This window comes from Euleptes europaea, chromosome 6 (assembly GCF_029931775.1).
Source record: "Euleptes europaea isolate rEulEur1 chromosome 6, rEulEur1.hap1, whole genome shotgun sequence".
Taxonomy (NCBI): Eukaryota; Metazoa; Chordata; class Lepidosauria; order Squamata; family Sphaerodactylidae; genus Euleptes; species Euleptes europaea.
The window spans coordinates 75,112,877-75,401,234 of record NC_079317.1 but is presented as its reverse complement, the minus strand read 5'-3'; the positions used below and the strand labels follow the sequence as shown (position 1 = coordinate 75,401,234).

Here is a 288,358-nt window from a genome sequence, read left to right as displayed (position 1 = left end):
TGCCTAGTAAACGTCGGGATGTGACGTCACCCCATGGGTCAGGAATGACCCGGTGCTTGCACAGGGGACCTTTACCTTTTTAATGGCCCTGTGTGTCTTGAGGTGTGCATTGAGGGAGGCCCAGATATGTGAGACTTGTGGTAGGGTGTGCTGGAGATCTCTCGCTAGTGTGATGTGGTGGTTAAAGGAGGACTCCAATCTAGAGAACCGGGTTTGATTCCCCGCTCCTCCACATGAGTGGCAGAGACTAATTTGGTGAACCAGGTTGGTTTCACCACTTCTGCACATGAAGCCAGCTGGGTGATCTTGGGCTAGTCACAGCTCTCTTAGAGCTCTCTCAGCTCCACCTACCTCACAGGGTGTCGTGAGGAGGGGAAAGGAAGGTGATTGTAAGCCGGTTTAATTCTTCCTTAAGTGGTAGAGAAAGTCGGCATATAAAAACCAACTCTTCTTCTTCTTCTTCTTCTTCTTCTTCTTCTTCTTCTTCTTCTTCTTCTTCTTCTTCTTCTTCTATTACAATTGATCTCTAGCTGATAGAGATCAGTTCCCCTGGAGAAAATGGCCACTTTGGCAATTGGACTCTATGGCATTGAAGTCCCTCCCCTCTCCAAACCCCTCCCTCAGGCTCCACCCCTAAAATCTCCAGGTATTTCCTAACCCGGAGCTGACAACCCTATTAGAGTCCCATGGGTCCCCAAGTGGGAAATCAACAAGATAGTACACACACTCACACACACACACACACACATGCTGACACTACCCCCAGACCAACAGACGTGTGTAGTCCTGAAGCCTAAGCTATTCAAAAAGTAAAAGCCACACTGCTGTGCCCACTGGAAATCATGTACACGATGGCGGAGCCCCAAGATATGAGACCTGTGTGGTTTTGCAGCCTAACCTATTCAGGCTACCTTTCTGTGCCTGCAAAGTGACCTGTGTGGTCCTGAAGCCTACGTCATTTGTCAAACTGGAAGCCACACAGTAGTCAGCTTCCAAAGCCCCTCCAGCCCAGGAATGCCCCCTTGAACAACAGTGTCGCTGTGCCAGGTTTTTCCTGGCTCAGCATCACTGTTTTCTATGGGGAGCAAAGCCCCATTTTCTTTTAAAGTCTTTGAAAAAGGCTTTTTAAAGTCTTGCAGCAGCTGACTAACCTCTTTGCAGGCACCACAGTGGCGCCTTGGCTATGTTGTCCCCAGCTGCCATTAGGCTCAGGAATGAGCTTCTAGTCCAAATCTTCCAACAGTATGTGATTCTGCTTTGTTTCCTACTTTTGCGTTCTACTCACCTAGGATTATCAGCACATCTTGTGTAGGTATGTGATCAATTTCTTCCTGGACACCTGCATAAAAGCTTACAATTTCTTCCTTATCAGTATCTATAGTGGGGCATAAACTTGAATGGTGGTTATGTTGATAGGGTTTCTATGAAGTCTGATTGATATTATTTGGTCAGACTTTGCATTATAACCCCTGAAGGCTTGTGCTACATCTCACCTTACTATTAGAGCAAGTTAATTTCTTCTGTTTGTCATTTCCAGAGTAAAACACTTTTGTAATTTTCTGACTGAAAATGTCCTAATCTAATCCGCTTTAGTTAAATTAACAATACAGATATATTCTCTCTTCTGTTGAAGCAGATATCCCTTCCACATTTTATTCTCTTGATAAGAACTCTTAATTGACATGGAAAACTACAAAAAAAAAAAAACTTCTGGCAATTAGCTTTGTTGTAGCCTGCTCAACCTGGTGTTTGAGAATAAAGCTCTTTGTATATGGGGCGTAAAGTTAATGTTCTCTCACAAATCCCAGTTGGGGTTTGAAACAAAGACCTCTTTGATGTAATGGTATAGCATTACCACTGTTACGTGTATCTATTTGCTTTTAACAATCCTTTGCAGATTTAGTATTAACAATGAAAAAGAAAACACTTTAAATGCAGATCTATTCCATTCTTAGTTTATCTGCCAGTATATCTAAAAACTGAAGTGCATCCTGGACAGGGGAAAGAAAAACACCATGAAATTCAACCTCCAAACAAAAGTTTAAAGGCTGCCTTGAGATGTCACATGTAAATATGGTTAAATAGAAATGTGCACAGACCTGTCTTTTTCTGGGTTCACACATGTTTGTCTTTCTCCTTCTTACTCTCCCTCTCTTCACATGAAGAGAACCATGGTTAAAAATTAATGCAAGTTTACTGGTGTTTGTTTCCGCACTCTGGACTAACTAGGATACGAAGCATGGATTAGAGTGTAGAGAAACCTGGCTCATGGCCTAGAACTCCGCTCAATAAATCTGAAGCTTTTCTTAAGCCTTTGGAGTAAAAGGGCAATTTGGATGGTCTGTTCCAGGAGAAAGAGAAATCCAAATGGTTTCATGACAGCCCTTAATGTTCTGTGGACATGCTTGGAAGTCATACAGATATTGGGGTCTTCTGAAAATGTCACTAGCCCAGTGTGCTAGTGACAGACCACTGGAAAACCTACTGTCCTGCAGTGCTGGCAGCAAAAAAAGAAAAGATTCTCTGCCTCCATTGTTATTGTAAAGAGCTGTCCAACAATGCTAGTTTAGACTTGTAAGAAGCCTATTACATTTTGGGCCCCAGGAGCAAATAGCAGAATATTCTGTGTCTCTTGGCAACCAGTCTATTAAGCACTTTGTGGCTAAAATTGCTTTCGTCCGATTTGGTTTAGACTCCATATTAGCAACAATCTTACTGATTGTTGCGGAAGTATCTACTTGTCCAGTTCATATGGATATATTTCAGTTAATTCAACTGCAGGATGTGGATTCTCGGAGTTCTGAGGCTACCCACTGGATCCGTGCCCCTCATGGCTTGTGAGATCTATTGGCAGGGGCTGATGACTGCAACTCACTATCAGTGGTTCATTACAAGAAGGTTTAGTAATGCTAGTGTAGAGGGAGGCTATATTTAGATAAATAAGCCATTTTTATACAGCAGGAATCTGAATAACCATAGATTGTTATCTGGTCACTTTTCAGGGAAGAAAGTTCCTGGGGACAGTGGCAGCTGAACAATTCCAGGCATTCCTGAATAAAACTGAGTAGACGGATCCTTTTCAGCTGGGATTCAGGCTTAGCTAAGGCACAAAAACTTCCTTGGTTCCCCTCCTGTTATATGATCCATGTGAGTCATCTGACAGAGGCAGTGTTTACCTGCTGTCCCTCCTGAACTTTTCAGTGGCCTTCAAAATCCATCCTTCTGGGCCACTTTACAGGTCTAGTTAGTGTTGCCAGGTCCCTCTTCGCCACCGGTGGGAGGTTTTTGGGGTAGAGCCTGAGGAGGGTGGGGTCTGGGGAGGGGAGGGACTTCAATGCCATAGAGTCCAATTGCCAAAGCAGCCATTTTCTCCAGGTGAACTGACCTCTATCAGCTGGAGATCAGCTGTAATAGCAGAAGATTTCCAGCTAGTACCCAGAATTTGGCAGCCCTAGGGATAGTCTTGAGATGGTCCTGGTTTTCTGGATTCCTTCCTTCCTGGAAGATATGTACCAGAAGGTGGTTCATGGGGACTACTATGTGGATCCATGGCCATTAGTTAAGGGGTGCCAAACGTTGATCTTGTATCCAGTGCTCTTTGAAATCTTCCTGAAGCTTCTGGGAGAGATCATCCAAAGATCTGAAGTAAGTTGTCATAAATATCCTGATGTCATACAATTCTCCTGTCCCTAAAGAGCCAGGGCTGTATAGAAATGCTAACCCTATGTCTGGATTAATTGAAGGACCAATTATTGATAAAGTGAAACTTAATCTAAGCAAGCAGAAGTGGTATGGGTGGGGATAATGGCTGATACAAAAGATGAAGTTCAACCAGTTCTGAATGAGGATGCACTCCCATGGGAAACTGGATGTGGAGCTTGGGAGTACTTTTGGTCTCCTCATTGTCTGTGGACAAACAAGTGTTAGAAATCACCTGGAATGCCTTTTTCCAACTGAGATGTTTTCATCAGCTGTGCCCATTACTGGAAAAAGCTGACCTTTCCACAGTTTCACATGCCTTAGTAACACCTAGGCTTAACTGCTCACACTCTACATGGGGCTGCCCTTGAAGATAATATGGAAACTATAGTTTGTACACAATGTGGCAGCTAGAATCCTTATTGGATGAGCCACTGTGATCATATTAAGCCATTCATCTACATTGTCATCTACTTGTGCCATGTGCATTGTCCTCCAGTTGTTTCCAGGCCCAATCCAAGGTGTGTGTATGTGTGTGTGTGCACACATGATGTCAAGTCATAGCTAATTTATAGCAAACTTGTAGGGTTTTCAAGACAAGAGACGTTCAGAGGTGGTTTTCCATTTCCTGCCACTGCGTGGGCTGAGAAGGTTCTGAGAGAACTACGACTGGTCCAAGGTCACTCTGCAGGCTTCATATGGAGGAGTGGGGAACTGAACCCAGTTCTCCAGATTAGAGACTGCTGCTCTTAACCACCACACTACACTGTCTCTCTAATCCAAGAAACTCTTTCTGAATCGTAGAGCTCTAAATGTTTTGGTCTTTGACAACATAAAGCCCATCTTCACTTGTATTTTCTAGCCTTGAGATCCCACACTTAGGACCTTTCTTAAGGAATCAGCCTTAACCTGAATTTAGTTGTCTGGGACTACAGTTGCCAACCTCCAGGTGGTAGCTGGAGATCTACCTATCCAACCCCAGCAGTTGAGAAGGAATACATTCTTAATGGCCCTCTATTATGGTTGCAAACCTCCAGGTAATAGCTGGAGATCGCTATTACAGCTGATCTCCAGCCAATAGAGATCAGCTGATAGAGATCAGTTCCCCTGGAGAAAATGGCCACTTTGGCAATTGGACTCTATGGCATTGAAGTCCCTCCCCTCCCCAAACCCCGCCCTCCTCAGGCTCCACCCCAAAAACCTCATGCCAGTGGCAAAAAGGGACCTGGCTACCCTCTAAACTGATGTAAAGATGCACCTGTTCCAGAAATCGTTGTGTTTAGACCAGGGGTCGGCAAACTCATTAGTCAAAAGAGCCAAATATCAACAGTACAATGATTGAGATTTCTTTTGAGAGCCAAATTTCTTAAACTTAAACTATATAGGTAGGTACACTGTTTATTAACTTAAACTTTAATTAAAGTTTTAAGTCTTAATTAAACTATAGGTACACTGAATAAAACTTGATATCATACTTAATAGTGATCTTATTTATTGATAAAAATTAAATTGTAAGTCCCTGCCATTTCCCCCTCCCCATCCGGAGTCCTTGTCTGGAGGCCTGGTCTACCGCCATAAAAGCCTATTGGTAGACCTGGCCTCCGGCTGAGTCCCATTGGGAGGCCAGGTCTACCCATTGGCTTTCTTGGCAGTAGACCTGGCCTCCGGAGGCCCATAGAAGCCAATTGGTAGACCTGGCCTCTGAAGGGGGACTTTTTCCCCTTCTCGGAGTCCAGGTCTACCGCCAAGAAAGCCAGTGGTTGACATGGCCTCCCAATGGGACTCAGCCGGAGGCCAGGTCTACCAAAGGAAGCCTGCCCCGCCTAACAGCTGATAGGCGGGCAGGGAGGCCAGGAACTGCCGAGCCGCCCGCCCAGCAATCGCACGGCTAGAGGGGAGGGCAAGCTTTAGCCTCCCAACCATTGAGGACAAGGGAAAGGGGGACCGGCCATTCTCCATGGTGGGGGGTGGGGAGAGACAGCGTGCCCGCTCTCTCTCTCAGGCGTGCCGGCTCCGCAGCCCGGCTGCAGGTGCAAGCAGGCACAAGAGCAGGGGCTCCGTTCGGAGAGCCGCACTCAACGGGCCAAAGAGCCGCATGCGGCTCTGGAGCCGCAGTTTTGAGACCCCTGGTTTAGACTGACGTATTGCTATGGTGGGCTATATCGTATATTGGCACTGCTAGGAAAAAGAGGATTCCCTTTTATATATCATGAATTAATTTCAAGGAGTCTGGTTTTATGGTTTTTTGGACTGCATTATAAACAAACTTGGGGGCTATATGATCAAATGGCAGTAAAGAAAATCTACTATACAAATCTACTAAAATAAATATATTTATTTAGAGAGGAAGAGCTAAAGTCTTGCCAGAGGAAAGTTTCATAGACTGAAGGAATGATTTACACTTTGGAGAATGGAGGATTACAAGTCCCTAATTCCAGATTATCTATGGGGCTTCCTTTGTACATCACAGACAACCAAATGTTTAGTCATTTTGTGTAAGAAGGGGAGGAGGAAGAGAAAAGTATGTGTGTGAATCCAGGGACATGCCAGGTTCCAGCACATTATCCTAAAATATGGCTACTTGTAAAGTCTGAATGCAGCCGAACAGTTCTTGAAGTTTATCTTCATTTTATAATCCAGAATCCATCACAATTTAAATATCTCATTGCTGAAACAAATAAAATGCAGGCACAAATTCAAAATTCACTATGTTTTCTTTAGACACGAGAAGCATGTGTATTGGATTCAATGGCTCTAGATGATGGAAAACTCATTTTCCGTCTCAAGACCCAACACAAACTTGAAATGGCAATAACTGGCCCACTCCCTTGGAATAAGTGACTGCATTTCTTTCTGAAAACGAGCAATCCTAAACAGAATTATAGCCAGCTAAATCTTCAGCTAACCTAGAAGGATGTAACTCTGTTTAGGATTGCCCTGTTAATGGTGTTTTTTGTGCAGGGATTTTAATAGTTTATTGTTAATTATGCTTATGGTGGTCTGTGTTTTTATTATGTTTCACTTTGAAAGTAACACAGAAATCTTCTAAAATGAATATCTTAGTAGGCCCTCAGTCCCTGGTCTCATCGATGGATTGCTCCATGGCCTCTGTTTAATTATTTAATTTGCTGACCCAGCTAAATGTAGCATGTTAGTGTGTTAAAGTAATGTTTAACCTTAATTTAAAAAAAAAACCACACAACAACCGTCAGATACAAGGGTGTGAACTGTTGAATCTTTCCTGCTTCTAGCAGTGATTTCGTGAAAGGCTTGATCGTGTCCTTGAGTTACATACTGCTAGAATGAGAATAGTTTGGAAAATACCAGCTCATTTCTTTAAGACATTTTGACAGCACTGGCATTCATTTTTCTTTGTCTCAGCCCCATCCAGCACCCCCTAAATCTGAATTATCTGTTAAATCTCAGTTTGTGTTCTGGCTTTTAGAAGTAAGCCTTGCCAAAATCATGGCGACATATTAGTTGTTTTTAAACGAGCGAAAGAGTAACTACTGGGAAACTACTACTTAGCACAATGACCAGCTTCATACCTCCAGATGTGAAAAATTTTGTCGCCTGGGACTATGTTGTTTTTGGAGCACTCTTTGTCATTTCCTCGGGCATAGGAGTCTTCTTTGCAATTAAAGAGAGGAAAAAAGTGAGCTCCAGAGATTTTTTAGTTGGTGGCAAGCAGATGACTTGTGTACCAGTGGCCCTGTCCCTCACGGCTAGTTTCATGTCAGCAGTGACTGTGCTGGGAACTCCAGCTGAGGTATATCGCTATGGGGCAGCCTTCATCATATTCTTCATTGCATATACATTTGTCATCATTTTCACTTCGGAACTTTTCCTACCTGTATTCTACAGATCTGGGATCACAAGCACTTATGAGGTAACCTTTATTTTTTATATAATTCAATAACTTGTATAGACACGGTATTTTGTCATCCTAAAACATCTGGGCAGCAGTTACATTTGTTTTTATTTTAAGTCTTTTGGAGTGTTAAGTTCAACCAGATCTCATCTCTTCCTATTTAACTAGATATATATTGGGTACTCTTAAAGTATACCTTTTTGTTGGTAAAACATAAAATGATCGGTGGTGGCAAATTTATTGTGTGCTGCAAGAATCTGTACAGCAGTGGGATGGATAAATTATCATACACCATCCATTAATGGATGTCTTCAAAAAGGACAAAAAGCAAGTATGATGGAACTGGCAGGACTTAAGAATGGATATCAACAAGAACACATATTTGCACAAAACTGTGTCTTCTTTATTTCATATTGGGTTGAGAAGAGTAATGATTCTGTGCAACTGTTTTTATTACTTTCTTTATATGAACCTTCCATATGTTTAAATTGTTTAAATTTATATAAACAAACAACAATTATTAAAGTAGAAAAAAGATTGTTCACATTTTCAGGGTTTATTGAGTGCCATAATTTAAATGACAATATCGGTCTGTCTGTCTGTCTGTTGATCATGAGATAAGTGGAGCATTTTAACTGATTTATACTGATTATTTCTTATATGCATCAATTTACCTATATTCTATGTGTTGCAAAATTTGTCTGTTTTTACCCTGAGCTTTCAGGATACTAAAGAAAACAAATAAAATCAATTCATATCTCTGTCAATTAAAAATATAAATCACAACTCAAAAATAATAAGTGTATGGCCATTTATGCTTGGTAATTAGCAGCGTGCTCCAGGCTGAATTGCCCCGCATATTTTTTTTTTAGTTTTTCACTGTGAACCATCATTCAGGAAGTGACTGCAAAGCTGGTGCATACCTGCTTCACATTACTTAAGAGCCCTTTAACACGACCTTTTTTATTTGCTCTGCCGCCACGAAGAATCCCCTCAAGGAAACATGCAAAATCGCAGCTGCATGTTAGCTATGCAACCTGCGATTGCTGATGGCTATGCAAACAAGGAGCAGGTGAGGGGTGGGTGGAATTTCTCCTTTTGCATTGGGACAGTGAATAGTAATTTTAAAGGTCACATTTTTAAAAAGTGCTTTGAGTGAGCTTCAAAGTTGAACCTGCACAAATGGCCTATGTGTCTGTATCACCAGCACCAGCATCATCGTAGCAATCGTTACCTTCAAGAAACAGGCTCACCAGGAATCATTGGACAGGGAAAACAATTTTAAAATCCCACCCACCGCTCAAGAATCTTACCCTCCAAGATTCCATTCTCTCAAAAGACTGAGCAGGCTAATTTCTTCTTTAACGGATTTTCTTCTCATTTTGCGATAACTGACTCTCAGCTCTCAACATTCTCGCCCCTCTGGAGCATTTTCAGCTCTCATCAGGCCAGTTTTATGGTTTTCTTTAGTTAATTTATAAAATCATATCTTCCTACATACCTAGGGACTCCTTGTCCTGACCTGGATAGCCCAGGCTAGCCTGATCTTGTCAGATCTCAGAAGCTACACAGGGTTAGTCCTGGCTAGTACTTGGAGGCAAGACCACCAAGGAATACCAGGATCACCATGCAGAGAAAGGCAACGGCAAACCACCCCTGTTAGTCTTTTGCCTCAAAAACTCTACTGGGTTGCCATGTTGGCTGCAATAGATGGCTCTTTATACCCAGGGACTCCTCCACTTATATAGAGGCTCTTACATAGTCTATGGATAGCTTGCTTTTACTGCTTTCATCCAGTTTACTATTGGATGTAGAGATACACCTATAATGTGAACAAGTACTATTAGCCATATTGTAAAGAATATAGGCTGAGAGACAGTGGCTTGCCACCACTTGTTGTCTTAACTGAACTGGAAATTGAATCAGGAATGCCCAGCTCATGGTCTTAGCCCTTATGCTGTTAACACGTCTGAGTACCCGAGCTTTGGGCCTAATTACTTGCTAAACTGTATCAGGCTGTTTCCAGGTCTGCTCTGGTTCTGTTACATAGATTTGTGGTAGAAGTCCCTGGGTAAAACTAAGATTCAGAGGAATGGAGGGTCTATTTCTGATCATGACCTCTGTACACAGGGAAGGGGACTGAACCCTCCCAAAATGCTATTTCCCTGCCATGAAATGACCACAGGCAGCCACTATTTCCCCATCTGGGGAAATTTATATGTAGCCAATAGGGCAAATATCAGCTCCCTGGGGCTGTTTCAGATTGGGAAAATGAAATGGGTGAAGGCTTAAGATCCCTCTTCCCACACTCAATGATCCCACTCCAAAGCAGGCCCCTGCATGCCAGGGAGTCTAAATTTTACCTAGGAAGACACAGTACACATTGACAGAACCCATGTGGACCTGGGGACAGAGCCGGGGACAACGTATCATGTTGCTGGACCTACAGTAGGACTAAAGGCCAGTGTACCTGATTGGGGCTGCTTCCACACATCCTTAGGTATTGTTACAGCATTTTGGGCTGGGAAAACAGCACAGGCTGCCCCATGGTTCTGATATGAATTGACCCCGCTCAGAACTTCTGAATTGAGTTCCCACAGGGAACTCTCAGCTGTCTTATGGAGGCAAGTCCCTATGGTGATCATGTGGTAGATTTAATGCATAGTTTGGACATGAGTTGAATGATGATGTGCAAAACTGCAGGTTCTGCTTGTAATGAATGAAACAACACAAACAGACTTGCCAGTATGGGCACATGAAAGTTTGGATACCAGAAGGGAAATTGTGTGTCTTGACCCTTACTCCTATATAGTGAGCTGTCAAATACTTGTGCAATGTGTCTTGATCTTTACTGGATTCCCCTTGCCCCAGCAGTCCTGTTTGGCACCTGGAAAGATTATGACTAGAGCCAGAGTATCTGAGTGGACAATACCCCCATGGGTTGGAAGGAAGAGAGGTGGGGGGTAATTCCTTCCTTCCTTCCTTCCTTCCTTCCTTCCTTCCTTCCTTCCTTCCTTCCTTCCTTCCTTCCTTCCTTCCTTCCTTCCTTCCTTCCTTCCTTCCTTCCTTCTATTGTTTTTTTGTCCATGTGGTATCAGGATCTAAGCATTATTTTCTCTACTGGGGAAAATAAAAACTGGCATCGATCAATATCTTCCAATGGTGATTGGTTGGATTCAACACTGTGCATAAGGGATCTTATGGATAACAGCTTATTGGTTCTTCCTGTACTTTGCAGCATTTATGTTTGGAATGCTGTTTCTGAAGATTTTTTGGCAACAGCAGTTTTTTAGGATTCTTGATTCAGCTAAAATGGCAGCCAGCAGTAATTATTGGGAACATAGTACACAACCTTAGTAACTGGGATGCAATCAAGGAATATATAGTTTTTGAACAATAGATCCCCCTTCCTACCACACAAAGTTAATGCAAGTTTCTGTTAACTGTTGTGCCATATCTATCAGGAACTATTGCTGAAACTAAATTCAGGATGCAGTAAAAGCCCAACTATCTAATAAATGAAATGAGGAAAACTGTATGCCCTGAAATTTGAAAATGCATTGTTCCATTTGCCAAGCTAGGCACACCTGACCTGAAAAGTTTCATCATAAGGCATGGACAAATTCAGATTGAGAATTTGTTTGTAATGAGAAACAGAAGATAAGCATTCTGAAATAACCAAGGGTCATAGAAAGATAACAGGGCAATATTCTCTTTTATCTTTTCAATGCCTGAGACTGAAGTTCCCTTGAAGGTACTTCAAGAAGCCTTGCCCGGATAAGTAACTGGCTATAAAATGGCAAGTGTTAAAGAAATACCACACATTCCTTTACATTTCTTTACTAGCATTTCAAGTGGCATTACCTCTTACTATTAAAAGTTTCATTTATTAGCATTACCTTCAGGGGTAAGGTAAGAACATAGATGAGATAATTGATGGGGGGTAGGGTCTATGGGCAACTAGTTAAGGTATGACTACACGGAGGCTATTGTACTTTGGTCACATTATGAGAAGACAAGAGTCACTAGAAAAGACAATCATGCTAGGAAAAGTTGAAGGCAGCAGGAAAAGAGGAAGACCCAACATGAGATTGACTCTCTAAAGGAAGCCACGGCCCTCAGTTTGCAAGACCTGAGCAAAGCTGTTAATGACAGGATGTTAATTTATGGGGCCACCATAAGTCAGAAATGACTTGACGGCACTTAACACACATACATCTTATACTCTCCCTCTTTGAAGGAGGATCAAAGCAGTGCATGACACATGAACACATGAAGCTGCCTTATACTGAATCACACCCTTGGTCCATCTAAGTCAGTATTGTCTACTCAGACTGGCAGTAGCTCTCTAGGGTCTCAGGCAGAAGTCTTTCACACCACAATGGGTATCAATTGTGGGTGGAAAAGTATCAGCTGGATATTAGGATTTTTTTTTTTCTAACAGTAAGAGTTGTTTGACAGTGGAATCAGCTACCTAGGGAGGTGGTCATCTCCCTCTCACTGGCAGTCTTTAAGCAGAAGCTGGACACTTGTCAGGGATGCTCTAGGCTGATCTTGCATTAAGCAGGGTGTTGTATTAGATGGCCTGTATGGCCCCTTCCAACTCTATGATTCTACTTCAGAGTGCGATTTTCCAGCCAAAAATACCCCCACCCCAATCTTCATCCTAGTGGAGAAGGTACCCACAGGAAGATGATTGTGTGTGTGTGTGGGGGGGTAAATTTTGGGCTGCTACATAGGTGGGCTGGGAAATATATACTCCACTGGAAGCAGTCCTTGTGCCTATGGAGAACTGAGCATCCAAGCCACTGAATACACCTCAACTTACTCCTGAGTAAACAAGCATAGGAACAAACTGTTTATCATGGGAAGCTTCTCCTGAGATAGCTAACATAATGCCTGCACAGTGATCTTACTCCAAGGAGAAACAACGTTACCCCGTCTTTTTTCTTTTGAGGACCAAAAGCAGTCTGGGGAGAGGGGTCAGTTTTGTTAGGTCAAACTACATGGGAAGAAAAGGGTAACCCTCCCTTTGTCCCACATGGCCCAAGTGCAGATCAACCTCTAACGTAGTTGTTTTAGGACTTTAAAAAACACTAGGAGGATCCAATCACAGATGCCCCAGCATCATCTTGTTTGACCTGTACACTCTCTGAAAGAAAGAATCCTCCCTGTACTCTCTTCTACTTTCTAGACTATTGTCTCAAACTGTTTTATGCTGTTTTACAAACTCTAAAAAACAAGTATTTCTGAATCATGCAATTTCCATTTGTGCTAGCCATAGTGTAAAGGCAATTTCTCAGATACTACTGTGCCTACTTATTGAATAAGATGGAATGTGACTACCAAGATGATTTAACAGATTTTTTTTTCATTTACTGTTCATCCTTTACTACAGTATTTGGAGTTAAGATTTAACAAGCCTGTTCGCGTTGCCGCTACAATGATTTACATCGTGCAAACGGTAAGGCATGTTCTACATTCTAAGTGTGACAGACATCCTGACTTCTAAGTACTCTCGATTGTTTTGTAGGAGCTCCGGTGTAGCTTCTGTTCAACGGTCTTCCCCATTGTCTTCTATTAAACACTTTTCTGTTAGCAAGAGAAAATGCTCATATGTGCACAAAAGTCTTTTCATCTCATAAAAGAGAATGGGAAGGCTCTGTGGGTTCAGAGTTCTGGATTCTTATTTGGAAATCAATGCATTGTTTCCACATGAATTGATTACATATACCCCTGCAGTTGCCTGTGTTTTATTTGCTGCAGTGAAAACATGCATGGAAGACCTATTTGGAGAATTCATAATACATCATAATGTTATGATACATCATAGGTTCAGGCTCTTCCTTTCTTTATAGTTGCTGTGGAATTGGGTTCCTGGTGGTTCAGTTCAGTTACCTGAGCTATTAGAACCCACACATCTCCTGTGCATATTCTCCTTCTTAGGTTAGAGTGTTCAAAGCATGTTTTAGATTTCAGCTCCTTCCCAGGGGCAAAGGAGCTGTGAGGCCCTAGCCTTGAGACAGCCGCCAAAGGTGAAGCTTTCCAGCCTTAAGGCTGCTCTATGAATCATACAGCTCCTTTGTCTTGGGGACCTAGGAAGTTTTGACTAGATACATCAGAAATCTGTCTCAAAAGGCTTGAAGAATATCCACAGTAGTGAAAGGGACAGCTGAGTTATGGGGCTTGACAGACTAACGGTTATATAGTTTTAAATTTTTATTCTGGGAGAAACTAGTAGAATTTGTCTCAGCAAGCAATACCTGACATCATTTGCACATAAAATACTATTAAAATGACAGGCTCCCTTCTTCATAGAATTGCATGGCAACTTCTGGCACTGTTTCTCTTCATGACAACAGTAGCCACTTCCTGGAGAGAATCCAAGAGCGAGCTTGACAAATCAGATAAGTCACAAATTGCGACTTATTCCATCCAAATGCCAGCATGAAAAGAAGACTGTTGTTGCTTGAGGTTGTTTGGGAAGTGGTGCAAAGTTAATTGGCTTTTCTTAGTGGGTAATCTGATATATATCCCCTTAGAGGGAACTGTTTGTTTCCCAAAAGGATTCCACCCTCCAAATGAATTCCATGCTTTTAAATAGCAGCAGCATTAGCAATAGACTGGTATTTACCCTGGAAACTGCTTGATTTGCAAAGTTCTTAGCCGTTCCAGAAAGAATTTGGTAAAACTGGAGAACATAATTCAGTGGTAGCTGACTAGGTTTTTCTAGGCAACACTGTCTGAATTACTTTACGCTATTTCTTTTCCCCGATTGACATTAAAATAACAAAAGCAAGTTCTGCATTCCTCCAACATTTCATTAATACCAAGATGTATGAAAGCATTTACTTGAAATGTGTTTTACATTCTTAAATTAAAATTTGGAAGATGGTCCAAATGGTCAACAATGGTTAAGGAGTAATATGAGAGCTAGATTAACTATTATGCTAACTATTAGTGCAGTCCTAAAGAGTAATACCTGCTGAAATCCAATGGAATCAATGGGATTAGAAGAGTATAACTCTGTTTGGGATTATACCCTATGATACCAAATAGAACACTGTCCCCCCAAATTAGAAAATGAGTTATTATTATGGATTCTTCTAGTATGTGGACTAGATTATTCCTATCTTGTGAAACCTTAAAAATATCGGGCACTTTCAATATAATAGTTGTTGCATGTTAAGACAACAGAGGCCATTTCCTAGTTGGAGGGAAGTTTTGATTGCTGGTAGTCTACCCCATATAGAAGGTTTGGGGCACATGGTGATCTGGGGTGATAAGAGTTTGGTAAGGTGTCTATGTGTATGCATGCCTAAATACATCTCCTCATTAGTGTGGGGGGCCTTCTTCTGTGTGTGAATATGGCACAAGAGAATGCATAATTTATACAGGGCATAAAGTTCACTTTTTTTGCCGTCAAGTCACAGCTGATTTATGGCAACCCCATTGGTTTCAAGGCAAGAGGCATTCAGAGGTGGTTTGCCATTGCCTGCCTCTGCGTTGCAACTCTGGTATTCTTTGGAAGTCTCCCATCCAAATGCTAGTGAAGATTTGAACTTGAGTTTCCCAGGTCCTAGTCTGATACCTTAACCACCACACCATTCTGTTAACCCTAGGATCCCTTGATCTTTGAGTGGGTGTTAACATATTTTTAGTTGAGTTTTCAAGCTTGTTCTTCTTTCTTCTCTGCTGCAGATTCTTTACACTGGAGTGGTAGTCTATGCGCCAGCTTTAGCTCTAAATCAAGGTGAGTTTCTAGTCCAACAAACACAACTTCACCAAGTATCCTTGTCAAAACAGAAGGAAAAAATGAGAAACCTGAAAACCTAATACTCTGGAAAGCATTTTACCTTCTCCTGCTACCATTTGGCAGTCCTCCATTTTCTTCTTTACAGGATTCTGTTCTTTATTTGCTCCATTGTCCTTTGCTAAAAAGTAACCATAGGAGATGTGTGAAGCAGTTACTCAAGGTCTTGGCATAGTGTTTAGTACAGGGTAATGATCCCAGACTGGATTATGTACTTTGACACTTTTGTTCTTCTTGCTTATGTTGTAATACCATATGTAATGTGAACAGGGATAAGACTGAGGTTCCTAGAATTTAAAAAAAAAATATTTCTGTTAACCTATTTCTGTTAACCTATATAAAACCTGCAAAGGTTTTATATCTATTGCAGTATAATGTTGTGTAATATCCCAACTGAGTCAGGTTTAACTTTATTCACCCCACTGAAGGATCATTTGCAAAAAGTGGTATTTTTTTATCTGGGAAACAATAATAGTGATATTGTCGAAGGCTTTCACGGTCAGAGTTCATTGGTTCTTGTAGGTTATCCGGGCTGTGTAACCGTGGTCTTGGTATTTTCTTTCCTGACGTTTCGCCACAGCTGCTGGCGAAACGTCAGGAAAGAGAATCCCAAGACTGTGGTTACACAGCCCGGATAACCTACAAGAACCAATAATAGGGATCCTCTGTTATTCTAAGAATTCTTATCCTATGGAAATCAGGGACTGGATCCACACTTGTATGGAGGTTTTCAGGGGGCTACCTTCTGGCAGCAGCTCCCAAGTGGCCCTATGAAAAGGCTTCCTTAGGATTGTGGGACAACCAGTACATGAATTATGAAGGGTGCAACTGGAAGTAGGGGTCTCATTTGCCTGCTAATGGCGGGAGACAACCAGATAATTGTAGCCCTTGCCCACCAATGTTCAGCTGATCAACAAGTGGAAACTGGGACCAAAGGAGAGTGCATGATCATCCTGGGGAGTAAAAAGAAAAAGAAGTCCTTGTTTACTTACAGGAAGTTCATACCGTAGAGTTTCTAATGATTCCTAAAGCCATCTGGAAGTGATAAGGGTAGCTGAAGCAATTGTCAGAAATGCTATGATAAACTTACCATATGTTTCTGGTGATTGCTAGAGATTCTCTCCAGGATCAGAGAAGCATGCCTAGCAAAGTATTAGGTACTTTGGAACACAGGCAGGATAATGCTGCTGCAGTCATCTTGTCTGTCGGCTTCCTAGAGGCACCTGGTTGGCCACTGGGTGAACAGACTGCTGGACTTGATGGACCTTGGTCTGGTCCAGCAGGGCCTTTCTTATGTTTTGACCCTTGTCATTTTGGGGTAGCTCTAGGAATCTTTAGAAACCCTGTGATTAGAATTTTCAGTAAGTAGCTTAGACATTTAAATTCCCTCCCTGGGATTCTGCCCCCTCGAACCCTGACACTGGTTGCCTGGCGACCCTAACTGGAAGGAAGGGCTAGCTTGACTCATTTTGCTGTGCTGACTGAGTAGAGTGCAGCGTAGGAGGGAGAAACACAAGTGGGAAGGCCACACCTGTTCCCATGTCTCAAAGGAATAAGCAGGAAGGGAGCCTGCATTCTCTCCTGTCTGTGTCACCTGGTCCCAAAGAGCTGTGTCTTCAGCTCATTACAGCTAGCAGGTGATGACAGGCACCAGGCATGCCAGTTGTCTCTTCCCCTGTGGCAGTCCTGCTAATTTGTCACTCCAAACAACTGCTTGGGGCTCTTGAGTAGTGAACCCACCCTGCTGGAAGGGACCCTAGAAGAGTCTAGGGTTGCCAGGTCCCTCTTTGCCACTGGCAGGTGATTTTTGGGGTGGAGCCTGAGTAGAGAGGGGTTTGGGGAAAGGAGGGACTTCAGTGCCATAGAGTCCAATTGCCATAGTGGCCATTTTCTCAGCTGGAGAACAGTTGTAATAGCCGGAGATCTCCAGCTAGTACCTGGAGGTTGGCAACTCTAGTTGAGTCACATGTACTTTACAGTAAGTATCGGAACTTTATCAAATCCTGACTTTAAATGTAATTCTATTAAATGGCTCTTAAAATTCCCACAGTCCTTTCAAAAGGTCAGAACATTCTGACATAGCAGTAAAAGGTCTATCAAATGTCTGTAACTAATGACTGCATTTCATTTTGATTTCTAACATTTACCAGTACATACAGATATTTAATGACTCAGGTTGCAGAGAGTCCGAGACTTTCTGTGAAATATTACTTTCAAGTGCTTTGAACAATGATCAGATTTCTTCTTCATGTCCTCTGTTTACTGGTAAAGGTCAACATTCATCATTGCAAGTTGGGAAATCTATATACGTCTCATGACACATTATTTAATATTAGCGCTAAACCTGAATAATTTCCAGATGCTTCAGTTAATGGCCCATCCCCCCTCTTTTAGATGGAAGCTAGGAAATAACATGTGGTCAACTCTTGCCCCAGTACCCCAAATAAAGACTTGAGACAACTTCCTGGGTTTAACTAGTTTATTTAAATCAGCTGATCTATGTCACTTGAACACAAGAACACATGAAGCTGCCTAATACTGAAACAGACCCTTGGTCCATCAGAGTCAGTATTGTCTACTCAGACCGGCAGCGGCTCTCCAGGGTCTCAGGCTGAGGTCTTTCACATCTCCTACTTGCCTTGTCCCTTTAACTGGAAATGCCAGGAATTGAACCTGGGACCTTCTGCAGGCCAAGCAGATGCTCTACCACTGAGCCACAGTCCCTCCCCATCATCAATTAAATCATCATCAATTAAATTACGCTAATACTTTAGAAGAGCCCCGTGGTGCAGAGGGGTAAGCTGCAGTACTGCAGTCCAAGCTCTGCTCACGACCTGAGTTCGATCCCGACGGGAGTCGGTTTCAGGTAGCCGGCTCGAGGTTGACTCAGCCTTCCATCCTTCCAAAGTCAGTAAAATGTGTACCTAGCTTGCTGGGGGTAAAGGGAAGATGACTGGGGAAGGTACTGGCAAACCACCCTGTAAACAAAGTCTGCCTAGTAAACGTCGGGATGTGAAGTCACCCCATGGGTCAGGAATGACCCGGTGCTTGCACAGGGGACCTTTACCTTTTAAAAAATATTTTAATTGAGGATGGGCTATGCCAGGCAGCCTATCCAATGGCTGCCTTTTTTTGGCAAATCCACCCTGGCTCTAAACTTGGCCAGCGGCTAGCACCAGCTTTGTTTATCCTGGCCTGCACTTAAAGTGCAGCCCCCTACTCTAATGTGTCGGAATGCTGCTACCAGGTCCAAAGAGATGTTGCTCAGCACCAAAGGGTGCTTTTTCACAAGCCTTCATCCCACTGGAAAGCCAGTAATGGTCTGAGCTGGTCACATCCTCTGTCATGCCTGATTTCTCAAGGTGCTCACAGCTTATCCTTGCCTAACCTAAGCAACCCACCCTATCCCTGCTCAACTAGTTATGGCCTAAACAGTCAGAGACCAAGCCTAATCACCATCTTTATTACTTGTACGTTATCATTATAATTACCTAAACTTCACGAAGCAGGAGAAAAAAGGGATCTGCCCATTTTGCCAGTCAGGGAAAAGTCTAAAAAACTCCTGCTTGGCCCCAATTGGTGTCCGGATGATCCCATGATATCCTAGGCCGGGTGGGTGAGTTGGCAGCAGGAGGGGGGCATCTACTCATTTTTTTACAAAATCTCACTGAGCACATCTGAAGTACCTCCTTGGATTCTGGCCATAATGATAAATTATTTTCAGGATGCTTAATGGAAACATTATTTTTCATATATTGTCTTCAGATATAACCAGTAATGATTTGCAGGGTGCTGGCAAAATAAAGCCAAGTCCTCAATAAAAGGGAAACTTTATCCACTAGGCTAACCGAATTTCTATTAAGAAATAATGGAAGATGATAAGTAAAAGTAATGTCTTTCCCTATCCTGTTAGAAACAGTCTGTTTTAGAGATATGTTTTAGAGACTGCAGCAGCTCTAGAAGAACTGCACCTAATTTGATTTTCTTTGGCTTTGCAGTGACTGGATTTGATCTTTGGGGCTCTGTTTTTGCAACAGGAATTGTTTGTACGTTCTACTGTACCCTGGTACGTACTTGGCATAGAGTCAAACTATGAATGTGAATAATTCAGCTCAGCAAGTTCTTACAAAAAGTACATGCTCATTACAATTACAGGTTATATTAATGAACACATATGATTCAAAGTCACAAGGCAGTTCTGTACTTACATTTGCTGAAAAGAAATATCTTTATTCTTGTGCCATAATTTGTTTTGAAATATTCAAAGGAAGGAACAAGGCAAGAGCCAAAACGCTTCAGTTTAGATAATCAAGTGATGATTTTCAATACATTTTAAAACCTGTCAGTAGAAGACTACCTGTTATCTTGAATGGTCCACCTTTCCTTTAATCTGAAACGCAGAAATACAAATACTATCAGAAGCAAATGAGAATTTGGAATGTAGAATACATACGTGGCTTCATTTTTGAGTGACATACAATGATGTATGGGCCTAAGTACTATTCAGTGTTTTTATAAATGATCTGGATGAGGGGATGGAGGGACTACTTGTTAAATTTACAGATGATAACAAATTGGGAAAAGTGGTGAACACGCCAGAAGATAGAGAAATATTTCAACAAGATCTGAGCATACTGGAAAAGTGGGCAAATATGAACAAGATACAACTCAACAAGGATAAATGCAGAGTTCTACATCTGGATAACAAAAATGAGAAGCCCGCATACTGGATGGGGGTGTGTGTGAACAAGATCTTTGGGTATGGGTGCACTGTAAGCTCAATATGAGCAGCGAGTGTGATGCAGTGGCAAAAAAGGCTAATGTGGTCTTGGGGTGTATCATCAGAGGCATAACATCCAAATCACAAGATGTTATAGCCCAGCTGTAGACTGCATTGGTCAGGCTGCCCCTGGAGTACTGTGTGTGGTTCTGGGGCCTCACTTCAAGAAGCATGTGAACAGAATGGAGTGGGTATAGAGGAGAGTGATGAGGATGATCAGGGGCCTGGAGACCAAGCCCTTCGAGGAAAGGCTAAGGGACTTGGAAATGTTCAGTCAGGAGAAGAAGAGATTGAGGGGGGACATGATTGCTCACCTAGGTATTTGAGAGGCTGTCAGAGGAGGCAAGGGAGCTCTTCCTGTTGGCAGCAGAGAATAGGAGTCACAATAATGGGTTTAAATTATGGGCGGAAAGGAACCAGCTGGATAGTAGGATGTTTTTTTTTTTTTTACAGTAAGAGTAGTTCAGCAGTGGAATAGGCTGCCTAGGGAGGTGGTGAGCTCCCCCTCACTGGCAGTCTTCAAACAGCAGCTGGACAATAACTTGTCAGGGATGCTTTAGGCTGATCCTGCACTGAGCTGGACGAGATGGCATATATGGCCCCTTCTAACTCTATAATTCTTTGATTCAGTGTTGGATTCTAAATCTCCTTCTGATAGATTTCCACTTATTATTGTTCCCAGTGAGGTTTTCTCTTTGACCTTTTCTCTTTCCACTTATTATTGTTCCCAGTGAGGTTTTCTCTTTGACCTTTTCTTTTTGCTGGTTCATGAACATGGCATCTATGTACATACCAGGTGCATGTGTGTAGGCCCCATCTCCACAAACAACACAGTGCTCCCCAGCAGCATTCCCAAGCATGAGGAGGAAGCCTAAGCGTGTATGCTTTGTATGAGTGTAATGGCTATGCTCAGGAGCTGGTGATAACCAGTAGGTGGGAGTAGTGCCACAGTGCTCACCCATATAATGGACTGGCTATCTGAAAGTGCCACACAGACATCTAAATGATATATGCACAAGGGTTGCCAGCTCCAGGGTGGGAAATACTTGGATATTTTGGGGGTGGAGCCTGGGGAGGGCAGGGTTTGGGGAAGAGAGGGACTTTAATGGGGTATAATGCCATAGAGTCCACCTTCCGAAGTGGCCATTTTTTCCAGGGGACCTTCTCTCTGTCGCCTGGAGATCACTTGTAATAGCAGGAGATCTCCAGCTACCACGTGGAGGTTGGTAATCAAAATCGGGCTACAAGTACAAAATAGGAGAATGAGGAATCAAAAGTCTGCACTTGTTTGAAGCTCAATAAAGCACATCCAAAGCAATATGCAAGCAATTGTATTCTGAGGAAGAGCCTCACCTCAACAATATCCCACGGATATAAATACAGAGCAAGGACTTGTTAATATACAATAAGAATACATAAAGGTAAGTGTATATACAAGAAAAAATCAGGTGCACAAAAGTTAACAATCCAGAATGGTAATGTCCAAATAAAGCACGGAACAGATTTCAATCGCAATGGGCTTCCGGTAAAATCCCCATTTCAGAGCTTTCATCAAGCTTCAGGAAGTACCACGTGCAAATATCACCAAGTTTGGGAAGAGACGTCTATTCTGCCATTCTGTCTAAGAGGCAGAACTGTCACACACGGGTTTTATCCATTCCGGTCTCGTGATCTGATCTTCCACATAGCCTTTCTGTTGGTCAAAAAGGAATTCATCCTCTTTTTTTGCACAATTAAAAAGCTGTCTGGATCCAACCCTTTATTTGGAAGGGGAAGGTATTGAGGGAAAAGGAATGTGTTTCAGTTGCCAGGGAAACCGGAGTAATGCACCCTTGACACAGTCCAGCATCGTGTAGGCCCAGTTTACACATGCAGGGGACTGCAGTGGTAGAATGCTGAGGTCACAGAAGGGGCTGCAGCAGTTCAAACTGTACAAGGAGGATCATGAAGGATCACACTTTGAAATGCTCCCTGTTTTAAAGTTCCCTGCAAACAGAAAACTAGAACAGCACGTAATACATCACAGTACAATATGTTCCTCTCCTGTGTTGCTGGAAAGTGCTGTCAAGTCACAGCCGACATATGGCAACTCAGTAGGGTTTTCATGGCAAGGGAGGTTCAGAGGTGGCTTGCCATTGCCTGCCTCTGCGTAGCAACCCTGGACTTCCTTGGTGGTCTCCCAACCAAGTATTAACCAGGGCTAACGCTGCTTAGCTTCCAAGATCAGGCTAGCCTGGGCTATGAAGGTCAGAGCTGAGGAAAGTAAGAATTAAGTTTGCTACAGGAAGTTCAAATTGGTGCCAAATTTTATTAAGAATTGGTTTAGAGAAGAACTGGTTTAGAGGAGACCCTGCTTAGCTTCCATGATCTGATAAGATTGGTCTAGCCTGGACCATCCAGGTCAGGATTTTCTTTCTTTCTTTCTTTCTTTCTTTCTTTCTTTCTTTCTTTCTTTCTTTCTTTCTTTCTTTCTTTCTTTCTTTCTTTCTTTCTTTCTTTCTTTCTTTCTTTCTTTCTTTCTTTCTTTCTTTCTTTCTTTCTTCCTTCCTTCCTTCCTTCCTTCCTTCCTTCCTTCCTTCCTTCCTTCTTTCCTTCCTTCCTTCCTTCCTTCCTTCCTTCCTTCCTTCCTTCCTTCCTTCCTTCCTTCCTTCCTTCCTTCCTTCCTTCCTTCCTTCCTGGAATTTGTTATGCAAAGGAAGGGCGAAAATGCACTGTCGCTTTATCCTCCTTTAATCCCTGTTTCAGCCGGATTCAGCCAGGATCGAACATATGCGTTTCACCTAATGTGCATTCGATCCTGGCTAGGGATTAAAGGAGGATAAAGCAACCATGCGTTTTTGCCCGAAGATTCATAGCTGGAATCTACTACCTACAGTCTGAATTGATGCATTCTATTTTTATCACTTCAGCATTCCATCAGCTCATTCTCCAGCATGTGTAAACCAGACCTGAGTTCACTAGTCAGGGCAGAATGTGGAGGGGGATGGGCATTCATCTGTACATCTAATACACATGTCATTGTAAGTAATGCAGTGCCAAGGGACTATGTGCATTGACGTGTGGATCTTGTTCTTTATATTCAGTGATGTTCTATAGGATGTGGATGGGGGGGTTAGTTTGGAATTTCCTGCATTGTGCAGGGGGTTGGACTAGATGACCCTGGTGGTCCCTTCTAACTCTATGATTCTATGAATATGCATTTGAATTTGAAACTCTGCCTATATTTTACAGCAACTAATCATGTGTAACTATGGGTACTGATGCTGGAACGGGCCAAAGGTCTTGCTGCACAGCATTAGCGACAGTGAAAACTGCCAAGCTACCTTGACAAGGCAAGGAATGTCAGCACAGTTGCTTTGCTATCAGTTCTTCCCTTAAAGCAGCATCAGGTTGTTGAGAACCAGTGTGGTATAGTGGTTAAGTGCGGGGGAATCTAATCTGGAGAATTGGGTTGGATTCCCTGCTCCTTCACATGAAGCCTGCTGGGTGACCTTGGGCTAGTCACAGCTCTCTGAACTCTCTCAGCCCCACCTACCTCACAAGGTATTTATTGTGGGAGAGGAAGGGAAGGCGATTGTAAGCCTGTTTAATTGAGACTCCTTAAAGGTAGCGAAAATCAGGGTATAAAAACCAATTCTTCTTCTTCTGCTGCTGCTTCTGCTTCTTCTGCTTCTTCTTCTGCTGCTTCTGCTGCTTCTGCTTCTTCTGCTTCTTCTGCTTCTCCTTCTCCTTGGAATAGGGTTTTTGAACACAATGGAAATTATGTGAAAAAGCGGAACAGTGTATTTTTTGCAGATTTTTTCATATTCTCAAATGGAAACTTTCACACTGAAAATCGAATCTCATGAAAGTTCATCCCAGCACCAGTTGTACACTTCTGTGTATAGATATGCATATCATATATAACATAGTAAGGTTTTTCTGATGGGTTAAATTCTAATGGCGATCAAAATGAAGGCCCATATATATGTTCTGTTTGTTTTAGGGAGGATTAAAAGCTGTGGTCTGGACTGATGCCTTTCAACTGGTCGTCATGCTGATTGGCTTCTTAACCGTTTTGATTCAAGGAACTCTCCAGAATGGGGGCCCTAAAAAGATCTGGGAGGTTGCTAAGAACGGATCACGCCTCACTGTATTTGAGTAAGCGGAATGGCTCCTGATGCTTGAATTGAGGATCATGTTCACTGATTTTTGGAATTAGATGGCTCTGTTTTTAATCACGAGAATTTAATATAAGACAGAACGGGCAGGATCACTCCCCCCCACACACACATATGCTACTTTGGCTAAACCCTTCTGAATGTATCTGTTGCTTCCAGGTGCCACAGAGGGATTTGGGCTTAGCTTGCCATGGCTAAAAATGTGTCTCCTGCCCTCAGTTCTGAATTTTGATGCCATAACTACTAAGAATCCTCCAGGACAGTAGATCCAACAACCATGAATTGTATTCTAGGGTTGATGCCTTCATTTTCTCCTTCTGGGCAACTTGGAAGCCGCTAGCCAGGTAGTGTTAGAAACAGGATGCTGGACTAGATGAGCCCTGGGTCACCTCCACTGGGATTCTTTTGTTTTTATGGTTTTGGCTATTCTTTCAGTCACAATATACGCTGCCCAACCTTCCACATGCTTACTTGGAACCAGGTTTCACTGAGTTTAATGAGACTTTCATCTGAAGGAAATATGCTTAGGACTGGAGCTATAAGGTAATAGAGGCGAACTATAATACAAACAGGCTAGATTATTTATGGGCTGCTGCTGATGTTTCTTTATTGCTCATTGTACTATGTCGATTAATTCTTATGTAACGGTCAACACAGTTACAGTGGAATGTGTTATTGAATCCCTTCATTAATCCAGGTACTAGCCACTGGTTTCATTTGTAAAGTGAACCCGTTGGCCTTTCTTACAAGCAGGTGTATGCATATACATGCAAGTGAACATGCTTTCACTGTAATGTGAACAGGGCTAGTGGAAAAACAATTCAGTACTCTCTTCTTAGGTCGTAATTTGAGTTATCTATCTATGAGTATTATATTTAAATTATATGTGTGAGTGTAAAGTGCCCTCAAGTCGCAGCCGACTTATGGCGACCCCTTTTGGGGTTTTCATGGCAAGAGACTAACAGAGGTGGTTTGCCAGAGCCTTCCTCTGCACAGCAACCCTGGTATTCCTTGGTGGTCTCCCATCCAAATACTAACCAGGGCTGACCCTGCTTAGCCTCCGAGATCTGACGAGATCAGGCTAGCCTGGGCCATCCAGGTCAGGGCATTTAAATTATATAAGGAATGAAATAAGTTCATGTTTGGCTTTTTTAAAAACTAAAATCCAAGGAAGGTTGGATCAGTTGGTGTTGTGTATCCTGAGGCTGTAATCCTACATATACAAAGAGACTTTTAAAGCATTACCAAAATCAATAGGTTTGAAGTGGCTAGTTGAACTATGTACAGAATTGCAGCCTAAGCAAGTAAAGGTAGAGAAAAACAAACCAGAACTTAACTGTGATGTTTCATGGTTCTGCAGCTTTGATTTTGATCCCCTGAGAAGACACACCTTTTGGACAATTGCAGTAGGAGGTACATTTACCTGGTTAGGCATCTATGGAGTAAACCAGTCCACAATACAAAGATGCATTTCCTGCAAGTCAGAAAAGCAAGCCAAACTGTAAGTAATCAATAAATTTATTCTATATTGGCACCTAAGTAAGCAGATAAATTAAAAAAAAAATGGTGTCATCTGTTCTTGTTTGTACGGTATTGGTAATTTCAGCGGCTGAAGATCCATATAGATAACACAGTATTTACACATTAGGTAATCACTATAAGGTGAGAATTGTGAAATAAAAAAACCACATATATCATAGTGCAAGATGTCTCCTTCTAACTAACTTAAAATAGCCTGTGATCCTCAAATAGTTTTTTATTTCAAATATTACATCCAAACTAGTACTATGGATTAGATCAAAAAGTTGTGAGTAGAGCTCTGCTCACATAATGTATATTTCCTGCCTATCCCTGTCTTCTCCAGCTGCTTGTGTTATCCAAGGTCAGGAGACCCCTGGGAGCCATGGGGAGGTACAGTATAGGGAGATACAGCTTCAGTGGGAAATCAGCAGAAACTGCAGATAGTCTCTTGCATGAGCAGAAGTTACTTCCTCTTGCACAAGGGCCCTTTTGTATCCAACCCCATTGCTCTGAATAAAGTGATCTGATGACAGCAATACATAGACTTGGATTCCATGGGGTCATACTGTCAATGCTTCAGCAGCAACTGTGATGGAATGCCTCTTTTGTCTGCAGAGGAGGGAAGGACAGCTTTTGCTGATCCCCTTCTCCTACTGCAGACTTCCAGTTTGCCCCCTCTTTGAGTGCACTGACTTCCAAAGCAGAATTTGTGGTGGGGAAAGAGAAAGCTGCAGTAGAGGAGGGAGGTGGGGAGTTTGCTTTCCTCTCGCAGAGCTCTGCTCCTGCTACTTAGGATCCAAACCATAGTGCAAACAACAGACAGCCTAACGGACATGGTAGAAAATCCTGATTGTGTTGTGTCTCCCTGACACACAGGCTTTTTATGCATGGCTGTTTCCGTCGTGGTCACCCCTCCGATGACTTGGGGGTCTTTGCTTTGATTATGCATGCCGTTTCTGACTGTCAGAGGTTGCCTTGCTCTCTCCACTCATTTCCATGCCTTTTGCCCACATTTTCAGGGACCTGTTTTATCACAAATTTGAAAACACGGGCAAAACGTGGGGAAACACAGGGGGAGAGCGAGGCGACCTCTGACAGTCAGAAATGGAAAGCATAATCAAAACAAAGACCCCAAGTCATCGGAGGGGTGACCCCGAGGGAGACAGCCATGCATAAAAGGCCACGGGCACCAATGTTTAGGCATTTGCATCTGCTGGTTATACTGTATGTGTTCCCTTTGGAAAACATCAGTATTAACACCCATGGACTTGTGAGAAACATAATTTTGGCAAGAAGTGAGGAGACATTCTTTGATAATGATCTTTAGCAGCTGTTTTGATGCAACCTGAAATTAGCTGTTTTGATGCAACCTGAAATTTGGTGCAACCTGAAATGCAAGAATGTGTTGCTGCATTATTCCTGAATAGCACTGTTTTCTCTTTCTCTTTCTAGTGCTCTATATCTTAATTTAGTAGGATTGTGGGTCATCCTGGTATGTGCAGTCTTTTCTGGTCTGGTGATGTTTTCCCACTTTAGAAACTGTGATCCTTGGACTGCTGGTTTTATTTCAGCACCCGATCAGGTAGATAAACAGATAACATGCAAACAGAAAGCAATTGTATTGTTTGAACAATGCCACAATTCAGTGACATTGGTTAGGAAAGAGTGTATGTGTCTCATTAAAAGATTTCTCATATGCAGATGCAGCATCCAGAGAGTCCAGATGTGCTTGGCTATTCCCAAACATATTAATAGAGGTCTGAGGTCACATTCACATTTATCAGCAGAAATGTATCTACTGATAACTGAATACTGGGTGGACAAAGGTGTGGAATGCAGAATGTGAGTGGCAAATCAGCCAGCTCTCCTGCCATTTCTGGGTACAAGAACCAGTGCCATAGGAAAGCAGCACTGAATCAGTCCAGTTGTAGACAAATATGACATCCATTAATCTATTCTTGACCTTTGAAAAAATGGAAAGCAGGACCAGCGCTATTTCCCTCTGTTCCATTTTAAAGCTAAGGCACTAATGATTCTCAGTTCCTCTGTTTTCCTCTTCTGATCCAGGACTTCATTGGGCAACTCTGGGTCAGCCACAACTATATCACATTGTCATTCAGATACAGTGATCTCTCATTGCCACAGCCAGTTCCTGAGTGTGGTAAAGCAGGGTACTTTCCAAAGACCCCTATAAAGAAAAGACCCTACAATCTCCATAGCACCATCATTCATAGAATAGAACAGGGGTGGGGAACCTTTTTCCTGCCAAGGGCCATTTGCACATTTATAACATAATTTGGGGGCCATACCAGGTGTAGATCTCCTGGTGGGGGGGGGGGGAGAAGCTAGGGTTGCCAAGTCTCCGGCCACCCCAGGGGAGGCCACGCAGAGAAGGCCTGGAGGGCGCCCCCGCTCCTCCCCCACTCCCAGGCGGGAGGGCAGCCAGCGGTGGGCCCAAGCAAACGAGGCGCCGGGGGGCGCAGCCCGCAGTCGATCAGCAAGGAAAACAGAGAAAGAGGAAAAGGGAGAGAGGGAGAAAGAAATGGAAAGAGGGGGAGAAAGAAAAGGACGGAGGGAGACAGACAAAGAAAGAGACAGAAAGAGAGGGAGAGAGAAAAGCCTTCCACACACACACACACACCGGCCCCACGCAACCTGGCCCCAGGCTCTATGTCCTCCCACCCCCAGAGTCCACAAAAGGCCCCCCAAAGCCCGATCGGCTCCTGCGCGCATGCTCTCCGCCGGGAGCCGCAGGCCTCTTTCCCCCTCTCCCTCTCGCTGCTCAACAGCTGACAGGCAGCAAGAGGGGCTTACAGTGTGCCCCGGCATTCCTGCACGCTGCAGCTATAGGGGGCAGCCTTGGGGGAAATGTCCCTCCCCCTCCTCTCGCCGACCAACAGCCATCAGTCGGCGAGAGGAGGTCCAAAGGGCTCCGCAGCGCCCCTGCAAGCCGTGGCCCCAGGAACACCCTCAGGGAGGGCCACCCTGTGCCGCGCCTCCGTGGCGAGGCCCCAGAGCTCCCGAGGGCCACAAAAAATGTCCCCGGGGCCACATACGGCCCCGGGCCTGAGGTTCCCCACCCCTGGAATAGAATAATAGAATCATAAAGTTGGAAGGGATCACCAGGGTCATCTAGCCCAACCCCCTGCACCATGCAGGAAATTCCAGACTACCACCTCCCCCACACCCCCAGTGACCCATACTCTATGCCCAGAAAATTGCCAAGGTGCCCTCCCTCTCAGGATCTGCCTAAGGTCATAGAATCAGCATTGCTGACAGATGGCCATCTAGCCTCTTATAAACCTCCAGGGAAGGAGAGCTTACCACCTCCTGAGGAAGCCTGTTCCACTGAGGAGCTGCTCTAACTGTTAGAAACTTTGTGTGAAACACCCAAGTAGAAGAGGCAGCATAAGATAATTCTCAGTATACAGGCCCACTTCTCCCAAGCTGTGGTCTACTGAGGGTATTCTGCCTAAGGGCCCTCAAAATCCTGGAACCAATATTGGCTCTGTTTAAAGGATCTATTTGAGGGTCTTAGTTTGAGGAATGCCACAGAAGTGTCCTCCTTTAAACATGGGAATTAACTGAACAGAATCAGGCAGGCTCTCCCTTGTGTGCCTTGGTCAACTTATTACTTCAGATTAATGAGGACCCGCTCATACGTGCCTATTGAAGTACCACTGGCTGAGGCAACTGTCTTCATCTTTCTTCCTTTCTTCCACAGCTGATGCCATATTTTGTCATGATCGTCTTTTCCTCAGCCCCTGGACTTCCGGGATTATTTGTTGCATGTGCATTCAGTGGAACACTCAGGTCTGTGCATAATTAGGTTGGCTCTAGCCTCCTCTGCTAAGCTGGCTTTACTGGAGGAAAACCAAACAGAACATCACAGGATAACTGAATGCTGATGGGATTGCTGCTTTTGAAAAACGCTGCATCATTTATTTCCCCTTTATCCCTGCAACGAAATGCTGCAGTGCTTTGTCTTTCTGTATTCATTCCAGCAACAACACTGTGGTGGGCTCTGTAAGATAGATGTTCCTATATCTTCCTACACCAATTAGGGAACAAAACCCAGTATAATCGATGGAATTAAAATGCCATGCAAAAACCAATTGTCATTTAAACCCCCCCCCTAATGTCAGGAAATGTAAAAAGACACTAAAGAGTTAGGCAAATGATGTGGTTTCCCAGAGATAGGCAACTGTGTTGTTTTCTTTTATTCCTGTCTGTCACATCCGACATATGCTTATGGAGCATAACAATTGAAAAAGGATTGCTAGAGAAAAAGATAGATGAGTGAAACAGGCTGGCAGGGTATAGGAGATGCTGCAGACAGATTCTAATTCCGATAAAATGACTTTCCCCCTTGATGTATTTATTTTAAAATATGTAGGGGACCACACTCACAGCAGAGGTTCTCAAGAGGTGCATTCAATCAAAACGAATCACAATAAAATCAAATAAAACCAGTCCAGTGAACAAAGCACTGTGAAATGAAGGCTCAAATTAGCAGCAGAAAGTATCTTGAAACAGTAAAAAGGTCACCAGCTGTTGAAAGTTCACTATGAATCTCCATTTTAAGCAGGAGAAAAAGTTGTAAAATTATAACAAATTAGTCGTTAAAAACAAGCAAGCCTACCACTGCCACCATCACAAACCACAGCTAACTGTGAAGGTCCCTTTGGGGGTGGAGCCTGAGGAGGGCGGGGTTTGGAAAGGGGAGGGACTTCAATGCCATAGAGTCCAATTGCCAAAGCCGCCATTTTCTCCAGGGGAACTCTATCAGCTGGGGATTAGTTGAAATAGCAGGAGATCTCCAGCTAGTACGTGGAGGTTAAAATTAAAAGGAAAAGCACAAGAACAAACAAGCCCACAATAAGGCAAATAAATATTAATGCTAGATGATGCTGTTAGAAAAATATATTAAGAGGAAAAACCTCACAAAGACAACCTCAGTTGAAAGAGAAATCAGACCAACAGATCCGGCGTAAGCAAGGTACAAAACAAAAACAAAAACGCACAAGGCGTTATAACAATGAAGAGCAAGGCGCAAAGCGCTCAAAGTCATAAAAGTCCATACATAGAAATTATTACAATAAAGCAACAGAGAATAAATTACGCGCAATGGGCTTCTGGTAAATTCCCATTTCATGAAGAATTTTTTCAAGCTTCTAGTCCTTCCATATGCCTGAAGATTCATTCATAGGTTAAAGGAGTGTACCTTCCTAGTATGTACGGACAACTGAATAAGACGTCTAAATTTAGAAAGTGCGGCGTGGCATTTTAAGACTTGTTGTACGTGGAGGCTGGCAACCCTAAGTGGGACTGAAATCACCTACCCGGCTCATGAATGCATTTCCAACAACTGACTCTGAAAGCCGTATGAGATGAGTTTCAAATATCCTGCTGAACACTCACTAAAACTATTATTCATCTAGGCTCAGCCCTCTTTTGGGATTATGTGAGTTAGCTTTGCAATGGTTGATATTTGACCTAGCATTTTCTTGTATTAATGAAACTGATTTGGGGAGTTAGAATGACCAACGAGATATTCTTACACTGATTGTGTTTATTTTTACAGTACAGTGGCGGCAAGCATAAATGCTCTGGCAACTGTAACATTTGAAGATTTTATCAAGAACTGTTTACCAAATCTCTCTGAAAGAATGAACACTTGGGTCAGCAAAGGTTTATGTAGGTACAGTAGATGGATTCGATTCTTCTTCATTGTAAAGCCCCAAAATGAAATCCACTGGCAGAGTGGTATTTCCATTGAAGCCAACTGAAATCAGTTTGGTACAAATTATGCATGTCTTCTTGAATTTAATGGTAACAGATGTCACACATTGAACACTGTGCAGTTGACTGTAAATTTGTGTGTCTTGGCCACTGTTGTGTACAGCCTCCCAAACTATTGTGTACAAAGATTTAAGTGGCGATTTGGCAATATTTAAGCTACTGTTTAGCTGGCTTTATTAACCTTGGTTTTGAAGCAGTAAGTCCTATTAGTGTACCCATGCACCCAGTTTGCCTAATTATTCAGAGGAATAAAAGTAACTTAATTATGTAAGAACTTATGGGTCAGACCACTAGTCCATCTAGTCCAGCATCCTGTATCACACAGAGGCCAACCTGTTATTCTGGAGGGTCAACAATAGGGCATAGAGGCCAAGGCTGTTGCCAAGTGTTGCCTCCTGGCACTGGCCATCAGAGCTTTAGTGCCTTTGAACAGGGAGATTCCCTTAGTGACATTGGCTTGTAACCACTGATGAACCCAACCCCTGTGAACTGAGCTTATCCCTCTTTAAAGCAATTTATGCTTGTGGCCATCACTACATCTTCTAGCAATGAATTCCACATTTTAATCAACTATTGGAGCAAAGAAGTATCGCCTTTTGTCCGTCTTGAATCTATTGTCAATAACGTCATTGGGTTCCCCTGAATTTTAGCATTTTGGAAGAGGGGGAAAAAGTTCTCTATTCACTGTCTTTGCCCGATGCATACTTTTATAAACCTCTATTACAGGAGTGTCAAACATAAGGCCTGCAGGCTGGATCTGGCCCACGAGCCAGCTGAGGCAGTCACTCCTTCAGTCCTGATCTGGGCTGGCGAGGCATTTATGTATTCGGCCCTCGTAGAAACTTCGGCCCAGCTCTATCTTGTTCCCCCTCAGTCATCTTTTTTCTAAACCGAATGGCCTCTGGATATTTGTAGAAGTGGCTATTAATAGTTAATAACTCTTTTTCAGGTATAGTATTTGGTATAGTATGCACATCAATGGCTGTAGCAGCATCGCTTATGGGTGGCGTTGTACAGGTAACTACACATTTGAAGCTCTTTGGTATGATCCAGAAGGTCTGTGTATGTAAAGGTGTGACACTTTTTTAATGAGTAAGAAGTCTTCCACATGGGTACTGGGGAAGTCCCTTGCATCTGCCAAGTTTCTCTAGTCACAGGAGAGATTAGGAAGCCACTGCTCACAGAGATAAACCCTTGGGCTTGCTTGCAAAGTGATATTTCTGTTATGATTCTTTAACTGTTTTCCCCATAAAAAATGTGCTGTTCTTTATTTAATAAGAAAATATACAGCAAGGGGCATTATTATAAAATCAATTCAATTAAGCCATCTTGCTTACCTTTTCCTTATGTGCAGTATATGTGAACAAAATGGGAACCTTAGAGATATGAACCAATAGGCTATCCTAGTGTTGTACTAGCAGCCAGGAGAGACCCAGGTTTGAATCCACACTCTGCACGGAAGTTTGCTGGGTGACCTTAGGCCTGTCACATACTCTCAGCCTAACCTACATGTCAGGGTTGTCGTGAGGACAAAATGGAGGAGAGGAGAAAGATGTAAGCAGCTTTGAGTCTCAGTTGGGAAGAAAGGCATTGTAAAGTAAATAAAGAAATACCTCAAGCCAGGGATCTTCATGGGAAGCACTACCAATAGTGCTTGCTCAGATCTTCCTGTTTATTCTACCAAGCAGGTTTTTGCATCTGAGATCTCAAGATAACAGTGAGCACCATTCACAGGGATCTCCTTCCTGTCATACTAAAACAGCATTATCTTGCATACACAGGGAAATGTAAAAGGGTGGTGTAGTGGGTAAGAGTAGTGGTTAAGAACAGTGGTTTGGAGCGGTGGACTCTGATCTGGAGAACCAGGTTTGATTCCCCACTCCTCCACATGAGCAGTGGACACTAATCTGATGAGCTGGATTTGTTTCCCCACTCCTACACATGAAGCCAGCTGGGTGACCTTGGGCAAGTCACATTCTCTCAGCCCCACCTACCTCACAGGGTGTCTGTTGTGGGGAGGGGAAGGGAAGGTGATTGTAAGCCGGTTTGAGTCTCCCTTAAGTGGTAGAGAAAGTCGGCATATAAAAACCAACTCTTCTTCTTCTTCTGTATATGTTTGTGTGCATATAAGAGTATATTCATTATATGTGGAAATAAGCATAAGTTAAATCATGGAATGTATACACACATAAATTCTTTTTGCTTTACCACATAGTTGGCTGAAAACCCTTTGACGATTTTGTGAAACAAAACCTTCACAAATTGTAATTAGGATGTATTCCAAGGTTATTCTCATGATAGTACAATATCCCTTCAAAAATTTAGTGTTGGTGGAGGAAGTTAGTGTGCTTCAGAATACCTAGGTCCTGTTTCAAACATGCAAAGCCTACCTAAAGACATTCTTTGACAGGAGGTGGGATGATTCCTTTGAGCTAATCCTCCCCACACACTTTGTGTAAATTTAGTAACTCAGACCAGTGGTGCAGAATGTTATTAGGTCATCTTTCTCTGAAAAATGGGAGGGGTCATATCTCTCCCATGCTGCCCTGACTTCCTTGGCATTTTTGGAAGAAAAAAAACCACATGGATTTTTTTAAATTCCCCTGGTAGATTCTGTTGTTTGTGGGGAGAGGGAATGCTGTGTTCATAAAATCTAAAGCTTTATTATAGTTTTATGCCTCTGGTACTTCTTTTCTTTTTACAGAAAGAAATTGTAAGTGGTATAACCAGGGAGGAATTTCATCACAAAACATTGGTGAATGGTTTAGATTCATTAGGGACCAGTCACACCATTTGACCACATTTGTGAACAAAAAGTGTGTTTAATTGTTCAAGTCTACCAGAAAGATTTCTTGGCATGACTTAACCTTTAGAAAAACAAAGCAGTGTTTCTAAATGCTAATTTGTTTTACTTACAGGGAAAAGTTAAGAACTCCCTGCATCTTTTGAGATGCACTAACTTCAAAATGGAATGCACTTTGTAATCAGTTCAGAAATTATATACAAAGAAGAAATAGGAACCTTGTGTTCTCTGAGATAAGAAACTGGAAGAGCCATTAGAGGAAGAGACAGTGGAGACAATGGATGATGATGATTAGTTATCTAAAGCATCTCCTATGTTTCATTTTAATAGGCCTCACTTAGCATTCATGGAATGTGTGGGGGACCAATGCTGGGACTATTTACACTGGGAATCGTTTTTCCTTGCACCAACTGGAAGGTTAGTAATAACTGTCAAGTCTTTGTAACAGTTCATGTATAATACTCACTAATTATCATCATCTTTACAAAATACAGCATCCCATCTATTGTGTTAGATTGTTGGGTAGCTTATGATAATCAGGCCATCTTTTAATTACTCCATAAATACATAGGGCTGGGTCAACTAAACAGAATGTGTTTGTAGAACAAATTTCTCTCTGGTTCTGTATGCAGCCGAAGCACTCCCTGAAAAGCAGTTCCTGAAGGCTAGCATACACTGATGAACATATTGGTATGCACCACAGGGGTCTGTGGCAAGAAGAATGAATCTACAGAATATCCCCCTGCACACGCTGTTGTGCAAACTTTTCCTCCATTCATGGAAGTGTGTGTATAACAGTGCATTCCTAAGGAGAGCTACTCCAGTCTAAGCCCATTGAAATAAATGGGCTTAGACTGGAGTAACTCTCCTTAGGAATGCACTGTAGCAGAGAAAGTAGTTGGTTTCAATCAACTACACTTCTGCATCACAACTCAGTCCTCTTGAGGGTCCCTCAACCCTCAGCCGAAATTTTGGGACAAGTGCAAGGGTGCAGAGAGAAGATAGAAGGAGAGATCCTTTGCCTGAAGTCACTCCATTCATGGCTCAATGGATCCAACCCATAATCTCAGTTAACAGGCCATTGGTGAACCTTCTCACTATTCTGACAGGGGTTATGTTTGGTTAAGGGAAAGGGCATATCACAGGTGCTATAGGAATATCTCTGAAAATGCCTCCTAGGGGTGAGCAATCCTTCTGTCCCACCCAGCCTGCAGATTGGAAAGTACTTATCATGTGTCACTCCTATTGCATTGTGTGTTACTATACCATTTCCTCAACAGCATATAGGATTGTGGAGTAATGACAGGGAAATTCACGACTTGTGATGTTTTCGAAAAGGATGGTGATGGAAGTTAATACCCCCATCAGGTCACAAGCATTCCGTTTCTTTATGACCCATTCCAAAATCATTTAACATTTTGGCATAGTTTTAAACTAAACTAAACCCAGCTGCCCTGTATGTTAACCTCAGCACCCCTTTACACTTATCAATCCCATGCTTTGTTGAAGTGCATACATTTTTTATTTTTCTAAGTTACTTTTTGATTTCAGGGTGCTCTTGGAGGTCTCCTGACTGGAATCACTTTGGCATTTTGGGTTGGCATTGGGGCTTTTGTTTACCCCGCTCCATCATCAAAGGCCCTTCCATTGTACCTCTCGACATCCAAGTGCGCTGTCAATAATACAGGGATGGTAGCTACAGCAACTCCTACACTACCACCTTTCAGGTACCATTATTTTCCCCGCACCTTTATAAGGTATGGCATTTTAGCATAGCTATTTTCAGTTATCATTCAATTATTCTCTTACGGTTTGCCCCATCTTTGATAAGATGATGTTCAATGTCCCATAGGTAAAGGTAAAGATCCCCTGTGCAAGCACCGGGTCATTCCTGACCCATGGGGTGACGTCACTTCCCCATGTTTTCTAGGCAGACTTTGTTTACAGGGTGGTTTGCCAGTGCCTTCTCCAGTCTTCTTCCCTTTACCCCCAGCAAGCTGGGTACTCATTTTACCAACCTCGGAAGGATGGAAGGCTGAGTCAACCTTGAGCTGGCTACCTGAAACCAACTCATGTCAGGATCGAATTCAGGTTGTGAGCAGAGCTTGGACTGCAGCACTTCAGCTTACCATTCTGCGCCACGGGGCTCCTTATATGTTCCGTACCATATCAAAAACAATCAAAGCTTCAGTTGGGGGATATTAAATGTGGTATATGAACCAGCTCTTCTTTAAAGATGTTATGCATATATAATCATAAATAATTGACTTTTTACCTCATTGTTTTGTCATCCTAGGCCTCAGTTGGCAGATTCTTGGTATTCTTTGTCATACCTTTATTTCAGTGCTGTTGGGTGTCTTGGATGCGTTATTACAGGGCTTCTGATAAGTTCTATAACAGGTTTGTTGTGTTTGTGCTCCTGAGCACTGCCTGGAACCACATTTTTTAAATAGATGTCTCCTCTGTTATAAAAATCTATAAAAGGTACTTGGAAGAAGTAGGATGATTGATTTAACAGGCATCTCTTTGGCACAGTTTCCTATGCCATGAAGTAAAAAAGGCATTGGTGTGAAGTGAGTATCTACTATCTACTATAGTATCTACTATAGGGCAGGGCACCCAGATCATCCCCACCCCAATTTAAGACTAACAGTGCAGTCCTAAGGAGGGTTACTCCACTCTGAACTCATTCATTTTAGTGGGTTTAGCTTGGAAGAAAGCATAGTGACCATAGGCTAGTAAAGATCTTCACTTTGAGAGAAGAAATCCACGTCAGATCTGCTAGAAGTTATGCATGTCTGAGATTCGCTTGTGCTACTTACTGTATCTTTGTTGGAGTGCTGCCAAAAACACAGGATTTAAATAACTTTATACCAGTGACTCATTTGGGGGAAAAGCCACAACCATTGCAGAGTAACCAGTTGCCTGTGATGAAAATCCCTATGGGGTCCGACTTGTAGGACTGGAGCTAAGGACCCTTGGGTCAGACTTAGACTGTGCCTTTTGAGAAACTGTGGTCCTCTTGCCAGATTTATTACATGTGATGTTAAATGAAAACTTTTTAACAATACATATAAGTTGTTGTATATTCTTGATTCACTATCCTAGAAGTTTCCCGTTGACTCTTATCTTATTCTATCTAGGGCCCAATAAAGGAGAAGATATTAAAGCCCTTTTAATTCGCCCGGTCTGTAATATATTTTGCTTTTGGTCTCATAAATGGAAAACGTTGTGCTGGTGCGGAGTGGATCATGATAAAAAAATGCTTCAAGTAAGATTATTTTAATGTATTACTTCTCCAAACTGTAGCATCAGAGGGGGAGGGGATGTGATTCTGTGGTAGAAGAGCTGATTGGTATGCTGAAGCTCCCAGATCAATCCCTGGCATCTCTGGCAAGTGACGGAGTAGGTGATGTGAAAGTCCCCTACTTGATACCCGGAAGAACATCTTCCAGACAGTGAGGACCAATGGTATAAGACAGAGTTATGTGTTCATGGGAGGTATGTGATTGGATTCAGGATGTATGTAAAAGTAGTAGGCTCCCAATTCTAAATGGTGACTCTGTTGGCAGTAACCCTTTCCTTCTGCAACAACTATCACCATCAGAAGATATTCCCAATGGCACCTCATTGCTGAATTTGGTTAATACAAAATTAATAAACAGTTCCAGGAACCCATGCTGTATGCCTATTAAAAAGAACAATGCAGATTGTTCATAATTCTCTGAGACCACCAACTTTGACCTTTGTAACCATAAACATGAGGATCCATTCAGAAATCCTACTTCTAGTAATACAAATGACATGCAGTTTTTCGAGGCATCTAAGTTACTGAAAGGAAGTGTGCCAAGAATACTGAGGATTACCACGTATTCCAAAGGGGGGGGGAGATTTTCAGCATGGTTCATGCTGAGCCAAAATAAGAGCTATAACTACAAGTTATCCATCCTCCACAGAAAACAATTCTAAGCAAGTCAACTCAGAATATAATTGCCATTTTATTCAGTGGGGATTGCTCCTAGGAAACTGCTCTTAGGATTGCAACCACAGTGTGGTTGCATAGTTTTAAATGAGTTCTCAGAATTCACTTTTTCTTTTCTATGTGAAAAGAAGTATGGGTTAGGCTCAGACAGACCTTTCTTGTCTCATCCTCTTCAGTCTGACTTTCTGAATCAGCTTCTTGTGCTGCGTTTTCCCCAGGCTTCATCTTGTTATGCTGGCGTATGAATAAGAGACTGAAGTCTAGAACAGGTTTCTATGTATTCCATTGTGTGTAAAGGGCACAGGGTTGTTGACACCTTTACTTTTAGGGGAACAGTCTGAAGTATAATCTACAAGTTGAAATTCCCACAAGAAGCTCCTTTTCACCTGTAATAAGTGTTTTTCCTATTTTCTGTCAACCTTGGTGACAGGATAGCTCAGAGCTGTTTTTTTTTAATTAACCTAATATGAAGGGCAGTAATGGGAAGCCTTTTTGTATATGGTAATGAATACTAGAGAACATTGATAATATATCCCATAAATGAAGATACAGTACATCAATGTGTGTGTTGAATGGATTAGTTATTTACAGTTAAATGCAATGTATTAATTTTAATATCATTAGTGTGTTTAGTTTTTTTAGTTCCTTAAGAAGCTACCCAGTGGGTTCATCAATGTTTGAGCAAAACCACTATGAGTCAAAGTTTGGAATTATACTATAAACATACTTCGCTTGACCTTGCCTACAGAAAAGATGTGATATGAGATGTGGTTCATCAACACCATTCCACTATGCTGTTCAGAGTCCTGTTTCAGATAATGATGTGCAACACCTAGAAGGTTTCCTCACCAGGCACTTAAATTGGTCATCTCACAGTGTCTGATTTGGTTAGCTCCCCCACAGATACCTTGGGTTGCTTGCCAATCTGATTAGATTGACACACCTGATCTTTACCATTTCTGTCTACCCTGCCCAACTAAACAAAACAGGCCTATTTATCTGTAAAAGAAACCCTTTCTCAGCAGTGGGGAGTTGGTGAAAAGAAAAGAACTTCTCCTAGCCTATCTGAGAAGATCCCATAAATTCCTGCTCAGCCATGAAGCAGCCATCTCCATATGAATGCAGGGCAGGCAAGTCAGTTTCAGCCATCACATGGCTGGCTCTGACGCATGGGAAGGCTCTTTAATGTTTATTTCCACCCCTTCTTTGGTGACTTCACAGCACAGCAAGAGGACTGGCCAATCATTGGTGTTTTGTATTTTAAAAACATGGCACCAGCAATTTAATGGACCCTGACTGAGAGTGGAATCCTCTGGTGTGGTGAATGAATAAATGGATGGTCCCATAAGTATTTAATGCAATAAAATTAAGCAGTATTTACACACAATGATGTGAACCAGTTCTCTGGTGTAAGAATAAGAGTCCCTTGGCCTGAACAGTCAAGCATGTAGAGAAAAGAGGAGAGACGGAAGAGAAAGGTTACATCATTTCAAACTTTGCTCCATGACAAGCATCAATAGGAATCAGCCTTTTCTTTTTTATATATTATTCCTCAGGAGATGTCAACAAAAGATCTCCACAAATATGATGCAAAGAAGGCAGAAGAAGATGATGTACTCAAGAATGGACTGGATAAAGACATACAGAACTGTTTCCCTGGCTATAATCCAGATGAAAAATCATACACTAACACAAGCATAGAGACAGAATCTTACTTTTAGCCTTCCTGCATGGAAGAAAATACATCCAGCTAAACCAGCAAACCACATAGCACTGGCCAACTTTTAGAAAAACAGTTTGGTGACATTTATTTATAACTTAAGAAGGAACATTCATTTTTACTGACTGAACTAATTTCATAATAAGAAGATAATTATTTCTGTGGTGCTGAATTTAGTAGAAAGCTGCATCCAAAGGGAGGTTCTTCTTATCCTCTAAGAATTCACTTGCCAGGCTTTGCACCTTCTTAGTACATTCTTTCTCAAACTTGGCTTGGTACAATCATCCCAGAAAGAATGGAGTCTATGCATGCTGGGACACCACCTGGGTGGCAAGGTATACATTTTAGAAGGTCCTGCTCATATTGATGCCTGTTGCTTTCTGACAACCCCTTGTGGTTGCCAATTTCTCCAACTGTACCACTGAAGAGCTTTTTGAGGGCTTTAAAAATTGGTAATTGCTCTTGTACTATAGCACAGTAATATTATCGTGTATTCTAATAGCGGAGTTGACAAATCTTTGGATACTTAAATCCACTGACTGAAACTGTGAACAGGCAAGAAAGATAGTTCTTTCCACAAACCTGAAAACGGCTCCAGGTTTGCAGAAAATCTGAAATCTAGAAAACATTTTAAACAAGCAGTTTAAAAAAGCCAAAAAGGATAAAAGGAGGGCTTGTAGCTTTAAGCAACAGATTCCCTCCATAGTGGTTGCTAGGCAACCACAGCATCCAAGCTTGGTTCTGCCAGTAAAAGGCAGGGGGAGAGGGCAGTGCCCTTTCCAGGCCTATTTTGGCCTTTGAGAGGGGACTCACTGGGGCTAGGCCTGACAAGGGCTGCCAGCTCCAGGTTGGAAGATTCCTGGAGATTTTGTGGGAAGTTTGTGGAGGGCAGGGTTTGGGGTGGGAAGAGGCCCTATCAGCTAATAATGCCATAGACTCCAGCCTCTGCTAGGGGTGTGCACCAATTTATTTTGGTATTTTTAAAATTCAGGTTTAATGGACCTGAATTTTTTTGGAACATCCCAAAAGAGCTGAACCATCATACTGATATGAGTTCCCCCCAGCTTTTTCGGATATCTGAATATTTTTGGGTCAATTCTAGTCAATGGGGAATCTTTGTGGGGCTCTAGGGTTGTGTGTTTTGTTTTTTGTTTTTTTAAAGGTAGAGGCACCAAATTTGTAGCATAGCTGCTGGTGAGTCTTCTTGCCAGAACCTCTGAGTATGGTACATTTTGGGGCAGAGGTGTCAATTTTATTGCCTTCCCAAATGGAGGAAAAATTGGGGGTTCTTGCAAGGAGGGTCACCAGTACTACCTTAAAAAATAGCCCCCTCAGAGGCTGGGGGGGGGGCAGAGATTTGCCATAGGCTTCATTGAGGCATTTTGCCTCCATAGAAGCCTGTGGGGAATCCCAAGAAGCTGAAAAAAGCTGAAAATTTCCAGACTTTTTCCAGACAGGCTCCACTCCCAAATCTCCAGGAACTTCCCAACCTGGAGCTGGCAATCCCTGTAGTTGGAAGATCCATTGTCATTCCAAGAGAACTGCTGCTACCACTGCTGCTGCTGTGTGTGTGTATGGGGGGAAGCAGATGGGTGGCTGGGAGGATGACTGGGGGCAGAAACAGAAAGAGTGATGGGGTAGAGGCAGAGAGAGAAAGTGACAGGCATGGAGGAGTAAGAAAAGGGGTGGCAGGAGGAAGAAAGTGTGAAAGAGAAGTAGGGGGAGAGGGTAGGAAGCAAAGGTTGGGGGAATGGGATAGCTGCTCATGGGTCTCTACTTGTTACTATCTATTGATATAGAAATCTATTATATTATTTTTCCATGATCTTCTAGTTCCTCTGAATTTCCAACTTATTTCCAGGAGTCCCAGGAAGGCGGGCGGTAGGTTGTCAAGCCCCTCTGCGCAGGCAGCGCAGAGGGGTTTAAAGACCCCCGCCCCTCTGCTGCTGCCCCAAACCCCGAATTTATTAGCGAACTCCCCGAACTCGCTGAATTCGGCTCCCTGTTTTCCTGCCTTTTTTGAGTTCGGTTTGTCCTGAACTAAAAAATGCCGAATCAGGGGAAATTGGGCTGTTTTTCGGTTACCTATGGGTAACATCCAAATGGCATCTGTGCCTTTGGTAATTGTGGTGTTATGATGGAGGCAATGCAGAAATCATAATAAACCATGTCTAGAGTCCCGTGGCACAGAGTGGTAAGCTGCAGTACTGCAGTCCAAGCTCTGCTCACGACCTGAGTTCGATCCCAACGGAAGTTGGTTTCAGGTAGCCGGCTCAAGGTTGACTCAGCCTTCCATCCTTCCAAGGTTGGTAAAATGAGGACCCAACTTGCTGGGGGTAAAGGGAAGATGACTGGGGAAGGCACTGGCAAACCACCCCGCAAACAAAGTCTGCCTAGGAAACGTCGGGATGTGACGTCACCCCATGGGTCAGGAATGACCTGGTGCTTGCATAGGGGACCTTTACCTTTTACCTTAGAGCAGACATATTGATAGCATCAGGATCATCACAATACTGCTTTTGACAATGATGTCACAGAGACTTCCAGAAATACAGATCAAAGAAGCCAACTAAGGCATTTAATATTATGCAAGCAATGAAAACTATAAATAGTGTTATCCTAAGCAGAGTTCTAAGGTTATAAGCTTCAATAAATTTAGAAGGGTGTAACTCTGCTCAGGATGGCAATAAAAGTCACTGCTGCAGGGAAAATGTTTTTATGAAATGTCCTAAACATACAAGTTATTTATGTTCTAGTCCCACTGACTTCAGTAGGACATAATTCTCTTGGGATGCAAACTAAATTCTTCCCTTGGTTCTGTGTTGCTAAACACATATTTCTAGTTGCATTACTAATTATCATTATCTGTCCTTTTCTATGGTCTCATTGATAGTGCTGCCATTTGTTTCAGTAAACATGCCGGAATCCTAATGGATACTGCTTGTATAGGTAGCTGTTTTGACTCTAACATAGGTAAAGCTTATTGGTTTTATACGTCTATGTGTTCAAATAAATTTGCTAAGCACATTAATTTTTTAACAAATTCAGGTTCTTATTATTCTAAAAGCTTGTGGACAGGGATGGGTAGGGGGAGAGCTAGGGTACTTCCATCTCTGTACATTCAAACTTTTCCATTTTGCCAATGTCATCTGATATAACTCACACTTGCTTGGACAGAATGCTATTCATTTGTGTGAGTTAAGTGCTGTCAAGTCACTTTCAACTCATGGCAACCCTATGCATTAATGTCTTCCAAAATGTCCTATCGTTAACAGCCCTGCTCTGATCTTGCAAACTGAGGGCTGTGGCTTCCTTTATAGAGTCAATCCATCTCATGTTGGGTCTTCCTCTTTTCCTGCTGCCTTCATTTTTTCCCTCAGTATTATTGTCTTTTCCAGTGACTTTTCTCTTCTCATAATGTCACCAAAGTACGATAGCCTCAGTTTAGTCAGGGACTTGTCATTTTAGCTTCTAGGGAAAGTTCAGGCTTGATTTGAACTAGAACTCACTTGTTTGTCTTTCAGGCTGTCCACATATCTGTAAAACTCTCCTCCAACACTATATTTCAAAGGAATCAACTTTCTTCCTGTCAGCTGGAGTATTTAAATAGAAATGTATAATTTACAGTGCATTAGGGCAAGATCTAGTAGAAGACTGTGCTATGTAAAGAAATAATTATAAATGCTTCTTGTGTGTACAGTTTGCAAATCTGAATGCATGAGAATACATTATTGCCTAGTGTTTTTCAATTTCAAATTATTCTGATGTATCGTTCAAAATTAATTAGCCATTTAACCAATGGTGAAGCTGCAGAAGGGCCATGCTAGGAAATGCGGCAGCTGTGTTCTAGAGGCTTTGTGGGCCTAGCCCACTCCTCAGAGAAGAGGAGGAACAGTGGACAAAGACTGCTGGGGGAAAGTTGGAGGGATGAGGAGGCTGGTGATGGCATTGGCTTCCAGGGACCAGAACACAACAGACAAAAGACCTTGAGACCTCATGAGAAGTGATAGCGGGGAGGGTCCACCAGGGAAGATCATTGCCTCCGAGGCCCTTCATTGGCTTGATTTCTGCCCCTGGGCAAAGGGCATTGGGGGCATCTGGGGTGGCCCGCCCCCAGACATATCTTTATTAGGCTGGCCCAGAGGAAGCCAGAGAGGAAGGGCCAGGTTGTGCCCTTGCAGTAAAAGGGGGTTTCAGGTGAGCTGAACCCTTATCTGAGGCTCCATCTCTTGCTAAAGAAAAGGGGTGCACTCCCCCTGGACTTTGAGCCTCCAGGAGGCAGAGTCTGACACATATTTGATAGGGTACAGATGATAAACATTGTTTTTAAGCAACTGGTAGTTGTTAATGAAATTCTTTGATATGTTATTCATGAAATAAACTGAATATTTCTAAAGATGCACAAACGAGGTATCTGTGTTAGGGCTGCTGTGTTAAAAATAAACCCAGAAAAACAAAAGTGCCCCAATCCAGCTGGGGGCTCAATGTACGATGTCCTTAGATGGATGAAGGCTTGATCATGCAAATGGGCGTTTCAGCATGGTTCCCCTTCCCAATCCAGCTTCTAGGTCTTCTTTTAAAAAAGAGCTGAAATCTTTCAAGCAGGGAGAGAGTGGCTAGATGTTGTCTCCCTTCCTTTTCCAGACTGATAGCTGATCCATTTGGTGTCAGCTTTTTAAAAGGGGCTACATATGTAACTCTCTACAAGTAAAAGACCACATCTGATGTCATAGATACCATATGCAACAGCAGTGATGAGGGAGAAAGATGAAAATCAGAAGTGTATATAAAGCATAAATATACTGTGACTAAGTAGTAGTATTTAATAGGAAAATATCCCAATGTGTCAACACATAGCCTACCTGTACAAATGTTTGGTCTGCACATGTGCATACATCATAGACTTACAGGGAAAGATTTGTTTTGAGCAATTCCTCAATCTGGTATGCCATTTTGCATCTATTTGACATTGACTTTATTGAACTGCAATTTGAAGATTTCAAGGATTTCTCATTAATATCAGTATGAGTTAATATCAATCATTTTAATGATATAGTCAGTAGTAACTGGTGAAAGAACTGTTTGGTATAGATCTTTATCTGGAAACCTGCTGCCTATTGTACCTATGAATAAGTGAATGTGTTCAACACGTTCTTTATTACCCATGGTCACAAACTGGTTATTAGTTATACCTGATATGCACTCTTGGTCTTCTAACATATCCTGTGAACATATGGAGCGACTTTAGTACAAGATCTTTGGTCTAATTCTGTTTATTCTGACTGGTAGCAGATGTAAGATGTTTCAAGTAGATGGGCTTCATATCTCTGCAAACCAAGCTCTTTTTCACCTTTTTGGCCCTGGCTCCGGCCTGGTGGAATGTTCTGCTTGGTAGTATCATCGTCGCTGGCCTCCCTACCCCTTTTCCTTGCATGTTGAATTCTGCATGGCCTGTCTGTTTGTCTCAGTCTACTCGATGGAAATTGGGCACCATCTCTGGATGTTAAGGATGTTAAATTACAAAGTTTTATCGTTAATTGTTCATTGATTTCAATGTTACTTGTGTATGGTTTAAATGATGTTACCTGCCTTAAGCCTGGCCTTGGCTGGGTAGGGCAAGTTAGAAATCGAAAAATAAAAAAAAATTAAATAAAGATGCACCAGGTAGACCTTTTACACACAAAGGATGTATTCTGAGCTTTGATCCCTTTGGCATGGCTTGAACCCTCTGCCTTTTATAGGTTGTTTCCACCTTTTGATTCATTCGCTTTCAGGAGTTGATTTTCTAGAGAGGCTTATGCAAGAGGACCCTTTGCATGTTGTATTTCTTTGACAGATTCCTTCACCCTCCACCCTGCTGGTCTTACACACTAGGTACCTGTTGACAATGTGATGAAACATAAGAATGGTAAGTGGTAAACAAATGTTTATTTCTGGTGCAAGGGTTTCTTTTGTTTGCATCAAGACACCAGGTTGATTTAATAATAGTTAAGACATTCTGGACTAGTAACTGACTGTAGGAATCGGAAAGCCAGACTGCAGCTGCTCATGCCACCTATTTCGAAAGTACATGCATAGACCAAGTTATTGTAGACTAGATCAAGGATGATCTAAAGCATTTTTTTTTTTTTGCAGAGATGCTAGTTCTGAAGTTCTGTGGAAAGTCCACAAATGCAGCTTGCATGCACATATCACAAATATTGGTAATTTGTTTTTGGATACACACACACACAGAGAGAGAGAGAGAGGGGGGGGGAGGGAGGGAGGGAGAGAGAGAGGGAGAGGGAGAGGGAGAGAGGGAGAGAGGGAGAGAGAGAGAGAGAGAGAGAGAGAGATATTTAACCAGCATTCATCTTATACATATTTCCTGAGAACAGAGTATACCATATATCTTTGTAAGATAATTTGTATTCAATGCAACCACAGCAAACCAAATCCTAGCAGAAGATTTCTCCTAGCTAAAGCAAATGGCTGTTTTACAGCAACATTGAGACACCACTGAGCTTTTTTTAAAAACAAACAAACAAAGGGCCACAAGAAAGCATTTTTTTTTTTGAAAAAGCTTGTGTGCTTCCCAAGTCTGGAAAAAAAAATAATTTAAGAGAAGGCTGCAGTATCAAAGTCACTAGACTCTTCAGTTTCTCAGTGGGTGTAGCTAGAAGCAAGTCTGTGGCGTTGGATTCAAACTAACTTTGTATATCTTCAAAGTAGTTTATAATTTGGCAAATTACAAGGATTTGTTTTCCTTTCCTTTTGCTTTAATAACAAATCTGAATGTTTCTAGGTCTGGATCAAACTGTGGCAGACAGGAGAAAACACAAGTAGCAAAATAGTTTAACATTCCAATTGGTGCGTGAACTACACACTTCTAAAGCTTGGAGCCAGCCAAGGTAATCAGATAAAACTTAACAATAGCAAACCAAAGGTAATAAATAAATAAATCCATGCTTCATAACTAGGGTTGCCAACCTCCAGGTGGTGGGTGGAGATCTTCTGGTATTAAAACCGATCTCCAGGTGGCAGAGATCAGTTCTCCTGGGGAAATTGGCTGCTTTGGCAATTGGACTCTATGGCATTGAAGTCCCTCTCCTCCCTAACCCTACCCTCCTCAGGCTCCACCCCCAAATCTCCAGGTATTTCCCAACCCTGAGCTGACAACCCTATTCATAATGCACAAATAAGGTGTATGCTTTAATGCCCTCCCCAATAGGCTCACTGATGTCCCCATCCAGCTTCTGTAGAAGTAGGCTTTTTCATTCACTTCAATGGAGAGCATCAGCATCAACAGTTACATGGGAAAAACTTCTTCTGCATTGAAATATACAGGAAAGGCTATATAGGTGGAGAGATCTGTGTGAACACACCCAGCTACTGCATTATCGGGCTATCCATATATAGAAAGGGAATTATTAGAAACTAGGCAGTCATCATATAAAATGTTAACTATATGAGAGAAATACAGTAAGAAAACCAGTAGAGTCAGAACATCATAATTAGGGCATTCGTGGTCTGAACTGATGGAAAGTGATTCCTGGGAAACATAATAATATTGTATCTATAATCGAATGATTCTGTCATCTCAAGGCTCATGCAAAAAAATACAACTTCGATATGATTACTGTGCTTTGCTATATAATTCTGCGAATCTTGGAAAGTGAAAACACAAGGTTTGCATTTACTTTGGTTAATATCAATAAGAAAGATTTCTACACCTGAAAACGTACAAAAGCAAAATTGGGATCTTTTGGTCCCCTAATGTACAAGTGAACCCAGCACACTTGTTTGAGTTTAGTGCTTCATTTCTTCCACATTTTGGAGTATTCATAACAAAGAATTGTCGTTAGTAATATCATCACAAAATCGTGAAGGTTGCCATTCTCTTTTGCAGGGATTTGAGAATCAAAGTTCAAGTTGCTACAAGAACATGTACTGAAGAGATTTTAAAAGGCCTGGATGTGGAGAATAATCAAACACTATTTGTACACCTATCACCATGCTCTGATTTCATAGAAAAGAATGGTTTTGCAGCCCCATTTCACAATTCTCAAGCAAGCGAGTTACACTTTATATACTGCATAAACAGGCTCTTGCATAGAGCAAGTAACAAAATTGACTTCTTAGAGTGACATTATTTGCAAAGCAATAAAACATGAAGTTGATTTTTTTTTTGCTGGAATATTTAATATCCAGATAGCTCAATATTGACAAAATTCTGCATGCTAAATTAGAGCATGGATAGGACTGTTCGCTTTAGAGGTATGAGGAAAGGGCCTTTGTTTGCACGCTGAATATCAATCACTGGAAAAGCCAGGTTGTTCTTCTGAAGAGAGCTGCATCAAGAGCAGTGCAATGGTAAAAGCCAGCATCCAGAGGACTACTGACAGAAAGAAAAACAAAGTTATCTGCTTGTGCAGTTCTGTGTGAAGGACTTAAGATGTGCGCACATTTAATTATTGTGACAAAAGGCTTCTGCATGCAGATGATGAACTCTGGACGCCATGTGATTTTCCTTATGCATCACACAAGGTTCGTGTATAAGGGTGGGGGGAAAGCTCTTCTGCATGCAGAAGCCAGTTTCCAGATGTGGAAGATCTCTGGAGCCCTCCTTTAAGTAGAATTGCTTTTTCTGTGAATTTCGAGAAACATATATGTATATACACATTTTCTTTTAAAGACAAACAAGAAGTGATGTGCAAACATCAAACTGCATAGTTAATACCAAATAGGCTGACGTCCCTTTTAAAGGGCAGAGCCACATCCACAATCTCAGCAAGAGACTAGGACAAACCTGACAAAACGGGAAGCCTGCAGGACTGTTAGCGCATCAATTTACGGCCACAAAGGTAGCAATTCATCTCGCTTGATATTTTCCATCAGCTACACAAATTCATTTGAGCAATTAAAAGCTGAAGAAGTAGTGGATAAACACACCATTAAAAAAAGAATCATGCCCTTATTATGAATGTTTTATAAGGGATTGATTTTGTTTTCTGTTTTGCTATAGATGCCTCACACAAGGTCTTGGTATCTTATTATACTTTTGCTGAGTTAATCCACTTCTTCCACTGAGCCAGCATTCAGTCCTCATCAATCCATCTTCAGCATAGCCATTTGACATCTCTGTGGATTAACATGACTTTTTCCAGTTCACAGCAAAGCTGGATAATTTATTTCCCAGTAGCAGCATATTTACAAGGCTTAAATCCTTTGACTCAATGCCGGATTCCCATCTTCACCCTGTACTCAGAGGCGCCAATTCTGATGTGAAAGTTGTCACTGCTGTTCTGTATCAACTAAGGCCATTCGTGGTGATACTGTTTGCCATTCTTTTTCCGTTCTCTCTGCAAATGCTCTAATTCGGCCTCGTACATCATTTCCTGAACTAAATATTTCTCCCTCCTCATTCTGTCACATAAATCTTTGGGCATGTCTGGGATTAAGTAGGCAATGAAAGACTTTATTCCAAAAACAAGATGCTGAAAAAAAAGAGAAAACAAGAATAATTTTATGTGCATCCATTAACCTGAAGCTACTTAGATTGCCACACTATGATGTTTAAAAAATCATTCACTGACTATTTAGGACCTTTTTTTGACCAAGTAACTGACAAACTAAGCAAGGAAGTATCTAAAAATGGTAAAGACATACTACTTTAGCCACACACAGACAGAAAAACACAACTGTGAAAAGTCAAAAGAATTCTGATTCTCTTCATCTCTTCCAAAAATATTGATAAATTAATGCTTTTATATTTGTCACCAGTTACCCCTGACAACAGAAAGAAGCACACAGATGCTAGCCATGGGCCCAATCAAGGAAGGAAAGGCCTTTGTTGAAGGAAATCAAAGCTTTCTCTCAGCCATATCATGGCCCTGAGGCTCATTTTGGGGCCAGAACTCAACAGAACTCTGAATCCATGGGAAGCAGCGCAGCGCCAATGGCATTGGAAAGAACTCAACTGAATCTTTCCCTTCCAGCCAAGCCAAGTCTCCACTACTTTACTCAGGGCCAGGCTTAGCTGGACACTTAACCCTTTCCATCACTAGTGAAAGAATTCTGTCACCAACGACAGAATTCTACATCCTCCTGTCAGTCATTTCCTGGAGCCAGTTCACTGGAGTATACCCAACCAAATGCCACTAATATTAATGATTATCTCTGTGTGTTCCGAACATGGACTCTTGATTATATGCAATATATAGTGACACTTGTGTAAATGAGGACAGGAGACTCTAAAAAAAATATGATGCCATGAGGGAGACTGCTATTGGTGGCTGTTGTCCAAATCAAGTTGTGTGCATGTCCCAAGAAAACTTTATATTCTGTTGAGATAAACAGTTCCCTGCTGACCACTTAACACAGGCATTGCAGGAGGAGGTGATTATTTGTGGGTGTTACTGTATATTTTAAATTTGAATTTGTAAGCCACGTTAAGACATGGGGAAAGGTGGCATATACCTATTTTAATTAATAAACAAATTAACTCACCTCGAATACTATAATGAAGGCCAGTCGAGCTGCTAGGACATGCCAGAACTGCAAGGTAAACTCATAAGGAGTTGAACTCCAGGGAGGTGCTCTGTAATCTCTATACCTATAATAATGATAATAAACAGGAAAAGAGTCATTTGAGAAAAGCTTGGCTTGGAATCCTGTTTGGTCTTTTTGAAGAAAATAGAAGCTTGTGTATGGAAACCCATCAAAATGTGTGAAATATTTTTGGTGATCGAGGCACAGAATCCACGTACAATTTTAATTTCATCTTAGAATGCTTAGGGTTATAAGAAAACACCATAGTAAATATTCATGATGTTCAAGTGGGAATGAGCAATAAATAAAGCAGAAATCAACCACACTTGGTTTCAGACCCATATACAGTGTTCGGCCCATAGGAGCCCTGGTGGCGTTGTTTATGATCAGTGGGTTCTTCTATGTGCGTACATGGCATGGAAGAGATCGAATCTGTGATGAGCACTGGAACCTGTCCTGCAGTTTCTTTGAGGCTGTGCAATGACTTCACTGAGAAGGACTGGAGTGTTTTCTGTTCAGCAGTCTTTCAGAGGATTAGCAAAGCTCACCTTCCTCAAGAGGCTTTCAGCCACTGAGCCTCTAATGAGGATTTTAATTCTGTTGTGATTTGTTTATTTTTTTCTCCTATTCTGTTCATCTTTGATGATTACATTTTCTTGTATTTTAATAGGTTTAATTACTACTGGCATTGCCGCAAGTAAATTAAGTTTAGCGAGCGTATGCTGTTATTCTGAGATAGAAATTGATATGAATCTAACAACCTATCTTCAGGGTTAGAGGCAAGTAATTGACTATATGCTTCTTACTTCCTCCTATTTAGATGGCATAACCTACTTTCAAATTGGTGAGATTCTAGAAAGTGATCATCTGCCTCTTTTTATTTGTATCATAGCTTTTTCTCCTCCATTGTCAACTTTCCCATTTCCTATTTTCTCTCTTTCTTCAACACTTTCTCCTAAACTCAAGCCACTGTGGTGGAACCAAAATGTGGTCTCCGGGGTTCTATTCTGTCTCAACGCCCCATCTACTGGGGCCCTGAAAAATAAGATAGTTTCATCTACTGATCCCAGAGATTGCCATGATCTGTTTTTTCACCTGATATATGTACTACAATATAATTGCACGGTACCTTCGGTCTATCCTAATTTTATTTAATCTTCTCCAAAAAAAGATGGTTTGGCACAGAGTGATGCCAGTTGAAAAATTGGAGGTCAATGGCCTATCGCCATTTTAAGTTTTCCTACTCTAGCCTTTCCCTTGTCTGTTACATAAAGGCTAAAGGAACTGACTCAAATCCTTGAAACAATCTTACAAATTAGTAACCTGGCCAAATTGCAGGGAGCCTCAGCAAATAGAGATAACAAATCATGTTGGCAGGTAGTTTCCAGTGGCCTTAAAAATGCCCAAGCACCAAATTCTCAAATGTCCCCTATTGTTTGTGAGAGACATTTTAACAACTTATTTAATGATCCCATGGTCAATCTCCCTGTGTTAACCTGGTCTCAAATAAACAAATTGATGAAATAAAAATAACATATACAATATGAAGAAATCTAAACATGAGTGTATTCATTGCTGGAGGAAGGCATTTTCAACATCCCATTCCACAGATTTGAAATAGGGTAGCCTATTAGTCTTTGACAGAAAAAACAAAAAAAAGGTCTTGAGACACCTTAAAAATAAAAGATTTGCTGTAGCATACACTTTTGTGGGCAAGAGCCCATTAGATTTGATAAATAATGCTATCCATTGTATTGATCAAAACAATCTGAATGTAACTCAAGCAGCCAGCAATTTTTCATTAAGTAAGTGCCTACCTGCAATATCCTGAATATCCCAAGCCAAGCTCACTCAGATCAAATATTGATAAACTACTGTTGACATATCCCTTCAAACATCTAAAAAGATAAAGTCCAGTAAATATTCTCTGTTGAAGAATGAATTTGTCATAAGTAGTGCATGCAAAGCATATAAAATATGTATGTCATTCATGCTTCTTGCCATAACCGATGCATTATTTTTATGGCATGCCTGTCATATTTTTAGTGGATGATGAAGGCAAAATATTCTTTACTCTGCAAGTAGGATAACAGAATTTATGCTGCAAAAATACACAAAGCCTTGGATGTTTAAAATGAAATTTATGCTTTGGAAAAGAGTATACATGTAAACTTAACTCTAAAAAGTCCAAGCCATAGCTAAGTGCATTACTGAGCAAAGAAGTGCCTTCCTAGTTATGGCACCAAAACATTGGAACTCTGTCCTCATGGAGCTTCATCTGTCTCCCACTATTGTTGCCTTCTGACAATAGGTGAAAACTTTTTTGTTCTGTTTTGTATACCCTCAATAACTGTTACAGGCCTTCTCCATGGTTTTTATTGTTATGACTGTTTAATTATTACATACATAATTTATTTTATATGCTTTAAATGTGGAAATGTTTTAACATTTGATGTTTGCCACCTTGGAGACACTATTTGGGTGGAAAAGCATCATAGAAATGATTTAATAAAAAATTAAATTAAATAATAAATTAAAAATATATTCATTGTTGGCACTGAATTGCCAAATATGTGAATGATGAATGATGAATGGTCAAGTATCTTTTTTTCAAATTGAATAATTATTTCAAATAATGATGGAATAATGGTACTTTGACTGACCCAACTTTAGAGATCTTCACGTTGCCCCAACTTTAGATAGCTCTTCTGGGCTAGTCACATGCTGCTAAACATGAGGACCTCACTACGCTGACAACATGGATAATTTGTTAGGATAAGATGGAAGATAATAACTGGAAGACACTCCCTCCATCTACCAAACAGGTGATCAGTGTTGTGTTGTCTGGCTTCTCCAGCAAAGAGAATCACATACACACTCCCAGATCAATTTGCCTCCGCTGTGACTTGATTTTAATGGTTTTATAATGTCATTTTAGGAGCCCTGAGGCACAGAGAGGTAAGCTGCAGTACTGCAGTCCAAGCAACTTATTTAATGATCCCACGACTTGAGTTTGATCCCAATGGATGTTGGTTTCAGGTAGCCGGCTCAAGGTTGACTCAGCCTTCCATCCTTCCGAGGTTGGTAAAATGAGGACCCAGCTTGCTGGGGGTAAAGGGAAGATGATTGGGGAAGGCACTGGCAAACCACCCTGCAAACAAAGTCTGCCTAGTAAACATTGGGATGTGACGTCACCCCATGGGTCAGGAATGACCCGGTGCTTGCACAGGAGACCTTAACCTTTTTTATTTTTTATAATGTCCTTTTATATCGTATGTGTAAAATAGTTAGCTGCCTTGGTGGCCCTTGCAAAGGCAGAAAGATGAGATATACATTTCGTAAATAAATAAATTGTATTAATGACATTGCTGGGTAGCCATATTTATTGACTATGTGATGGTATGGCATCATCACATTCACAATACAACCCCTGGCTGAATCAGGTCATAGTTGGAGGATTACGAAGAGGTAGTTAAAGGGGGGGAGGGGAATGGCACCAGAGCAGCAATCTAGAGTGTTGAAAATACCAGTGAACAGATGTAAAAAAAACCCCAACCCCCCCCGTAAATATAAAGGATGGCTTTGCTCAAAAATGTTATTTTCAGAATCTGCCGTACAGCACAGGTTGGCATCATTGAAGAAAGAAGAACATAGAAGGGATGTTTTATGTGGTACGCTTTATATTTTTTAAAGTGGTCCTACTTTTATGTAACTTAAGTTAGTCAGTGAAGAGCACCTTTTAAAATCATGGAACAATCTGCTTCCATTGATAGGTTAGCTGTTGAGAGGGTGGGAATGCAAGGGAAATTCATTCTCGTTCAGCACTGAGGCAAAACACTGATCAAACATGGAGCATTTTTAACAGCAGCATTCAGCAAAATAATGACTGCTTTCTTTTAATTCATCCTATTGTGACAACAACTCAGGGGATATTATTGAATGAAAAGGGAATGATTGTCTATGAAAAAGCTTATGGCCAGGAAAAACTATGGATGAAATCGAAAAGCGTAAAGCTTCCTGCATGTTAAAAAGTAGCCCTCTCATACCCACCTATTAAATGTGTAACTGTAAAGCCAAGGAATAAGAAAACATACTGTTAATTGACATCTGAGGAGCTGTAATATTAAAATAACAAAGCCTCCAGGGAAAACATTAATATGACTTTACCTAACAGTCAAATGTAAAAAACAGGTTTATTTAAATAACATGCATTTAAATTTTGGGTAGTCAGCTTAAAAATAATTGTTTCAGATTGTAGGCAACAATGAATGAATGCAATAACTTTCAGTTATAACATAAAGGGCCCACTCTACTAAAGCCCTGAGTGGAATAAGAGCTCATCTATCACAATAGGGTCCTACGTATTGGTCACAACATTTTATAGTATGAAATATAACATTATGCTCAGGTCCACAAATGATCTAGAGCTTCATACATTAACTGTCAGAACTTCCCATGTTTCACACATGCTTTTCTTGTGCAAGGAAATAAAAAAGGCTTCCAAAAAGTTTATTGATAGCCTTTGAAAAATCATTAGAGGAAGAGAGTTCCATAGTTCAAGAACAACCGATAGTTACCCCTGGAGGTGTCCTTCTCTGGCCCAGTCAGACAGAAAGACATTATTGGTTGATCTGATGTTGTGAATGGAACTACATTTTCCAGAAAAGCGATACCATTGGGCATCACTGCAGGGGTGAGGAAATAATGTACTGATGATAGTACAACACACAAGAACTAGATACGGGAGGGAGGGCATGACATAAATCTTCGGTTTTCAGAATCAGATCCATATTTTTAATATGCAGTTCAGCTGTATACAAAGTCACTGATAGGAAGCATTCTTCCAATAATGTTTCATTTTTCTAGTTTTTTCACTGCTTGGGGCATGCTAAGGGCCAAAGCAGAGATGATGCTGATACAGCTGATACAGCATCTTTTCTGTATATTTTTAAAGCGAAGCTATGAGAGCTATGAGGAAAAGGCATTTAACTTTTCTATTGTAGCCAGCTGTGCCAATTGAAATGGTCTCACCTGAACTGTTATTAGGCTTGGTGGGGGGAGAAGGAAGGGATCATGACAGCATGTGTTCATTTCATTTTTAGGGCTAACAACAACCTCATCAGGAGAGATCAGGAGAGGAAGGATTCTCCTCTCCTTATGCCAACCTCCAGGTGGTGGCTAGAGATCTCTTGGGATTACAACTGATCTCCAGGTGACAGAAATCAGTTCCCCTCGAGAAAATGACAGCTTTGGATGGTGGACTCTGTGGCGTTATCTTTGATTGAAGTCCCTCCCCTACCCAAACCCCACCTTCCTCAGGCTCCACCCCCAAAATCTCCAGGTATTTCCCAACCCAGAGCTGGCAACCCTACCTAAGTACTTTGTACTCCCTATGTACTTCCTATCTACTGGATTCCCACACAGTTGCTATTGCACTTCTAGAAAATACTGGGAAATTTATTAATGGATTTCTCAGTGTCATGTATGTTTTGGTACTAAGATACAGATATTTGCAAACTTTCAAACTGTGCCATTCAATTTCAGCATGCGACAAAAAAACACAGTCAAAAACTCTAAACTGGGGGAGAGACCGAAAAGGGCACCATCATTTCATTTTAGTACAGATTAGATAGCAGACCACATTTTGGAGCATATTTTGCTTGGCCTCGTAGTATTTTTTGAGCCAATGAAACAATAATAAAAATGTGCAAAACATATAAAATATCTACCAAAACACAACAGTTCCAGCATCAGCTAAAAATACATTTGGAAGATGGAGTAATTACTTTTCCTGTCTGTATCCTTGATCAACACAAGGGCCGTATTTGTATGCATAAACAAATCGTGGGATATAGTCAGAAGTAATGGCGATAACAAAAGCATTGGTGATTACAGCAAGGACTCCTATTCCCTCGAGGATTCCATACCAGATTCCTAGGAGAAAACAATAATAATAAATTGAAACATGACAATGAATAAAAACCTGTTCTTTTTACACAGTTTTCTGTCCACATCCAAATAAGCTTTTGATTCTATTACAAGACAGAATTAAAAATGCTGCTTCCCGGCAGTACAGCCATTTTTGCCCTTCAGTTGAATTGCCTAGAAAACAAATACCTTCTAATTTTAGATTTTCCATTCTCAAAATTCCTCCCCCTTCCTCACATTGCATTTGTCTCTATTTTAAATTACTGTACATGTGTGAAAACAACAAATAATGCCCCTTAAAAGGGTTCTGGTGCTATGCCTTTTCAGATGGAAGTGGGAATGGGGCTGAATCAGAACTGTTTTTACACAGGTGCAAGTCATGATATAAGGCAAAGCGTCTGCCAGTTTCTCCCTCCTTTGCAGGGTCTTATGTTTTACCTCATACCCTCCTTCAGGTCCATTGTCCCCTGCAGGTTGCTTTTGGAGGAGCACAACGAGTTGCAGTAAGAGGAGGAAACATTTTACTCTGTAACAGCTGCTGCCCTCATGATGCTACAGATCCAAGCCAGTGATTTTGGCAGTGTGTTGTACGTGTGCTGCTGACTTTTAAGATGGGCAGCCCAATCCTGTGTGTGTGGGGGGTAGATACGTGATGGCCGAGGATGGCACAGCCACGTTGCCTCTTCAAAGGCTTCCCGGCTGGAAAAATATATGTAATAAATGAGATAAAATACAAAACCCCACAAAACTCCTCCATGGAGTTTCATGGGGCTACACCAGCTACTTTGCTGGCATAGCAATGCTGCAGCATAGAAGGGCATTCCTGGGCCAAAGGGGCTTGGAAGCTGCCTAAAGGCAGCTCTGCCCTGGGAACGTCCCGGGAATCCCCCCCTGGATGCCAGCGTGGGGAGTTTTGCTGGGACTACACCCTGGGGAGGCAGCGCTGGCGGCCAAGGCCCGCGCTGCTGCATTGCTCTCTGGGGCCGGTGTAAGTGCCCCTGTGCCAGCCACTTATGATGGCACAAACTGGCACGGATGCTGGTGTCAGGTCACACCAGCTCCTATGGTGCTTTGCCCCCCCCCCCCTTAGGATTGCACGGTTAATTGTAATTGGAAATGCTTGGGACTATTATGGAATAAGTAAATTAATGATCACACTCCAGAAGTTTAAAAAAATGACCAGACTTTATGATTTTATGCTATGAAATAATTTTTCTACGCATCGCCATTTTACATGTTGCAGCCTACAAAAATAAAATGGTCGCTTTACATCACCATTCATTTTTTCTAGTATTATTCTTTTCAAAAAGTATCAACATGTTTAATGAACCCCAAATAAACAGTGTGTAACATGCTGTTGCCTCAAGTACATTTACTTGAAAGTGAATTTTGTTGAAATCAATAGAGCTTATGCCCTGGTGTATTTAGGAATGCAGTGCCATGCACTCAAGTTAATAAATATAAGGTTCTTCCTTCAAAGGACAGACTAAATCTGTATTACTTACCTAAGCCAGCTGTAAATGGATTTAACTACTCTGGTTTCAACTAATGACATAAGAATTGCATCAAGAATATCTTAGACACAGTGTCCTAACTTCTCATGGACTTACAGTTCAAAGATCTTCTGACATTTTAAACGTTTCTACATTTTGTTACACTTGCAGAAAGCAATGGTTTTCAGGCATCACAACCTGTACATGCATCGACTTCCTTTTTTAATAAATGTTTATAAAATAAATAGTTATAAAAACCCAATGGATTACATTCTGTGATGTATATCTATCCTTCAACATGAAGTTAAAAAAAGCACTTCTGAACAACTCTAATGTTTGCCACCATTACTTGGTAAAAAGAGCAGCCAAAGTGAACAAGTTTTGTCTCACCTATATCTGTCGCTCTCGCAGGCATTGGCCGCCTCCACTGCGTAACAAACTTATAAGCATCAAGTCTAATTTCTATAATGTTGTTAAGCAATGCCAGAAGAGGTGCCAGTGGAAAAGCAGCTACAAAGATGGTAGTAAAGCCAAACTGTAAAACTAGAAAAAAGGGCATATAGTTAGATAAGGGCACCCCCCCCCCCTCAAGTCTGTAAGAAAAACAAGGCAACTCAGTGGCAGTAAACGCAACTATATCAGCTTCTATTAGAAAATCAAAGGCCAGCTCCTCGGGCATGCTCACCCATCTCTAAGTACTCATCCATCAGACCATGGAGATTCATTGGCTGTAGATTCCAATCTTTTTCCCACTGAGGTAGAGAAAATTTGTGCTCCAATAACTGCCCTCCCTTCTTGATCTTGCGTCGGGACCACCAGTTTTGTAGCAACCTATATCAGACAGCCGAAACATGAAATCTACGGCATCGCTTGCAGTAATTCCACAACTTACTGGGCTCTTTATTCAGCCCTTGGCTTTTTTTTTTTCCATTCCTTGTGAGAATAGGCCTCTAACAGCCCATTCCTGAGCTGAGGCGTAAGGGGACGGCGGGGAAGAGGCACAGTGGCGCCTCTTCCTAAGCCGTTTCCCCGACGCTGTTAAACAACAACAACAACAAAAGCCATTTCGTGGCTTTTTTTTTGTTTAACTGGGGCTTTTGCCCCATTGAAAACAGTGAGGCTGCTCCTGCTAAATAGCAGGCGCAGCAACGCTGTTCCGGCCGCCAGCGCAAGTGGCCGAAAGTGGGTAGGAAGCCGACTAAGCGGCGGCTCCTCCCCCCGGCCAATCCCTGGAACGCCCCCCTGTGCCGATGCAGCCTCTCCACACCGTTAATGGTGCCACGGAGAGGCCACGCCGGCGGAGGGGGAAGGCACAGTCCCGCGGCGCTCGGCCACTGGTGGGACTGGCCTCGCCGCCGGAATGAATGAGTGTAATCGTGTGATTACACGCATTTACGCCGGCGGCGAGGTCACGCCCCCTCCTATCGACTTTCGGCCCTATTCTCAGGAATGGGCTGTATAGGTAGGAAATCCTTGCCAGTGCTATATAAGCCCAATATTTTTTTTGACCATTTTGATAGCCCTTCCAATTACACCATTAGTTTTTTAAGGTGGCATACTACTTTATTTTCAGCTATAGAAATGGAAATGGTACTATGTTTCTTTGGTACCAATGGTACTGACTGTGCACTATAGTGTACAAAATCAAGGTGTAATGGCTCCTGAGGAAAAGGATCTCCATCAAGCCTCATACGGATCTCCTCCAATAACTGCATGTATTTAGGGTTGCCAACCTCCAGGTACAGGTTGGAGATCTCCTGCTATTACAACTGATCTCCATCCGATAGAGCTCAGTTCCCCTGGAGAAAATGGCCACTTTGGTAACTGGACTCCATGGCATTGAAGTCCCTCCCCTCCTCAAACCTCCGCCCTCCTCAGGCTCCACCCCAAAAATCTCCAGGTATTTCCCAACCCGGAACTGGCAACCCTACATGTATTTCTGAGGGCTGCACACACAGGAAAGGATAGGGGATTCCTTTTGTTTGGGCAGCTAAGGTGATTTTAATATTATTCTGTTCCCAGCAGGATAAATCATCAAGCCAGCAATTTGATGTGCCTACAGTTCTAACCACAATGACATGATATTTTTTAGAAAAAGCAGATAATGTTTTGTACTTACGGATAGCCGAGTTCCATGAAGTTGTTCCACATTTGCTTTAAAACCATGATAACACCCATTTGCAGGCAGAGGTCTATCAAGCAGCCACTAGGATGACACTAAAGGGAGAGGCATTACTATGTACACATTTGCAAAGCAACTTTTATCTTTAAGCTGTTTAATTCCTAGCATTTCAAGATTGTTCTAAAGGGGGAAAACATTGAGATTTACTAGCTGCTTGTTTTTATGTCATGTCAACTATTTTAACTGTTCTTAAAAACACACACACATGAAGTTGACTATCCAAGGAACAGAATTATTTGACAGTTGGAAGCACATATCATTACAAAACTGAATGTAGAAAACACATTGGCGGGACAAGTATGGTTGTTTACCTCTTCCAGTCTCCATCTATTAAAAAGTTTGTTGTACTTTCCAGGGCGTCCAGCAAATCTGGGAAGATGAGATTTTTGTTTGTCACTTGAATTTGGAATACATGGATGGCAACATTTAACAACAAGAGGAGGACCCATGAAGAATCACTGATAAGGAGAAATCTTTTGTCCATTCTTGCTGGAGAGTACAGCACCCCCTTGTATCACCACCAGGTCCAGTTCCCATATCACCTCCTTGTCAGTGTTGCTGGCATCACCATCTGCTTGGCACTGACACAATTTTTGAGTGACATTTTGGGCCTTATGGCAAACCAAATCAGTGCTTAAACTCCCATACATTGTGTTTTCACAACATGTGCATGTCACTATTCACTTTTTGATTATTATTTTTATGGAAGTGCGATTTTTCTGCAAAAAAGGGTTTTTTGAAAAGCCTCAGTGAGAGTGCTGGCTAGCCCTCTTGCTCAGATTTGGCCACCCTGCATGGGATCAGGGCTAGTATTTTATAATTAACAATAGCGAGTAAACCTTTTTTACTGTGAATTGTTTGAACACTTCCACTGGATAGAAACTGTTTACTTTTCAAAAGGCACTTCCTGTTACCAGTGGTTTTTGAGTTATTTTGATGCTTTTATCATCTTTTTGTTCTCCTTACATCTTCTGAATGCTACTTTATTCTTTGCTTTCACTGTCCCTGACCTCATTTACCCTCACTGCTGTTTAATCTGACTGGTTGTGACAACCAACCCACATTCTTTCTCAATGAAGTAACAATGCTACATGTGAAGACTTCACATAAAGCCATTCAATAAATTGTTTAGGTCTCCATAACTAATTCAATTAAATAATAGTGAGGTCAAATGAGTCAGACCACCCCCCCAGCAAAAAGAACCAGCAACTGGAATGGGGAGAGGCAATAACAAAATCCAGATAGTCATTAAGATCTTTTTTGGTAATGTGTTCAGCTACATAAAATATGCTAATTTTGATGTGTATAAATCAGAGAATATTCAGAACAACCTTAGTTAAGTAGAGAAGGCAAACATTCCAGTTAAGATTCCTGTGAATTGTTCGATATGAACACAATCAAGAATTTTGATACAAACACAATTGAGAATCTCCATGTTCACTTCAACGAAGAAGACAGTTCTGCACACACAAACAGATGCCTGTCTTGAGCTCCTCCCTTCCTTGATGGGGGAGTCTGTGCAATTGGAAAGCTTCATGTGTGCATCAGATTCCCTAAATTTTCATCCAATTACTGATTTGGAGCAAAGTCTTTTAATTAAAACAGAGCAAGAAGGATAAGGACCTAACTGCACATTACATTTTCACTACAAGGCATCCACATGTTTACTGCAGAGGTGTGTTTTGAAGTTCTATGTTTCACAGGTGCATGTGAACCCGAATCGGATCAGGATCATTGTGTGTGTGAATGCATACACACAGAGAGAAAGATAGAGAGTCAGATGATATTTGCCCCACTGTGTATTGATTAGCTACATGTTACATTTCCGCAGAGGGGCAAATAACACACCTCCAAGGCACACTGTGGTGTCAGCTTGAATTGTGCCCACAAACACCTGGGAAGTATGGATCTTCAGAACAAATGCAGGGACATTCTCTGGGAAATTGTGACATGTATTTACTTTGAAGAAATGTGAATGAGAAAAAATGGAAACATAGCCACTGGCCTCTGACACGGATAGGTGGATAGATCAGGTGCCTCTAAAAATGGAAACACACTACTTTCCAGCATCTTTCATATACTGGGCCTCTTCAAACCAGAGACAAGACGGGCATTCTGAGACCTCATAACTCACCCATGAGACTTTCCCCTCACCCAATGTCTCCGTGCAAGTTCCCTGTGCAAAGGAGCTGCACATACTTAGTTTGCATAGCAGCACAAGATCTGCCAGCACAAGATCTGCTATAGGTTTCTGGCATGACATTAAACATGCACAGCTGCTTTGCACAAGTTGTAGTCCAGTTTAAATGAGACCCTGAAACCACACACAGTTCCACAAGGACTCTGTGTATGATGTGCCACATTGAAATGGGGCCAACAGTGGGCAGTCAAACACATACCTAACTCTCTCTGGATTATGCCTTAGTATCCAGGCTGCATTTAAAGCCACAAACATCTTCAGCTATCAAGAAACCACTGTAATATGTCCATGATGGTTCATGTTTTTTTGTTATTTATTTTCTGGGAGTTAAAATTAACTTCAAATTAACTTACCTTCCAAGAAAAAAAGCAATGTAGAAGATAGAACTGTTTAAGTTGACAAATTGGAAGAGAAACATTTTCAAGGCAAAACTGTTTTCCCACTCTGAATCTGTCCTAGGATGTTCTATAAGAATGAAAGAGGACACATTACTCATTGGCAAGAAAATTCATATTTTCTGATCTAGATTCCCTGCTCTGGATTGGCAGATGACTTTCATTGAGACAGTGTGCTGCATATCACTCTGCATGTGAAAGACAAGCAGGCACTACTCAAGTTGCATCCATAAAAAATCATCATAAATGAATGGCCAGAAAGGTTACTTGCCTGCTTTGATTTATAATCTGACATATTCACATGTGCTGAGAACAAGTAAAAAAACCCAACCCTCCCAGTAGATTAAGAAATGACCATCCCTTTCAACCTATTTGCCATGGGTACCAGGCTTAGACAAAAAGAATTTGCCCTCAAATAAAGTCTGCATTCACTACACTTATCATTATAGGGGAAAGGTTAAAGGAAGTCATTATATGGAGGGAAATAATTTAATTAGAGCTGCGGTGCTGGAGAAAAGAGGGTTAACCCTTTCCTCATTAACTTGAACTAATTTACCCCCTTGAAGCTACTATTTGCCTCAAGAGGAAAAATATCAAATTACAATTATGGATACTCTTGGAAAAACAGCAAAATAAGATTGTTTGTCCCCTCATCTGGTTTCACCTTCAGTAATAAAACGTTACATTTTTGACATTATGATAATGTTTTTGTGTTAAGTACTTTGTCAGATCCTTCCCTAACCACAGAGAAATGAATCATCATAGCAATATTCAATGTATCAACACAACTACCTACCTAAATCTGTTAAGAGATAGGCAACTTTTTCATATACCTAAAACAGAGTTGAGAAAAACTTTAGAAAACAAATCATATGATTTCAAAAAGGAATATCTTAAACCAGCTATGAAACTGAAAAAAAATGTAGCAAAATATTACCTTCCCTAACATGCTTGGGTTCCAGGACTTACCCTGGAGCCCGCTTTGGAGGCCTGGGCAGGGGGGAAGGAGGTGGGGGTTGGGGGCAATGTTTTCCCAGTGAGGCTGGGCGCGGCCATGCAGTTTGGCCCGCCGATCAGCTGTTTGACCGACCACGTGGGATATTTTACAATGGCCCAGCCGGTAGGCTTGAATAAGCCTATCGGCAGGCCTGGTGGGGGGAGGGGGTGTTCTGCTAGGGAGCAGACAGCAAGGGAGTTTTTCACTCCAGTCCACTCTCCTAGCATATTAGTAGGGCTGCCTCACCTCTCTCCCTCATTTCCCCTTTTCAGCTTTGCCCACCCTCCCTCCCCTTTGTCAGATTGTTATTGCTAGGATAACTAGTTTATTGTTAATGTTAGTTGTTTATTTATGTTAAGCGGTGTTAGCATGGAACTGGTTCAGTTTTGAGAAAGGTGGCCTTTCTCCTTATCAGGGATCCCAATAAGGGATTTTGGGGAAGGCTAGGGTGGGACATGCCCAGCTCAGGGGCTGTCCAGATGCCTCCTTCCAAGTGGTAGGGGAACAACCTAGTGGCTCACGCCCAGGTAGATCCCAGGACTACCATCCCATGCATCTCCCAGTGGGCTCGCTGCATTGGGGCTGGTCAATGACCCTGAACCAGTTACCATGCTACGCCAATGCATCTTCAGCCTTTGCCAACAAACATTGGCTATTTCATCCAATGTTTGCCTGATGACCAATTATTATGTTGCATCAATGGTTGGGGTTATACTGCCTCCTCTCATGCCCATATTTGGCCCTGGGCCAGCAACCAGGGGCTAAAAAAATGCATCTTTGTTTCAACTACTCTTTACCAGTAGTGTTGAAATATAACATCCGGATCCATCTTTATGTCAGGTAGAGGGGAAAGTGTCCCATTAAACAATGGTGTGTGCTGGAAGGGATGGTGTAGACTTAGATTTCTATGAGAAATAACCTCACAGTTACATGCTTTTTACTATCTACCTTAGATTTCTCTCCTTACAGGCATGTCAGATGAAATTTGATGCCACATCTTTATTTTTTTCTTTGGCAGTGGCCACTCAATAAATGTTAGAAACACTGCCCCCCACAAACTAAACTTAAGTGGACTGGATCCAAATTTAGCCAGTGGAGCACTGCTGACAGAATGGAACTTTCCTGCCTTTGTGCCCTGCTACAGTCCTCTATTTCCCTCAACTGCTGCTTATGGAGGGCATAATGATAAAGTACCCCAATTTATTGTATCCCAAATACTGTGTATCCAACTGAGATATGCCTCTAAATAAAATCATACAATGTGACTATGAGTGCTCCTTATATAATTCAAGATACTTATAATTATACCATGTGACTCGTTTATACTAGAAAGAGGCCACTAGACAGGAATTTCCAGTTTTATTTGTGTACTGGGAGGCAAAGAAAGATGGTAGAGAAATTAAACACTCCACCCACATTCTAAACATGAACTTCAGCCCTAGGGCATGGTCAGATTTAAAACTGAGACTCATTTCCTGGAGTTATCTCCACATTTGTAAGTCTTGCTTTTCTCACAAACGTGTCAGAGCTTGCCATGTTACAAATATGGGACTTCAAATAACATCATCTTATATTCTAATAGTGAAGTCAGCCAAATCTTTGGATACTTAAATACTAGGGTTGCCAACCTCCAGGTACTAGCTGGAGATCTCCCACTATTACAGCTGGTCTCCAGCCAATAGAGATCAGTTCATCTGGAGAAAAATGGCTGCTTTGGCAATTGGACTCTATGGCATTGAAGTCCCTCCCCACCCCAAGCCCCGCCTTTTACCAGCCAATTACCCTGACTCAACTAGGCCTACCTGCTTGCTACTGTTCAATAGCAGCCACCCTATGAAAGCCAGTGTGGTATAGCAGTTAGAGCTTCAGAGTAGGGTCTGGGAGACCCAGGTTCAAACTCCCATGTTGATATGGAAGCTCACTAGGTGATTTTGGACCAGTCAAATAGTTTCAGCCTAACCTACCTCAAAGGGTTGTTGTGTGGATAAAAAGGAGGGGAGGAGAATAATATAAGCTGGTTTGGTCCCCATTCTGGAGAAAGGCTGGGTATAAATGAAGTAACTAAATATTAAATTTAGCTGAAGATGGGAGGCAGATGAAAGGTAAGTTGGTGAATGGCTGAGAAGGAGAGAATGAAGCAGGGAAAGGGAAGAGGATATGGAGGTCACCAGGAGGGGGGGAAGAGGAAATATTGTGTGGCTGGGAATAGAGGGGAAATTGAGGTGCCCCCTTACAAGTACTTGAGGGTTCCCTACCGTGCAAGTGGGCCTGGCTCAGTGGCCAGCAACACACAACTAGGCTACACTTTTCCAGGGTAGAGGTTGCTGGGGTGTGAGGGGGAAAGCTTAAGACAGAGGGGCAGATAAAGGTAGGTTTGCTGTTGGGTGGGAAGGAGACAGAGTTGCCAACTCAGGTTAGAAAATTCATAGAGATTTGGGGTGTAGAACCTGGGCAGGGTCGATTTTGAAGAGGGGAGGGACCTCAAAGGGGTATAATGCCATGGATTCCACTCTCCAAAGCAGTTATTTCCTCCAGGGGATCTAAGGTTTCCAACCTCCAGGTGGGGGCTGGAGATCACCTGGCACTACAACTGTTTTCCAGATGACAGAGAGCAGTTCCCCTGGAGAAAATGGCTCTTTTGGAGGGTGGACTCTATGGCATTATACACTGCTGAGGTTGATGTCATCCTAAAACCTCGCCCTCCAAAGTCTCCACCCCCAAACCTCCAGGAATTTCCCAACCTGGAGCTGGCAATTCTAGAAGGACAGAAGAAAGCAGGAAAAAGGGATAGACTGAGGGCTTTCAGGAAAGGGAAAGAGGAAATAGTGGGGGAGGGAAAAATGAGATGCCTTCCACACATCCTTGCGGGTTCCTGCTTGTTATAAATGACTAAACAAATGTTCCAAAAATCTATTTATCAGAGCACTAAGTACTCGTTGCCACTGATAAGCATAATGATGCAGAGTGCTAGGGCATATGAGGTTTGCCTTGTGTGGTAGATAAAATCTGTTAGGAAGATATTTAGCACAAAACGTTTTACAAAATTAAGAATCAGCTGCAGCAATAGAGATTGTAGAGCTATACTGCAAAGTCTGGAAACTTTGGCTTAGTGCTGATTCTCAAATAATAAAATATGTTTTTAAATATGTTGTGTACCACCCTGAGCCTGGCTTTGCTGAGGAGGGTGGGATATAAGTATAATAAAATAAAATAAATAAAAGAGAGACTAAGATGGCCAAAAGGTTAAGAGATAATCTAGCTGCATCAGTCACTTTTCTTTTGGTGTGCCCTGCAGCCTACATGTGGAATTCTCACCTGCCTACCTCTTACCCAACTGGAACCTGCCTTACTTTCATAAAACTAGGCGTGCATGGACGGAACTGGGTGCAAAGAACAAATGGATTATCCCACGTAGATGACACTATAACATAAATGGTCTCTGCAATTATGTAAGCAATTTGATATCACTGAATGTTTTTTCCTCCACTGAATTTTATTTCTCCATAAAAATGTACTCCTGAGACATGTATTAAAATGGCTACTGGTTTGACGAACAAAAAATGGTACAGATTAAAGGTGGGCGTTTGACAAGTAACTAATCAAAAAACGAGCCGAGCATGTCTTGTCTGATCACCTTGGAAGGGCAAACTAATTTGAATGGACCTGAACCGGCTAGGCTAATTCTGGCTGTTTTTCTGGTGCCACTATGATGTCTGCAGCTGCTTTTTGCTTTCCGTTTCCATTTCCAATGCTGTCTTTAAGTTTCTGTTTCCCTGAGGTGCAAAAGGTAGGAACGGGGGAGAATCACTCGGCAAATAATTGCCTAGGAACACCATCCAATCAGAACTCTTCGTCCTTCCCACCAAACGTTATCAGCCCATTAGCTCTGATTAACATTTCTGTACACAGCATTTCCAACCAGTCACATTTTGGGAAGACTCTCTTTTCATATAACCAAGGGTGTTAGCCTGAGTCATCCAACTTATTGGGCGATGGTACTACCAGGCATATGCTTTGCATACTCATGGGACTTGTTCGTGCTGATTGTTATGGATTTAGCATTGAAAAGATCTTTCCATTTTCCAGACCCAAATTAATTTCTAATGCTGCAGTATAAGTGAATTAAACTGACCAGTGGGATTCTCGGCATTAAAGCCAGGGATCCATTTGCCTTGGCCCCATGAGTTTAAATGAGGCATGAGTAGAATTGCCAACCTCCAGGTACTAGCTGGAGATCTCCCGCGATTACAATTGATCTCCAGCTCATAGAGATCAGTTTGCCTGGAGAAAATGGCCACTTTGGCAATTGGACTCTATGGCAATGAAGTCTCTCCCCTCCCCAAACCCCTCCCCAATCCATGCCCTCCTCAGGCTCCGCCCCCAAAACCTCCCGCTGGTGGCGAAGAAGGACCTGGCAACCCTAGGCATGAGGCTCATTGGGCAACTTATGTGGGATAGCCAATTGGGAGGCTCAGCTTGCAACCGTATACTTTCTACCCCCCCCCCCCCCGCCAAGGTTTTGCTGCTGGCTGCTGGTACACTAGAATAAATTCAACTGCACTTAGCTTAGATCACACCAATTCTAGGTAAACCAATTCTACATTTTAATAATAGATATGCTTGGACCATTCTTTGCAAATCAGTGAAAATCAAGAACTTACAACATTAAGTGACATGATGATCATAAAGTTGATACACACTCCAGTGCCTGATGTTGCAAACTGCCAGTACTTTTTGATAAAATACCACTGGAAAGAGGCAAACTGTTCCATAGCCACCAAGCGGTACACTACAACGGCAAATACTGCTGTGAGTACTAATGATATCTGTAGACAGAGAAAATTGAAAGCACTTATTAAGAATGGACACTTTGCAAATAAACTACATCTGAAAGAAGTTCATGAAAGTACACCTGAAAGATCTTTTAAACTTATCTCATTTAATGGTGAGCCCTGTGGTGCAAAATGGTAAGCTGCAGTACTGCAGTCAAAGCTCTGCTCATGACCTGAGTTTGATCCTAACGGAAGTCAGTTTCAGGTAGCCAGCTCAAGGTTGACTCAGCCTTCTATCCTTCCGAGGTTGGTAAAATGAGTACCCAGCTCACTGGGGGTAAAGGGAAGATGACTGGGGAAGGCACCGGCAAACCACCCTGTAAACATAGTCTTCCTAGTAAATGTCATGATGTGATGTCACCCCATGGGTCAGTAATGACCCAGAGCTAGCACAGGGGACTACCTTTACCCTTTACCATTTAAATACCCATAACTGCATTTTTCAGAATTCTGTAAGGCTTAAACATGGACATTGAGCTCTTATTTTACAGTAGTCTTCCTAAACGTATTCTCCATGAAGTTTATGTTGTCATGAAATAACCCACAAGACTTTTACAAAATTTCCACAATTTTTGGAGTTTTTACCATGAAGAATATTCCTGACACAGACACCATCAGTCGACTAAGTTTATCTGGGAATGGTTGAAAAGGTTCAGGCTTTCCTGTTATGGGATTTACTCGCTCCACTTCAGAATATTTTGCTTCAAACTGGGGGCGAAGCTCTTCCTGCAATTACAAAGATGTCTTTCAGTTCAGGAGTGAGATAAATGGCATATACATCTGGCATAATGTTGATTTTATTGGTATTATTCACATTTCAATGACATGCTTCATATACATCATAAATCAATATGTATATTATTTTAAATTTAACATTCTAATACCAAACTGCATTGCAAGAACCCTGAAAACCACAAGGGATTTTTATTGCAATTAGAGAAATGAAGAAGAACTGAAAGCAGTTGAGACTATTAATGTGTTTAAAAAAAAATTAGGATATCAATGACTGCATAGGGTCATCTCTGCTAGTCCTTCTCATGATACATCTAAAGGTATCATTTACACAGAACCTACTTGTATACTTGCTAAAGTATGTGCTATTGGGAAAATAGAGACTCCCATGTATGTTGAGAATAATATGAGCATCATGTATTTGAATGAAGGCTCTGGGCAAATAGTACCTTTGAATACATGAGGGTGGGGGCAGCCTCAATGGTTGTGAGCCTGATAACCTGCTCCATATGTTAATTTACACATGAATGAGAGGAATCAGAATGGGCATTTCATGGCTAGGACAATGAAAACCTTGAGGCTCATCTAAAGGGAGCCACAGATTTTCTCCTCTTAAGACACATGCCATTCATTCCTATCTTAGCTAGACAGACATTCCAGTGGGCAATTTGAAAAATGTATCATGTTATCAAAACCAACACGACAACATTCCAGTACTAACTGTTCTATGTGGGAGTTGGTCCCACCAATGTCATTGCCCCCCAAGCCTTCTTCACGATCTTACATAGAAGCATCATCTAATTATCTCATAGTTTGCCATAATCTTAGAAATGTCCATTGTTCCCACTGAATGTCATACATTTAAAAGCTTCTCTGCCTGATATTGACCACTTCCAACCAGGGGCTTGAAAACACATCTCTGTCATAGCAGCAGCAAGGGACTTAGGGTCGAATGGAAACAGCCACACACCCCATTCTGCCACTGTTCCTCCCTGTCATGCACATGTTTTGCACAGGCCTCCCCCAATCCTGCAACCTCCCTCAAAGGCCCTTAAAATGCTTTTCTTTCATTCATTATCCCAGCTGAAAGGGGTACAACACAGAGTTTAGCTCTGCCATTTTGAAAGAGGAGCTTAGCTCCATCCCCCCTCTCCATGGTGGCTACATGGGAGCCTCCAGATGGCACTCTGCTCATAGTCACCCCACAGTTTCTCCTCTACTGAGAAGAAAATTAGGTTTATATTTTCTTGAGAGTAAAGGGGGGGGGAAAGGGCTAGTTGAGTAATTCCCAAATTGGGCATGATGCTTTACTGCACGGGCTTTACTGCATGAGCTTCCCTTTGTCCATGTCAAGAATAATCCCTGTGTGGAAGTAGGCAATATCAGATGGAAATACATCAGATTAGAAGCAGGATAATCAAGCAAAACTCAGCTCTGACCCAAAGCACTGAAACTTTAAATCAGTAAACAGATGCAATGATATTCTTCTAACTATAGTACTTTACTACGGCCCATTATATATTACCTCTTGAGAATCTTACCTCTTCATCCTCCCAATCTATTAGATCCCAGTCATAGGTTAGCACAGCTCTCCGCCTTTTCCAAAACTCTAAGAAAACGGTAGCTATGAAAACCATAAATTATACGTTAACATCATACATCCCAACTTAAGTAATCAAGGGAAACAAACAATTGATTTGCCTTTACAATAGGGGAGGGGCTGTGGCTCAGTTTGTAGAGCATCTGCTTGGCATGCAGAAGGTCCCAGGTTCAATTCCTAGCATCTCCAGTTAAAGGGACAAGGCAAGTAGGTGATGTGAAAGACCTCTGCTTGAGACCCTGGAAAGCCACTGCCAGTCTGAGTAGACAATACTGACTTGGATGGACCAAGGGTCTGATTCAGTATAAGGCAGCTTCATGTGTTCATGTGTTCAATACAGTGTAAAACTTACTAGACCATTAGTTGTGTTTTTCCCATTCTCAGAGCCCCTGTGTAGTGTACAACTGAAGCTGGAAACTATGAAAGATTATCCATCTGGCTTCTTCTTTTAAATGCAGATCTTCTGCACTGACATTGTAACTCATACTGCCTTTTGGTATAAAGGTTCCATGGTACCACATGCTTTATTTAGAAGCATTAGATAGGTTATTTATTTATTTTTGGATTTATATCCTGCTCTATCCGTGCCAAAGATTATTCTAAGAACAAGACAATAAATTTCCAAGTCCAAATTTTGCATCCACACAAGAAACTATGGGATATAGCTTAAGTATCCTGATTTTGTAAAAGTTTTTAACAATTTATTCTAAAAGCTAATCCACATCTATAGCTTTTACCTTTCCCTGGTTTTATTATTTTTATCTTAGTGTCTTTTCTCCAGGGGAACTGTAGTGTGGGAGACGACCGCCAACCTACAGTTGGGGCTTGCAATTCTCCTGAAATTACAATTCATCTCGAGACTACAGAGATCAGTTCCCCTGGAGAAAATGGCAGCTTCTGAAGGTGGGCTGAATGGAATCCCATCCCTGCTGACTTCCATCATTTCCCAAACCCCTCTCCCAGCTCCATCCCAAAATCTCCAGGAATTTCCCAACCTGAAGTTGGTAACTTTATCTGGTGACCAGTTGTAATTCCAAAGTACTAAGTAAAAGACTGTGACTAGAGAAGACCATGTATGGATGCACTCTCATTGACAAAATATTGAAGAATATATGAAGAGTATTTATGGCTTTCAAGAATCTTGTGTGGAAACTAACCAAACTATTCCACTCACTAATCATACATTCCTGTAACACTTGAGTACCTTTCAAAAAATGTTATCAATGCAGAGTACATTTGGAAAAGAACAGCCAAAAATGCCTTAATCTTGATTAGATCAGTGTATTAAATTGCACATTGTAAATCCACCTCAAATGTGGAATGATTCCTCCTCTCTGGGAGACATGTCTGCTCTAGCAGATATTAACGGTATGTATTTTAGTGGTCTGATTCAAGGCTGGCAAGTTTAGATTTTCCAATATTTTCTTTAAACCTACATAGGGTTGAGAACATTAGGCCATGAAGAGTTGTCTTGAAGGGGTAATTTGAGCAGTGTACATATGAATTTTGATTGCCATGTTCATTAAATTTAAAATGAATTAAGAGGCTGTGGATTTAATTCAAAGATGCCCTTGCTACAATTGCCAACTCTGGCTTGAAGAATTCCTGAAGATTTGGGAGTTGTGCCTGGGGAGGGTAGAGTTTGTGGGGAGGGGAAGGAGCTCAATGGGAAGGAATGCCAGAAAATCCATCCTCTGAAGCTACCTTTTATTCCATGGAATTGATCTTTGTAGTCTCAGTTGTAATTCTGGGAGAATTCCACACTCCACCTGGAGGTTGGTAACCCTAGCCTTTGCACAACTAGAAAGTATTTTCACTCGCAGTTTCTGTGAATTTCCCATTCAAGATGCTCCCAAATCTTCAGGAGCATCTTTTCCTGTGGCAGTTGGGTTTGTATAAGACAGAGAAATCTGATCCCCGATCAGAGCGCTGCCTCTTGGATCCAACCCAGTGAGTGGAATCATAACTTTACTAAATTGTTTTCATATTTACCCTCCCTTTGAAAAAAAGTGATGCATGCTTGCAAAAAAACCCCAAAAAAACACGTCCTCATTTTGCAAAGACAAACCCTTTGTGACTTCAGCTTGGGAATACAGAAATGGTACAAAATTACTGGTTGAAAGTAATTATTGTTCATTTCATGCAATACTTGAGTTAAATCAAGACAGACCTTCCATACACATTTCTTCTTATCTAAAGCACCTTTTTCTCCAGAACAGTGGAACTCTGTCCATTTCATATTGAAAGGTTCTAATTCTGTGAACTCTGTAATAATATGTCTCAACTACAACAGCCGAGAAGCAGGTCCGTCTGGTTCTCAGGTGCTCTATTACGCCCAGAGAAATACAGCCCCACCTAATTTCATTTGCACTGTGCATTCCACCGACACATTTACATTTCCTTATATGCAGCAGCTTTTCAGCACTGTGGACTAATTACATTCATCGTACGGGGAGAGTTATTTCAACACTTACATATTATTGCTGAGTTAAAAAGGTAAGTGTTTTTTAATTCATGGTTTAGACTCGCTTGCGTTAATTTTTCATAATGTCTCTGGGCACAAGCGATGTTGGTTAGAAAACCGGCAGCAGTAGCAGAAAGGTAACATCTTGGCCTTGCAAGCACAGATCTGTTCTAAGAGAGCAATCCTAAGCAGGTCTACTCAGAATCTTACTCAGGTCTATTCAGTGGTGCTTACTCCCAGGACAATATTCTTAAGAGTGCACTGTAAATAAGGTAATACTTTAGTTTAACCTACATACTTTTAAAACTGTTACTTTGCCTTCAATATGAAGCAGGTGATACTAGTAAACAAGCTTTAAACCAGTTTTAGAACATGAGACTGAACATGAAATGTTTAATGTGAACAAATGTTTACTATGCAGGTATAAAGATAAATTCTACCCCGATTATACTTTTTACTGCTAGGCAAAATTGTGCTTTCAAAGAGGATATTATATTGCAGTCTTTGTCAACCAAAATGTCTCTGTACTTTTGAAGATTTCCCCAGTTTTCTACAATCCCCCACCCACACTAGTTTTCCTACTTTATAAGGAAAGCCAGTCCATCTGCATGTGCGATTTTGCGTATGGAGTACAATAGCAAGAGACGCATCCCCATAAACGCATATGAACATATGTGTTTGTCACTTGCGCTCAGAAAAATGGAAAAATTAACATGCAGTAATTGGGTTTTTTTGTTTTGTTTTTTTGTGTGGACATAATATAGAAAAGATCGGCATCTGGAAAAAAACCAGAAAGAGAAAGGTATTTTAACTATGGAACTTAAAATTCCCTCACAATACTGGCATTCACTTTGAATTTTCCTTAGTAAGCTGTACACTTAATATTTATGTTTTGCGATTAGTGTTACTAAAGCAGCTGACACAGCCATAATTCAGACCACTGTGTGTTCACCTGCTGCTTATTTTTGGAACAGCCTTGCCATTACACATTTCTTTTTTAAAAAACGGAGGCAGTTTGACATCATTTATGGATTTCTGGTTTTGTGCTTGGGAAGTGCTGCTTGTGTAAGACAGCTGAAGCAAACCCTCAGGGGCTTATGCACGCACTTTGCATACATGCGAATAGTTCTGCATCTTTACAACCTCTTTTGCTTTGATATGAAAAATGGCTCACTGAGGAGGTGACTTTTGCCCTCTGCATTTCTGCCAGGGCTGCTCTACAAGGGGAAAAGGTGATATGGCCGTGTCAGGCTGTAGCTATCAGGGACAGCCGCCTTTGTCTCCTTCACCACAAACTAACTCTCGCCTCTGCTGCCTTCACAGCACCCTTTCCTCCACCTCCATTATTACGAGATGTTGGTAGATGTGAGAGTTCAGCAAGCCCTGTTAGGCAAGTATACATGGCTTAGTGTGATATGTTTCAAGACACCTGGAGGGACGAATTGCTAAACACTCTGGCATCCAAGGGAAAGCAGAAGCTGGCAGTGAGGGAGGGGACAAGTGGGAAGTAGCCACTTCAGGCAGCATTCTCTGTTCGCTTCTCCAACACATCTGTGATAGAAATGTAACCTTTCCCACCAAGAGGACACAGACTCCCACTGCAGGAAAAGCAATCGCCTAACCACAGTAGATATGGAAATTCTGTGGCAGAGACATGAAAAGGTGCACAGACAGAAAACACCGCATCTCTGTCATTTTCAAAATCCCTCAATTGGATGGTCTTTGGCATTCAAATGACCATGGCATGCATTTTACAGCACAACTGCAAATGCTACCGCAATCTTAGGTGGTGTAATGCATATATATATATATATATATATATATATATATATATATATATATATATATATATATATATATATATATATATATATAATATATATATAATATATATATTAGTGTTACTAAATTAGTGTTACTAAAGGAGAATCATCTATACCCATACAATTCTGCATAAATGCACACTTATATATATATATATATATATATATATATATATATATATATATATATATATATATATATATATATATATATATATATATATATATATATATATATAAAACAAAGTATGCATTTATGCAGAATTGTATGGGTATAGATGATTCTCCTTTCATTATACCACATTTAAAATATATTCATAGGAAAGGGCAATCTAATGTATAATTAGAATCTATAACTATAATAACTGCATTATAATGATTGCCATCAAGAAATTAATAGTGCAATCCTAAGCATAAACAACGGCCTTAGACTTGCCTGGGGCCGTTTTGTGGCAGCAGGGTGAGGGGCAGGAGGGAAAGCGAGGCTTCCTTCATCGTGTCACAGCCATGGCAGCGAGCCTCATGGATACAGCAAGGAACCTCCTGATTGGGCCTGGCTGCAGCCTTGGCCAGCCAATCACTGGCTGCTGGGTTCAGCCAAGGGGTGGAGCTTCAGAGGACCTTAAAAGTAGGGTCTCCCCTCTGGTCCACCCCTCACCTTTATAGGCCAGTGCTATAGCCAGACCTGCACACAGTCAGCTCCAGCTGACCTTCTGGTAGGGTTGCCAACCTCCAGGTACTAGCTGGAGATCTCCTGCTATTACAACTGATCCCCAGCTGACAGAGATCAGTTCATCTGGAGAAAATGGCTGCTTTGGCAATTGGACTCTATGGCATTGAAACCCCTCCCCTCCCCAAACCCTGCCTTCCTCAGGCTCCGGCCCAAAAACCTCCCACTGGTGGTGAAGAGGGACCTCACAACCCTACCTTCCAATCCTCTCTTGGCTTCATTTTGTGTAGCAGTTGTTTTTTGATGATGTTCTATTGCCTTTGTGTTCTTGTCAGTGCTTTAGATGGGATGTATCTATTTGGGTAGGGAGTCATGCCTGCATGCCCGCCTACCCCATTTTGGCAGTGGAACCAGTTAGCATCATGGTCAGCTTGGGGGCTATCACCCTGCTCCACTCCCAGGTGGCAAGGGGACTACACATAGGCTTGCATCAACATGGGCTTGCCATTCTGGGTTTCCCCAAGCAAGTGGGCTAGGAGAGAGTTCCATTGGCTGACAGGAGGGTCATTCAAAGCCTGGATCCATGCACAATCCCACATCAATGCTCTGATGGTTGTAGTGAATTAAACTGTTGCATATTTTACCCCAGATGGCTTCTGCGTTGTTTTGTCTGCTTGCCCTTGTTCCCTTCATCTCCTCCCCCCTCCCCCTTAAGACTGCATCAACATCCTTCTAATCGAATTCAATGGGCTTACAAGGCTGTAACTCTGCTTAGGATGGCACTGTAAATCTCTTACTGAGAGATGTCTTATCAATGTATCTGAGTATCTGAATAAATTAGACACCACCTCTTTCCTTCAGTCTCATAATCTATACCTGCTAAGAATCTATCCTTTAATGTTTATATTTATTTAAATTTTTTTTAAAAAAAATATTTAATTTATACCCTGCCCCTTCCCAAGTTGGGCTTGGGGCAGCTTCTGACAATATATGTATACACCAATTAAACATAAGTTAAAACACAGGATTAAAACACATACAATTTAGAAGGCCAACTAATTTCACTTTCTGCAATAAAATGTTTTCCTAAGGTGGGGAGAGCCCATCAGGGTTGTGAGCAGTGGGCCAGTGATCTAATCTGATGTCAGTCTTTAAGGGAGAGAACAGGGGTAAAGGAGAGGGGAGGGCAGCTGCTCCATTAACCATTGCTGTCTCAACCATATGCCTTCTGCTTGCCAAGTTCACACAAAAAAGTAGTGTTGATCAAGAGAAAAGATGAGATTTAAATGTCTCAAACAAAAATATTCTCAAGTTATTGACCCACAGTTATGGAACTTCTTGAGAAGTAGGGCTCCCAGGGCGCTCCTCTCCTCCAGTGGGAGATTTTGGGGGTGGGGATGGCACGCATGTGCCCACGAGCAACGCGATCCCGTCACTTCCAGTTTACTTCTGGAAGCACCGCAGCACAATGGGACAATTTACCACTCAAACCCCAATTGAAAACTGTGCATCATGATGCAGTTTTCCGGAAGTAAACTGGAAATGACGGGATCGTGTTGCTCATAGCTGCATGCACACATGATCCTGGCTGCTGCCAGCAGATGGATTAGCGGGCAATTGCCCACCATTCCAAGCCACCTGGCAACCCTATTGAGAAGGCATGAAGAAGTCTATGTCTGACTGCATTTTGTTATAAGTTCTTTTTCTACTTAACTAGTTTTTGGTAGGTAACTAGTTTACTGAGAACCTTCTGATTTTAATTGACCTTACTTTTGTTGGCAATAATAACAATAACACTAATAGCACAATCAATTTAGATGGAATTTTATGTATTTTTCATATATTTATGCTCTCATAAACTTAAAATTTGAAAACAATATAGGGAGGGCAGAATTGTAGATTTGTGTGAGGGAAGGGGAAATGAAGGGTGAATTTTGTATCAAGATTCACAGTAGGGTTGCTAAACTCCAGGTGGAGCCTGATGTTCTTCTGAAATTATAACTGATCTCCATACTAAAGAGGTGAGTTTCCCTGAAGGAAATGGCAACTTCGGAGAGCAAACTCTATGGCATTACATCCCCACTAAGTTTCCTCCCCCTAACTCTACCCTCCCCAGGCACTGCCCCCATATCTCTAGGAATTTCCCAAACTGGAGTTGGTAATCCTAATTCATACAGTTGACATCTAATCTATTAAAGATTAAATTTAAAAACAGCATTTAAAAACATTTTAATGGTTGTTTTATGTTTTATCCCTCATAATGGCATATAGCAGGGTTATTAGCACAAATCACCTTTTGTTTTGAAATAAAGGGATTTGCTGCATGCTGAGCTACCCATAGGCCCAGTACTTGTGTCTTCAGTAGGGTTGCCAGGTCCCCCCTCTCCTCTGGCAGGAGGTTTTTGGGGAGGAGGTGAGGAAAGAACGCGCGTATAGCCATGCCAACACAATCGCGTCACTTCCGGTTTACACCCGGAAGTGCCGCATCGCAAGGGACTTTACCACTCAAATTGGGAGTTTGAGTGTTAAACGACCTCTTGTGATACAGGGCTTCCGGGTGTAAACTGGAAGTGATGTGGTGTGGCAGGCAGGCATGTGTGCACGTGTTGCCTGCTGACCTTCAGCTGGTCGGTGGGCAGCCAGGTGGATTGGCGGGGGTTTGCCCATTACCACCTGGCACTTGGCAACCCTAGTCGTCAGCATGTAGAATAAACAAACTGGCCACACATTTTCTCCCTCCCCTTCCTAAACCCTGCTTAAATCAGTGGTATTTAGGCAGCCTAACTATGGTCAAGATTCCATCCAAGATTGTAAATTACTAAGGAATTAAACAATCAGATCAAATGATAGAAATAATATATCCCACTCCATTGTTTCCGGGTACTGTGGCTCCTTAAAGATACCATATTGTATGGAAAGATGCAAAACTCAAGCAGAAGCCAATTACTCCATTCCAGCCTTTTTTATAATGTCTACATGCAAATATATGTGTGTGCATATGCATATTTACAAATGCTACACCAAATCAAGGCTAGTTAATTATTACACATCAAAGGATTTCTTGGAAGCACAACTAAAAATAAGCTTAACTGCAGTTTTATCTCCTTTCTGTCAAGTGGACAATCATAGTATTAAGAATATCACAAAAAATAGACTTTTGTGTTGTGAGTACAGTGATTTCAGCATTATGCACTATAAATGAAACTTTAGTTAAGTGAACTTTTGGTAATTTCCCTTGGTGGTTTCAAATTACAGCCAAGGTGATAAAAAAAGAACGACAAAACATACTTTGTTCAGTAATAAAATGGCTATTGATAGAAGGAAAAGTGAGTTGTGACCAAGAGGGAAAGAATGAGCATAGTTAAGAAGAAAGACAGTATTAGAGAACTTGCTAAAGGATCATTTAGTGTTTCACTTGCTCTTCTTCTGCCTTTATAACTATTACGTAAAACAGAAAAATGTAGTCACAAAGTATGGCAACTGCTTTTGTATACTCACACAGAGAATGTGTAATACAGCATAAGCAAATTAATTATGTACTAAACACTGCCATTTATGGGGCAAAAAAAATATCCTGGTAAATAATAGAATGATGAATTGTTTATTTTGTTTTGAATCAACTAAAAAGAATTGCAACCATTTTTAGAACAACAGAATAAATCTAGCCATATATCAGCTTTATAGTGCAATCCTAAGTAGTTACACCTTTTTAAAAATCCACTGATTTAAATGGATGTAGAAAGGTATTACTCTTTAGGATTACACTGTTATTGTATGAGTGGCTATGTTAATAATATGAGCCCTGATTACATTTAGTCCAATCATATTTAGTCAATTTGGGACAACAGCCAAAATAGGATTCCCATATTGAATTATCATGTTGTTCTGATACCATGAAATAAAGACACCAGGCAAAATGCATGTGTTCTAGGGTTTGTTAATTACAAACTGTGCCTTGGCAGTAGCTGCATTTGAACCACCGCCAGCTTCACATGAACATAGAAAGATGAAGGGAATCTCCTGGCAAACAGCAACTAGTCACACAATTTTGCATGAGTGCACATCTGCTATTAGGTCATGTTACTCAAACATTACTGGCACCTATTACTAAGTCTTAGCATCATAGTGTGCAGTTTCTCCAGCCAGTTATGTCATCCTAAACTGACCACTTATTAACTGTGATGCTTTGTTTAGCTCTGCTAGCAGAAAGGACAAAGTCATTAAATCAATCTGGCAGAAAACCATTTCTGGTAGTACTAGGGTTGCAACCTCCAAGTGGTGGCTGGAGATCTCCTGCTATTACAACTGATCTCCAGACAATAGAGATCAGTTCACCAGGAGAAAATGGCCACTTTGGCAATAGGACTCTATGGCACTGAATCCCATCCCCTCCCCAAACCCTGCTCTCCTCAGGCTCTGCCCCAAAAATCTCCAGGTATTTCCCAACCTGGAGCTGGCAACCCTAGATAGTATACAATGTACTGAGATAACATACATATTACTCTGCTTTCCTATAGGTTTTTCTTCATCTAGTTATTAAGCCCTGTCTGTAAGATCAATCTGTGCTGCTATCAGAACAAAAAGGGCTATGCTTTCAATTAACAAAACTGTGAGAAGAAGCTATTACATGCATGTGAGTGAATTTAGCAATACATATTGCTGCCAGAGAAGGAAGAGGCAAGGTATGGCAAAATACTGCCTGTTGTTCCTCTTCACAGGATATTACTAAATGCACCTATTCTAGAGGGAGAAACAAGTCTATGGAGTCCCACAAAGTTCCATCTTGTCCCCTATGCTCTTTAACATCTATATACAACTGCTGGGTGTCGTCATCTGAACATCTGAACTGAGTTATCACCAATATGCGGATGACACTATCTCGCATTTCCAGCTGATCGCAGGGAGGCTGTGCTGCTAGATAAGCAGGTGGCAGCTGTGGCCAAGAGCGCCTCTGTGTGTGCGCAAGTCTATGGGTGTGTGGTACAAAGCATCACATGGAATTACCTACTTTGATTCTGTATGTTCTCTCCTTTTGTGAGATTATAGCAGATGGCGGGGTGTTAGTAAAACTTCCATGTTTTTTTCTTTCTGAATTTCTTCAGTTTTTATCAAACCAGTGCAGAACTTCAGGCTATTTAAAAAACGAAACATAGTCCAGTCCCCATCTACAAAGCAAAACTATCATCTCTTCCGAGGCACTGTGCTACAAACAGAGGACAGATGCATACATAGTGTTGCCAGCCAGCAGCTGGCAACTGGTGGGATTACTGGGGGTGGGAACATGGGGGCATGGTTGGACAATGGCATGGTGTCACTTCCAGGAAAAAGCAAAAGTAGTTTTGCACAACTCTAGGAATCACGGATTCTGGCACTTCCTAGAGCAGACTGACATCATGCCCAGGTATTCCCTGAAAGTGATGTCACACTATCACCCAATAATATATTTGTTGTATTTTATTCCAACTTTTGGTCAAAAATTAGTTCCCAGAGCAGCTCACAGAAGGCCTGTGGGACTTGATCATGATTATGGATGACCAGAGCTTATTGCCGAGGCTTTTATTTCATAGCATAATAGATTTTGTCAGGTTAATCCTTGTAATTTGATTTTTATATTTTACTGTATCGTGGGGTTTTTTTAATTGATGGGAGCCACTTTGTAGACCTACCTTATGCCAAAATGTAGAATACAAAAGTTTTAAGGAATAAACATAAATGGCACTCATCCTGGGGTAGGGTGGGGGGAGAGACTCCTGGGCTCAGTAGCTGATCTGACAATATTTCCAGTCCAACCCCAACTATGACAGTCAATTGGATTATGACTGTAAGCAATGTGCTCACTGAGTCATTTCATAGTACATTATCCTGGAGCACCATCCAATTCATCTCTGATGTTCTAAAGGTGAAAAACCCAACATTATAGATAGGAAACCTACTTCAAAAGCCACAATCCACTCCTGGTCACAACTGAACAAGCAGAACAGGAATCATACAATACCATTTGTTAATTCATCCTAATATCTTACATTCTAATAGCAAAGTTGGCCAAATCTTTGGATACTTAAATCTGGTAACTGGAGCTGTGAATGGGCAAGACAGATCTTTCTACAAACTAGAAAAGGGCCCCAGGTTTGCAGAAAAATTTGAAATTAAAAATAATAATTGCAACATTTAAAGAAGCTGAAAATGATAAAAGGAGCACCTGTAGCTATAAGCAACAGATTCCCTCAGTGACCATTGCTAGGCAACCACAGATTCCATGGTTGGTTCTGCCAGTAAAAGATTGGAGGAGGGGGCACGGCCCTTTCCAGGCCTATTTTGGTCTTTCAGGGAGGACTCACTGGGGCTAGGCTTGTCTAGGGTTGCCAGCTCTGGATATTTTGTGGTGAAGTCTGAGGAGTGCCGGGTTTGGGGAGGGAAGAGACCTCACAAGGGTGTAATGCCATAGAACCCACCCTCCAAAACAGACATTTTCTCCAGGGGGACAGATATCTGTCATCTGGAGTTTAGTTGTAATTCTGGGAGATCTCCAGGTCCCACCTGGAGGTTGGCAACCCTAAGCCTAGCAGCAACCTTGGAACGACTTGCCACCACCCCACTTGCATGACTCAACTAGGCCTAGCTATTTGCTACTGTTCAACAGCAACCACACTATGAAAGCCAGTGTGGTGTAGTGGTTAGAGCCTCACAGCAGGGGCTGGGAGACCCAGGTTCAAACCTCCATCTTGCTTTGGAAGGTCACTGAGTGATTTTGGACCAGTCATATATTTTCAGCCTAACCTACCTCACAGCGTTGTTGTGCAAATAAAAAGGAGGAGAGGAGACTAATGTAAACTGCTTTGATCCCCATTGTGAAGAAATACCATAGTTTTCCAAGGTAGAGGCTACGGGGGGGGGGGGGGAGGAGAAAGAAAGCTTAAGACAGAGAGTCAGATAAAGGTAAGGTTGTCACTCTCCAAGTGTTGGCTGGAAATCTCCCACTATTACAACTGATCTCCAGGCGACAGAGATCAGTTCACCTGGAGAAAAAGGCCGTGTTGGCAATTGGACTCTATGACATTGAAGTCCCTCCCTTCGCCAAACCTCACTCTCCTCAGGCTCACCCCCAAAATTCCTGGTATTTCCCAACCCAAAGCTGGCAGCCCTAGATAAAGGTAGGTTGGCTGTCGGATGGGAAGGAGATAGGGCTGCCAACTCCAGGCTGGGGAATTCCTGGGGCTTTGAGGACTGGAGCCTGGGGAAGGTGGGATTTGAGGAGGGGAGGGATCTCAGAAGGCTATAATGCCATAGCCTCCCACCTCCAAAGCAGCCATTTCCTCCAGGGAAACTAGCATCACTGGAAGGAGGCCGAGAGGGTGATGGGGGGCAGAAAAATAGAGGGATGGGGTGGGGGCAAAAAGAGAGAAAGAAAAGGTGTGGCAGGACGAAGAAAGAGTGAGACACTACTAGAAGTAGGGGGAAAGGGGAAGAAGAAAGGTGGGGGGGATGGGATAGCTGCTCCTGCAAGTTTCTTGCAGGTCCCCACTTGTAATAATCTGTTTAACATCTATATAAAATTAAATCTTTTTTAAAATCTTTTTTTCTAGGCTTTCTGTGTCAAGAAACAAGTATTGTCAAACCATGCTGATCTTACAGAGAATGGTGTTTATGTTGCTGCTGGCTGGTTTACAGTGGACTAGATGTAATGGCAACACCACAGACTCCGCAAGCAGTTTACAAAGCACTGCCAGCGCATCTACACACACAAGTGAATCATCTTGGACTGCAGCTAGCAACACAGCGTCTGTTGTCCCATCATCAGATTTCACTTATCACAATACAACAAGTGAAACAACAGAAAACGACACTCAAAGCACTAGCATAACTCCTCATTACACACAAACGTCACAGCAGCAGGAGCTGTCAACAGAAGTTTCCACTCAATCTTCTACACATGACAACAGAACTCCATTTTCATCAGAGATTCCCACGATCACAAGCAACTTGTCAGGAGTATCTGAAAGCGCTGCCGATACAACGCACACCGAACAATCAGAAGCAGCACCAAACAGCTTCAGCACTACTGCCTACAGTGTCAGTTTTACTACAGTGGCCTCCACCGGTGACATTCAAACAAGCGTAACAGCTCTTCCCAATAACATCACCACTACTAGCAATAATGCCAAAACAGACTTAACGTCAAATGTACAAACTAACAGCTCTACAGGGACACATGAAACCAGCAAAGGTAAAAGTGCTTTATCTATTTTATATTTACTTAATTTTTTTTCAGTATATAGTAATTGTCCTGCAGCAAATACCACACAGTAACACTGCTCAGCCATAGGATATCCCCATTACATAGATAGAATTGTGAGCCTACCGTTGTAGCTTTTTTGGCTTCAAGTTCAAATGAGGATAAAGCTTAGGAAACTGAGCTGTTTATATATTGTAGGGTGACAAATTCATAGAAATGTTAGTTTACATATTCATTTCTTCAAATCAAATCACACCTTTCTTTGGCATAAATATTATTCATTACTTTAGATGAGATTCTCATCCTGTATCATGAACCTCTGTTCAGGTTTATCAAATTATTTAGCAAACTAGACAATTAGATGGGTCTTCAAATAAACAAATGGTCACACACCAAGTTACAGCCCAATAATGGTTATTTCTGTCTTTAGGTATTGAATTTATTTTGAATGAAAGGACATTCAGTCTTCTCAGCCCACGGGCTGCTCAAGAAATGGTGAAAACCTTAGAACTGAATTGCTTGTTTGGGCATGTATACAGAACACCTGCGTGCCATCTGGTTATATGGCCTAACAGATTGTTTGCTTCTCTTCTGTATATCTTTTTATGACTTGTTTGTCTGAAGTGATTTCAGAGAGGTTTCTCTTCCTTCAGGAGAAGAGTGTTTCCATTTGAACTTGTTTGCTTTCCAAACAAATGGAACATTCAAAGGGATAATAATACCTGTATAGCTTTTTTTACTCCTATGAAGCTCAGTACGGATGCTTTCAGATAACTTACTACCATGTCTGACACTGAAAATGACATAATAATGAACCAGTGTTTCAGAGTTGATTCAACTATTCAGAAGGAGCACATTGTACAGTCCTTTTCATGTGGCCATAAGACTTCATAATTCAAATGTAAAAATGTTAATCTGAAACCTTCTGCATGTCCAGATCTCAGATATGTGGACAGCTAACACATTCTGGACAAGGTTTCTACCCTACACATCCATGTATATCACTTGATTTCAGTTGATGATGAACAATTGAATTCCATTGAAAGACATTGCATTTGAAGTGGTATAAGGTGATATGAAGGTAGGAATGCCAACCTCCAGGTGGTGGCTGGAGATCCGGCTATTACAACTGATGTCAAGCCAATAGAGATCAGTTCACCTGAAGAAATGGCCGCTTTGGCAATTGGACTCTATGGCATTGAAGTCCCTCCTCTCCCCAAACCCCACCCTCCTTAGGCTCTGCCCCAAAAATCTCCAGGTATTTCCCAACCTGGAGCTGGCAACCCTATATGAAGGTTATGTTTGCAGTATTAGATGTACAATAGCCTATTTACAGATTTGCGCAATCACCTGAAATTACAACCATGAAAAGTTGAATAACCATGCGAGAACCAGCTTGAAGCTATACAGATGGATATAGTTGTGCTTTTAAATAACTCACCCCACTGAGATAGACTATTTACGTAAAGAAATAAATTGGGTGCACCATTAAATGTCTAAATTAGTTCTTAGCAGCATTTAACCAAGTGTTCCTTGAGAATCTTCAATCGCTTTGATTAAGCTTGGGAAGCTGCTATAAAGAAGCCTTGTAAAAATGTATTTATTGTTGAAAAGTGAATTGCCCTTTTCATCTGCATAGTTGTGAAACACTAGCCTGGAAACACTGCTCTCTAGAGCGGGGGGGGGAAACCTTTTTTCTGCCAAGAGCCATTTGCATATTTAAAAATCATTCGGGGGCCATACCGGGCGTAGCTCTCCCGGCGGCGGGGGGGGGGGAGGGAGAGGCTAGAATTGCCAGGTCCTCTTCCTCACCAGTGGGAGGTTTTTGGGGTGGAGGAGGTCGGGGTTTGGGGAGGAAGACTGCATAGCCACAGATCCCAATGGCCAAAGTGGCCATTTTCTCCAGGGGAACTAATGTCTATTGGCTGGAGATCAGTTGTAATAGCAGGATATCTCCAGCCACCACCTGGAGGTTGGCAACCCTAGGAGAGGCTATGCAGAGAAGGCTTGGAGGGTGCCTCTGCTCGCCCCGGTCCTCCCCCTCCTCCCAGGTGGGAGGGCAGCTGGCCTGGGCAACCGAGGCACCAGGGGGGGCACAGCTTGCAGTCTGAGGTTGATCTGTAGGGAAGGAAGGGAGGAAAGGGAAGGGAGGAAAGGGAAGGGAGGAAGGAAGGAAGGAAGGAAGGAAGGAGGAAGGAAGGAAGGAAGGAAGGAAGAAAGAAAGAAAGAAAGAAAGAAAGAAAGAAAGAAAGAAAGAAAGAAAGAAAGAAAGAAAGAAAGAAAGAAAGAGGAGGGAGAGAAAGAAAAATAGAGAGAAAGAGAGAGAGAGAAAGGGAGGGAGGGAAAAAGAGAGAAAGGGAGAAAGAAATGGAGGAAGAGGGGAAAAGAAAGAAAATGACCGAGGGAGACAGAGAAAAGAAAGAAAGAAAGAAAGAGAGAGAGAGAGAGAGAGAGAGAGAGAGAGAAAGAGAAAGAGAGGGAGAGAGTGACAGAAAAAGAGGAAGAAAAGAGAGGGAAGCCCCCCCCCCCACAAACACCTGGCCGCGCACACGGCCCAGCGAGACTGGGCTGAAGGCTTCCTGCCTTCCTCCACACACACACACGGCACCTCTCCTTTACTTGAGTTTCATTGATGACATTTTCTTTGTCTGGACTCATGGCAAAGAAGCCCTCAAAAGATTTCACCAGGCTTTCAACAACTTCCAATGAGGTAAATGGATGCAAAAGGGAAGCTGTCCAGTGCATATCACAGGACCATAGAACATGAGAAGTATGAATCAAGGTAAACTCGAAATCACAAAATGGCAGATGGAACATTTAAACATTACAATCCTGGAAGTGAGTGAACTAAAGTGGACTGGTTTAGAGTATTTTCAGACAAGAAAATTTTAAAGTGTTTTACCCAGGAAATGACAAACACAAAAGAAACAGAGTTGATCTAACAGCAAGGCAAGATGTAGCCCAAGAGAAATAAGTGAGTCCTAGATCAAATCAAGCCTGAACCCTCCTTAGAAGCTAAAATGACTAAACTGAGGCTATTGTACTTTGGTCACATGATGAGAAGACAAAAGTCATTGGAAAAGACAATAAAGCTAGAAAAAGTTGAGGGCAGTAGGAAAAGGAGAAGACCCATCATGAAATGGATTAACTTAATCAAGGAAGCCAGAGCCCTCAGTCTGCAAAAACTGAGCAAGGCTGTTAACGATAGGATATTTTGGAGATCATTAGTTCATAAGGCTGCCATAAGTTGGACGCAACTTGATGTCACTTAACACTCTTACAGTTACAGGCAAATTTTAGGGTCAGAGTTAGGGTTGGATGCATCCCCTGCTTTCATCAAGGACCCATACTTTTTGACTTGGTTCTATAGCCAGCTGTTATTTAGGCTTGTTACTGACCTTTCCTCTCGATGAAGACCTTATTTTGTTTTCAGTATAGACTTGCAAGGGTCCTATGGTTGCTTAAAATCTATTTTTTGTTTGTTTTGCAGAGGACAGCAATGGAGGAGTAATATTTGGTGCCATTGTAGGAACTGTGCTTGGATCTGCATTAATTGGGTTGGTTGGTTACTTCATTTGTAAGAAGAGAAAATCTGAAGGATTTACCCATCAAAGACTTTATGATGACACAGGAAATGATCCAGGTAATGAAATGTCTAACAAGTTGAGACACAATATTTAGAAGGAGTACATGTTATTCTCAACAGTAATTGCTTTGGTGTCAAAGAATTTTTAAAAGCTGCAATTCATCTAAAAGGTCTATCCCAACGGTATAAAGTGGAGACAAAAGAGGGAAGAGAAGGGATGAGGTGAATTCCTAATAACTTTGTCCTGAGGACTGTTCACTATTCCTATTGGGCTAGATAGAAAGTTGTTTTTTCTCAGGTACCTGCAGCGATGAACATAACTAATAAAACAGGAAACATTCACACAACAGGTAAGTTTCTGTACATATTGGGTTTATACATATTGGGTTGGATCTCATGGAACATTTCTGCTCAAGTTGAAGTAGAAGCACCAGGAAGTCATCACAAGTACTGTATTTCATTTCATGTTTCCACCTGCACAAGACTTAGTGCCAGGTATGTGTCAGCACCTCCGTCCACAATTACCTTCTTTGATCAAATCATATCACACATTCAAACTGGACTGTAATGACTGCATCAATTAGCCTTTTGTCTTTTGGTTTTTGTGTATAGCAACACTGTTCAGAAATGAAACAACAACAACAATGCTTGCATTTATACCAGCTCATGTGCAATATGTTGCACAAATGCAATGGTGTTAAATAAACTTTCTCTTCCACTGTCAATGTTGGGATCCAGTCTACCATGTAGGGGAAAAAATGTTCATGTTGTTTGAAGAGACTCTTAACATGTCTCCAATATGACAAAACACATATACACTAGCATTTGTTTTGATGAGGGCACAATATCATCTCGGCAAACAGAACTGGAACTTAAAAATTGCATTGATTTCCCCTACTACATACTTGCTCCTGAAGAACATGAAAGAAGCAAATTATTATTCTGTGCTTTAAATATTTTGCTATAATGGACTTAATTTTTTTGTTGGTACTTACAAAAATACCCATAAATCACTCTCCATAAATGTGTTCTCTTGCAGTACCTCAGAGAAAACCTTAGGAATCTCATTTCTCAGAGTATTTCTTCTATTGGCATAGTAACTACACCAAAATGTCTTAGACTGTACTGGAATTGCGTTGTGACTGAATTTATCGTAATGGAGGGTGATATTGCTGTGTGCTCAGTACAGTTATTACCAGCAATGAAGCAGAATTAATGAGGTCTTTAATGGGTACAAACATGGATATTTCTAAAACCAGGTAGTCTCAATCCAGAACAAAGGGCTATGGATTGATACATTCTGACCAAAAGAAAATTAGCCATAAAATTCAGTTACAACTTGTGCCACAAACCCAGGTACATTAAAGCCAAGACCACAGTATAAACTCTGCTGATGAGACGGCTGTAAATGATTATTTTTACACTCCAGTTAATGTAGTTTGCTTTTGGAAGTTTTCTTCCCAGTTAAACTAAAAAGAAGTGATCTATTAAGATGTAAAATTTCGCAGTTAAATAAAAGTGTTTGCATTTTCTGTGGTGTCGAAATAATACGGAAGGGGTCCCCCAGTCATTTTGAGCCTGCTTGGCACCTTTGGAATTCTGACAGAGGGTGGTGAGTGCAAAAAAAAAAAAAAAAAAAAAAAAAAAAAGGCTGCAGAGGAGGCAGAGCCAAGCACACAATGTCAGGAAGTGAAGTTATTCATAATTCTAATTGTAACTCTTCACCATTTCAGGCAGTTCTAATTAACAGAGTGCCTTTTAAAATGAAATATTGTCTAAAACATTTTCTTGCATACAAACAGTTTACCTTCAGTCACACGGTGAAGATCTTTGCACTGTGGCAGCAGCTGCTGCTGAACCAATATTTTTTTAAAACTACACAACTATTCACATCCCCAATGGGCAACCAGAAGCCCTGATGAACAAAAGTCCCACCTTGCCCCCCACCCTTTCTAAAAAGACTTGGCAGGCACCAAGAAAGGTGTCTCAGGCTCACAGCGTTGCAGATCCCTGTAACAATGGCATTGCCCTCTGATTTTAAAAGGGTTATCTTTTGCTTCCTATTATGCATAAATAATATTTGCATAAAGAAATGCAAAGGCACGTTTCATCACTAGGGCAAATTTGTTACCGGAGATTTACTACCTATTTTCATTCAGGTTTGAAGTATCTTGACAATGTTCATTGTTAACATCCTATCATTAACAGCCTTGCCCAGGTCTTGCAAACTGAGGGCTGTGGCCTTCTTAACTGAGTCAAACCATCTCATGTTAGGTCTTCTTTTCCTGCTGCCTTCAACTTTTCATAGCCTTATTGTCTTTTCTAGTGACTTCTGTCTTCTCATAATGTGACCAAAGTATGAGAATCTCAGTTTAGTCTTTTTAGCTTCTAGAGAGAGTACAGACTTAATTTGATCTAGAATTCACTGATAGGATCATGCAAAAAAAAATTTTTTTTTTGGTAAATTCTGGGTTCGGGTTTATTGGGCCCAATTTTTTTCTAGTAAACCCAGAATAAGCTGAATACCCATAACTGGTAAAGAGGTATTTTGGCTTTATTTCAAGGTTTACTGAAAAAAGTCGGGCCCATTATAGTCAATAGGGATTTTTTTGAAGCTCCTGTGGGGGCATTGTTGGAGGTAGAGTCACTAAATTTGCAGTGTGACTCTCCTTAGATGGCCACTGAAGTTTGGTGAACTCAACCCAATTGTGCATGGTGCAGGGGGAGAAGGGGTTCCTGCCTCCCCCCCACTGCTATTTTCCTGTTGCAAAATGGTACTAAGTGTTATCTGCTCCATAGAGGGGTGATACATGTACACTGAATTCTTTCTTCTCTTCTAAGAGCAGTAGTCAGAAAATTCACTGATCTGCCTCTGGAACCAATAAGGCAGCTCTAGGAATTCTCATTGGTTGAGTGGCACACAAGAGCTACAATCCTAATGCAGTTATCATAATCACTTCAAGTAAAATTCTCCAATGAAAATTATTTTACCATGAGATAGAGAGGGGCCACACTGCATCGTAAGCAGTAATTTCTAATGGTGATTTTGAACTGAATATCAGTAGTTCAGGTTTTGTGTGAAGCTCGTCTTTTTCTATTTCTATGAGCAGCTCCAATTGTTTTCCATGGCCATTTCCACACCTGTTCAACTAGGCTCTACCTACAAGTTAATAACCAATATGAATGAGTCTTCATATTTGAAGTACAGCTGGTAAGGATATTATTTTAAGGAGGGAGGATGGAAGTCTTGATGGGACATACATGGTTTATCATGCACTCTTTGAAAAGCAAGGCAGTGAGGGCTTGACAGTCTATGGAGATATTTTACTCAAAATGGGTTTTATTTGGTTACTAAAGTTTGTGAAGGGTTGTTCTATAATGATACGGAAATGTTAACATAATCCATAAATAACTATTAACATTATTTTACAGTTCTGCGACTGGACAATGTACCAGAGTCTTATGGTACGAGCTCCGCAGATCCGTCATACTACAATCCGACAACGGCTAATGAGACAACAGTCCAAAACAGCCACCCACCCTATGATACTATTCCAATGGATGACATGACTTTAACACCACGCTTACCATAAAAATATGGAAACTGATGTCAGTTTTTAAAACTCAACTCATGCCCTTTTTCAAAAGATTGTTGAATAATGGTTTGATTATTTTTCTTGTGAGGCAAATCCTGGACTTACTAACGCACCAAGTTTTGGATAGTGTGTGAGAAACAAAGCATGCTAGCCATGGTTTACAAATTCATATATCTAGTATCACATTTTTGGTTAAGCTATGCAATGATTTGGATAATATATGCAGCATTTGTCAACTCATGGATCAACATATGAATTCACTACTTGAAAAAGCATTGAGTTGTATCCTACCACAGGAGGAGTGATTTCGCCTATTTCCCTTCCTCTCTGCAGTCACACCCAACCCATGTAACCCACCAAAGAATCCTCCTTTTTTTGGGCAATCACAGGAAACTGTTGGGGAGGATGTAGAATTGTGCCTGAGGTGATGTAAAGCCCTCTGGGCTGGCTGCTAACCTGAGTCGAGAAATTGGGCACCAGTCAGATTTTAGGGAATTGCGGTTTTAACTGAAGAAATATATTTTTGTATTTTAATGTAATATGGAGTATTTGAATGATATTTTGATGTGAGCTGCTCTGAGCCCAGCCTTGGCTGGGATTGAGTGGGGTACAAATCCAATTAAATAAACAACCAACTAAATAACTAACTAAATAACTAAGAAACATCTGCGGTTTTTGTTCTGTATCTCTCATCTATATGCACAAGATACTCTATGATGCTGTGTACTCATCAAGTTATGAGCATACATATATGACCCAGCCAAAGTCAAAGCCTTTCTTTATTTGTATCATAAATTTACCCAAAATATTATTTATGGAGTTCACTGTCACAAGATGGATGGCTATTAACTCAGCTGGTTTTATAAGTGTGCAGATGACTTAAAAATAACAGAAAACAGAGCTTTGGGTGGATGTTAACCGTGAAAGCCTAATGTATCTTTGGTGTTCAGAGACAGTATTCTTTTCAATATCAGATGCTACATAAAGAAGAAAGGATGGCTATCACCATCATACCCTTTTTGTGAATAATGAAAGGCATCTGGCCATTTACTGATTGAAATCCTATTGCTGGAATAGATGGCATCTGGTCTAATCTAGCAAGACAATTATTTTGCTTTTGTTTTAAATCAGTAGGAGCAAATGCAAACAGGAAAAACAATCACTTCCATTCAATAGATGGAATAGTTTTCTCCCCTTTTGAATTGAGGTTTACCACATATGACTACAGTTTATTAGTCAAAAAATACCCCCTCTCTCCTTCACCAAATTTTATGCACTTTCATTACATAGCAAGGTATAGGTGGTACAAATTTAAGTATATTTATAGTTGGTAGTTTTTCATGTCATTGATTGATTAATGTGAGGATGATTTGGTCAAAGAAACATAAAATAAACTTTATCAAACGGGACTGGATGAAGCAAAAGGAGGTATTTGTAAACTATAATAATTCTCCTGGCTGCATCACTCTGTTATTATCTGCAGAGCAGTTTAGAATGTACAACATGTCCATTCAGAAAGACAAATTAATTTCAAGATGGTTGATTCGGGGGTGTGTGTGTAAAAAACTTTAAAGGTTGCCAGAAAACTGTACCAAGTTGATACAGTAGGCCTATACAAGACATCAAGCTGAACATAGCCATTCATTATGTATTGCAGGCTTGCCAGATACGTAATAAACCTTTTGGAAACATGTTTTTCCTTTCACAAACCCATGACTTCTGAGTATGATACAGTTATATAAAAATTTGAATATTATGCTCATAAAACAACTTTGTAAACTGTAACCTCTTTGTTAAGACAAACTATTGAATGAAGTAGAAACTGGGTAGATGTTTGATAGAACACAAATAATCTGAAGTTTATATACAGATGAGAGAATGAATTTGAACAGAACTAAATTTGAAAACATTGGGTACAGGGAAAACATTGACAATGTTAAAATTTTCTTTCTGAAATTTAAATTTTTGCCATGAAATCCAACGATTAGCACAAAACTTTGAACCCTCTTGCAGTTTACATAAAAAGAAAACCTCAATTTTGCCATATTAAAGCACCGAAATGTAATATTGTATTGCACAGAGCTTGTGATGATCAGTGCATAAGGAGAGAAAGAGTTAAAGACAGGTGACATATTGCACACATGAAGTTGCTGGAAGGTGGAAGCTAAAACAAGAGAGAAAGAGAGATGTAGTGATTAAATTTATAGGTGTGTGAGAGAGGCCAGTATATGAGACAGAAAGGTGTGTGTGAGTTTGTGTGTGTTTAGAAGAGACAGAGGTGTACATTGATGTGTGATGCTTATTCACTTTCCTCAGCACTGGGGGAGGACTCCCATGATGCAATAAGGCCCTCCTGTGGTACTAGAAAAAAATGGATATAACAGAATTTGAAAATGAGGCACGTATGTCCTGGAGGTAAAAGGGATGGCTCCTTTTGATTTTGCAAAGAATACAGAAGACCAACAAATAAGGAGGAAAAGAAGCTTAGAACTGATTGCCAACATTCTTCTCTCTATCTGAGGGAACACCTTGTCATTTGGATGGTGAGCATACTACCTTTGAAAGCATGTGTGGCATGAGGTAAGAGACAGGTATGAAACAGGACATATGGGATGGAGACAGCTATCTTGTGAACTGATGGAAGGGAATGTGAGATGAAAGTGAGAGACAAATTGAGAAAAGGTGGGCCGAGTTACAGGTAAAGATGGTTGATAGCGAAACTACATCAAGGACAGGACACAGAGAGAAATCCTTCCTCAGTCTTCTGATTAGGAGCTGTGAGGTAATTTGTAGGTTTTGGAATTAAGCCACTACTTGTAGGGCTCTCTTTATTTTGGATTTTCAATCATATTAGATAATTCTGAACTTGGGAAATCTATGTTACTTCAGATTAGTGTGATTTTCCCTGCAATAATTACAACGGCATCTAAAAGCTGTAACTAACTTTCTAATGAAGACTCTTTTGAAATCTCAGAGATGTACCTCAGATCAATTACTCTTTCAGCACTGGAACAATGACACTTGCCATACTGACAAACACAGTAATACTTCTAAGGCCTTTAAATAAACAATTTGTCCATACACTTTCAAAGATTCTCATTTCCCTTTCCACAAGCTCTTATACTTTTATCAACAAATATCCCCATATTCACATCCAGTTATGTTCCGTACAGCAATTAATTTGTCTGACACTCTATCAGTAATGGAAAACTTTACATCAATATAGTACAAATAAATAAATTCTGGGCTGCATCAATAGGAGTATTGTGTCTAGATCAAGGGAAGTAGTACTACCACTGTATCCTGCATTGGTCAGACTTCACTTGGAATACTGTGTCCAGTTTTGGGCTCCACAATTGAAGAAGGATGTTGACAAGTTGGAGCGTATCCAGAGGAGGGTGACCAGAATGGTCAAAGGTCTGGAATCCATGCCCTATGAGGAGAGACTTAGGGAGTTGGGTTTGCTTAGTTTGGAGAAGAAAAGGTTGAGGGGAGACATGATAGCCATGTTTAAATATTTGAAGGGATGTCATGTTGATGAGGGAACTAGCTTGTTCTCTGTTGCTCCAGAGACTAGGACACGGAGTAATGGATTTAAACTAGTAGAAAAGTGATTCCACCTAAACATTAGGAAGAACTTTCTGATGGTGAGGGCTGTTCAACGGTGGAATGTGCTGCCTCGGAGGGTGGTGGAGTCGCCGTCTTTGGAGGTCTTTAAGCAGAGGCTAGATGGCCATCTGTAGGGGAGTGCTTTGATTGTGGGATCCTGCATGGCGGGGGGAGGGTTGGGGTCACTGGGGATGTGGGGGGAGGTAGTTGTTAATTTCCTGCATTGTGCAGGGGGTTGGACTAGATGACCCTGGTGGTACCATCCAACTCTATGATTCTATTCTATGAATACATTGTTTCAAAATCTTTGTTCCCATATCAAGCCATTCAAATTTTCAGAGCTTCTAAGTGTAATACTTCTAACAGTAACAGGTGTAAAAAAAAGTGTAAAAAAATACCTACCCCATATAGCCATAAAAATGGCAAAAAAGACAGTCCCTCCATTATCGAACAAGTGTGTGACCTTAGGAGAAAAATAAAACATAGAAAACAATGGAGATTATTAACTGAAGCAAATTCCCCCTTTGACGTAAATTTGACGTAAATGTTGACGTAAAAGTCCACAGAAAGTCCAGCTTTAGAGAGCATCCTTCGGCTTTTTATGAGTTAAAATATCTTTAAAACATGCTCCTTTTGGCACCCCCATCAGAAATATTAGGGATATACACTTCTATGATGTTTTCCCTCCCAGGACTTATAGAACAGAATAAGATGGCAGAATGATTTATCGTATCAGACTAAGGGTACAATTTTAAATTTGCCCCCTTGAGTTAAAAGCTTCCTGCAAGTAGAAAACAAAAATTGTACACCCCCACCGACCATCTGAAGTGGTTTAGTTCACTCTGCCACCTCAGGGTTCTGCCAACTAATTCTTTCACTTGCATAGGCTAGGCCACAGCCTGTATCAAGTCCTTGCAGGGCTGGGTGTGGTACAGAATAAAGCCAAACAAAGAGATAATGCAGGGATGTTCTAATTGTTGCACTCAAGTGGAACAGAAAGGTGGAAGTCAATGATGCACCACATTTGAAGACTCTCTATATTGACTCTCACCCTGTCAATTTAGAAGAGATGCCACTTCATGCTTCTTGAAAATGTCATGTGTCAAAATGTCTCTTTGTGCAAGCCACAGATGACGAAACTATTTTAGCCAAAGTAGAATTACCATTTATTCGCTGTACTCTTAACACCCAGCACATGTTTATTTAGGTAGGTAGGTTTCATTACCAAGATTTAACTACTCTTGTTATGTTATGTTAAAACGGTAGGGTTGCTAGCTCCGGGGTGGGAAACACTTGGAGATTTTTTGGGCAGAGCCTGAGGAGGGTGGGGTTTGGGGAGGGGAGGGACTTCAATGCCATAGAGTCCAATTGCCAAAGCGGCCATTTTGTCCAGGTGAACTGATCTCTATTGGCTGGAGATCAGTTGTAATAGCAGCAGATCTCCAGCTAATACCTGGAGGTTCTAGGAGAACAAAAAACCTATGCTGATAAAGACTTAGTGTTCAAGAACAACAGCATGCGGCTCAATCACAATGAATACAACTTCAAACAGATATGGTACTGAGACCTTCATTCAAGTTATACACCAGAAACAAATATATATATATCCAACCAAAGCAAAGAAAAGCAATATTCCAATAAGGCGATAACAGGAATTAAAGTTCATTCCCAGTTCAAAGGAGAATAGAATATTCCAAGTTCATAAGCAGAAATTCAAACCGAAATGAGTCAAACCAGACTATGGTTTGACTCATTTCGGTTTGAATTTCTGCTTATGAACTTGGAATATTCTATTCTCCTATGAACTGGGAATGAACTTTAATTCCTGTTATCTCCTTATTGGAATATTGCTTTTCTTTGCTTTGGCTGGATATATATATATATATATATATATTTGTTTCTGGTGTATAACCTGAATGAAGGTCTCAGTACCATATCTGTTTGAAGTTGTATTCATTGTGATTGAGCCGCATGCTGTTGTTCTTGAATACCTGGAGGTTGGCAACCCTATAAATCGGTAAGTCTAAGGGCTTGCGATGTGACTGTGAACACAGTTTGCAGTGTGGATTGCAATGACTATAAGATGATGGGCATCTGGAAAAGTGGGATGCTGAAAGGAATTGATGTCTAGACACACAATTATTTTATAACACAGGCAAGCAGCTTTGGACTTTATACCATCCTAATCAGAAGATGTTTGAACAAATTTGAATTTTTAAAAGGAGAGGGTTTAAAAAAAATTAAAGGAGCTATATTTATAAGAAATTACTTAACAGGCAGCTGCTGGTACATAACAGACATCCTTACTGTAATGTTCACAGCATCGTATGCTCTTAAATATTCCTCCCTTTTGGAATACTTCCCCTTAACATTACCCATACAGACCTAGCTCTAGCCCTGTGAGGGTTACCTGTCTGCATGTTGACATATTGTGAGATGTCAGTTCACTTGGAGAAAATAGCCACTTTGGCAATTGGACTCTATGGCATTGAAGTCTCTCCCCTCCCCAAACTCCTCCCTTCTCAGGCTCTGCCCCAAAAACCTCCCGCCGGTGGCGAAGAGGGACCTGGCAACCCTACACATTGTACAGGGAGGAAAAGTGGCCATGAGCTTGCTGGCCTCACATCCCAGAGATCACCGAATAATCTGCAAAGTATAAACACACAGAGAAAGTCCCCGTGCACATCCCCCCTTCTTTTAATCAGCAATTCACAAAGCAGTGTTGCTGATCTTGGGGAAGGGGTGCATGTGCAGGCACTTCCTCAGCACATTCACATCATGCAGACAACTTGGCTATTGCTTGGAAGTGGGGGGGAGGCAGCACTATTGTACCCGCTGTCCAGCCCCACGTGACGAGTCAAGACAGATGGGTTTCTGCACAGGGCTTCTATTCTGAGATCATCTAGTGGAACCCTGATTTTCTATTTCACGCTTTCAATTGGTGGTGATGGGAGCATAGGCCCTTGAACATGTCATTTTTGACTGCAAAATTTATAATAAAATAAGAGAAGACATTACCCTTGTAATAGCTGGCTACCCAGGGAGAACTAGAGCGACTCGTCTTTCTAACATGCTCTCAGATAAGGACACCAAGCTAACCTCTAAAATGGCCAAATTTGGATGGTGAGTTATGAAGACTAGGCGAGCTGGATAGAACCTAATGGATGAGTGATTTTATATTTATATATGGACTGTAACTGTGTTTTATGTAAGCTTGGTTTTTAATGGTTCTCTTATGAGTGTGTGATTATGTTTGACAACTATTTACTGATGTATATAGCTATTATTCTTTTATTATGTAAAAGTTTTTATTGTTGGTCTTGGACAGTATTAAACTAAATCTTAAATCTTGGTGGTGATGTGTGTCAAGGAGTTTGTGGTGGTGGTACCTAGACTGTCGAATATAAAGTCTGAGAAGCTCATTTGGCATCTTCTTTGGTAGCTTTAGAAAGACAAAAAGGGCAAGAGTCCAGTAGCACCTTAAAGATATCTGAAGAAGTGAGCTGTGGCTCATGAAAGCTCATATCCTACCAGAAAATATTTTTGTTAGTCTTTAAGGTGCTACTGGACTCTTGCCCTTTTTGACTACTGCAAACAGACTAACACGGCTACCCACTGTGAATTAGAAAGACAGTTCACATACTTTTATTCTGTCAGACGGCAATTGCATTATGGCTTTCTATGAATGTTAACCTTTATCTGTTTGTATATGGTTTTTTTTCATTGTAATTGTTTTTATTGATGTCTTCTGGTTGTTTGTAAAATATACTTTAAGGGGATGCCATATTGAAAAGCAGGGTGTAAACGTTTTAAATAAAGTATCAGTGAAAAATTATTTTACATGAATTACAAGAATAAATTATAAAGGCTTTTGTTGTTGTTGTTGCTTCTTCTGAAAAGTTCACCAAGCACCAATGTGCATTAGGAAAGATTTTCACCAAAATACTAAGGTGGTATAATGCAATTTGCAATTGAATTTTGGCAAGCAAATACTCTATCACATTTAAAAGTGTACCTTTGCATAGATGCAGCTTTCATTCAGTTTTTGAAGTGTGCAATTCTTTTCACACATTGGACACATGATGGTTTCATTCGCCTCACAGATCTCTATGCTTTGAAAGGAAGTGAAGAAAGCAAATGTTGAAAGATATATCATTGTGATGGTAGCCACCAGCAACAGGGTTTGGGGTTTTCACAGTGCCATGTTTATACATTACATCGAAAATACAGGCATCTAAATATTCTTACTCAGAGAACAAGACAGCTATTGGAATTTAATTCCAGTTTACTAACAAGAGACAAATGTTGGTACATAACATAAGTAAACATCTCAGCTAAGCAGGCAGCTAGAAATCACCACAGGAAGTGTTAAGGTGAGGTAATGCTTTTTAAAAAATTTCTCCCCTTCCCTAATGTTAAACATTATAATGATATACTGATCTATATAATAGGTTGCCTGAATTCCACGCTTTCATTGAAAAATGTCTTTAGACTTATTAGTTGTAGAGATAGACTGTAAAAGATGTATCTTGCAAATTTGCAGCACATTCCTGAAATGCGCTGACGGCACTTAGGAGGCCAACGAAGGCCTCCGCCGGTGCTGGGCCCCACAGCGCCGGCACCCGGAAGGCGCCCGCTGGTGTTAGTGGCCCCAGCACCGGCATGCAGGCCCAGCTGCTGGTCCCTGGCCACCGCTGCAGCAGCACTGGGCCCAGACACCACCACAGCCTCCCGCCAGCCTCTGGCTGTCGGCAGAGACTGCAGCGGCGAGCTGGGAGGTGTTCCGGCACCCCAGGAGGCATTCCTGGGTTATTCCGGCACCGGCTGGGGCATGGGGTTGACGTTAGTCGGCCTCCTGAGCCGTTTTGTCTCAGGAACGCCTTTTTTGTTGTTGTTGAGATACACCAGCTTTTTTGCTGGCGTATCTCCCGTGCAACCCTATGAGGTTTTTTTGCGCAGGGTAGAGGTTTCGGCAGTGTCGAAACCTCCTTAGGAGGCAACGCCGCTGGGTTGCCTCCTAAGCCCGCTGCAGGCATTCCTTTCAGGAAGGCGCTGAAAAAAAGCTAGAGACTTTTAAAAAATGAAAGCTTGTAATTCAGAGTTATATTGCTATAGCAATATTCCTATTGCATATTAAAACAAACAAACAAAACTAGAACCTGGTAGCATGGGTGAGGAAATGATGGTTGTGGGAGAAAAGGGCAGAAAAAATGGCACCAATTGGGCAGCACCTATTGAAGTGCAGTGTACATTCCACACAGAAAGCATGTTTGCTTTAGCTGTGTACTAACAGGAAACAAAGGTAATCTAGAAAGCAAGAAGAAATGGCAGAAATAATCCCCTGCAACCAGTCCAACCAGAGCAAAAAAACGGTATTGGAAGTCACCCAAATAATAAAATGAGTTTTGTATTTTTGTATGATGCAAACAGCCATCTATATTTATTGCACGAATGAATTATAGCACTTCCCAGTTTATCTTTTACTTTAATAACACGGCAGTATACTGTGCCAGGTCTGAAATCCCAGGTCAGCACATCAGAAATTTGCTGAAGCAAAGCCTGGCTTTGAATATTAATTGCACCTACATCGCCCGCCTATCCATTCTTTATGAGAGCAAGTTTTCCCACGCAGGTAAGTGTGTGTGTAGTGTCATCAAGTTGCAACCAACTTATCTCGACCCCAACAAGGGGCTTTCAAGGCAAGTGATTAAGCAGAGGTGGTTTGCCATTGCCTTCCTTCCTACAAAGTCTTCCTTGGAAGTCTTCCTTTGAAGTATCAACCCTGCTTAGCTTCCGAGATGTGAAGAGATCAGGCTATACCATACCGCTTTCCCTCCAGGCACATAGATACATATAAAAAACTCATTATAAACCACTAGAGGGAAGATTCACTTTACCTAAAAGGCAGCCTGTTACATAACTCCAAGAACTGAATAACACTGATGAAGTTGTGTTTTTTCCTAATGCAACTTGCATAAATCACTGAGAATAAGAAGCTTCAAAGTGTGGCCAGAATATTCTTGCTGAGAATAGGAAACTTCAAAGTGTGGTGAGAATTAGGCAGGAAAAAAACCCCACCAGCACTGGAAGACATACTGCGTAAAATGGCAAGTGGTAGAGCTCAAACTTGCCTTGAAGTTACACTCACTGGAAACCAAAACCTTGTCCCTTAAGCACACTTGCATGGAAGCTTGCTGTGTTTATCCTGTGCTGAAAGGAAGGAACTCTGCACATACTCAGAGAGATATTTTATATATCGTCATCAGACCTGGTTATAAAGGTGTGAAACTGTAAGGCAGTAGAAAAAGAGGAAGACCCAACATGAGACTGACTCAAAGGAAGGCATGGCCTTCAGTTTGCAAGACCTGACCGAGACAGTTATTGATAAGATGTTTTGGAGGTCATAAATTCATAGGGTCATCATAAGTCAGAAGCAACTGGATGACTTGTAACACACACATGACCACATTTGCCTATCTGTGTAATCAGATACAATTTCTTTTTGTGGAGTATGGATGAGCATTGTGGAGCACTGGACATTTTTGTGTTGTGTGTGTTACCGTATTTTTCGCTCCATAACACGCACCTGACCATAACACGCACCTAGTTTTTAGAGGAGGAAAACAAGAAAAAATATTGTTTTCCTTCTCTAAAAACTTGTGTTATGGAGGACGGCGCGAGCCGGAGTTCCCTGCCCCGCCTCCCAGCTGGGAGGCGGGCGGGGCGCACAGAGCCAGCTGCTGGCTCTGTGTGCCCCGCCACCTCCCAGCTGGAGTTTAAAGACCCCCCCCCCTGCGCGCGTTTCCCGGGACTGGCTGCGGCAGATAGAGAAGCAGATAGGAGCGAGGGAGAGACAGAGAGAAAAGGATAGGAGAGAGGGAGAGCCAGAAAGAAAGAAACAGATAGGAGAGAGGGGGAGAAAGGAAGACAGAAACAGAAGAGAGGGAGAGACAGGAAGAGAGAAACAGATAGAAGAGAGGGAGAGACAGAAAGAGAAAAACAGATAGGAAAGGGGGAGAGGGAGGGAGAGAAAGGAAGTAGAGGGTCTGAGGGAAAGCAGGAGGAAAGGATGCTTCAGGCTGGCACGAGGGGCCGGATCCGGCCCCTTTGCGCCGGGAAGGGAAAGAATGGGCCTTCAGGCCGGGAGTGTGAGGCGGCAGCCGTCTCCATGCACCAGGAAGGGAGGGAAGGGGCCTTCTGGCTGGGCGTGCAAGGCAGCCGCTTCCCGGGACCGCGGGGGGGAGAGGCAGCGCAGAGGAGTTTAAAGACCCCCCACGCTTCCTGGGACCGGGAAGCGCGAGGGGGGCAGGTTAAACTCCTCTGCGCTGCTTGGGCAGGCAGCGCAGAGGAGTTTAAAGACCCCCCCCCCGCGCTTCCCGGGACCGGGAAGTGTGTGTGGGGAGGTAAACTAGACCCACTGCCCCCTTCATGGGAGTCCCGGGAAGGGGGGCGGTGGTTCTTTAAACTCCTCTGTGCTGCCTGGGCAGGCAGCGCAAAGGAGTTTAAAGACCCCCCCGCGCTTTAAAGCCCCTCCTGCCCCCCAGTGCAGCAGCGGCGGCCTAGCCGGCTCCCGGGGCGGCCCTGCTCTGCGCCCCGCTGCCACTGCGCTGGGCGGCTGGGAGGGACCTACCACAGCCCAGCTGGCTGGCGGCTTTAAAGCCGGCTCCCAGGATGGCCGGGCTCCGCGCCCCGCTGCTGCTGCGCTGGAGCCCGGCCACACAGCTTCTGGCTGCAATGCCAGAGCCGGGCCGCCCCAGGAGCCGGGCTGGTGGCTTTAAAGCCAGATCTTGGGGCAGCCCGGCTCCGCGCCCCGCTGCCGCTGCGCTGGGCGGCTGGGAGGGACATTCACTCCATAACACGCACCGACATTTCCCCTCACTTTTCAGGAGGAAAAAAGTGCGTGTTATGGAGCAAAAAATACAGTAAGTGCCGTCAAGTTGCTTCTGACTCATGGCGACCCTATGAATGAAAGTCCTCCAAAATGTCCTATCTTTGACAGCCCTGCTCAGATCCTGCAAATTGAAGGCCGCGGCTTCCTTTATTGAGTCAATCCATCTCTTGTTGGGTCTTCCTCTTTTCCTGCTGCCCTCAACTTTTCTTGAACATTTTTACTGGGATTAAATGTCTCCCCACTATGGAATTGATGAAAAGGATGAACACCACTGACAGTTAGCAAACACTACAAGAAGCTGTAATCCACAGTCTGCTCATTTTGTAACTGTGTGCAATATAGACTTTGCAACCCAGCAGTTATTTTATTAAGTGGCTTTGTATTGGGTTCATTAAATTAATAGCCAAGCCTAGAGGGAATGCCAGGTGTCAAACTGACTCAGTGTCTTGTCGCATCCAGGATGATCACTGTATTCTTTGCCATCAGGCTAATGGGGGTTAAAGAAGTCAATGTATTCTGCTGAGGGACTCTGCCATTGTGCAATGCAATGGCTGCAGAATATACAATCAATTAATTCTTTGTTAAGTGTAGCCATCTGTTTCTGACATGACCCTTCTTAATATAACAAGAAGCCTTACAAATGTTATCAAGGTGAACTCTGAATTACTCTATGCAAAGAAAGAATGTCTATTTACACATTTGCTTATCTATATATAAAGTTTACAGGAAGTTATTTTGTCTTACAGTTAAGACAATACTGAAAGGATGATTTCATACTGCTGTTTTCTGTTGGACAAGTTTAGTACAGAACAGACAACGTTTAAATTATTATCCCATCTTTATATCCTATCTTTCTTTTTTCATGGAATTCAAACAAATACAGGTACCCCATCCAGACATTGACCAAACCCAGAACAAGAAATTCAGTATAGCAGGGCTGTGTTCTGAAACCACACTCAAGGCCCACTAAACTAACCAAAAGTAAATCAAGGTGAAACTGAGTTGCCAGGAACTGCTGTACTAGCACATGGCCTCTACTTTCAAATAAAGAATGCAACTTTGATCAGATATTATTTTCTCTTTTGACCCCCCCTTCCTTGAACAATACGTGGTCCCCCCCCCTCCCAAAGTTTGGGACCTTAACAGCAATGCAGCATGCTCTTTTGTTTTGCTTTGATTCTACTGATTTCCCAGGCAATGTCATTTGTCCCTTCCAATTGGGTCTTTGCTAGGGAGGAACAGTTTTGTTACCAACCAATCATCATTCTCCTTTACTCCCTCTTTTGTGGGGCTGGAGCCCTTTTCTGTGCAAGTACAATTTCTGGGTCCTGACCTGGATAGCCCAGGCTAGGTAAATCTTTTTTATCCAGACAGTTGGTAACCGTAGTTGGCAACTCTTTGAAGTCCATAAAATCAAGGAAAATCAAGGAAATAGAAACCAAATGAAGTGCCTCTTGATGGCCAGGGGAAATTAAACTGAAAGGGGACGATATGAAACAAGCTTCCTCCATTACTGATTGGTCAAAATCTACAACTGAGTAAATGATATAAATAAGAGTAATCATAAATACCAAAGAAAAGTTGAAATAAGGACAAGCTAGAGAAATCTTGAAGGGAAGGTGGCATAGTATAGACCGATCTCGTCAGATCTTGGTAGCTAAGCAGGGTCAGTACTTGGGTGGGAGACCACCAAGGAAGGCTCTGCAGAGGTAGTCAATGGCAAACCACCCCAGCTTCTCCCTTGCCTTGAAAGCCCCTTGCTGGCTTCGCCATAAGTCGGCTGGGACTTGATGGCACTTTACCCACACAGAGAAATCTTTGCAGCAGAAATTGGCTGTTGCAATAAGGGCATGAAGCTGATGTACAAAATGAACTACACCGAGTAAAAAGAAATTACTTTGTTGTAGAACCTTTCAGGAGAGAGAACTGTCTAGTCAGCTTCTATTAAGGTGTGTGTGGCAGGGGACAGCAGGGCCTTTTTCCTGGGCTCTTTTGCTTTCCTAGTCTGCCTCTGCTGGACAGTCTTAGGTCAGGAATGCTCTCACCTTGGCTTTTCTGAATTGAGCAGGAGGTTGTACTAAACGCCTTATAAGGCCCCTTTCAGCTCTTTGATTCTAAGTGTCCATTTTTGAGGGGGAAGGTGCTTAGGCATAGGAATGGGAAGGGCCAGGTAGAATTCCTGTCATACTGAAAATGTGCATGATCCAATTAACCATTTCATTTGGATAGGGCTTGACAGCTGGTTATTGCTATTAAGTAACAGTCCAGAAGAATTATGCTACGTCATTCTTTCTACAATCGGATACTGTTGTACCTCTTACCTTACTTGGCTAGAATCCATCGTAAATAATCCATAAAGGAAAACAAACAGCCCGACAAGTGCCGCTGGAATAAGCATCCCAGTGTACCATCCCAACCAAGCGAAATAAAGGCCAATTTTCTCTCCAAAATATCTCCTGCATAAAGAAAAAGTACCATTTGCTTACATATTTGAGTAAATGATCAGGCCTCTCTCAGCAGCAGTACATGTATGAGAAATTACCACAACTTTCTACATTATTTTCATGCTGTTTCTTTACAAAAAGCTGTGATTATTTCAACTTAATGTACAATGGTAGTGCTACTGATTTCATTCTAGTCTAAGCATGTCTCTAATCACAGCTAGAACATGAAAATTCTGCTTGCTTCATCAAGCAGGAAAGAAAGGGGGGAAGTGGAGCAGAAAGGAGCATTGCTTGTACAGACCTTCTCAGAAGAAGAGTTGGTTTTTATATGCCAACTTCCTCTACCACTTAAGGGGACTCAAACCGGTTTACAATCACCTTCTTTTCCCCTCCCCACAACAGACACTCTGCGAGGTAGGTGGGGCTGAGAGTGTGACTGGCCCAAGGTCACCCAGCTGGCTTCATGTGTAGGACTGGGGAAACAAATCTAGTTCACCAGATTAGTCTCAGCCGCTCATGTGGAAGAGTGGGGAATCAAACCCGGTTCTCCAGATCAGAGTCCACTACTCCAAGCCACCACTCTTAACCACTACACCAGGCTAGCTCACACTGTTTATGAGTTCTCTAAAAATGGCAGGCAGAATCCCTGCATTGGGACCTAGCAGCCCTAATATGAATGCATGATCTGATAAAATAAAATGTATTCTAGCAATAAAGCAAGAGCAGGTAATTAAGGCTGTATAAAGTTTTAATAATTTTTTTTGGGGGGGGAGGAAGAAAATACATCAAGAAGGTCTGGGACCCGTTAATACTACCAACACATGAAAAAGTAAAACTTCAAATGGTACTAGAAAAAAAAAGTTTTATTCTCAGAAGCAGTAGGGTTGCCAGATGGTTTTCACAAAAATGCTGGACACACTGGATAAAAATGTGTTGACCTATTTGTTGACCAGCTTGTCCCTCCATGGCTTTATTCAACTTTCAGGGGGCATAACACAGCACCAACATCTGTGTAGAGTTCATTCCAAATGCATGCAAAGACAACTAGCATGCCCAGGAAAAGGCTAAGCTGGGGCTCTTCTCCCTGACGCCTGGTTTTCTATGTGCAGAAGGGTGTGTTTGTTTTATTTTATTTACTTACTTCATTTATATCCCACTTTTATCCCCAACGGAGATCCGAAGCAGCTTACACCATTCTGTATGCCTCCACTTTATCCTCACAACAACCCTGTGGGGTAGGTGAGGCTGAGCATGTATGATTGGGCCAAGGTCACCCAGTAAGCTTTCATGGCAGAATGGGTCTCCCCAGTCCTAGTCCTAAACTCGAATCACTACACCACACTAGCTCTCTCTATTTGCTGTTGCTTTCTGAACATAAAAGAGTGCTCCGTTTTGAATCTGAAAGTGGTACACAGTCTAGAATGAGGTTTTCCATATCTGTGAGAACTAGACCCAGGAGTCCTGAGGCACCTTTAATCCTAACAAATCTATTGTAGCTTTGAAGTTATATATTTCTAAATTTTAAAAAAATTTAACATCATAGTTATAATATTCAGTGCAATCCTATGTAGTTACTTTCAGCCTAAACCCATTGAAATTAATGAAATAATTAGGAATAAATCTGCATAGGATTACACAGATAGTCTAGCAAATTACATTTTATACAGTATAAAAAGGCATAAGAGTCCCAATCCATCCAAAGCTAAGCATTTTCAAATCGCCATTGTCCTGAAAGGGAAACAGCATATGCTTAACCCTCCCACTGAAATCTCTGGAGAATTACCATGGAATCAGAATTATGTTGACTCAGAAGTAACCCTAAATGATTTCAGTGGCGCTTACATGCATGTAAATGTGCATAGTCTTGCAACCCTAAACTATTTAATAGCAATAAAGCACCTTTAATCACCAGGGCTGTGCAAACAATAAAATGTAAAGCAGACACCCTATCCACAAATGGCCCCCCTGAAGACTCTCTTCCTCCAAACTCTCTTGTCTTTTCCTCTGCCACGACCAGCAAGATCTCTTTTTCACTTTTCTTTAGAAGATTCAGTCCTGCCACCATCTACCCCCACAGTCCACTGGAACCAACTTGGGACGCTGACTGGTTGGGCATTAAAGTCTCTCTCTCCCTATCTAGTTTGTTCAGTCAAGCCAACGGGATTTCTCAGGGAGTGTCCTGCCTGGCTGCTGAGTGGCTGATTTGGTTCTTTTCAAACCTTGGGGTGGTGGTGGTATCACCACTTTATCAAGCCCCAGGGGAAAAAAAGAACACATGCATGGAGCTTGGTTGCAATGGTTGCAGGCTTACTTAACTGGAAAATGCCAGACATTTGTATACCCAATATTTTCTCAGTGTATTTACTTGACAGAAAGGGAAAATACTGGATTGACCAACTCACAACTGGACACCTGGCAGTCCTACTTAACAATGCAATCCTATTTAGAGTTATTCCAGGCTAAACCCACAGATTTAAACTGATATCGATGGAGTAACTCAGCATAGGGAGCCAGCGTGGTATAGTGGTTAAGAGCAATGGTTTGGAGCAGTGTAGTCTGATCTGGAGAACCAGGTTTGAGTCCCCACTCCTCCACATGAGCGGCGGAGGCTAATCTGGTGAACTGGATTTGTTTCCCCACTCCTACACATGAAGCCAGCTGGGTGACCTTGGCCCAGTTATGGTCTCTCAGCCTCACCTACCTCACAGGGTGTCTGTTGTGGGGAGGGGAAGGGAAGGTGATTGTAAGCCAGTTTGCGTTCTCCCTTAAGTGGAAGAGAAAGTCGGCATATAAAGACCAGATCTTCTTCATAGGATTGCACTGAAAATTACCTAATTTGTTTCGAGTACAGCACACTCTTAATCAGAGAATACATTCCAAACAAGAAAAGCAAACAATAAATGACAAAACTGAAAAATAAGTATTAAGTGCAACAGATTATATCATCAACAAAGAATTATGGTAAAACAATTGGCCAGTCACAATTTAGTAACCATCTCCTCACTCTTCACAAGAATAAACCAAGTGATATATTTTTGAGGTACCTGATCAAATCCAAAGGCTGATATTTGTACCACATCCCCCATCGTGCCCACCGTTCATATAAAAGATGTCGGTGATTCTGAGCTCCATGAGTTTTGATGGGATGCCTGCTTTTGTGACTTCCCTGGAACACATCGAGAAATTTCAATAAAACCCAGAATGTTATGTGCTTATAAAAAGGAAAAGAAATTGGATGTTAAAAAGAAGTCATCTGAATAAAAGTATAAAAGAGAACATTACTGATTTTACAGCACAGAACAGTTGGTGAACAGTGAAGAAAAATGCAATCTTGAGTTTATTGTTAAAGCTTAGCTGATATAGAAATTGGCCAGCTTAAATTCCCACGAGTTTCTAAAAAAATAAAATAAAATAAAAATGACAGTCTTTGGGAACTAGGATTGCCAGCTCCAGGTTGGGAAATTCATGGAGATTTGCAGGTGGACCCTGGGAAGGGGAGTGGGCTTGGAGAGGGGAGGGACCTCAATGGAGCATAATTCCATAGAATCTCCCCTCCAATGCACCCATTTTCTCCAGGGGAACAGATCTCTGTGGTCTGGAAATCAGTTGTAATTCTAGGAGATCTCCAGGCCCCACCTGGGGGATGGCAACCCTATTTGGAATCAAAACACAGATATCCCTCTAGAAAAATTTAGTCTTCACTGAATGCAAGTTCTTGACAGTTGGAAGACTCTATTCATTATTAATAGGCATTTTGTATAGTATACTTACTGTAAAACATTTCACACAGTAATTATCTATATCACCACAATAATTCACATTACAAGTAAATGGTTGAGACACAGGAATGGCAACTTGCTTAAGGCTATTGTAGTGTAGTTTTAAGAGCAGTGGACTCTAATCTGGAGAACCAGGTTTGATTCCCACTCCTGCACATGAAGCCAGCTGGGTGGCCTTGGGCTAGTCACAGGTCTCTCCAAACTCTCTCAGCCCCACCTACTTCACAAGGTGTCTGTTGTGGGGAGAGGAAGGGAAGATGATTGTAAGCCGGTTTGATTCTCCTTTAAAAAGGGAGAGATAGTCAGCGTATAAAAATCAACTCTTCTTCATATCCTATGAAGCTAGAACAGGACTGGGATTTGATCCTAACACCATAGCGCTATACATGCTTACTTTTGTGTAAGTATAGTTGAAATTACTGGGAACTTACATCTGAGCAATCATATATAGGATCCTAGTGCAACATGTCTGCTCCTGGTAAAAAAGCTCTTCTAATTTATATTATTATTTTCATATTAAAATATACTTAGGTTGTATTTCACAGTAGAAATTATATTAAATGGTATCTTTATCTGGAACGGTTCACTATAAGTGTATAGGTTTCTATAGTTTCCACCATTATTGATTGCCCAGTGGTTTGGAGGTGCCAAATGCCAGCTGGTACCCACTGTGATCTGCTGCCTGTTTTCCTGAGAATGTAATTCTCACATTCACTTCTGTGCTCTTTTTGTAGCACTGCCTAGTATCCTGGGGTTGTAAGCACAATGCCATCTGCCACTATTCCCCATCTGTAATTCTGCCATGCCTTTCTGGGGGTTCCAAACACCAACCTTTCTTGTCCCCTCTGTTATATCTCTGTCCGCCGGTCTTCCTTGGGATACCAAATGAAAGCCAGGATCTGCTGTGAAATACGGCCTATATCCCTAGTCCAGATGTCTCCCTATGACCACTCTGTATCAGTGACTGTCTTATGGGGATGTCAAATATTTCCTCTACCTGCTTTACTGTGAGCGAATCCTCTCGGATACAAATGTCTCCCCACATTTCCTAGTAATTGGATAAGTAGCTTTGTAGCTGCTCCAAATTTCCTTTAAAAAATCACAATTATTTATTTTTAATTGCCTACAAAACAGGTCCTTTCTCTGAAGTGGCTGATGGGGGGGGGGCATCTCTGAAAATTCCATCCATCTTTTACAGAAATTCAAAGAAAGATGGCCAGAAATATGAGTACATAAAAAGAAAATTTACTTTTCAGAGGCTAAATTAAACTTAAAATGAACATATAGTTAAAGCACTGCTACTTAAACTACCTCATGAGGTGGAAATGCTGCTTCAAATGTTCCATTGCTGAGTAATCTATTGATGCCTAAAACAGAAAAGAAGATACACCAACTTAGTTATATAACCAAGACATAATTCTAAATTAATCTAAAAACAGGGCAATCCTATACAGGGTTACACCCTTCTAACCCAATGTTTAGGATTGTACTGAAAAACACAGAGATAATGAACTGTTATCTATGTTTATCCAGAATAGGTTTCTCTGAATTTTCCTAAAGAAGGAAAGCTTCACCACACCTAACCTGAGCATGGAAACAGCCCAAGTAATGAAATCAAGACAGACCTTCCTGAAGACATTTATTTGTGGACTTTAGTTTCTACAACCCTCTCCGTTTGCACCCTTTGTACTTAACATTACAGGTTGAATACAGTGGTTCCACATGGAGGAAGCAGTTCATTCTTGGATGGAAGGACACCTTCCTCCAATGGAATTTGTGCCATTGAAAGGGAGCACTGGATCCAACCAATCATATTTTTTTCAATGCAGCATGCTGTCTTCTTTGGCCATTATCATGTTTTTGAGCATTGTGGTCTTTTGCCTGAAACTTTTTAAATTAAATAGGTGCTGTGGAACACAGGCAGGACAGCGCTGCTGCGGTCGTCTTGTTTGGGGGCTTCCTGGAAGCACCTGGTTGGCCACTGTGTGGACAGACTGCTGGACTTGATGGGCCTTGGTCTGATCCAGCATGGCTTTTCTTATGCTCTTATGTGCTTAAATTCCCATTGAACTGTAAGAAGCAGTGAATGAGCCATGTCCCTTATCTTTTGACAGTAACATATTAGCAAAATATCAGATTCAAAGGACGTAAAGTAACTTCTATCTGTTTGGAGGAAATTGTTGGTAAGATTATAACCGGTTAGTATAGCTTACATTATTTTTGCCATTGGTTTTCAGTATAGTAGACCTTGAAACAAAGAAATACGCAGTGGTAAAGGGATGTCCCTGGTTCCATTTTTCCCCCTACTGGTTCATATATTGACTCTGAATTGTACTTTGCCTACTTTGCTTAATTTGGAGAATTTCTAAACTAGGGCTTTAATGCTGAGGGGGGCCTAATCACCTTTGGAGCCAGCATGACCCCATACTTTATCATGGAAAAAGTGGCTTCTACGCTAGTGAGGGGGCAAACACACCGGCATCTGGAAGCCACAGAGCTGCACCTGCCCCTGCCACCAGCAAAGCCACTCCAGGAACTAAATCCTGGAAGAGGACGCCCATGCTGGTGTGGGGGAGGTATTCCTGGGGGCAGAGCTGTCTTTGGGCAGCGTCCTAACCCCGTTTTTTTTTCCCAACAACCCTACTCATGGAATATTGAGCAGGGACAATTTTACTACAACCCACAGCGTTTTGTCCATTATGTTTTGTGCATAAACTTGAAAGTTTTGAGACTATTAGGGGAAGGGGAATTGGGGGGGGGATCTGTTACGTTGCACTCACAGTTCATAAGAGCCATCCCCTACATATTAAAACAACCCTTATTCTTCTGTGAAGAATCCAGATGATAGTTTTCTGATGTTTTTTCTATCCTGAAGCAAATATTTAAAGAATATTGCACTGGAGTTATTCACTGAATATTTGAGTGGCTAGATTCAAGCTGCCAGCAACAACTAGTCTAACATCCAAAATAAATTTTATGAATTTGTACCCATTTTTGATTTGCCATCTTCATACTTTGTCCTCTGCAGCATATGGTGTACTATCCTACTTCTTGTGGAGTTGCTGAAGAAACTGTCTTTGTTGTTGATTGTAAAACTGTAGAAGAGATTGATAACGTTAATCAGTGTTGAAAGCCACCGACTCGGGACTACCATATACAATATTTTTCACAATGAATGAAATAATCTGACACTTCCAACATAAGGATTGGCATCTTTGATACCTCTAAAAAAAAAAAAGGTAAAGGTCCCCTGTGCAAGCACTGGGTCATTCCTGACCCATGGGGTGACATCACACCCCGACAATTCCTAGGCAGACTTTGTTTGCAGGGTGGTTTGCCAGTGCCTTCCCCAGTCATCTTCCCTTTACTCCCAACAAGCTGGGTGCTCATTTCTCCGACCTTGAAAGGATGGAAGGCTGAGTCAACCTTGAGCAGGCTACCTGAAACCAACTTCCGTCGGGATCGAACTCAGGTCGTGAGCAGAGTTTGGACTGCAGTACTGCAGCTTACCGCTTTGCCCAACGGGGCTCCTTTGATACCTCTACAACTCGATAATAAAGAACTATGTTTCAGTGGGCTGTTTCATGCAGTCTATTATTAACTGTAGAATACTGCATTGTAACCCCTTCTGAGGAACTACATTTGCACTTTCTTGGTTTTGAGCCACAACGGAATAGAAAGTTCTCTAGTGTACTGTCTACGTAAGCAGCCACAGCTAGGCCCATCATGCAACTTGCAGCTCCCTCTAATTAAACTAAATTGAATAGGAACACAATTCAATTCACCTGTGGTGAGATCAATAAGTATTGGGCAGTCTCCATAGCTTGTGGTTCTTTTGGTGGGTTAGAATTTACTCTTCAAAATCCTAAAGAGTTTGAATTTCTGCAATTAAAGTTCCTCTCCAGGATCAGAGGAGCATGCCAATTATATTAGGTACTTTGGAACACAGGCAGGATAAGGCTGCTGCAGTTGTTTTGTTTGTGGGCTTCCTAGAGGCACCTGGTTGGCCTCTGTGTGAACAGACTGCTGGACTTGATGGACCTTGGTCTGATCCAGCATGGGCTTTCTTATGTTAAGTTATGTTTGAGCAATTGATCAGCAGACTTGCATCGTTCCATTCCCCCTGCCTCCCCACAGATTCACTTTGCCTTTCATTTTATTCTTCCTGAATTCTGGTTTACCTTGGTGAATTTCTAAAGTTTATTACAGAATTGGAACATGCACAGTTTATTGCAACTTTCAGTCCCTCAAGTTCATCTCCATCTGTTTTAAACCTCTATATTACTGATGTGCATGTGCTGACTTACCAAAAACTGTAAAAAAAGCTATGATCACATTCTTTTTGTGAAGGATTTTACTGATGGGCATATTTACTACTGAAAATTGGTAATACTTCCTATAAGCAGAACTGAAGCGATCCTATGCATGATAACTTACAGTGTTTTATCAATGCAAGTATGTGCTTTAGTAATGCAATGGAGGGAGAGAAGCTAGAATTAAGTGAAGAAGCTAAATGCTGGGGAAGTTGGGTCTGCTCAGTGCTCTATCCAAATTCAGATTTTTTAAAAAAGACTGGTTGAACTTTAGAAACAAAACTAAATAATTTGGAATTTTGAAACTATGGCAGATAATCAGATGTGGAGGATGCTTGAAGCATTCCTAGTTGGAATGGATTCTAGGATAATGGTTTTTATACATTAAACACTATGGCATATTTCATTAACTGCCTTCTGTTGAAGAACGTTTGAATGATACTGCACCAGCAAGATTGGGCTGTGAATGGCCCAGTGGTCACACAGTGGTGAAACATATAGTTTCAGTCAAGAACACTGAATATTTAATTCTGCTCACTAAAACAAAAACAACCCAACCCTCATAATTTGCTTCCCAGGATTTCATAGGTGTTCAGTTACTTAAAACCTTTCAGCTTCAAAAGTATTATTCTTCAAGAACTGCTTCTAATCCTGTGATGCTGGAGAGTTGTCTGTTGAAGATATTGCCAAATATGGGCTCTACTTCTAGAAGCCAGAGTATATAGAATATAAGCTCCACTCAGTTTTGACAGTAACCATCTGTTAATGATAACTGTTATGTCACCTGCTGAGGCAAAATGAAATATTCATACGGGTGTCTAATGAATCTTTTCTATGTCACCACCACTTACTGATGTATGCGCGCTCGACTAAAGGGTGCTGTGTAGCAATCTGTTTCTTCCAGGTCAGGGAGTGCTTCTTTGTCAAGTTTCATTGGATTTCTGGGCAACCAGCTTTTCAATTCCCTCATATTCCTCTGCAGACTGGAAAAATTGCACTGAAACGTTATTTTGTTATTCTTTTGCATACATTTTTGCCTGTACGGCCAGTCTGTCAGTTTATGCTATATGGTGCTGGAATGAACACAGGAACAACTGGACTGATGGGAAAGGAAATGATAAGGAATACTCTTCAAATTACTCCATTCAAAAAGGTTAGCAAAAGTTATCACACAGATCTTTCATTGCCACTACCACCACACATCCAGTAGAAAAAAAAATGAAAGGAAACTAGCAGGAATAGATTTAGGAGCTTATTTTTTAGGGTTAGTGTCTGTTTGAGATGAATTATATAACAAGAGCTAAACCCTACAACAACCCTACAAAAACCACTCATGTATTTTTTTTACGTGTGTGATTTCATATTTTTTCTGAAAACCTGCAGAGTCCCCCAAGTTTGCAGGAAAATCTGTTTAGCGTCAGTGTGGCCACGATCCATGGATTTAGATATCTGCAAATGGTCCACACATCACTATTTGACAAATAGATTTTAAAAGGAAGGGTTTCTGCTCGTTGGCTGATATTGTTTCTGTACAGGTTCAGGCAGGCACCTGGGGCAATAGGCAGTAAGCATAGTCCAAGGCACAGTGCAGGGTCAACACACAAGTAGTTAGGAGCTCAAGCACCAAAACAGGAGGGCAAATCCATAAAGCAGAAGCCAGGTCACAGGCCAAAGGTCAGGGGTCAATCTAAGCAACAAAGACCACATTCAGTCCAAAGGTCAAGCACACAGAGTTCTAAGGAGCAGAGCAACAGCAGATACACAAGGATTATGGACAAGTTGCTTCCAAACTAGCTCACTCTGCTCTGGCTGCTTTTATCAGAGAAACCCTGACCAGGAGCAGGTGCAACTCCTCAGCCCTGGCTGAGTAATCCACAGACAGGTGCCACTCAACACTGGCTGAGCAGCCTCTGTGGTTGTCAGCCCTGATCCTGTAGGGACTCAAGCTCAAAGGCAGAGATTGACTGGTGCTGGGCTGCCAACTGTGCGCTACAGCGCCACTCCTGCATAGGATTGCCAGCTCTGGATTGGGAAATACCTGGAGATTTGGGGGGCAGAGCCCAAGGAGGGCAGGGTTTGGAGAGGAAAGGGACTTCAATGCCATGGAGTCCAATTGCCAAAGCAGCCATTTTCTCCAGGTGAACTGATCTCTATCGGCTGGAGATCAGTTGTAATAGTAGGCGATCTCCAGCCACCACCTGAAGGTTGGCAACCCTACCCATTTAGTCTGTCTTCCTGACTCCCCAAACCCCACTCTGCTTTCTTTGGCATTCCAAAGGCTCTGGTGATCCTGGAGGATAGGCTGGTGGCTGCAGTGCTTCTATTTCAGCCTCGGAACCTGGGCTCTGAGACTAAGGGCATGCTATGCTGTCCTCAGCCCGAGGCTCCCATTCTGCACCAGATGGAGTCTCTACCTTGTCTGGTGGGTCTTCCTGCAGCCTCCAAGGGCTGCTGCTGGCTTCCTCCATCTCTTCGTCATCTGAGGAGGCATTGGCAGTTTAAAGAAGTGTAAAACTCTTTATTCTGATTCAGCAACAGGAGAGAGAAGACCTGGAGCTTTATTTGACACAACTTCTAATTTCTTTGCAGGTCCAAGCCAAAGTATCAAGCACTTGCAGTAACAGAAGTGCCTGCAGACCATAAAGCAGGGGTGGGAAATGTCTGGCCTGGGGACCGAATAAGGCCTGCAAAATCATTTGGTCTGGCCCTTTGTGGGTCCTGGCAGACCTCTAGCTCAGAAGGATCTAAGACTGGCGATCCTCCCACGGACAGGAATAGCCTCTATTCAAGGCAGATGTGAGTTTGTGTTGCCAAGAAAAGGAACCTTCTTTCCCCCTTGCAGAAGAGTCATTAGCTATGGAGCTGCTAGAACCACCCAAGAAACTGTTAACCCTTTCCCACCCAGGCTGTGGAGAAACGTATTTCCTCTGTATTACAAGAGAGCTGGGGGCGGAAGTGGCAACAATGGAGGGGTTAAAGGGGGCAGGGCCAGAATGTGCAAAGGGGGGGGCAGTTCTTAGCCAGTGTGTCCTCATTTCATCCCTGCAGGCAGAGGTAGCAGGAGCCGGCTGTAGAATCCGGCCCTGGCTATGCCCGGCTGGTGCAACAGACCATTCTGTGCCACCAGGTGGGCGAGTGCACCACTGGTTGGATGCCTGCCTGCTTGCCCACATGGGGGGTAATCTGGGCAGCTGCCTGCTTGGGGCTTGGCCTTCTGGTTCTTTCCCCTCTAAGTCCTGCAAAAGACGCGTAGGGAAGGAAAGTGCCAGATCGGGGCGTTACTGGACCGGGCTCCTTTCCCAAAAGCCTTGAGTGGCTTGTCGCTCACTCCGTCTTGTGTTTGCTTCCCTGCCTGAATCTCTTGGGCCCAGCTGGGGATGGCAGAGATCAAAAGCGAGTCGCTCTACGTGGCAGACACTCGGAGCTGTCTCCGGTCGTGCCTCTTGGCTAAGTGTTTGACCAAATATAGCAGGCTAATTTTTAATTTTGTACAATTTTAATTTTTAATTTAATACAATTTTGTATGGCCCATGAATAATGTTATAAATATCCAAATGACCCTTGGCAGAAAAAAGGTTCCCCACCCCTGCCATAACGGGAAAGAAAAAGTCTTGCATGTTCTCAAGTAAATACTTTGCACTGCCACTTCCTTTGCTTTACTGAGCACTTCCTCTCAGGATTTGTACCCTCTTTGAAGGGTGCTGAAGATCCTGTATTTACAATTATTGCTATGTTCATAGCACTTGTGTCTCAGATACATTTGTGGTTGTGAGCTGTTACATTTCAATTTTATGACAACTGATGCTACTTTGAAAAAAAACATAGAAACATATTTCTTGGATATTTTCCCCTACCTGTGAAACCACAGGAGATACTGTCATTTCTTGACCTGCACCATTGTCACTTCTCTATGTGGAAGAATTTTGTTAAGGGATTTATGCGGCCAGTGTTCGAATGGGTTACATAGACAAAGTATGTCTACTTTCTGCCTTAATGTGGATTTATCTGCCAACCCTGTCACCTTTCTCTGCTTTGAAAGCACCAGTCATGGGTTTGTAAGGCTTGAACTGAAGTCTCTGGTATCCTGCTGAGGTAGTCCCTGGTATCACTGGGTGTGTGTGTGTGGGTGGGGGAGTAGTTGTGAATTACCTGCATTGTGCAGGGGGTTGGACTAGATGACCCTGGTGGTCCCTTCCAACTCTATGATTCTATGAGTCTATGAATAAAGGGAGAAGAAGAGCTAGAGCTGACCCCACCCCCACACCAATAACTGGATCTGTTAAAGATACTTTAGGTTTGTACATGTCATGACAAGTAGGATTACCAATTCTGGTTTGGGAAATTCCTGGAGATTTGAGGGTGGTGCCTGGGGAAGGCAGTGTTTGGGAAGGAGCTCAGGGGGATATAATACCATAGAGACCTTTCTCCAAAGCAGCCAATTATGCCAGTGGAATTTATCTCTGTAGTCTGAAGATCAGTTGTAATTCAGTGAGACCTCCAGGCCCCATCTGGAAGCTGGCAACCCTACATGACAGAAATCTTATGCCCATATACTCAGACACTGTAGTTCACCATTCCTTAGCAATGCTTATTTATGCATATTCTCCATGCAGTGGTTTAAGTTTGCATAAATACATTCAGTATATTGTTTAGCCATCACAATAGTTTTTGACAAAAGAGGCATTAAAAAGAAGGTCAGTTTCTGGTTAACAGAAATGCTGTAAACCTTATGTAGCAAAGGTGCAAGTAGATGTTCTCTGGGACTTGGGTAAAGGTGCAAGTAGAATCTCTGGGACTTGGGTAAAGGCAGCAGAATAGTAAGTAATGTGGAATGTCCTACACAATAGGTCATTCACAAAGAAAGATGTAGTAAATTTGTAAAACACCCCGAAGAGTACAGCTGGAAAATGTCAAAGTTGCTGTGTGCTCAAAGTAAATGGGATGGTTCTCTAGATCAGAGTTTCCCAAACATTTTGAGTCCAGGAGCACTTTTCAGGAGAGAAATTAATCACAGAGCACTAATTTTCACCTGGCACCTATATACTAAACTGAATGACAGTAGTATATTTCTTTCCAATCTCTTCATGGAGCACTAGGAGACGTTTCACCGAGCACCAAGTGCTCCTTGGAGCACAGTTTGGGAACCTCTGCTCTAGATCAGATGGCTCATATTTCCAGATAGCATAAAGATCTGTGCAAATAGAAACAGAGCATATTAAATTAATGTAATAGAAGGTCTTTTTAACAGTGGAGTCATGGTTGGTAGAAATGGAAGACCAATTTACTTGTAATTTCCCCACAAAAAGAATGTCACCCAAATAAAGACAAAATTGTTATCACAACACCCCCACCTATTTCCACAATTATACTTTGACAAAATATATTCTTAACTTTTTTCCTCCCATTGTAAGAGAAATTAGAATTTTTCCATGATCCAATTCTGTAAAGTAAAACTAGTGTAAGTAAATTTGCAGTGAAAATACCATTTGTGAATATTTATTCAAAATACTTTCCTAAATATTGAGGTTAATACTTTAAAACTCTATGCACTTAAGTACAAAGGGACACTGAATGGGAAATAACTACAGAAGGAAAGCGAATGAAATTTTGTTTTCAGTTCATATAACTTTTGCTTTTTATATTTAACGGGGTGCATATCAATATGCCAAATTAAAAAACCCTGAAATATACCTTTTGGGGTATTTTTCAAGGTTTATTTTTGCTGGCAAAAAATGGCAGCAAAAAATGGGGGTTGAAAAAGCGGACGCAAATAATGCTGAATTTATTCGGCATTATTCAGGCAGCTTTGGCCTCGCCACCATTTCCCCTCTCCCTCTCCCTCCCCCTTCCCTCCCCCCATTACTTACCTGTTTGCTGGAGGTCTGATCCAGCAAACAGCTTGGAGAAGAAGGCGAGGGCATTCCTACTAGCCCCGCTACCTGCAGGCTCAGATTCCACGGGGCACACAGGCAGCGCGGCAAGGAACACCTTCGCTTTCCTCTCCAAACTGTTTGCCAGATCAGGTCTCCACATGGATTCCCCAGCACTTGCAGTCTCTGAGCTCAAATCCCCCCCGCCAAAGTTATGGACTTCAGAGGGGGGTGCAATCTGAGTCAGATTCCCCAGTGCTTGCAATCTCTGAAGGTTCAGAGACTGCAAGCGCTAGGGATCTGCACTCAAATCGCTCCCCCTCTCCTCTGAAGTCCATAGACTTCAGAGGTGGTGGTGGGAGCGATCTGAGACAGATTCTCCAGTGCTTGCAGTCTAGGGTTGCCAATTGCCCGGTGGTGGTGGCTAAACTACCGCCCATCTACCGGGCTGCCTGCCGGCCAGCTGAGACCCAAAGGGCACTGCAGGCATGCGTGCAGGCGCTGTGGGCATGCATGCGCATAAGCGGCGCACGCACAGACGCAGCACACACGTCACTTTTGGGTAAACCCGAAAGCGACGCGGACGCTCTAGCACCCTTGGCCGGGATCGGAAGTGTCCCCGTCACTTCCGGGTTAAACTGGAAGTGACGTAGGCGCATCGCGCGCTAATGCCACAGCCCAGGGAAGCTCCCGCTGGTGGAGCTACGGGGCCTGGGATCAGAGGCTGCAAGCACTGGGATCTGCATTCATATCACCCCTCCCACCTTCTCTGAAGTCATGGACTTCAGAGGTGGTAGGGGGAGTGATCTGAGACAGATCCCCCAGCGTTGCAGTCTCTGAAGGTTCAGAGAGTCAAAGTGCTGGGGATCTGCATTCAGATCGCTCATCGGAGCAATCTGAGTCAGATCTACATTGCTTGCCAACTCTGACCTCCGTGTGCAGAGTCTAGTGTTTACCTCTGCACTGGGTAGTTTTCAGGTTTAATAAACCCAAATATTTTTATATATTTTGGAAAAGTCAAATTGCTTGTATTTGGCTTTCCAGCTTTCTCTAACATTTCTGGGTTTATTAAACCCAAACCTGAAAAATACCAGGAAGGAAAATGTGCACTGCCCTGCTTATAATGGACACACAGGTACAAACCTATTTTTTGGAAATAGAAAAGGTAAACCAGTCACTTTTTAGCCATTTTTCATATTGTATTTTGAAGTCATGTATAATTACTGAAAATAAAATCTCTGTCAGAAAATATATGCAATAGTTACAAGAATACCAATATTCACAACTATCTTAGAGAAAAGACTTTGACCTGCCAAAAGTGTTCCAGACTCATTATTCAAAAGTTGTTTCTTTGATCTTCTTGCAGAACTGAATTATCATTCTCATATTACATCTGAACAGAGTGTGAGGTTCTCCAGCCAACCTCGGCAATCCCAAAAAGTCACTCGCTCAGACAGGCAGGTCTAAAGCAGGTAAACGTTTATTCAGGAGCCGCAGGTACAGCATAAGCAATCCACAGATTCAAAGCTGCTAATGATAATCCAGCCTACAAAGCATAACTTTAAGCACAAAGCAATCCCAGGTGCAAGATCAACCAGGCCTGGGAATTGGGAGATAACAGTTCCTGGTGGGAAGCAGGGAGTGAGCAAGCCATAATACTGAAGTTGCCTGCTTGTAACTCAAGGTCAGAGCATTGTGGGGAGGCAGGGAGCGGGGATAGTTTGAACAGCTCAGGGAAACAAAACCAAAAGATGCTCTTGAACAGAAATGGGCCTAACTCATGTCAAAAGCCTGCCTGGACCGCACGACTCCTGACTCCTGACACAGAGTTTCAAATATGGGACTTTAAAATGTAACACAAGAGGGGGCACTCAGTTATTGCCATTTACAAATTCATTTCTGCCCACTGTAAACAGTTCCTTGCAGTGAGATAAGTACTTTAATATGTGCATGGAATTTCCATTGACAGCTGTGGCAGGGAAAGAATTGCAGGATGGCTTCTTACCAAAACTTACATCTCAACAAGCAAGCCTATTGGAGTGATTTGGGTCAATCATGGCCAGAGTCCTAAGACTGCTTAGGCTACACATGCAGCTTCCCGTGACAAACTGGTATAGTTCAATAAGACACTTACATAACAAATGCCGCTTATAGATGTTGTATAACTAATACCAATTAAGGCTTCGTATTCGTAACAAATGCCACAGATATTTTTATACTATTTTACCTCTTATCATTTCAAACACCATGCTTTTCAGTTGAGTCACTATTCTTATGAAATGAATATATTATGTTTTGGCTAGCTCTAGATCCTGGCTTGATGGACTCTAAATAACCATAGTTAGTGGAGCAGCCCACATTCAGACCATCACACTAAGCATGTTAGCTTAACTAAAGCAAGATTTTGTGTGATGGCTCATCTTAACCAGAAAGTTTTTTGTAGCTGTAAGTTCATTATGGGCCGCTCCCCCAATGACAGCCTAGGGCTACCTTGATATCCATTAGATGCCAGGCTAGGTTTGTCCTATTTTCCAGAGCCTTTGGTGCGTATGTCTGTGTATGTGTGTGTGTGTGTGTGGGGGGGGTTAGTTTTACTGTTTTCTCAGTGGCTGTTTATTTTATTTAGCTTTATAATACCTAGGGTTGCCAGGTCCCCCCTCTCAATCAGCAGGAGGTTTTAGGGAGCTGGGCTGGGATGGCAGTGTGCGTGTGCAGCTGCACACATACAATGACGTCGCTTCCTGGTTTACCCCAAGGGGGTTGAGTGCTAAAGCAGCTGCAGCTCTTCCGGGGTTAAACCCAGAAGTGATGTCATTGTCCACAAATAACAGCAAACTATTTTGGAGGATGCTTTCCAGTAACATCAATAAAAATCAAAACCCACCAGCGTCAACTATTTCCCCCCAAACCTGGATGGATTACTTTGCTTCCATCTATGCGGATAATGATTGCCCTACACAAACCAATATAATCCCAGCTGCCCTTACTGACTCTCTTTACCCTTCATGGGAACCAGTGAGATCAGAGGATTTAAAAGATATAATTTTGAAATTAAAATCTGGGAAGTCTCCAGGTTTGGACGCGCTGCCTCCAGAACTCTTTAAAAAAAATGCAGACTGGTGGGCAGATCCACTAGCAAAGCTATTTACTACCATCAACAATTCTGGCTCTATTCCTGAAGATTGGCTAAGTGCAATAATAATACCAATCTATAAAAAAGGAGGATTAGACTGTCCTGAAAATTATCGCCCAATCAGCCTCTTGAACATTATATCTAAAATCTATGCTAAATATCTAGAACAACGACTAGTTAAATGGACACAGGATAATAAAATCATTGGCCCTGAACAAATTGGATTTATAAAAGGATGTTCCACAGTGGACCACTGTCTCCTTTTATCTTGTCTAGCAAAAAAATATATGAAATCGGGCACAAAAAAGTTATATGTTGCCTTTATAGATTTAAAAGGAGCTTTTGATTCAATTGATCGGAACCTTCTCTGGAACAAATTAGGGTCCCTGAACATAGACCCCCGCCTCTTATATCTCATTAAACAACTCCACACAGGTACCTTTTGCCAGGTCAAATTCTCAGATGAAGGCCACTTAACACCCAAAAAACAAGGTTGCGTTTTAGCCCCACATCTTTTTAATCTTTTTTTAGCTGATCTTCCAAAGATTTTTAACTCAATTGATGGTCATTCCCCTAAGATTGGAAACCTGAAAATTCCACTGTTACTTTACGCCGATGACGCCGCTATTTTATCTTTTACAAGGGTCGGCTTATTAAGACACCTACAACTGTTCACTGATTATTGCAAACATAACAAATTGCAAATTAATTATGCCAAAACCAAAATTCTAGTTTTTACCAAAAGCTGGCATCTTTCAAAATGGTCCATCGACAATGTACCAATAGAGCAGGTCAAGACTTTTAAATATTTGGGTCTCACTTTTAACTATAATTTAACTTGGACAAATCACAGAAATAATGTCATCAACTTAGCTAAATATTCAGCATCACAGATTAAACGATTTTTTTACTTAAAAGGGAACCAATATGTACCTGCAGCTATTCATGTTTTTACAGTTAAGATTTTGGCGCAACTACTGTATGGAATACCTGTCTGGATAGAAGCACTGAATAAAAATTTGGAAGCTGTACAGACTTCCTTCCTCCGCCAAATACTAGGACTTCCTAGTTGCGTCCCATTCCAATCTATCCTTAGTGAAACTGGAATGATGACTTTAGAGACCAAAGCTTGGCTCTCAACTTTTAAATATTGGATTAAGATTCATTTTTCTCCAAATGAAAATCGTCTTACTCCCTTTTTATTAAAAGAAGCTGCAGATACAGAGTGGTTCACGCTTATCCCACACAAACTGAAAACCTTGGGATTAGATATAGACAACTTATTGATGCTGGACAGCCAAACCATCTTCCGAGTTATTAAGCAAAGACTACTCGACCATGAAAGACAAACAATCTTGCCTGCAACTCCTTTATCTTGTTCTTCATCCAAATTGGGTCTTTCTGCCAATTTTGGACTCCTCCAGGATTACTTCTACTTTCTAAGTGATCCTTCCCTCCGCAGGGCCTTTATGCTAGCTAGACTAAACGCCTTTCCATCGGCAGTTCTATTCGGGAGATTTAATGGTACCCCTTTGGAAAAGAGAATTTGTAGCTGTGGCTTAAACCAGATAGACTCCATTTATCATATTTTATTGGAATGCGAAATGCTAGCGGACCTACGTACTAAATTTTTAATGCCATCAATTTTGGATAGGAACTCTCCCCCCCACTCTCTGATCAGACTTTTACTGAACGGGTATGATCCAGAAACTACAGAAATAGTAGCCATGTTTTTGAAGCAAGCTCTAATGATAAAAATCAAACAAAAAATATAATAGCTGCTATTCCGGTTACTTGTAGAAACTAGTTTTCTATATATACCTTATATCCACTGTACTCCGGCATACCTCATTTTATTCATATCTATTGCTACAGATTGCGATATTGATGTTTTATCATTTGCCAAATTCTGGAATACCTTGTACAATTTGTTATGCCAATAAAGGTTTTTGAATTTGAATTTGTGATGTCATTGTGTGTGCGCAGCTGCTGCTCCAGAGCAGGTGGGTGGATTGGTGGGCAATTGATGGCCGAAACCACCCACCTGGCAACCCTAATAATACCAGTTTTCTGCATACTTGAGGCTAGGGCTGTTGAAAATAAAAAAATTCGGTATAGTTCGGATTCGGCCACATTCGGCCCGTCTGGATTCGGTACACGCCGAAGTCCGAACTCCCCCGATTCGGATCCGTTAAATTCGGCGAGAAATTAAAGTTCGGCAAAATATTCAGCCGAATATTGCCATTTAAATTTTAAACAATCACTCTTGGCCTCCCGCGGCTGCGGGGGGGGGGGTTAGAGCTGGACGTTCAAAACTTTCATCATTGCTTCTTGTGACCCTTATTGAAAGGACCGCCAGGCAAGGGTGGCAAAGGCAGTAACAGGGACTAGGCCCCCTTCGCCCTTCTCAAGCCAACCTGGGGGGGAGGGCTAGCCAGGACCATGGAACCCCAAGCAAAGCAACCACCCGCACAACTCAAAGACCACAAGACAACCAAAAGCCAAAAGCGCTGGATGAACTCAAGTGGCACCCAAGCACCGGGGGGTGGGGGGTGGGATGGGAACGCGGGAGCCCCGGCGGCGAGAGGGTCCTCCTCGCACCTCCGCACGGAGACCGCTCGCCCTTCTCAAGCCAACCTGGGGGGGGGGAGGCTAGGCCGGACCGTGGAACCCCAAGCAAAGCAACCACCCGCACAACACAAACACCACAAAACACCCTCAAACCAGTTCCAACTGATGAACTCGGGTGGATCTCTCAACCGCACCAATTCTGCTGGCTGGATCTCTCGCCACGAAAATGGAAGACAGTGGGGGAGGGAGGGATGGGCGGGCGTTTTAAACTTTCTCTTGGCCAGTTCAAAACTTCAAATCAATGCTCTGATTGGCCATGAGAAGAATCTGCTGGGCTACCATTGGCCGCGGGAGAAAGCAGATTGCCAACGGGCGGATCAGCTCCTGCGCATGCATCTCCGCTGAACCACTGAATTCGCTGAATTTACTCGCCGAACTCACCGAACATGAAGAGTTCGGCCTCCTGGATTTCTCCCATTTTGGAGTTCGGATTCGTCCGAACAGAAAAGCGCCGAATCGAGGAAAATTCGGTTGATTTTCAGTTCAGGCCGAACCGAATCGACAGCCCTACTTGAGGCACAAGGTGTTTAATATGCTTTTATTGTATATCTATGGACTGGAACCACTTTGAACGCCCCATTGTAGCATTCAGTGAAATAAATAAATAGACATCATCTGGCCACAGTGATCAATGCTCTGATTATATCCAGGTTAGATTACTGTAATGAGCATTATGTGGGGCTGCTTTTGAAAACAGTCCAAAAACTTCTGCTGGTCCAGATATGGCAGCTAGGCTATTGTTGGGAGTTTGTTACCGTGATTGTATCACTCTGTTGCTGAAAGATCTATGCTGGTTGCCCATTTGTTTATGGCCACAAAGAGCTGGTTCTTACCTTTAAAGCTTAAATGGCTTGGGGCCAGGGTATTTGGAGGACTGCCTCTTCCCAAATTGCCCAGGCTGCCAGTAAAGATCTGCTTCACAAGACCTGCTCTCCATCACCCTACATTCAAAACTGAGGAGGGTGGCAACCAAAGAGGGCTTTTTTAGTACTGGCACTTCACATATGATACACTCTTCCCCTTGAGGCTAGCATGGCGCCCATGTTGCTTTCTTTTAGGCACCAGGCCAAAATGTTATTGTTCGCCCTGGTGTTTAATTAACACCTTTTTATAATATGCTTTTGGTCTTTTAACACCTTTTTGTAATATGCTTTTGGTCTTAAAACGATTACATTAACCTGCTCTGTTATATATATTTTCATTCCCTTGCTATGCTTTTAAATTCTGGCTTTTAATTAATAATTTTAAAAAGTTTTTATATAATTTATTTATGCAGTTTTAAGCTTTTACTACATGTTTTAACATTGCTATAGTTGTGAGTTTTATGTATATCGCTCTACCTATTGGAAGCCGCGCTGAGCCTGGCAGTGCAGAGGAGGGGAGGGTATACATTTAATAATAAATAAATAAATTTTGTTACCCACCTTGGGCAGGTTTCATGGAGAGGTGGCATGTTTTTTAAAAAACTAAATGAAATAATAAGTGAAGCGAGGTGGACAAAAATAATTATTGCTTGAGGAAATCCCTCATGGTCAAGTAGGGTTGCCAGCTCCAGGTTGGGAAATGTCTGGAGATTTTGGGGGTGGAACTTGAGGAGAGCAGGATTTCGGGAGGGGAGGGGCTTCAATTGGGTATAACTGCCTTCCAAAGTGGCCATTTTCTCCAGGTAGGGTTGCCAGGTTCCTCTTTGCCACCTGTGGGAGGTTTCTGGGGCAGAGCCTGAGGAAAGCAGGGTTTGGGAGGGGAGGGACTTGAATGCCATAGAGTCCAATGGCCAAAGCGGCCATTTTATCCAGGTGATCTGATCTCTGTCATCTGGAGATCAGCTGAAATAGCAGGAGATCTCTAGCCACCACCTGGAGGTTGGTAACCCTATGGTCAAGTGAACACAGCTCATAGTTATGCAAACCCAAGGAAATGAGAAAGACAGTGATGTACTATTTATGTACTTGTCAAAAAGGGCAAGAGTCCAGTAGCACCTTAAAGACTAACAAAAATATTTTCTGGTAGGGTATGAGCTTTCGTGAGCCACAGCTCACTTCTTCAGATACAGCTAGAATGTGAATCCATCAGTCTTTAAGTAGAGGAACAGTATGTAAATGTGAATAGCAGGCTTGATGGGATTAGGTGTGATATGCAGAAGAGTCTGTGATGTCCAGGGGAGAGATGGGTGTGGAGAAATCAGCATTGGTAATGGGCCCCCCATGAATGCAAGGTCTTTATTCAGCCCAGGTAAATGCATTGACTTTAGTTTGAATATCAACTGTAATTCAGCAGTTTCTCTTTCCAATCTCCCTTTAAAATTCCTTTGTAAGAGAACTGCTACTCTTAAATCTGCAACAGAATGTCCTGGAAGGTTGAAATGTTCACCCACTGTTTTTTGAATATTGTGGTTTCTGATGTCAGACTTATGTCCATTTAATCTTTGTCTAAGAGACTGACCTGTTTGTCCAATGTAGATTGTGGAAGGGCATTGCTGGCATGTGATGTCATAAATCACATTAGAAGATGAGCAGGAATATGAACCTGAGATAGTATGGCTGACATTGGTGGGTCCAGAGATGGTGTTCCTAGAATCTATATGAGGGCAAAGTTGGCACCTTGGTTTGTTGCAGGCCTTGGTGCCAGAGTCCATGTTCTTGTTAAGTAGTGTATCATCATGGGTGAGAAGTTGTTTTAGGTTAGCTGGCTGTCTGTAAGCAAGAAAGGGACACCCCCCCCCCAGTGCTTCAGCGAGGGAAGTGTCACAATCCAGCATTGGTTGTAGGTCCTTAATAATACGTTGGACTGGTTTTAGTTGGGAGCTATAAGTGACAACCAGAAGTGTTCTGTTGTCATTCTCTCTGGGCTTATCTTGTAGTAAGTTGTGCCTGGGTATCATTCTGGCCTTCTCAATCATCTTTCGCACCATATCTGCAGGATATTGTAGTTGCAAAAATGTTTGCTGTAGGTCTCTCAAGTGTGTATCTCTGTCTGAAGGATTGGAGCAGATGCGACTATAGCGTAGGGCCTGGCTATAGACAATGGATTGTCTGATATGGTTGGGGTGGTGGCTGGACGCATGTAGATATGTTTGCCGATGTGTCGGCAATCCTGGATTGTGACACTTCCCTCGCTGAAGCACTGGGGGGGGGGTGTCCCTTTCTTGCTTACAGACAGCCAGCTAACCTAAAACAACTTCTCACCCATGATGATACACTACTTAACAAGAACATGGACTCTGGCACCAAGGCCTGCAACAAACCAAGGTGCCAACTTTGCCCTCATATAGATTCTAGGAACACCATCTCTGGACCCACCAATGTCAGCCATACTATCTCAGGTTCATATTCCTGCTCATCTTCTAATGTGATTTATGCCATCACATGCCAGCAATGCCCTTCCACAATCTACATTGGACAAACAGGTCAGTCTCTTAGACAAAGATTAAATGGACATAAGTCTGACATCAGAAACCACAATATTCAAAAAACAGTGGGTGAACATTTCAACCTTCCAGGACCTTCTGTTGCAGATTTAAGAGTAGCAGTTCTCTTACAAAGGAATTTTAAAGGGAGATTGGAAAGAGAAACTGCTGAATTACAGTTGATATTCAAACTAAAGTCAATGCATTTACCTGGGCTGAATAAAGACCTTGCATTCATGGCCCATTACCAATGCTGATTTCTCCACACCCATCTCTCCCCTGGACATCACAGACTCTTCTGCATATCACACCTAATCCCATCAAGCCTGCTATTCACATTTACATACTGTTCCTCTATTAAAGACCGATGGATTCACATTCTAGCTGTATCTGAAGAAGTGAGCTGTGGCTCACGAAAGCTCATACCCTACCAGAAAATATTTTTGTTAGTCTTTAAGGTGCTACTGGACTCTTGCCCTTTTTGACGACTGCAAACAGACTAACACGGCTACCCACTGTGAATTATATTTATGTATTTGTTTGTTTGGTTAAAACATTTATAATTGGTCTTTCTTCCTTAGGCAGCTCAAGGCAGCTTCCCTTTTGTCCATGTAGAATAGATCTATCTATTTATTTATCTTTCTGTTAACATATTTATATTCCATATTCTCGCTGGTGGCTTACTTAAACCAATAAAACTAAAATGCACAAACAACAACATACAAATAATACAACAATAGTAATATAATTACAAGGAGTAAGTAGCAATGAGAGAGAGAAGGCAGGTAAAATAATAAATAAAAGCAGCAATATTCTAATTCAAAATCAGCAGTGCCACAACAATAATGATATCACTGTGGAGTATGCATGTGTAAAGTTGGTAAACTGAATGACATAAGAATACCAATAAACCAGCAACAGTAACATATTATTTGGAATGAAGAAAAATGTCTTTACCAGACACCTAAATAGGGTTGCCAGCTCCAGGTTGGGAAATACCTGGAGATTTTGGGGGTAGAGAATGAGGTGAGTGGGGTTTGGGGAGGGGAGGGACTTCAATAGGGTATAATGCCATAGAGTCCACCTTCCAATGTAGCTATTTTCTCCAGGTGAACTGATCTCTGTCACCAGGAAATCAGTTGTAATAGCCGGAGATGTCCAGCTACCACTCGGAGGTTGGCAGCCCTACACCTAAAAGACATGGTTGACACCAGGCAAATTTCTGCTACATGATGGAATAATGGAGCTATTATAAATGTTCATGTTGTTGTTGTTACTTTTTTCCTGATGAAGCCACACTTTGAACATATCCAGAAAATTGTTTCTGAAACTGATCTCAACTAGTGATCTAGAGATACAAAAAGTCTGCAAAAAACCCCAAGCATTGAAAGCCACAGTGCAATAATTATGCAAGTCAATAGTTTGCCTGTACAACTCAGACTTGAAGCAACTGCTGAAGGCACTTCAGGGCTGGCAACCTCTTCCCAACCCTGGTGGGTTCCAGCAACTGCACTAACACTTAACTGCACAAAACAGGAACTTTAATGCAGAAACAAATCCAAAAGGGGTGGATAGTAACTAGGAACTGTAAGTCCCTGGCAAGTCCTTTCAGTGCTTGCCAGTCAACTAACATGAGTTCTCTGGTTCTAGGCCCTTCTTCCCAGGGCTCGCCTGACACTGGTCAACAAAAAAATCTCTACCCAGAGCTTCAGTCCTGTTGCAGGAATCCCCGAACTTCTCCGCTCTAGTCCTTAGTTACCCCTTTCCAGATTCCACCGGCCTGTTCCTCCTTCTTGGCATGTTCTTCACTGCCAGTCTGCTCTTGCACTTTTTCTCCCCCCCCCCCCGAAAAAAGGAAGGCTGGCCTCTCCAGAACCAGGACTGCAGGGAGATATAGGGTGAAAATGCATGGTCGCTTTAGCCTCCTTTATTCCCTGTTTCAGCCAGGATTCAGCCAGGATCGAACGCAAGTTCGGTGAAATGCATGCGTTCGATCCTGGCTGAATCCTGGCTGAAACGGAATAATGGAGACTAAAGCGACCATGCGTTTTTGCCCATAGTCTCTCTGAAATTCCATTACAACAGCTTAAATGCAACTTTCCTGATTATAGGTGTGCATTTGGATATGCCAAACCCAAAAAGTTGAAAAAAGCTGTTTTGGCTTTTTTTCAGCCTTTTTATTATTATTTTTTTTGGCTGGAAAAAGAGGCACAATTTTAATAAAGCCGAAAAAACAAAGCTGAAAAAATCAGATTTTTCCTGCATTTTTGGGGGGGTGTGTGTGGGTTTTTTCAGATCCATCATCTTTGCATGGTTCTGGGTGTATGTGTGTGTGGTTTTTTGAGGTAGAGCCACCATATTTGCAGCTTAGTTGCAGGTGACGTTCCTTACCCCTGACCCAATCTTCACCAAACTCGGGGGTTCTTGTAAGGCAAGACACCAGCAGCTGCAGTGCAAATTTGGTGCATCTATGTTAAAAATAGCCCCCGCAGAGCTCCACAAAGTTTTCCCATTAACTAACATAAGAGCCATTCCCTTTAACTTCTAAAGGGAACAGCTCCATGTTACCCTACAGTGAATCTTTCTGGGGCTCTGAGGGGAGCTGTTTTTCAAGGTAGTTGCACCAAATTTTCAGGGCAGCTGCAGGTGCCTCTCCTTACAAGAACCCCTGTGTTTGTTGAAGATTGGGTCAGGGTCCAATTTTATGGGCACCCAAATGGAGGAAAACTGGGTGCCTGGTAAACTGGACTCCATGACCCAAACTTAACCACACTCAGAGGCTCTTGTAAAGAGGCGTCTGCAGCCATGCTGAAAATTTGGTGCCTCTACCTCAAAAAAGAGAAGGAAAAAAAAAAAACAGCCCTTCCAGAGCCATGCAAAGACTCCCCAAAGAGTGCAATGTGCAGGAAAAAAATCCTAACATTGCAAGAATGTTGGGAAAATTTGTACCAGCTCGATTCTCTGGTCTAAAATTGCTTGAATCCCCAAGTTTGGTGAAGATTGATACAGGGGGTGCAATTTTATGGCCCTCCAAATTTTCCTCCATATTTTCCAATTGAAGATGAATGGGGGTATCCTCTTTGGGGGTTTATAAAATTGGACCCCCTGACCCAATCTTCACCAAACTTGGGGGATTCTTGTAATGAGAGTCAGCTGCAGCTACACTGCAAATATGGTGGTTCTACCTAAAAAAAAAATATCCCCCCCAAGCCCTGCAAAGATTTCCCATAGGGTTTAATAGACCCATTTATTTATTTATTTTGGATTTCCAAAAAAAGCCCAAAAAAATTCCATATTGGTATGGGGATTTGGCTCTTTTCCAAAAAAATATCGGGTCTATTAAACCTGAATCTGAAAAATACCAAAAAAGAAATGGTGCACACCCCTATTCCTGATGCATTTTAAGTTGATAATTGCAACAAACATGAGTCAAATGAAATTTAATTTTTATTAACAAAAATAAGAAATAGTGCCCAGCTCATGCCTTCCAATTAGCCTCTTTACTTCTTTTGAGGAATTTAGTAGAACCTGCCTTCATGCTTTCGCCCTGCCTCTACTAACGAAACAGCTAAGGGCTTAAAGCTGAACATTCTGGGAAGAGGCCTGGAACATCCATGAGGCGACCATCCCTTCCTCCTGGTGATTATGGTTCTGGAACCAGAAAAGGTCAAGAAGAGTTCCGTATCTGTGATTATTATTAGGGAATACTGCTTAACACCAAGAACATATTTTTGAACTGGAGAATAATGGATTTGCTGTGTTGGCAAAGAAAAGCCACTAGTAAGTTTACAAATGAAGATTTCATTATCAATACAATTATGGGTCTTATAGCAAATAAACAAGCTGAGACATCATCCAGATAAGATATCATTGTTGACTTACCAAAGTCAACTGAGAGCCAAATCAGACATGATAGGGCATCCACTTGTATTTATTCGCATGGCCAGCCATTCATATGAGAAGGGTTTTTGTTGTTGTTGTTTTGTTTTCCCAGAAAACAAAACACACAGGAAAGTGAAACTAAACCCAGTCTTCACCATTGCCCAACTCATTATGCTCTATTGTGTGAAACATTTTTTCTGCCAGCCCAGTTCCAATACCTGGATGGAAGAAAAACCCGTTAAGCAAAGGGCACATCAAGATAAGGTGGAGAATAAGCCATAGTTTAACTTTCTTTGCTTTCTTGGAGAACTAGATCTTACTCCTCTGCTTTCCATGTGAATGGCTGGAAATGTAAATAGTTATCTCCATCATATCTAGATTGGCCTCGGCTGGGTACTTTAGGTCTTGATTTTGGAAAAGACCTGTTAACATTACATAATTTCCCAAAGCATATCATGTATTTTTTAAATATATCTGATACAAAGCAAGCACGTGCATGACTGGGGAGAGGAGATAAGCAGTTGTAAATTTATGCCATCAGGTATATGCCCATTTTTATTTAATATCCACATATGCAAAAATATTTCTGAAATATATTTCTACATTGTTTTTCAGCTAAAATAAACGTGAATCATATATTTTAGTTGAAAATTTGTGTTGAAATATATGTTCATAAAAATCATAAGAAGTAAATGTACCCTAAATAAGGCATTAATAATGACAATAATTAAACTGTACCTAAATTTGGATATTCCAAACTCCAAAGAAGTCAACACATACAAGCTAGAATAAAATTCAGAAAGAAAAACTTGGACAATATCTGTAAATATTGTGCATTTTATTTCAAAATATTTAGCTTGCTGCTATGGCTGCAATTACAGTTTCGAATGAAGTATTGAGATAATGGGAACTACTGGCTTTAAACTGCAACAATTTTTAATCTAACAATACGAGAATTTACCTACTGGTATGCAGTTGAACTTTGACAATTCCCAGCAATAAAACACCTAGCTGAGTTTGAATGAATGAATGAACAATCAAAGACACAGGATAAGCCAAACTAGGATAAGAGATCCCCCTACAAAATGATATTATCTTGAGCCACATATAATATTTGCCTGATAGTTAAGTAAGCTTGAGACTAAGGACCAATCTCCATGACACAGGACATCCTTAATTGGATTTCCTGATGTTTAATTTTTACTTAAGAGCTGCCATGGGTGACTCAAAATTGGACTAAAAAGACTGGTGCTGGGTGTCTGACCCTTTCCATCTATGGAGTTCTCCCATTCTAAAGTATATCCCTCTTGAAGCTGCTCTTAAGTTAATGGGAGGAGGTGGACTGCTCTGTAGCCTGCTGTCAAACCATTTTTCTAAGCATTTTGTGGATAAAACCTCTCACGTCCATTCTAACTTGGACTTATATCCTGTCGGGAGGATATAAGTTATGCCGCTACATCTAGAATTAACCCAAATCCAAATACTTTAATAGGGCTGTAGCTCAGAAACATTGATACAAAATAAAAACAAACAAGCATCGAAGCTCTACTGCATCCATTAATTGAATGGAACTAAATGGCTTTAGGCCTTTGGTGATAAATTTACAACTGCGAGGATGGATTTTTTTTTAAAGCAGGGTGACTATCTGGCAAAATTAAAAGCTATGCATCACCCACCAACCTGCCCATGGTTTTGCTCCTCCAGTCAGTGTAATAACATTTTTTCCTGAAAGAATAGTAAAAATTATCTAAGAACAATTTCATACACGAACGATAGAAGAGAAGGAAACATATACAAGAAACGGGCCTTTAGCTATTTTGCAACATACACCTTTACAAAATGAATGTGAGAAACACAATTTTAAAGGCAAGGAGACATTTGAAAAATCATTACCTTTGAAATACTTGTATGGAACAATATTAAATATTAACAGCATGGATAGGAATGAGCCTACTTTAAACATTTAACATAGACTAAAAAGTTAGAGGTTGCTGAAAGCTCTCTTCTCTCCTTTCCATTCTATACTGTCCGCAGATAGCTCCATGCAAGAGCAAGAATTGATTGCTTTTATATTCTTTTGTTTTTGTTTCCCTTCAATGAACACAGTAAGGTCTGAATAAAAATAAAATGTCATACAATTTTCTTTGAAATGTTCATGGAGAACATATATAGCTACTTTTGAAATAGAGTACACAAAGATATGCCATTAAAATAGCTTCATTTTCTCATTAGGCTATTGGAGTCCTGCATTATACCAACAATCCAACATATAGTTCATTTGTTATAAGGAATTTCAGCATTGGAACATTATTACTCAGCTGGAAGCATAGATGAATTCTTGTGAAGTTTAAAAACAGGTTTTTAAAAATTATTATTTGGATGGATCCCACTTCAAATAAATAAAAAAATATAGGCTGATGACATCAAGTGTTCCATCAAGGCAAACACTGATACAGCTTGTTTTAATAGTGGTACTTTGTTTGTTTTTAGGATATTATTGTTGTGTTGCTACTTTATGAGCAGGTCTCCGGAGCGGTAGCATATTTCTAAATAAGACTGACAGTGCAATCCTGGAGGGGGGGGTGTCAAATGAGCTTAGGAAGCAGCATGACCCCGGCACCAGCGTAAATGCCACTTGTGCCATTGAAATTGGCACTTATGATGGCGCCAAGCCATTTATGCTGGCCCCCATGCCCCGGTGCCAGCTCAGCCACAGTGGCAGTGCACCACCAGCACAGGGGCTCATGCTGGTGCCAAAAGGGCATTCCAGGGAGCGAGGCTGACATTAGTCTAGCTTGAGTGGGAGAAAGTGGCTGAAAGAACAGGTGGGAAGAGTTATAATTAAGGTTGTCAGCTCTGGGTTGGGAAATACCTGGAAATTTTGGGGGCGGAGCCTGAGGAGGGCTGGGTTTGGAAAGGGGAGGAACTTCAATGCCATAGAGTCCAATTGCCAAAGTGGCCATTTTCTCCAGGTGAACTGATCTCTATCGGCTGGAGAGCAGTTGTAATAGCAGGAGATCCCCAGCCACCACCTGGAGGTTGGCAACCCTAGCTATAATGGGTAGGGCATAGTATAAAGCTCGGGTGGAGCTCTGAGCATCATTACTATGAATTTCAGCGCTGAAAGAATGAGGCAGCTTATCTGTTTCATTTTTGCTGGGACCTAGCGTAGCCAAATGCCACAGACAATGATGTCAACCCACACTTGGCATCCTGAGAGCTGTCTGGAACCTCAGAATAGCAGCACAATCACGCAACCCTGTTTTCCCCTACAGGAAGAAGCTTTAACAGCAAGTATGTCAATGCAGGACATTTCTTTTTGACAAAGAACAGCTGCTGTGTCTCAAATTTGTTCCATTTGTATCCTGATTCCCACTCTTCCTCCAGGGAGCAAGAAGCAGCAGAGACAGGATTCCCAGGCTTAGTCTTTATAATCAAATTGGCTCAACCTAGCCATGTGTTTCCACTGGAGATAAGGACATGTGTAATGGCAGCTAGTAACACATGGTGCTGATCAGTCACTGTTTGTGTAAGACCTTTGGCAGCAGCCTGACTGCCTCACACTGATGAAGAACAAATTATGCTTGCTGACTTTTGTTGCCTCTGACCTCTGATCCTCAGAGAACTCTTCACCTCTCCCAGCTATCATTTTGTGCATAAAGTCTCCTCCAATACACTATATTGTGGGTATCAAATGAACCATGACCCAGGTTTCTAATGGTTTCTCAGTTGTGGCCAGGGGACTTTTGTTGCTCTTCTAGGGCACAAAGATGAAAGTGAGAGACAGTAGGGTGAAAAGGAATGGGACAAAGAAGTCAGAAGCAGCTATCACAAGAGAGGATGGCTGTAGCAAAAGCAAGAAGAAGGTGGAGGAGAAGAGCCTTAGTTCAAAGCATCGCTCTCTGTGCTATAAAAAGAATAGGAACAGTATGCTGAGTTGCAGAGATTTCCAAAGAAGGAAAGAGCAGAGAAGGCCCTACAGCACCTATGCCTGAAATTATACATACATAAGTATGGCTAAATAAATGGGAATCTCCCCCTGCTTGCAACACAATATTGGGATACTACTAAAATACAGGGCCAAATAAATAGATTCCTGCTCACTTAGCCCAGAATTCCTGCTCACTTAGCCCTGCTCACTCAGCATCCTAATAAGACAGTGAAATCCCCGACAACACTGACTGTTGGGATCTGTCATAACTTGAATGATACATTGAGCTTGGGCAATCGAATTTCCTTCAACTGCTTCAATATTCTGTGACTTTTGGAAGGCAAAGAACATTGTAAGTCTGCAGAAGGTCATTTCGATTTCTTATTTTGAAATTTACAAAGGAATAGTTACTTTTGAAACTTTTTAACATTTGCAGAGGAAGACGCTTTACGTGCCAATAGGTGGCCTCAGTTTCCTTCCCTGCTGACAAGCCTGGGGCCCACAAGGTCGCCATCTGAAGCAGTGGTAATATGTAATGGTTGACTTGATTTGTAAAACAAACACTTCTGTAAGTGTCTTCCTAAAATCAGAAAAAGCATTCCATCCTTTAAAAAAGTCAACCCTCAAAGATACACCAGAAAGAAAATATCTAAGAATCAGAAGACAAACTCAATCACATGATTCAATCCTGTAGACACTTATACAAGTTCCTGCGGAATAATCTGACTAAAATAACTGGATACACTATAATGCTGAATTTTGTTAGCAAAAAGTGGCCTTAAAATAATTTACATGTAGACATTTCCATAATTCTGACCTCAAAATGATATGTATTATTACAATTTTATTCACCTCTTTGTCCTTTAGTAGATGTATATGGTTTGCTCGTTTTATCTTCAGAACAACTCGGTTAGGTAGATTAGGCTGAAAAAGAGTTACTGTCCCAAGCTCATGTAGTAAACATCATGACTGTGAGCATGGTGGGTATCCTAGTCTGATATTCTAACAATTACACAACACTGACTTTCCAGAGATATCTCTATTGCTAAAGCACAAAAGCTTCAGGGTCGGTCAACCAAGCTCAACATTATATTTTGTATTCCTCGGTATGCAACAAGTAGTTCATGTTTTTCACAAAACAAAGTAGGAAAGTCTGCTAAGAAGAATTATTGCTATTGAACACATCTATTGTGACTTTTCTAGATCTTTTATTACATTTACCCCTTGTGAAGTGGATATGATGAGGATGCTGCTTGCTAATGACCATTGTAATCACCCCCTGAAAGTGATTTGTTTTCTTCTCCTTAAAGTGATGGCTTCCTTTTAATTCAGCCTAGTATAATCCATAACCCAGTTCATGTTGAAAGAGTCACACTGTGTCTAATACATTTACTCTGGAGTAAATGGACTCTGGATTGCAGCCAATGTGCTTGAGTCTGCAGAGGTAACTATTCTGTTTTGTTCCTCAGGGATTAATTTGGATCAAATGAGGGAAAGACAGCCGTTTCGGTTATTGAAATATTTCAGAAGCATGGGCCTAAAGAGGGCTTTGAACATGATGATTTTAAACAATAAGACTACTGTATGGTTTATTCTGTGTTCATCTGGTGGCTCAGGACCATCTTATCAGAAGGGGAAGTTGTGAAAAAAAATATGTAAACTGGAAGTGCTAGTTCAGCTGTAAGAGAAATAGCCTGCACAATATTTACACAAATGTCAGTATGAGGAACAGTGTATCTCAATTTGGCCTGAATTAGGCATATTTTTTTTTTAATTTCCACTTCTTTAGGTCACCAAGTTTAGTAAATTCATCTCAATACTTCTCAGGTAGACAGATGCTGAAAAAGGTGGAATCATGATGTCTTGCAATGAAGACCAGAGATACTTTAGATACTAAAGCTGCTGGTATGACCAATGTTGACTGCAGAAAATGCAAGTCTTAAAAACAAATCTCCAAACAATTTCTGCTTAGTGTTTCATTAGCTGTACCCATGGAAATAGGGAGGGTTCGTTTACATGGCAAGATATGGAGGAGAGATGTAGAAAGTCTGAGCTCTAAAAGGCTATATAGGAAGAGGACCCAGAGACAAGTCCTTGAGCAGATCTACTGTATACCTATTTAGTTTCAACAATGACTTTACATCTGGTGCTTCCAGATTGTTCATTCTATTCCAAGGAACCTAGAGAACAAGAAAGTCCAAGATGTGGGAGGTTGAATGTTATATATTTAAACTAACAAGTCTGATCTTTGGCTCTGATTTCTATTGGGTAGAAATTGCAGAGGAACTTCTTGTTCTTTACTTTTTGTCCCTGCTGTGCTGAGACAATGAAAATAAGACACATGATTAACTTAAAACTGTGTTTATTTACAAAACTATCACAAAGATCTAAGGGAAAACAACAACTGGAGCAGTTTGTCTCTTGCTGACCCAAGATTGCTACAAAACTGCTAGAAAATGCAGAAAGACATAAATGTCTCATTCTCAGGGGTAGTCAGGAAGCAAAATGGCCCTGAAAATAGGCCCCAGCTGCTGACCCAACTCATCTGCCCCTAAAAAAGTAGGGAGAAAGAGCTCGCCAGCCTTGCCCAGCCAGCCGGGCATTGCCTTCTCCATGCCATGCTTGGCACAGCCAATTGTGCACCATATGCAGCTTGCCTGGGCATTGTTCTTCTTGCCACTTATGTGGCTTAGGGAGGGCCAGGCCATTGACCTACTGGGAGAAGTCCCAGTGGCTATAATGACCAATCTGCCCATATTCATCCTGTTTCAGGGGGTTACTGATGGTTTGCAAAAGTGACTATCACTTTCCTTGAAGCAAATGTCATACAACTCTATACTGAGTTTATATTTCAATGAGTTGAGAGTACAATATTAATAACCTTTATATTTTAATGAGTTTCGACCCAAGTACTTCTGTATAGCAACGAACTATAAATGCTAGTGACATATGGTCCCCATATAGAGAAAGTAATGGGACTTAAATGGTTGATTTAAATGTGGCTTCTGTGCATTTTACTTTTTATGGATTAGAGCCATATGACAACACTACAACTCACTATGTCCCAGTTCAACCTTGACATTATTTTTTTAAATGAGCTGAGATTGTACTACATATTTGATATCTTACAGTAATCAATGACCAGTCATGTACAACACACACATGCACAGAAAAAAATGTCACAATTCACCATGTGAGTCTTCAGCTCAAATGGTAGTCTGAATATATCCCTAAAGAATATACCCCTCACAATAGAAAGGCATGGCTCCTGATTTACTATGATATCTTTGAAATGCTGCACAGAAGTTCATGTGAAGAGCCCAGATTCCCATATAGAGTACAATATTTGACTGTATAACTGTATTTGTCCTGTTTAACACACTCTAATGGGTGGAAGAAATGTGCATGTAACATTGACCCACATGTTTCCTGAAAAATGCATGTTTTAAGAGATTTCATAGAAAAGCAGCTATACAAAATAATAATTTTGGAATTAAAACAATGTTTCCATAAAACTCATAAAAACACTAATTTGATAAGTGGTCAAAATGAAGAATTTTTCACAATACCTGAAAGGCATCCTGATGTTCATCCTTTCAGCATATTTGCACAACGTATCCCAAGGACAGTGAATTTTAACAAACATTATATCATGGTTTGTAACAGCTTGCTGTGAAAAGTAACAAAATAAGTACACATTAACAATCCAAATCCTGACAAAATATAGACTGATATATTTGGTTCCTATTGGTTATTGAAATTCAATAGTACATATTTGCCCTTTCTCAACATCATAGCAATGATTAATATCAAATGAGATAAAATAGTAGCCCCTTTAAGGAATAGAACCCCCTTCTTCCCGAATAAGATCCAGGTGTCCTGGTTCACACATGGTACTTTGTTCTTTGCATGACTAATATACAGCTGGCCCTCAGACAGATATGTGAAAAAATATAACTTGGGAAGCAGGAAATTCTGGAGCAACTTCCAAAATGTTTGTGGCACTTTTCCCAGATGCTAAACTAAGGAGACAACACACATAACTTATTTGCTTTGGAAAAGAAGGGGACAAATAGGTTCTTAATCCCAATCCTGCTGTGGATCCAGCACCCACAAAGAACAAAGCCACGGACACCACCAGCCCTTCCAGAAAACGAATTAGTATCTTTCTGGTCCCACCATGCACAAGGTAGGTAGTTTTGTTGGTATTCAAAGGAAATGACATTGTTACAGGTGTGTGTGTGTGTGTGGGGGGGAATGCACCATACCTCTCTTTCTAACATTAATCCTTCCGCTCGCAGGTTCTTTTCAAAAGTGCTCCTTTTCTCTATTTGTAGACTTGACTTTTTATAAACTAAGATGTAATCAATACGTTTTTTGCCATCCTTGAAGAAGAGCCCTGATGTAGCTAAGGCACTCATATCATTCTAAAAGAATAAAAATATATATACAAAAATATAAATATAAAATATAAATATAAAGGTTGTTTAAATGTGTGACCAGAGCACAATATAAAACAATGAATCTGTACAATATATGTATCTCAGGAATGTTTTGATGAAATATACAAGGGAAGAATAGAACCATAATGCCACCTTTCCCTGCTCAAGGAATTTAAAATGTATGAGAGTTCTGGAGACATATGGATGTGAGAATACAAATAAGAAGAATTTCTTCCACCTGTGATAAGTTTAAGTTTCACCTTTACCCTCATAAAATGACATCACCAAATGTGTTAACCCTGTCTTTTAAGGTTCAGTTGAACAATCTTCAAGGAAAGCCTCTTGTAGAACATTTTAGAGTCCTCTAGCCTGGATATTAGTCTCCAAAGCATGTGTGAATGTGAGATCTGGTTGTTGTTTTTCCAGGAACAGCTGCGGCTGTCATACCAGCCTGAGCTGGTAAAAGGTATTCCTGGCAATGTCAGTCATCTGTTTTTCCAGTTTCCGTTTGTTTACCCTCATCCAGTCCTTCACTGTCTCCAGTCTCAGATTTAGAGCTTGTACCACCTCCTTAAAATTACATGGAAAGGATATTATTGTTCAGACAGGACCTCACTTATTGTTTTCAATGTCACTTGTAGTGGCTTTTAGACTTAAAAGAGGTAAATCTCTTCTAACATCCTAGGCTCACAAGGATGGAGAAACTCCGGTGGGCCGAACAAGGGTATAAATTGGATTAGCAAATAAGGGGGAAGACAGTAGAAGTATCAAGTAGGTGCAGAAGAAAGGTAAAGGGGAGGAGAAATAGCTGTAAACCTCCTCACACTCACACCACTCCTGACACTTTATGACATCTCATGACTAATAAAAATGAAAAGCACCCAGGAATACTCCCTCCTCCTCAAATGTTCCCTTTTCATACATTGTAGACTGGATCATAAATGACCTGTATATGTGTATTTTTATAAATCCTTTCTCCATCCCAATCCCTCATGTCATCATTTATGTTTTATTTAAAATAAATAAACAGATACTTTGATCCTGGTGAGGAGCATGTGCTGGAGCGAAAGCCATGGCTTTTCTCTCTATTATAGCTCTAGCGTTTACCATTTTTGCTTGGCTGACTTGAGCTTTATTCATGAGAGAGTCTTATAGAACAATCCTAAGGGTGGGGTAGTAAATGCGTGTCTGGGGATGGCGCAAGTGGCACTAACGCCGGTGCAGGGGTCACAACAACTCCAGAGACGTTTCCCCCCACCCTGTGGATTGCTCTGTTAGTCCAGCCGCAAACAGTTTTTGCATGCAAAAACTTGCATGCAAAAACTTGATCTTTTTTCCACAGCTGTCCCACTCCGCCCATCCAGCTGCCAGATGTAGCCAATAAAACCTCCTGCTGGTGGTGAAGAGGGACCTGGCAACCCTACTGGTTCCTCATGGAACCAGCAACATCAGTATAACCCTAAACATATAACATTTGGTTCCCAGCCAGCACTATTTCTGCTCAGTCGTCTCATATCTACACCCCCCCCCCCCGCATTACATTTTTAGGGAGGGCAAGGACCAGTAGTGAAGGCAGTAGTGGTCACAAGAACTGTGTTTATTGAAACACAACAGCCAACTAACAGAACAGGCCACAACTAGGCCTCAGGAACTCATCCTCCTGTTATGGTCACAAGACATGAACCTCTACTTTCCAGAAAGCCTATGGCAGTTGTCCTTAAAACAATAGTGTCAATATACCAGACCCTGTTTCCTGTTAACAAAATACAATTTCTGCTGTCCATCAGCTGCAATGAAACATTTCCTACATTTCTAACTTATTGCTTCCTCCTTTTCAAAACTGCATTTCTTCTCTGTCTTTTTCTCAGTCAGTTCTTTAACTCCTGTGCTTGTTCTTCTCTTAGGGTCACTCCATCTTACTTCTTTACACCATGTGGCCTTACTCTGCCTCTGAGCTTCTTGCTTCTAGCTATTATGAATTTTGCTACCTCTTGTCTGCAAACACATCTATTGCTCTTCAGGCCCTGCCCTCCCCTTATGCTGCTTGTAACCCCCTGCCCCTGTCTCCCTCTTCCAACCCCATTCACCACTCTCTGCACCTTCCCCCCTTCCTCCCATTTCTCTCTGAAATATACATTGCACAGTGTGAATAAATGGTGGGAAGTTTTGGGGGCGAAGCCTGAGAAGGGCAGGGTTTGGGGAGGGGAGGGACATCAGTGCCATAGAGTCCAGTTGCCAGAGAGGCCATTTTCTCCAGGTGAACTGATCTCTATCAGTTGTAGATCAGTTGTAATAGCAGGAGATCTCCAGCTACTACCTGGAGGTTGGCAACCCTAATTGTGGGAGAGCTGGAAGTGGGGGGAAATATCATGGGCTCTGTTGTGTGTTCTGTTTGATAACAGTATATTACTCTGACTACATGGTTTCCCTCTTGTTTCTTTCAAGAAACCTTATCTGATTATTCTATTAAACTCCCATCTCTATCTTCTTTCCAGATGGAGCCCTATCACTTTGTCAAGAGGATCCTTAAAATAGAATGTGATTGTCTTAGTCCTGTTTGGGGGCATATTCCACTCTAGCCTGGTGTTAAAACCTAAGTCAGCAGCTCCTGCTACCACTTGGAGTGAAAAACCGTAGAAGGGAGACTGAGAGTAGAAAGGAGGGACCTCAGTGGGGTATAATGCCCCCTTCCAAAGCAGCCATTTTATCCAGGGGAATTGATCTCTGTAACATGGGGACAAGTTGTAATCCTGGGAGGTCTCAGTGACCACCTAGAGACTGGCAACCATACATGTGAAATCTCATTGGATCCAACCCAATGTATTAATTGCCATTGTCACTGTCATACTTTGTGATTTTGTGTGACTGAGTCCAGTGAGGGAAGTCTCATTCACACAAGACACGTCTATAGCTGACATGAGTACAGACCACATGTGACAATAGGAAACAGAATGGGTAATCTTGCCTCACTTGTCAAACAACCCAGGACAGGATGCTGCATTAGCACAAGCCTCTCTGCACTTAGTTACAAGTATGCATTTGTATACATTTCTAGTACCAATCTACAAAGCACCCTCTGAGCACTCCAATAAGCATGCTCTCATCATTCATCAGAATATATTCAAAGTGAATGCTCAGATAACATAATAATTGCAAGTATGCTACTTAAGGAAAACAAGAAAATGTCAAAAAGGCCCAGTGAAGGGGAAATAACTTGACTAATGATTAGAGTCTGCTTTAGAAGACAGAATAATGTCTGTCAAATAATGTGTTGATTACAAGCTATTCATTCAGAAATACTGGAGGACCTTTTTACTTGGGAGGTGTTCGGCATGGGAGTAAATCAGCTGGTGATGAAATTATCTTTTATTTTTCTTGCATGTTTTTACTAGGAATTTTAAACTACTCTTTCATTTGCTCTCATTTGTTTGAAATCTGTTGGACGGTATATGCTATGACCATAAATCAATAATATGTATAGAGACAACCTTCTGCGAACAGATCTTTGAATGCCACCTCCTTCTTTCTGCTGGCCCTGCAACATCTGAAAAGCAAGCTGGTTCTGCTTGTGAAATCTGCCTCCCCTGTTCCTCATGACATATTGTTCTGGAGGTTCTCTGACCCTCAGCAATGGCTTTTTGGGATATCATGAGATTCTGGGAAATAGGGAGTGGTAAAAACTGCTTCTGTGAACTGTCTCATTAGATCCAACTCACAGCACAATCCTAAGGGGGAAGTATTGACAGCAGGCTCAGATACGGCACAACCTGTGCTGTGGCTGGCGCAGAAGGGGACAATGTATTTCCCCCCAAACCCTGTGTAACTGCCCCATTGGGTTACATGGGGCTGCGCCATGCTTGTTGCAGGTGCAAGTTTGCACCTGCAAAAGGGAGCATTCCCAGAATAAAGGGCTTAGGGAGCTGACTAAAATCAGCCCCACCCTCGGGAACACCTCCTTTGGCGCTGTGCAAACCCTTTTGCCAAAAAAATACTGCAGCAGCAGCTGCTGAGGCGCTTGAGGACGGCACCGCTGCACCGCTCTCTGGGGCCAGCAGAAGTGGCCCGCCCCTGCCATAAATGACCATTTTCACACCGCAAGGGGCATTTGGGGTCACACCACCTCCAGAAGCCCTTCACCCCCACTTCAGGATTGTTCTACCCATGTATTAATTGCTGTTGTCACTCATATACATCTCAGTTGCTTGCTGTGTGGACTACTGTAAGGCATTTTACATGGGACTGCCCTCCTTAGATGTTCAGAAATATCATCTGGGCAGAAATATCATTCCACATGTGATGCCCCCATTGTTTTAGGAACATCCACATGACATTATGCCCAATCCTGACACAACACATGTGGCTTGTGTATTTTCCCCTGATGAACAGCATAAAGAAAAATCTCTTTAAACCTGGCTCCTCAAAAAAACAACAACACAGGGTTGCTGCAGGTGGAGTGTCTACAAGAAGGGGCTGTGGCTCAGTGGTAGAGCATCTGCTTGTCATGCAGAAGGTCCTAGGTTCAATCCCTGGAATCTCCAGTTAAAGGGACTAAGCAAGTAGGTGATGTGAAAGACCTCTACCTGAGACCCTGGAGAGCTGCTGCCGATCGGAGTAGACAATACTGACTTTGAGGGACCAAGGGTCTGATTCTCAGTATAAAGCAGCTTCATGGGTTCAACCTATAGTCAGTCTGGGGATGGAGCAAAGCTAAGCTCCACCTTTAAAATGGCAGAGCTAAGCTTCTGATTTCCTTCCCCCTTTAGTGCTTTAACGGCCTTTTATTCTTTCACAGCTGAGCTGTGGTGTAGCTGACACCATGGCTCAGCTGAGATAGAAGAAGGGGGTTGCTATGCTTGGGAAGTTTCCAGCATGATTGTTGTGTTGGCACAGAGGGAAAAGGGTGGGGACAGCAGTGATAAACAGGGTGCGTTGACTCCATTCTCGCCCACTTTCACATTGCTTTCTGCTGGCTCCACAGCTGAAAACACCTTTTCCTGCTCCCATGTGGAAACAGCATTGGCTCCAAATGCAGCGGTCCAGTTATCAACCAGTATTGTTGTGCTTAACCTATTATACTTGTGCTCAGATAGTTAGTCTCTGAGTGCAACTGAAAGTGCTTACTTTTAAAGCCCAGAACTGCCTCAGCCAGGAGTACCTGAGAGATCACATGCTCCCATATGAATCTCTTTGTTGCCCTGTTTAAAGTTATAGTAAATGCACATGCAATCCATGCACAGTGTACACTCTATTTCACTTTATACATGTGTTGAGCAGGGATGGTCTTAATCAATGGGCAACAGGGGCAGCTGCTCTGCCCAAAATGGGTCCGTGGGTATTTCGGCTTTATTTCTGGGTTTCCTGGAAAAAAATGGATCCATTATAGTCTATGGGGATTTTTATCCAAAGCTCCTGTGGGGGCATGTTTGGAGGCAGAGTCACCAAATTTGCAGCATAGCTGCAAGGGACTCTCCCTAGATGGACACCGAAGTTTGGGGGAGTTTGGGACAGATGGTCCAATTATATGGGCCTGCAAAGGGGTCGCCCCCATCCTCCAGGCATTTGTGAGGCGAGCTGTCCATTGGTTTTCAGGTTCAGAGAGCCGATTGGCAACCTGGCGCCTTAAAGTCTGGAGGCCTCATTTGTATCTGGGGCACATAGCATGGTGACCATGCAAATTAACTTCCAAAGTGAGGAAAACGGCTTAAATGCAAGAGAAAGAAGGCATGAAAAACATTTCTTTTGGTGGTAAATTACATACTGTGAACTGTCCTTTATTATAGTCATAAAAAATCTGATTTCAAGAGATGGTCATGTTGTGGGGAAGCAAAGCCTCTACTCAGGGTGACCTTCAGTTTGAGAGCAGGTTTTCATGGGGGGGAGGGGGGATATCGGAGCCAGCCGAAGTCATGACCAAGGCAGCTCTTGTGAAGAAGATTGCTCATCCACGCGGGTGAGGAGTCTTCTTTAGAAGCTGGGTAAGCAGCTGTAGAAGCTTGCATTTTTTAGTTGGAGGGTATAACCCTCTGGATGGGGCTGGGTGAGCCCCATCTTTTAAAATGACCCTTCCAGTCTAGTTTGGTCAGACCAAGTTGGCTCCGATTACACGACCCCTATCTTAAAAGGGCCGCAACTATGGGGCCCTAACAAAAGCAGTCAAAGATAGAAAAATGGGAGAAAGCACAGAGCTGTGCATCTGAGCAAAGGTGAACAGCTGAAACCTGAAAAAGCTGAAAGAATCGCCTATTCGGCATTGGGTAGGTTTTAGTATTCGGGCAAAATGAAACCCAAATTTTGCTGAAACAGCTAATTTGGGGTTTATTTTCAGTTCGGTTTCATCGATATGCACAACCCTACTTCTAAACATTACACAATGCTGGCTCTTCAGCCTCTGGTGTCGAGGAATTCTTCTGTTACATTCAATGCATGTGTAGTTTAATATGGAATTTAAACCTCACATTTATCCAAGCACTGGTCCCCTGCTTCATTTGTAAAATGAATGCATGGTGGCTCTTTTTATGTGTGTACATGGAAGATGTACATGCATTCACTGTAGCATGTGAAAAGAGTTTATATGTTTAGGGCATCAAAACATTTCTGGTCCAGTTTTCATATCTACCTAAGTTTAGGCTGAGGAGAAGGGCCATTTCAGTGATGGTGTCCTGGTGGAATTCATTCCCTAGGAAGTCTCATCAGGCCAAGTAGCTGTTTTGGAGGGGCTTTGGAATGGTGGGCAATTTGGTTTCATTGTGTGCTGCTAATATGCTCTCTTTTTCTATGTGTTCTATTAATTCATTATGGTTTTTATAGATTATGTCCGTTTTATTGAATTGAATACATTTAATATCTGTATGGAATTATGTGTTGAAAGATAGCATGAGGCTCAAGGGCAATGAAAAAATGGGGCGTGACTGAAATACAAATAATATATGAAGACATAGTGATTAAAAAAAACAACTCACTAAGAAATACTTCCTGTTCATACCCCTAATTAAAATTAAAAGACATTTATTTTATACCAAGATTACATAAAAAGCTTCTGTAACAGCAGAAGACAATCCTTTGATGCTACTATTATAATGCAGAGCTGACAAAGACCCATCACTTTTCTAAACAAATAGCTACAGGTACCTGAAAATATATCTACATTTATGCTTGTATCACACATATTTGAGCCACTTGTAAAATCACCCTACTAGTCCATTTCTTCTGTGCCCTTTTCTGGACTAATTTAGCCATTACTTTCATAGTCAGACCGAAGCATGCTGTACATCATCACAGTTGGAAAGACTCCATTTATTGAATGAGCCCTGTGAAGTCCTTGATGCATAGCAGTGTACCAGATGGTGATTATGCAGACTAGTGCTGTAACATCACAAAGCTAAGAAGATGCTTTTTAGTTGCAGTAATTATATACTCCTGCCTTTAATGAGTGTCTATTGGAGACTGCTGCCTTGTGTATTGTCAAAGGGCAATTCTCAAGGGAATCCAGAAGGGACGGAAGAGCAGGGAGGAAAGCAACAGGATGCAAATAATACAGAACCTGTATAAGTGGCTATTATTGCTGGGCTGGAATCAAAGTGGGAGATAAAGATGAGAAGAAAGAATTATTGCCCCTTAAAGAGAGAGGGTATTTGTTTACATGTCTGCTTCATGTATACCCCGCTTTCCCCCCCAAGAGGGATGCAAAAAGTGGTTTAGAACATTCTCCTCTTCTCCATTTTATCCTCAAAATTACCCTGTGAGGAAGGTTAGGCTAAAAGCCCAAGGTCACCCAGCAAGATTTCATGGAAGAGTAGTGATTTGAACCTGGGTCTCCCAGATCCTAGTCTACTTTAACCACTATACCACACTGGTAATATATGCTGAGAAAGATTAGAGCAGTGTACACATTTCTATTCTTCCATTTTATTCTCATAACAATCCAGTGAATTGACAGTCAGTTACTGGCCCAAGGTCACTCAGTAAAGTTTGGGAATCTTAATCCAGATCTCCCTTAGTCTGGCATCCTAGCACTGTGCTATGCCAAACCTGTCTATGCTAGATAGATAGTGAAGCATGGCTGAAGCCAAGAGGAAATGTGGTAAAACTATTCATTTAGCAAATGCTATACCTGGAGCTTTAGATTAAATCCAGTCAGAAATATAAATAAATGCATTCTAGAAGTGAGCAGTAAATGTAAAGCCAGTTTCCAGTTCAGGAGTCCTGCATTTTTTCAGAGGGAGAGATGTAAAGACATTCTTAACTCTTCCACTGGTATTGATGGAAATCTGAAAGTACTTAAGTCAGGGCACACTTAATTCAGGGTACTGGACTGCTGTTTTAATGGTTGGTCCTGCATCTGAGTAATGCATCTCAAGTTCTTTATAGTCAAACAAAAATGCTCCTAGTTGTCCTCAGTTGTCCTCTAATTGTTTCTGTTTTGTTTGGTTCCCCCCCCCCTTGTGAAATGGAAGGGAGGACACCGGACAAGTGTTTTCCCCTGCAAGAGTTATGAAATAAAGATGAGCAGCTCAGCTCATTCTCTTTTCAGCCTTTTGTTATCATCCGTTCAGAATGTCTGAAATAGCCTCTGGCTTGGCACCTTATGTGTGCTCCCCGCCAAAAGTTTATAAAATACACAGTGGTACAGCTGAGTGATCTTTTCCAGAAGAACGTGCATTTATTCATTTTAGACTAGAGACTCAATTTAAGTTCTTTTGGTCTATCTGTTATGCTCTGGAGGAAATTGCCTTAAGGATTAGTTACATGCAAGTGGGAACATGCAATGATTTGCAGGAGGCATCTCATTTCCCCCTTCCCCAGTATTTCCTCCTTCCCTTTCCGGAAAATCCCCATAGACTCTCCCCTATTCTATCTCCTTTTTAGGATTACCAGCTCCATCTTGGGAAATTCCTGGAGATTTGGGAGTGAAGCCATTGCAAGCGAGGTTTGGGGTGGAAAGCAACCTCAGCAGGGTATAATCCCACAGAGTCCATGCTACAAAGCAGCAATTTTCTCCAGGGGAACTGATCTCTGTCATCTGGAGATCAGTTGTAATCCCACTCTCCAACCTCCACCTGGAGGTTGGCAACCCTAGTCCCTGTGGAGGAAATGGCTGCTTTGGAAGGTACAATCTGTGACATTATACCCTTCTGAGGTCCTTCCCCTCTAGAAATCTCACTCTCCCCCTGGCTCCCCCCCCCAAAAAAAAAATCCAGGTATTTCCTAACTTGGAGTTGGTAACCTATCTCCTTCTAACCCAGCAGCCAACCTACCTTTATCTGTCCCTCTATCTTAAGACCCTACTGTGAAGCTCTAACCATCGCACCACACTGGCTTTCAGGGGTGGCCCAGTTTTGTGGTGCTGGCCGTTGGGTCAGTCCCACTTGCATGGCAGAGAACCCTCAAGGACTTGGGGGTAGCACCTCACTTTCTCCTCAACCCCCTCCCCACACCAATTTCTCTTTTGCTTTGTTTGCCTTGTGGTCTCCTCAGCCATTCACCAATCTACCTTTTATTTACCTCCCATCTTCAGCTATATTTTATATATATTATCAGCACAACCTGTGAGGTAGGTTAGACAGAAAGTATGTGACTGGCCCAAAATCATACAGTGAGCTCCCACAGCAAAATGAGAAATTGAACCCACTCTGAAGCTCTAACCACCATACTACACTGGCTTTCAGGGGTGGATGCTGTTGAACAGTAGCAAGCAGCCAAGCCTAGTTGAGTCATGCAAGTTGGGTGGTATCAAATAACCCAGAGGCTACTGCTGGGCCTATGATTGCCAACCCCCAGGTGGGACCTGGAGATCTACTGGAATTACAACTGAACTCCAGACAACAGAGATCTGTCCCCCTGGAGAAAATGGCTGCCTTGGAGGGTGGATTCTGTGGCATTATACCCTGCTGAGGCTTCTTCCCTCCCCAAACCCTGCCTTCCTCTGACAAAATCTCCAGGAATTTCCCAACCTGCAGCTGGCAAACCTAGTTTGGCATGGCCTCAGTGAGTCCTCCCTCAAAGGCTAAAATAGCCCTGGAAAGGGCCCTGCCCCTGTCTTTTACTCACAGGCCATTTATTCATGGAAGGTTTTGCATTGGATTTGCCACTCTTTACATGCACTTTTCCCCCATCCATATTCTCAAAACTCAAAAATAAGCCACCATGCAGAGTTTTGAGAATTCGGATGGGGGGGAAATGTGCATCTATAGAGTGACAAATCCAATGCAAAACCTTCCATGAATAAATGGCCACAGAAACTGAAGCCTGGAATGCTGTGGTTGCCTAACAACAGCCGTTGAGTGAATCCATTGCAGGCACTCCTTTTATCATTTTCAGGTTTTTAAAACCCCTTAATGAAGCTTTTTAAAATGTCATGTTTTTCTGCAAACTGGGGGCCTTTTCAGGTTTGTAAAAAAATCTGTCTTGCCTATTCACAGTTCCAGTCATTAGATTTAAGTAACCAAAGATTTAGAATATAAGAATCACTATTAGAATATAAGGTACACTGTTTGGCTGATAACTTTTTTTAAAAAAAGTATACAGTTTTAGTCTGTGATATTACAGTTTACAAATCTATAACTCTGTGACAGTGTTATCACTTTCTTAGGGCCTTTTCAGATAATATTTCACTGACTTGTTTTAAAAAATATTGGAAAACCATGGCTTATTTTGACTGTGGCTTGGATGCAATGGAAAACTTTGCAGAAGGTGCTGATACAGTGGAGTTTTTCTCCCCTTCCTCAAAAAGCCTGCTGATAATTTGACTGAGGGTTCAGAAAGCTTTCCAAACACAATGAACCCCAATTAGTGCTGCCTCCTTCTCCACTGATGTGATGGAAGAGGGAGAAGGAGATTTTTTCCCCCTGATTTGTCCTTTGTCACTGCAGAATCCCTTGCTACGATGCATTTTGGCCCACACTACTGTCATACTAACCATTCTTATTTAAATAACATGACATTAAACATGGTCCTTTGAGGTCCTTTGTTGAGATTTTAGCATCATACAGTATCTGAGACAGAAGGCTTTCACAGTGATTCTTGGTATAAGTTAAGGCTTTCACAGTGATACTTGGTGAGAGCCAGTGTGGTGTAGTGGTTAAGACCAGTGGTTAGGAGCAGTGGACTCTAATCTGGAGATCTGGATCTGATTCCCCACTCCTCCACATGAGCGGCAGACATTAATCTGGTGAACTGGTTGGTTTCCCCACTCCTACACATGAAGACAGCTGGGTGACCTTGGACTAGTCACAGCTCTCTTAGAGCTCTCTCAGCCTCACCTACCTCACAGGGTGTCTGTTGTGGGGAAGGGAAGGTGATTGTAAGGCAGTTTCATTGGATCAGGTTGTTGAACCACTAGATAACTTTCTGTTGTTATGACACTGCTCCTTATGCTACAGAATAACTTCTTAACAGACTTTGCAATTGTTGTTATATTATTAATTTTTGCCTGGAAATTTACAGGAGTGCCCATTTCCTTGTCCTTGATTGACTAGGATTGATTGACAACTATTAGATCTAGAATGGATTTCTGACAAAGACTATTGGAACACTGCACCCTTAATGAGCTTTGCATAATCTTGGGGTGGGGACTGAAACAAAAATCTGCTGCTCATTCAAACATCTCTCTTTGCTAATAAACAAGTCTTTTCTCAAGTTTAAAAGGTAAAGGTCCCCTGTGCAAGCACCGGGTCATTCCTGACCCATGGGGTGACGTCACATCCCGACGTTTACTAGGCAGACTTTGTTTATGGGGTGGTTGGCCAATGCCTTCCCCAGTCATCTTCCCTTTACCCCCAGCAAGCTGGGTACTCATTTTATCGACCTCAGAAGGATGGAAGGCTGAGTCGGCTACCTGAAACCAACTTCCGTTGGGATCGAACTCAGGTCGTGAGCAGAGCTTGGACTGAAGTACTGCAGCTTACCACTCTGTGCCACCTAGGGTGTAATTCTGCTTTTAACAAAGTCAGTTTCAAAATACCTATTATTTTTGAAAGAGCAGGTTTGTACCCTTATTAAAAAACTCTTCACTTGCAGATGGCAATACAACTTAAAAAATTTGTTAAATATATTTTTCAAAAGTGCTTCATATAAGACTTATTTAACCAGAGGTGTAAATAAACTGTTCTTCTGACAAAAAATCCAATAAAATATTCTTTATTTTATTGTAGCTAGTAATATCCGAGCTAAAAAGAAGAAATGCAAGTGACATTACCTTTTTATCCATGTTCAAAATTTCGAAAGCATCATCCAACTGCATTTCTACACATTCAAGAGAAGACAGAAGATCTTCAAAGTATCTTTTTTCTCCATTAGCTGTACCTTTTCTTAAACCTGAGATTTCAAAATGCTGGAAAGAATCTCTCACTGCTGCAAGTATATCTCTCTCTCACTGCTGCAAGTGTGTGTGTGTGTATATATATATATATATATATATATATATATATATATATATATATATATATATATATATATATATATATATATATATAATTACTCCATTGGGATTCATAAAAAGAACCTACTGGAGGCTTCTCACATTTGATTGTGCCATGTTATTACAGAGCGAACGCCCAAAGACAATCCCACTGTTATCTTAAATCATTGTACCCTGAAGCTTTGCTAAGGTTTGCTTGATTACACTCACACATTACACATATTGGAAACAAAAAAGAGCTTGATTCAACTGTCCATACACAGGAACAATTCCCACTGGTCTGTGTTGGAGTTGTGCTTCAGGGGGGAAAATCCTGCATGATTGAACTCTAAATGTATTATTCACTCATCAGCGCCAATATTTAAAGCGCCCCATGACAAAAGCCTTCGCTGGATAGATTTCGATATCCTTTCCTGTAAATATGAATATTAAATTTTATACATTGTGGTTAAAAGTTTATATTGCCATTGCTGTTATATGGTAATTTATCATTTGCGCCCAGTGCCTTAAACCCATTAGCACTGTCATTGCTTCAACCATATCTGTTTTAATATGTTTCTGATTAACCATACTTAAAGTAATTTGCTACAACGATACTGTAACATGGTTTTGAATAAACCATTAAAGCAGTTTCAACTACTGATCGTTTCAGCAATAGTTATCTGCACCAAACAGGGAGATAAATACATCTGATTGGAAAGTTTACCTCAGGAAGGAAACCTAAATAGAGAATAACGTTGGCTCGTTCAATCCTGGGGGGAAAGGAGATATTTAGGGCCAACCTACATGCTACGTTTTTTGGCAAATAAGATAAGGGTTGCCTGGACCTGACATACTTTCCCAGCAACAATGCAACAGCTGTGTGGAATGTCATGTTAACAATAGCAGAAGGTAGATTCTGCTCATACCTGTAACATGGGGGAAGGTGGGACTCCTGACTTCCCCTCTGCACCATTTTCCCTAGCTGAAATGTCCACAGTAGAGCATTATATTCATAACTTTGTATGTGGAGTACTTCAAACACACACATCTCCAAATATGGTTGCCAATCTCCAGGTGTGGCCTGGAGTTCTCCTAGATTTACTACTGATCTCCGGCCACCAGTGATCAGTTCTCTTGGAGAACATGGCTGCATTGGAGGGTGGACTGTATGGCATTATACCTCCCATCCCTCAGCCCTACCTTTTTTAAGCTCCACCCCCAATTCTCCAGATATTTCCCAGTACAGGGTCAGCAACTCTAGCTCCAAATTATGCAAATAGCTCGCGGCCTGAGGACATTTCAGGCAGTGAAAACAGCATGGAGGGGAAGACAGGAACCCCTTGTCCTCCCACACTGCAGTTCCAAGAAGAATCAGACTTCTGATGATTTTAAAATGACATTCCCTACAACTGCCTGCAGAGAAAGTCATTTGAGTCCAGGGTATCCTGAGCCAGCTCACCCCAAACTGACATGTAGTTTGGACCTCAGTTCAGAATGAGAAAAATGTATTTGTAATACTTCGTATAAAGGAACTGCTTTTAAACAGACAAGCTAAAAAGGGCAGCAAAACATGTGTGATAATATCATCATACTAGGATAAATTAATCCATATTTGGATTTTTGGAAAAAGAATTCTGAGACAGTTAAATTAAGGCTCTTTGAAAATAAAAGACCAGAACGTATACAGTTCCTATATCTGTACAACAGGGTACCATATCCCCAAACCTATGCCCAAAGGAAAATGGGGGGAAAAACATGTAAAGGCAATTCTGCCTCATTTGCTCACCTCTGGATTTTATGCTCAATGTTATGCCTACATCTTTGCAATTCTATTTTCAAACAGAAAACAAAAACAAAGCAAACATAAATATATAGTTGGTTCTATGAATTGGAAATTTGCACTTTATAGTGGATTCAACATACCTATAGATGTTGATTTTGTAACAGTGCAACCTTCAAAACACTTTTCTGACAGCAAGCCCCACTGAGTAGACCCCAGGATGGCACAGTAAGTCAACCAACAGGAAATAAGCTGCCATAGCAGGCAGGTGGATCGATTGTTCATCACGTCCTATGATCTTCTTTTACATAAGGCATAAACGGAATAGTCACCATCTTTATTTACTCCTCTTCATTTCTGATCATTTCTCTTGTCATTCACGAATTGCTCTTTTTAAAGAGATATCAGAAAAAGTTCAGGATGTTGACCCAATACTGTAATTCCTGGTTGCCTCCAACAAGCGGTGATTGATGACAGCGTGTTCTACTGAGTGGTGACCAAAAAGGGACGGTTGTGTGAGGCAGACACTGCCATGGCGTTGCATCTCCAGGATCAGAGGAGCATGCCTATTATTTTAGGTGCTGTGAAACACAGGCAGGACAGCGCTGCTGCAGTTGTCTTGTTTGTGGGCTTCCTAGAGGCACCGGGTTGGCCACTGTGTGCACTGACTGCTGGACTTGATGGACCTTGGTCTGATCCAGCAGGGCCTTTCTTATGTTCTTATGTTCATCTACACAGAGGCCAATAGCAGCTAATAATATCATTAATGCACACTGATGAAGGCCGCAGTAAGTTTCTGCAGAGGTACAGACTGGCACCACATCCATCATGTAAGCCTGGAACTCCTGCCCATCTTAGATTACTGCTTGATATTTCTGAGAACAAAGCACACACTACTCATGGTCCATAAATGAAGTTCAGGAAATGCTTTTCTCTCATGGGTTTCAAAGGTTGAACCTCCAAGCATTGGTTCAGACCAAATTTCCGGCCACCTCCCACATTCATAACATGAGATGGCATGATGTTCTGGAATGAAATGACCTTTGGTCATGATAGAATCATAGAGTTGGAAGGGACCACCAGGGTCATCTAGTCCAACCCCCTGCACAATGCAGGAAACTCACAACTACCTCCCCAGTGAACCCCACTCCATGTCCAGAGGATGGCCAAGATGCCGTCCCTCTCACCATCTGTTTAAAGTTATAGAATCAGCATTGCTGACAGATAGCTATCCAACCTTTCTTAAATACCTCCAGAGAAGGAGCACTCACCACCTCCCAAGGAAGCCTGTTCCACTGAGGAACCGCTCTAACAATTAGAAAATTCTTCCTAATGTCTAGATGGAAACTCTTTTGATTTAATTTCAACCTGTCAGTTCTGGACCGACCTTCTGGAGCAACAGAAAACAACTCGGCACCCTCCTCTATATGACAGCCCTTCAAGTACTTGAAGATGGTTATCATATCTCCTCTCAGCCTTCTCCTCTTCAGGCTAAACATACCAGCTCCTTCAACCTTTCCTCATAGGACTTGGTCTCCAGACCCCTCACCATCTTTGTTGAAATTTCTTGTGAAAGCCATTTTCTGATTTATTTTGGGGTTGTACATTTCACAAAACTCCAAAATTAACCGGATGTGCACATAAAAGTTAAACTTATGGCATCGATCAGACCGTGCCATTTCACTTGGGTTCCTACATCCAACTCCCTACTGTTTCTTTTCAGCCATTAATATTATTTGAGGCAGTGTTCCAAAACCAGCCCCCATTTATTGGTTTTCATTCAAAATGCTTTAATGTCACAGTAGTTCTCCTTTCAAATCAAAATGCCCATGGTGTATTCCTTCCCTCTGGTTATATAATGCCAGTACTCTGCATCAAAGTCATTTATCTGATGAGACGACTCAGATCCCACTTTATTTAGTGGGTGTTGAAAACAATCAAGGTGGGGTGCAATTGTTACTTTCTAAGGAACTGAGTAAAATATAGATGTAAAAGTGGAAGCTGCCTCAGGAAGCCACAGGGAAAAGTTAATTCACCTGACTTACAGAGTTTGACAAAATTGGGTGGGTGGGCGGTAGGAGAACAAAGTGATACTTTAACGATATTACTCACCAGGCCTACAGGCCTTGAGCAATGTCACACTAAGGAGAACAAAGTTACTCACAGGGAAAATCTTCTCTTGCTAATCTATTTTATACTATTACAAATAAAACTTTACTCAAAGTATTTAGTATTTCATACTGCAAAATCATTTTAATAATTTATTATAACAGATTTATATTCTGCTTTTTTACTATTTAAGCCTTCAGACAAAGTGTCTCAGTAGTAGGGTTGCCAGCTCCAGGTTGGGAAATACCTGGAGATTTTGGAGGTGGAGCCTGAAGAGGGCGGGGTTTGGGGAAGGGAGAGACTTCAATGCCATAGAGTCCAATTGCCAAAGCGGCCATTTTCTCCAGGTGAACTGATCTCTGTTGCCTGGAGAGCAGTTGTGATAGGAGGAGATCTCCAGCCACCACCTGGAGGTTGGCAACCCTACTCAGTAGGGGTGGGCTAATCCAAATCTACACTTTCCCTCTTCAAACAAACAGACTCCTTCACTTCATGCCTGATGACTGTGCTAGAGAGTCAGTATCCTGGTCTCTGGAAATGACACTTAGTGCCACTTCAGTGTTGGCAGACTGATAAGGAACAAACATGAGGATAAGGAACAAATATGAGGTTCTCTGTGTGTGTCCTTACAGATTAATTGGTTTTACTTTGTTTTTGCTGAATTTACTGATTTTGTATTACACTTATGAATATAGGTTCTGCTTTCTGTACCCCTGCCTGCAGAGGTAAGACAGGTAGCAGCCACTCATTGATTTTGTTGTGAAATAGCTCTGGAAATTTGTATGGATAGGGCTGCCAGGTCCCACCTCAAAACCGGCGGGAGATTTAGGGAGGCGGGGTTGGGGGTGGCGACCAGCATCATCTATGTGATGACGTCACTTACAGTGTAACCAGAAATGCCGTTGTGAGGCTTTTCCTGCATCTCCTGTTCCTATCTTAGTCTCCAGCCAGCTGGTTTCGCTCCCCCCCCACTGCCGCTCAGCTGTTTGGCAGTGGTGCAAGCTTTCTTTTTTTGCTTTGCCGTATCTCTGTGGTTTCCCTGGTGTCCCAGCATGAGAGACTTCTCTGCCACACTCTGCCCAGTGTCCCTAGTTACCCAGATTTCCTCGCAAGAAACCGTGGGGAAAAGCGGCTGGGGAGGAAAGCTCCGTGGGAAACTAGGGACACCCGGCAGAACGCGACACAGAAGGCTCGCACACTGGGGTGCCAGGGAAGCTGTGGAGATGTGGCAAAGCCAAAAAGAAAGCCCACACCGGCACCAAACAGTGGAGCAGCAGTAGGGCAGGGGGGAGTGAAACCGGCTGGCTGGAGACTAAGATAGGAACAGGAGGGGGCAGGAAAAGCCTCAAGCCAGCACTTCCAGTTACACTGTAGGTGACGTCATCGCATAGATGATGGTGGTCACTCCCCCTCTCTTCCCCCACCTACTTCTGCCCGCCGACAAGCTGAGAGTTGGCAGGTAACAGCAGCAATGGGCAGTAGATTGCCCGCCATAACCAGGCAGTTGGCAAGCCTATGTATGGAGAAATAGCACACATAGTGCAATCCCAAGCAGGTCTATTTGAAAGTAAGTCGAATGTTTTTCAGTGGGGCTTATTCCTAGGAAATTACAATTTACAGTCAGCTTAGGGTTCATACATCAGGCAAGGTAGGCTCTAGTCCATGAGAGATGGTCCATATAGGAGAGGTCTATCAGTGGCTACTAGCCATGGTGACTAAAGGAAACTTCGATGTTCAGACAGAGTAATCCTCTGAATACCAGTGCCAGGAGGCAACATAAGGAGAAGGCACTGGCCTTGATACCTTGTTGTTGGCCCTTCAGAGGATTTGTTTGGCCGCTGTGTGAGACAGGATGCTGGACCAGATGGACCACTGGTCTGATTCATCAGAGCTTTTCTTATAACAGGTTATTTTACAGTGAATGTGTGTCAAAATGTAAATATTTTTTAAGGTTTTACTTGGGAAACCAACAGAAGTTGGTTTCAGGTAGCCAGCTCAAGGTTGACTCAGCCTTCCATCCTTCCGAGGTTGGTAAAATGAGTACCCAGCTTGCTGGGGGTAAAGGGAAGATGGCTGGGAAAGGCACTGGCAAACCACCCCCTAAACAAAGTCTGCCTAGTAAACGTCGGGATGTGACGTCACCCCATGGGTCAGGAATGACCCGGTGCTTGCACAGGGGACCTTTACCTTTTAAATAAATCACAGACAAATACTTGCACCAAATGTTCTCAGAGCAGCTGGAGGTTTTTCAGAAGACTCCAACCTAGAGCTTTTAGCACCTGTGAAGGTTATGTAACAAGTCATGCCCATTCTTTTCTGAACTGAATAAATTGAAGGTTCACCCTGCAGGTACCTCAGAGCAGCTTTTTATGTAGATGCAAAACCAAATGCAGAGCCCACCCTGCTGACGCAGTAACACCTCATCCAAGAAGATGTTAAGCAGTGTGGCCTGTCAAAAAATAGACAACTGCAAATATTATAGGTCATAATGAATTGTGATGTTGCCTTTGGCAACTAATAATCTCTAGATTCAGCAATTCTTCACCAGAATGTATAACATTATATTCTGGACTTTTGTGCAAAAATATTAAATTCTTGTTTTACCTGAAAGGCTGCCAATACCAACAGGTAACCCTAGGTGGCTACCTTGAAGAAAATTTTGCATGGAACATTAAGCCAGCACAGAAAATGTCTGTTAATTGGCATCCCTTGGGAAGAGAGCTGATGGTCAGGTAGACCAGGCCTCCAACCCTGGTCCTTTAAATTTTAAAAGGGAAGGATACCTGGAACAAAACCCTAAACCAGTAACAACACCTCTGAAAAATCAGGCCAATGAAAACAGTGCCCCATCCAAAATCTGGATCCTATTTTTTTTTAAAATGCACACCTCTAGTTTTAATGTCAGGATTTCAGCTACCTAATATAATGCAGAGATTAGCCACATAGAATGATGAATTTGCAAAAGTGTTCAAAGTCTGGGTTTGTGCATCACCCATCGACTTTGAATAAACTTCATTAACTGTACTTTTTACAGTCACAGCTCAGCATGAGTAAGAGGGATAGCTGAAGTTTGCTAAACCACTAGGTGACCTATTGTGGTTTAGGGACAAACCACAAAGTCATGAGAATAGGAAGAAGCACTTTCCTAACAGATAATGGAAAACCACAGGGAGGGACCAAAATTTAGGCAAGAATGCCAGAGATGGGAAAACAGTTTTGTGGTTGGAGTGGCTCAGCTGACCCCAAATTTCTAGGTGATGTGTTCTAGGAATTATTCTGAAAGAAAGCAACATAAGAAACGTGTCAGAAATCACTACATTTGGGGAAAATGCCTCAGAGGAACGTTATGTGTCCCAGGCTGATGAACTCTTAGCTTACTTCTCAAACATGTTCATTTATATATCACTAATTCAATTCCTTTATTCTTCTGTAAATTCTTTCTGCATTGTTCCACTCCTCCTTAATTCCAGTTTGGAAATAAGAAACCTCTACAACTAATTCTGAATCATGTGTAATTTGCTGCAGCTTTCAGTTTGTTGGTTCATTTGCTATCCACATCAGGCCTTGAGTCTGAGGATTAAGATCCAGTGAAGATTCTAGTGTAACATTAAATTGTCTATTCATTTTAACCAGAACAGCATGATAATTAGACACACCCATAACATGATTCACAATGCACAGAATAAACATCATACCAAAAAAAAAAAAACCTTATGTAAGATGATCAATTTTGATTATGTATTTTATTAGTGTATATGTGCATACTGGTAACGCAGAGGAGGAGGAAAGACAAATAAACTCAAGTAACAGAAAGTTGTGAGAAACCAGGCATGCACACTGCACTGTATATTGTTTAGAAATAAAAGATGAAGCATTGGAAGATTCCTAATGGATCAGTAGGGGTGTGTATGATAAAATTCTTGAGCCAAAGATACACACAGAAATTGTTGGTTTGGGTCATTACTGTGACTTTCCAGAATGGTAACACAAATCTGGCATTCACATCTGTTGTTTTTTGACCCAAGCATGCACTTGTATTTTTATTTGATTCTACTGATTACTAGGGCAATGGCAATTCTCCATTCCAATCAGATCTTTGTATGGGAGATACACAGAGCACTTCCACCCAATCACCTTTGGAGAAAAGTTGCAGAGAGCTGCAGTTAACTTTCCTGCCCTTCTTTCTGGAGATGGAGCCCTTTTTTTTCTTTGCAAGTACTGCATATGGAAAAATAGAGAGCTGGGGGCACCTTGTTCAGAGGCCTGTAGGATATCCAACTCATTTGAAACCTAGGAGTTCTTTAGTGGACAGATAGCCCTCACTCCCCTGAAATGATGGTGTCATTTGGTTGAAAAACAACCACTTCAGTCCCCCTGAAAAAGTCTTCCATAGAGAGTAATGGCAGACCAATGAGAAGAGATGGGAGTGGCTCCAAAGGAAGTAAAAGGAAACAGACCACAACAAGTAGGGTTGCCAGGTCCCTCTTCACCACCGGCGGGAGGTTTTGGGGTGGAGCCTGAGGAAGGCGGGGTTTGGGGAGCAGAGGGACTTCAGTGCCATAGAATCCAATTGCCAAAGCAGCCATTTTCTCCAGGTGAACTAATCTCTATCAGCTGGAGATCAGTTGTAATAGCAGATTTCCAGCCACCACCTGGAGGTTGGCAACACTTAGGATGGTGGAGGGTATTTGACTTCATTGGTCCCATGTTGCCGGACGATAAAGCTCATTGTTAGTCTTACACATGTTGAGGGTTAAAAGCAAGCTTTATTTTATGCTGGCCTTTGGCTGTAATTAATAGTGTCATAAAGTGTGGCCATTTTCTCCAGGTGAAGTGACCTCTGATGGCTGGAGATCAGTTGTAATAGCAGGAGATCTCCAGCTAGTACCTGGAGGTTGGCAACCCTAACAACAAGGAAGGCGGCCAATGCAAAGTTTTCAGTGTAATGGTAGGATTTTTAAAATGTTAATCACTGTAAGAATAGGAAAATGAAATGAACGCAGGCAGGCTTTTGTTTTTTAATGATATGGCCAGCCAGAGCTCTGTTGCTAGGCTGCTGCATGACCACCATTTTAGGATTCAGTAGAGAGAGGTGCAACTGCACTGATGGTCACCTACTTTGGGGTACAGGAAAAGAAAATAAGGAATGGAGGAGTATGAATTTATATTGTAGTAAGTATTCATCAGACTGGGGGCAATGAAGAAATGAAAAATCTTTACCCTAACCCTTCTTCCATAAAAAAGCAAGCTAGTTGTCCAAAGACACCTTCGGTTAATTTTAATTTTCAGTCCATTAAACAAAACAACTATAATCTTGACTAATTTTTGGTTGTTCCTCAGGTTAATGCAAAACTGGTTCCATGTGGTACCAAACTCTTGCGTATCCCATATTGCTTTTGTTTTGCAATTATCTCCGTAAAAGGCCTCTTGTTCAAAGATATATCCTTACTTTTATTTAGATCAGAGGTGCTACTTAATGTGCACCAGCCATTGAGCAGATTTGAAGATGCTCAGAGTCTATTTATTTGTTTGTTTATTCGTTTATTTATTGATGTCTTTTATAGTCTGTCTTTCTCACTTGGAGCCAAGGCTGATTATAGTTAACTGTTAAGAAAAATACTAGGAACTTTGCCATTTAGCCCCAAGGGGACAATAGATAATGAACTAAACAATGAATATTGTATTTCATACCCTGCCCTTTAAGAAAAGTCAGCTGCCACCACTGATTATAGTAACTAAAAAGGCTACATTAACACACAGGCCTTCATCAGTGTTTATGCATTAGCTCCTTTTAAAGAACCTAACCAACAGGAGTTACAACCTCTCAGCTGCATAAAACCTTCCTTTACATATGCAATGAACCATTGAAAGAAGTGTCAAGAAACAAAACCCATTGATTACATTAGCTGCTGACTCTCTGTGGGTGAAACTGTGTATGGCATTTGGTTGTGTAAATGTTTTCCTAAAGGTTTAAAAGACAAACTCTAAAGCAGGCAAGAGAAGCTGTAATATAGATCCAAAGCTAGAGCTTCAGTGGATAAGATTAGTTACATCGTTCCCTGGGAGACATTTTTCTCCTTGTGCACTGGCTGTTTCCATTGGATATGCTGCTCTCTTGATGTACAGTATTTGCAGTTGAATTCTCAAATCACTCTGCACAGGGGTCTGAAACTGTCTGACACTCTCTGTGAAACTGATCCAATAAGCAGCCTCGTAAGTCATTCATGAATATTTCAGCATTCTCGCTGGTTGCAAACAAAAACAAAACCCCTGTTTGATCAGGCTGAAGTCTGAAACTGACCAATACTCACTGTGAAATAGACCAAATAAGCAACTGCGCAGGTCATTTGTGATTATTTCTCCCTAGTTGCAAACACACACCCCCTTTGATCAGGCTGACGTGAGTAACTGACCAACACTTGCTGTGAAACTGACCAAATAAGCAACCTCCTAGTATTCCAGCTTTGAGGGGGAGTGGTTGGATGAGGGGGAAAGACAAGTGGGAGGGAGAAGTGAGAATGGGCATGGGGAGAAAACCCCGAATTGACAAGTATGCACAGGACCAACTTTCTATTTGGGATCGAGGCAGACATTAAACTTGGGGTACAACAGCATCCACAAAATGTGGAGAAAACATGAGGGAAGAACTAGAGTACTTCTAAAGGTCAGAAAATACATGCATAATGAAAACAAAGCCCCAAAGTACTGGGGACTTGATGGTGATAGAAACAACCCGTGCATTAAAGGCCAAAGTCACTGTCTTAACTGTTTTGTACAATGTGGAAGATTATACTAGTAGCTGTATTTCCCCTGCTATGAGGTTAAAAGTAGTTTAGAAGTAGCAAGCCCACAGGAAAAGAGACAAACATCCTTCTTCCAATGCAAATAGCTCACGTGTATACAGTTTCTCATAGCTGCTTTAGGTAAAGCAAAACAAAAACCTCAGGTAAAGCGTTCATGCAGTTGAGCAACACTGTTGTTTGATTCAGTGTTGTGCAATCTTGTAGGGCTGCAACAAGAGCAGTAGTGTGGTCTAGCCTACCATATTTTTTAACTATAAGAATGATCTCTCTCCTGACCCAGTGGGTGAGGTGAATGGTATCCAAAGCATTTTTAAATAACAAAATGCTGTTAAATCGTGGCTATTGCAAAAAAGGGAGCACATTTATTTGTGTCTAAATTTCATTATTCTTTGTCATGTCAACATGAACTCCTCCATGTATAGTTACTGTTACTAAAGGGAACAGAACTAAAGGGAACAAATAGAGAAAAATACAAGGTCTCAGTAGTCCTTGGGCTGGGGGGGGGGGGACGGACAGTAAAGTAGAGCAGCATGTTGTCCTCTTATTACCGATGGGGGTTTGGTTTGCCTCCCTCATGCCATTCTTGAGTGTCCCCTGTGGCCCAGAACCAGCTTTTCAGGGACCTCAATGTATGGCAAGTGGAGGAGGAGAGGCAGGAAAAAGCTGTTTTGCAGATAGCACTAGCCTGGACCTAGTTCTTTGGTTTTTTTCCAGCATCAGGACAGGATGAAACATGGATATCACTAAATTTTAATAAGCAATGCTAGGGGGATATACTCGAAATGTGAATGCACCACTTGCACACCCACTTTCCCCACTTCAGCATGACGTCCAAGCCTTTTATGAATTTTTGGCAAATTCTTAAGCATGTGCAACTGACACATCAACTAAGCATCAAATTCCTAAGCAAGTGAAACTGACACATGTGAAACTGACACATCAATAAATATGCCAGTAATTGTTCTATAGGCAGGCATATCTTATTGTAACCTATGCAATTTTTGCATAGGTGCATTTGAAAATGGAAGCAGCTTGTGTTGTACAGCAGCGCACATTGTGGTACAAGGTTCTTTGCTGTACTTCATGTCAGTTAGCTTTATTTTATTTGTTGCAATACAGGGGAATATGTTAAAGCCATTTCCTTAGATTAACTTCTTTTCACCTTGTCAAGATGAAGCCGTATAAGCCTTGGTGTCTAGAGATGGCTAGGGGCTGATTGAGGGTGCATAAACTGAAGCATAATTTAGACAGTGGGAGACCTGAACAAATAAGAATTGGTGTCTAGAGATGGCTAGGGGCTGGCTGAGGGTGAATAAACTGAAGCATAATTTAGACAGTGGAAGACCTGAACTGGATGAATGGGGAAACAGCTGTTCTGGACAGGTTTGCAGTCTCCTTGAATGAACAGTTCATAGTTTAGGAGTGCTTGTCCACATCTTTGCTTCAGGAGTCCCAGAGAGTGGCCAAGACTAAATCAACTTTATCAGGTTGATTTGCCATCTTTGCTCACTGCTAGAACACAGAGGTGTGGCCACTGTCATTCATGTGTTGGTAGTTGTACTACAGTAAAGTTATCCATTTTAATAATTTATTGTAAAAGTAATATAATATCAAATAAATACCCTTAATTTGATGGCAGGTCAATGAAAATAGTCTGATAAGAATCTGGTTCTACTAAGAATGGTTGTAAATTTGCCTTAGCTTGTATTGAGTAATCTGAACACAGACTCAAGGTTCTCAGGAGGTGTGTGCACGTGAAGCCTTTCTGCATCCTAAGAAGCTTTTCTCCAATTGACATGGCTCTTCTTTAGGATAGGATATATACATCTATTTTTATGTCTAATAGGTCTTCAGAAAAGGGGAAATCAACCCTTGACTGAGTGCAGAATACACAAATACAGATCTTGCATTGGTAAGTAGGAACTCCTGCAGGTTCTGCTCATATCATAATTGCCAGTAGTAAATAAACCCCAGATTGACTGCTGATCAGATTGTGTGATTACTGAGCCTTTTGTAGGAGTTCACTGGGTGACTGCACATCTATGTCTGGTGCAACAGTACATATAGCCATGCGTGAGAAAGCAAAAGAGCATAGGAATTGTATTTTCTTTCCATCTGGGGACTCTGTTTCAGCATATAGCACCCCCCCCCCCTTGAGAGCATCATTTTACAATTGTCTTCTCTTTGAGGGGAGGGCTTTGTTTCAGCATCTGAAACATCGCCTCACCAAGAGATTTCTTCCCATTTTGGTACTCCATTTCAGCATGACACCTTCTAAATCCACATTCCATGCAACTCTCAATATTTATTTTTATGTTTTTGCCTTCAGGTCACAGCTGACTTATGACAAACCTTCATTTCAAGGCAAGAGATGTTCAGAGGTTGTTTGCCATTGCCAGCCTCTGCGTAGTCCTCTTTGGCTGTCTCCCATCCAAATATTGACCAGGGCCGACCCTGCTTAGCTTCTGAGATCTGATGAGATCGGGCTAGCCTGGGCTATCCAGCCTCTCTATATTTAGCACTGGCTAATTGAAGCATTTGCAAAAGCTGTTATTATGTCCCTTCTTTGGATGGGCAATTGGACATTCTGTGGTGAGCTGGACAGGCAAGAAGAGTCCTTTTCATATGATCAAAACAATGATGCTACCTAATTAACCAGGTGATTTAAATTGACCCTCATGATTTTCACATGGGTTCTCCCCAAATTTACCATTGAGTCACAGATCACAGCCAGGTCCACAGGCAGCACTCTGCTCAACAAAAAACCCAGAGCTTTGCAGTGTAAAAGTCAGAAGAAAAAAGCGTAAAGCATGGTAACTACCCCAAGGAGTTTACAATCTAAATTCAGACAGCGGGGGAGAGAGAGAGAGAGAGAGAATGGAGAAAGAGAGAAGGGGTAGAAAGCCAACTCGGTAATTAAAAAGAAGAACCTCCATGTGCTGACAGTGCCTATTAGAAGCACAAAAATACAGCATTTAGTGTAAGAAAATACTTCCCTCCTAAATTTATGGAAGCCTATGGAAAAGAATGTTCTCATTTCAATGAACTTTAGTAGTTGATTGCAAGTGTATCTTCCCATTTCACACAGTATGATCAGTTGCAAAGTGCATTGAAAATGGATTGAAAGTGTAGTATTCAGTGTGTGTGAAAGCAGCTGTAATCCCAGGATGGGCTCACAATAGTTGCTTCTCACAGAATGAGTTATGTTTGCCTGATGAACTCATTTACGACAAAGATTGCAACAACCCTACTGGTAAGAACCACCACCAGGTGCGGATTATAACTGGTTATAATCCCTACTGGTAAGAACCACCATCCCTACTGATAAGAATCTCCACCATGTGCGGATTATAGCACTTTACACTAACACTCCATATTTAGATAGCCTCTCTTTTTGCTCCATTTCCAAATATAATCCGGCTTTACATGATTATGGTTTATCCTTTCCTCCGTTTTATAGTTCCATAGTGTGTTGTTATAAATGTTTTAAGATAAACAGAAACACCATTACATTTTTATAACAAAATCCTATTGCACATTACCTTCAGAGATGACTTAGTCCGAGATTCTGTTTTTTGTCTTGTAGGTGTACTTTGAATAAGCAGTGACTGATCTGTTCGAGAATCATAATTCCCATGTTCTGAATCATCTGTATATGTGTCTTTCTCTCTTCCTATGCCTGAGGAAGAAAGCACCAAAAAACATATGGACTCATTTGATATTACTATGGAGATATTTTAGCATTGATACAAAAACAATCCACTTAATTAACTGTGTGTATGTAGTTTGTCATATGTTCTTTCAGACTCCCTCACAAACCCTCTTTTTAAATCAAATTCCAATATATACCTCAATGAGATTTTTAAAAAGAATTTAAAATGCTTTCAAAAATCTGCTTTCTGTTGCTGGAGTTATCCAAGCAGAAACCTGGCATCCTTCAGTTGTTAAATTTGTTCAGGTGCTATAAATAAAGCAGGTAACAAAAGATAAACATAAAAAGGGAATGCCAAAAGGGGAACCAAGAGTCTTCTGGGCAAAATCTTAACACTTTCCTTTACATAACATTAATGTTTGATGCCTCAGCAAGCTGACCGTTCTTCAGACGCACATATACTCCCTCCTGTCAGTTGGAGAAGTGACATTATTGAGGGTTATAATCAAAATATTGGGTTGGATCCAGACTAAATTGGCAATTCCATTGAGTTCCCCCTTCCAGCCTCAGGCCCATGACATTCCTCAGGGTCCCCATCCCCCAGAAACAGCATTTCATGAAGATCAGTGGACTGCAGTGGGAGGTAGAAGCAGGGAAGATCCATTATGTCATTAGAAAATCTAGTCTGGATCTAACCCATCTGGGCTTGGGAATAAGCAAACTCAAGCAACCAAAATTATTTAAAGGTAAACTCATGAATGAAGTCTGAACATTCACACCATGCAAGTTATTCCATTCAAGAGGAGATACAAGGTTTGGAAGTTAGACATCGGGACTTCACTATTCACATATCAGCAAACAGGTTTCAAATATAGAGCAGAGAAAAGGTTTCCTGAGCCTACCCTTAACAACTAAGTTGAATTAACTTACAATTTTGAGGGGCAATTTAAGAAAGCAATACAAAATAAAATAGTGTAGATTAAACTTTTCTGTTAGTATCAGTCATGCAACTGGAGATGGAGCAATTGCTCCCTGCCTCACTGGTGAATAAGGCAAGGAGCCTTATTCATTGCTTGGGCAACATAAAAAACTTTTCTCTCCTGTTCCAAGCAGCAGCAGATCAATTTCTATGATAATGGACGTTTTCAAGTCTTCCCAAATACTAGTTTTCACAGCAATAGAAAATACACTCATCACAGTTTTCAGCTCCATTGAATGCAACGGAAGAGTTAAGGATGTGCCTAATAGTGCAGTCCCAAGCAAAGTTACACCCTTCAAAAAGCACTGACTTCAGTGCACATGTGTGTGTGTGTTAAGCACTGTCAAGTGACTTCCAATTTATGGCGACAACATAGAAGGGTGTAATTATCTTTAGGATTGTACTCCAGATCTTCTCAATGGAAATGTGGAATTAAAAACATTAAGAATGCATTTCTCCAATGTCGAATCCATTCTTCCTGTGCTAGTACCAGTGGACTACTTCTGCAAAGGATGAGTACACTGTACAAGCAGATGGAAAGTTTAGGATTCAAGCCATTTTGAGAGGAGGCCAAGCAACAAAATTTAATGGCTAAGTATTTAATTCTAGTAGGGGTAATTGTGTCCTATCATTTTAAAAAAGGAGAAAACGTGTACATGTAAGCATTTTTCTTTATTTATAGCTATTAATAATAAAATAGTATACTGTAGTAGTTAGAAGATTGAAGACCTTAAGAAAAGAAAGACAAATTATTCCAAATAATCCATTTTATTCAACAGATGGTTTCTGGAGAGTCACCTCTATTTTTAGACAAATGATGCTTAACAGGAATAGTTAGGAAATCTGATTAAGGCAATCATTCTTTGCCTCCTAGAAATATCCAGGCAGGTGTCAGATAGGATAAGGCAGGTTGATGAAAGAACAGCAATACAATGAATGTGAAATAGCTGAATCTACATTTCAGCCTACTTGCCTGAACTCCATTAGTCCAGTTGAGCAGACAATATGGAATTGTGTAAAAAACAAGGGCATATTTAGGGCAGTGAACTACACATTCAGTAGAGTTTGCATCTCCATTATACTGCAATCCAAATAGAAACAACTGGACTTTATTCATGCATTCTGAAGTAATCAGTGTGTCACTGAGGTGCTTATTAAAATAGGTTCAATAACATTTGTCTCCAGATTCTCAGCCAATTGATATGTAATTCCAGAAGAGCAAATATCTCATTGTGAAAACAAGCCCCAGTCCGTATGTAACATTTCCAGTCTCCTAACCCTGATTAGGGGAGCTCACATGGTTGTTAGACTAAACCATGTTTGAAAACTCTACTTATGAGGGCCTTCCTGGTTATGATTAAGCATGATGAGTATTGGATATTGTTTTATGGTGATCATATGTTATTTTGATTTGGTCAAATGACTAAATTAAAGATTAATTGATTGATGAGTATTGATATACCCATGGTTGCCATGGTTAACAAAAATTATAAATAGGAAAAGGCTATTCACACACAAGGAGTAAAGATTGAAGGAGAGGGAATGACCATGATGCATTTGTGATCTTGTAACCACGGTTAGGACGTTAGAAACATTAAATTTGCACCAACCCAGTGAGTCAAGAGACAATGAAGACTGAATTACAATCATAATAGAAATTAAACAAAGCAGCATTTCTGCTTGGCAGTACAAAAATCTCTAGCTATTAACATCTTTTAAAAAATCTACTGAGATAACCAAATAGTTTTTGAAGATTAAAACTAAAGCAAACATAGGTTTACTTTAATTATTAAGCTTCCTTTGAGGAATCCAGCTGTGTCATCTTTAAAAATCAAATACAAGTTTCTTTGCAGATTGTATCTCTGCAGAACTGCTCCCCTGAGAATCTTTTCTGTTCAGGGCCTCCTACTGTAATGCAAGAACAAGTTTTTTTTTTCCTTCTAAGATACAAATTTTCTACGCTTTTCTGCAATTTATCTGAAATCCCAAGGCAGTGTGTAGGTTAATTAGTATGCTGACACTATAGATTATTCTTCAAAAAGACTAATGCATTGGGCACAGTTCCACTGTGAATCTTGTAAGCCCCCCTGTCCTCTCCTCAGTTGAGACACTTCCATTTCATCCCCAGTCTCCTCTTAGTTGTTTTGAAGGGCACCCCCTTGAAAGCCTAAATTGCCATGGGAATCCTTGGGATAAATTTCAGAGAGCATATCTCGCCTCCCATGTCCAGAGCACAACCAGCAGGTTTGCAGGATGTATAAAGAACTGACCTTAAAGAACTGACACCCTAGGATTTCTTGGTCTTTCACCAGTCTCGAACTACGGGCCGGGGGGGGGGGGGGTGCTTGCTATGTTTGTCTGGGAGGCTTTCTCCTTCAGAGCCCTATCCAGCCCGGAGATCCCTGGCATTGAATGCGTTTTCCTGGTGTGGGAAGCCGAGGAGAGCTTGGCTATCTGGCTGGTGTACCAGTCTGCCAATGCTCTGGCAGATGCCCTGTCAAGCTTGCTAGAGGCAGTAGCAGGCTGGTCCTTGGAGTTCCCCAGGGGGGATTTCAGCGACCATGCCAATGCTGTTCTGTTTTCACATGTCCCAGACATGATGTCATCCATTGTGGCACTGGGGCTCTCCCAAGTTGTTTTGGGTCCTACTCACCAAGCAGGGCACGCACTAGACTTGATCTTCGTGGCAGAGGTAGTTCTAGGTCTGATGCTGAATGAGAAGGTTCCATGGTCAGACCACATAGTTCCGAAGGCCTGGATTGACTTTACACCTCCTCCCTGTTTGAGTGCTGAGCCTATTTACGCTTGCCCGCAGAGACCCCTTGATCCAATGGGATTCCAGAGAGCTCAGTGGGATCCCATTTCCCTTGGCAATTCTCTTGATTAGTTAGTGTATGATTGGCATGGCCGACATTCCGCTACTATTGATGAAATTGCACCTAGGCGCCCTCTTTGATCCTGCTGAACCTGGGCCCCTTGGTACACTGAGAGTCTCTGGGTAATGAGGTGGGACAGATGGCTAGAGCGAGTTTGGTGCCAAACTGGCAATGAGGTTGCAAGAGCATCTTATAGGATGTTTATGAAAGCCTGTGAGATGGCAGTGAAAGCTGCTAAGAAGGAATTCTATGTGGCTGAAATCACGTCTGCTAGCTCTCGCCCAGCACAATTGTTTAGAGTAATTAGGTCATTGATGTCTTTCAAACGAACAACCAAATTTAACTACTAAATTGGCACATAGCTGTGAGGCCTTTGAGAGTTTCTTTGCGGATAAAGCCTTGTTGCTCTGCAGTGACCTCCCCACTAACTTTGATACAGTTAGGGAACTAGAGGCCCCTTGCCCATCTTCTGGTCCATTTTTGGACCATTTCAGCCGGCTTTCACAGACTGATGTGACAGGATCCTGTTGGCTGTTAGACCTACCACATGCCTCCTAGACCAATGCCCTTCCTGGCTGGTTAAGGCCAATTGGGAAGTGGTGTGGGCCCCTTTGGGAGAGATTATAAACTTATCCCTTAGTTCTGGGACCTTCCCAGAGGGGTTGAAGGAGGCTGTGATATGACCGCTCTTAAAGAAACCATCACTAGATCCTGGCGATCTAGCCAACTACCCCGGTTTCGAACCCCTCATTCCTGGGTAAGGTAGTTGAGAGAGCAGTTGTGGAGCAGCTGCAGTGATTCCTGGCTGACACATCGGTGCTGGACCCATTCCAGTCAGGTTTCCGTCCTGGCCATGGGATGGAGTTAGTTCTGGTCCCCCTCACGTCGATCTCCATCTACAGCTAGATCGAGGTGGGTAGGGGCTGCTGGTTTTGTTAGATCTATTGGCAGCCTTTGACATGGTCGACCACGATCTTTTAGACCACTGCCTTGCTGACATTGGGATCCGGGGTGTAGTCCTTCAATGGCTTTGCTCCTTTCTCCAGGGTCAGAGACAAAGAGTGGTACTATGGAAGGAGATGTCGCTGCAACATCCTTTAGTGTGTGGGGTGCCGCAGGGTGTGATCCTCTCCCCTACGTTGTTTAACATCTATATGCGCCCTCTTGCCCAGCTGGTCAGGAGTTTCAGGATGGGCTGTCATCAGTACACTGATGTATAGTACACTGATGACACCCTCTTTATCTGTTGATGGATGGCCATCTGGACTCCACCCTGGACACACTGACTGGGTGCTTGGATGCCATTACTGGATGGTTGAAGGAAAGCTGGCTGAAACTAAACCCATATCCTGGCTCGGCCAGGGTGGCTCTGGGGTGAGGTGCCAGCTGCTGGATCTTGATGGTGTACAACTAACACCATCATCTGCCATCAGGAGCCTGGGTCACAGCCATGGTCAAGGTGGCATTTTTCCATCTCCGCTGGGCCCAAAGCTGGTGCCTTACCTCTCCTGCCCTGACCTAACCACAGTGATTCATGTGACAGTCACCTCTAGGCTAGACTACTGTAACTTGCTCTATATAGGGCTGCCCTTGGGACTGATCAGGGGACTCCAGCTGGTCAGAATGCCATGGTGAGACTCCTTACGGGGGCCTCGCTGTGAGAGCATATAACTTAGTGTTGAAAAAGCTACACTGGCTCCAGCTGGAGTATCGGATCAGGTTCAAGGTGCTGGTTTTGACCTTTAAAGCCTTACACAGTTTGAGACCTTCATACCTGTGGGACTGCCTCTCCTGGTATGCCCCCCAGAGAGCATTGCACTCGATGAATAGCAATGTACTGGTGGTTCCCAGCCCGAGAAATGTGTGGCTGTCCTTAGCCTGGTAGAACAGCCTCCCTAATAACATCAGGGCCCTGCAGGACCTAAATGCGTTCTGAAGGGCCTGTAAAATGGAGCTGTACTGCCAGGCTTATGAATGAGGGCAGCCACAAGTTTTCCCAATATCATCGTTGCTTGCCTCCCCATCCTCCCCATCCTTAGGTTGGAGGTTACTGCCTGGCCTGGTTTATTCAGTGGCTCTATTTCTTGAATTTTACTGTTTCCATCTTGTTTTATTCGTTGCTGGGAAATTGATTTTAAATATGTTTTAATCTATGTTTTTATATTAAATGTTGTGACCCACTCTGAGCCTGGCTTGCGGAGAATGAGGGTGGGATAGAAATGTGAGGAAACAAACAAACAAACAAACAAACAAATAAAGCAGTTACATACCCCCAGCTCCAAGGCATTAGGTCCCTGTTTGCCACTGGTGGGAGGTTTTTGGGACGGAGCCTGAGGAGGGCAGGGTTTGGGGAAGGGAGGGACTTCAATGCCATAGAGTCCAACTGCCAAAGTGGCCATTTTCTCCAGGTGAACTGATCTGTCGGTTGGAGATCAGTTGTAATAGTGGAAGATCTCCAGCTACTGCTTGAAGGCTGGCAACCCTACAAGGCATGCCTAATATGATCATATCCCCTGCTTCAAGGGATGTTTAATCAAAATGGGCCATTTCGAGTTGATGGGGAAGTATTGCCTCTAGTCCAGCTATTGTTCAAATAGAGCCTGATATCTATCCCCCCAGGATGTGCCACCAAGATGTGCCACGGGCAATTTATCTTCATTTCAATCCCCCAATTCTTTGTCAATATGTAAACATACCCATCAATGACCTCACTTTGATATGTCAAGCAACATTTCCTGTTCTTCTGGCTAAATTTTTGTGGCAGTTACCTTGATGGCAGTTCCATAAAGTAAATTTGCATGGTTTTTTTCTTCCATCCATCTGATTGTCATAGGGATTTTTCATCTGTATGCCATGAGGCAAGATTGTAATCCACGTTCATTCAGTGCACTTTGTGCTTCTAAACATAGCAATCAATTTTATAATAGGTTTGAAGATTAACTGGCATTTTGCCATCTACATTAAAGGCTTCAGAGTCTGCTGTTTTCTTGCCTTCTTTCACATGTTCCTTTTATGCCCTTCCTTGAAGCTAGGTGATTAAACATTTACACCAGTCACTTAATTCGGATCCATCTTTAATGTCCTCCTGGGGCAGTTCATAGTAGATCACGGAAGAAATGAAACTCATTAATCATCTGTGTTATGTAAGCTTCATCAGGGTTCCTGCACTGATTGCGGCTCTGTCATTCTTACTTTTTCATTCAGCAGTCCATTGCTAAGTGCTCCCCAAGAAGAACAAACCTCACTTAAAAGGTCTTCAGATAGCGGAATAGAACATATTGAGGATCAGAGGCTAATGCTTGAATAGAAAAGCTGCCTACATAGCTTGTTTTGTTGAACTAGGGTAATATAAAATATGTTGCTGCAGTTGTAACGATACCTTTGGCAGCCTACTCTTTCTAGGAGACAAGGGGCTATCGCAAAAGACAAGGGGCTATTGCAAAAGTGAACCCTCTCTCTCTCTGCCCCTCTGTAGATATCCTCCTTGCTTAGGGTTGCGGTGCCAGCCTCCAGATGGTGGCTGGAGATCTCCAGCTATTACAACTGATTTCCGGCCGATAGAGATCAGTTCACCTGGAGAAAATGCCCACTTTGCCAATGGGACTCTATGGCAATTGGACTCTTTGGCAATTGGACTCTCTCCTCTCTCCAGACCCCAACCTCCTCAGGTTCCACCCCCAAAATCTCCAGGTATTTCCCAACCCTCTGCTGGCAACCCTATACTTGCTGCATCATGACACTGTGTGATCCACATTGCTGCCTGCAGAGGCTGACAATATAGAGGGGAGGTGAAGAAACACAGGTTGTAAACAGTGGGAAATTCCCATTGATGGAAGGGGAGTGACTCTGGATGATTGCCTCCTCATGTATTCCTGTGAGGCAATCCTCTGTCCACAAGAAGCAGCATTTCAGTGGCCATTTGGGGCTACAGCAGGAGGTGGGAGGACAAGACCTTTCACATCTCTGATGGAAATCCCTCATATTGCATAAGATCCAAGCCATAGGGGTGTGCCAGCACACAGTAACTTTAAGGAAGGGGGAGGGCATGAGAACATTACAGTAACATACATGCTGAAGATCACTGATCTCTGTCTGTAAAAGCCAAATGTCATGTTTGTGGGGTTCAGAAATGCCCCATGCAGAGAGAACCCTTACTTGGTTTTGCTAATCAAACAGGGTTCTGATACTGTTATTAGCATTAATTTAATTTTTTGACTTCATTTATAGGCCGCCTTTCTCACTGGGACTCAAGGTAGATTGCAAAATTCAGAAAAAATTAAATCAGAAAGCATAAGACATCCAATAAACAATACAGTAAGAGTAGGATTACAGAACTGGAAAACAATGCAAACAAAAAAAACTGCCTGCATGACATACCATCATTCAGAAAATAGGTTGCAAAGGTAGAAGACAATGCAGGAAAATCAAGGCGGTACACACAAGAAACATTGCAAAGGACTACCATCCTATTCCATTATAAAAGTGACCTCCTGAGCTATTCCATTATACTATAATCCTAACCCTTTTCAGAAAATGCCCTCCTGAACATGGTGGTGGAAAGTGCCATCAAGTCACAGCTACCTTATTGAGACCATGTAGGGTTTTCAAGGCAAGAGACAAATAGAAGTGGTTTCTCATTGCCTGCCTCTCCATAACAACCCAGGATTTCCTTGGTGGTCTCTCATCCAGGTACTAACCAGGCTGACCCTGCTGGCTTCTGAGATTCGACGAGATCAGGCTAGCCTGCGCCATCCAAGGCAAGGCCTCCTAAGCAATCATGTCCTTTAAAAAAACTAATGAAGGTAAGATCAGTCTGAGTTAAATTAGCAAAACCAGGATTCTGGATGGTTTAAAGTCCCTATACATTTCACATGAGGCCTCAATCACAGTTGTGATTATGTATACCAAATTTCTTTACATGATCTTTATCTGTTCTGGCCCTTAACTGGCCGGTAGTCTTGTGTCTCCAATAATGTCTAGTTCATTCCTTACTTGGAAGTAATCCCAGTGCACTTCTGTCAGAACAAATATGTTTAAAATGTGGAGGTGCATTTTGAATAACTCAGAGCCAGAGAATCAGTATATTAACCGTGTTTTTAATTTAAAATGATGATTGTGTTCTGTAGTGTTCTGCTATATTTACATAGATTTCTTTCCTGCTTGCCCCTATCATTTAAAAAGAAATTTCAACATATTTCAAATTTTGGTAACTTTTTATTGGGTTACTTAACAACATTATTTAATTTTTATATTGTTTATTGTTTACTTCAGCTACTTTAATCTGAAATAATGACTTGCAAACTGCACATCATATTTCCACATGGAACAAGGGGCCTCGAAGTATAACTTTACTTCCTTACAGATTTATTTATTTGGATTTATAGCCTATCCTCATTCCCAGCCAAGGCCGGGCTCAGGTTGGGTAACAACCTTTTAATACATAAAATCACAGCAATAATTAAAACCAGTTATTAAAACTGTACTGATGACACCCAGCCCAAAACTCCTGACAAACTGGGCAAGAGGGTGCATAAAGATGTTAAACAACATAGGGGAGAGTATCACACCTGAAGCACCCCACACACCAAAGGATGTTGCTGCGACATCTCCTCCCCTAGCACCACTCTTTGTCCCTGACCCTGGAGAAAGGAGAGAAGCCATTGAAGGGCTATGCCCCGGATCCCAGTGTCAGCAAGGTGGTGGTCTAAAAGATCATAGTCGACCACGTCAAAAGCTACTGACAGATCTAAGAGTATCAGCAGCCCTAATCCACCTCGATCCAGCTGTCATTGGAGTTCATCTGTGAGGACAACCAAAGCCATCTCCGTCCCATGGCCAGGGCGGAAGATTCTATATAAATGTGTACATGATGATGCAATTTGTCTCCTGTCACTCAACTCACATCAACTTTATTAATGAGTATACTGGGAGCCCACTAGGGAAGGGAGTGGTCATTGATTGGGCCAGCCATTTTTTTCCCTGTAAGGCAATAGCATGAGAATGCTGAACTCCAGAGATGGCTTCCTTCTCACTTAATTCTCTGCAGAAGTCACTATACTGAAATTATCCTACAGTTGTGACTGCTAAGCAGGAAGATATCGTCTGTCCCTAGAGTTCAGCATTCCTGTGTCTTTGCCTTGCCACAGAAGTTTTTATTTTCTAGTCAATTATCCATTTCCCCTTGAGAGGACCCATGTTAATTTGTAAACACTGAAGCTCAAACCTCTTGTTCTGTAAACCTCAGCACGGCTTGTGTGGGGGGGTGAGAGGGGTTATTCGATTAGATTGGGATTTGCCATAGATCTCCCAGTCCTCATTTCAACCCTTTCCCATTCCAATATAATAAAAACTGTCATAGTATCTGCCCTTTCACAGTTCCCTCTAGTCCCTCTAAGCTATTTTTAGCTTTAAAGTGGTTAAATAAAAGGTAAAGGTCCCCTGTGCAAGTACTGGGTCATTCCTGACCCATGGGGTGACGTCACATCCCGATGTTTACTAGGCAGACTTTGTTTACGGGGTGGTTTGCCAGTGCCTTCCCCAGTCATCTTCCCTTTACCCCCAGCAAACTGGTTACTCATTTTACTGACCGCGGAAAGATGGAAGGCTGAGTCAACCATGACCGGCTACCTGAAACCGACTTCCGTTAGGATCGAACTCAGGTCGTGAGCAGCGCTTTTGACTGCAGTACTGCAACTTACCACTCTGTGCCATGGGGCTCCTCTTAGACCTCTTTAAAGTTTGTAGCACCCTGAACTCAGGGAAGGGAATTAAGATTAGGAGATATACACCACAGGATACACATGCCCCAGCCATCATTTCTCCCCTCCCTCAAAATAGTCTAAATTACTAGGGGTTCAAGCAGGCCCTTTCCCCTTCCTCTGTTTTCCATTTCCCCTCAAATACCTTCAACATTCCATGGCTTCTGGAAAGCATTTAAAGGGAGTATGTGGAAACCCTTATCTTGTTGGCTAATATCTAATAATTTGCAACTAATAATTAATAATTTCACTTTTGTAACTAATAATTTCACTTTCTCAGCGCTAGGTTGCCCAATGTTGGACAGCAGTTTTTAGCAATTACTAGAGAATATATCTAAGCAAGGAAACTCACCCATGAATGAATCACTGTATTCTGTATTAGACAACTTGAGTAAATTGTTTTCCAGTGTTTCCATCACTTTAGCTGGGGAGAAAAAATTAAAATGTTCATGAGAGTCATTTTATGTTATAAAATCCTGCATTTTATGTTATAAAATTAGTTTGTATCTTTTTAAAAGTATCATGATTTTAAATGAAAGTAGAGATGTACAGTTTCATAGTTTTTGCTTCATAGGGCTTTACATGTTTCTAATATTTATAGTTATTAATCATTACTTAGCTCGCTTTTTACTGATTTCCATGAGTTTCAGTTCTTACATGCACAAAAGGCAGTAAACATGGAGAGATTCACAGAGTTTTGTTTGAGCTAACATTTTCAGTTTGCTCCACCTGGCAGCAAGCCGCTCAGGAGGGGGCGCAGATGCTCCTCCCTGAGCCCGCCATAACCACCCCACCACTCAGGATTGCGCAGTTAGTTCCTCTCCCCAGGTACTCCTTTTTTTTTGTTTAAAATAGACCTCCCTGCCCTTTCCAAACCTCTTCATAGGTAAATAAGATGTTGCCTATCTTTTATTTTTATTTGCGTGAACAGCAGCAGCAAGAATGACAGCCTTTCTCTGGAAAACAGCATATGAAATGAAAGAGATTGAGAGATCTCTTAATAATGATCCTTATCACTGTTCTCTCATATAGGGAGATTTCATAGCTTTCCTTATCACTGATATTTCACTTCTGGTTTGGCCCTTGTTAGTCGGTCGGTCAGTCAGTCTCTCAGTCTTTCTCTCTCTCTCTTTCTCTGATTGCAGAGCCTACAAACTCTGAGAGAGTCAAGTGGAACTTGTAACCCCCAGACCTCCGTGCTGCCTGCCTATGGACCAGCACGTGCTAGCAAAATGTTTGCTCCCATGCAGGTTTCCCACAGGAGAAACCAAATAGCAAGCAAACATGAGCCACTGCAGAGAAGCAAGTTGGGCAGCCCATTCCTGAAGGGGGGAGGGGCGAAGCTCCTTAGGAGCTGGAGTGACTCCATGCCAGTGTAGCTGCCACCTCATCGCAGAATAAGGTAGCATCTCCGCTGGTGTGGGGGCAAACATGCCAACGTCAAGGAGCCGCTGTCCCCTGTCACCAGCGCAGCCACTCCGGCAGGGCTTTCCTGGAAGGGAAAGCCTGTGCCGGGCTATGTGGTGGAGTGTTTCCAGGGGTGGAGCTCCCTTTGGGCAGCTTCCTAACCCTGTTCAACCTGGGAATGCTCCCATGAGCTGCGGCGGGGCTGCACCACTTTTTTGGGTGGCTCAGCCTCGCTTTATTCAATGGGGCATTTCCCCCCTTTTCAGTATTTTAATTTGAACCCCCCCTCTTTTTTTCTCCGGTGGCTGGGAAGCCTCTGAGGAGGTGGCATAGCTCTGCAACTCCCGGCCAGATCTACCCCCCTTCAGGATTGTGCTCAAAACCTTTCTCTCAACCAACAAATGGTATCAATAACATTTTGGAAAGACAGGCCTGATCTTTGGTGGCAAGATCCTATTTTAGTCCTAAGCCAGACAGGCCTCAGGCATCCAAACAATGGCCACATATGTTTCCCCATAATACTGACCGCCATAAGTTTTCAAATTTAAATTAGTTATATTAATGATATTAAAGCAAGACATGTATTTGGTTTGGGGATTTATTAATTGCCACCCAACTTCACAAAAGAAACTGATTGATTGAAAGACAATCACTCACCTCGTTCTGACACTACATCGATAGCTGTAGTTGATGCCCCCGCACTCACAGGCTGAGGCTGTACTCGATTTGGCTGAAGAAATGAGGAATGTTTGCTGAGACTGTGAGGATGTGTTTGGCTTTGAGCAAGGCATGGCAAAGATCGTCTGGATGGCTTTAAAGGGGGCTCTTTTACAGTCTCACTCTTACTGGTATTCATGCCTAGAACATCCAAAAAAGAAGATGAAAAGGTATTGATCAATTGCCTAAATATAACAGGCATCTTACAAGCCAGCTCTTCTCCTTCCTTCTTCCCCAACTGTGTGAGGACCTCCTTCTTTTTTTCCTAGATCCCTGTAACCATAGATTTCCAAGATGTCATAGTTAGGAAAATTATGGTTAATGGTTTCACAATAATCAGGATTGCCTCAAAACGATAGTTTGCAATCCAGTTTCAAACCATGACTTCAAAAAATGATTTGCATGCAATTCCCACTAAGCCTTGGGCGTCTCTTTGATTCAGACATCACAGAATATCACAGTTAAAGTAAATAAGAAAAGGAAGGAAAATATCCTCAGGGAGAAGGGAAGAGGAACAAACATGGAAGTCTAGAAATTAAAGTACACAAGCAGAAATTTGCAAGCTTTCCTCTTGAAAAATTAATAAATGCTTCAAAACAATATAATTGTGTCTCCCAGATGGAAAAATGGAAACAAAGCAAGTAACAACATAGTACACTATCATTTGTATGATAGATTGAACTTTTTTAAAATATATTTTTATTATTTTCTCCAAAATCTAATTAAACTCTTCAACAAGTTTAAAAAGTTCATTTTCATCCAAATTACAATAACCAAAAAATAACTTTATTGATACATTATAATGTTAAGTTTTAAATTTGCGTTTGACCTCCCTCCACCTCCTACCATCTAGAAGTAAAATTGTTTCTCTTTTGTAAATGGTTACTAATCTTACATTTCGTTACCTTCACTAATATATGATTACTTTGTAAACTGATTATAAATAACATATTTTCCATTATTATAGATTTAACTTATGATAAAAAGTTATTTACTTATATATATAAAAAGATTAGTTCAATGAATACCCTCTAAATAACCCCATTTGAAATTCATTTTCACAGTAGGTTTTCCATGCCTACCATTCCTCCGAAAATTGCATATTGTCTTTTTGATTTATTAAAGCTGTAAGTTTCGCCATTTCCATCAGGTCCATCATTTTATGTATCCAGTGTTTTTTATCTGGTATTTCATTCAGTTTCCATTTAGCTGCATATGTCAATCTTGCTGCAGTAGTGGCATACATCAAAAATGATCTTTGGGTAATTATAGTGTCCGGTAACATACTCAACAGCATCATTTCTGGTGTCTTTGGAATATTATTCTGTAGAATCAGCTTGATTTATTGTATATCATATCCCAATTTTTTTTAGCCTTTTCACAGGTCCACCACATATGATGAAATGATCCTGTTTCTTTTTTACATTTCCAATATTGTGGGGACATTGTTTTATAAGTCTTTGCCAGTTTTTTCGGTGTCAAATACCAACAGTACATCATTTTATAAATATTTTATCTTAATGATTGGGAGATTAAGGATTTCATATCTTGCGACCAAATCTTTCCCATTTATGAAGTTGTATATCATGACCTAACATTTGTGCCCAATTAATCATAGTAGGTTTTATTCTTTCTTGCTCACAATAAAGTTCCAATAATAGCTTATAAAAAGAACTTTTATTCTTTTTTTAACAAGATTTCATTTTTCACAGATTATTCTAATAATTACCATTCAAAGACAAAGACTGTACCTTGAATGTATTCAAAGATAAAAGCTGTATCTCTTCAGGGAGAAGGGAAGGGGAGGAGGAAGAAGCATGAAAGTCTGTCCCATCCCACCAGTTAGACCCTGCTTCCACTCTTCTCCCCTCCCATCAAACCCCTCTACAAGATGGAAATTGATGGTGCATGCAGGTCTCTGTGCTGGCCAGCTGATAGGGTGGCTAGGAGCTGATACCATGCATGCCTTCAGCTCCAAGTCTCCCCTGTTCTGCAGGCCAGCGGAGTTACATGGGTTGTCTAGCAACCCCAAATGGTTTCCAAGATCTCACAATGTAGTATCATGAGATCTCTACTGGAATTTATCTTCTTCACTTGGGGGTATTTATTCCTCCCATTTTTGTTTGTCAGTTTGTTTTAGTTTCTAGTTTTTTCTGCAAACCTGCAGAATTCCCCCTTGTGCTGTTCTTTTTAAAAATCTGTGCACCGGGGTCAGAACATAGTTTTCACGTAGTTGTCATGATTTGCTTTTTAGAGATTGTTTCTAAAGTCTTTGGGGTTATGTTCCTTGCACAAGGATATTAAGCGAACTCGTCAACCTCTCATCACGAGCAACAGAAGAAATTCTTGAAAATACAGCTCAAAAAGGCTGATCTTTCACAGTAGCCAAAAATGATACTTTCCAAAATGTGCTACTTGCTATGGTTGTCTTTTTCTTTACTGACCTATCAAAGGGAAAGATTGCCAGATGATTTAGTGGCCATTGCTTTGACTCTACGGTTATCTTAAAAAAAAAATGAAATACACTTAATTCAAATTCAAAGCTGTTCAATCAGATGGCTTTGTGCCAGTCCAGTTAACAGTAATTTACTTTCTAAAGTAGTAAATTATGTTTCAGCTCAAGTTGTCAGTTGAAGTAGCAATTGTTTTGACAAATGGTGCCATAAAATTATTTCCAGTGAACAAATACAGACTCATTCCTAGAAAATAGTCTTACAGTTATTGATTCTCATAGGATTATCATAGCTGCAATACATTCTTCTTATTCAGAGTTTCACTGTATCAAGGAAGTTTTCATACCATAATAGCTTCAACCTTGGGACTCCCTCCAACTCAAGATTTAATTAGGAAGAATTAAAATCTACTGTACTAAAGGAATCCTGACTACCTTTTAGAACATAGACTTTCCAGTCCAGTAGGGACATGAGAGTACTGACAAATATATAAAGCTCCCCAAGAGGCAAACCTTTCTTTTTTTCTTGCCTTTGGTAGTGGAGAAAATGTAGGAATGCTCCTTTAATGTAAGTGAATGGTGACATCTACTTCCCATCAGGATCAGAATTTTAAATCAAAACTGCTCAACTGTGCAGCAGTTTGCTTGACTGGAAATGTTCAGAGAAAGAAGGCACCTTTTTTCATCAATGGTGGAAGGCTAAGAGATACTGGAAGTTAATACATAAAGAAATTCAAGACATGCTTCACATGAACTTTGACCTAAACGCTAAATATGTGCTGCTTGGGATGATTCCTACACAGATAAAATCTACTAATAAAGAACTTTTTCAATATGCGACAACGGCGGCAAGAATTCCGTTTGCGATGTATTGGAAAGCCAAGAATGTACCGGAACTGTCAGAATGGATTACAAAATTACATGAGTTTGCAACTATGTCGAGACTAACACATCTGCTTCAAAGAAAACCATTTGAAGACTACAAGCAGAAATGGCAACCATTTTTAACAGATATATATGATGCAAATATGTATGACATAAATCTGCAAATGAAATGAAGTACTAGGGTTAGATGAAAATATGTTTTGAAAGGTTATCTCAGCAGATTTGATTATAACTTTTTTATAGCCTAACTTTATAGATATAGCAAATACCTGAGGTTCAAGTACTGAAAAGGTATGAATTTCTAGTTAAATTCTTTTATAAAAGTTTTTATTGTGGGGTGAGAATGAATGGATGGATTATCTTGGGCACAGACACAAAAATGAAATGTTAAACTTGCCCTTTTTGTCTCCCCCCCCTTTTTTGTTTCTGTATCTCTTATTAAAAATGAATAAAATTTATTAAAAAAATACCCTTCTCAAATGTGGTTTTACCCTTGCTATCCATTACATCTACCATGGACTGTGGAAGCAGCTGTTACTTAATCAATAAGACAGGAACATTGTCCACTAGCTGTAAAGATCAAACAAAGTAAACTGAGGCATCTCTTTAATTACATTAATCTCCAATGCCTATGTACTGCAGAATGATCCAATTCCCCAAATTGTTGTGAACATCTGGTTAATGATAATGTCAAGCATAATGCAAGGCAAGATTCTCCATCAACGTTATTAGAATAAATTAACATGTTAGTGAGTCTTCCATTCAAGCAATCTCATTAATTTTAGATCAATCAAGTCTTTCCTACCATGTAGATAATGATTATTTACTTATGACTATGAGTAGCAATGTATAAAACATTTCCCATTTTCTTCACTAGCTAGGCAACAACGAAAGATGCTAACCATCATCTGAGCATTGAGCGAGTCGTAATACTTTTGCTGACGGAGGGTCTTGCCTTGATGTTGATGGCTGCTGACTGTAAAAAAGCAACATCTGCAAAGCGCAAAAAAGCGAGGCGCGATAATAAAGGTATGCCTGTATATGGTGGCACAACAACATAAAAATAAAAGAACTGAGACTGTGACAATTGCACTCATGAAGCACGTTGTATTGCACTTTGGCCCACCAAACTGTATTTGCAGTGATCAAGGGAAAGAGTTTGAATCACAATTGGTGCATGAAATGTGCCAACAACCACAGATAACCAAGGTCAAGACAACTGTTGCCCACTACTAGAAAAGACAATATCCCCATAGCAGGGCCTTTGGACTTATCCAGATGCCATCCACCCTCGAGTGTCAATTATCAATGACCCAGGCTTGGTTTGTGAATACAGAACTTGAGCAGTAAGACCCACACAGAAACTTTTTTGGTTTACAGTTTATGTGCCTTCCTAAATGTTGTTATAGGTTGAAGAAAAGCCCCGTGGCGCAGAGTGGTAAGCTGCAGTACTGCAGTCAAAAGCTCTGCTCATGACCTGAGTTCGATCCTGACAGAAGTCGGTTTCAGATAGCCGGCTCAAGGTTGACTCAGCCTTCCATCCTTCCGAGGTCGGTAAAACGAGTACCCAGCTTGCTGGGGGTAAAGGGAAGATGACTGGGGAAGGCATTGGCAAACCACTCCGTAAACATAGTCTGCCTAGTAAATGTCGGGATGTGATGTCACCCCATGGGTCAGTAATGACCCGGTGCTTGCACAGGGGACTACCTTTACCTAAAGGGGGAAAGGTATAATGGTTATACAACCATCCCTACACCCATGGTTGATGTTGTTGCACATCTCAGTGTTTGGGTTGGTTCTGTATTGGTTCTAGTTGTTGTTCTCTTAAAGTTGACGGTTGAACTTTAGTAACTGTTTTTAAGATCTATGCTGCAGGCTGTGCTGCAGACCACTTGGAAATCTTTTGTTAAAGTTTGTTTCTTAACAAATGCATTATACAATTTCACATATAGAAGCTGGTGGGGGTGGGGTTTGTAATCAAGCATTAGGAAAATTTAATAAATCTTTCCGCCTGCCACAAAATTCCCACGTCTAATGCTGGTTTGATAGTGCATGACTGCAAAGCAAAGTAGATGATCACACTGAGCCTCTCATTTGCACTCAAAATGGATGCCCCAAACCGAACCACAACCCACCATTAGACAAATTTGAACACCCCCAAACTTGCAGAAATCAAAACATAAATGTAGCTTTTGACGGCATGAAATGTTGTAAACCATTCATGCAGAAAAGGCCAGTGTGTAAAGGGGGGAAAACCCAATACAGTTTAGAAGCTGAGCTGCAGCAAAAAATTGTGCAGAAAAGCACGTAGGCATTTTGATGATACTGAGGAGAAAAGAAGGTTTGTTTCTATGAAAATTAAGTGACACAAACAATGGTTCCATAAGAAGACCCAAAGTACAAATGTTTATATTCTGGTTAGCCAAAAAGCTGCCGCCTACTTTTTATTTGCATTGAGACAGCAGGGTAGACTTCCCCTGACTATGGAAGATCCACTGATTTAGCAATTTGCAATAATCTCTTTTCCTTTCTGTAAAATGTATTGAAATGTATTAGGGCAGCCAGGGAATAGCTTGTTGCTGGGCAGAATATCTCTGTATGTCTGTGTGCTAAGAAATTGGGGCAAGAGTCATGAAGCGTTACAGTAAACCATAACAAGAACTGGGTGAAACTGTTACTCTACTGCCGCCTCGATGTCTGGAGTGCTATCAGCTTTACCCTGAATGTTGATGGGTTGTCATATCTTGAATTTGGATAAATATCCCTTCCTCAGTACAATCGGGGCTCAGAGATTTTTACTCGGTAGAGTGCTCTGGGTAGCAGCTGCTCCAAATAAATAACTGTTTTCTTGTAAACAACGGTTTTGGGTCTCCTTCTCCTCCATGAACCATTTTACCATATCAGCATGTAACTGAGTTGCACTCTCAAATATGGAAGCCATGCTCATTAACAAAACCTTTCAAGACATCAAGAAACACTGAATTGCTTGGGGCTTTTTTGTACTGCTCAAACTGAATTTTCAATTACAAATTGAAGTACCCAAAGTAGAAATTTGCAAGCTCTCCTCTTGAAAAAGTAATTAACACTTCAAAACAATAAAATTGTGTCTCCCAGATGGGAAAAACAAAACAAAACAGAGAACAACGTTATACACTTTCATTTTTGTGATAGAATGAATCTTTATTCTAATAATTACCATACAAAGACAAAGGATGTACCTGAATGACTATAAAGGAAGAATGAGATCACCCCATTCATAAAACCAATGTATGCTACTGAAAAAATGGATAATGACTAACATATGATGTGTAACAGCCCATTCCTGAGGTTTCTGCCACCAGTGTAAGTGCGTGTAAAACTGTAATTACACACACTTACGCTGGCGAGGAGGCCAGTCCCACTGGCAGCCAAGCGCTGTGGGACCGTGCCTCACCCTTCCACTGGTGTGGCCTCTCCGTGGCATAGGCCATGGCGTAAAGAGGCTGCGCCTGTGCTGGAGGGAGGAGCCGCCGGTTAGGAGGTTTCCTATCCCTGTTTGGCCTGGTATGCCAGCGCCGGGAATGGCGGTGCTGCACCTGCTTTTTAGCAAGCGCAGCCTCGCTGTTCCCCAGTTAAACAAGAAAAAGCCACGAAACGTCTTTTTTTTTTTTTTTTACGGTGTCCGGGAATTGGCTTAGGAAGAGGCTCCGCCGCGCCGCTTCCCCGCCGTCCTCATACGCTGCCAGCTCAGGAATGGGCTGTAAATCTTCTTCCCACATAATATGTAGTATACAAGCCGCAAGAGGGAGAGGAACGATGCATGTGGAATCGTGTGAAGAGGGCTTTAGTCAATGAATGGGGGCAGGGTATCTTTTTAGATACATATCACTAGCTGAAAGTGCAATCTAACCCTAACCTGCCCAATATACTCTATTGACTGGCAATGCATTTCTGTGGCAGAACAGGTGGAACCCTAAGGAACAGATGGGTTATGAACAGGTGGAACCCTATAAACACTGCAGCCTGGATCTCATAAATTCCATATTTTTTTGAAGGTGAAAACTTATAGGAATTGCAAACTGGAGTATCTAAATTGGACCAGCAAGTTAACATGGACATTTTTTCATCAAATACTTTGCATTCATAGTTACGAGTTTTTATCTAATTCTGTTAACCAAACGTGTGTATTACTTGAAGGAAGGAGACAGGAAGTCCAGCACCACTAAGCAAGATGTGCAGGACATGTGATAGGAATGACTTCTTACAATATTTATCTGTTTAAAAGGAACTTAATTTATCTGCTTGTCAGTGGCTTGTCAGTGGCTTTGGTACTCGCACCTTATAATTTATGAATCTCGAAGCTTTTCATGAGCGGGGAATTGCTAATGGAAGATACTTGAGTAGTATTCATTTTACTATGGTAAAATGCATAGCATAATGGTTAGTGTGTCACATTAGGATCTGGGAGACTCAGGGTCGAACCCCTCTAAGTTGAGAGGTAACCTCTCAACTGGACTAGTGTAAACTAGGGCTGTGTGCTAACATTTTCATTGTAGTTTTGGATTCAGGATTCAGGAGGGGGGACTTTTACTTTGATTGATGATTTTGGGGTTAAGACATTCAAATCTGTGTTTTTTTTGGGGGAAGAGGGTTTCTAGATTTTCAATGAGCAACCAATTTGAGGATCTGGGACAGCTGTTTATAAAGATAACAACACCACATTTGCAGAGAATATAGTCCTCACTCTGATCTAAAGATGCCCTAAGCTGGGTTTGATTCCCCACTCCTCCACATGAATGGTGGACTCTAATATGAAGAATCAGATTAGATTTCCCACTCTTTCACATGCAGCCTGCTGGGTGACCTTGGGCTAGTCACATTTCTCACAGAACTCTCTCAGCCTCACCTAACTCACAAGGTGCCTGTTGTGGGTGGGGGAAGGTGACTGTAAACTTCTTTGAGACACCATAAGGTAGAGAAAAGTGGGGTATAAAAACCAACTCTTTTTCTTCTTCCACCTGTAAATGCAGATACACTTCTCTCCAAAGATTCCTATTGGGAAAAAGTGGTGCTGGGTGCCGGCATTTAAAAACAATACCTGTCTGCATCCATTTTTTTCCACGTAACTTTACATTTATTAACTGACAGTCCATCAAATTTAATTTTCCACTGAGAACTCTGTCTTTGCCATCCTTCTTTGTTGTGTTTTTTTTCCTTTCACAAAGAAAAGAACACTCCTTTGCAGAATAACCTTGCCCCATTCTTGCAGTCTTTGTAAATAATTCACACACACACACACACACAAATAGTGTGTGTGTGTGTGTGTGTGATTGCATGTGATGAATCAATCATCCAATTTCTATGAGACACAGGTCTTCACACTGGGTGTCCACCATATGGGTACCTTAATTAGTAGTACCATTACCATTTAAGGAGTTCTTGGAGGAGGCAGCAGAAGGGGGGTGGGTATGGTTGCCAGGTCCATCTTCGCCACTGATGGGAGGTTTTTGGGGCAGAGCTTGAAGAGAGTGGGATTTGGAGGAGGGACTTCAACGCCATAGAATCCAATTGCCAAAGCAGCCATTTTCTCCAGGTGAGCTGATCTCAGTCGGCTAGAGATCAGTTGTAATAGCAAGAGATCTCCAACTAGTACCTGGAGGCTGGCAACCCTAGGGCTGGGGTGTGGGGGAGTTTGAGGACTAAGCTACATGGCTGGGAGCACTCACCTGGTCCCTTGTAAGGATCTGATAGGAAAGGAGAAATGCCACTGCCTGGTAAATGTGGAGAATCAAAGGAGAAAAAAGATGTCTGATAGTAAGCACCTGAACACGAACAACAAAACTGATTATTTTGGGGAGGGTGTTTTTTTTGGGGGGGGGGGTAATGCCAAAGAATCCCAGATTTGTGATACCATTCCAGAAAATCATGGTATCATCCTGAAACAGTAGTTTTGTGTAATATTGGGACTTTCATAATGCACACCCTAGTATAAAAGCTCCATGTTGGGCTGCCCTTCGACTTGGAAACTACCTGTGGTACAGAATGCAGCGACTAGATTGTAGACAGGGTTTAAGCATTTTCAACATGTCACTCTTAGATGAAGACCACTCAATTGACCCCCAATATGCTTCCATGCTCAATTCAAGGTGCTGGTGTTAACCTCTGAAGACATTCATGACCTGGGACTCTCATATCTGCAAGATTGCTTCTATCCATATGTGCCCTCAAGGCAGCTCCCATAATTAAAGCATGCATTATTAGCAGATACATTGTTCTGTGGATTGGGCTTCTTGAGACCTTGCACAGATTTTGGAGAATCTATAAACTGGAGGTTTTATGACATACTTTTGGTGCCCCCATGAGTGGAGGATGTGGTCTGCTTGCATTTGTTTTTCCATTTGATATAAATGGTTTTGAGTCTTACTGATCAGCAGAAAAGCAGGAATAAATCTTTTAAATAAATAAATTCAATTGAAAGCGCCATTGTTCTAAAACTGTGTGCAAAGTAGTTTCTTTTCTTGAGTTCCTGAATTATCATAGCTTTAGGTTTTTAGGTTCTGCAGTACTGAGGTAGTGATACCATCATCTTCCAGAAACAGCACAGCACATATTGCTTTATGAATATAGCTAGGTTATACATCTTTTCAATGAAAAATTAAGACAACAAACTTTTGAAAGATAAGTAGTGTACCTCAGTAAAGTAGAACTGAAAACAAACAAAACCACCCCTTACCAGTACTTCTCAGCTTTTTTGGCCAAAAAATGGCTTTTAAAACTCCTATTTTTTCAGCCCCCATTTTTTCTCCATTGGAAATAATGGAGGATGGATGGGGGCACCTGCTTTGGAGACACAAAACATTGGATCCCCTGATCCAATCTCTACCAAACTTGGGGGTTCTTTCAAGAAGGGTCAACAGAAGCTATGCTGAAAATTTGGTGCATCTATTTTAAAAAGCAGCTTCTCCAAAGCCACAGAAATATTCCCCAAAGGCTATAATGGAGCCATTTTTTTTCAGATTCCAGAAAAAAACCCATACCAGTTTGGGGATTTGGGAATATTTGGGAATGCCAACTTTTTTCAGGTCCAATATACATAAATCTGAATTCCCTCCTTTTTTCACACATACTGGCTTATGATTCTATCACTAAAATAGCCTTATTTTAATAACAAACACTTAAAAAAACTCCATAAATTTTGTTGAAAAATTCACTCATTAAAAAAAAAAAAGTTGCTTCAGGGCCCCTTCGGGATTAGGGGCCCTGAAGCTTAAGCTTCATTAGTTTCATAGTAGATCCACCACTGGAGGAAGGTAGCATAGAAGAGCTGACTCCATGAGTTTTTGCAATTGATTTCCAGTCTGTCAACACATCGTTGAAGATATAATCCATTGGGCAGGGGAAATTGGTGGGATTAAAATGTACTAGATAAAATTAAAAATGTATTCCAATCCCATTGTATGCTGTACAAACAACCCAAACATTCCATGGCTCACCTTGGAGCAGCTGGATCATCTATATTATTCTGTTCAGTTGTTAAGGGGAAAAAGTTACATGTTTCAGGAGCAGATGTGTGATAAATTATATGGTGAAATGTTCATTTGTGATAAAATGTGTGATAAATGTGTGATAAAATGTTCATTCCTTGGTTGTGTACTGGTTAGCATTACATACAGTATGAGAAATATTATTTCATCTTCTCATGCAACACCCACAAAAGGATGCATGCTTTTCTTGCCTTAAGAACAGAGCAAATAAAAGTAAACTACTGTCTTTGTGAAGTTTTCAGTGAAGGTACTAGTATAAGAATTAATTCTAGTTTTATATTTACTGATTTATAAATGGGCTTAAATAATGTGTGCTGTGCATGGTATTAAAGCACAACACACTCTCTAAATCTTCTCCAGAGACCTTCAAGAAAACAGGCAAGAAATCAGACTTGGCATTCTAAAGATGAAGTCAAAAGCCGGGGGGGGGGGGGAGGGAGGGAGGCTTCTTATGTCTCACTGAGTAAAAATAGCACAAACCCAATAAAATATTTAAAAGATATATTTCAGGTCTCTGCAATATAATACCACAAACAAACAAAAACCCACCACCTTGATTTCTGATTTACCAATGAATGAGTGATGAAGGAATGATAAAAGTTTTTAAAAGATGAGGAAAATTATATCCTTACAGTGCCATCCTATGCAATGTTACTGCAGTCCAAGTTCACTGGTTTCACCAGCCTTAGACTGGAATAAATCTGCATAGGATTGCACTGTAAGCAGTGCAGTCTAACCCAGCATGGTTTTTCTTATGTTATGTTCTTATTTTTCTGCACACTTGGGGAGGGGGTGTCCCCCAAGTTTGCAGAGGTATCTGTTTTCTTTCCATGTGGCCCTGATCCACAGATTTCAGTATCTACAGATGGGGCCACACTTTCTCTATTAGAATATATGATGTTGCAGAGGCTACTGACCAGGGTCATTGGGCCTGATTGTTGCTTTGCTTTTACTGGGCGTGTGACAGAACACATTCTCCTGAATCTGTACATTGCAAAGGAAAACCAGTGGAGATGGGAACGCTGTCTTGTACGAAAGCTTGTTCACTGGTTTCTCCAGTAGGGAATTCCTGACTACCTTATCAGCAACCCATAGCTTCTCTTAACTTCACCTGAAAACCACTCATATGGGCAATATTATGCCAAAACTCATGGTGTAAACCGCAGATACATTAAAAATTGCAAGTCTTATTTATGACAGAGCACATGGAATACAGGCACACTAAATGCTCTCACGTAAATTTTAGACAGATAGGAATCTCTGTTTTCTTAAATGAACATCTGGGAGGGTGGAAGCAGGAAAAAAACATAGCTGGTTCCATGCAGTTAGAAGATAGTGCAGCATTTACCATCCAAGGACAAAATAACAGTAATGTATCAGTGGAAGATTTATTGTGAACTCGCTAACTATTATAAGATTTATGTCAGCTGTTTGAAAGCAAATTTACCGCAACTTGAATACCGACTTTGATTTTTTTAAAAAGAAGGCTTTTCTGTCCATACCATACCTATTTCAAGAAAATGAACACACTTCCTTTAACGGATCAGGAAAGCTGCTGTCTGCCAGACAATTCTGCGAAGTGTTTAGTTACTACAAAATCAACAACAATATAAAATAGGTTTTCCTTCCACTGATTAAATACTGCAAGGCAGCCAAAAGAGGTGTATTTTACATCTAGTGAGAAGTTTCCTTTCAGCATTCATTCAGATCTCCTTTGGGAAAACCCTGAAAAAAATTCTTTGTGGAATATCTAAAGACAACCCTAATGCAACCTGCCAGAGAAATGCCAGGGCTGCTTATATCCAGCATCAGAGCCTGAAAGGGGAGGTATGCACAGAGACTGGCAACCTTAATGAAGAGTCAACAAGTGTATTACTGCCCTCTAGTGCAATAATATAGCCCTGCCTGTTCTTATTGACTGGAATCAGAAGAGTGTGTTTTTCCCGAGAAAGGACAAAGCAATTGCTGTCCACACATCCACCGAGAATCTCTGCTCACCCATCCCGCAGGTCTATGCAGTGTTTCAAAGACTTTCAAAACCTGTTTTATCAACAGCACACCAAATGCATGTATAGTACAGGATGCTTCTGTCGTCTTTTTGGAACTGTTCTGAAAGTTTCATATTCTAACCTTTGCACAGAATGCCTTTGTGCACCCATGCTTGCAAGGATCATGCATGTATATGCTGTGCTATATACACACTTATTGGAAACAATTTTCCAGTCATGTATTCCTAATTCATGCTTCAGCTGGAACATAGGCGAGGGAGGAATACTAAATACAATAGAGAATAGGTCAGACAGCAACTGTACACCACGAAACAGTTTTAATACCACACCACAAATAGATAGATAGATAGATAGATAGATAGATAGATAGATAGATAGATAGATAGATAGATAGATAGATAGATAGATAGATAGATAATCTATCTATCCATCCCCTGCTTGGATAGCGCAGGCCAGCAAAATATTGCCAGATATCAGAAGCTAAGCAGGGCCAACCCTGATTAGTATTTGGATGGGAGACCAATAATATAGCCCTGCCTGTTCTTACTAACTGGAATTGGAAGTTTGTTTTTCCAGAGAAAGGACAAAGTGATTGCCATCCACACATCCACAGAGAATCTCTGCTCACCCATCCGCAAGTCTATGCGGTGTTTCAAAGACTTTCAAAACCTGTTTTATCAACAGCACACAAAATGCATGTACAGTACAGGATGCTTCTGTCGTCTTTTTTAAAAACTCTTCTGAAAATTCTAACCGTTGCATAGAATGCAGACATTTACTGGTGTGATGCACCATCATACTTCCAGCAGCTTCGCAACCAAATAGGACGATCTCGGGCAATTTTTCCTTCTGCTGTCCAAATCTGGAAAAGAACTCTGCTCATTTTGGCATCTTTGTTGATTATAAACAACTGCGGTGTTTGAAATCTGGATGTAAAGTGTGCATTTTCAGGCACAGCAAAACAGGCCTGAATTAATATGTTTATTAATTCTCAATTCCCCTCCTCACTGCATCTCCTCATTCTGCATGGATTTTGTCCTCATGGTTCCCTGGATACCCACCACAGCTGACCAAAATGACCCCTGCTCTCTCTTGTACCAGCTGGAAAGTCTATTCAGATCCTTGTAATGAATTGATCAACTGTAATGAAATCAAATGGGAGGGAAGGTGACATGGTATAGCCTGATCTTGTCCACTCTCAGAAGCTAAGCTTGGTTGATACTTGGAAGAGAGACCACCAAGGTGTGTTGCACTGCTTGTGATCCCACCTATATATGTGTATAGCTGGAGAAGTGGGGGAAAGAGCACTGCTGGACTTTGGGAAGCTTCCATGTAGAAGTGCTGTACCCACACTCTGGAATTCTGGGGAAACGCCAGACCTCACCTTGAGGTTGGCAACCATAGCCAGGAGGCAGGCTAAGTCTTAAAAAGACCTGCCAATCCTCCCAGCCAGCTAGTCAGGCCTCAACACCATTTGGGAGGGGAGTCCCAACACCCCAACCGTAGTCTGCTACAGAAGCATTATGATGCCACAAGGTATTGGAAGGATAGATATCATGCCAATTCATGAAAGCACATCAACAATGAAAACTTCCTTATCCAGTGTGAACATCTATAGCATTTGCTGCATGCACAGTATAGTGCGGTTTCATATGGAGTGTGCAGTTTTTAATAGTACTCAGAATTGCTTACATCACAATATTGATTCAAATTTCATTTTTAAAACATTTTGGCAGCTACTCTTTTCAAATATCTTCTAAGACATTGTTTTAAGAGTGTGGTTTAAGGATACAGTTGGAAACAACTTGTAAAAGGAATATAACCTAATTGTACTGACACCTTTTAAAAGTCTAGAGCACTGTGTTGCTAAGCAAGATAATGATGATTAACATCAGTGGCTACATGTAATATTTGTTGTTCCATATCCTGTAAACCCTACTCATCTCCCTTGATTCAGCCTTTAAAGATAAGCATATCTGAATAGCAGGCAGCTACTGTGCTAATTAAGTCCAATGGGAGCAGTCTCAAAATGGAACATTTCCTGTCATAAATACAAAATGCAGTCAGCAGTTTTGATCAATAAAAACCTAATATAGGGATGGGCAAGTGCAAAGTGTAGGCTGGAAACAGACTGCAAAGGAAATTATTTGCTTCCCTATGGCCTTTTAAAATCTGAATCATGGGCTTAGATCTACCAGAGGCTTTCTAGGGGCAGAAGGAGTTCGGCCCATAGGATTCCCACCAACAGACCTTGACTTTCTCACCTTCCTCCTCCTGCTGTAGCCCCCAACTGCAGTTCCACAGCTAGGGTTGCTAACCTCCAGGTGGTGGCTGGAGATCTCTCGCTATTACAACTGATCTGCAGGCATCAGAGTTCACTTCACCTTGAGAAAATGGCAGCTTTTGAAGGTGGACTCTATAGCCTTATATCCCACTGAAGTCCTTCCCCAGGCTTCACCCCAAACATCTCCAGGTATTTCCCAACCCTGAGCTGGCAACCCTATCCACAGCAGAGGGGGAGAAGTGAGAAAGCACTTCTGACCACAGAAAACCTATAGTGAATCCAAGGTATGGTAAAAATGTTGCCCACAGTATAATTTCTTACAGAAATGGAAATAGTCTTCAAACTGTGTATGACTAAACCAGAGTATCTCTAATTTGTGAACCTAATACAGAATATAAAAAGCTATGATTTGGCTGCAACATGAACAGAGCAGAGACTGTCTGTCTGTTAAAATAATCCTCAAATGCTCAAAAAAAAAAACAACCCTTCTCTTTTTGAACATTCTAAAACATTATAAATTGTATCTGAAATATTGTGCTCATGTACATTCCAATACTGTTTTCCTATAGTTGTCCTGACCTGGATGGCCCAGGCTAGCCTGATCTCATCAGATCTCAGAAGCTAAGCAGGGTCAGTCCTGGTTAGTATTTGGATGGGAGACTACCAAGGAATACTAGGGTTGCTGTGCAGAGGAAGGCACCGGCAAACCACCTCTGTTAGTCTCTTGCCATGAAAACCCCAAAAGGGGTAGCCGTAAATCGGCTGTGACTTGATGGCACTTCACACATACACACACACACACAGTTGTCCCAGCGATCCTCCCCTTTCTGTCGTCCCCCCCCCAAGCCACCAAACATAAAAGAAAATCAAATAATAAAACTATTTCCTGGGTTATCTTAAGCCTGCTCCAGTTTGTGGTGAGGGGAAGGGGAATGCCCATGTTGTTCATCTGATGAACAGTTTGAGTATGTTCATGTCAAACTAATGTTTTGACTTGGATCCAAATCCTTTTGCAATTTACATTCTGATCATATGCCAATGTGATGAATGCTGCCTGCTTATTAATGCGGTTGAGTACATAGGCATAAAAGAAACACACCACAATAGACCTGTTTTAAAACTGATATGTGACCTGCCTATATGTGATGCTGGGATAAAAGTGCTTTGCTGGGTATAGAGCAAAATTTTACCAGCAGGAGATCAGAAGCTAACTCTCAGATGTCCCCTCATCAGCTGGCAGTTGGGTTCTGATGGCTGCAAGTAGCCTGTTCCTGTGAATTGACACCAACAGACTGTCAACAAACATCCTGTCAATTAATTGGCTGCCTGATCATCACCGGCAAGCAGAATGTGAGCTGAACCAGCAGGTGTTCAAGTATTTCTACTCATTGTTGCCTATCAATTTTTTTTATCCTGCTTCTTCAACGAACTGAAGCCACATCTTTAATAGCAATGTATGACCTCACTGTGCAAATAAAATAAAAAATCAACACATGTAGAATATGGATAATGCTCTGTTTGTAGAAATAATTGTGGACTGTGGGCATAATTGCCCACAGCGACCAGCAATGAGATTGGTACCACAACTGAATATGCTGCTTCTTTTTAATTGCAAACAAAGTATCATTTTTAAAATTTACTTTATTTGTAACCCACCTTTCTCCTGTAGACTCAAGGTAGATTACAAAGTATAATCAACACAATCAAATAGCATGAGATGTGTAATAAATAGGGTTGTGTAAAAAAAGGGGGGTCAGGTTTATTGGGCCGAATTTCTTTTTGGTAAACCCGGAATAAGTCAAATACCCATACTGGTATGGGTGAACTATTGGATGCATGCCTCCTTTTATTGCTATAGATGAATAATCTTGGAAAAATGCAGAAGATACTTGAGTACAATGAGGCATGGCATGGATATGGTTTATTTCCCCACACCATTAAGAAAAAGATTCCCTCACCCCCTCTTCAATTTACAGGAGAATAGGAATTCGCCCCTCTTTCCCCCCCATTGCGAGTAATAGAAGCTGGCAGGGAATTGTGCTTTCTCTCAGGAAATAGCAGGGCAGGGCACACACATGAAGATGGTTTGGCAGATGCCCACTAAGATAGGGGGTGGGGTGGACAAGTTTTCCATTTGCATCTATTTCTCCCAATTCAAGAGAGAGAGAGAACAGAACAGCAATCAAACAGCAGTCATTGCACTTAAGTAGAATCAAATCAAAGCCTTCCCTGATTGGTATAAACAACACTTTGGAAAGACAGGCCCATCAGAGAAATCGTGTCTGGTAGCAAGATCGGTGTAGAACTGGCAGGTAAATGTCCTTGACATTTGCATGTCTGTAGAGTCACTCTTCTCCCTCTGACTTTCTTAAATTCTAAAACAGACAGAATAATTAATAGATTGGAATGTTTTATAAACATTACGGAAATTAATACTATTCCAATTTGGATTTATTATAATGATGGTATTGCAGACAAAGTATTCATTTCAAATTTTGATTAGCTACTAACTGCACAATTTTAATATACAGGCTCCTTTTGTACCTAAAGTGAGGTATCTGTGTGAGAATTTAATCTGGGCAAACTAACCTTTTACTTACGTCACAGAGTACTAGACTGTTTGTGAACATTCTGTTGTTGACAGTTTCATTCCCTAGCCTTTAGAATGGTTGTTACCATTACATGGCTTTTACAGCTGCATAGTCAATCACTGTGAGAACCTTCACAGTCACAAAATGCTATTATTGCTGAGAGAACATGGATTTTCAACTGCTCACGAAGGGTTAGATTCTAAATGCCATTCTGTAGGTGCAGCTTCTATGATAGAACCACTTGTCAGTCTCTGAAGGAGGGGAGGGAGATTTTTTGCCAATTCCTCCCTTCTACTGTAGATTTTCAGTTTTATTCCCACACTCCTTTGTGTGTGTGTGTGTGTGTGTGTGTGTGTGTGTGTGTATGTGTGTGTGTGAAGTGCCGTCAAGTCGCTTCCGACTCATGGCGACCCTATGAATGAAAGTCCTCTAAAATGTCCTATCTCTGACAGCGTTGCTCAGATCTTGCCAATCAAAGGCTGTGGCTTCCTTTATTGAGTCAATCCATCTCTTGTTGGGTCTTCCACTTTTCCTGCTGCCCTCAGCTTTTCCTAGCATGACTGTCTTTTCCAGTGACTCTTGTTGTCTCATGACGTGGCCAAAATACGATAGCCTCAGTTTAGTCATTTTAGCTTCTAGGGTCAGTTCAGGCTTGATTTGATCTATAACCCTCTGATTTGTTTTTTTGGCGGTCCAGGGTATCGGTAACACTCTCCTCCAACAAAGGAATTCAAAGGAATCTATTTTCTTCCTATTAGCTTTCTTCACTGTCCAGCTTTCACACCCATACATAGTAATAGGGAATACGATGACATGAATTAATCTGAAATGGAGCCATTGAATACAGCAGGACAATTACATAAGGCAACAGTAAGAAGGGGGAGGAGAGGAAGTTTCCCTCCTAAAATACAGCTCCACTTCCACTGCTTAGGATCTAAACCAAAGACTTATTGAGGCATGACTTTTTCAGATTTCTGAACATTTTCTTGCTGCTTGTGTTGTACTGCATCGGTAATGTGTAGCTAGAAATTATACAGAGGAACTGGGGGGAAAAACTTCAGTTGTTTTTCTGTTCCGTTTGGTACATCTTTCTGTTCTTACTATGATGGCTGTTTATTCTTAATTTTCACCCCTTGCTCATCTTTCTCAAAATCAATTCTGATTACCTTAGTTAAGCTAAAGGTAGTCAGTCCCCTGTGCGAGCACAGGGTCATTACTGACCCAGGGGGTGACGCCACATCATGACATTTACTAGGCAGACTATATTTACAGGGTAGTTTGCCGTTACCTTCCCAAGTCATCTATACTTTACCCCCAGCAAGCTGGGTACTCATTTTATCAGCCTCGGAAGGATGGAAGGCTGAGTCAACCTTGAACCAGCTACCTGAACCTGATTTCTGTCGGGATCGAACTCAGGTAGTGAGCAGAACTTTGACTGCAGTACTGCAGCTTACCACTCTGTGCCATAGGGCTCAATATAACACATAGTTAACTTATACTTTACCTTGGAAAATCACAAAGTAGCTCTTAGTAGCTCAGGGTCATTTTCCTACAGAGTTGTATTGCTGAAAAAGCTCTCCGTAGGTACGGATGACTTGGCAAATTACAAACCTATTACACTCCTAAGGTAATTGAGTAGATGGAGGCAAAGCAACTCCAAGTATCCCTGGAAGGGACTTCTTCTCTTGACATTTTTCAATCTGCCCCCCCTCGAACTTGGTTACAGGATGGAATTAGACTTAGTAGGACTGATGGATAATCTCCAATTACAATGTGGACAAGGGCAATTTACTAATTTTAATCATGTTGGATTTGTAGGCTGGAATGTCTCAGTCTTTTATCAGAAATATGACAAAGCTTCCTTTGGAAAGATTAGTTAGCACCCTGAGAGATATTCTGTGGTGTTTTTCAAGATGATGTATGTTTCCCCACAGTTTTCCATATTTATATAAGAAAACTGAATAGGTCATCTGGAGTTTTGGTGTTGGGCATTTCAGTTACAGAACTCACATGTAAACTGGGTCTTAGTGGTGTCTCAGTGTCATAATTCTGATTATAAAAAGTTCTTTAATGATTGGCTAAAACAGTTAAGGTTATCGCCATGGTTAATACCAAGGTGTCATGAAAAGCAGATTGAGAGAAGGGCGTGAGGGGTATTGGGCCAGTACATTAACAGCTACCTAATAATAAATATAGACATTCATTCATTCCATGTCTGTTGGTGAAAATGTCTGCTCTATAGCATTATACCCTACCAAGGTCCCACCCCCCCAAACCCCACTCTCCTAGGCTCCACCCTCAAATCCCCAGGTATCGCTGAACCTGGTTTTTGGAACAGTGTTTGTTTATGTGTAATGCTGCTTAGGCTCCGCCCCCCAACAAAATTCAGAATAGTTAACACCTTCCAAAAATGTTTCTGCTCACTGCAATGTGTGACTGTCATTGAGATATGATTCTACCATAAATTCTAAATGGCATACATTTTTAAAGATATACTGAAGCCCTGGAAAAATTAGTATGAGAAAGATTGTTTCAGCAGTGCTTACTCAGCTATGATAAGATATGCTGAAGCCATTTGTGGGTATCCTGATTTTTTAAAGGTTAAGATTACTCCTTCACCACCTTTGCAAATTTTCACAGACTCTAAAGTGGTGAGCCAATTTTTTGCTGCAGAGGCCTAACATAAAAAGAAGTTAGGGTATGGTGAGTCACAGCCATTATAATTAAGTTGTCATATTAAAAAGAAGGCTATCACCTGACAGGAGAGAATAAAAAGCGGACTTATTCTTCTGAAGGTGAACTAGCTTACAATAGGCATTAGTTACTCAGATTATCTTGTGTTATTCCTTGGTACATTTAAAAGTAAATGTATTGCATTAATTACAGATACTGGCCAATAGGGTAACCAGTTGTAAAAAAAAAGAACCGAATTCTGGAGAAGTTTTCTATTACATTTTTATACTACCCCTCCTCCTGTATCTCAGGATTCACAAGGTTCTGTCCGCCTCCATTTTATCCTCACAGCCCTTAGTAGAGAACGAAAGACCAGAGGTCAGCTTAATGGAAGGATGGGGAATTGAACCAAGGTATCTGCAGTCCAACGTTCTGACCTATAGACAACATTGACTGGAGAAACACAGACATTTTTGCAGATATAGCTTGCCTTGAAGGGAAGAGGGGGGGAAAACCTTACTTGCTATGATTCTCTGTCCTATACACCTATTAAAAGTGCAGTGGTCCTGCCTTTCTTTGCAACTAAGTACTGGCCTGAGTGTTTTCTCACTGCAAAAAGAAACCATCTAATACAGCAAAGCTCTATTATATAGTGTTTTCCAGATATGAATTGAGGGTGTGAGCCACCATAGCTGTATTTGTTCTGGGTTCCTCTGGCCAGAAGGGTACTAAAAGAGAATATTAGAAGCATTTTGTTGCCAGAGACACAGCACCTGACATTGCATCACACCAGTTTCAACACACACTCAGCTTGTACAACTCTGTGCAAAGGAACCTAGGGGACAGACTGTCTTGAATGAGTTCACCCTGAACAGTAAAATGGCAAGCTGTCTAAATTTAACCAGAGCAGAGGAGGCATGTAGTGAATGATAACAGGTGGTGAGGGGAAGCAATCCATACTTTCCTTCTTCGCCTGACCACCCTTTATTCCTCCTGCACAATAGAAATGTATTCTGAGTTGCTTTAAAAATCAATTATGCATGGCTTTTCAGGTGCTTTTGTTCAGAATGACAGGTTAGAGCATAGAGCTACATGTGCGTAGGTGCTGATCTTTGGCTCTCTGCCAGAGTATTTTTAGCTAGAGATTTTTCTTCTGCAAAAGTCAGTTGTTCTTGGGGTATTAAACTGCTTGTATAGTTTAGACTATAAATCACTGCACAACGTTTCATACTTCTCAGAGTGCCAACTTCAGTCTGGGAAATTTTTGGAGATTTTGGGGGGTAACCCCTGGGTGGGGCAGAGCTTGAGGAGGAGAAGACGTTCACTGGGGATGTGGTGCCATAAAATCTATCCTCATAAGTTGCTATTTCCCTTCAGGGGAACTGATCTCTGTAGTGTGGAGTAGGGGTGTGCATTCGGATATTCCTGGTCTGAAAATATACCCAAAAATAATCTTTATCCGTATTTTCTGTGTATATTTGGGTCCCTCAAATATATTCAGAATTTTTTGGGGTACCGAAAATGGGTCCCAAAAATCCAGGCTCCCAGGCTGCCCAACACACACACCCATTTTTCTGTGTCTTCTGGGGCATGGTATGAGCTTGCCAGGCAACTTTAGGTAAGATTCTCTGAGTTTCAAGTGTTTTTGGTGTTTTAAAAAGTTTGTTCTTTGCGGGAGTTGGCTTGTGTCTGGTTTGTGTGTTTTTAGTGGATTTTTGTGTTTTACATTGAGATTCTTGTCTTTTACATAGTTTGAAAGTCTTGCATTTTACATGGTTTCAGAGCCTCAGGTGTTACATTGGTCAGGCTTAGAAATATATTGCAATTACATGGAGGAGATTCTTGCATTTTACATGTTTCACAGGTTTTTCCCTGCATAGGAAACAATGAAGGACAGCTGGGAGCACCTAGTTCAGGGGCCCATAGAACTGGATTTCTTGGTCCAGTTGAATTGAAATGTTGAGGCTATTTAGAGGACAGACACCAACAGGTTCCCTGCAATTTTGGTGCCAGTATTTTTAAAAGGATCCCCAACCCCCAGAAATATCCCCCATAGGGAATTGAGCCAAAATATTAGGACCCCCCCCCCCAATAAAATTTGGGTCTGAATACCATGCTGGAATTTGTAATCTGGAAATACTAATTTTTTTGCTCTGATATATCTGGATCCAGAAAACCCTTTTTTGTTTTTTGTTGCACACCCCTAGTGTGAAGATCAGTTATAATTCTGGGGAGAACTCCAGGTGCTATTATAATTTTGGCAACCATTCCAAGGAAGCCCAGCAAGGTACATTTTATCTTGTTTCCAAAACTGGTTGAAAACTCATTTATTCTTCCTGCCTGTAACACTGTATAATGATGAAATTCAAATAATGTTAAAGCTTATCTCACGCCAATGGCTTGTGGCTTTATGCCAGGGGTGGGGAACCTTTTTTCCGCCAAGGGCCATTTGGATATTTATAACATCATTCGTGGGCCATACAAAATTATCAACTTAAAAATTAGCCTACCAAGCCCCAAGCAGGCAGCTGCCCCAGATGACCCCCCCTTGCGCGGGCAAGCAAGCAGGCATCCAACTGGTGGCACAGGATGGTCTGTTGCACCAGCTGGGCGTAGCTGTTCAGCCACCCGCCGGAGTTGCTCCTGCTCTGCCTGGTTGGGGCCAGATTCTACAGCCGGCTCCTGCTACCTCTGCCTGCAGGGATGAAATGAGGACACACTGGCTAAGAACCCCCCCCCCCCGCATTCTGGACCTGCCCCCTTTTAACTCCTCCATTGTCACCACTTCCACCCCCAGCCCTCTTGTAGTACAGAGGGAATACGTTTCTCCACTGTCTGGGTGGGAAAGGGTTAACACAGTTTCTTGGGCAGTCCTAGCAGCTCCATAGCTCTTCTCTTCTGCATAGCTCGACTCTTCTGCAAGGGGGGGAAAGGTTCCTTTTCTTGGCAAAACATCCTCACATCTGCCTTGAATAGAGGCTATTCCTGTCTGAAGGAGGGGGCGGATAACCAGTCTTAGATCCTTCTGAGCTAGAGATGTGCCAGGACCCACGAAGGGCCAGCCCAAATGATTTTGCGGGCCTTATACGGCCCCCGGGCCTGACGTTCTCCACCCCTGCTTTATGCTGTTGATTTGATATATTTATATAGTATTCTATTTATTTGTATCATTCAGTTTAGTCACCTTGTGTTTTATAATATTTTGCACTGCTGTGACTGCTGTTGCAGAAAAGAGGTTAATAGGTTATGTAAATATGCAAGAAAAATACATTCAGCTAAATTTACTGCATACTTTAAATTATTTCTAAATCACATTCACTGACATATCAATTGTCTAGAAATTTAAGGGTCAAATTACATAATATGTTGGAGATCCATGATAGGCTTTCCTAGGGAGTTTTTGACCCTAAAAATAGCTGCAGGAAATTAGACTATAGATGCTAGGAAATGACTGGAGGGGGGGTTTAAGTATTTCCCCAATAATAGTTTCCTGATTGAAGTCACCCCTATCAGTTAGCCATGTTCCCCCCACATACATCTTTGCCTGTCTTCTTAATCCAATATGGCTGATTTGAACCTAGGGGGGAAGGGAAGTTTGCACCAGGGAAATGGCATGAGAGGAATGTGTGTACAATGGATTTAACACCAGATAATTTTTGTGAGAAAGCTGGGCAAGAAGATCCAGCTTTAATGTAAAATCTGCGGTCCAGGATTTCCCACCAAAACTGTCTGAGCATTCCTTGCAAACTCTGCTATCTTCATAGTACTGTGCTACCCCTACTATATCTTCCGTACACTTCTTTATTGTAGCCACTAGCCCCTTTCATTTCCTCCCATCAAAAATCCCTAGTTTGCTCTGGTGGCAGCTACAAACTCCCCTTTTGTTTCAGCACTGATCTCATACGTTGATGCATAATTTATTACCTACAATCTGTCTGACTCTTAGTTCTAGTAGGCATACAATATTAGAGGAGCTGTTCAGCAATTTCTCATATGACCAAACATTTAAACGAAGTATGTTTTCAGTCTCAGAGTTCCTTAGGTAAAGGGTGGGGGGGAGACTCCAGTTCTCCTATTTTGGGGAAAAGGACCCCTTTCTCAATAGAAACAGCAATGATAATGATAAATGAAGAGCTGAAGCCCAAAGGAAGCAAAGCTTCCTTTATCACCAGAGCACATCTCACTTAATGAGCACATGGAAACAGTGCTTGAATTCAGCAGGAGACCATCTACAGCTTTTCCAGCTGCAGTGCTGCGAGCGCACTAACAGCAAGGGAAATACAATAGAAAGACAATGCTTAAATCATCAGCCCAGAGGTGTGGAAGAAAGGATTTTTTAAAACTGGTGTTCACCTAAGGTGGCTCACCTTAAAATGTACATTTCCAAGATGATAACTTAACCAATAATAATAATACCCAATAGGATACTACAGTGAGAGTTTTGTAATGGTAGGAAGGTGGCTAACAACAACAACAACAAACAAACAAACAATATATAAATAGGAAAAACTGCTTGTCATCCGGAAGGAAAACACAAACACATGTTCCCTTCATGTATTTTTAATATGTATACTCTTCAGTGACCTCAGCCATTCAACTACTTATAATTTGATGCTAGGATTCCAGGCTCTGTTGCTAAATTCTGACAGGAAAACTTTCATCAGCTTGATTTGTAACAAACTCAACTAATACTTTCTATTTTTGAAGGGTAAATCTCTCCATGCCTATTCCAAAGATTAGATGTACATTGCACTCCTGATAGCTTGTTGTGTGTGTGTTAAGTGTCGTCAAGTCGTTTCCGACTCATGGCGACCCTATGAATCAATGTCTTCCAAAGTGTCCTATCCTTAACAGCCTTGCTCAGATCTTGCAAATTGAGGGCCGTGGCTTCCTTTATAGAGTCAATCCATCTCTTGTTGGGTCTTCCTCTTTTCCTGCTGCCTTCAACTTTTCCTAGCATGATTGTAGCTTACTGTTACCCTAATCAGTCCCTGAGCTGGGGAACACATGTACAGACTAGGTACAAGTACTGGGTATAACTGGAACCATTCCAGTCCATCCAGTCCAGACTCCTAGCATCTACCCATTGATTCAAAGTATAGAAAGAAGAATAAGGGAGACAAAATACTCCACCTGTGAGTTATTTTATTACCCTAACAAAGCACAGGTTTAAAGACTAAGGTCTGAAACGAAAGTAAAGCAAAGCATACAATAAATCATATCCCATCTATCTTAGAGAGGAGGAATCTAGAATAATAGAATCATAGAGTTGGATGGTACCTCCAGGGTCATCTAGTCTAACCCCCTGCACAATGCAGGAAATTCACAACTACTTGCCCCCCCACCACACTCAGTGACCTCTGCTCCATGCCCAGAAGATGGCCAAAAAAAAAAAAAAAACCCCACACAAAACTCTCCAGGATCCCTGACCAAAGTGGCCTGGAGGAAAATTACTTCCTGACCCCAAAGTGGCGATCGGCATTTCCCTGGGGATGTAAGAAAGGGCTAGTATCATAGTGTTCTATAGCAAGTGTAAGACAGTGTGAGAACTGTCTATAAAGTGGTAATGCTTGTGTTGCCTTTCTTAAGCACCTTTGGCCTAAGTGTTAAGTCAGCTGTGCATCAATATTTGTTTTGACCAGTGTTCTCCAAATTGTTTTTGGCTGTGCTGTTAAGCTTAAATGTTCTTAACTTTGATCAGTGAACCAGTTTTATGGCTGAAGCAGAGATATATTGTCCCTTGCAATTGACATTAGTGGGCAGAGTTCATGGGGGCCACTTTAAGGCTGAAGGATGCTTTCCCATGCCTTTGGTTCCATACAGACCAAAAGGTCTTGATGGGGTGCACTAGGGCTACCAAGTCCACACCAGGGGTGTGGGATCCTCCACCCCCAGCTGCTACCCCCCACTGCCAATCAGCTGTCTGGCAGAAGAACTTACCAGCTGTGGGGGAAGTAGAGTTGTCAGCTCCAGGTTGGAAAATACCTGGAGAATTTGGGGGTGGAGCCTGAGGAGGGTGGAGTGACTTCAATACCATAGAGTCCAATTGCCAAAGGGGCTATTTTCTCCAGGGGAGCTGATCCCTATCGGCTGGAGATCAGTTGTAATAGCAGGAGATCTCTAGCCACCACTTGGAGGTTGGCAACCCTAGGGAGAAGGCGTAGCCCAGCGTGACGTTGCATCATTGCATGAGATGTCATGACGTTGCATCATTGCATGAGATGCAGCAATGTCACTTTGGGTGTTCACCAGAAATGACATAATCACATCACCTGCAATATAGGATGCTTTGGGATTTGGACAAAAACTCTATGGTAAAAATGGCTTCTACCATAGAATTTTCCCCAAATACCAGAGCTTCCTGCATTGCCAGCAATGCAATGACATCTCTTCTGTAAATTACATCACCTGCAATGTCACTGTGATGATGGCCTAGGTCTCTCCTTGCTGCTGGTAGTTCCCCCTCACCCCCTGCCAGTTGCCGGGGGGACCTGACTACCCTAGGGTGCACCCATATTGGTCCTTTCCGGGACCGACTGTGCATCATTAAGTATGCAACAGGACTAGGGTTACCAGGTGCCTCTTCTCCACTGGCAGGAGGTTTTTGGGGGTGGAGCCTGAGGAGGGCGGGGTTTGGGGAGGGTAGGGACTTCAATGCCATAGAGTCCAATTGCCAAAGTGGCCATTTTCTCCAGGTGAACTGATCTCTATTGCCTGGAGATTGGTTGTAATAGCAGATCTCCAGCTAGTACCTGGAGGTTGGCAAACCTAAACAGGACCTAAATGCCTGGCCCCACATTCACCCATCCCATGCAAATGCTCTAGAAGTGGGTCCTGAAGAAGAGAGGTGAAAGGTTGCATAGGGAATGAAATAACAGGCATTTTAGTCACTGGACATTTTGGAAGTGCTGGCAGTTCCACAGTTTGAGCAATATAGAGCAAGACTGTATGTTTTGTGTTGTAGCCCTGCATCATTAAAGCTGTTACTGTGTCCTTACTCAGTGTTTAGGCTTATTCAGAGCTAGGGTAAAGTGAGACTGCTTTACATCAAACCCGTTCTCCCGTTTTCTCCTGGCAATACAGCTTACTAAAAGGTTCCCTAGACATTACCTGCAGAAGACATAATTTAAAAAATGTCACCTTGTTCAACTGACATAATGAAAACTTGCTGCTAACTTAAAATCCACAGGGTATACTTTACTTTTTTCACATGCAGCAAAACTAATGTGTAAACTTCCTGCCCTGAATATTTTCCAAATGTGTAATATGTCTTCTTCATAGCTGTTCAGATGAATACTTTTAAAATTATGTCTTCTGCAGGTAACGTCTAGAAAGCATTTTAGTACATTGACCCCAGACACCTACCTATTGAGACTCAGAAGCGCCGTTAAAATTCTGAGTCAGAATTCCGGTGGGAAATGGTGCTAAATTTGTAATGCTACCAAGCATTATGAGCTGGGAAAAATATATACTGAAGCAGGTTACATCACTTGGGTTATACCATTCCCGCCAAGAGACTGGTAGTTCTGTTCCAGGCAGATCAGATTGATAATGGTGATGGCAACTGGTGAGCCTATATGGGAAAGGGCTCACTGGAAACAGTTCCCAGAAACTCCCAGCACCACTTCCATCAGCACAGTCTGCCTCCCCAGTAGAAGCTGGTGGTAGTGGTAGAGGACTGCAACAACTACACCCCTATGCAAGTAATCTCCTTGGAAACAGCTTGTAAAGACCTAGTAAAAGAAGCATGTTGGAATGGGAAGAAGAAATGAGTTGCAGGGGAAGTTAAGGAGGCTGTCCCAACTACTACTACTACTTCTCTATCATCTGTCTTCTACCTACCTACCTACCTACCTACCTTCCTTTTTTTGAATTTCCAGGCTCAGAGCAGCTTACAGTGTTAACACATTGATACAAATATCAATCAAGTGTAATAATACAAAAATAACTTATAATTAATGGACAGGGCCCCAAATCAATCAATTCAATCAAGTGAAGGAAGAAAGTAGGGTTGCCAGGTCCCTCTTCACTACCCGTGGGAAGTTTTGGGGGCGGAGTCTGAGGAGGGCAGGGTTTGGGGAGGGGAAGGACTTCAATGCCATAGAGTCTAATGGCCAAAGCGGCCATTTTCGGCAGGAGATCAGTTGTAATAGCAGGAGATCTCCAGCTACTACCTGGAAGTTGGTGACCCTAGAAGAAAGGGGGAGAGGGAGGCCAGCTCCGAAGGAAATCATTGCTGCCCTCAACCATAGGTCTGGTGGAACATCTCAATCTAACAGGTCCTGCAGAACTGCATGAATTTAGATGGAGAGATCCACCAGGCTGGGGCCAGGGCAAAGAAGGCCCTAGCCCTGGTCAAAGGCAGATATACACTTTTCAGGCTGGGGGCCACCAGTAGGTTGTTACAGAACTCTTTGGTGGGCATGCTAGGAGGTATGGTCCCATAGACAGATGGTCCCAGACCATGTAGGGCTTTAAAGGTTAATACCAGCACCTTGAACTTGACCCGGTACTCCACCTGAAGCCAGTCCAGTTGCCGGACCACTGGTTGTATATGTGCTCTCACCGGGGTCCCTGTAAGGACTCTTGCTGCTGCATTCTGGATCAGCTGGAGTTTCTGGAGCAGTCTCAAGGACAGCCCCACATTGATTGAGTTACAGCAGTCTATCCTGGAGGTGACTGTTACATGGATCACTGTGGCTAAGTCAGGGCGGGAGAGGTATGGGACCAGCTGCCTCACCTGATGGAGATGGTAAAAGGCTGCCTTGGCTACAGCTGCGACCTGGGCCTCCATAGACAAGGAGGCATCCGGAATCACACCCAGACTCTTGACAGTGGACGCAGGTGTCAACTGTATACCATTAAGAGCCAGGAGCTGGTGCACTGTGTCCGATCCGCCCCGACCTAGATACAGGACATCCGTCTTCAATAGATTTAATTTCCATCGGCTATGTCTCAACCATTTCATCACAGCTTCCAAGCACCTGGCCAGTGTGGCCGGGGGGGAGAGGGGTATCTGCCTGGCCACCAATCAAAAGTTAAAGCTGGGTGTCAACAGTGTACTGGTTACAACCCAGCCCGAAACTCCAGACTAGCTGGGCAAGGGGGCACATGTAGATGTTGAATAACACTGGTGAGAGGATTGCCCCCTGTGGAACCCCACACAGCAAGAGGTGCCACAGCAATACCTTCTCCCCAAGTGCTACCCTCTGTCCCCAACCATGCAGAAAGGAGCACAGCCACTGAAGGGCTGTGCCCCGAATTCCAATATTGGCAAGGCAGTGGTCTAGAAGATTGTAGTGGTTAAGAGCGGTAGACTCTAATGTGGAGAACTGGGTTCTCTGTTGCTCCAGAGACAAGGACATGGAGTAATGGATTTAAACTAATAGAAAAGCTATTCCACCTAAACATTAGGAAGAACTTTCTGATGGTGAGGGCTGTTTGATGGTGGAATGCGCTGCCTCGGAGGGTGGTGGAGTCCTCGTCTTTGGAGGTCTTTAAGCAGAGGCTGGATGGCCACCTGTTGGGAGTGCTTTGATTGTGGGATCCTGCATGGCGGGGGTGGGGGTGGACTGGATGGCCCTTGTGGTCTCTTCCAACCTTGTGTGATTTTGAGGTCATCTTCTGGGCATGTAGTGGGGGTCACTGAGGAAGTGGCGGGGAGGTAGTTTTGAATTTCCTGCATTGTGCAGGAAATTGGACTAGATGACCCTGGTGGTCCCTTCCAACTCTATGATTCTATGGTTTCCCTACTCCTACACATGGAGCCAGCTGGGTGACCTTGGGCTAGTTGTAGTTCTCTGAACTCTCTCAGCCTCATTTACCTCACAGGGTATCTGTTGTGGGGAGAGGAAGGGAAGGAGATTGTAAGTCGGTTTGATTCTCTTAAAAGGTAGAGAAAGTCAGCATATAAAAACTATCTCTTCTAATCAACCACGTTGAAGGCTGTTGAAAGATCAACTGCAAATGTTCACTTTAATTATATAAATAACTTGATAATTGTCTATTAACTAGTATGGAGGAAAAGGAAACAGCTAACTAATATCAGGTAAATGAAATAAAGTCAAGGAGAAAAAGAAATCCTACTAATTTAGTTTGCACATCTCTGAGCAGAATTTGCTCTCCTCTACCGTAAAAATGAAGTAATCAGGAAAAACACACAGTAGAACCCTTTGAGGCCTCTGCCATTTCAACAGGCAAGTGGAGCATTGCAGCCTGAAGTCCCTTGTGTAAAAAAAAAAACAAAAAAAATGTGCTGTGCCTAAATGTCACCAAGCAGGATAAGCTCAGTCCCTCACCAATTAGTACTCAGAGCTGTTACTTTTTCTTATCAGGGCTCTTGTGCCTATAATAGCTACCACAACAGGAAGAAATTCTGACATACAGATGGAAAAAAATGTGTGTATTCCATTAGGAAGCTTAGTATGGAATACTCTTTCCCAGATATTTCATGGCCCATTTAACAGTGTCACCAGACAAAGATTGTAGATAAATGTGATGACCCAAAAGAAATGGCTAAAATCCACAGTACTGTAAAATCTTTCTTAGCAGCAGCCAAAATACCTCAAAATGAACAGGAATCTGAGTGCCCCTGAATTCTCCATCAGTCTCCCTGTTCACTACAAAAAGAAAAAAAAAAGAAACTAGAGCAAAGATGTTCCGGTGCAATCCTAAACAAAGTTACACCCTCCTAAGCCCATTGACTTCAAGGGTTTTAGAAGGGCCTTACTCTGTTTAGGATTGTGCTGTCAGAGTATTATCTGAAACACAGAGTATTGAAATGGAATGCAGTATGTGTTACAGACTTAGTTTCATCACATAAAGCAAGTATGAAGATGCACAAACTGACAGAAATGAAAAAAGTCCAATGTACTTTTGAGAATAAGAAAGGCCACAGTTAATCAGAAAGAGCACACCAGTCCCTTGCAAGGCAGAGGGAGAAGTAAAATTGGGCAGTTCTCATCTTGACAGCTGGAGATCAGTTTTAGATGACCCACTAGTTGCTGCACAAGCAGTTAAGGGTGTGCAACTGAATAAGTATCATCATTTTAATTCCGTATCAGAAAATCAAGAAGGGCATGGTTATCATTTGCATTCAATATTGGGAGTATTGTTACCATTCAGGGGAGCCATGTTGTGAAAAATTTCAGTTTAAATATTGAAATAATACTCCCAGTTTAGTGAAAACAGTAATTATGCCCTGGCTGAAGGCAATTTATAATTTTTGAAATTCATCACCCCCTCCAGGCAACAGGAAGGGGGAGGGGAGAAGCAGCATGCTCTGGTCCCTATCTGGTTTGCCGTACACCATCCCTTTAAGAGTTAAAGGTCCATTATTTTCTATGGCTGGTAGAATAAAATGCCCCTTTAAGGTTTAAAGGGCCATACTATAGACCAGCTTGGGGTCGGGGTAACTTTCTCTTCCATTCCCTCCCTTCTTCTACTGCCTCCTTGGCACGATTCCTGATTCCAATATTATCAGCAATGGAGATATTGGAACTGGGAATCATCAAGGGTTGTTTTGCAAAACTGAATGATGCCAATCTGATTGCACAACTGTTCAAGCAAACTTCCCATAAGCAGAGTTCCATTGAAAAGACTAAGTATCACAGCCATTTGGGCAGCAAAATTGATTTAAGTCATACTTCTATGTGCTTGGTGATATCACCTAGATAATACAGAACCCATTACATCGGCAAGCCCCTCAAATGTATAAACAGGTTCTACCCATTTTATATATAAAGCACTGCTTCTCAATTTTTTTTCCATTGGCACTCTTTTCTAAACTTGTTATACTTTTGGGGACCCATTTTCAAATAAATCCATGCTACTTTCCCCTTCCCAAAAGAAAACACAGGAATCTCACGACAGTAAACACTGAACAAGTTTATTTTTTACTCCTCTTCTCTGCTGGCCTTTGGACCTGACAGTGAGAGGATCATGACCCTCTTTGAGACTCTCACCCAAAGTTTCAGAACCAAGATTCAGGGGTTGGGTGTGTGTGTGTGCTTTTTTTTACTTAACAATACCTGCACATACAGGCTCTTCTTTGCCAATTTTGCTACAACAATTACCACACCTCAAGATAAAAAAAGAAACTTGCTATGCATGCTATTGAAACCAATACCTATATTAGCAGTTTCTGGCCCCATCAGTGCACAAGTCCAATGAATAGGGTTGCCGGGTCTCTCTTCACCACCAGCAAGAGATTTTTAGGATGGAGTAGGGTTACCAGGTCCTTCTTCACCATTGGTGGGAATTTTCTGGGGTGGGGCCTGAGGGGGGCAGGGTTTGGGGAGGGGAGGGACTCTAATGCCATAGAGTCCTATTGCCAAAGCAGCCATTTTCTCCAGGTGAACTGATCTCTATTGGCTGGAGATCAGTTGTAATAGCAGGAGATCTCCAGCCAGTACCTGGAGGTTGGCAACCCTAGGACAGAGCCCGAGGAGAGTGGGGTTTGAGGAGGGGAGGGACTTCAATGCCTTAGAGTCCAATTGCCAAACCTGCCATTTTCTCCAGGTGAACCGATCTCTATTGGCTGGAGATCAGTTGTAATAGCAGGAGATCTCCAGCCAGTACCTGGAGGCTGGCAACCCTACCAGTGAATCATATCTACAGATACTAGAAGGGCTACTTGCATTCATTTCTCCTTCAGAAACTGAGCTCTCATAATGAAACAGAAAAAAAGAAGAAAACTGCTATCTTTCTGAACTGGATCAACTTTGTGTCCTAATCCAAACTGTTGAAATGCACCAAGGCTGCAATTCATGGGCCTTACTTCCACGTAAACCTACACTGGAACAGGCTGAACAATGCTATGCCTGATTCCACAAGGCAGTGTAGGGAAGGACATTTGTATGAAAGGTTTTACTTTGCCAATTCCATTATGCCTTTTGTTAGATTCACAGAAAACTATATCAGAAAACTCTGATATAGCAGGATAAAATGAACAGACCATTGTTATACATTCTTTTTTGAAGCAGACTTAAAAAGTCACCAGCCAGCATGTCAAACCTTTTTAGACCATGGGAGTGTACTTGAAGATATACGACAGAAAGGTATATCAATTCAACTGCCGTGGATTGTACAAAATCCCAAACTTACTCAGGCTTTTTTTAAAAAAAGTTTTAGAACTGGAGAGAAGACAACATAGTTCATTTAAACTCTACTTTGAAAAAGAAAAGAACACTCTTGAAAAGGCACAATTAAAGCTATTTTAGACTGTTATTAAATCACCTGATAGATTTATGTTGACATCTGAATGGAAAAAACATTCTTAATGTACTTTGGGTTTCTTTGCACTTAACACTGGAAAAATCTTTCATTTTTGCTGAATTTGTATATAAATCTGGGCATGATCCTATCATAGCGAAACAATAAGCATTATTATGTCCTATTGATTTTCATGGGGGGAAAAACTAAGCTCAATTATATCAAACAAAGATCAGCAGGAGATTACACACACACCTTCCTTATTTCACCAGCAGTTCTGACCCATATTAACAATTTTTTCTCATTAAGCTAACTTCATTTGCTTTGATTACTGACTTCCTGACTTCAGCATGCCTTGATCAAGCACACTAGCCAACAGCTGCAGTGTTTAAAGAAGCTTCTCTTAGGCATATAAAAGTTTTAGATGAGAATGAAAGTAAAACAAGCAGGCATAATTCATAAGCACACCCTGAATGTTTCTCCTTTGGAAAACTGTCCTCCAACTATGAGGAGCTGTGGAAGCAGTTTTGTATTGCTTTACAATTTGTAAGGAGGATTTATGGGCTCCTGCTATGCCTTCTAACAGTAGATTGCTGAGATTGCTGAATTTTCTGTGGTATAGAAAAGGCTGAGTTATGTTTCTCCCTGTAGTTGCTTTTTATCTGACACACCCCAGCTCAAGGATTTTTCAAACTAGTGAGTCCCCAAGTGCCCTTCTTGCATGCCACCTCTCCTGGAAGAATCTAGTGTATGTTGCAGAGGAGGCATGTCTCTCTGCAAATCTAACTGGACGGATCAGAGATGACAGCAACACCTTTTACCATATTGTTGTTGCCCTAGCAGGGTTCAAGGATATGCCTGGGCACCCACCCCGGACATCAGGTAACAGCATCACTGGCCCAGGAGGCAACATCAGGCCCAACCTGCACCTGCTGCCTTCTCTCACCGTGCCAACCTCACCAACTTGGCACCCCAAAATAGCCACTTCCCTGCTTCAGCAGCTATCTGGGATGGAACTATTATACTTTAAAAGGCAGTTGTAAGAACACCTGCTGATGAGCTCACTTGAACACCAGAAACACAGTATATAAATATATAATACTTTCTATTACTACTCTCTGGAGGCTCTGCAAGAGCACACCTTTGCCAGAAGGGAGTGCTAGATACCCATCCAAAGGCCTCAGACTGAGATGAAATATCCTTCACCCTTATTCTCAACCTCTCTCCTGACCATGCTTCTTTCAAAATGAGGAAGAAGAGCCAGTATGTCCTCCTTGGTTGAGTTATCTTTGCCTTTTGAACACCTGGCCCGCTCTTAGGACAGCTCCTTTGGAGACTCCACCCCTCTGGAACTCCTGTGGGATCTGAATAATTCCTACTGAAAGCTGCTGCCATCCCATGTCCCAGCTGTGACTCATCTCCTTGTTTCCCCATCCCTGGCTCAGGGCTATGTTGCAGTGTGTGTATGTATGTATATATGTATATATATGATGGATTCTGTGTGAGGTCAGGGGATGCTGCATCACAAGTTTGTATTGGGCCCAGAGAAATGATTCTTGCATCCTGAATGCCCACATGTATTATAGCAGCTGTGATTGGGATGCAAGCAGATACTGCCCCCTAGGCTTGCTGGACCCTTGCTAGAGGCAGGGGATCCCACGGCCTGTGGCTTCCACCCTCTGCTGCTGATCAGTTGGCCAGTGGAGGGCTTGCTGGCAGTGAAAAGAGGCCTGGACCAAAACTGCTAGCAATGTGGTGATGTCACTTCCAGCATGCAATGGAAGTGATGCCGTTGCATCACCAGCCATGTGGGATGCTCTGGTATTTGGGGAAAAAACTCTATGGCAAAAATGACTTCTACTATAGAGTTTTTACCCAAATACCAGAGTATCCCTGCATCACTGGAGATGTGATGAAATCATGTCCGGTATGCTCTGGAGGTGACATCATCACATCGCCGGTGACGCCAGCCTAGGCAGCTCTTCACTGCCTGTAAGCCCCCCTCAACTCGTTCCCATGGGGTACCTGGCAACCCTACCACTTTTCCAACCTTCCTTATACTATTACAGGCCAGTCATGGTATGGGCTCTCTCTCACTAGGTGCATCCTGCCTGTCGTGATTGACAATTCACTTGTAAAAATGAAAATAACCTGGATAGTTAAAGAAACTAAACAACAGTCTACAGGAATAAAATTAAAAGCACATACAAATGGGAAAAAGAAAATGAAATGCCTATCTGGGATCAAGCAGAGCACATTACAGTTCCATTCCCTTTGATCCGCTAGGCTCCACCTTTTGACCTGATGAGGAGATGGACACTGATTCATTATTTTTTCTCCTAGGCTGTATTACTCCACCAACCTCTACTATCAGAAGGTTTGAAGCCTGTGAGTTGGACATACCAAGACACAGACAAAGCAAGGCAGGACAACCTGGCACTGAGAAACAATGTGTTTGGCACGTTTATGTGATGTTCATGGAAATGTGCCTATAGATTGTTTACTAAGCAGTGGGAATTTCTACAGAAATAGAACTCTTCTCTGCAATCCCTGGATGAAGAAAAAAGCAGCTCGTCAGGAGAACAGCTGTTGTTGTGGGAGTGTCACACCTTTATTCTAGTTAGGATGGCACCATGCCAGACCCCTGATATTTGAGACCAGCAAAAAGGTGAATTAACAAAGGGTAGGAGCAAAGCCTGGGTGGAGAAAATTCCATTTAAGGGACACAAAAAAAGGTATCCTGGATCTAAGAGAATAGCTTACCTTGTGTGAAAGAACACACAATATTTTGTTGCTGTTCATTTAATGAACTTTTGAAATCTTCTTCACAGAGATGCAGTCTCTGTGGATTGGAAGGAATTGGCATGTAGTACTGATAGCAGAGGTGGACAATTTCTTGTATTCTGTCCTACCCATGTTAGTAAAACGTCTTTCTTTCTTTCTTTCTTTCTTTCTTTCTTTCTTTCTTTCTTTCTTTCTTTCTTTCTTTCTTTCTTTCTTTCTTTCCTGCTCTCTCCTCTCCTCTCCTCTCCTCTCCTTTTCCCTTCCCAAATAATTAGGGGGAGGGAAGGGCAATGGTGAAAAACATTTTAACTTGTGTTTTAGAACCAAATTAGGAAGACTCAATTTTTGTTTGGTTTATGACATTTTATGCCATGTGTCATAAACTAAACTCTTCAGCATTACAGTGTATCATTGGGGTTAATCTAAGTGTTTAATTTAATCTTTCCATTAGAATTAAATAATTAGCTATTGAAGGGAAGGTTATGGCAGAAGAAGGATGCTTTGTGGGATGTCAGTGGTGAATGGTCAGATGCATTAGCAGTCCATAACTAATCAAAGCTTGTCTGTTAATCAGTAATATTATTTTTTTTTCTGAATGTCAATGAAAGGTTTTAAAAGACTAGTGTTATTTCACTGGAAGTGGTCTGACTCCCACCATGACATGGTTATGTTGTTGTGGCTCTATCAGTGCTCCTAGTTGCATAAGAGAATGTATTCTCATACCCTGACAAAAGATCCAGCTGGTGCATAACAGAAGAGCCCATCTGCTTAGCAACACCCCTCCAATTTGCTCTTTGATTCTCATTCAGAATGGTTCAGGGCATCTGTCCTGTAATTTAAAGTCTATCGAGATACTGGCTTGAATTCCTCTCTCTGTATCTGACAGAGAAGGGCTGCCCCCTGTGTAGGCAAGAAACTCTGTGCCCTAAGAAAGCCAAAGCTTGTCCTAGGTTTGCAAAAAAACAAAAATAACTGAAAAAATAGAGGTAATTCTCCCTTAAAAACTTGATAATGATGTGTGCAAGCTTTCTTGAAAACAAACACACAACACCTTGAGCACCGAGAACAGGAAGCAAAAAAGGGGGAGCCAGAATTGGGTGGAAGGAAGATCCAGTGGCATGAGAGGTATGAGTAGGGCAGTCCAATGTGGGGGGAATCTAGTGGTGAAGGGGGCAATGGATGAGTCCATGAGGGTCCTACCTTGTAAATCCTGGATTCTAAAACATATTTACTTCTCATCAATGTGTGCCATTCCAACTATGATATAGCCTTCTACAAAATAAATAAATGAACAAACAAATGAATGAGTTATGAACCTGAGTTATGAATCTGAAAAGTTATGAACCTGATAAAATCCCTGCCAAATACAGTCTTACTAGCAGAAGACAATCTGTATCATTCATGCATTTATGAAGAAATATCCAGAATAATTAAAACATTTCTTACTCAAATGTGTGGGTCACAGAAGTGCACATTTTAGCTGGATAGTGCCTCCCATTTCAGTGGCCATATTCAGATGTCAGAAGAGAACCCTGTCTGTGACAGGCACACATGTAAGTTGTTCTTGTGTTGCTCCCACCCCCCATTCCCCAATTACAGAACACAACTTGAGACTTCCTGGTTTGGGATGTCTTGACTCAAACTCCAGTATGCCAGGATGTTTGAATGCAAGTGCCTTATTGGAGGTTGCTTTTTAGACATGATGCAACTAAATCAGGTTTCCATTAAGGCAACTGGGCTTCAATCTGCCATTTCCACTGAACAGGATCTGTTTTTCCCCCTCCCTATTTTAAGCCTACTGTGCACTGTCTAATCTTATACTTTGCTTTTACAGTAATATGTTAAACTGACCAGGGCTAACCATATATAACGTGAACAGCTTTAGAGATTCTCTGTTTTATATGGGTACATCGAAAAGCAACAACACATTTGTTTAATCCATGCCAGAAGAACACTTAAAATAATAGGACAACCAATGCTCAAAATCTCTAAGTGCTTCTTCTCAACATGCAAGACTAAACCGATGCCTATTGGAAGGATGCAAAGGTTTACCTGCCCTTTCAGAATGAAAATGTCAGGTGGTCACAAATGGGGATAGCTTTGTTGTAATGAAACTGATAGATAAAAAACACTATTCAGAGAAATAGATAACACCAGAATAGAATGTTGATTTGCATAGAACTAACACCCAGAAAATGAAATTTGCAGAGATATACAAAGTACAGAATCCAAAATGTACTCATTGAGGATGAAAACAGGCGTGACACTATATGGTCTGTTAATGGAAATTGCCAGCTAAAAGAAAAGAAAAGAGGAATCACGTAGTACCCAGTTCTGATTAATGACATGATGCTTGTCTCCCCCCTTCCCATCCGGGATAAACCGTCCAGTGCGGTCAGTTATAATTGATGCAACTTTAGGAGAGGGATATGTTTAAACCCTTTCTTTCCCTCGCATCATGTCCCGGTTGAAACTGGGAGCCTGCATGGCTGTTTCCTTTAAAAATCAAAGCAAGTTGAAGCTGGGGAATCGGAGGGAGAAGCTTGGACTTGGAGGAATGACTTTGACTAACAGCTGATTGGCCCTGTGAGAGCCTTCAATCTAGACAACCCTTTAAACCCCAGATCTACTATTAGATAAGAGAAGGGGTGTTGTCCGACAGCAGGCCATTAGTGTGAACTATTCTGGAGCAAAACCTCCCACCGTGCCAAGTTGCTATTAGATTGTGTGTATTCACCCAGATTGACTCTGGGAGCAGCTTTTCATCAGCTTCTAAGTAGGGCTGATCTGAATCGATGGATGTGTGTGTGTGTGTGGGGGGGAGATCTCTGCAAAGCATATGCTGTCCCCCCCTGCCCCAAACTAATTATTCCAGAGAGAGGAGTTTAAAGCATTAAAGTGTTTGCATCCCTGCAACACAGTCAAGATGCTGTGCTCCTGCCAACATGCATGGCAGTTGTGTTATTCTTTCCCGGTACCATTTAGGCAGCAGAAGTCCTATCTCCTTGGGTAGTGGTGCTCTCAGGGAAACAAAGTCTCTTTGCAGACTCCATAAACTGATGTTATGGACCAGGACTCTTTCAGATGATACAAAAAGTTGGAGGAGGCCAAAATCCAGACAATCCAGAAGGCAGTAATAACTTCTAACAAGCTGCGTCGGGGTTCCTCAGAATTAAGGTTTGGGGAAAGGGGCTCCTGCATTCTCCTTTCTGCTATTTTTCCAAGATGAAACAATCCTGGGGCAGGCATTATTTGCCCCATTTTGGAACTGTTTGTGCAGTATTTAGTACTCATCCCTCTTCCAATTGGGGCAAAAAACACCCCTGTGGCCATTTTGGCTCAGGAAAATTGTGTGTGTGTGTGTGGGGGGGGGGGACAGGAGTCTCTCCTCTCCCATGCTTTTGTCCCAAGCAGAATTGGGCTCCTGTGGCTGTTTAAAAGGCAGTTCCTCACAGCTCCTCCTTAAAAGTCAGAACACCTATTTTGAGCCTCACTAAAATAACCTTCCCTCTAGCTAGCCTCCTTGGAGAGTAAGAAGGGCTCCACAGCACAGGTACACTCCTCTCTGCCAACTTCTGTGGAGGCAGCCCTGTCCTCTTCCTTGGATTTTGATGAAGCAACCTCAGAACCATTTGTAGCACCAGATTACAATCCCAGATTATCAATCATTATCACACCAAATTTCAAGATAACATGACTCATTAGAGCCTTGTTGAAGTGCTCACCTTCACTAGTGAACATGGCCTCTAAAAGCTCCCAGTGGACTCTAGTCTAGAGTATCCTCTAATGATGCTATGAGATCTTGCATGAACCTCTTGGGGCAGGGTGGCAAACTGCAGTACTGCAGTCCAAGCTCTGCTCATGACCTGAGTTCGATCCCAACACAAATTGGTTTCAGGTAGCCGGCTCGAGGTTGGCTCAGTCTTCCATCCTTCCGAGGTCGGTAAAATGAGTACCCTGCTTGCTAGGGGTAAAGGGAAGATGACTGGGGAAGACACTGGCAAACCACCTCGTAAACAAAGTCTGCCTAGTAAGCATCGGGATGTGATGTCACCTCATGGGTCAGGAATGACCTGGTGCTTGCACAGGTGACCGTTATTTACTTTAGAGATCTTTCATCTAGACTTTATTGTGGACTAGCTGTGGTCCTAACTATTGCTTACTCCTCTGCCAGTTATCATGTTGCCTCACTAGGCTGTCCCTGTAGACAGCATTCCAAAACTGAAAGTTGTTTTTTCAGTGCCATTTGCTATAAAGCAAAGCAAAACCTTTATCTTTCTTGTTATCAAATAGCCAATGAGATTTGGCCACGTGAAGACTTCACTGATGGCAAATTGAAATGCTTCATAGTGGCCATGTGATGACTTCACTTGTTCCAGGAACTGAATTCTTGAGGAAAGAAAGCTAGTTCTAAAACAGCATCTAATGGGGCTTGTGGACACTCACAAACGGATGTGGAAGATACAACCACGTGGAAGCGTTTAGGGGACATTTCAGTCTATCACCTTTTGTAAAAAAAAAAAAAAAAAAAAAAAGCTACAGAACTCTCAGCATGGTGCTGGTTCTAACTTCAGATGACCATGACTATAAGCAGCTTCATTCAAAAACTTTCAGAACAATTTGTCCTTGAGGGCATACCAAGATTGCAGCCTCAACAGCGCTGCCGGCCAGGTGCATGCTTGCCCTTGTATTGCATACACACACACACACACACACACACACACACACACACACACACACACACACAAACATTGCGGTGGAATGAGAGGATTGTTCCATGGATTTGCATGACTAAAGAAAGAACTTCTATGGTTTTCAAATTCAAGAAGAAATCTAAATCAAATTTGCTCAGTATCATCAGCATATGGAACAAGTTTGTTGAAGGCACAGGCTTCAATGTTTGTTATATGTAGGACTTTCCAGAGTTAAGCCTTTGGAATTCAAAATATTAGTAATTTACATGCAAAGTTGTCATTATAAGTAAGAGTCTGGTCCTACATGCTCTCCTTTGTAGGTGAACCACTGAGGTAGCATGATTTAACTCTCTAGCAAAACTGTTAAAAAAAACTTACACATTTTGAAGGGATAGGCTTACATCCCATTGAAAAGAATAAGCCAACACAGAAAGAGATTCAAGAGAAATCAGTGGTAATGTAGCATCACATAATTTCTGTGAGAAATAGAATCAGTCATTTAAAAACTGATATCTTTGGGATGTCTTCTTAAATGGTGGCTCAAGCAAATTACTGTGAGGGGAGCTGATATGCACAAATCTGCCTATTCTCACACAAAATAGAGCAAATAAGTATGGAAAGGAAGAAAAAACTCTGCTCCACATCTCCCTCCAAATGGACACTTTGCCTCACTATGCTGAGCAGTTGGTCATTTGAAGCATCTCCCCTCCCTACAGTCACCTCTAGACTGGATTACTGTAACTCGCTCTATGTAGGGCTGCCCTTGAGATTGACCCGAAGCCTCCAGCTGGTACAGAATGCAGGGGAGAGGCTCCTGACTGGGGCCTGTGACCTTATACAGCCAGTGCTCCAACAACTGCACTGGCTCCAGCTAGAGTATCGGACCAGGTTCAAGGTGCTGGTTTTGACCTTTAAAGTTGTACATGGTCTGGGACCCTCGTATCTTTGGGACTGCCTCTTCTGGTACACCCCCCCCCCAAAGAGCGTTGCGCTCTGCTGATCAAAATCCGTTGGTGGTTCTTGGCCCTAAGTGTGTGTGGCTGTCCTCAATGAGAGCCAGGGCTTTTTCGGCCCTGGCTCTGGCCTGGTTAGGGTTGCCAGGTCCCTCTTCGCTACTGGGGGGGGGGAGGTTTTTGGGGCAGAGCCTGAGAAGGGCGGGGTTTGGGGAGGGGAGGGACTCTAATGCCATAGAGTCCAATGGCCAAAGTGGCCATTTTCTCCAGGTGAGCTGATTTCTATAGGCTGGAAATCAGTTGTAATAGCAGGAGATCTCCAGCTAGTATCTGGAGGTATGCAGCCATAGGCCTGGTGGAATGCTCTGCCTAGTAACATCAGGGCCCTGCGGTACCTGAAATAGTTCCTCAGGGCTTGTAAGACAGAGCTATTCCACCAGGCCTATGACAGCTGCAGGTAATATCAATGCTGGCCTCCCTACTCTTCCCCTTAATTACAACTATTTACTGAATTATGGGTTGTTGTTTTTTGCCAACTAGCAGGTGTCTGAAATAACATCATACAATAACCTTGCAGAACATAAGAAGGTCTAGGCCTGGGACTGGTAAAGCATGAACAGAATACATGAATACATGTATCTGGATACATTGTATCTCTATGGAGGCATGGGGTGAACTTTCCCACCATTTAAAGCCTGGCTTCTCCATTGAGATACATTGCAAAGATCACACTAAAGCATCTGAACACAGCCACTTTGCCAATGCATTTTAATGGAAGAGGATGGGGGTGACCCCTTCCAGACCCCATAACTCCGGACCCCCAGACCCAATCGTTACCAAACATGGGGGAACTTGCAAGGAGAGTCCCTTCTAGCTACCCTGAAAATTTGGGACTTCTACCTGAAACAATGCCCCCCAGGAGCCACAGAAAGCAGCAAAAAGCCCCCATAGGGTTTAAATGGCCAATTTTTTCAGGAAACCCAAATTTAAAGGTGAATTCCTATCTTTACCAGTATAGGAAATTCAGCATTTGGGTTTTCCCGAAAAAAAATGGCCAATAAACTCCAACCCGAATTTTACCAAAAAAAACCTTTAATCAACAGCCCTAGTCCTGCCCTCAATTCTGTTGTTTCATCAGGTTAGGACATGATTTTGGAGCATAATACAAACACACCATTTACCCACTATCACAATCTAGGCATATAAACCTGGCTGGATAACCTCGAAACAAACAAATAATAATATGTTTGTGGTATTTTATCATGTATGTATTAGATCTTGGAAACATTTGAAAGTGGTTCTTTTTCAGTTCCATGACATCTCTTTTTAGATCATCCATTTTAGAACCTGTTTCCAGTGTTAAGTAGTGTCCCTTAATTTTTTTTAAAAAACAGATATTTCTATAATATACAACTCTATTGTAACGGCTTTATTCTAACTGTATGTGTGTTTTTTCAAGTGAATGAAAACGCACCTATATGGTGTTAATTAAATTTCCAACTAACTTGTCAAACAAATACTGCCAAAATTCTTTAAGTTAGCTGAAAAGATGACTTTCATGGTATCATGAAGCAATAACTTTACTTTGTTAGAATTATTAACTTTAAATCATCTACCAGCATCTTCCCCAAAAGGCAATCCTGTTAATGCTAAAATAAGGATGGAGTGACTGCTCAGCATACCTCAGGAATAATACTCCCCCTCCTACACACACACAAAACTAGAAGCTTTAGGAGCTCTTGTATTTTATGCAGAATTTTGGGAGGGCTCCAGAAATGGTTTAGTCAGAACACTGTCATTCCACTGTGATGCCATAAACTCTATCTCTGTGTTATTTATGCTTGTAATTTAGAGGATTATATAAAGAAAAAAAATACCCAAAGATTAAATGATAGCTAAAGACTGCATACTCAGTTGGAACCCCATGCAACCCTGATGCCAGTATCTGAAAAAATATTTTCAATCTTTCATTAGAACTGCAAAAATATTGTTAGTAATATACTATATTAGTCAGTACTAGTGAAAGAATCATATAGATATTTTAGCTAGCGATCATATAAGCATTTTAGCTAGCTACCAAGCAGCTGCTTGCAATATTAAACATTACATTAGAGGATGACAGATCCTGAGAGAGGCTTAAGGTAATGAGGAGAAACATGTGCACTGAGTATCCCTTGCCAACACACACACACAAATCCACAAGAATCCTGATATTCACCCTGTTTAACCCTAGCACTCAATACAGTGGCTTTACAGAGTGAGATAGAATTTGGCTAAGAGACAATTTCCAACCCTTTCATGTAAGAGTGAATACAGCAGTATCCAGGCGTTCCTGAAGAGAGATGATAGTAATGTCTGTCAGACGCAGGACGTTTCATAATAAAGACAAAATCTAGAGAAAACTTGGAGGTTAGAGGTCATTTTGCTGTGGGGAAAAAAATGAGTAGTGCAGTAATAACCCAGAATGCCCAATGAACTTGTGAAATCCTCAGTCATACAATGTTTCCAGAAAAGTGAGGACAGTTGGCCATCAGAAAGGTATTGGCTATTTTGTTCCTAGCTCCTAAGATAAGGCAGTGTTACCAGTTGTGTTGGGAAATTCCTGGAAATTTGGGAGGAGGGCTGGCGATAAGGTTTGGGGAGGGAGACCTCAACTGGATATAAAACCATAGAATCCGTCCTGCAAAGCATTCATTTTCTGTAGTCTGGAGATCATTTGTAATTCCGAGAGATCTCCAGGCCCCACCTGGAAGTTGACAAGCCTAACCTGTAGCAAACCTCCACTTGTAGTTATGGCTCCCCTTTCCATCCGCAGATTTTTGTTGTTGCTGCTGCCCCTCTCAGATACCCTGTAACAAGCAACATGGGATAAGATGATTGTTGTTTGGGCCCAGCCAGGAATTTGGGGGCTTCCTCCAGACTGTCTTGAAAGAAAGCCTTTCGGTCGGCTTCCGGTGGTGTGCTGGGACGAGTACGACGTTCCCTCAGGTTGTCCTGGGGGAAATCCAAGTTTGCGTTAATTTAGGGGTGATATATGCACCCCAATCCGACCCTTGCAAGTGGGTCGGACAGCAGGAACTCCCTGCAGCCCGCAAACGCAGTTTGACCTCCCAAAGACTCTGAGGGAGCTTTACAAGTCCCCCGGAGCTTTGGACGCTGGTCCTGCGAGGGCACTTAGGGAAAGGAATCGCCAAAACGCAACTTTGGCATAAGGCTCTACCCTCCACCACCTTAATACCAACATAAGGACTATTTTAAGAAAAGAACCTCACCTCTCGATGCCTAAGTGAGTACAAAGAATCCTTCGTCTTTTACTGGCATTACTGAACAACCGGGGGGTAGATGAAGATATTCCCAGTACCTCTGCTCCTCCCTTATTTGAATTGGGAAAGTTTGATTTGTAAATTCCATCTGGATTAGCGGCAGGAGCCTTATCAAATAGATCAGCTTAAACCAAAACAAAGAGTTGGAAGGACGCTTAGATGATGGACTAAAATTTCCACCAATGAGAAGCAACTTGGAGGGAAGGGGAGGGTGAATTTCTTCCTGATTCTCTGGTGAAAAAGAATTTCCTGCCACGTTAGCAGCAAGGGATTCATCAGACCGGAAGCCCCTCTATACCACCCTCTCTATCATTTGAGTCATAACAACAGGAAACAAGTCGCAGGACCGGATACGCGTCGCACTTGAGTAACACAGAAACAACTCCTGAAGGAAACAACCATCGAGATGAGGCGGTAGAAGGTCCGTGGCAAATTCAACTTCCGGAATACTTCCTGGTAGATCCGACCTAGAGCGTCCAGTAAAACTCGTTGGTATTTCAAAACTTTATCAAGCTGTTTTAAAGCCAAATTTGGCTCTTTTCAACCCGAAAAAATTATTAAGCTGATCATTGAACTACCCTCTATTACTCACCACCTGGAGTGGTCTCCTGCTAGATGACCACCAAATTCAATCAAGTTATATATTCTGGAACCTCTCTCTGATCTGGCTAAATATATAGCCCTGCTCTTATGAAATCAAAGGGAATTTTACAGAATTCAACCATGGAAAAAAAAGTACAGGATATGCTTACTAAACATTCTGAGGCGACAATTAAACAATTAAAACAGATTTCAACACAGATGGCTCAATTGATTTCAGTGATGATGACTCTTGACCAATCATCACAGGTATGTAATCAGAAGTTGAATCTGGTTACAGAAGACATAAAAGTCTTGAAAATTCAAACGATGATTACAAATACAGACATACAAGCAATGGATTCTTCTGCTCAAAAAGTTACGGAAGAACACAAGGATATAAAGAAGAAGACAGAAGTTCAAGAAAGTAACCAGTCGGCGATAAAGAGATCAGACATACAAGAAATGGACTTCTCATCTAAAAAAGTCACGGAAGGACGTGTGGATATAAGGAAGGAGAGAGCAGGTCAAGGAACACAGATTGAAGCCACGATGAAGATGAAGCCCAGAAAGAATTATTTTTGGATACGCACCTTGTTTGAGGAAATGAGAGAGAACAAAGAAATCCTGTGCCCATACCTGACTGGCTTATTTCAGTTACAGAAGGAAGTATTAGACCATGGTTAAAGGATGGACTTAAATATGATTGCTGGATTGGAAGGCTTTGACAGTATGGATGGGTGGCATGGCTATTAATGAAGTAGTGGAATTAAGATTAAGACATCACTTTTGGATTATATAAATAAGTCCTCCTAATATAGATTATCAATTGATATAAAGGTATACTGGAATGGGTAGACTTTTGATATGGATCTGGGATATGATTTACACTGAAATAAGATTGATTAAACAGGAAATATCCCCAAAATACTGGAGAGAATGTTGTTTAGTATGATTAAATTTATGTTATAATGGCTGCAATTTGATGCAGCCAAATGGAAAGGGACAAAGAATAAAGGGATTAAATCATTTTAATGTTAGAACTGGTGGAGTTGGAGAAACTAGGGAAAAGGGGAGAATTGAAGGAATCATTGTGATAATGTACAAGACCTGGGAATAATGGAAGGTTATTTTTTATTCTGATCCAGAATGTAAAACTTTATAAAATATGAAACTTTAGAATGAAATTAAAGCTAGGATCAGTACATGTTAACGAAGGATAATAATACTTTATTAAGAGGTAGATGGAGGTGATGGGGAAGTCGTTATACTTTTATGTTTAATGGTAATTAAGACAACAATCAATATAATTGTGATTGCGATACTATTTTTACATTGTTGTCAAAATTATGGAGAATTTATAGTTTTAAAAAATCAATAAAAATTTATTAAAAAAAAAAGAAAGAAAGAAAGCCTTTCCCACCTGCTCTGCATTGTTTTCAGAAGGCTGAGTGTTAATTTTGTCAGGCCTGTAATCCAGCATTGTTATAAAGTTTAATTTGATATGAAAATATGGTTTCCTGTGCAGTCTGGAATGAGCCAGGCCAGAGGTGATGGTGGGACAGAGTGGGGTGAGTAGGGTTGCCAGGTCCCCCTTTATCACTGGTGGGAGATTTTGGGGATGGAGCCTGAGGAGAGTAGGGTTTGGGGAGGGGAGGGACTTCAATGCCATAAAGCCCAATTGCCAAAGCAGCCATTTTCTCCAGGTGAACTGATCTCTATCAGCTGGAGATCAGTTGTAATAGTGAGAGATCTCCACCTACTACCTGGAGGTTGGCAACCCTAGGGGTGAGGCTTAGGGTTGCCAGATCCCTCTTCGCCCCTGATGGTAGGCTTTTGGGATGGGGCCTGTGGAGGGAGGGGTTTGGAGAGGGGAGGGACTTCAATGCCATAGAATCCAATTGCCAAAGCTGCCATTTTCTCCAGGTGAACTGATCTCTATCAACTGAAGATCAGTTGTAATAGCAGATCTCCAGCTAGTACCTGGAGGTTGGCAACCCTATTGAGGTTGCTAATTGCAACTTGCACTAATGACATGGAAATCTTTAATAATATGCAGATCAGCTATGAATAAAGCTCATTAATAAACTCTCATCACTTACATGGGAGATGTGTGTCTTCATTTCTGGAAAATTTTGGTTTAATCTTACATCCTTAACATTCTTTGCTATAAGGAACATCTGTGTGTGCCTTCAAGTGGGTATAGATGGGTTCAGGAGAACTTAAACCTTATGTGAAGCGAATTGGTGCAGTCTACATGTGAAGATTTTTCTATCTCAGCAATCAATATGTGAATCGATCCTTAAACTTAAACACCAATGATGCATTGATAATGCCTAAAGCTTTTTTGTGGAATCTGTGCATTACAAACCACCAGGATTTAGAGAAAAAACACCAATTAAATAGAGGCAACATTTTGCATTAAAATAGCCTCAAAAGGCCATGCAATTGATGTTGATTAATGAAAGCAACAATGCCTTCCTAATGAACTCAATATAGAGCCAATAATCCAAATGCTCAGCAGGCAAAGCCTCTCCCGTTTTAGCTGACTGTTGTATCTTACTGAAGCCAAAAATGTTTGCCACTTGCTATACTATTGGCCTAGCCTAGTGAACTGAAACCATGACCTTGTGAAATGCGTGTTGTTAATATTAATTTGCCCTTTGTCTAATAAGCATTGTTCCATATATTTGTTTAATTGCTCCATGGGTGGTTTGTAGTGGTCTCAGCTGCGTGGCTCTGTTCAGCTGAGCACTTGTCCTCAGAAAGCAAGATCACTGCCAAGCCGGGAGCTTTAAACGGTCTTTAAAGTTTTCCCACCATATGTTTGGTGTCATTCAATGACTCACCCTGCTCCAAATATTGGAGACGGTGGCTCAGTTTTTAAAGTTTGTTTTAAAAGCCCGCCAAACAGCTAATTAGGTGGCAGTACAACAAACTGTATTTCTTAATGTAACCGCCTTTTAACCGTTTTATAAAGGGTACTTTTTAACCTTTCCATTCCTTTTGTAACCTTTTGTAGTGTGTTTGTATGCCAATAAAGGAATGATGATGATGAGACTCACCCTGCTCAGCAAACAGATGATAATTTTTGCTACGTTTTGGAAGGGCTAGAGTTCTTGTTTGGATGGGAGACCACCAAGAAATACCGGGGTCGCTATGCCGAGGCAGGCAGTGGCAAACCACATCTGAGGTCTCTTGCCATGAAAACCCTATGGGGTCACTATAAGTCCACTGTGACTTGATGGGGGGGGGAACTATTTACAGAATAAATGGATCCTGATAATAAAGAAGTTCTTAAAACACCTCTTTTGTTCCCCTCCTCCGCACATAGGTGCATGAATAGGAAGGACCATCAGAGGATGATATTGATAAGATTTCTAGAACCTTTCCTTCTGTACAAGTCTATCTTGATAAGTTGGAACTGTAGATGGTAAGAGGCTCTTAGAACCTTATTTCTCCAGACATACCAATATATAGGTTCAGCCTCATTTGGGCTGCTATGACTCCATTGCTGTCTGTACCTTTACATAGTATTTCCTCCTTATTGTGATGTATTCCGCTGCTACACTTTGTTTGGGTAACAGTACTGCAGGCTCCACTTGCCTTGCCACAGAATTTATCCCAGCAGGGAAACTGCTGTCTGTGAGCACTGCTGTTCCATTAATGCCGTGCATAAACTTTTGCTAAGCTGAAGAGATTGCCCTAGGCCAACTAGCATGGCAGCTTTGGGCAGAGCAGATTAATGGAATCTATCCCGCATACATGCAGCCAAGTCAAGGTGTTAGTCATCAAATAGAGCAAATTCTGGATGCTCCAATAAAAAGATACTGTGGACAGATTTAAATCTACATCCAAATCATAAGTCCAACCATCTATCTACCTTACCACAACAGATTTCACTTCAGTTAGAAAGGTTCCCTCCTGTTAGGCTAAGAAGGTTTGTGATGAGGACCTAGTACTGGGGCAATCCCCATCCACAGTTATATACTTGACCATCAGCAATAATCTTCAGAGGGAGCTTTTCCTGGTGCTGAAGTTTAGGAGTTGGGTAATGGAGCAACAGGTGTGCCTGTCCAGATCTAAAGCCCTGCATAGCCACTTCCTCAATGGAGCATGTTATCCTCTTTCCACAGGGGCAGTGCTAAACAGGAAAGTATCTTAGTTGCATTTCTATGTACATAGTGACTTGAAGGATTATTACTGCTTGATATTTTTGATATAGAACTGAACTTCTGATGAGAGATGCATAAACTATTTTAAAATAAAAATTCACAAGTAGCTTCAGTGAGTGTCACAAACACTTTTCTTGCATACATCATTCTCGCCTTGAACCAGTGGCAGACATCAACTTTTTGTTTTGTTTTTAAAGAAGCATAAAGTTTGCAGTCAGTCAAGATTTCAAGAAAACATGGACAAGGTGGCACCTTGGAAACAACAGTAGAGTCATTGAAAGATCACAATTTGAAAGCAAAATATTTGAACCCAACCTTTTGAAGTGAGGGGGAAATAATCACATGGAAAGCTTTATCATGAATATTATGTTAACAGAATAGCTAACAAATTTTCCTGCCTTTTAGATAATTTTTAGATCTATACACCAAAGGATTAAGGGTTAACTGGTTTCTTGCACACATATCTTTCCAATTGTAGAGCTGATTTTCCCCTTTTTTCTTCTGTTTTCTTGACAGGTGGTGGAAATTTACAGAATTGCTTTCTATTCTCTGCAGAATTTGGGGCAGCATTTCCAAAAGAGTGGGAGGGTGTGCAAATGTTTAATGACTTCACCTATCAGCTTTCAGAAAACTCCACTTGCTTGTACAACATGAAACACTATGTTCACACAGGCACAGAGAAGACACATAAAAATATCAGTTTCAATAGGAAGTATGAGTTTGTCATAAATGGACACCAGGCAGATTGGAAGAAACATGCTGTTAAACTTATCTGTTAGGAGGGAGAACTGACAGCACATTCCTAAGCCAAGTTACACTCATCTAAGTCAATTGAAGACAGCTCTGCTTAGAATTGCCCTAGATGTAATCCAAGTAGTAAGTTGTATTTCCCCTTACATTTTGATAGACAACTTTCCAAAGCCTTGTATGTAATAAATGCCAGAAACAAACTGAACATCAAATAGAATACGTTAAATGCTTGTGGCCCATCCTGAAATATGCTAGGTTTATGCAAGAATCAAAGCACCGGAGAATTTTTGTAAATCTGGGATTTTCCAGGATGCAAGAATCTTTTGATACTACCATGGTAGTACCTGAAAGATGACCAGGGGAACGTCAACACACCTTGTGCATACAACAAATGTGTTTCTATTAATGAACATGTGATGAGGCAGATAAGAACTGCATTTAATAATAAAATGGCTGGTTCCATGCGGATGAGGAAAGCAGCCAAACTAGGCCCTCTGTGGGCAAGATAGGGGCCTCTATCTATTCAAGAGACTCTTCAGGTATGGAACAATATATTACCTTGTAAATTAACCCCCAAAAAAGCCCACAAGGCTTAAAACACCACCCCGACAAGAACTAAAAATGCTTCAGAAGGGATGGAATGTTGAAAGTAATTACAGAAAAAAGGGTGGAGGAGAAATTAGTTTGCGAATGCTGCTGAAGCAACAGAATTTTGAAGGGGAAATTTTTGAGAGGTAAGGTGGGATTTCCCAATTGCTTCCCTCTCCTTTGATACTTCATTGGCCCCTAAATAGGGTGGCCATCCTCCAGGTGGGGCCTGGAGATCGCCTGGAATGACAACTGATCTCTGGGCAACACAGATCACTTCACCTGAAGCAAATGTCTGCTTTGGAGGGTGGACTCTTTGGCATTATACTTCACTGAGGTCCTTCCCCTTTCAAAACCCCACTATCCTCAGGTGCCGCCCCAAATGTCCAGGAATTTCCCATCCCAGAGTTGCCAGCTTTAGCCCCTAACCTTTCATTATAATAATAGCAGGCAGCTGTCACGGCAGTCATGAGAAAAGGAAAACCAGGTCATTATAAACAATGTATGGGTCTCTAGGTACCGGGGTTCTGTCCCCAAATATGCAGAAAATGTTATTGTAAATTATCAAAAGGACCCCCCCCCCAGAGTTACCTTAGTTATGAAGAATATTGGGAGCAGCGAAGACTGATGAACAAAAATTACTTCAAGCTGCCCTCAAAATGTGTGTGTGTTAAGTGCTGTCAAGTCACTTCCGACTCACGGTGACCCCATGAATCAATGTCCTCCAAAATGTCCTATCTTTGACAGCCTTGCTCAGATCTTGCAAACTGAGGGCTGTGGCTTCCTTTATTGAGTCAATCCTCAAAATAGCACTCTGAAAAAGCAATCCCTAATAAAGACTTATCAGCAATGGCTGTGGATGGTGTTTAGGCACTACCTCTGGCAAGCTATTAAGGGAATAGATATCACAGTTGGGAAAATGCCTCTCTCCCTATTCTTGTCACTGCCATTTCTTTGTGGGCAGATTGTGACAGGAGCTAAAGTTGCCAGCTCCAGGTTGGGAAATCCTTGGAAATTTGGGGGTGGAGCTTGGGGAGGGTAATGGGAAGGCATAGAGTCCACCCTCCAAAGCAGCCATTTTCTCCAGGGAAACTGATCTCTGTCATCTGGATATCAGCTGTATTTCTGGGAGATCTCCAGGCCTCACCTGGGAGTTGGCAACCCTAGACAGGACACAGGGGGAAAGTGATTTCTTGCTAAAGCAGCTAAGCACTTTATAGATCAGTAACAGAAATCTAAGATTGGGTCTAGGAAATGGAGCATACCACTATCACCCAGCTGCTATCGTTCAGAATATTTCTTTCTAGGTTAGTAAGGCTTTTAAAATCCCATCATGCTTTAACTAATTTGTAAAACCAATACTCCCTGAATCTTTTCACGAAGATACTGTGTATGGCACTTTATGTAACACAAAAAGTCATGCCTCTGCTTCAATAGGTTTACAGTCTAATATTTGCCATGGGACACTACACAGGGAAGAGAGGGGATAAATGGGAAGAATGTACAGCCATTCCAGTTACATAGGTGTAGGCTTTCAGTTTCTGAAGGAGAAAGGGTGAATCATAGAAAAGGTAATCATAGATCCCAGGGGGGTCATTAGAAGGTGGTTTTTGTGTGGACGTTTCAAGGAAGTGAGAGATACACCTGTATGAAATCAAATCTCTCACTTCCTTGAAACCTCCACACAAAAACCACCTTCAGAACCACCTTCTGAAAAGCACTTCTAGAGATAATGGGGCAACAAGGCATTTATTCCAGCAGCTTGGTGATCCATCGACAGAGCTCCAGCATCCAACATCTGGAAAATGGTTCTAAAAGCAAATTATGTTGCAGCAGTTATCTTTAAGTTCTTCCAGTCCTGTTTAAGCCAGGACATGACAACACAGAGCTCCCAGCATTTCTCTTTCTGAAAGAAGTACACAGGGCCCAAGTTGAATCAGGACCATGAAAAAAGGAAAGGAAAGGCTAAAGTCTCCCATCATGGATGAAAAGCTGTTCGCCTTAGGAAAATAAGCCCCTATGTGAACCCTGCTGTTAAAAGAGCTGAAGAGCTGGAGCTGAAGACTTGGTTTTTTTATATGCCGACATTCTCTACCACTTAAGGCAGAATCAAACCGGCTTACAATCACCTTCCCTTCCCCACAGCAGTCAGCCTGTGAGGTAGGTGGGGCTGAAAGAGTGTGACTAACCCAAGGTCACCCAGCTGGCTTCATGTGGAGAAGAGGGGAAACAAATCCAGTTCACCAGATTAGCCTCTGCCGCTCATGTGGAGAAGCAGGGAATCAAACCCGGTTCTCCAGATCAGACTCCACCACTCCAAACCATCGTTCTTAACCACTACACCATGCTGTTACACTTACAAAGGAAGGTGATGACCTATACAATGAACAATGTATGAGGGAACATGTACCAGATAGCTAGCTTGTCACCAGGGAGCCAGCCAGGATGGATAGGTTTTAATATATCCAGCTTGGAGCCCTAAAAATCAATGGTACAAAACACTGTGGGGTTGGGAAAAGAAGGTTTGCTGGGACTCAGGGAGCAGAGTAAGTACTGGCCCCACAGAGCCCCTCCTAGCTGAGAGGCAAAGGGTTAAAATAGTCTGTCGGGTTGGGAAAAGTTCGGCAAAGTGTGATGGGATAGGAGTGAGCAAAGGCTTATGTTGTGCCAAGGCTGGAGAGCCATCTTTGCTAAGGCTTTGCCATTATGTGTCATTATTCAGAAAAAAGAATGCCTAGGTTACATCATGCCCAATACAGATCAGTTAGCTATTCCCTTTTGAGTTTACTTTTTGGTACTCTCCCCACTTCCAGCTTTATGCTGATATTTACCCATTTCATCTGTGTTGGCTTTTTCCTTAGAATGCATGCTAGTTAGTAATAAAAGCCTTTTCTGATAAGGTGCACTGACTGCACTAAATCTCTTACCCAGGCACCTAGTTCCCTTGGATATATTCAAGCATGTACACACACATGCAAATCCCGTGTTTCAGGTGACTGGGGGGGATAGCTGAGGGGCAAGGAGGGCAGCTGTGGATTGCAGAGAGGGCGGCAGAACTGCCTCTCCTACAGGAGGAGTGGGCTGGGTAGGAGAGGCAGTTCTGTCACCCCATCTGCATGCCACAGGGGTGGTGGCTGCCCTCCTTGCCCCCCTAGATATGGCCTGGGGGGGGGAGAAGCAGAGACCATAGGGTATCTTGCGTGGGGGCAGCCTACAGGAGGGAGGTATTTCCCAAAGAGGGCTGGGATTCCTCAGGAGCATGCATCTTGGGCACTGAGATCTCTTAGCTATTCACTGTTTTGGAGCAAGTGTTGAGGGACTGAGAGGGTGAAGAACTCTGAGGGAATCATGGTCTCTCCTTCTTCCCATGACATGTGGCCAATCAGTTTATGCTGTTGGGGAAATAGGTATTGATGTAAGTATCTAATTTCTTGCCTTAATAGGGTAAAAACTGACTTTTCGTCCATCTAACATTCCAATGCCAACACCTCTTTCCCTCCTCATTCTTGGTAAAAAGGTACAAAGAGTAACCCCTCGGTTCAAGTTTTTGAGAGCAGTTTGGACTCATCCACTTACCCCCCCCCCGCCACTTTATGGTTGGCCTCTCTGCCTCTTCAGACCCTCTTTGCTATGCTTTCTTTCCTTGCCTGGTCAATTTCAGCTCCAGATGCTGCTTCACCACCACCAAGAAACCTCTCCCACTTCTCCCAGACTTGGCTTGTATGTCTCTTTTCCCTCTATTCAGTTTTTCCCAGTTAGGCAGTTTATTAGGGAAAGGTTTGGGGATTTTATCCGTATTTTATCCTTCTGTATGCCTCCATTTTATTGCTCAACTGAACTTAGTTTCTTTTCTGTAAGTTAAATAAAATCCTTGATCTGTTTAAGAAAGCTTATTCGGTCGGAATTTGGACCTTGGTACACCCAACGGTTAAGATCCCATATACATTTTTACTCCCCAAAACACATGCTTGCTCTGTGCTAGCAAGGGGATGTTTTGCTACTTACAGGACCTTCATGTGTATAGTGATTTGGGTAACACTGCCACACATAGGGTTGCCAGATCCTTCTTTGCGACCGGAGGGAGGTTTTTGGGGCAGAGACTGAGAAGGTCGGGTTTGGGGAGTGGAGGGACTACTTCAATACCATAAAGTCCAATTGCCAAAGCAGACATTTTCTCCAGATGAACTGATCTCTATTGGCTGGAGATCAATTGTAATAGCAGGAGATCTCCAGCTAGTACCTGGAGGCTGGCAACCCTAGCCACACACCTGATCTATTGAAAAAATACAGGACTGGGCACCCTGTTCACAGAACTCATATCCTCTTGAGTAATTGATCTCTCCTTGTGTTTGCTGCAGTAGAACATTTTTTAACATTGTCTTTAAAAAGATGCTTGCTTCTTTTGTTTCATGTAATTTTAATTCCTAACATTAAGGGGTTATTATATAAAGGTGCACTTTGGCCGTCTTTAAACAGATGGATCTTAATGGACTGTTATTCTTCTCACAAACAGTACACTGGTGTTTTATAGATTCTGAAAATAACACTAGGATATCAATTACATTTGATTTGTCTCATGTAATAAGACAAGCACCTTATACAGATCGATTGATTGGAGGGGATCTGGTCGCCAGATGTCAAACATTCCTGATGTTTGGAACTGGTACAATTGGAGAGGGACCGTGGCTCAGTGGTAGAGCATCTGCTTGGCATGCAGAAGGTCCCAGGTTCAATCCCCGGCATCTCCAGTTAAAGGGACTAGGTGAGTAGATTATGTGAAAGACCTCAGCCTGAGATCCTGGAGAGCCGCTGCCAGTCTGAGTAGACAGTACTGACTTTGATGGACCAAGGGTCTGATTCAGTATAACACAGCTTCATGTGTTCGTGTGTACAGCACAATGAGTTTCTTTCACTTTGGGGTAGCTTGGTGACCTATTTCTTGTAAAGTGATAATTACAATTAGAGAACAATTCAGGTTCCAAATGGCCATCTGTAACTACCATTAGTATCATTCTTTTAACTGGTAAGAAATTTACCTTGTGAGGTAATGTGCCATCTCAAGATGTCTTGTGAAACAGGTGTGTTTTTTTCAAGGTTGATTGTAACTACCCTTATGAAAAGACGTATTCCCAGCATTAAAGCTGGGGAATCTATTTGCCCCAGCCCCTCTTCAAATAAGGCATGAGAAGAAGAAGAGTTGGGTTTTATATGCCAACTTTCTCTACCACTTAAGGGAGAATCAAACTGGCTTACAATCACCTTCCCTTCCCCTCCCTAGAACAGACAACCTGTGAGGTAGGTGAGGCTGAGAGAGCTCTAAGAGAACTGTGACTAGCCCAAGGTCACCCAGATGGCTTCATGTGTAGGAGTGGGGAAACAAATCCAGTTCACCAGATTAGCCTCTGCAACTTATATGGAGGAGTGGGGAATCAAACCTGGTTCTCCAGATCAGAGTTCACCGCTCCAGTTGGATGGCTGACTATGGGCTTTCCAATAGGAAAGCACAAGGGAATGGGCTTTATATTCAAGCCTCACCCCTTCCTAGCAGGCTTTTGCTCCCTGTTCCTGATGCACCCTCCCTCCCTTGACTATCATGGGGGCCCGTTCCAAGGCCAAGTAGAAATTGTTTGGGTTTCCCCTGATTGGCTGTCAGGGGAGCCTTTTTTTCACTTGCTTCATGATGATTGGGCGACGAGGGCGAGATTAGATTAATTAGGCTTTGACTCTTTTAGCCCATAACTATTTGGCAGGAAAATGGCAGGTTTCTCATGGGATGAGCAGTGAACACCCTGAGCCATTGGGCATGATGGAGGGTGTGTCCTGAAGAGACCATCATTGGCTTTGCAGTGGCATGGGGCTTGAGAAAGAGTGCTCTTGGTGTTGAGCAACATCCTTCTGAACCTTATCATGGCTTTAAAGCACATCTGACAAAAGGGAAAGGGTTCGGCACCTCTCAGCACATTATGTGTATGTGAGTTAAACAAGGCCAGCAGAAGCTACTGGCTGAGTTCAGAGCCAGGGTGGATTTGCTAAAACAAAGGCAGCCATGGTTAGTAGGGTTGCCAACCTTCCTATGCAAAATTTGCTGCAAAACGTCCAGCTTGACCAAGTTCCAGTTCATCTCAATGTCCAAATGTGTGCATCTCTATAACCTAGATTATAGATCAATAGTTAGGTTGCCTAGCACAGCCCACTCCATTAAATAGTAGCATATTTAATTGCTGATGGTGTAGATCAACTAATTTTAATAATTTTTAATAAACTAATTGAACCCATGCTATGGACTCCTGCCTTTATTCGGGGTGCTTGTTACTATCTTTTTTATGAGATTGGTTTGGGTCCACAGAGCTCAACATTGTCATCTCCCACTCTGGGCACAACCTGAAATGCTGCTCTTGGCCGCAGGAACAACGTTTGTAGAAGATATTTGTGGCTGCTGTGGGAGGGAGAAGGTGAGAAAGTCATGCTCCATGGGCAGAAACACTCCACCATGTATGTAAGCCATCGCTGAATTAAACTGTGATTGGGCATAACACAACTTGTTGTTGTTCTTGTGTATGTGTGTGTATGTTAAGTGCCTTCAAGTCGCCTCTTGTGTATGCCACCTGTCTTTTGTACATTGAGCTCCCTTCCTATGCTGAATTTGTTGCAAAACGTCCAGCTTGACCAAGTTCCAGTTCGCCACAATGTCCAAATGTGTGCATCTCTATAATCTAGATTTTGTTTACTCTTAGGGTTGCCAACCTCCAGGTACTAGCTGGATATCTCCTGCTATTACAACTGATCTCTAGTCCATTGAGATTAGTTCACCTGGAGAACATGGCCACTTTGACGATTAGACTCTATGGCATTGAAGTCCCTCTTCTCCCCAAACCCCGCCCTCCTCAGGCTCCTCCCCAAAAACCTCCCACCAGTGGTGAAGAGGGACCTGGCAACCCTTTTTACTCTACATAAACTGGGATTCTAACTGTTTAATCACAATTTAGAATCACGGTTTGTGTGGTGTAAACTACCCCCAAACATGCGTTTGAATATCACCATGGATTGGAACTCAAGCAGACTAGGAAGTTTTGCAGTAAGCTTTGACATGTAGCAAGGAAGAAAAAGGAGAAGCAAAAAATTGCAGCTTGTTGTGACATCTCAAGGTAGCAACTGCATGTAGGGTTGTTTGGGCTAAATATTGAAATTTCCATGCAAGCCAACTACAACCCCCCCCCCCATGTATAATTAAGTGAAACAAAACAACCCAAAATCTCAAAAAATAAGGCCTATAAAGGTTGTTTTCCACCCCTCCCCCCAAGGAGCTGAATCACAGAGAATACATCTGCGGGGGCAGTTGGCCGTTCCAGGAGATTATCACAGATTTTGTATAAAGTAGAATTTAGGGCAGGCTTTTGCATGCATTATGGAAATGTAAGTGTACATTGTGACATGAAGAGCTCAGAAATGCACAAAAGACAAAGGAGATAGAACTGGGTTATTTGTCTCAATTTAGGCCTTCAGTATATGCATACATTTTATTCCCACTTAATTACACATCTGAATTTTCCTGTCTAGTTGATCCCAATAAAACTTTTGCACAAACAACAGCAGGTAGGATTGCCTCAAAAAGTTAACAGAAAAGGCAGTATAATTATCAGTGTGTTCAACAATCTCACCCTGTGGTGGGTCTCCTGTGGAACAAGTTTTTGTCTGTTAGTTTGCTTGCTTGCTTTTAATCAGGGTCAGGTGAATTGACTCCATGGCCTGACCATTTAAAAAAGGTACAATAAAAGTATGAGATATTAGTCTATATTTATAGGTTGTACCCCTTCATAGGGTTGCCAACCTCCAGGTACTAGCTGGAGATTTCTCTCCTGCTATTACCACTGATCTCCAGCTGATAGAGATCAGTTCACCTGGAGAAAATGGCTGCTTTGGCAATTGGACTCCACGACATTGAAGTCCCTCCCCTCCCCAAACCCCGCCCTCCTCAGGCCCCACTCCCCACTAGTGGTGAAGAGGGACCTGGCAACCCTACCCCTTCAACAACTGAGGACCTAATTATATGGTAACATTATTCCCAGGTATGTCCCTGGGTCTGTCCCAGAGACTGTCAAGCAGATATGTGGTGGGAGATCCTTGGTCAAACTTGATTCACAGATGTGTGGGACCCAGTTTGGATTGGGACTATGGTGCAAGAGGAGAGGGTGCTTGAAGCCTTACTCACATGCTGTTTTCTGAGCTGAAATTGCCCTGGGGAGCTCCTGTTTTGACCCATTGGGGACTACATGTTACCAATGGGTTACATATAATTTACACAGTAAGGTAAATACTAGCTCCTTTGGATAATTTGTGGTACTGGGGAGGCTAAGACCCTTCCCTTCTATTCCAAATCAGGCCTCCACATGCTTGGGAATCATAGTTTCATCTATGAATTCCCAGTGTACATTTGCTCGATAGTCCCCAAGGTGAACTGCGAACAGCATATCATGGAAATAGACCCTGAGTTTCAGAGAATATCACTATGCGGTGATTAGAGTACATCCATGGAAAAAGAGACTGTCAATGCTCTGCTCGTGGCCTGAGTTTGATCCCGGCAGAAGTCAGTTTCAGGTAGCCGGCTCAAGGTTGACTCAGCCTTCTATCCTTCCAAGGTCGATAAAATGAGTACCCAGGTTACTTTAGTGTAGATGACTGGGGAAGGTAATGGCAAACCACCCAATAAACATTGTCTGCCAAGTAAATGTTGGGATATGGCATCACCCCATTGGTCAGGAATGACCCAGTGCATGCACAGGGAACTACCTTTACCTTTAACCTTTAGGAACCATGGTGAATTGCCCAGTTATAGGGAGCTCTTTCAGAAATATTTTGCTGTTATGGAATTAAAATGTTATTTTTCACAACAAATAAAGACTTTTAGGCATGATAGTGGCAATTTAAGGAGGTTTAATAGCGTGGCTAGGAGCCCCGTGGCGCAGAGTGGTAAACTGCAGTATTGCAGTCCAAAGCTTTGCTCATGATCTGAGTTCAATCCCAACAGAAGTTGGTTTCAGGTAGCCAGCTCAAAGTTGACTCAGCCTTCCATCCTTCTGAGGTCAGTGAAATGAGTACCCAGCTTGCTGGGGGTAAAGGGAAGATGACTGGGGAAGGCACTGGCAAACCACCCCATAAACAAAGTCTGCCTACCCTAGAAAATGTCGGGATGTGACATCACCCCATGGGTCAAGAATGACCCGGTGCTTGCACAGGGGACCTTTACCTTTTTAATAGTGTGGCTAAGAGAATGAGCTGTATTCCACAAGAATACAGTATTCTATCCCCTGTTCAAATATAACTTCTTCCACAAACTCACAAGTTGGCTTTTTAAAGCCACTTTTCCAGCTTTAGCCCCCATGTGCAATGATAGTTTTACCGTACACTACACGGTGGTGGTCACAATAATGTGTGTGAAGGAATCTGAACACAAAAAGTACTATATGAATACTAAGTATTATTACCACATCAATTATTCCTTGCACTCAGATACTTCAATTATATATTACAGTACCTAATGGCAAGGCAAATAAAATTGGTGTCTACTGAACATATTCAGTAGATATTTTCTACAGGGAGTTGTGAATCTCATAAAGCATCCTTTATTGTGGAATCAAGACTCATTAGTAAATGAGTCATATCCCTAAATTCATCAACAATGAATGCAGCTTTAAAAATATATATGCCTTCCATGGCATCTGGGCATCCTATACAAAGTAATGAATACTGGATGAGTTTCTATAAACTGTAGCTACCTGGTCTATGTACACATGCATGTACCAACATGGACTCAAAACTTGCTTGATACATAGGGTTGCCAACCTCCAGATATTGGAAGTTCAAAGGAAAATTTCTCAGTACACAGCCACTGTACACTCAATATATACAATTTTAACAATTTTAACAAACATATTGTTAAAATTGTATATATTGAGTATGCCGTGGCTGTGTACTGAGAATTTTTCCTTTGAACTTCCACAACCTCCAGGTATTAGCTGGAGATCTCCTGCGATTACAATTGATCTCCAGCCAATAGAGATCAGTTCACCTGAAGAAAATGGCTGCTTTGGCAATTGGACTCTATGGCATTGAAGTCCCTCTCCTCCCCAAACCACGCCCTCCTCTCCACCCCAAAAAACCTTCCACTGGTAGTGAAGAGTAACCTGGAAACCCTATTGATACAGGTCCCCCCCCCCCGCAAACTGAAACTGTTTAGATAGGAGACATCATTGTATATAGTGCTCACATTTATACCAGTATCATCTCTGCTCCCCAGTTGTGGGTTTTGCAGCTCTTGAAAAATCGCTAAACATGTTTGATCAGAAATGACAGTGGAGCAAAAGAAATGAGCTTGTTCACTACCTGAAAACAAGTCAACATTCCTCCATACTACTCAGGAAGAAGTCCAATTGCACTCAGTGGGATTTATAAGTATAGATAGGATCTCACTGCATGATAATCATGCCTTCTTTATTTTAGAAAATAGTCTGAGAAAACTGCAATTTGAAAATGGAACAAGAAAAGAAGACAAATAGCAAAGGTTTTTTCTTTCTAGGTAGGAAAAATGTATACTATAAAGCTTAAGAAAAATGGCTTTAATACTAGTTTAGTATTCTTCCTGCTTAGGAAAACTGAAGCCCCGAGCTCCTGCATCTTTAGGAACCACTATGCAGTCTTTTAAAATTTGTTTTTATAAGCTATGATTCCGCCAGTTGATTGCTGGGTTTTTAATATACATTATAATGTAATTCCATTTTAACTGACTTTTTAAACCTGCTAATAATTTCCTTAAGCTTTTTTGGCATATAAAAAGTTATACATTTAGGAAAATAAACACAAAATGTATTATTTCAACTAAATGGTAATGAAATCATGTTTAAAGTTGCCAATATTTCATTGCAAGTGCTCCTGTTCCTTTCACAGATGTCTGATAAACATTTATCAGGTAGAGTTTTCTTTGGGTTGAAGAGAAAAATTACAGGGGAAAGCTTTGCCTGCTAAATTTCTGTTTTTCATTCATGGAATTATAAAAGGCACAGGAACAACCCTTTCAGAAAAGAGTTGGCAACCCAAATAATAATAATTAGCCTAGTTTGAACCTAACTCCCCAGGAGATTTATTTAGAAAATTTATATAATGCCTTCCTAGAGACGTGTTCAAAGTAGCCTACAATTCATGCATATCTCCAGCCTATCATAACATTAATGGTTGGATAGATCTGGTTGTGACAAAGTACAGGACGAACTTAAATGAGTTTGTGATTGTCCAAGAATAGCATCTTATAACTCCCCAGGAAACTTGGAAAAAAGAAGTGTGATTATTCACAAATCCAGGTTCAACATTTCCATACAAAGTTTGGAAATGTATTGAAAAAGAGCAATTGAAAGGGAGTGGGGGAAAAACAAGAAAATTTATGTATTAGTTTTACATAAACTTTGAATCACTGTGATGAGTACTGAAATTTTTTCTACAAAAATGTATTTTGGAAAACAACTTACTGGCAACAAATACCCATACCATTTATTTTCCTAACTAATTTCATCGGGTCAAGATATAAAACAAGATTAAGCTTGTGTGCATGTGTGTGTGATCCCTTTGGTACTAAATTTCAGTAAACAGTTATGGAAGAAAAAACGTAAGGGCCAATATGGTCTGACAGTTGATTTTGGAAGCGGTGGATGTGCTCTTGACTATACATCCCATTAGAGGCCCTGTGCTGGCCAGCATCTCACAATCTCAGTTCTTCAGCCATAAAAATGGGAACAGTAACTCATTGCTTCTTGTGAGGATGAAGCATTGTAGATACTACAAAACTACCAGGGACATTAAGAGCATGCAAACATTCAGCTGTGATGGGAACACAAACTCAATTTCTATTTTAAGACACAGCTGCAAATACAGGGATACAAATCTTATGGGTAGGATATAATGTCAGGTCATCCAGACAACCCCTTCACTCTGGAAGGCTTCTCCATACATTAGTTTTCTCCCTCACACTGTGAATGTGTCGTTTTTCAAAGGAGCGAGAAGCTCAGTAGTTTATCCTACAAAGTCGGAGTAAAATCTTGAATAAACTTTGGCTGATTAGCTACTGGAACTGTTCCCATAATCCAACATAGGTACAAGCATGCTTGTGAGGCAGATAAAACATTCTCATTTCTCCAACAATTTGCTAAGGCAAACTGCATCCCATGGTATAAAAATACAAAGACAGGAAGAATTCTGCAATGCTGAAGGACCGCAACATCAGACTCTTTATCTAAGCACTGCAATGAGCTTCGTAATTGCATAAGAAAGAATTCCCTGTGACAAACAGATCTCTGACCGATTACCAGTAGGTCGCTTAAATCCTCTTTTGATACCCAGAAAAAAGAATGTTTCATGTGGTGGAGGGATCTTTCCCCCCAAAGAACCATTTCAAGGTCTCGAGGAAAGAGCATTTTAACTTGCTGCAAGAGTTTAAAAAAGCGGCTGCATTGCATCGAGCGCTGAATGTTTTCAGCAGCGGCTATGCTGGAACATGAGAATACTGCAAGGGCATGCAGACCAAATGACTGAACACACGTTGCCTGAGAGACAAAAGACTCCTACTGACCTTTTTGCTGCTTAAAGGACTGAATAGAACCCGAGTGGTGAACCATCTTCATGTATGAGATCTCGACCGTAGTGATTTATTGAGCTTGAGAGGATCAAGGTGTTTTAAAAGGGGAAACAGGCAGGCTCCCTGCTCCATCGAATCCAGCAGATTCGGAGCAGGCTATGTAACCCAGCGCCTGCTTCGCTGAGCGCTCAGCTTGGAAGACTCTACTCCCCTTGGTTGTCATAGAAACCAGAAAGGCTGGTCCAGAATCACACTCCCCTTAGTGGACGCTTTAGGAATAATTCTCTACATCAGTTTAATTGGGGAAATGCGGCAGTATATTGTTTTGGACCGTCTGTCACCAGAAATGAATTTTATTCACTTAGATAAAGAAAACGAAAGCACCTTTCCAGTGGTCACTGCATCGGTAAGGTATTCTTCATCCAGTAGACAGATACCCTTAGAGCAGAGAGTTACAAAATATGGACAGAAGCTTAGTTTTGATGGCCTATCAACACACTGGTGATCAAAGAGTTTTGCAAGTGCAAACATCTTGTGGGGATTGTTTTCCCTTTCTTTCAACATATTCTGCTTTTTGGACTCCAAATGCCTCTTTTCATCTGAGACTTTTTTTTACACTGAGGTAAGCCACACAAAAGATGGTCTGTATGTAGACAAGTATGACATGTTTGCTGAGGGTTTACTGGTTGCGGAAATGGTCTTACACTGACATACTTGCCCCCTGCACTGTATTCCATGCCACTTTCAAAGGTAAGGACAGGTGATAGTGGTGTCCCTAAAAGTTTAAGGGAAAGCGCTCCCTAAATGGAATAAACCCAATTTAAATAGCTACTGGCTATCATAAAATCAGCAGGATGTACCTGGTATAACAAAGCTTGGCAGCATTCTTATCTGCATTTATATAAATGAATGAATGTTCTCTTGCCTTAAAAACCCTATGGGATCACCATGTCAGCTTTGACTTGATGGCAAAAAAAAGAGAAAAGTTTTGCCCTGACCTGGATGGCCCAGGCGAGCCCAATCTTGCTAGATTTCAGAAGCTAAGCAGGGTCAGCCCAGATTAGTATTTGGATGGGAGACCACTGAGGAAGCACAGAGGCAGGCAATGGCAAACCACCTTTGAATATTTATTGCCTTGGAAACCCTATGGGGTCACTATAAGTTGGCTGCAATGGTGCTTTCCACCACCACAGTAATGTAGAAAGAACTGAGACAGAAAGCCTTACCTTGATTAGAAGGAAGGAAAGAGGAATGTGCTGGCCAGGAGATGTTAAGAACAAGGACTGAAACCTTGTTACACAATTAAAGAGGACAATATGAAGATAAAATGGTTGTGACCCATTGCTTAGCTGGTGTTCATTCTTTTCCCATATTCTCAAAGTATAGAATGACTCTTTGGGTCATCATGAACATTGAAAAAAATTGTTTATCTATCAATGTTGTTATTCTTGTTATAAAATTATGGAAAACCACAGGCCATTTTTGCAAGGTTCTTTGCCTTGCATTCTCCACTAGACTGCTTCATGGCTTTGTTGGAGTTATGCATCATTTTTCCGACCATCAGAAGTCACTTCATTCCCATCCTGCACTTTCTTCGGAGTTTCAGGATGCTGAATTTTGCCATGAATTTAAAGCCTGCTCCAAGTCCAAATTGCTGCAAATCGATGCTGTTTCTGTGCATAGCTTTAACTTTGGGTTTCTCTCGCCATGCCCATTCTCACTTGTACCTCCCTTATCTAACACCTCCCCTACAAGCCATTTTGGTGAGTTTCTGCAGCGAGCGTTTTAAGATCTCAGGGAATGGAGCCGGCTGTCCTCTCCCCCCCCCCTCTTTTCTCATACACATTCTCTCTGGTCAGTTTCAGCAGCGAGGGGTTGTTGTTGTTGTTGCTAGGGCAGGTTTGTCAAGAGGATACTTAGAACAAACCCCTGCTTTGAGATAGCTAGAAACAAATTGGTGGTGGTGGAGGGAGATCCTTCTCAGCTTTGGCTGTAAAATAGCCGCTCAGTTCATATCAAATGAAAGAATACTGCTATGGGGCTGGTGGGGGAAAGCCTGGGGAAAGACCCTGCATTTTCTCCCCGCCCCAATTTGGGCAATTTACCACTGAGTTGCCCAAATAGGAGGGAGGACATAGGATCTTTCCCTCAGCCGCTCTTTATTTATATTTACATTTGTTGTGTTTTTTCTGATAAAATTGCACTAAAAATGAGGGGGGGTGCTGGGTGACCAAGACTAGATTTTCCACCATCCTGGCCTGGTTTTCCCCTCCTCTTGGTCAATTTCACAGCAAGTGCTTATAGACATCGGGGAGCGAACAGAGTTGGGCTGATCCCCACCCCCCCCGTCAGTTTCACAGCAGGAGTTTTCTTATGATTCCTACAGTGAGATACCCAGTAACAAATTGATTTGAGGGAGGGGGATCTGAACCCTTCTTTGCTTTGGTTGTAAAATACCCACTCAGAGGAATCTCGCTGTGGGGCTGGCAGGGGCTGGTGACTTTTTAAAAAACAATACACTACAGCCAATTACAAAGCAACGTTTTCAAGGGTAGGGACTCAGAAGCTCCACATTTTCACTGGGGATGCATAATTGATCACAATCCAGTATGGTGTAGTGGTGATTGTAAGCCAGTTTGATTCTCCCTTAAGTGGTAGAGAAAGTTGGCATATAAAAACCAACTCTTCCTTTTCCTCTTCCTCCTCCTCCTCCTCCTGTTCCTCTTCCTGGACTTTCTTCAGGGCAGACAGCCCCCATGCATAGATTTTTGAGAATTCAGATCAGAAAACTGCATCTGAAGAGCAGTAAACCCAACGCAAACTTCCCATGCATAAATGGCCATAGTTTCCCTTCCTTACAATGCCAATCTACATATAAAATCAATCCCCTCTCGAAGAGCTGACCTGTTCACAATTTAAAACCATCTGGATTTTATGTTTATGTGTACCTTTGGCATCTATGCAGTAAGTGGAATTCACCATTTGCTGTTTTCTTAGTGTGATAATTACAGTTGGCACATGCTCAGAACTGACTGGATTGCAGACAAATTCACATATATCTCAAGGTTGGGAACAGGGTATGCATTATCAAACAAGGTCTATTTTTCAGTGTATGCACCACTTTTGTCCAGTCAGCATCAGTCACCACACCATAACCAACCAGCAGTTATTCATTGCTGATTGATGTGTGGAAAATTCTGACATTTTCATACATCTCAAATTTATGGGCAGGGCATGCATCATTTAAGGGTCCTCTGAAAAGAATGTTTTCAGAATATTTCATAATAATAAATAATAAATATTAGCATTTGTCAGCAGCCAATAATGGGACAAGCATCATTATGCATGATGCACACAGTTGATTACATAGCTGTCTAAGGCAACACAATGCCTTCCCACATACATGAACTATTGTCTGCAATTAGCAGTATAAAAATGTACATGTGGAAGATAGAAGAAGAGTTGGTTTTTATATGCCGACTTTCTCTACCACTTAAGGAAGAATCAAACCAGTTTACAATCATCTTCCCTCCCCCTCCCCACAGCAGACACCCTGTGAGGTAGGTGGGGCTGAGAGAGCTCTAAGAGTTGTGACTAGGCCACGGTCACCCAGAAGGCTTCATGTGTAGGAGTGGGGAAACCAACCCGGTTCACCAGATTAGTGTCCTCCACTCATGTGGAGGAGTGGGGAATCAAACCCAGTTCTCCAAATTAGAGTTCACCGCTCCAAATGTAGACATATACTTCCCCTGAGAGCTTTCTGAATGTTGATCTCAGCCTATATATTTCCCATAAAGAGTTACTATTTAGAGAAACAATATTCTCCTGCAGATTAGAGTCCACCACTTCAAACCACTGCTCTTAACTACACCACCACACTGGCTTGTTAATACTGCAATCTAATTGAGAACATTTGATTTTTATAAATTCAAATGTTCAAGGACACTGTTTGTGATCTATGATCAAATTACTATTTGAATGGCGGAGAGACTGCACCTTGCTAGTTGTACCTGATACTAGAATCATAGAATCATAGAGTTGGAAGGGGCCATATAGGCCATCTAGTCCAACCCCCTGCTCAATGCAGGATCAGCCTAGAGCATCCCCAACAAGTGTTTGTCCAGCCTCTGCCAGTGAGGGGGAGCTCACCACCTCCCTAGGTAGCCAATTCCACTGTTGAACAACTCTTACTGCAAAGTTTCCCCCCTAATATCCATCCAGTACCTTCCCACCCATAATTTAAACCCATTATTGCAAGTCCTATCCTCTGCTGCCAACAGGATCAGCTCCCTGCCTCCTCTTACTGAAGGAGACCTATTAAGTCTACAGCTTGTGCTCATAGGGTGAAATAAATGTTAGCATATGGGCATATCTAAAGGTTTGCTGAGGCATCTCAGCAGCCACTGAATGGCCAGAGGGTAAAGACTGCCAGCTTTTTGTGTTTTCAGTTATTATACAGTGAATTGCCATGAGGCCAACATGATGCAAAATTGCAAATAACACTGGATTTTATTCACCCTGAATTGGAGTATGGGATTTTTACATATTTTAACCAAAGTCAGTTAACACGAATATATGCTAAGTGAGGTGTGTGAAGAAATGGCAGGTGTAGCTGGTATGTCCAGTGGAGATTTCTTGATAAGGAATGGTGAGTGGTGGAAGATTTCACCATACATCATGGCTGCTGGTTTGCTCCGTAAGAAGAAATTGTATTACAATTTGTTTTACCTTCAAGGTCTGATTCCAAGTACAAAATGCACATGCACTGAAGAAGATGAAGAGCACAGACATGTATTATTTTTGGATTCTGCCTTCAGCATATTTGCACACAGGACAAAATCCTTTCATAAAGGATAGAGGTATCAGAACTGACTACAAATTATATCATACAACGTGCTTCTTCACTGTCAGAGAAACACACAAGTGGTGGCTGACAAGTTGCTGGAAGATTAAGCAAGGTGAGAAGCTCACTGTGAACATCTCACAGCCCCATCAATGCCTAAAAGGAAATGTTTCCCTGGAAATATTTTGGAAGTGTTAACTTTGCATAAATTCCATCACCTTTTATAAAAGTGGGAAAAGCACAGGGATCTGATTGTCTCTTTAGGAATGGTGAGGGGAGTTACAGATCAGATCATAGCTAAGGACATCTACATTGTATTATTTTCAGCAAAGAGCTGGGTAAGGTTGTATATCTTGTTTGTAACTCTATGTCAGGAACTGAGTTCCTCATCAGAATTTGATGTACTGGGGTTTATTCCTGATCACACCCCCACATAAACTCCTTGGCTTGGATCCAAAGAATGGCAAGTTGAACTATACACATACAACATATTCTTCCCTTCTACTACCTCTGTACCTATCTTCTGCAGCCCTTTCCCAGGCCACTTGAAAAGCTGCTTCTGATCATCAGGTGATCCTTGGGAACTGAGGGGCTGTATACACCTGAACAGTGGGATTATGCACAGCTCAAGTGTGAATATGTAGATTCCCCTTCAGCCCCCCTTGCACAGAGTCCCCCTTACAAAAGCAGGAGTACTTTTTGCTTGTGCAAGAACGTCTTTAAAAATCTTGGGGTACGGAAAAGTAGGAGTTAGACTATGGCTATGGAATGAATGCTTGAACATACAATGTTATGGTCTAACTCAGCATGGTTACCTATGCATTCTGCATTACAATAAACAGAAACATTCATGAATTAAATTCCCCACAAGAAACCATTAGTGGTTATCAGGCCAGCAGCACCTGCAGCAGAATCATTATGATACTAAGAGGATTATGTATCTTTGATGTATGCTGTCATGGGTCAGCCTGCTGAGACCTCCTCAGACAAAGAGGCAATAGAGGCAGAAGGTAGTGGGAGAACAGAGGGGCAGAAGTCAATGTGAGAAGAGAGGAGCAGCCACTGGCAGAGGAGGCCTCACCATGTCTGCAGACTTCCAGCTCAGGGGGTCCAGCTGTGCCTCAGGCCCAGCCTCAGTCAGCATCCCCAGAAGGCTCACCAAAGCCTTTGGAGCAGATGCAAAGATGGCTCCAATTAGAAGTACAAGGAAGACGATGGAGTGCTTGACTACAAGCCCAGCATGGATCACTAACTGACAGCAGTACTGAGGCTGATGCACTTCATGGGGCCTGGGATGCTGAAACAACCTAATGAGCAACAACTGGCTCTGCTTTCCTAACTGTATTGACTGTGTGTTCTTGCTCGATTCTTGATGCCTGTTACTCTGATCTTGGAACCAAAACAGACTCTAGACTTGTATTGTCCTTCTTGTACTGACATCTTGGACTTTGACAAAACAGTGCTCGATCTTGGACTGGTTTACTGGCTATGCTTCCTCCCTCTGGCTTTCATATCTGCATGTTTCAGGACACATGCATAATATTGTCCTTGTCCCTGGGGTGGGAACCAGCCTATGGTGGGGAGTGGGGGAGAAGGATAGCATAAAGCACCCAACAAAACTTCAGCCCCTTCCTTTTCAACCTGAAAGCCCCCTGTCCTTAAACAACTTCTCACCCACAGCAATACCCTTCCAAACATGAACACGGTCTCTGGAACCAGGTCCTGCAACAAACCAAGATGCCAGCTCTGTCCCCATATCCACTCTGACAACATAATAACTGGACCTAACAACACCAGATATACTATCTCAGGTCCATTCACTTGTTCATCATCCAATGTTGTATTTGCCATCAAATGTCAGCAATGCCCTTCCACACTCTACACTGGACAAACAGGTCAGTCCCTATGCAAAAGAATAAATGGGCATAAATCGGGCATGAAAAATGACAAGACTAAAAATCCAGCAGGAGTACATTTTTATCTTCCAGGTCATTCCATTGCTGACCTAAGAATGGCAGTTCTCCAACAAAGAAACGTCAAGGGGAGATTACAACATGAGATTGCGGAATTTGAGTTAATTACATGTGCAGAACCGTGGACCCCCCAGGGTTGAACTGGGACACAGGATTCTTACCTCACTACAGATGCTAATTTTCTGTCCCCAGGCATTTCGTCTGTGCTCTAATCAAGCTGATTACAATATGTGTGATACCTTTGAATCCACTACAACATCCTTCCTACCTTCTGGCTAGAATAAAAAGGGCTCAGAGATCTCCATTTCTAATCATGTCTGACAAAGGGAGTTTTGACGCTCAAGAGTTTCTGGGGAGAAACTTTTGTTGGGCGCTAAGGTGCTACTGAATTCAAATCTAACTGTTTTACTGCAGACCAACTTGGCTACCCTCTGAAACTGTGGACCAGATAGAAACCTGTAGCCTTCATGTCTGCTGATCCCACCCTTCCCAGCAATGGGCTGACCTCTGGGGACTGTAGAAGGCTACTTGAGAACTGCCTCACCGACAGCCAACGCTGGGCCAATTGCCAAGATTAATCCTTGCCATCCCCACCACAGGTACAAATGATGCTCCAGCTTCAGGCTGAGAACTAGATTTATGTTTTCTCCATCACTATTTTGAGAATTACACAACTTTAAGATTGACAATGAGGAAATTGAAATTGTTCAAGACTCCACCACCTTGGCTCCACCATCAACCAAAAGGCAGCCAAGAAATCAGAAGGAGATTGAGACTGGGAAGGGCAGCCATGAAGGAGCTAGAAAATTTTTTGAAGTGTAAGGATGTGTCACTGGCCACCAAGACTAGATTAATTCATACCATCATATTCCCTGTTACTATGTATGGGTGTGAAAGCTGGACAGTGAAGAAAGCTGATGGGAAGAAAATAGATTCTTTTGAAATGTGGTGTTGGAGAAGAGTTTTACGGATTCTGTGGACTGCCAAAAAAACCCCCAAAAAATCAGTGGGTTATAGATCAAATCAAGCCTGAACTGACCCTAGAAGCTAAAATGACTAAACTGAGGCTGTCGTATTTTGGTCACGTCATGAGACGACAAGAGTCACTAGAAAAGACAGTCATGCTAGGAAACGCTGAGGGCAGCAGGAAAAGAGGAAGATCCAACAGGAGATGGATTGACTCAATAAAGGAAGCCACAGCCTTCAATTTGCAAGATCTGAGCAAGGCTGTCAAAGATAGGACATTTTGGAGGATTTTTATTCATAGGGTCGCCATGAGTCGGAAGCGACTTGATGGCACTTAACACACACACATTTTGAGAAAAGCAATACCCCCCAAAGGACACTAAAATAGTTCTAAACTACAGGGTTGAAAAATAATGACTGATTTTAACCCAGATTTTTTTGTACTTTCAAACACGTTATACCATAGTGATTTCTAGAAATCTACTGTTTTATGTACTTCCACTTGTCAATAAAACTGGTCCAAAATTGCTCCACATGTCTTTTTAGAGCCCATTATATCCAACACAGATTAGGATCTGGCTAATGGTAAACAGGCCATGTCTGCCTGTTCATCTGCCAACTTCTGGAAATAAATCTTAAACTATAATCTATAGAATCCTCCATGTTCCAGTAAATGCAGCTTAAGTGAACAGCACATGGACAAATTCTTAGCAATCTATTACTCTTCCAAACACTGTTGTAAACTACACAGAGAAAAGTGACTCAGATTGAAGATTATATAATTAATTAAGACCATCTAGAGACAGATAATCTAGCCCAATCTTGCCAGGTCTTGTAAATTAATTAGGTTGGCCCTGGTTAGTACTTGGATGGGAGACCAGCAAGGAAGTCCAGGGTTGCCACACAGAGGCAGGCAATAGCAAACCACCTCTGTTCATTACCTGCCTTGAAAACTCTACAAGGTTGCTAGAATTTGATGGCACTTTCCACCATCACCACCACCACAATCTAGAGACAATAAACAATAGCAAGGCAGCATTTAAGGGGCCGCTGGGAAGAAAGGACAAAAAGGAAGAACAGAATCTGAGTAATTTGCTCAGCACAGAAAACCTCTTGGATGATAAGCCATTACTAATTAGCACATTTTAGTTGTGTGTGGCTAATAAAACATGTACATTATTTAGGCTGTCATATTCATTTTAATGTTCAATATTTCAGAAAACTATTTATTTCTGATTGCAAACAAACTAGTTATGTCTTCAAAACAAAAGACAAAAAATAAACTCTTTCCCCATCCTTTTAGCACTTGTTGCCATGACTAGGATAAAACATAAAAACTGCAGCCCCAAAAATGTCTCTCTCATTGTTATTCTTGTACGTAGAGAGAACTGCTAGAAAATAAAGAGAAAAGCAGTAGTCTTAGTAAACCTGAAGAATATAATTAGAAACCAAGGATGAATCCTACAAGACTGCTCTATTGTAGGGTTGCCAGGCCCAGCCCAGTGGGAGACAGCGAGTTTGTACTACAAACTCCACAGTAACTTCCTGAGTTTATGACTGCAGTAAACAAGCTATGCCTGTTTACTCAGAATCAAGCCCACCAAGTTCAATAGGGCTTACTTCCAGGTAAGGGGATACAACAAGACTGTGACATTACACACTGGGGGGAAAAGAGTATTACACTAGGGCTTTTGTTTCAAATCTTTTCAGAACAGCAAGAAACCATTCATCAGTGATTTAAAATACATTTTCTTTGCAACTGCAGAGCTAACTTGTATATGTCATTCCATTCCATGTAAGTAGGAGGAGAATCGTTGGTCTGAGACGACACTATTGTTACCAGCAAGATGATACATAGTGCCCACTTATTTACTTTGAATGAGCAAAGGGTTTTCTGTGAACTACTCTCTAAACTGCCAGCCTCTGTGCAGATTGATATTATAAATATTGTACTGTCCCCTGAATGTCTTCTTCATTTGTTTCTTTCTTTAAAAAAAGTCTTAGTCTTAAAAAATAACTTTAGAATTTGGGAAGGAAAAGTGTTGGGGGGCAAAGTAATTTTGGCTAGTGATGGTGCCAACAAGATGGTTCTGTGAAGAACAGTGGTGATGGGGGATCATAGGCAGAGTCCTGGGAAATTGCTCTTCTCCTGAATTCAGCACAGGTGGAGGAAAACATGGGCTAAGTCTGACATAAAACAGGCGCAAGCCCATTTTTCAAGTTGATTGTGTGGCGGTAACAATAGTGAATAACTATTTCTCTAGTCCCACTGTACCTACACAGATCCATCCATTAGAGCTCTGGTGAGTGATAAAGACCCTTCTTTGGATAGAGCCCAGAATGATCAACCTGAACAATCAGTAGCCCATTATGACATAATTGTTCCAGAGCATCAAACCTCAAAGGTGGAGAAGGGGGACCTGGCAACCCTAATACAGAAGGTCCCAGGTTCAATCCCTGGCATCTCCAGTTAAAGGGACTAGGCAAGTAGGTGATGTGAAAGACCTCTGCCTGAAACCCTGGAGAGCCGCTGCCAGTCTGAGTAGACAATACTGACTTTGGTGAACCAAGGGTCTTATTCAGTATAAGGCAGCTTCATGTGTTCATGTGTTCAACTTATCTCTTGAGAAAGTGTAAACTAGTTGGTTCTCTAGGATATCTAAGTGGCTTCTGATATAGTTGAGTATGGCATCCTAGTCTAAGGGTTCCTCGGGGATCAGTTTTCTCCACCCGCCCCGTACTACTCAATATCTACAGGACACCGCAGAGTGAGATTAACCAGGAGTTAGAAGTAGGGCTGTGCACCATTTCCCCCAGGTATTTTTCAGGTTCAGGTTTAATAGTCCTGGAAATTTTTGACAAATCCAGAAAAAGCTGAATTGCAATATCGGCTTCTTATGCATATTGAAAAAAATTCAGGTTTATTAAACCTGAACCTAAAAAATATGCAGTGCAGAGCTACATATCCAGTTCTGCACTGCTGCCAGGGCGAAGTCCAGGACTTTGGAGGTGGCAATGCAGAAGCTGGGCTCCCCAGCGCTTTGTTCTGCATCACTGCTTCCCATGTCCATGTGGACTTCAGTGCCAGTGGTGGACCCAGCTGCAGATCCAGCAGGTATCATCCATGTATTAGTGACACAAAAGCCCAAACCTCCTGATGACCTCTCCTAGCAGCTTAACGTAAATACAAAATAGAATGGAGGATAAGACTGAACCTGGAGAAACTCTACAGGCTAAAGCCCATGGGGTGAAGCAGGTATCCCCCAACACCATCCTCTGAGATGACCCCTCGATAGGACTCAAACCACCATAACACAACGCCCCCAGTCCCAGTGCTGAGAGGCAGCTCAGTAGGGTACTATGGTCAATAGTATTGAAGGCTGCTGAGAGATCCAGCAGAACTAGCAGGGTCACATTCCCCTGTCTAGTTCTCAGTATAGGTCATCACCCACCAAGACCAAAGTAGTCTCTGTTCCAAACCCTGCCTTGAAGCCAGATTGAACTGGGTCCAGAAAATCAGTCTCTTCCAAGAGCCCCTGGAGCTGAGAAGGAATCACTCGCTCCAACACCTTGTCCATCCTATTTACTTGTGCTTTCAATCATGTTTAGTGGCTTTTTGAAATATATGATTTTACCACTGGTATTATCATGTCTGTTTTTATATTTTGGGTATTTACTGTTGTTATTACCCTGACCTGGATGGCCCAGGCTAGCCTGATCTCATCAGATCTCAGAAGCTAAGCAGGGTCAGCCCTGGTTAGTATTTGGATGGGAGACCACCAAGGAATACCAGGGTTGCTGTGCAGAGGAAGGCACTGGCAAACCACCTCTGTTAGTCTCTTGCCTTGAAAACCCCAAAAGGGGTCGCCATAAGTTGGCTGCGACTTGGCGGCACTTTACACACACACACACACACACACACACACACACACACACACACATCATTGTTATTAGCTTTAGCATTAGTGGCTCAGAGTACTTCTATAGTACAAAATCAGTAGAAAATGTCTTGCATAAATAAATAAAAATGTGGAAGAAATCTAAGATAGTAGCCTTAACTTGCTGTCTTTCTATGTGGGGGAACAATTTAAATGAAATCATTCAAGCCTACTATGTCCCATTTATATTTTGAAATAGGAAGGGCTGTATGTGTTTGAATCAATTCTAAATGAACTGAATGCCTCCAATGGAAGTTTGCAACTGAATGCACAATCATACACAAGGAGACAACAGGAAAGTCTCACATTTGAAACTTTAATGGACCTCATGAATGCTGAGGCTAAAGTCGCCTCTTCTCACATCTGAGCAGTCTGTTGGTTCCTGTCAAAGCTCTATGTAACGGTGCAGTGTTTAGAAAGAAATATTAGAGTACTTCAAAACCTCTACTCCCTCAAGTGTAGACAGCAAAATTGCTTTTCACACTGCAGGATTTTTTCTCAGCTTTAGTGGAACCCTACAACCAAACCTGAAGGAACTTGTGAAATAGCTGACACTTTTTTTTTCTTTTCTTTTTTTTGCCCAGCTTATTTGTAATAGAAAAATCTATTTTTACCCTCAGGCAGCCACAGGCATGAGACTGAAAATATGACTGTAGGTAAGGCTTATTAAAAGAAGACAAATATATGCCCATAAAAAGGTTTAAAACAAACTCTTCTTGTTTCACAAGTTATGAAAAACAATATTGAGACATAATCACTTGGAAATATGAACCTAATAAAATTAAGCTTTAAGCCTGCCCCCTGCTATGAGAGTGTTTTGAAATGCAGAATGAAGTAGGTTTACCCTTCTGTTTTGGGAATATCAGTTCTCATAGAATAGTCTAACTAAGAATGCATCTCCAGTGTCATGGCCTAAACCTCTCCATCCATCCTACCTGTTGTGAACACTCGTTAGAGAGCCAGCGTGGTGTAGTGGTTAGGAGCAGTTGACTCTAATATGGAAAACTGGGTTTGATTCCCCATTCCTCTGCATGAAGCCTGCTGAAGGCCTTGAACTAGCCACAGTTCTCTCAGAACTCTCTCAGCCCCACCTGCCTCATAAGGTGCCTTGTGTGTGTGTGTGGGGGGGGGAGGCTATTGTAAGCTGCTTTGAAACTCCTTAAGGTAGAGAAAAGCAGAGTATAAAAACCAGTTACCTCCTCCTCCTTCTTGCATAATTAGGCATACAATGTCACTGACAGTTCTTCCAAATCCCTGTTCTTCCTCCTCTGTAAAATGGGAATGGTGTTGCACTTCACATGGCTGTTGTGTGGGTAAACATAGTAAAGAGTTTTGCCCTACCACTTTTCTCTGCCCAGTCTCTTCCAATTTGCTTTTTCACTGTAGCCATCATCCCATGTTGGTTTTGTACACATAGGTCCCACAGCCCAAGCAGAGCATTTTTTGATGGTCAAAGAAGGGGGCCCTTCTCCCTCTTTTGTCGGTGTAAAAGCTTGCAGGATACATCTTAGAGACTTTAAAATATTTTGCTAATGCTTAAAAAAAAAGCTTTCTGAAATGCAAAATGAATAACTAGCTTTTATTAGCAGCAGCTATCATTCAGATTGGTTCACAGTGTAGAACATTCCTTGTATATGCAACCAATATGCTGTTACTTCCATCACATTATGTTACTTGGATCGCATAATCCAAGGACTGTGATATATTACACAACCCACTCTTATAGCCCATTCCTAAAGGGGGTGAATGCCACCAGGAGCTGGCGTGACCTCTATGCCAGCATATGTGCCATGCAAACAGGCATGGAAGCCAGCATAGGACAACTTACCCCATGTCCCTTAGACCTTGGTGGCAGCACAGCTCTTGGATGCTGGTGCAGCCTCCTGCTGGCATTTCCCTAGTGTATCTCCCCATGCCAGCATCCTGGGGGGTGTTCTGGGGTGTTCTGGGTGCGTGCCCAGGGGCAGAGCTGCCTTTAGGCAGCTCGCTAAGCCCTTTCATGCTTAATATGTGCAATTCATGGTGCAATGTGATTGGGGAACTCTATGGGGAGTAATCTGCCCCCAGAGTAATCTGCCAAAAAATAGTTAACCCTTTCCAGTTTAAAAAACAGGGAATGCTGGGCTCAGGTTTCAATCAGTTACTTTATGAATGTACATCTCCACTGTTATGTGGAACAATGGAATGCAGTGTTTCCATGTGCACAAGGATTGCTGCCTTCGGAGACTATTTTCCAGCTTTTCCCCTTCTATGGCAGCCCAAAATGGAACAGAATGGCACAGAATGGCAAATTCTGTTCCAGTGGGACAGAAAACCCCTGAGAACTGGACAGGAGGGCATGTTGCACTGCTATGGGAAAGGAGAGGCAAGGAAGTCAGAGTCCATGGATATAAATCCTTGGATCCATGGACATGCTGCTCCAGATCCAAGCCAAAAGGCAGCACTGAAGGAAGATGGGCATCTCCATTCACATCTAAAGGTTCATTCAGCCACTTCAATAGAGATCAGATGAGCATGGAAATGCAGTGAATATATATCCCGATACACACTGGAATCAATTTTGTACAGAAGGATATGGATTACCTTCTTGGACTGAAGCAGCTGATTCTGGAAGCTATCAAAGGTAATTACATAGATATATAACAAAGAATGATGAATCAGAACAGTTAGTAGAATCTAAACTAACCAATTTACATTTGCTTTTTTTCTTAATGTAAAATAGAATGGTACAGGCATAAAGAGAAGAGCCAGAGCATTTATTTCCATAGGAAAAGCACTAATAATATTTGGTTTTAATTCAGATAACACTACTTTCCTAGATGAATAAATTCCAAGAACTCATAAAAATATTTAGAAAGAGGAGTAAATATCATCTCAAATGCAATAGTCAACATTTTTGAATACATAAATCAAATTGGCAAATAAAATCAACCAGAAATGATATTGCCTACAATAACATTTTTTTTAAAAAAGGAGTCTTAGACAATATGACATGAAGTTGTCATAGAACATAAATAATGAGAACCCTCACATATTCTTTGAATATACATGTTTATATGTTATTACTGACTGTTACAGAAAACCTACAAAGGAAAAAAAGTGTGCTTTGAAGGATGTGAAAGAAGTCTCAAGTTTTTCTGCCACATTATATCAATTGTATTGACAAAAAAATAAGATGTCATAGGCCAAACAACAAATAGTATTGCTGATGTACCAAAACCCAATATGTATGCAAGCACAAAATGAATGTATCTAATTAAATAATATAATTTCTAGAGTTTGCCAGCCACATGACCATAATTGCTATGCTCCAATAATGAGAACCAAATGCATTCAGCGTGAAGAGGAAACAAGCACATGGTTCTTGTTATGGATCAGAGCAATTTTGTGCACATCAGGTGACTTCAAAAATTACTGGAGCATGTAGCAAGCACATACTTCTCATGAATAATACAGTGCGGCTTAAGTGCCTCCACTATCGAGCACTCATTGGACACATCTAAAAAGAAAACACTCTGGGTGCCCATATGAAAGAAGAGGGCTTTGTTTGCATTTACAAAGTATTAGGTTGGCCCCGTTCTCAGTCTAAATTTTCCTAAATGCTAAATTGCAATGAAAATGCAGAATGGGTTTTTGAATGAAAGTCTCTGGACCCAAATAGATGCCTCTGGGACTGGAATAACATCCCAGAGAATGGAATGACAGCCACTGGTAATAGCATGACTGTTCTGGCCAGGAAGGACAGCCCCCAGAGTGGAATGACAGTCCCTAGCAATAGAATCAGTGGTCTGGGACTAGATGGATGCCCCCCCCCCCCCAGTTAAAGATGCTCCTTAGGTGTAGTATACGTGTCCTGGGACTGGAATGATAGCCCCCAGAGTAATCTGTAATATATATATATATATATATATATATATATATATATATATATTGCTCATTGGTTAGGTCATACTAGTCATTATACCCAGCTGTGCATCTAACAGAGCCCAATGGATCAGGAGCAAAGATGCCTTCCAGTCTAGGGTTGCCAGGTCCCTCTTCATCACCGGTGAGAGGTTTTTGGGGAGGAGCCTGAGGAGGGCAGGGTTTGGAAAGGGGAGGGACTTCAATGCCATAGAGTTCAATTGCCAAAGCGACCATTTTCTCCAGGTGAACTGATCTCTGTCGGCTGGAGATCAATTGTAATAGCAGGAGATCGCCAGCTATTACTTGGAGGTTGGCAACCCAGTCCCATCAGGGCAAAAAATGACATTATTTGCATGAAAATTAAAATGAAGATATTCAAAGTGAGCCAAAAACTTTTGAAATTCAATTTCATCCCTAGGCATAATCCACCCTGCCTTGGACACAGCCATGTGTGTAGAAAATGAGAGAATATGGGGAATATGGGGCCATGGCTGGTGTGAGGCCTATGGGTTTATCCTTCTATCTGGAACGCTCTGGTTTGCTCCTCCTGAGAATTTACTTTGAAAATCTGGCTTTTAAATTTGTGACATGGCAATGTTAGTTTAAGAATGAGAGGCTGTTTTTAGAATAATATTTCTGATTACTCGTGATACCCACTGTTTAAAGATAGATTTATCAAGATCACTATTGTTATCACTCTTAAGTGATGCTGAGAAATAATTACCCTCCTATAACTGAGCATTGCAGAGTGCTTTAATAGGTAAGGACTAAATTTAAGAAAGCAGTTACTAATTTAAGAAAGGTGCTTCATTATGAACGTTTCAAACTGTTCTTATCTTTATATGCTTCTGACGCTAACAACTCATGGACACTTAAATAGAAGGCCTGATGAAAGATTTCTAGACATTTCTTTTAGTTATGAGGTTTCCTATATTTTGCTTTGAAAGTTAGCTCTATCTAGCAAGAAAAGATAGGGTAGCTACTGTTTTGAAGGTGTGCAACTTCTCATGGACTGCCAACCATTCCTTGGCTTGTACCACTTCCGACTGTAGGAGAGGATGCACATACCATATATACTCGGGTATAAGCCGACCCGAGTATAAGCCGAGGTGCCTAATTTCACCCCCAAAACAGGGAAAAATTAGGCACCCATGTATAAGCCGAGGGGGAAATGCACCCCCTCCCCCCCTGCAGGGTTACCTGACCGGGCTCCAGGCGCGCAGGCAGGCGGCGGCGGCCCCCTCCCTGCGCGCAGGAGGCCCCACAGGGTCAGCTGGCAAGTGGGAGGACTGGCCCGGGTGAGGTGGGGGGGGGGGAAGAAACTGCCGCCGCCCAGCAGAAGGCGGGGTGGGGTGGGTGGGGGGTGAAGAAACCACTGCTGCGCAAAAGGCACGATCGGGTGGGGGGTGGGGGGAAGAAACCGCCACCGCCGCGCAGAAGGCGCGATCGGGTGGGGTAGGGTGGGGTGGGGGGGAAGAAGCCGCCACCACTGCCGCGCAGAAGGCGCGATTGGGTGGGGTGGGGGGGAGAAGGCGGGACAGCCTGCCCATCAGCTGGCTGCTGGGAGAGCTTTGGGAGAGGGCCCGGCAGGCGAATTTCCTTATTGACCCAAGTATAAGCCGAGGTGAGTTTTTTAAGCCAAAAATCATGGCTAAAAAACTTGGCTTATATTCGAGTATATACGGTAGTTAATTTTTTCTCGGTTCAAAAATATTCTCCTGCATGTGTGAGAAAGTATGTTACCCTAGGACCTGACATTCTTCCTGACATTTATTTTTGAATGGAGGAAATGTTTTGCCCATAGTGGGATGGATAAATGAGATTGAACACATTAACACATGAAGCTGCCTTATACTGAATCAGACCCTTGGTCCATCAAAGTCAGTATTGTCTACTCAGACCGGCAGCGGCTCTCCAGGGTCTCAGGCAGAGGTCTTTCACATCACCTACTTGCCTGGTCCCTTTAACTGGAGATGCCAGGGATTGAACCTGGGGCCTTCTTGTTAATAATCAGAGTCGATAAATCGTGATTGTGGTTACAGAAGAGTCAGATTACAGCACACAACAAAACAGAGACACAGACTTTTGTCTTAATCAAACAAAATTCCTTTACTTTCCTAAACAGGGAGGGGTTTTACGTGGAGTAAAAACAAATAACAATTCTTACTGTCTAGTTCCCTATGAAAACTTGCTAGATATTCCAGCAGGTAACTACGGCTTAAATCCCATTGTCTGTGCCCTAGCTCAGGAGAGCTAAGACACACATCTTACTGGTTTGAGATTCAACAGAAGACTACATGCTCCCAAGCTTTTCCTTTTTAACAAAACAAAAGAGCAATAAACTACAATTGCTTTTACGTGATTGGAGAACATGTACTCAATGGCGATTCCCCAACCAATAGAACACTGACATATGTCATTACATCACATTCTTGAAACTAACTAAACTGTCAACATAAACAATTAACTCTTAACTGTCTGACAGAGATGGAACCCGCATTGAATTTCCAACACTTCTGCATGCCAAGCAGATGCTCTACCACTGAGCCACAGCCTCTCCCCACCCAGTCCAGCATTGTGTCTCCAATTTCTAGTAGCTCACCAGAAGGGTATGGAGGTGATAGAATTGCCTTCTGAGCATCCAGTACACAAAAGCACACTGCTGCATCTGAACTTAATTAACTGTCAGAATCTATTCACAGGTAAGACATTTGTACACTATTTCCTCTTCAACAGACCAACTTTCAAAGACATACTTGACTGCATAGGATTTGTTTATATATCAAGGTGTGTGTGCTGCTTCAGAGAAAACTTCAAAGCAAACTCTGGCTGCATGCATGGCCTCACTTGCAAATAGTTCCTTTTGTCTTTCAAATCACAGCAGAAAATAAAATCCTTCGTCCACTCAAAAATGAGGAAGGAAATGAGGAAATGAGGAAAAATGAGGATACTGTGTCCAGTATCCAGTCACCTTGAACCAAGAGGTAAGGTGGGATATAAACATTTCAATAAATTAATACATAAAATTCATGCATAAAGATCTTTTTTCTTAGTCTATGTTTTCAGGAAGCTTTCATAGCTATTCTTTCTAGGAACAACTGTCTAAATTGGTTAAGTTGTGTGGTTGACAGAGAGTACTTTAAACAACTAGGGGACATTTGCAGTTCAGTATTTTTTAGCTTACTGATCTGGGTCAGCATTTCAGGCAAATCTCATAATTCAAGCAGGGTATCTTTTTTCTTTTCTTTTTTGGCCAAAAGACAATGTGTTGTTGTTGTTGCACTGCAGTGTAACTAGGGTTGCCAACCTCCAGGTGGTGGCTGGAGATCTCCCTCTATTACAAATGATCTCCAGGTGATAGAGATCAGTTCTCCTGGAGAAAATGGCTACTTTGGCCATTGGATTCTATGGCATTGAAGTCCTTCCCCTCTCCAAGCCCCACCCTCCTCAGGCTCCATCCCAAAAATATCCTGGTAATTCCCAACCCAGGGCTAGCAACCTCAAGAGTAACTGATTTATGACTCCGCATCTTGATTGCTGAAATGTAAGAGCTGTGAATTTGTACTACCTGCAGGGGGAAAATACTTGCTATTACAGAGCAGACACATATATGAAAATACGTGAAAGCCACTCTGCTAGGGGTCCTCTCATTTATGACTAGTGAGATCAACACCCAAAAAACAGAATTTAAAAATAAATGATGGTAATTCATTTCTGCTAACTGAAAACAAAATATGTATCACACTTGCGACTGTCCAAGTCAGAGTCAGACAATTTCTCCATGCAAAAAATTCTGCCTGTTTACCTCCGCCATCCTGGCACACTCAACCCTTCTTTTCTAATATTAATCTTGGCTCTGGGGGAGAAGAAAAGTACCAGCTGTGCAAAATTACTTGGTGGCTCTAACAAGCTGGACAATTGGTCATTGGAGAGCAATTTAAGTCCAAATTCCCTTCAGCTGTCAAATAAAATCAATTTTGAAGGGCCTTGGCCTCAGGGGCTAAAAAAGAAATACAAACTGACAAAAAACACAATTGTTGTCCCACTTCCCTAGGTTTGTAAGGTGTTAATCTATAGATCTATCAGAAATGCAATAGCAGTTTACAATGTACTTGATATCTGAAAAGTTTTGTTGTGAGAAAGCAGCAAGGTTTTCTGTAATGCTTAGGGTTGCTAGCCTCCAGGCACTAGCAGGAGATCTCCTGCTATTACAACTGATCTCCATCCAATAGAGATCAGTTCACCTCGAGAAAATGGCCACTTTGGCAACTGGACTCTATTGCATTGAAGTCCCTTCCCTCCCCAAAGCCTGCCCTCCTCAGGCTCCATCCCAAAAACCTTCTGCCAGTATTGAAGAGGGACCTGGCAACCCTGTCCTTCAAGTTTGCTCAAAAATCTGCCTTCTCTCAGTGTGGTCTAGATCCATGGGTTTAGATATTTGCAGATGAGACCTCACTTCACTATTACAGTATACACCAGTGGGGCTCACAAGCCTCGCAGAGGGGAGTTCCATCTCCCCCCATTGCAACTCCAGGCCTCTTCCCCTCCCCCAGCCCTACTCATTTGCCAACTTGCCCAGAGCTTCTCCAGGAAAGCATGGCCTCCTCCCCCCCAACCTTGCTCTCATGCCAACTTACTGGAGCCTCTCCAGGTGGACAGGCATGTCCCCCCCCAGCCCTGCTATCTTGCCAGCTCGCCCATGGCATGGCGAGGCCTCCCCCCCACCCACAGCCCTACTCTCTCACCAACTTGTCTGGAGTCACTCACCCGGAGATGGAGGAAGAAGCCCACAAAGCTTGTAGAGGAAGGGGATCCCAACCCCCCCAGCTCACCTCCCAGCCCAGCTGCAGCCAGACAGGCCTATCAGTGGCTCCCAGGAGCCCCCACCATCATGGATGGGCCTGCCAGCGGTGCCCTTGCTCTGCCACAACAGAGGAAGTCACCAACAGTAGGTGTGGGGATTTAACCCCCTTTTTATTTTCAGATTTTTCTGCAGGAGGTTCCCTAAGTCTGCAGAAAAACCTGGTGGGGAGAAGTGTGCCCCCTTTCTGTGGATTTAAGTATCCACAGGCAGGGGGCACAGTTAGGAATTATATATATAGATGTGGAAACTAAGGCTGTGCATTTGGTAAAAACCGAACCAAAAAAATACTGAAATAATGCCATTTCGGTAAATTTCTGGTTTGGGTTTACAAAGTCCGCAAAATCCGGGAGGTTGGCAAAGCCAAATTTGCTGTTCCCAAAAAAGCCGGATAAAAATTTGCTAATGCTTTTCAAAGGAGGAGGATGGGACGACCCCTTCCAGACCCCATACATCTGGACCCCCTCATCCAATCTTTACGAAACCTGGGGATCCTTGCAAGAAGAGTCCCTTCTAGCTACCCTGAAAATTCGGGACATCTACCTGCAAAAATGACCCCCCCAGGAGCCACAGAAAGACATTCCTGAAAAAGCCAGATTTTTCAGGAATGGCAAATTCGGCTTTGCTGACCTCCCAGATTTTGCGGACTCAGTAAACCCAAACCAGAATTTTACTAAATTTGCATTTATTCAGTATTTTTTCAGTTCGGTTTTTACCAAATCAACAGCCCTAGTCTAAACCTTCCCACAGTGATTCTATTACAATGGTCCAAAGTTGTTTACCAGATTGTAATCTTAGGGTGCTGAAATACTGACAGAGGTTTATATGCTATAGAAAATCATTGGATCATGTGATTGTTCACTGTGTTCTTACAACTGGGTTTTATAATTTAAAAAACGTTCATCTCGTTAAACCTCTTTTTAAAAAGTTCCACCTGAAGAAGGATCTCCATTTTTGATTGAATGTCAGGACTTGCTAATTTTTTTGTCTTAATTGAAATGAAGAAATAGATCAAGAACCCCAATAACCCTGTGTATTAAATTACAAAACAGAAGATTTTAGCATTTAAGACTGGCATTTAAAAAAGGCTCTGCCATGGTTCATCACAACACCAACTATTGTCAAACATCACCACCTATAGGTTTAATAAAAATTATATACAAAAAACATAAAATAGCATCATTCTAATCTGAACAGAAAAATAGTCAACTGAATAATTGTTTTCATTATATTTCTATCATACGTTATCCACACTGATTTCTAGATGGACTTTCCACATAATCGGGCATTATGTGTATACTGACCTCATGTGGAAAACATGCAGCTATAAAAGTAATGTTTCAAGCCAAGTAACTCAGGTTGTGACAATTAGACCCAAAGAGATTAAGAGATTTACATTGCAATCTTTTTTTGGGGGGGGGGGCATCAAATCACAGCTGACTCAGGTTTTCAAGGCAAGAGCCGTTGGGAGGTAGTTTGCTGTTGCCTGGCTCTTTGTCTTGACCCTGGTGTTTCTTGGAGGTTGGCCATCCAAATACTCACCAGAGCTAACCCTGCTTAGCTTCTGAGATCTATTGAGATGAGGTATGGGCACAGTCCAATCCTAAATATTGTTAATCCTTTGAAGTATATTTGTATTTAGAAGGATACAAGTGGGAACCCGCAAGACTTGCGGGAGGCATCTCATTCCTCCCCCGATACCCCTATTTCCTCTTTCCCTTTCTTGAATGCCCCTATAGCCTCTCCCCTTTTCCTACTTCCTTCTCTTCTTCTAGGGTTTCCAACCTCCAGGTGGGGCCTGCAGATCTTCTGGAATCACAACAGATCAGTTTCCCCTTTAGGTTGCCAGCTCCAGATTGGGAAATTTTTGGAGATTTGGGGGTGGAGCCCTGGGAAGGTTAGGTTTGGGAGGGAAGCAACCTCAGCAGGGCAGAATGCCATAGAATCCACCTTCCAAAGCAGCCATTTTCTCCAAGAGAACTGATCTCTGTCATCTGGAGATCAGTTGTAATTCCAGGTGATCTCTAGCCCCCATCTGGAAATTGGCAACCCTGGTTATCATGGATGAAATGACTGCTTTAGAGGGTCGGGTCTATGGCATTATACTCCTCTGAGGTCCCTCCCCTCCTCAAACCCCACTATCCCCAGGCTCCACCCCACCCCATCTCTGGAAATTTCCTAACTTGGAGTTGGCAACCCTATCTCCTTCCCACCCAACAGTCAACCTACCTTTATCTGACCCTCTGGCTTAAGCTTTCCTCTTCCCTCCAGCTGCCTCTACCTCAAAAAATCTATGGCCCATTTCTGTGGTGCTGGTCACTGGGCCAGGCCTATTTGCATTATATATTCTCAAGGACTTGTGGGTAGCACATCACTTTCCCCTCTATCCCCCTCCCTAAACTTTTCCCTCTTTCCCTCCTCCTGGAAACCCCCATATCCTCTTCCCTTTCTGTGCCTCATTCTCTCCTTTCACCAACTTATTTTTTATCTGCCTCCTATCTTCAGCTATATTTATTATTTATTTACTTCTTTTATACATTTCTCCATAGCAGGAACCAAAGCAGCTTACATTATTCTACTCTCCTCCTTTTTATCCACAAAATAACCCTGTAAGGTAGGTTAGGCTGAAAGTATGTGTCTGGTCCAAAATCACCCAGTGAGCTTCCACAGCAAAATGGGGATCCAAACCTGGGCCTCCCACATCCTACTCTGACACTCTAACTGCTATACCACACTGTCTTTAATAGGGTGTCTGCAGTAGAACAGTAGTAAGCAGCTAGGCCTACTTGAGTCCTGAACATTGGCTGGTTTCAAGTTACCCAGAGGTTGTTACCAGACATAGGGTTGCCAACCTCCAGATGGGACCTGGAGATCTCCTTGAATTACCAATGAACTCTAGATGACAGAGATCTGTCCTCCTGGAGAAAATGTCTGCTTTGTGGCATTATAATGGGCTGTATGGCATTATATTTAGGGGACTCTCCCCTCACCAAACCCTGCCCTCCTCAGACTCCCCCCCAAAATCTCCATGAATTTCCTAACCTGGAGCTGGCAACCCTAGTCAGGCCTGGCCTAATGACTCCACCCTCAAAGGTCAAACTATCTCTGAAAAGGGACTTGCCCCCTGCCCCTTGCTTTTACTGAGTGAACCAAGCCTGGAATACTGTTGCCTCCCAAGGGCCACTGAGGGAATCGGTTTGTTAATGTGCCCTTTTTATTATTTTCAGACGTTTTAACCCCCCCCCCCCAATGTATATTTTTAGAGTTCAGATTTTTCTGCAAACCTGGGGCCCTTTTTCTGGTTTGTTTTTTTCTGGTTTGTCTTTCCTGTTCACAGTTCTAGTCACCAGATTTAAGTATCTAAAGATATGATAACTTTGCTATTAAAATATAAGATAATGCTGCTTAGGATTCCACTGTCAAGAAGCAATCCTAAGGCCTATTCCTGAAGCTAGATCAATGTCACAGTAAGATCGAGACTATACTACCATAATGCAATGTACATTGGTCTCCTCTCAAAATCAATTCAGAAATTACAACTGGTGCAGAATGTGTGGCTTGGCTATTATAAGGAGCTAGATGGAGCATGCATATTACTCCCATATGGCAGACACTCCATTCACTGCCCATTCATTACCAAGCTCAACTTAAGGTGTTGGCTATCACATAGAAAGACCTTCATGGCCTTGGTCCCTTTTACTTGTTGAAACGCCTCTCCCCTTATTCTCTGGCACCAAAGCTTCGCTTATGTTAGCAGGGGCTTCTGTTAGGGTTGCCAGCCTCCAGGTACTAGCTGGAGATCTCCTCTTATTACAACTGATCTCCAGCCAATCGAGATCAGTTCACCTGGAGAAAATGGCCACTTTGGCACTTGGACTCTATGGCATTGAAGTCCCTCCCCTTCCCAAAACCTCTCCGTCCTCAGGCTCTGCCCCAAAAACCTTTCGCCAGTGGTGAAGAGGGACCTGGCAACCCTAGTTTCTGTGGGTATCAACCTGCAAATATACATGCTTTCTGTGTTGTGGCTCCCACCTTATAGAATGGCCTGCCTGAGGAGTTCAGGAAAGAGCACTGTAATAGGATTGCACTGTAATAGGATTGCATTGTAAAAATGGTTCACAAACGTACTTGGATAAATGATTAGCGATTGAGGTATATACTGCTGTGTATACTGTAGCTTACTGTAAGTAGGATCCTATTATGTAATTCTTGCACAACTTTATGGACACTTTCACACAGCCCAAATAATGCACTTTCAATCCACTTTCAGTGCACCTTAACAATTGTTTGCAAGTGGATTTTGCCAGTTCACACAGTAAAATCCACCTTCAAAGTGCATTGAAAGTGGATTGAAAGTGCATTATTTGGGCTGTGTGAAAGTCACCAATGTGTCCTGTTAATACTCATTCTATGCTTTGGTTCATTCTGGTGGTTCCAGACTTCTACAATCCTAATACATTGTTTATTGAATGTCCCATGTTGTTGATTGTGCTGAATCATTATTTGTAATAGGCCTTGAGTCCCTGTGAGAAAGGGGGACTATAAATAATGTAAATAAATAGATAGATAAAGCACTCAGGATAGAAATTAACCTTATGCCAATGTAATTCCAAGAGACATTGCATAATAGAAAGGTAAACTGGAGGAAGGTGCAGTGGGATGCATCAGCACCACGTACGTACAGTCCCCGCACTAGTGTAGAAATGGGCGGTGGTTGTTGAGCAGCATGTCTTAGCTGGTATCTTAAGCCTCCCCAGGTTTCTCCATAGCATGGCCATGGGCACAGAAAGTGAAAAGCAGACTTTTTTCCTTCCTGCCTTCCATTACGGTTCAACCCCCAGTGCAGTTTAGGACGCTGAAAACCTATCTCATAGGTTAGGATAGCCTAACCCATCTCATAGGATAAAATGGAGGAGAGAATGATATAGGCTGATATTTGAATGATATTTGGTCCCCATTGTGGAGAAAGGCAGGGGATAAACAAACAACCCAACCAACCAACAAATCCTCTTGCATTGTGCAGTCCCAGGAAGATTCTTGATCCAACAACATGGTCAAGAGGAGGAGAAGGAGAAGAAGAGTTGGTTTTTATATCCAGCTTTTCTCTACCTTTAAGGGCCTTTTATCCAGCAATGTTTCCCCGCGGTCACGCCCACCGACTGCTTCAGGGCTTCCTTATGATTATGCATGCCGTCCCCAACTATCAGAGGTCGCCTCGCTCTCCCTGCACATTTTGCCCATGTTTTCCAAATGCTGTTTTAGCCAGAATCTGGAAAATGCGGGCAAACTGCATGGGAAGAGCAAGGCAACCTCTGATGGGTTGAAAAGGCATGCGTAATCAAAAGGAAGCCCTGAAGCAGTCAGTGGAGGTGACCCCAGGGAAATGTCCCTGCATAAAAGGCCAAGGAGTCTCAAAGTGGCTTACAATTGCTGAGAGAATTCTGAGAGAACGGTGACTAGCTCAAGGTCACCCAGCAGGTTTTATGTGGAGGAGTGGGGAAACAAACCTGGTTCACCAGATTAGAGTCCGCCACTCATGTGGAAGAGTGGGGAAAGAAACCCAGTTCTCCAGATTAGAGTCCACCGCTCTTAACTACTATGCCACACTGGATCTCCTTCCTTAACTTCCTTCTTCTCCAGATCTGCTCTTGCACTGACATGGCCAGAAGTGCCCTTTCAATACAGTAACACAATACAGCCTACGATGCGGCTGATATATATTCCCATGTGAGTGTCTCAAATTAGCTGCTTCTCCCTTTACCAAGCTTCTAACCATTTTGGAGGACTTGCAAAAGAAAAGAAAAGCTCAAGTTGTTAACCCCTGAGACCTTTCCCATTTAAGGAAATGTTCTTCCTTTTAAGACCTTATTATACGTTGACAGAACAGAGCTGACCATACTACATTGCTCTTGCTGAAGCTACAGTGATGTGTCTGACCTTTTCAGCCAAGCAGCGAGGTGGTAATAGAACTGCCTTGGCTCCCATGCTAGAGCACTCTCAAGAGTAATTATTTCTCTCGGTGTGTCATTCCGTTTCTTTCAGAGTATTACAATTTATGCCCATGTCAGGTGCTTCTACACTTTTCATACAGGGTTACCAAATTAATACTGAAATAACCCACACTTTGCTTAATGTTAGTTTTGCTTTATGTAATAGGACAGATTTTCCCATTTCTTAATTTCCACATTTATTCATCTCTATAGAGGGATTAAATTAGTTTTGGTTGAATAGTTATTTACATTATAATGTTAAGCTGTACATCCTATATAACATTGCTGGTTAACCTAAATTTAGTTAATAGATTTTTAAAAATCTTTTAATATATAATAATTTGATGGTTGTGCAATAGGTATATCAAGTTTAATATCTGGAAAGATATATGGCTGCTAAAATTGAAAATCAGTCCTAAAAGGAATGTGAAAGCAATGTTTATTCTTTATACCTGTTTTAGGAGCTGTTTTATAATGCAAAAGGAAACCCAGGCTGGTCACTGAGTGTATACTCAACAACAAAGTGCAGTCCATCAGAGTCTGGTTTGTTTTATTTTTATTTTACTTCAGTTATACCACACTTTTCTCCTCACTGGGGACACAAAGCAGCATACATTGTTCCCTGAGAGCGTGTGACTGAACCAAAGTAACCCAGTAAGCTTTATGACAGATGGGGATTTGAACCTGTGCATCACCCATGTGAGTACAGCACAATTTCACTAATGCTTAGAGAATGGTTCTTTTTAAAAACAATCAATTCTAGAGTTGATCTTTCACACCAGCAGTTGACCTTTCAATTTAGTACCACCAATTACTTCCAAAATGTGTAGATCATCAGCTACTTGTAGCAGTGCATTTCATGTTATATATTTTATTCTTCTACATTCATTTGCTAGCGTTCAGTCAGCTACCACAAGCATGGATCATATCCAATAAGATCTTAAACTGAGGAGAGCCACTATGTGCCTAATTTGCACAGAAATGGGCAGCATCTACTGAGTTCATGCAACAACATTCAGTTAATGTCCAATATTATTAATGTTGCTAAGTACTCAATGAGAACACCATTTTGTGGCTGGAGAGCATAAGCAAGATTCATAAACTTTCCATCAAGATGCATGGCACACTTAGGATGGGCAGCACAATCCTAAGGGAAGGTAGTTGTGGCACTGCTGGGCTTGGCACAGCCACAGCACAGCCATGCCACCTCCTAAGCAGTTTGCTGCACCACGACCTGCAACTCAACCAGGAAAATTCCCCCAAAGCCCGTGAAACTGCTGTATGCAGTTCCATGGACTGCACTACCATTTTTGCTGGTGTAAGTTCACGCCAGCAAAAGGGGTTGTTCCCAGGGCAGAAGAGCTCAGGGAGCTGACTAATGTCAGCCCTGCCCCCAGAAATGCCCCCTTTGGCGCTTGTGTGAGCTCCTGCGCTGGAGTTGTGTTGCCACTGCAGCTGCGCCGGCACCCATGTGTGACACTGCTGCACCACTCCCCGGCGCTGGGGTAAGTGGCCCAGAAATGGTGTAGGTGCCCATTTTGATGGCACAAGTAGCAGTTACGCTGGTGCCAGGGTTATGCTTCCTCCTAAGCCAGTTTGTGCTCGCTCCCCCCCCCCAGAATTGCACTGTTACAGGAGCAACTGACCCATTACTCCGAGACCATTGTCCATCATTAGCCAAGTTTATTGGATTCACTGTGCTGACCATTAAATTCAGTTTGTAGCCACATTCTGCTGATTCACTCTGAGACATGGAAGTCTGGCACTTAAATAACACGGTGACCGTTTCTCACACATACTGATCAGTCCATGCTGATGTGAGATTTTTTTTTTTGTGGAGCCTGGAAAAAAATATTTTCCTTTTCACCAGATCGTGTACATTTCTTTCTAATTCGCATAGTTTTTAAAGGCCTATAAAAACTGCACAAGGACCTTTTGCCATTTGTAGGTCAAATCCTTCAACAATCAGACTTTATAATTTCAGTTACTTGTACTGACTATGCATATTACAAGGAAGGAGAAAGAGAAAGGACAGGAGAGTCATGCCTCCTTGTTCATGTTTTTGGTGTGTAATGTGCAAAGAAGAAACTCACAGTCTTCACCCATGCATGAAATCCAGACAGAGCAGACACCCTGGTTCCTTATTACAGTAGAAACACAGTGAGTGAAAGCATAGATTAAGGGTGTGTGCAGAGAAAAAAAATTTGTTATAATTTTGGGTCCAGGCTTGGAGGGGGGGTTCTATGATTGCTTATTTTTGGGTCCAATATTACTGGTTTGGGATAAAAAATCCATGCGGTTCTAGAATTTGGAACCATCATTTTCAACTGGGAATGTATTTTAGGGTCTGGAGCAGCTGTTTATAAAGGTAATAGCACCAAATTTGCACAGAGCACAGTCCTCCCTGAAATCAAAATATCCTCTAATTTTCAAGCAGATTGGACAAAGGTGCTCAATTTTATAGACCCCTGAAGTAGGCAACTATCTGCACAGTCACACTTCTCTCTACTGATTCCTAAAACGGCCATCAAGCAGCAGCCTAGCAGGAAAACTCATTAAAACCCCACAAAAAACTAAAACCCTCTCTGCATTTTCCTACTCTTACATTGACTAAATGGCAATAAATTTGTCTTACCTTTACACTGAAAACTCACAAAATGAGAGTGGCTTCCTTTGAAACCTCTCCATCCTTTTCCTTCGGTCTGCCATTATTTCCTATGGTAGATGGAGGTGGGGTCTGGAGTGGCTGTTTTTCATCCAAATGACTCCAGAATTGCAGCAGAGTGCTCAGTCCACAAAAGTACCCCCCCCAAATTTCAAGCACGTTGGCCAAGGGGATGAATTCTGTGAGCCCCTGAACAAGGTGCTCCCAGATCTCTATTTCCCCAGCCATATGCCTTACAAAGAACAAAAAGCACTGTGCCTCCACAAAGAAGGGAGGGAAAGAGAACTGAAGGACTCTTTGGTTTGTCTCCCAATGTGATCGGCTGGAAGTGCTCTGGGCTCCTCCATTGCAAGGATCCAATTGGAAGGTAAAATGCCATTGTACAGGAAATCAGTAAAATCAAAGAAAACCCCAAGCACATGCTGTAGTGGGCTAACAGCACCTGAAGTTGAAATAAAAATTAAAAAAAAGATTGTTCAAGGAGGGGTTTTTTGGGGGGGTTGTATCTAAGAATGTGTTACCATTCTGGAAAATCACAGTAATGGCTGGAACCAGCAATTTATGTTTAGTACACTATTTTTAATATCTCTAAAGCAAAGTTTCGATAAAATTTTGCAACATCTGTGTTGTACAAAAACTTTACAAAGGGTTGAAAACTGGTGGAAAGTGCTGTCAAATCACTGATGACTTATAGAGACCCAGTAGGGTTTTCAATGTGAAAGATGAACAAATGTTTGCCATTGCCTACCTCTGCATAGCAATCCTGGACATCCTTAGTACTAACCAGGGCCGACACCGCTTACCTTCTGAGATCTGATGAGATTCGCCTAGCCTATTGATGAGATTCGCCTAGGTAAATCATTGCCTTTGGCATCCAGCCAGTTTTTCACAGAATAGTCCACACTAGTCTAACTTTATTAAGAGATGTCAAAACAAACAAAAAGAACCGAAAAACTACCTTGCTGGATCAAAAGAAGATCCCATCTAGCCGAGCAATCTGTCTGAAAATGTAGCCAGAAAGTTATAACATTTAGTTCTACATAGGAGTGGCTCTCTCCCATGACCACCAGATGTCCAAATAATGATACATTGAAGCCACTATATTCCTGCACGATTCTCATGGCTATATGTGATTTAGTGGTTTCTTGAGCATGTGGCAGCACCTATATCATTTTCTGCTATCACTCAGTCACCCTACTCCCAATCCAGATCTGTTTGCTGTGTGTGTGTGTGTGTGTCGTCTAGTAATGTACATTTACATTTTCTTTTATTTCTGTATATTAACTTTCACATTTTGGGTATGTCTTAAAGTATTTTGCAGCTCTTTATGTAATATTTATATATATTGTTTGTATTGATGCCATTTTCATCTGCCATCTTATTGTGTTTTCTCAAATTATTTTTAAAAAGTTCTTTGTTCATTTTTCAAAAAAATACATCTCATGTTTAAAAATAATAAACATGGAAATGTCTGGTGTTATGAGCCACTAGAGGGAGCTAACAGTTTGCATATAACCACCCAAAAAGTGCAAGCGTGTTTCATTGCACTGTTTTCCTAATGCATTTTGTGGATTATGGAAAATAAAGAGCTTTAAAGCAACACCGTAATGATGCATCAGTGCTTCAGATCACTTGCACTCTCACAAGCCTAAACAGCTTCCTAAATGAATGAGATTAAAAAATGGCAAACTGGTGATGAAGCACGATTAGGATATCAGATACGTTCAACGTGTATTAAAGAACTAAGGACTGAAAGCCACAAAGTGGATATTCCCCAACTTTTTCTTTCCACAGTGTTGTCCACTGCAAATTTGGAAGAGGTATTGCAGTTGGACAGGGGTTCTATTTAAATAAATATACACAGATTTTAGCCTTAGCTTTCAAGTAAGTGACCTTCCTTAGTATTTTTGCATGTTTAAAGACAAAACGTGTATTCCTCAGGGAATGCCTGCACCATGCATTCCTGAGCCATAACGGACACCCCGGAAATGCCTCCTGGGATGCTGTGATGGCCTTTGCCAGTGTCCGTATGCCTGTGGAAGGCTCTGTCGTCATCCCGGCTTGATGCTGCCGCAGTAGCGGCTGGCAACTGGCGACCAGGCCTTCATGCCTTCAGGCCTTCGCTGGCCTCCAGAACACTTTTGTCCTGGCTGCCGGCGCAGCTCGGGAATGCACGGAGTCTTACTGATCTGCAGTACTAAAGACTTGTGGGAGTCTGCATGACCCACAGTTCTGGATTAAGCCTCTAGGGTTGCATAAATGCTCTGTGCAGTTGCAAACCATTTTCATTTTGACAGCCGTATGCACACTTTGTTCACAAAATTCAAGGGTGTGAGGGTGTTCTGGCTGCAGCATCTATCACCTGGTTGATTGCCAGGGTTGATATGGCAAGAAAATTATGGATTTCAAAATAGGGGAGTTGATTTAAATCAATGATTAAATGGATCTGTTAGATAGATGACATAGATCATGACTTCAATCGAGCTAGCAGAGACAAGTTCCCCATTAGCCACAGTAGCCATTTCCTTTGATTAAAACTGTTTAACAGCCACAGAATGAATGAAGGCATTAACACAGAGATCATTCGCAAAATGCTCAACAAGCCAAGCAACAGATTTTCTGACAGAAACAGCAGGAAGTTAATTGCTAATTTTAATCTTTCTTGTTTCAAGAGAGTCATGTTTAAAATTTACAGAAGAATCAATCCAGGAAATAGTCCCAACTCAAGGTGCTTTCCCCCTTATAACCCCCCTAAGTCAATTTTAGTAGCGTTCGGGTAGTGGATGCTTGTTTTTCTTTCCTACGCCTTTGGAAAAGATGGTTAAATTATTATACCTTCTCAGGGATTCCATAATGTGTTAGTCCAAAGGCTTTAAAGTGGCATGTCATTACAGATTATCCAAAACAAAAGCCACATGCTACCCTTAATTAAGACTGATCAAAATATCATGAAACAGAGTGCAAGCTTTCTATTTCTTCAGAATTATTCATCATAGGATGTTAAAGGGGTGAAAAGATAAAGATGGTTCAGGCCATATTCTTGAAATGTCTGCACACTGTGTAGAACATTAATTGGATTGGATTGGATTACATAGTGCTTGACAGAGTTGGTATCTAAATGCATCACAGCCATCTGGGAAGAAAGAAAAAATAGCAACCTGCATTTGAAAAAATTAAAGAAAAACTTACATAAAACCTACAGAGTTTTCTTTAGAGCCTCACAGCCCATTCCTGAGCCAGAGGGCCAAATGGGTTTAGGAGGCAACCAGCCCCCTACGCCAGCATCCATGCCACTTGTGCTGTGCAAACTGGCATGGACGCCAACATAGTGCCACTTGTGTTGGCCCCTCAGGACTGCCACAGCAGTGTGGCTCTTGGACCCGGGCTTGGCCTCCTGATGGCGTCCTGCCAGAGCAAGTGCTCGCACTGGTGTCCTGGGAGGCATTCCCGGGGCATTCTGGGGGCGGCGTCCTGGGAGGCATTCCTGGGGTGTTCCAGGGCAGGGCTGCTGGTAAGCAGCCTCCTAACCCCTTTCAGGCTTGAAACACCCCCTTGCACCTCAGCTGTGCTGTACCAGTTATTTTGCTGGCACAGCATCACTTTTCTCTATGGGGCTTCCCCCCCCCCCTTTAATTTTTTTTATTTTAAAAATGCCCCCTTTTTGTCCTTAAACTTCCATATTCTCCCCTGCCACTGCAGGGCTCAGGAATGAGCTCTAAGGTTGAACTCCAGCACACACAGACTTAGGTGTAAACCCTACTGAATTCAATGGGACTTACATCTAACTAATTGTGAAGGGACTGGATTTCAATGTTCTAATCTTGTGTATATTTACAAGGGAAGTCCCACTGAACTCAGCAGAATTTACTTCTGAGTGCAGTGCACAGTTTAAATAGTACATCATCTTTATTTATGGGCCTCCTTTCAATTCAAGAGGTATGCAAAATGTCCGACAATATAAATTAAGTGAAAAAGTATAGGACATTAAAACAATAACATATAAAACATTGTGCAGTTAGAAGAAAGCAATATATGGTATAGAGATGTATTCTAAAACCCATTACATCTTATTCTTTTGCTTTCTTATTCTTTTCCTAAGTTGGGAATGCACTAAAGTGTTGTCCAGGATTGCTTCTCTTCCTCTGGTTCACAATTTCCCAGTCCCTTTTCTTCTATATTAAATGACCCATTTGAACTATCTCCTTCTTTGGGGATTATTAAAGAAGATCACTTTGAACAATGTATTTTCACACTGAAGATACTTTAAATGCATCCCTAAAACATAAGATGAGAATGAAAGAAATGCAAATTTGTGTTATTCAGTCTGAGGACATGGGTAGGGTCTTTGGTGGATTGAGGCCTACCACTTGCTTGTATGACCCTTGCTCTTCCTGGCTACTTAAATCTGCTGGAGGAGGGCTGGCTGACTGGGTCTCAGAGGTGCCTCCTTGAGAGAGGGGATGATTGTCCCAGCCTTGAAACGAACTGAGAAAGGTGATTGAACAGGTGGTGGCCGGGCAAATGCAAGTATTTGTGGATGAAGTGGAGCAGTTGGAGTCTTTCCAATCTGGTTTCAGGCCTAGTTATGGGATGGAAACAGCCCTGGTGAATGACCTGCACTGGGAGATAGATAGAGGGAGTGCAACTCTGCTGATTCTCCTGGACCTCTCAGCAGGTTTCAGTACCATAGATCATGACATTATTCTGGATGGCCTCTTTAGGTTGAGACTGGGAGACACTATTTTGCAGTCATTCTAGTCCTACCTGGAGGGTAGATTTTAGAAGGTGGTGCTGGGGGACTTCTGCTCAGCCTCTTGGCTTTTGGCCTCTGGTGTCCCACAAGGTTCCATCTTGTCTGCTTTGCTTTTCAATTCTACATGAAACTGCTAGGTGAAGTCATGTGGAGTTTTAGGCTGGATTTTCACCAATATGTAGATGACATCTTGTACTTCTGGCCAATCTCAGGGAGGCCTCAGAAACTCTGAACCAGTACCCAGAGGCAGTTTTGGAGTGGATGTAGACTAATAAACTGGCACTTAATCCTGACAAGATGGAAGCACTGTGGATGAGGAGAAAGTCTGACCCAGGACTTAAAGGGTCACCAACCCACCTGACCAACCAATGATTGGATGGTTTGGGACTCGGGAGCAGCCCTTAATTCTTAGATGCTTCAGGTTGATTTGCTCTACCTATCCTCTACTAATCCACACTTTTCCTAACATCCTTACTTCTAGCCTAACCAGCTGCAAGAACAAGGACTAATTATGATCACTCAAAAACCCACAAACAATATGGAGCTGAAAGAAAGTGATACTTGATCCATGCCAATTTGAGGGCAGATCCAAAAATTTCTGCTCATCCCCTATAATATGATTAACTAATCACACATTATTTGAGAGGGGAAGGTGGATGGGCCAGTTTGCAATAAATGCTTGCAAATAGGCCGAGCTAGCTTATAAAGATGCCCTTTGATTCTTTCCATTGGCTGGATTGCCCTAAACAGGCACCTATTGGACCAAAATGAACAACCCAGAGGGCCCAGCGTTGGTCCAACAGGTGCCTCGTGCCTCCATTCATAAATAAGGATGGCACTATGGGTGTCCCAAGTTCTATGAGCATGGAATGGACTTGTGGTAAATATGATGTTTCTTTAAACTGTGAATACTAATCCATTAAGACAGAAAGTAAGTGCAGGACTCATGCATAACTCTTCAAAGTCTTGTTTTTCCCCCCAATATAAAAGAGTAGGAGTCCAGTAGCATCTTAAAGACTAACAAAATTTCTGGCAGGGTATGAGCTTTTGTGAGCCACAGCTCACTTCTTCAGATACAGCTGGAATGTGAGTCCATCTGTTTTTTAAGTAGAGAAGAGTGAATTAGACACACAATGGCAATGTAAATGTCAAAAGCAAGTAAATGGCATTATCAGGCACGATTGGATTAGGTGTGACATGCAGAGGGGTAGGAGGCTGGAGAAATTAGCATTGGTGATGAGACAGGAATCCCACATCTCTATTCAATCCAGGAAAATGCATTGTCTTGAGCTTCATTATTAGTTGTAATTCAGCAGACTCTCTTTCTAATCTCCCTTTGAAATCCCTTTCTAAGAGAGAGAACTGCTACTCTTAAATCAGCAACTGAATGCCCTGGAAGGTTAAAATGTCCCCCCACTGGTTTCTGAATGTTATGGTTTCTGATGTCAGATTTCAGTCCATTCAATCTTTGTCACAGGGACTGGCCTGTTTATCCAATGTAGAGGGTGGAAGGGCATTGCTGGCATGTGATGGCATAAATCACATTAGAAGATGAACTTGTTTCTTCCAATTTTTCATTACAGTTTTGAGTTGAAATGCTGCATTCCTCTTTATAGCTGATTTGAAAGAAATAATTATTTCTTGAAAGAACCTGAGCTATTCAGGGAGACACTGTGCACATCCTTTTATGTTTAGGTCTTGCTGCTTTTTTGTTGTTGTTGTTTTAGTATTTGCTATTTCCAGAGACAAAATGAAAGCAATTATATAGAATAACTTCCTGTGGCCTTTTAAGACAATTTAAACAGTATAAAATGGGATGAGACATAGGCCTTCGATCAAACTTTTGTCAGGCCTGTGCAACTTCTCCAAAGGATTTCCCCCCCCCACAGGAAATAGTAGCATTTGCTTTCTTTTAAAATTTATGTCTTGCCACTTGAATTACATTTGGCATAGCTACTTCATATCTGTTTGAGAGACAAGTGGCTCGTATTTCATGTCAAATTGTGATATGACAAGCTGTACTTTTTTTTACTGTTGATGAAGATAAAGAACAGCTTCTTTTAGATGTATACCATTTTATTTGGCAAAATTCCATAAACAAGCTGAAAATCGTAACTGACCATTTCCTCCCTTTTCTTTTGGCTCAGACTGTTCTGGGTGTTTGTCAGAACGGGTTGTTACTACATATGTTAGTATTTATTATGTTAGAAGTAAAATCTTGCCAAAAACATGGACAACATTTTTTTTTTTGCTAGTTTGGCACTCAGTAGATTTCACTATCTAAGGGAATCACACACACTTTTATTCCCCCTTTATATTTGCTAGAGCTTGTTCTGCCTCTGACAGCTTTGGAATGGTATGAATAACAGCTAGGGAGTTGCATTGATTCCTGAGGGAGCTGCAATGCAGGTACAAATCTTTCAAAGGCAAGGAGATACAATCTGGCTACTGGACTGAGAAGACTCCCTTATCCTCTTTTGCCTGTTTCAAATCTGCTGCTTAATCTGCTCTGAAAAGGATTAGAGGAAGAGTTTGTGTGTGTAAAGTGCCACCAAGTCACAGCCGATTTATAGCGACTCCAGCAAGAGCTTTCAAGGCAAGTGAGAAACTGTTGCCTTCCTCTGCAGAGTTCCTTGGAGGTTTCCCTTCCCAAGTACTGACCCTGCTTAGCTTCCAAGATCAGGTGAGATCAGGCTATACCATGCTGCCTTTCCTCCCAGAGGAACATATATGGCTACATAAAAATGAAGGAATTTGTTTTGTATGTGTAAACCATTTATGGTTCAGGCCTGAAGGCATATACTGAAGCATCCTTGCTGAAGTTAAGCAGGTCTGTGCCTGAATAGGAAATCTCTGGGCACCCTACATAAACACCACCTTGAGTTTCTATAGAAGTGCTTACACCAAGCAATGTTTCCTTTCAGAAAGCAGGTACTCATGGTGTTGTTTATTTTAACATAACTTTTGTTTGTTCAGGAAATGAACAGGCTTCGCCTCAAAACAGTATAACTCACTAATCAGACAATTAGTGGGAAAAATAAAAGAAAGAAGTGTGGATTTTAGAATGTACACCTCATAATTGTCCAGCTAGTTAACATTTTCCCTAAAATTTTAAATACAATCCTCCCTCTTCATTAATCTCATGGTCTTTCAGGTACCTGGATTAAAACCTTTCTTGAGACCCTGTGGCCTCAGTTTGCTGACATGATTCCCCAATCTCTTCTTGGTGTTAGTTGGTTCTTGAAACCCTTGTGGGTTTGTTCCCTTTGTCTCTACTGCTGCTCGATTTGTTTTTTTTTCATAGGGTGTGCAAAACAAAACAAAACGCAACACTCAAGAAGGGTTGACCCATCAGGGGAAAGCCCCCTGCCATAGGAGGTTGACTTCCCCCCTCCAGAGCCTCCAGGGATGACATGTTGCTCGTAGTTAGCGGGGGTGGGTGGACTGTGAGCTGTAGAGGGACAGATTGACTGCCTTGACATGTCGGGGTCACCTGGGTAGGGACCAGCGGCAAGGTGGCCCCCGCCCCTCTCCCCATATAGTCTCCTAGCCACTACTGGGATTTCTCCCATGTGGCCCTTGGCAGCCCATCCCAGCCCCTTTCCCCACCAGGCTGCCCCTCCCTTTCAACTTAGGAAGTGGAGACTGCTGTCATGTAGCCATGCCCACCTCCACCCACCCCATTCCAGTCTCCTCCCCACTGGGAGAAGGCTCCTCCCCCCAGGTGCTCAACTCGACAATCTCCCACCTCCTGCTCCAGCCTGCCTGCACCTCCGGGGTGCCGCCCTGACATCAAACAACAATAATTTATTTTCTAAATTCACACTATTTTCCTCACCATCCCACACCATTCCAAACCCCTTAGGAGCCCACCTGCCTGCACTGTTTCTGCACCTCTCCCTGCCCCAGCGCAGCCCCCTGACCCTCAGGAATGGGCTGCCAAAACAAATGATACATGTGGTGGCTGGAAGTGTGCGTCATTTGTTTGTGACAGAAGGAGCTACCACTGCACCTCCGCCACTGACGGTAGGGCTACGGGCTGCTTAAAACCCCGTTTGGTGCTGGGGGTAGGCAGAGGAGGGCACGGGCGAGCGGGGGGAAGAAGAGAGCACAAAGTGGGGTTGTGGTGGGAAGTCACTGCTGCTGCTTCTGCTTCTGTTGTCAGGGCAGAGGTCTTCTCCCAGTATGGAGTTGTCCCGGGCGCTCAAACACTTGGGTGAGCACTCACTAATGGAGCGAGTCTTTGTTTTAAATTGTGGCAAGGCAGTGATTGAAAAACACAGAGATGTTTCAGAAATTAGGTGGAGTGATCCCGCTTTCATGTAGTGACCATGTGTGTTGCCTTTGGAGATGCGCTACATTTCTGGGGGAACCAAAGGACAAAATGACCTAGGTTAATGGCCTAATTTGCCATCTTCCATTAAAAGCTTGGGCTCAAACTTACCTGGAGCCCCTGTTTGCAGGCCTGTGTTGTGGAGTGGAGCAGAGCAGGCATGGGGGCTTGGGGGCTTCCTTAGAGGCCAAGGAGGTTGTTCTGAGGGGCAGAGGGCCCTCCAGGAGTGGGCTGCCATGCCACAGCAAAACGACTTCAGTCCGACTTCCCAGCATAAAGAGGCCCCACCAGGCCCCGACTGTCATTTGGCTTCGAGCTGTACCACCCACTCTCCCATTAATCATGGTATTTTATATTTTGTTAACTCCTCACAACTTTGGTGGTTTGGCATGGGGATCCAGTTTGGGGGAAATCCAGCCTGCATGTCCCTTTCCCCAACTCTGAGGATCCCAATAAAGGATTTGGGGGGGAGGCCTAGATTGAGACATGCCCACCTGGGAGCTGTCAGAAGGGCCTTCTTCCAAGTGGCAGGGGAACACACAGCTGGCTTCTGTCCAAGTGTGTTCCAGGTACTACCATCTCAATTTACTCCCAGCAAACGAGCTGGGGGTTGAAATGCAAGTGGGTCGGACGATGTCTGTGGATCATGCCCCTATGCCTTGTTGCTGCAACTAATAAAGTTGTGGCTGCTTCCATCCAGCTATTGCCTTCTATGTCTTCAATTGCATGCCAGGGTCAGTCATCTTGAGGGTCGAGGGGTTGGAGTTGCATGGCAGGGAGGGCCAGGGATTGGGGTCAGGTAGTGGGCTCCTGACACCAATTTAATGCTAGGTCTGCAACCCCTGCAGGTTCTCTGAAAATGAGCAACATAATAACTTTTGGCTCTTTTGTACCAGCAAATTTGACAAGGATCTGGGGAGTTTATTTGGAAAATTACCTCTCCCTGCATTCACGCACAGTGATACTGCCCTGCAAGTTTCAATTGATTTTCTGTCAGGAAGGTTTTATTCTCTCAGTCCAAAGCACTATACTTCATCCAGGTATTTGAAAACAGGGTGATGGGAGATATTTTTTTTCCCCAAAGCATATTCAGTGGGTTTAAAGAAGCATCAGAAGGACCTGAGAATTATCAAACAGAAAGACACAGCCTGAGGATCTTAAACTCTTCAGGCTTTTTGTTTCAAATAACAACTGCGGCTCTGTACGTGGCAGGGCATTTCTTGAATATCCAAGTCAAAAACATATCAGTTCATTAACAAAAACAATGTCTAAAATGTGACTAAAGGATGTCCTTCATCCTTCATATTTTCTTTCAAATCTATGAAGAGTAGAAAGATATTTGAGATTTACTGATGAACTCAAAGTCCAATTTATTTCCTTAAAGCATGGTTGATTACACTGTTAGATTAAAAACAAAACAAAAACTAAGTGTCAAACTAGGTACAACAGTGAAAGATCCATTACTTAAGCTCTAAAAGTTTTTTTTTTAATGTTAAAAATCACCACAGAGGAGTTTATCCAAATAAGTATCATGATGCAGGGGATGGGGGATTAACCTTTCTTTCCTGCATCATTCTCCCAATTTCAATGCTCTCTCAAAACTGCTGTTTGAATCATAGGGAAAACGTAAAGGTAACATAATATTTATTCCTCCCCTTCGCCCCAGTAGCATCTCTGGATTGTGTACATGTGATTTGAATTCAGAAAACAGGGGAAAGGTGGGGGAAAGGCTTACACCTAGGGATGTGCACCTTGGGAAAAAATCAGTATTTTTCATACTGGGATACCAGGGAGCTATTGCTGGGTTTCCAGTTTTTTTCTGGATTCTGATATTATTTTGATCCATTATTCCCTATGGGGAATTTTTCTGGAGGGCTGGAGGGGCCTTTTTAAAAATAAAAATCCACTCAAAAAACCTGCAGTGGAATTGCTGGTGCCTGACCTTTAAATAATCCCCAAATTTCCTGTGAATTGGACCAAGAGATTCAGTTCTATGGTCCCTGAAAAAGGTGAATATGCTATGAGGGGAGGGAAATTTAATGCTTTCTCCAGGGCAAAGAATAGCCAGAGACACAAGAGCTAGCAAAGCAACCCATGGCCAAAAACCTCTCAAAGCTGACAGAACCAACAAACCCAAAGAACGAATGAAGAACCAGGGAATCCTGGCAGAACTGCGAACTGCTGGATAATGTGGCAAGCCTAACATAATAAATGTGCAACCTGAGAATCCAACTCAATGTCAAACTGGAGATTCATCCAAGCCAAACCCAATAGTAGCACTGTTGCAAGCCTAACAAATGTTAAATCAGAGAAACTGTGCCATGTACAACCCAAGATTCAAAGGCAATGTCGAACCAAGAATCCACTGCAAACCTGACACAAACTTAATTGTGCAAATAATACAGTTGCAAAGCCAACAAAACGATTTAAAAGGGAAGACTCAACGTGAAACCAACACAGCAAGCTGATACCAAGCCCAGGGAAACACAGAAACACAGAAAAAGCATCTAGGGCGCCTTCAAACACTGGCTCCTGATATTCATGACTAATCTTGAATATTTTTGGGACTTGTTTTCTGGTATCCCGGAAAATCCTGGATACTGTCTGGAGACCCCAATATATCTGGAAAATACTGATGAGGTATCTTTTGGATATATATTTGGACCAGATATATCCAAATGCACAACCCTAGTCAAACATCCTTCTCTGTAATATTCTGGATTGCTAACCACCCACTTTTAGCACTCATACAAATAAGATTAGCACTAAAGGAAACCTCACTTTCTTTAATCAGATATTTCTAAGTAAGTGTGCATTGGAGGGCAGTCTTAATTTAGATTTGGAAAGTTGTGACTTTATAAATGATTACATCACAATTAATCTGAAATATTTGGAATGAAGCCAGTTTTAACTTTAACAACTTCAGTCAGGCCAAATGACTGTGAGGCATTCTTGTTAAAGTAGCTCACTTCTGTTCTTCAACTTTGCTCAAGCAATTCTGGATGGTGAGTGGACTTCTGCCCCTGCAGGAGTTTTTCCATTCTCTTCTATGAATAAGGAAACATTCTACACATTCATTTGAGAATTATCCTTATTCACAGAACTTTTTCTTTCATCCAAGGGAATGGGATTCCCTTATGAATGGGAATCTTTTGAATTGTGTCAAATGAGAATACATTGAGTTCAAAGTCGAGATCTTTACTTTGAACAAGCTGTAAACTGATTCAGGCATCCTGCCTGGTAATAATTTCATATATATTAATACATGATCAAAGCCATGTTTTTATTGTTTTTGCTAGCCCTGCAACAGACAAATGAGAAATTCTATGTGAAGTCTGCATTACCATTTCTAAAGTTGTATGGTCTTTGCTATTCTCTGTATCATGGAAATCCAAATTCCCAAAACAAAACACAGTTTCTTGTTGCTGTAATGTGAGATATGTTTCCATAGAAATCAGTTTCTGATTCTTTGGGATTAATGTCTGAAATGTGAATACTACATGCAATATTCCAACTCTTCTGATGGATTTTGCTGATAATGCTACACTCAGCTTTTCCTGTACATATATAATGCAGATGGATGCATTATATATGCAGGGGTAAAGTGTAAAATAGGTCCACTAAGTCTCCTTTCTGTTAATGATCTTACTGTGGTAAAGCCCATTTCAAAATATATTGAATGATGCATAGTGGAACTGTTTGGGTAGTAAACAATGTTTGGTGTAATAATAAATTGGCAGATATCAAACAGTGAAGTTTACCATAAGAAAAATAATTTCTGCATAAAATGTGTGAGGAGAAGAAGAAGAGTTGGTTTTTATATGCCGACTTTCTCTTCCACTGAAGGAAGAATCAAACAAATGTGGCCTAAAGATCAACTCAGAAGCTGCCATTTCAAGAAGAGATCTGAGGAATTTTGATGGGAAAGGAGAATTTCAAGACAAGAGATGCCCATTTTACCTTAGAGATAAGTTTGTTTGTTTTTTAAATTTAAAAAGACTGGAATAGGTAAGAGGATTTATGCTATTCCTCCCATTCCCTGTTTGCTACATAAGGGAAATTAGCCTGAAGCTAGCAAATGCATTGTATGACATTTGTATTTATCAATTAAATTATGCTAATAAGAATACAGCAAAATCCTACAGGAAAGCATAATTCATAATACTATGATGGGAGTGTAGATGGATCAGAACTGCAATGATATGGTCCATACAACGCACTGCAGTCATCATCATGGCTGCAGCATTCTGTACGAAGTGACATTTCCAAACGTTTTTCAAGGGCAGCCCCATGTAGATTGCATTACAGTAGTCTAATGTAAATGTTACCAGGGCATGCACCATAACGGGCAGCACTGTTTATGTTTCCTGGATTGTCTTATTAGTGTTCTGTGTTTCAATATGCATATGAGCCTGGGTCTTTCTTAGCAATGACCCTTTCCTTCAGTCTTTATCAAAGATTGATAGGGCTGAACCTTAGAATATCATGAAGTTGAACCCTTTGCCCAGTGCACCTGGGCCCCTTGTGTCTGCAGTCTCTTTACATTGCTTTTGGTAAAACATGAGTGAGAAACACACACACACACACAGAGAGAGAGAGAGAGAGAGAGAGAGATGTAACTGCACGTCATGGCTTGCTTCAACTGAAATATCTAAGGTCTTTCCCATACAATGCTGCCTTTCTGTAGTTATCATTATAAAAGAGCATATGTCCTGTGACAAAAAGCAGATAACTGTATGGAGAAATCTTCTAAACTGTTTAAATTTTGCAATGTCCAAATTTATAAGGCTTGCCCAGAGTTTACACAAAATACAAACAGTTAACGTTATCCATTTTTTCCTTTAAAAAAACCAAGGGGAAAGGCTTTCTGTATATTTTACAGGCAGGGACAAAAAGCTCACAAAACTCACTTTTGACATACAGAATCCTTTCTTAGATGGCTGGATACGAGGGCACCATCAAGTTTAAATGGTTCAACACTGAGTGACATTCAACATTCTGAAAGAATGACAGCCAAAATGATTCCTCTGGCCTGTTTCCAAAAAGAATGGAAATCGGACATTACTGATTCAACTGAAATAGTTCTGATCACTTTACTGGGGGGTGGAGGGTGAAATAAATTCATGGCCCAGTGGCCTCATATTTATCAAACCAGATCTCCCAGTATACTCCTCAGTCAACCTTCTCCTTATGGAAGACTCTTAGAAATGTGCAGACACCAAAAGCTAGATCTCAGACTGTCTCTGTGGTAGTTACAGTCCTCTGGAATGGCCTCTGGAAATGGGCACGGAAGGTGTCTTTACTGAATACATTTAGAAAGGCATGCAAGACAAGCCTATTTCAGAGTGTATTTGGTGGAGGGTAAACAGTTTTGGCATATTGGACTGCATTAAAAAAAAAACCTGTGAATTTTTTATTTGTGCATTGTTTTTTGGTTAATGTCATGTTATTTGTGCCCTTGCAACTTTTTGTGCTGCTGCCTTCTTTGAGTCTAAGGAAATAAGTAGGGATGTCAGTATTTTAAATAGTAATTTCCACATAATATATTTAGTGGGCATATAAACTTAAAATGAGCTGTTTTTTTTTTTTAACAGATTTCATCATGCTTGCTATTTTATATGTTCCAAATTCACCATGTGTCCAATACAGAATGTCAGATTGTACCATGTCAATAAATAAGAAATATACAACATGTGGCAAGAATTTGCCTAATAGCCAGTTTATGTATGACACAGAAGTGATCTTCTAATGCAGTTGATTATATTTTGGCCATAGCGGCAGAGAGACAGGTCTTTTATGCATGGCTGTTTCACTC

At 42.0% G+C, this 288,358-nt stretch overlaps 3 protein-coding genes and 1 non-coding gene across 4 annotated transcripts; 3 read left to right on the top strand and 1 right to left on the bottom strand.

The window, feature by feature from the left end:
• The first annotated feature begins 7,219 nt into the window (after positions 1-7,219).
• Positions 7,220-40,218, top strand: SLC5A12 (solute carrier family 5 member 12). The gene is made up of 15 exons (XM_056851237.1): positions 7,220-7,588; positions 12,969-13,034; positions 15,272-15,323; positions 19,382-19,449; positions 24,149-24,303; positions 25,684-25,824; positions 27,297-27,426; positions 29,569-29,657; positions 31,429-31,541; positions 32,596-32,663; positions 34,780-34,866; positions 36,001-36,176; positions 36,746-36,849; positions 37,593-37,720; positions 39,988-40,218. Exons 1-15 carry the CDS (start codon positions 7,232-7,234, stop codon positions 40,150-40,152), a joined length of 1,899 nt encoding a protein of 632 aa, XP_056707215.1. The 5' UTR covers positions 7,220-7,231; the 3' UTR covers positions 40,153-40,218.
• A 9,163-nt stretch (positions 40,219-49,381) lies between these two features.
• Positions 49,382-244,475, bottom strand: ANO3 (anoctamin 3). Its single transcript, XM_056851112.1, has 27 exons — positions 244,310-244,475; positions 180,162-180,362; positions 178,450-178,521; positions 167,375-167,511; positions 140,570-140,728; positions 139,871-139,971; positions 134,051-134,095; positions 114,300-114,431; positions 112,124-112,230; positions 110,447-110,502; positions 108,401-108,522; positions 105,234-105,368; positions 99,037-99,133; positions 95,424-95,484; positions 70,982-71,064; positions 69,294-69,434; positions 68,538-68,702; positions 63,676-63,712; positions 62,838-62,949; positions 60,596-60,653; positions 60,222-60,319; positions 58,788-58,933; positions 58,493-58,645; positions 56,468-56,615; positions 52,499-52,579; positions 50,640-50,745; positions 49,382-49,627 (listed from the first exon to the last, which is right to left on the bottom strand). Exons 1-27 carry the CDS (start codon positions 244,359-244,361, stop codon positions 49,445-49,447), a joined length of 2,988 nt encoding a protein of 995 aa, XP_056707090.1. The 5' UTR covers positions 244,362-244,475; the 3' UTR covers positions 49,382-49,444.
• MUC15 (mucin 15, cell surface associated) lies at positions 83,615-91,409 on the top strand. The gene is made up of 3 exons (XM_056851114.1): positions 83,615-84,221; positions 87,721-87,873; positions 91,249-91,409. The coding sequence occupies exons 1-3, from the start codon at positions 83,615-83,617 to the stop codon at positions 91,407-91,409; spliced, it is 921 nt and encodes a 306-aa protein (XP_056707092.1).
• On the top strand, positions 145,210-145,281 carry TRNAD-GUC (transfer RNA aspartic acid (anticodon GUC)). Its single transcript has one exon. It is a non-coding gene; the product is annotated as a tRNA-Asp (tRNA).
• Positions 244,476-288,358: the final 43,883 nt, after the last annotated feature.

What these genes read in the sequence shown, in the direction of transcription:
- ANO3 (XM_056851112.1), bottom strand. Translation starts at nt 244,361, where the DNA reads ATGAAGATGGTTCACCACTCGGGTTCTATTCAGTCCTTTAAGCAGCAA. An exon ending in TTCATGGAACTCGGCTATCC is followed by an intron (nt 58,934 to 60,221) that starts GTAAGTACAAAA and finishes TGTCTGATATAG; the next exon opens with GTTGCTACAAAACTGGTGGT. An exon ending in CAAGGATACAGACAGGAAAA is followed by an intron (nt 52,580 to 56,467) that starts GTAATTACTCCA and finishes TTATCTTTTTAG; the next exon opens with ATGTTTGAAGGGATATGTCA.
- SLC5A12 (XM_056851237.1), top strand. Translation starts at nt 7,232, where the DNA reads ATGACCAGCTTCATACCTCCAGATGTGAAAAATTTTGTCGCCTGGGAC. An exon ending in TCAGAAAAGCAAGCCAAACT is followed by an intron (nt 25,825 to 27,296) that starts GTAAGTAATCAA and finishes TTCTCTTTCTAG; the next exon opens with TGCTCTATATCTTAATTTAG. An exon ending in TTATTTCAGCACCCGATCAG is followed by an intron (nt 27,427 to 29,568) that starts GTAGATAAACAG and finishes TTTCTTCCACAG; the next exon opens with CTGATGCCATATTTTGTCAT.
- MUC15 (XM_056851114.1), top strand. Translation starts at nt 83,615, where the DNA reads ATGCTGATCTTACAGAGAATGGTGTTTATGTTGCTGCTGGCTGGTTTA. An exon ending in GACACATGAAACCAGCAAAG is followed by an intron (nt 84,222 to 87,720) that starts GTAAAAGTGCTT and finishes TTTGTTTTGCAG; the next exon opens with AGGACAGCAATGGAGGAGTA. An exon ending in TGACACAGGAAATGATCCAG is followed by an intron (nt 87,874 to 91,248) that starts GTAATGAAATGT and finishes ATTATTTTACAG; the next exon opens with TTCTGCGACTGGACAATGTA.